At 47.6% G+C, this 255834-nt stretch overlaps 2 protein-coding genes across 3 annotated transcripts; one reads left to right on the forward strand and one right to left on the reverse strand.

Annotated features, from left to right (window-relative positions):
* Positions 1-29472: 29472 nt before the first annotated feature.
* Positions 29473-95390, reverse strand: LOC135057067 (zinc finger protein 34-like). Of its 2 annotated transcripts, none has more exons than XM_063962967.1 (9): positions 95071-95390; positions 90293-90444; positions 51423-51613; positions 50956-51079; positions 50462-50559; positions 50213-50324; positions 31510-31607; positions 31214-31325; positions 29473-30242 (listed from the first exon to the last, which is right to left on the reverse strand). In XM_063962967.1, the coding sequence occupies exons 4-9, from the start codon at positions 51038-51040 to the stop codon at positions 29515-29517; spliced, it is 1233 nt and encodes a 410-aa protein (XP_063819037.1). In that variant the 5' UTR covers positions 51041-51079; positions 51423-51613; positions 90293-90444; positions 95071-95390; the 3' UTR covers positions 29473-29514. The 2 variants fall into 2 exon arrangements, with proteins under 2 accessions (XP_063819037.1, XP_063819039.1); XM_063962969.1 differs by having other exon boundaries at positions 29473-30239; positions 95071-95389.
* LOC135057051 (zinc finger protein 1 homolog) lies at positions 95154-155088 on the forward strand. The gene is made up of 11 exons (XM_063962930.1): positions 95154-95486; positions 96337-96489; positions 99523-99714; positions 100014-100092; positions 100211-100308; positions 101709-101811; positions 122784-122881; positions 123014-123125; positions 123955-124052; positions 124420-124531; positions 153119-155088. Exons 2-11 carry the CDS (start codon positions 96379-96381, stop codon positions 154105-154107), a joined length of 1992 nt encoding a protein of 663 aa, XP_063819000.1. The 5' UTR covers positions 95154-95486; positions 96337-96378; the 3' UTR covers positions 154108-155088.
* Positions 155089-255834: the final 100746 nt, after the last annotated feature.

The following is a 255834-nucleotide window of genomic DNA, read 5'->3' on the forward strand; positions in this document are numbered from 1 at the left end:
GCCCCCTACACGCTGCTGGTGTCTTCATTGTTACTTGGTCTGGAGCTCCGCTGGGGAGAGAACTCACGTGAGCTCATTAAGAATGAGGAACTGGGATGTTTTAATTTTATTGTGAGTAGTGTAGTGTGGTGATGTAGTATGTTGTATGGGGGGTATAGTGTAATTATGAAGTGCAGCATATGGGAGGGCTATAGCATAGTGATGTAGTGTGGCATATGGGGGGTGGTAGCGCATAGGCGTGCGCACAGGCACTCCCTAATGTCCAGCACCGCTGCACGCCACGCTTGCTGTAGCACAGTGATCGCTGAGTGTGTGATCGGTGGAGCCTAGCCTGCAGCTCATTTCCGTACCTCCCACCACCGCTGCGCCCGCCCCCCCCCTGCCTGCTGCTAATACTATGCTGAGTGCATTCGTCGGCGGCCTCACTGGGGGGACTGGCGTCACCTTGCAATGTGACGTGGTGATGTCCGCCCATGCTCTCCTCCCGCCCACCTGTGCTTTCCTCCCGCTGCGGTCTCTCAGTCCTAGTGTGCAGCGGCCGCCACACCACTGGCAGTGTTCCTCTAGGAGGGACTGGGAGCCGCCAGCAGACACATTCTGCTGAGACTTACTTGTCAGTGCGGGTTCCGGATGGCAGGCGGCGGGTGGGAGGGAGGGCAGACGGGGAGCAGGTGTCACAAGGAGTGTGTGGGTAACTAATTCACAATACTTCCGCTCAACGTGGCACTGCTGGTCCTTCATCTCCCATGTCTCTTCACCAGGTGGCGGGCGGCCTGGAAATGAAGTGATGTGTTGTGCAGCAGTCAGTGTGAAGTGACTGTGAGTAACACTGGTGGTGCTGATGATGCTGCTGCAGAATCGGGAAGCAATTAATTCATAAATATAATGTACTCTATCAGTGTATTATACATACATAAACATGTACATACGTGTATTTGTGTATACATGTTTATACATGAGTGTGTGTGTGTGTGTGTGTGTGTGTATATATATATATATATATATATATGACTTGGGGTTTGTTTTATTAGATAGAGCATGTCCCAGTGAAGTGCCTTTTGGGGTTGTGGTTTTTCAGAAAGTTACAGGGTTTTTTTAATTAAGAGAAATATGCCCCATTACAGAGATGGGGCATTTCAATTTTTTGCGCCTGCGCAGTGGCCGCCAGCAGGGGGTGTACTACAGGGCCTTCACTTGAGAGCCGCAATATGGCCGCCTTCTCCCCGGTTATTCTGTAAATAGGAAAATAACCTCACAGGTTCACATAGGGCAGAGTTGCCACTACTAGTGCAGGGCTGTAACATACAGTACTAAGGAAAAGCCATATTCTAAAGCGGCACGGTGACCTCACCCCTCTCAGAGACACCAGGGCGCAGCACACTGTATGGGGTACACTTGGTACACACACCTGTTAGCTCAGGGCAGCACTATAGGACCCTCCTGTAATGCTGTGCTGGCGGCGTGTAGTGATCAGGGCACTGGGAGACTGGCTGGCTGGTCTCCGTCTCTGCTGCCTATAGAACTTCCACCTCTGTTATATATCAGGGCTGCTCTCCTGTGTGTTCTCTTCCTCTCCTACCTCACACTGGAACTGGCCGCCCAGAGAACGAGAGGGCAGCGGCTAACAGAGAGGGTGCAGCAATCTGTGTGGGCAGAGCCCTTCACAGCAAGGTGTCCTTATGCTGTGCCCCGTGTAGTCACTGTGATCAATAAAGACTCTCACCCTGGTATGCTCTCTATTTATTATTTATTTTTTTACACTGCGGCATGCTCGAGGGAAGGGAGCAGGCACCCCCCCCACCCCACCGCCACTACTCCGCCAGCATCACTGCAGAGCCGGTCAGTGTTCCGTCGGCAATGAGCAGTAGGCAGCCACCAGCAACAACAGTCAGGAAGCTGTTACTCCCGGCAGCAGTAGCGTCAAGCTGCAATTCAGCCAGCGGCACGATGATCCGGGAGACAGTGGCAGCACAGGGAAGCAGTACCCCCTCCAATCGCAGCACCAACCAGGAGACTGAGGCAGCAACCTACCCCCAGCAGCAGCACCACCCTGATGATAGGTAAGATGCATTTTGGTGTCACAAGAAGGTGGCCGGAGTAGTGGCTGGCTGTGGTCACACCCCGGGGAAAAGTGATAGTGATTTCAGTGTTCCCTTGAGCAGTGATTGGATGTGTAGCTGTATGGAGGCTATGTATGTATAGATGTGAGCGGCAGTGTGCGGATGTATGGGGGCGGCAGTGTGCGGTTGTAAGAGTGCGGCAGTGTGCGGTTGTAAGAGTGCGGCAGTGTGCGGTTGTAAGAGTGCGGCAGTGTGCGGATGGATGTAAGAGTGCGGCAGTGTGCGGATGGATGTATGAGAGCGGCAGTGTACGGCTGTATAACTGCGTCGGTATGCGGCTGTATAACCGCGTCGGTGTGCGGCTGTATGAGAGCAGCAGTGTGCGGATGTATGAGAGCGGGGTTGTACGGCTGTATGAGAGCGGCAGTGTGCGGATGTATGAGAGCGGCAGTGTGCGGATGTATGAGAGCGGCAGTGTGCGGATGTATGAGAGCGGCAGTGTGCGGATGTATGAGAGCGGCAGTGTGCGGATGTATGAGAGCGGCAGTGTGCGGATGTATGAGAGCGGCAGTGTGCGGATGTATGAGAGCGGCAGTGTGCGGATGTATGAGAGCGGCAGTGTGCGGCTGTATAACTGCGTTGGTGTGTGGATGTATGAGTGCGGTGGTGTGTGGATGTATGAGAGCGGCAGTGTGCGGATGTGTGAGAGCGGCAGTGTGCGGATGTGTGAGAGCGGCAGTGTGCGGATGTGTGAGAGCGGCAGTGTGCGGATGTATGAGAGCGGCAGTGTGCGGACGTATGAGAGCGGGGTTGTTCGGATGTATGAGAGCGGCAGTGTATGGATGTATGAGAGCAGCAGTGTACAGTTGTGTGAGAGCGGCAGTGTGCGGATGTATGAGAGCTGGGTTGTACGGATGTATGAGAGCGGCAGTGTGCGGATATATGAGAGCGGCAGTTTACAGCTGTATGAGAGCGGCGGTGTGCGGCTGTATGAGAGCGGCAGTGTGCGGATGTATGAGAGCGGCGGTGTGCGGATGTATGAGAGCGGCGGTGTGCGGATGTATGAGAGCGGCGGTGTGCGGATGTATGAGAGCGGCGGTGTGCGGATGTATGAGAGCGGCGGTGTGCGGATGTATGAGAGCGGCGGTGTGCGGATGTATGAGAGCGGCGGTGTGCGGATGTATGAGAGCGGCAGTGTATGGATGGCAGCGTCATAGGGAGGGATGTCAGAATGCTGTTATAGGATTCCTAATACAAAATGGAATCCCTATAGTGGGCGGGGCTGACACCATGGCACCACGTTGGGCTTGATGGGCAGGTAGTGCAGCAAGCACACCCAAATTGGCGTCTGACGTCGCCTGCAGTCCACACTGTTGTGAGGAGTCCGAGTTAATTTTGACTGTGTAGTGCACTCACAGAGGACCAACCGCCCGTCCCCTCCTCGCATCTGAGCAGCAGGTCAGGCTCTTATTTTCTTTTTAATCAGGAGAGGCCGAGTGAACTGTGAGCAGGGGGGCAGAGCTACATGGGACCCAGAGGGGCTGCTGTGCTGTCAGAGAGGGAGAGGAAGAGAGAGATGAAGCTACTGCAGATCCCCAGCTGATTGTGAGGTGCCGGGTTGAAGGGTGATGTGATCACCCTTCTCCCTCGCTGCCGCTGGGGACCGCATCTAGGCTTCCTCCATCGAGGGCACGCGGCGCAGCAGTGGGCAGCATGTAATGAGTTTGTCTGACTCATACTGCTGCCTGTTGTGGACACCTCCGTCCGTACGGACTGGTGTACATGCCCAGCACAGAGGTGACAGTGTTGGTGGAAGTGCTGCCCGGCTCTGACCCTGCAGGCCTCCCTGATCTGGCTGCAGCCGCTGCTGCTGCGGCCTGAAACCCCTGCCGGTCCCCTCCATAGACTTCTGCCTGGCCAGCACTGAGGTACTAGGGGTAGCCCAGCTGCGGGAAGGGTATGTCTCTGGCTTTCTCTCCGGCAGGGGAAGGTGACAGCGGGGGAGGAAGCGTTGCCCACCTCAGACACTACAGGCCTCCCCGATCCAGCTGCGGCCACAGCTAATGCTGCCAGAACCCCCTGCTGCTCTCCTTTGTTGACTGCCGCATGGCCAGTGCTGAAGTACTGGGGGTAAGCCAGCTACGGGAAGAGTGTCTCTGCCTCGGGCTCTCTCTCTGGCTGGGGAAGGAAGGGCTGATTCTCTGGCACAACAGGGAGGGCTGGGCTGCAGGAACACAGCACTGGAAGAAACAGGAGGCCGAACTCATGACCAAAAAGTGAGCAGTGCCGTGATCAGCCCCCTGGTCTTTCCCTCTCTCTGGGTGCAGAGCTGTATTCTATAGAGAGAGCTGGGATGGGAAGAAGGGGAACGGCACCTGACACACACATACACGCGCAACACCTGACACACACACATATACACGTGCGGCACCTGACACACACACACACACGTAGCATCAGACACAATAAAATAAACATGCAGCACCTGACACACACATACACACGCAGCACCTGACACACACACATATACACGCAGCACCTGACACACACACACACATATACACGTAGCACCTGACACACACACACATATACACGCAGCACCTGACACATACACGCACACCATTAGACACACTAATATACACACGCAGCACCTGACACACACATACACACGCAGCACCTTACTCACACACACATGTACATGCGCAGCACCTGACGCACACACATGTACACGCGCAGCACCTGACGCACACACATGTACACGCGCAGCACCTGACGCACACTCATGTACACGCGCAGCACCTGACGCACACTCGTGTACACGCTCAGCACCTGTTGCACACTCGTGTACACGCTCAGCACCTGTTGCACACTCGTGTGCACGCGCAGCACCTGACGCACACTCGTGTACACGCGCAGCACCTGACGCACACTCGTGTACACGCGCAGCACCTGACACACACACATATACACGTGCGGCACCTGACACACACACACGTAGCATCAGACACAATAAAATAAACATGCAGCACCTGACACACACATACACACGCAGCACCTGACATATACATATACACATGCGGCACCTGACACACATACACGTAGCACCTGACACATACATATACACGCACACCATCAGACACACTAATATACACACGCAGCACCTGATACACACGCAGCACCTTACTCACACACACATGTACACGCGCAGCACCTGACGCGCACACATGTACACGCGCAGCACCTGACGCACACACATGTACACGCGCAGCACCTGACGCACACACATGTACACGCGCAGCACCTGACGCACACTCGTGTACACGCGCAGCACCTGACGCACACTCGTGTACACGCGCAGCACCTGACGCACACTCGTGTACATGCGCAGCACCTGACGCACACTCGTGTGCACGCGCAGCACCTGACGCACACTCGTGTACACGCGCAGCACCTGACACACACACGTAGCATCAGACACAATAAAATAAACATGCAGCACCTGACACACACATACACGTGCGGCACCTGACACACACACACGTAGCATCAGACACATAAGATAAACATGCAGCACCTGACACACATATACACACGCAGCACCTGACACACACACATATACACGTGCGGCACCTGACACACACACACGTAGCATCAGACACAATAAAATAAACATGCAGCACCTGACACACACATACACGTGCGGCACCTGACACACACACACGTAGCATCAGACACAATAAGATAAACATGCAGCACCTGACACACATACACACGCAGCACCTGACACACACACATATACACATGCGGCACCTGACACACACACATATACACGCAGCACCTGACACATACATATGCACGCACACCATCAGACACACTAATATACACACGCAGCACCTGACACACGCATACACACGCAGCACCTGACACACACATACACACGCAGCACCTTACTCACACACACATGTACACGCGCAGCACCTGACGCACACACATGTACACGCGCAGCACCTGACGCACACACGTGTACACGCGCAGCACCTGACGCACACTCGTGTACACGCGCAGCACCTGACGCACACTCGTGTACACGCGCAGCACCAGACGCACACTCGTGTACATGCGCAGCACCTGACGCACACTCGTGTACACGCGCAGCACCTGACGCACACTCGTGTACACGCGCAGCACCTGACGCACTCGTGTACACGCGCAGCACCTGACGCACACTCGTGTACACGCGCAGCACTTGACACACACACATATACACGTGCGGCACCTGACACACACACGTAGCATCAGACACAATAAAATAAACATGCAGCACCTGACACACACATACACGTGCGGCACCTGACACACACACACGTAGCATCAGACACAATAAGATAAACATGCAGCACCTGACACACATATACACACGCAGCACCTGACACACACACATATACACGCAGCACCTGACACATACATATACACGCACACCATCAGACACACTAATATACACACGCACCACCTGACACACACATACACACGCAGCACCTTACTCACACACACATGTACACGCGCAGCACCTGAAGCAACACACATGTACACGCGCAGCACCTGACGCACACATGTACACGCGCAGCACCTGACGCACACTCATGTACACGCGCAGCACCTGACGCACACTCGTGTACACGCGCAGCACCTGACGCACACTCGTGTACACGCGCAGCACCTGACGCACACTCGTGTGCACGCGCAGCACCTGACACACTCGTGTACACGCGCAGCACCTGACGCACACTCGTGTACACGCGCAGCACCTGACGCACACTCGTGTACACGCGCAGCACCTGACGCACACTCGTGTACACGCGCAGCACCTGACGCACACTCATGTACACGCGCAGCACCTGACGCACACTCATGTACACGCGCAGCACCTGACGCACACGCGCAGCACCTGACGCACACTCATGTACACGCGCAGCACCTGACGCACACTCATGTACACGCGCAGCACCTGACGCACACTCATGTACACGCGCAGCACCTGACGCACGCAGCACCTGACACAGACATACGTATTCATGCACAGCACCAGACATACACTTGTACACACGCGGAGCACCTGATACACACACATATACACCCGCAACACCTGACACGCACACACACACACACACACACACAGGACCTGACACACACATACACAGGCAGCACCTGACACCACGCACTCACACGTACAAGCAATGCATTTCACGCCTACCTCCAGCCTCAGTCACAGGCTGCTGCCGCCTACCCCCCTCCCTGCATCAGCTGCAAAGGCAGCAAAATATTTTGACCAAAGTCTAAAGGCCCATACACATTAAACAATGTCGATCTGTGAGCGACATCGTCTAATGTTTCCCCCTCCCGGGCCGGCGGCCGACTGTACACACTGAGCGATATGACCGCTCATATCGCTCAGTGACGTCACGCCCCCGCCAGCCCTGCACGAAGGTCGTGGACGACAGTCCACATCCTTCATGCATGCCCTACCGACAGCGACGATCGTTGCCGACCCGCGGGGCCGCGCATTCGTTCGTCGCTGGCAGCATGCACACTTAACGATAAAACGAGCAATGTCGCTCAAGGAGGGGGAAAATGAGCGACGTCGCTCATTAAATCGTTAAGTGTGTACGGACTTTAAACAATTCGGTTTGGTAAATAAAATAATTTTGCACAGAATAGTGATGTTATACGAACATTTTCATTAAACATTTAAAAAATCAAATGTTTATTCTTACAGTGAAATTTTACATTTCTGAATAAAAAAAATAAATTTAAAAAAAGCGATGAAATTCCATAGACAAAAAACCTTACGGTTTCACATGTCCCATTAAGGCTTCTTAGACATGATCGAAATTTCAGAAACCTGTTGTAACTCTTCCACTCAAACTCCAAAAAGCAATGAAATTCCGATCATTAAGGCTGACACCTTAATGGACGTGTTCCTTGCGCAATACAGATATGGTATGCCATCACAGCCTGTGGGTAAGTGCAGATTCAGCACTCTCACAGAGTGACATTGCTGTCACTCACACAATGGTGGAGCTGCTAATTCACAGATTTGTGTGCTCATTGGAATACACACATGCAGTCTATGCAACTGAAGGTCTGAGCGGAAGACAAAGCTGCTCGGATGAGGTAAGAGTGTTGTTGGTTGGAGGGAGGAGACAGCATTGTGGATGGGGGAACAAAAGTGTGTGGCTAGAGGGAAGACTAAGCAGCACTAATGGGGGGGACAAAGAAACACAGGGGATAATTCAGACTGCAGCGATCGCAGTCTGAATTAGTTTGTGGGGTGTGAATGCACAATGGCTGCACTGTGCGTGCGTACCCGGGAGCGCAGCGGGGGGAGGGGAGGGCCTGACATGCTGGGCGGACTAGCCCTGTGCTGGGCGTCACATTGCATGTCAGAGTAAATGATTGTAGATGTGCTAAATTTGGCACATCTACAATCAACTGAGCAGCACTGAGCAGCACAGAGAGAAGGAAACGGTGGTACAGACAAGGCACAGGTGGGGAAAGGCAGATGGTACAGATAAATTAGTACAGACTAGCACAGATGGGAGAACACAGCAGTAGGGATTGGGGAAGACAGAGCAGCATGGGGGTGTAGGGGAAGTAAGTGTAGATGCATAGACCGTAGATGTGGTATTATAGTTTTAGCAATTAACCAAGATGTTTGAGGGAGCTAAATGTGTATTCTAAATGAGATGGATGTATGGAGTTAGAAGGATGTTGTAACAAGGTGGGATTGTTGTGACTGAATGGGATGGTTGTGAGGACTGTGTGGGATGGGAGCACCACATAACTGCTCAGACCTTCAGTTGCATAGACTGCATGTGTGTATTCCAATGAGCACACAAATCTGTGAATTAGCAGCTCCACCATTGTGTGAGTGACAGCAATGTCACTCTGTGAGAGTGCTGAATCTGCACTTACCCACAGGCTGTGATGGCATACCATATCTGTATTGCGCAAGGAACACGTCCATTAAGGTGTCAGCCTTAATGATCGGTATTTCATTGCTTTTTGGAGTTTGAGTGGAAGAGTTACAACAGGTTTCTGAAATTTCGATCATGTCTAAGAAGCCTTAATGGGACATGTGAAACCGTAAGGTTTTTTGTCTATGGAATATATATATAATTATAAAGCATGCCCAAAGGGACATGAGTATACTGGGTCCTAGAGTCAAAGATATGTCGATTTCTGCTTGACGTGTCCTGTAGAATATATATTGGACAGATGATGCCGACTTAAGAGGCATATGGAAGGCTGATGATTGAGTGGAGAAAGGTTCTCGGGCCTGGTCTCCACAGCTATAGTGGGTAATTCTGCTAGTTTGCCCTATATTCCTGCACAGCCTAGGAAAGCACGACATTATTAAATGCAGCTTTCGAATAAAGAAACAAGAAAGTCTGAGGTGCATTCTTTCTTGTCAGAGCCGGGGGCAGAGGAAAAGAAGCTGTACAACACAGCTAGTCCCCAGGAACAGAAGTCCTCCCCGGCCTCTACAAAAATCCACTGAATGTCGCTGGGGTTCCATAGGCGGAGCTAGGCCCGGTGGGGACACGCCTTCGTAAGTTCAGCCACAAGTGGGTTCACTCCCTGTTAGATCACTGGGCAATAGAAATTGTGTCACAGGATTACAGGCTGGACTGTGAGAAGATGCATCCTCACCGATGGCCCGGCGGGCTTCCCCCCAAGAGAGGGAGCCAGTGTTAACTGCAATTCACAAATTGTATCTTCAACAGGTGGTGGTCAAGGGTCCCCTCCTTAAACAAGAGGGTGTTATTATTCAACCATGTTGTAATCCCGAAACCAGACGGTTCGGTTAGACCCATATTTAATTAAAATCCCTGAACATATACCTGAAAAGGTTCAAGTTCAAGATGGAATCGCTAAGAACGGTCATTGCAAGCCTGAAAAGGGGGAGACTTTATCGTGAATCGGGACATAAGGGATGCATACCTTCAGGTCCCCATTTATCCACCTCATCAGGCGTACCTCAGAATTGCGGTACGGGATTGTCATTACCAATTTCACCAAGGTATTGGCGGATATGATGGTGCTCATGCGGAAGCAAGGTGTCACTATTATCACATACTTGGATGATCTCCTCATAAAAACGAGATCAAGAGAGCAGTTGACGGACAGCGTATCACTTTCTCTGGAAGTGAAACGGCAACACGACTGGATTCTATATATTCCGAAGTCGCAGTTGGTTCCTACAGCTCATCTGCCTCGCCTAGGCATGATCCTAGACACAGACCAGAAAAGGGTTTATCTCCCGATAGAGAGAGCTCAGGAGCTCATGACACTGGTCAGGAATCTATTGAAAACCAAAACAGGTGTCAGTGCATCACTGCACTCGAGTCCTGGGAAGGATGGTGGCATCATACGAGGCCATCCCCTTCGGCAGGTTCCATGCGAGGACCTTCCAATGGGACTTACTAGACAAGTGGTCCAGATCACATCTTCAGATGCATCGGTTAATCACCCTATCCCCTAGGGCCAGGGTGTCTCTCCTGTGGTGGCTGCGGAGTGCTCACCTTCTCGAGGGCCGCAGATTCGGCATTCAGGACTGGGTCCTGGTTACCACGGATGCAAGCCTCCGAGGGTGGGGGGCAGTTACACAGGGAAGAAATTTCCAAGGTTTGTGATCAAGTTAACAGACTTGCCTTCACATCAATATCCTGGAACTATTGGGCCATATACAATGCCCTAAGTCAAGCGGATATCCTACTTCGCGACCAACCGGTTCTGATCCAATCAGACCGGAGGGGCTCATGTAAACCGCCAAGGCGGCACAAGGAGCAGGGTGGTGAGGGTAGAAGCCACCAGAATTTTTAGCTGGGCGGAGAATCAAATAAGCGCACTGTCAGCAGTGTTCATTCCGGGAGCGACCTCCACCCGGGAGAGTGGGGACTTCATCAGGAAGTCTTCACGCAGTTTGCAAATTGATGGGAACTGCCTCAGGTGGACTTGATGGCGTCAAACCTCAATAAAAAGCTAAAAAAGGTTTTCCGCCAGGTCAAGGGACCCTCAGGTGATAGCTGTGGTCGCACTAGTAACACCGTGGGTGTTCCAGTCGGTCTAGGTATTCCCTCCTCTTCCTCTCATACCCAAGGGCTGAGAATTGTAATAAAAGGAGGAGGGAGAACAATATTCTTTGCTCCGGATTGGCCAAGAAGAACTTGGTACCCAGAACTACAAGAAATGATCTCAGAGGACCCATGGCCTCTGCCGCTCCGACAGGACCTGCTGCTGCAGGGGCCCTGTCTGTTCCAACACTTACCGCGGCTGCGTTTGACGGCATGGCGGTTAAACGCCAGATCCTAATGGAAAAAGGCATTCCAGATGAAGTCATTCCTACGCTGATAAAAGCTAGGAAGGATGTGACAGCAAAACATTATCACCGCATATGGCGAAAATATGTTGCTTGGTGTGAGGCCAGGAAGGCCCCAACAGAGGAATTTCAGCTGGGTCGTTTTCTGCACTTCCTACAGTCAAGGGTGACTATGGGCCTCAAATTGGGTTCCATTAAGGTCCAGATTTCGGCTCTGTCGATTTTCTTCCAAAAAGAACTGGCTTCACTGCCTGAAGTTCAGACGTTTGTTAAGGGAGTGCTGCGTATTCAGCCCCCTTTTGTGCCACCAGTGGCACCTTGGGATCTCAACGTTGTGATGGATTTCCTAAAATCACATTGGTTTGAGCCACTTAAGACCGTGGAGTTAAAATATCTCACGTGGAAGGTGGTCATGCTGTTGGCCTTGGCTTCGGCCAGGCGGGTGTCAGAATTGGCGGCTTTGTCGTGTAAAAGCCCATATCTGATTTTCCATATGGACAGGGCAGAATTGAGGACTCGTCCTCAATTCCTTCCTAAGGTGGTATCGGCGTTTCATTTGAACCAACCTATTGTGGTGCCTGCGGCTACTCGGGACTTGGAGCATTCCAAGTTGCTGGATGTAGTCCGGGCCCTGAAAATCTATGTTTCCAGGACGGCTGGAGTCAGAAAAACTGACACGCTATTTATCCTGTATGCACCCAACAAACTGGGTGCTCCTGCTTCAAAGCAGACTATTGCTCGTTGGATCTGTAGCACGATTTAACTTGCACGTTCTGCGGCTGGACTGCCGCATCCTAAATCAGTGAAAGCCCCTTCCACGAGGAAGGTGGGCTCTTCTTGGGCGGCTGCCCGAGGGGTCTCGGCTTTACAACTTTGCCGAGCTGCTACTTGGTCGGGTTCAAACACTTTTGCAAAATTCTACAAGTTTGATACCCTGGCTGAGGAGGACCTTGAGTTTGCTCATTCGGTGCTGCAGAGTAATCCGCACTCTCCCACCCGTTTGGGAGCTTTGGTATAATCCCCATGGTCCTTACGGAGTACCCAGCATCCACTAGGACGTCAGAGAAAATAAGAATTTACTCACCGGTAATTCTATTTCTCGTAGTCCGTAGTGGATGCTGGGAGCCCGTCCCAAGTGCGGACTCTCTGCAATACATGTATATTGTTATTGCTTAACTAAAGGGTTATTGTTATGAGCCATTTTTGAATGAGGCTCAGTTATTGTTCATACTGTTAACTGGGTATAGTTATCACAAGTTGTACGGTGTGATTGGTGTGGCTGGTATGAGTCTTACCCTGGATTCCAAATCCTTTCCTAGTAATGTCAGCTCTTCCGGGCACAGTTTCCCTAACTGAGGTCTGGAGGAGGGGCATGGAGGGAGGAGCCAGTGCACACTAGATATAGTACCTAATCTTTCTTTTAGAGTGCCCAGTCTCCTGCGGAGCCCGTCTATACCCCATGGTCCTTACGGAGTACCCAGCATCCACTACGGACTACGAGAAATAGAATTACCGGTGAGTAAATTCTTATTTTACTTAAGATTGTATATATCAAACATGTGGTCTGCTATTACTGTAATACAAATATCTAATAAAATAATGACACTGCGGCTAGTGGGGGGCGTGGTCTAACTGCATATGGAGAAGGACGGGTGCCTACTAACTCCTTAGCCCTATTATCCTGCCTTAACCTCCTGCAGCCCGCGGTGGAAGCCCATGATTGGAGGGGCGTGTGGCTAAGTGCTCCCTGCTCCTGGTGTTCGGGGAGTGGGCTCCCGTTTGTCCAACTGCCTCCTGCAATCCCCATTTACAGCGGGGCAGCCCCAGCTGCATGTGTCCGGCCGGCACCATCTTGGATCCGGGGACGCTCTGCCTGGCTCTCGTTCCCCTCACTGGCCTGTCTCCTACCCGCCGGCTTGTGCTCGGAGTGCTGCCGGACTCCTGAGGATCTGTGTGACGGCCCAGATCTGTCCTCCCCTTCTGGATCCCGCAGGTGCGTGGTGTGCGGGCGCCTGGTGATCCCTATAACCGTCTTGGAGGGGGTGAGCTGTGCGGCTGCTGCAGCTGTTTCCCCTGCTCCTGTCAGCGTTGGTGGGAGGGAGGCTCCTGTACACCCAGCCCTATACATACATGGCTGTGCTCTCCATGTGCTGTGGGACTGGCTGTGCCTGCGGCTCTCTTTAAAAACAACTATACTGCCTGCTGCCTTCACTGACCCTGCACCTGTGGTGGGTAGCGGAGCCCTGTCCCCTGGCTAGGCATTGGATCCTGGAAGTGAGGAAGAGGATATTATTACAGCTGCACTGGCTCTTTTTCCCTCTCCCCATTTACTATATTCATTGTGACTGTTCCTATTTTTTTTTTTGGCTTTGCAGTACATTGCGCCTCCCTCTCTGGTGAAATATATACTCCTGCCTTGCTTATTTTTCATAACTGAGACTGATGGTCTGGAGGTGGGGCACTTCTGCCGCAGCTCCTCTCCATCTTTCCCGGAAATGGCTGAGTCCCCAGAGGTCACTATGACGCAGCTCCTGCAGACTATCACTGAAAAACGCCTGACTGATAAAGTCGCTGAAGTGCAAAACGATGTCTCCTTTAAGGATATACAGAAATTAAGGGACCGGATGGGAGATACAGAGAACCGCATTTCCACACTGAAAGATTCCTATAGACCCCTCCCTAACCGCCTGTCTACTTTGGAATCTCAAATGTCTGCATGCCAGCTTAAACTGACTGATATTGAGGGGCGACTCTGCAGAATTAATGTCCTAACGGAGAAGGCTGAGGGTTCGGAGCCTGAACACTTTCTTGAATTCTGGCTATTATCTTTGTTTGGGAAGGATTCCTTTACCCCACAGACACAGTGCCTACTCGCCCACTGCCCCCTGGAGCACAACCCCCGGACATTTATAGCTAAATTTCTGCACTACAAGGATCGGGATGCTGTTCTCGGTCTTGCTAGACTACAGGGTCCTTTGGAACATGGTGGTCAACGGGTGGATGCTTTTCAGGACTTTTCGGCCGAAGTGCAGAAATCTCGCTCGCAATTCACGCAAGTAAAACGACTTCTGTGAACCCTGCAATTACAATACTTGATGCTTTTTCCTGCCCGTCTTCTAAGAGGTGTCAGCCAGGATCGACTTGCAATCGGTCCCGCGGGCTGCCCCGCCCTGATGTTGGACTCGCACATTTTTGTTGTTTTGGTTCAGTATATTTCTGTACTATGCGGGGGATATATCATTAATATGCCCCTGCAGTGCTTTTGGAGTTTGCAGAGGTCTGTTTTTCTGGTTCTCCTACGAGATTGTGTGCACACGCCCGCTCAATTCATGACGTCAGTCCTCGACGGATCGTCCATTGATATATCTGCCGATCAATTGATCGGCAGATATATCTATCAGTGTGTACCCACCTTTAGGCTTGCATGTTTATGCAGGATTTTCCTTCTATGCCGGTCACCTGTGTTGGAGATATCAATACTGTAATGAATGAATCCTTAGGCAGGTTGGCAGCCTGCTTCCTTGTGTGTGCCAGGGCACGATACAGCCTTTGCGAGATTTTAATTGCTGCATTGGGTTTGGTTGATGTTTGGCGCCTGCGTTCCCTTCTGTAACATGTTTTTCCTATTTTTCTAGCGCACATGGGTTATTTTTGTGTTTATAAAGATATAGGATTTGGGTGGACTGCGCACAGAAGTGTGCTAGCGTTATGGGGAGTGCTGCTGGTGTTTAACAAGTTGGTCCTACTTGTTAGGATAATGATGCAAAGGTAAAGAATTTTCACACTGCGCTCACCCCCGGTTTTAGATTTGTATGTATCTATACTGGTGTAATAAATGGTGAGATGCTTAATTGAGTTTCAAGGTGATGTTTATTATAAATACATTAAATGATAGTCCCGAATTAATATGATTGCACTCTACTTGGCTGTGTTAAGCCTTCTTGCCAGTTGTGCATGAGCACGCTTGATTTAAGTATATTTGGATGAAGTCCATATATAATGAATTTATGAAAAAAGAAAAAATGGAAAAAATGGAAAAAAATGGAAAAATAAAAAAATGAAAAAATGAATGAATGAAAAAAACGAAGGGAAAATGAAAACGGAGAAAATGTCTATTTGATTTATTTCAGGCCGCGGCGTCCCGCTGGTATGAAATGAGTGCACTTGTTTAAAATGACATTCTGCTACTGACAAGTAAGCAGCAGTGGAGAGTGCGTGAGAAAGAAAAGGGGACTCCGGACTGGTCTGCCTCCCCCTGCTTCTGCCGCCGTCACTGTGACTGTGTTCTGTCACAGGTCGGAGGCTTGTCAGCCTGGGTTCGGTGCCTGTCTTGGAGGGGGAGATGCACGCACTGCGACCACTCCCAGAGTGGTTCGTTGCCGCACTTCCCCCGCCTACAGAGACTCACCTTAGATCTCCTTCTCCACTGCTGGATGTGTCAGCGGCAGGCTGTCTCCTCGATGCTTAGCCGTCGTCCGTGATCTGCAGAAATGCTCCAACGCGTTTCGGCCCTTGGGGGCCTTCCTCTGGGAGAAAAAGTGTATACACTTTTTCTCCCAGAGGAAGGCCCCCAAGGACTGAAACGCGTTGGAGCATTTCCCTTACACCATCCACAACAGCTACACGATCGAGCAGAAGGAGCGGAACAAGAGACAGAACCCGGTCACGTGACTGAAGACCAGGAAGTGTCTGCAGATCACGGACGACGGCTAAGCATCGAGGAGACAGCCTGCCGCTGACACATCCAGCAGTGGAGAAGGAGATCTAAGGTGAGTCTCTGTAGGCGGGGGAAGTGCGGCAACGAACCACTCAGAGTGGTCGCAGTGCGTGCATCTCCCCCTCCAAGACAGGCACCGAACCCAGGCTGACAAGCCTCCGACCTGTGACAGAACACAGTCACAGTGACGGCGGCAGAAGCAGGGGGAGGCAGACCAGTCCGGAGTCCCCTTTTCTTTCTCACGCACTCTCCACTGCTGCTTACTTGTCAGTAGCAGAATGTCATTTTAAACAAGTGCACTCATTTCATACCAGCGGGACGCCGCGGCCTGAAATAAATCAAATAGACATTTTCTCCGTTTTCATTTTCCCTTCGTTTTTTTCATTCATTCATTTTTTCATTTTTTTATTTTTCCATTATTTTTCCATTTTTTCTTTTTTCATAAATTCATTATATATGGACTTCATCCAAATATACTTAAATCAAGCGTGCTCATGCACAACTGGCAAGAAGGCTTAACACAGCCAAGTAGAGTGCAATCATATTAATTCGGGACTATCATTTAATGTATTTATAATAAACATCACCTTGAAACTCAATTAAGCATCTCACCATTTATTACACCAGTATAGATACATACAAATCTAAAACCGGGGGTGAGCGCAGTGTGAAAATATTTTTGTGTTTAGATATGGCCCTACTCTACCGTTCATTGTTTCCCTCTGTGTCAGTTATTGATTATTTGCCTCTTTTTCAGATCATTCTCCTGTTTATTTATCTTTGAGCTTAAGCCTCCTAGAGGGACAAGTTTTTGGATGTTTAATCCCTTCTGGTTGACACAGCATCTGAACTCTTGGCGCTTTGGGAGGAATTCTTTGTTAATAATCCTATAGAAGGGGGGGAGGGGTGTTAATTTGGGACACATTTAAGGCTGCTTTGCGTGGCTCGCTGATTTCGCGGGTGGCCCCGTTGGAGGTTTTTAACCGTAGAGTTGAGGAGGCGTTTGAGAGACGGAGTGCAGAGCTTGAACAAATTTATTAAAACACTGGCTTACCTGCGGACAGAGTGGAGTGGCTCATTGTTCACAAACAATGGACTGATCTGCTCCTTGACAAATCCAAACGGCGACTGTTCTTTCGAGCCCATGACTTCTACAACCAAGGTGACCGCAATGGTAAATTTCCTGCTTATTTAGCCAGGGATGCCCCCCCCACGCCATTGTGCATAGCTTACGACAGACTGACGGTATGGTATCTGTGGGTACCCCTCTTGTAGCAGCCCGCTTTTACGAACATTTTTAGGTCCTGAGTGAATTGTTCTGCTGCAGAGTTATCAGCTTATTTAGCTGGTATTGCGCTCTCTTGTTTGTGTACTGATTCCCAACAATCCTTGGAGGGCCCCTTTACATTGGAGGAGGATGTGCATGCCATTCAATCCTTTCCCAATAATGAAACTTCGGCTGTAGATGGTCTCCCTATTGAATTATACAAGACGCATATAGATTTCTTTGCTCCAAAATTTTTGATGCTATTTAATTCACTGTTGGAGGGCGGCTCCCTTCCTTCCTCCATGGCGGAGGCGTTGATGGTGTTGATACCCAAGCCGGGTAAGGACCATCCTATCTACCTACTGTCCACGAATATAAAAAATAGGATTTTAATAACCTACCAGTAAATCCTTTTCTCGTAGTCTGTAGAGGATGCTGGGGTCCACATTAGTACCATAGGGTATAGACGGGTCCCTTGGGAACCATGGGCACTTTAAGAGTTTAATAGTATGGGCTGGCTCCTCCCTCTATGCCCCTTCTACCAGACTCAGTCTAGAAACGGTGCCCAGGGAGATAGACATACTTCGAGAGAAGGAAGTACACAGATAGTGGCGAGATTCACACCAGCTCACACAACAACAGAAAGCCAAGCTAACCAGCTTGAAACAATTCAGCAACGGCTGAACAACAGTACTTAACCAAGTAACAAAATGCAGGAAAACGAAGAGCTGGGCGTACTACGAGAAAAGGATATACTGGTAGGTAATTAAAATCCTATTTCTCTTATGTCCTAGAGCAGGGGTGGGGAACCTTTTTTCTACCGAGGGCCATTTGGATATTTATAAAATCCTTCGGGGGCCATACAAAAATTCTCAACTTAAAAAATTACCCTGCCCCCCAGTAGGTCTGCCCCTTAGAGGGTGTGGCCAATTAAAATGGGACGTGATACACATATGCCCCCAATAGTGCAGTGCCAGATCCACAATTGCCCCCACAGTGCCAGGTATACAAATGCCCCCACAGTGCCAGGTATACAAATGCACCTCACAGTGCCAGGTATACAAATGCACCTCACAGTGCCAGGTATACAGATGCCCCTCACAGTGCCAGGTATACAGATGCCCCCACAGTGCCAGGTATACAGATGCCCCCACAGTGCCAGGTATACAGATGCCCCCACAGTGCCAGGTATACAAATGACCCTCACAGTGCCAGGTATACAGATGCCCCCACAGTGCCAGGTATACAAATGCCCCTCACAGTGCCAGGTATACAGATGCCCCCCACAGTGCCAGGTATACAGATGCCCCCCACAGTGCCAGGTATACAGATGCCCCCACAGTGCCATGTATACAGATGCCCCCACAGTGCCATGTATACAGATGCCCCCACAGTGCCAGGTATACAGATGCCACTGACAGTGCCAGGTATACAAATGCCCCCACAGTGCCAGGTATACAAATGCCCCCACAGTGCCAGGTATACAAATGCCCCCACAGTGCCAGGTATACAAATGCCCCCACAGTGCCAGGTATACAGATGCCCCTCACAGTGCCAGGTATACAGATGCCCCTCACAGTGCCTGGTATACAGATGCCCCCCACAGTGCCAGGTATACAGATGCCCCCACAGTGCCAGGTATACAGATGCCCCCACAGTGCCATGTATACAGATGCCCCCACAGTGCCATGTATACAGATGCCCCCACAGTGCCAGGTATACAGATGCCCCCACAGTGCCAGGTATACAGATGCCCCCACAGTGCCAGGTATACAGATGCCACTGACAGTGCCAGGTATACAGATGCCCCCACAGTGCCAGGTATACAAATGCCCCCACAGTGCCAGGTATACAAATGCCCCCACAGTGCCAGGTATACAGATGCCCCTCACAGTGCCAAGTATACAGATGCCCCTCACAGTGCCAAGTATACAGATGCCCCTCACAGTGCCAGGTATACAAATGCCCCTCACAGTGCCAGGTATACAAATGCCCCCCACAGTGCCAGGTATACAGATGCCCCCCACAGTGCCAGGTATACAGATGCCCCCCACAGTGCCAGGTATAAAGATGCCGCCACAGTGCCAGATATACAGATGCCCCCACAGTGCCAGGTATACAGATGCCCCCTACAGTGCCAGGTATAAAGATGCCCCCCACAGTGACTGGTATACAGATGCCCCCACAGTGCCAGGTATACAGATGCCCCTCACAGTGCCAGGTATACAGATGCCCCTCACAGTGCCAGGTATACAGATGCCCCTCACAGTGCCAGGTATACAGATGCCCCTCACAGTGCCAGGTATACAGATGCCCCTTACAGTGCCAGGTATACAGATGCCCCTTACAGTGCCAGGTATACAGATGCCCCTCACAGTGCCAGGTATACAGATGCCCCTCACAGTGCCAGGTATACAGATGCCCTCACAGTGCCAAGTATACAGATGCCCCTCACAGTGCCAAGTATACAGATGCCCCTCACAGTGCCAGGTATACAAATGCCCCCTACAGTGCCAGGTATACAGATGCCCCCACAGTGCCAGGTATACAGATGCCCCCACAGTGCCAGGTATACAGATGCCCCCTACAGTGCCAGGTATACAGATGCCCCCTACAGTGCCAGGTATAAAGATGCCCCCACAGTGCCAGGTATACAGATGCCCCCACAGTGCCAGGTATACAGATGCCCCCACAGTGCCAGGTATACAAATGCCCCTCACAGTGCCAGGTATACAGATGCCCCCACAGTGCCAGGTATACAGATGCCCCCACAGTGCCAGGTATACAGATGCCCCCCACAGTGCCAGGTATACAGATGCCCCCACAGTGCCAGGTATACAAATGTCTCTCACAGTGTCAGGTATACAATTGCCTCTCACAGTGCCAGGTATACAGATGCCCCCCCCTCCCCCCCGTGCTGCTTACCATTGCTTCTTTCGGCGGGACACGGAGGAGAGCGCGGCTATGTTGGGCGGCAGCGTGTAGGACTTGAAACCAGCCGCCGGTTCGAGAGTCAATCAGAGCTCGCGGACCGGCAGCCGTGGCTCCTGATTGGCTGCCGGTCCGCGAGCTGATTGGTTCACGAACCGGCGGCTGGTTTCTAGTCCTACACACCGCCGCCGCCACCCACCGCGCTCTCCTCCCGAGTCCCTGTCCTGACAGCTGAGACACGCTGCCGCCGGACTGAGTGGCGGCGTGTCTCACAGGGAAGCGGGTGGGCCGGAGCAAACGGCTACGCGGGCCTTATACGGCCCGCAGGCCGGAGGTTCCCCACCCCTGTCCTAGAGGATGCTGGGGTCCACATTAGTACCATGGGGATGGACCAAAGCTCCCAGAACCGGAGGGAAAGAGCGGAGGCTCCTGCAGAACTGATTGACCAAACTTTAGGTCTTCAGAGGCCAAAGTATCGAACTTGTAGAACTTAGCAAACATGTTCGACCCTGACCAAGTAGCTGCTCGGCAAAGTTGTAAAGCCGAGACACCCCGGGCAACCGCCCAGGAAGAACCCACTTTACGAGTAGAGTAGGCCTTAACAGATTTTGGACACGGCTTATTCCTGCCGTAGAATAAGCATGATCCAGTGAGAAATTGTCTGCTCGGAAGCAGGACACCCCACCTTGTGGGGATCATACAGGACAAACAGAGCGTCCGACTTTCTGTGACGAGAAGTTCTCTTCACCTAAATCTTCAAAGCGCTCACAACATCCAAGGACTTTGAGGTAATTGAGTCAGTAGCCACCGGCACCACAATAGGTTGGTTGATATGAAAAGCCGACACGACCTTCGGAAGAAATTGCTGACGCGTCCTGAGCTCAGCTCTATCTTTATGGAAATTCAAGTAGGGGCTCTTGCAGGACAATGCCCCCAATTCTGACACACGACTAGCAGATGCTAACGCCTTCCAAGTAAGAAACTTGACATCAACCTCCTGTAAAGGCTCAAACCAATCCGACTGCAGGAACTGCAGCACCACATTAAGATCCCAAGGTGCCGTAGGAGGCACAAAGGGAGGCTGGATGTGCAGAACCCCTTTCAAGAAAGTCTGAACCTCAGGTTTTTCTGGAAGAAAATGGACAAGGCCGAAATCTGGACTTTTATGGAGCCCAAGCGCAGGCCCACATCCACACCTGCTTGCAAAAAGAGGAGAAACCGCCCTAGTTGAAACTCCACCTTTGGAAACTTCTTGGATTCACACTAAGACACGTACTTTTTCCAAATTCGATGGTAATGTTTAGACGTTACTCCTTTCCTAGCCTGTATTAGTGTAGGAATAGCCTTGTTCGGAATACCCTTCTGAGCTAAGATCTGGTGTTCAACCTCCATGCCGTAAAACGTAGCCATGGTAAGTCTTGATAAGCAAACGGCCCCTATTGCCGAAGGTCCTCGCGAAGAGGAACAGGCCTAGGATCTTCCAGCTGTAACTCCAGAAGATCCGCGTACCAAGCCCTTTTTGGTCAGTCCAGAGCAATGAGGATCGCCTGAACTCTTGTTCTTTTTAACAGTTTGAGAATCCTTGTGATGAGTGGAAGTGGAGGGAACACATACACTGACACATACACTGACTTGAACACCCACGGAGTCACCAGGGCGTCCACTGCCACTGTCTGTGGGTCTCTCGACCTGGAACAGTACCTCCGAAGCTTCTTGTTGAGGCGGGAGGCCATCATGTCTATTTGAGGTACACCCCAAAGACCTGTCACCTCCGCGAACACCTCCGGGTGGAGGCCCCATTCTCCTGGATGGAGATAGTGTCTGCTGAGGAAGTCCACTTCCCAGTTAACCACTCCTGGAATGAAGATTGCTTACAGCGCCACTGCATGCTTTTCTGCCCAGAGGAGGATTCTTGTTACCTCTGACATTGCAGCTCTGCTCTTTGTTCCGCCCTGTCGGTTTATGTAGGCCACCGTCGTTACATTGTCCGACGGAACCTGAATGGCCTGATCTTTTAGAAGATGTGCTGCTTGTAGAAGACCGTTGCACACAGCCCTTAGTTCCAGAATGTTTATCGGAAGGATGGATTCCAGACTTGACCACTTTCCTTGAAAGCTTTCCCCTTGGGTGACTGCTCCCCAACCTCTGAGACTTGCACCTGTGGTTAGAAGGATCCAATTCTGAATCCCTAACCTGCGGCCATTGAGAAGGTGAGAAGTTTGCAGCCACCAGAGGAGAGAAATTCTCGCTTTCGGCGACAGACGTATCCTCTGGTGCATGTGAAGATGAGACCCTGACCATTTGTCCAGGAGATCCAGTTGGAAGGACCGTGCATGAAATCTTCCGTACTGTAGAGCCTCGTAGGAGGCACCCATCTTCCCCAGAAGGCGAATGCCTTCAGGACATCCCAGACCATTATTTGTATTACCAATGCCGGCAGAAACGCCCTCTGTACTTCCGTGTCGAGGATCAACCCCAGGAAGCACAGTCTCCTTGTTGGCTCCAAATGCGACTTTGGAAGGTTCAGGATCCATTCATGATCCTGGAGCAGTCGAGTTGAGAGAGCAATGCTCTGTAACAGCTTCTCCCTGGAAGACGCTTTTATCAGCAGATCATCCAGATAAGGAATTATGTTCACACCCTGCTTGCGGAGGAGTAGCATCATCTCCGCCATGACCTTGGTGAACACCCGCGGTGCCGTGGAGAGGCCAAACGGCAGTGCCTAGAACTGATAGTGACAGTCCAGCAGCGCAAATTTTTGATAAGCCTGGTGAGGCGGCCAAATCGGAATGTGAAGGTACGCATCTTTGATATCTAGGGATACCAGAAATCCACCCTCCTCCAGACCTGAGATCACCGCTCTCAGAGACTCCATCTTGAATTTAAATTCCCTCAAATAAGGGTTCAATGACTTTAGTTCAATATTGGCCTGACCGAACCGTCCGGTTTCGGTACCACAAACAGGTTTGAGTAATAACCCATGTTTGTTAGGTGAGGTGGAACTGGAACAATGACATTTGTCTTTAGCAATTTTTTAATGGCTTCCTGTAGGATAGCACTAAGCCTGATTTGAAGAATCTGTGAGGTGGGAGTTCTTGAAACTACAGTCTGTACCCCTTGGTAACAATATCTTGTACCCAGGGGTCCAGACATGATGACGCTCAGATGTGACTGAACTTTCTTAGTCTTGCTCCCACCTGCCGGATCTCCAGGCTGGGAGCTCCATCATCATGCCGAGGACTTTTGATAAGCAGAACCAGGTTTCTGTTCCTGGGAACCTGTTGATGCAGGTTTTCTAGATTTCCCCCAACCTCCTCTAAAGAAAGTGGAAGGGGGTTTGGACTTTTTTACTTTCGCGGTTCGAAAGGACTGCATTGTAGACATAGGATAAGATTTCCTAGTCGGTGGTGTTGCTGAGGGAAGAAAGGTTGACTTACCCGCAGCTGCCGTGGAGACCCAGACATCTAATGCTTCCCCAAACAGAGCCTGACCTGTGAAGGGTAGGTTCTCCACACTTTGCTTGGATTCAGCATCCGCAGACCATTGGCGCAGCCAGAGTCCCCTGCGTGCCGAGACAGCCATGGAAGAAGCCCTCGCATTAAGATGGCCAAGGTCCTTCATGGCCTCGACCAAGAAACCTGCAGAATCCTTTATGTCACGTAAAAACAATTCAATGTCACTTCTATCCATAGAATCTAATTCCTCTAGTAATGTGCCTGACCACTTTACTATGGCCTTAGAAATCCACGCACAAGCAATAGTGGGTCTTAAAGCTACGCCAGTAGCTGTGTATAGTGATTTGAGCGTAGTCTCAATCTTGCGGTCAGCCGGCTCTTTTAAAGCTGTGGACCCAGGGACAGGTAAAACTACCTTTTTAGACAACCTAGATACAGAAGCGTCTACTACAGGCGGGTTTTCCCACTTTTTCCTGTCCTTCTCAGGAAAAGGAAAAGCAACGAGAACCCTTTTTGGGATTTGGAACTTTTTGTCCGGGGTTTCCCAGGATTTTTCAAACAATGCGTTTAATTCCTTAGATGAAGGGAAGGCAAGAGAGGTTTCTTATTTTCTGTAAAGTAAGCCTCCTCTACCTGTTCAGGTACCTTATCAGTAATGTGTAAAATGTCCCTAATAGCCTCAATCATGAGTTGCACCCCCTTAGCTAGAGATGCCTCTCCCCCTGTATATCCCCATCACCGTCCCCTGCATCAGAGTCGGTATCCGTGTCAGCATGCATTATCTGGGCAAGAGCACGCTTCTTTGGGTATATAATGTGGGCTTTAGATGAGGTAGTGGGAGCTGAATACGACAAAACCTCAACAGACTTCCTTAAAACCTGTGTTTCAGTCTCATTTTGAGCCATCCGAGATGAAATCTGGGATATCATTCCCCTAATAGAATCCACCCATGGGGGTTCGGATTCAGAAAGCGGACAAAGAACCTGGCATTCCTGAGTACATGGAATAGACTCTTCAGGAGAAGATACACACTCTGCAGCACAAGATACAGAGTTCCTAGACATGCTTATGTGAGATATATAAACACACACACACACACACACACACACACACACACACACACACACACACACACCCAGGAAAATGGAGAGACAGTTTTCCCCAGAGTATCTTCAGAAAGTCACAGAGTATAAGGAGTCAGCCACACAGTGCCCCAGTAGGCAGTTAATACAATAAACAGCCGGCGCTGACTGAGTAACCTTAATAGGATTAAACAGCTATGATAACACTCTTCCCCCCGGTCTATAACACCCTGGTACCGCAGAGGTGTAGCTGGAGTTATGTGGAGGGCAGCGCTCCCTGTTAGCGTCTCTTCAGTGTGATCTGCAGCGAGAAAATGGCGCTGGTGAGTGCTGGATCCGGTCTGAGAAGCACCACCCCCTGTAATGGCAGCCACCCTTGTGCCGACCATTCCCTCCGGCAACCCGCATCACTGGCCCCCGGCGTCATACTCACCACTCTTCTATCTTCTGGCTTTGTTAGGGGGTGGTGGCCGTGCTGCGGGAGTGAGCCGTCGCCTCGTTGGCTTGCGATCAACACCCTCAGGAGCTCAGTGTCCTGTCAGCGGAGACAGAGAATCATTAACCTCTAGGCTTGGTTCCTACTCCCCCCCCCCCCTAAGTCCCATGAAGCAGGGAGGCTGTTGCCAGCAGCCTGCCTTTACCTAACTCTTTTAAAAAACAATAAAATTAGAAAAACTCCTAGGAGCTCCCCTAGCTGTGACCGGCTCCTACGGGCACATTTTCTAAACTGAGTCTGGTAGGAGGGGCATAGAGGGAGGAGCCAGCCCACACTATTAAACTCAAAGTGCCCATGGCTCCCACGGGACCCGTCTATACCCCATGGTACTAATGTGGACCCCAGCATCCTCTAGGAAGTAAGAGAAATGCTGACAAAGCTGATGGCTCTTCGCCTTAATGCAGTGGTGCTTGAGCTGGTGCACTCAGACCAGACTGGCTTTATCCCTGGCAGGTCGACGCTTATTTACTTATATTCAGTGGGCCAGTGGGGCGATGGACAAAGCGATTATTGTATCATTGGATGCTGCCCATGCTTTTGATTCTATAGAATGGGTTTATCTTTGGGGGGTTTTGTTGAAATTTGGATTGGGCCCTAACTTTCTTGCATGGGTTAAATTGTTGTATTCTGGTCCTGCCGCTAGGATCACTGTTAACGGCTTCACCACTGACTCTTTGACTCTGGGGAGAGGAACCCAGGCAGGGATGCCCTTCGTCCCCCCTGCTTTTTTCTTCCTCGCCATGGAACCACTGGCATGTCGCATATAGGCTTCTCCTGCTGTGCGTGGATTTCAGGTTTGGGATAGAGACAGAGATGCTAAATTCTCTGCCTGCGCTCCTTAGTCTGATGGAAGATTTTGGTCGTTATTCTGGGGTCCACATTAATTGGGATAAATCAGTGGTGTTTCAGTTACTCTCGACTACTTTGCAGCCCTATACCTATGATTTTTCCTTGCGATGGTGCACACAGTTTAAGTACCTTGGCATCCAAGTTACGCACTCCCCTGCCGTCTTTGTTACCCTTAATTTGGCCCCACAGATTGATAATTTACGTAAAAGGGCCCGCATCTGGCAGTCGCTCCCTTTATCTGTTACGGGCAGGGTTAACTGGATTAAAATGGCTGTCCAACCAAAATTTTGGGATATTCTCCAGAATTCCCGTTTATATCCCAGCCTCGCAATTTCAGCTGATTGCTCGCCACATTGCTTCTTTTATTTGGGGTAACAAGCAAGCCCGTATTGCTCTTAAGATGCTATATGGATCCAGATGTGAGGGTGGTTTAGCTTTGCCCGATATGCGCCTGTATTATTTTGCCACTCAGCTGGCTCAACTGGGTGAGTAGGTCACACACGGCGAGTATGGCAACCTTCCGGTGGCCCTTCTGGCCAAGGTGGGTCTCCCTTTTCACCATTGCAGTTCCTGCTGGCCGTACCCCACTGGCCTCCCATCCCCCAATTCTCCAGCAGGCTGATAGAATATGGGTAGCAGTTGAGGATTTGCTGAGGGATCCTACTATTGACCCCTGTTCTTCTATTTGGAATAATAAGATTTTTCCTGAACGTTCTACCCTGGAGGGTCGTTTAGGTTGGGTGTCCTCTGGGGTCTCTGCGCTGGGCCAACTGTATCAGGACGGGATCTTTCACTCTTTTGACTATCTGTCTTCTACTTATGCAATTCCCAGACATTATTTTTACTGCTATCTTCAGCTTCACCACACTGTGGCCCTCATTCCGAGTTGTTCGCTCGGTGTTTTTCATCGCATCGCAGTGAGAATCCGCTTAGTGCGCATGCGCAATGTTCGCACTGCGACTGCGCCAAGTAACTTTACTATGAAGAAAGTAAGTTTACTCACGGCTTTTTCATCGCTCCGACGTTCGCATTGTGATTGACAGGAAATGGGTGTTACTGGGCGGAAACACGGCGTTTTAGAGGCGTGTGGCTGAAAACGCTACCGTTTCCGGAAAAAACGCAGGAGTGGCCGGAGAAACGGTGGGAGTGCCTGGGCGAACGCTGGGTGTGTTTGTGACGTCAGCCAGGAACGAAAAGCACAGAACTGATCGCACAGGCAGAGTAAGTCTGAAGCTACTCAGAAACTGCTAAGTCGTTTGTAATCGCAATATTGCGAATACATCGGTCGCACATTTAAGAAGCTAAGATACACTCCCAGTAGGCGTAGGCTTAGCGTGTGTAACTCTGCTACAATCGCCTTGCGAGCGAACAACTCGGAATGAGGGCCTGTGTCTGCACAGTGGAAGGGCAAAGCTCCACAACTCTCCGAAACCCCTATTCATGCGTTGATCCGCAATAAGCCATGCCGCAAGACAATTTTGGCTGTTTACTCCTCTCTCCTGCCCTTCTCTGGGACAGGTGGTCTGTGTGCGCTTCGAGCCAAATGGGTGACTGATTTGGGGGCATTGGATGATGAGGATTGGGACCATATTGTCAGCTCTCCTAGGCGTGCCACTGCATATGCCAGGTTCCAGCAAGTTCAACTGTATATTCTACATAGGGTCTACTGGACTCCGAGTAGATTGCTACGGCTTGGTGGTTTACTATCAGATGCCTGCCCTAAATGCTTAACAGCAGGGGCTGGTTTCTGGCATCTGCTGTGGCAGTGTCCTCGGGTGTCCTCCTTCTGGGAAAATGCAACTTCAAGTATTCGTATTACGGGTATTCAAATCTCACTTATGTCCCCCCCCCGCATTTGCATGTTTGGTTTGGGACTGGAGGAATCCCTTTCTGCTCACCCCCATTTATATGTCAACAGGCCCGAGTTTGTATAGCCCGTACCCAGATAGGCCCTGACTCACCCTCTCATGCTGCCTGGGTTGCACTGGTTAACACTACACTCTCTCATGAGCGTTTTATGTACACCAAACGCAATTGCGCTGGAATATATGACAAAATCTGGTGTCTCTGGCAGAATTCCAAATTCTGCCTTGAACCTGTTGATTAACTTGTTCTTTATCTGTCTGGCTCTCCCGCCCCTGTCTAGCCACCCCCATGCAAATACTTATAACGTCATAGGGGTATATTGAATTGAAGTCGGATCCATTCCGACATTCATTTGTCGGAATGGATCCGACCTTGGCTATTCAATGCATTCGCAATTCGACTTTAAAAAAAGTCGAATTGAGATGCAGGAGCTTAGACGGGGGAGAGCTGCGGTCAGACGGGGGAGAGCAGTGCTACAGCAGCGGCTGTAGCGCTGCTCTCCCCCGTCTGCCCGCGGCTCTCCCCCGTTTCCCCCCATCACTGCCGCCGCTCACGCCAGCATCCACCCGATTCCAGCAAGCGAGGTCTCGCTTGCTGGAGCCGGGTGGACGCTGCTGTCAGCGGCGGCTGTGACACATCCTCCGCGCTGCTCTCCCCGTCTCTGCTCCCGCATCTCACTTCGACTTTTTTTAAAGTCGAATTGAGATGGTCGAAAAGGGGGCCACAACCGTTTTCGACACAAGCACGCAGCTATTCCGCCGATCCACGTGCTTTTCGACGTGATTCCTCGACTTGTTGAATAATTTGGGGTTAGACTGAATAGGTTGGAACCCCTTTCAACCTAAAAAAGTTGAAAACTGACGTCTTTTCGGCAGACGGCAGCTTTTAACTTCAATTGAATATACCCCATAGTCTACATTGTTGAACAGAATTACCTATAATGCACCACAGCTCTGCCTTTTTGATCCCTATCTTTGTTATTTTTCCTGCATGTATTATTGTCCTATACCTTGTCCTACAGGGGTGTATCGTATTCTATTTTTGACTGCGGTTCTATGCTGCACTTACTACTAGTTTTGATCGCTATACCCGCTGTGCTCTATGTTTTCACTCTTAGGAAATGTAACCATTTGTTTTGTTTGTTCTTTCTAAGTTTTTCGAAAAATACAAAACACCTGATTTAAAAAAAATAATGACACTGCAATATGTTCCACACTTGAGCAATCTGTTCCAATCATACTTAGAGTAGAGTACTCACTTTACATGTATCGCTGTGGATGGTAATAATATTACCACATGCTATTATACTGTGTGGCTGTGGGCTAGATTTATTGAGTAGCTGTTTTTGCAAGCCAGTGAATCTCTGCAGATTTCAGATTTTTGGTAATTTTATTCAGGTCTGGTTTTCTTATTTACATTAATAGAATGTGAGCTTTCTGGTGTTTAAGAAGATTTGATTTGTCTGTAAAACATTTCCCACACTCAGGGCATGTAAATGGTTTCTCACCTGTGTGCAGTCTCTGATGTCTAGCTATATGTGATTTATAAGTAAAACATTTCCCACACTCTGGGCATGGAAATGGTTTCTCACCTGTGTGACTTCGCTGATGTTCAACAAGATGTGATTTCTGTATAAAACATTTCCCACACTCAGAGCATGTAAATGGTTTCTCACCTGTGTGATGTCGCTGATGTACAACAAGATGGGAATTCTGTATAAAACATTTCCCACACTCAGAGCATGGATATGTATTCTCCCCTGTGTGACTTCTCTGATGTTTGACCAGATGGGATTTCGATGTAAAATATTTCCCACACTCCGAGCATGGAAATGGCTTCTCACCTGTGTGATGTCTAACGAAAACTGACTCACGTATAAAACGCTTACCAAATTCAGTACTGGATGATACTGTATCACCTTTATGATCTGTACTGTGTGTAGCAAGACCTGAATTATCAGAACATTCCTCATGATTAAAATGACCAGATGACATAGCTGCACTGTGTAAATCTGGGTATATATTTAGGATAATGATGTTTTCTCCTGGAGAATCTTGTCTGATGTTCTTATCTTCTATTTTAAAATCTGGACACACAATGAGATTTCCCTCCAAAGTATTCCTGCTTGTGTGCCAGTCTACTGGAAACAAATGTATGAAAAAGAGAATTGGTTACATTGAGGGAAATGTTCATGGATGTCTCAGCACTTAATTAAACTTAACATTACTAAGACCGAGCTGATAATCATCCCACCATCAGGAATCCAGGCACCATCAGATGATATACATTAGAGAGTGTGGGGAGGAGACTGGTCAGATCTCTGGGATGGTAGCACACAGTGACATGATGTGAGGGGGAGAGCAGGAGTCTAATAGGGGCGGATGGCTCCTGATGTATGAGATACACCAGATAGTGTGGGGAGGAGACTGGTCAGATCTCTGGGCTGGTAACACAAAGTGACATGATGTGAGGGGGAGAGCAGGAGTATAATAGGAGCTGATGGCTCCTGATATATGAGATACACCAGAGAGTGTGGGGAGGAGACTGGTCAGATCTCTGGGCTGGTAGCACACAGTGACATGATGTGAGGGGGAGAGCAGGAGTATAATAGGGACTGATGGCTCCTGATGTATGAGATACACCAGAGAGTGTGGGGAGGAGACTGGTCAGATCTCTGGGCTGGTAACAGTGACATGATGTGAGGAGGGGAGCAGGAGTATAATAAGGGGATTATGGCTCCTGATGTATGAGACACACCAGAGAGTATGGGGAAGAGACTGGTCAGATCTCTGGGCTGGTAACACAAAGTGACATGATGTGAGGGGGAGAGCAGGAGTATAATAGTGAGCTGATGGCTCCTGATGTATGAGATACACCAGACAGTGCGGGGAGGAGACTGGTCAGATTTCTGGGGTGGTAACACACAGTGACATGATGTGAGGGGGAGAGCAGGAGTATAAAAGGGGCTGATGGCTCCTGAATCCCCCACTGGGCAGATATATTTCCTTATTACACTGTACTGACAGAGGAGGGTGTAGGATAAGAGACTGCTGTAGTGCCAGAACAAGGAGAATATGTGACTCTTTCCTGTATTAAGCGTCTTTTACTCACCTGTGCCGATATCTGTAGGGATTTCAACTTCCTTACGCTGCTGAACACCCCTCACATACGTCTCTTCTTCTCCATCTATATCTTGTATCTTAATTTCAGTCAGATCTTCACCCTATGTAAACAACAAAACAATAAGATATTTATTCTAGAGATAACACAATAGAACACTATAATGTCTGATTTCATTAACTCAGAATAAATAAGTAGAATATCAGTGCATAAAACACACACAGCTTCCTTACAGCTTGTACAGTGAAGTCACTTTGCCATTTGGTGAAACGCTACATCCCACCTACTTGATCCTCCTGTGGGGTCCTGTAAGTTTCCTCTGTACAATCCTGTGAATAAAGAGGATGGGGACATCTTTCTGGGGTATCTCTGTTACTGGGTCCATCTGTAGGAGACACAAATAGTGTCTATGTGAGTATCATAGGACATGTGCACATTTACCTAAGCAACCCATAGTATAATAGGGAAAGCAGCAGTGTATGTTACAACCTTAAAGTTACTGTAATAAACAGGAACACCAGCAGGCTCATTAAATAAGGGTGCATACTCTACTAATAGTGATACTGGGACATTCTCCAAAGATATGAACAAGGGTCTCCACATATCCAGCAGTGTGACACATTTTGGGCACCATCACAGGAATATGGACAGAACGAGCACCCAGCCTCTACCACATTACCACTGATGGAGGAGCTGAGAAATAGAAGGATATCTCAGACCATTGTGTGCCTGAAGAAGCCTCAACAAGAACTTTGTCCACTTGAGAGCACTATTCAGCAAGGTATTCACTGAAGTCTCAAAACGTACCATAGGCTGATCCTGTGCACAGGACCTCATACTGAGTGTTCAGAAGACAGGACAGAAAAAGCTTAATTTCATCATATATACAAAATGTGTACATGTTAGAGCCTTTCCCCAAAGTCCCCGGGGACACAGGATAACTGGGACATAGAGATGGGGTGTACAGGCAAAAGGCCAAACTTCTCCCCCTCTATACCCCCATTGTCTGCCTCGTACCTTCTGTATTTCTCTGACATCTTAGTGGATGCTGGGTACTCCGTAAGGACCATGGGGTATAGACGGGCTCCGCAGGAGACTGGGCACTCTTAAAAGAAAGATTAGGTACTATATCTGGTGTGCACTGGCTCCTCCCTCTATGCCCTGATAAAGCCTAATATTTATCCTATTTAATACACTCTAAAAGGTGAAAGAACACGGTACGCAATTAGCGTATGAATTACCGTAAGAGTACGCACGTAGCGTAACAGACGCTTAGCCGTGGATGAGACGCACGAGCGGCACATTCGCTCACGGCTTAAAGCGTAAAGGCAAGCACGCTATAGGCTGCCGACTAACGCAATGATACGCTATCAGCGTAGCGGACGCTCGAGACCACGAGGAGATCACAAGCGGCGCTGACGCTCACAGAGTTAAACCTTTATAACTATACCATTTACAATGTACTTATAATGTAAACCTTTGTGCAGTGATAAGGTGTAAATGCAACAGTGTAACCTTGTTAGTTTAAAAGCTGTATGAGCGTATGTGACGCTCTGAGAACCCTTTAGCAATATAATAAACACTCTAATACCGATCTAAGGTTCTAACGCCTTTAAGGAAGAGAATGAACGTTCAATTGCAAAAGAATACACAATACAAGTTATACACTACCAAACTAACATAGAATACCTAACCGAATTACTACACATAAGATACAATAGCGGCACAATTACTTTTAAGGGGAAGGAGAGAGAGAGAGAGAGAGAATGGCTTACAATAACAATAAAGACAATATGGTTGCAGAGAAACTTACGCACAAGGGGAAACAATCGCAAGCGCCTTTCTGGATATCCAGCTCCCGATTATCAGTGATGAGAACCGTTGAGAAGAGTAGAGTGCTGGATCAGATCGGCTTGTCTTTTTATACACTACACACAATACAGTACAATGGTCCCTACATTCTTATTGTTCATTGGACACAGGAATTCGTCTCCGCATTATAACAAAAGGTCATAGGTTGGTTCATACAGGTGGGCTGTGACTATTTCAAACTGCACAGGTGGGAGGGAATCTTAGGTTTCCCGCCGCATGGGTAATAAAGTGCAAACATAGTAAATGTCCATAAACTTCTTATAGTCATAACTATTCGCACAAGCGATTAATCTGTTTCTAACCAACACCGGAATATTGCTAATTAAATACTCTTCCGATGGATACTAAACACCACTGTGTGACCCCTGTCTGACCCTTCGTATCAAACAAAGAGGGATCTCTGTCTATAAACATGCTATATTAACTAAACTTTCAGATTCTATCAAAGGGACCATAATCTACAAAATCTGCAATATGGATTTATTAAAGAGCGATTGAGTCGCTCGCTAGACGCACACAAACTCTACCGTAAGTGCACATACCATGCGCTCGAGCGCACGCCCGTTCAGGCGCCGTCACGCATCTGCGAGTATGTGCACGCATGCCAGTGAGAGTGCATGTGTAGCGGGCACGCGCATGAGGTGAATATATGGCAACGTGCAGCGCGATATTTTTCTGACTTTGACAGCCCCTCCTCCAGACCTCAGTTAGTATCTGTACCCGGCCAGAGCTGGATGAGCTTCCTAGAAAAGAAAGTATTTGTTAGGTTTTTTATTTTCAGTGAGAGCTGCTGGCAACAGACTCACTGCTACGAGGGACTTAGGGGAGAGAAGCGGACCTACCTGCTTGCAGCTAGCTTGGGCTTCTAAGGCTACTGGACACCATTAGCTCCAGAGGGATCGAACACAGGCCCAGCCTCGGTCGTCCAGTCCCGGAGCCGCGCCGCCGTCCCCCTTGCAGAGCCAGAAGAACGAAGAGAAGTTGAAAATCGGCGGCTGAAGACTCCGGTCTTCATTAAGGTTGCGCACAGCACTGCAGCTGTGCGCCATTGCTCCCTTAGCACACCACACACTCCGGTCACTGATGGGTGCAGGGCGTCCTGGGCAGCAATTAGATTAGCTTACATGGCAAAAAGCACATAATACAGTCTAATAAACTGTATATGTGCATTAACCCCCGCCATTATACATTTAAAAACGCGGGAGAAGCCCGCCGATGAAGGGGCGGGGCTATCTTCCTCAGCACACCAGCGCCATTTTCTCTTCACAGCTCCGCTGGAAGGACGCTCCCCAGACTCTCCCCTGCAGTTCCAGACTTCTAGGGTAAAAAAAAGAGGGGGGGGGGGGGGGGGGGGGCACATAAATTTAGGCGCAAAACTGTGTATATAAGCTGCTATAGGGGAAAAATCACTCTGTATAGTGTACATCCCTGGATTATATAGCGCTGTGGTGTGTGCTGGCATACTCTCTCTCTGTCTCCCCAAAGGACTTGGTGGGGTCCTGTCCTCAGTCAGAGCATTCCCTGTGTGTGTGCGGTGTGTCGGCGCGGCTGTGTCGACATGTTTGATGAGGAAGCTTATGTGGAGGCGGAGCAGGTGCCGATGAGTGTGATGTCACCCCCTGCGGGGCCGACACCAGAGTGGGTGGATATGTGGAAGGTATTAACCGACAGTGTCAACTCCTTACATAAAAGGTTTGATGACGTAACAGCAGTGGGACAGCCGGCTTCTCAGCCCGTGCCTGCCGAGGCGTCTCATAGGCCATCAGGGGCTCAAAAACGCCCGCTACCTCAGATGGCAGACACAGATGTCGACACAGAGTCTGACTCCAGTATAGACCAGGATGAGACAAATGTACAATCCACAAGGGCCATCCGTTGTATGATTACGGCAATAAAAAATGTGTTGCACATTTCTGACATTAACCCGGTTACCACAAAAAAGGGTATTATGTTTGGGGAGAAAAAGCAACCAGTGTTTTTTCCCCCCATCGGATGAGTTGAATGAAGTGTGTGAAGAAGCGTGGGCTTCCCCCGATAAGAAACTAGTGATTTAAAAAAAGTTACTGATAAGGCGCTTGTCAAAAAAGGTGGCACTGCCGTCTCAGGATACGGCCGCCTTAAAGGAGCCTGCTGATAGAAAGCAGGATGCTATCCTGAAGTCTGTATATACACACTCAGGTACTATACTAAGACCTGCAATTGCTTCAGCATGGATGTGTAGTGCTGCAGCAGCTTGGTCCGATACCCTGTCAGATAATATTGATACCCTCGACAGGGATACTATTTTGCTAACCATAGAGCATATTAAAGACGTCGTCTTATATATGAGGGATGCACAGAGGGATATTTGCCGGCTGGCATCTAGAATTAATGCAATGTCCATTTCTGCCAGGAGAGTATTATGGACTCGGCAGTGGATAGGTGATGCTGATTCTAAAAGGCACATGGAGGTTTTACCTTATAAGGGTGAGAAATTGTTTGGGGATGGTCTCTCGGACCTCGTATCCACAGCAACAGCTGGGAAGTCGACATTTTTACCTCAGGTTTCCTCACAGCCTAAGAAAGCACCGTATTATCAGGTACAGTCCTTTCGGCCCCAAAAAGGCAAGCAGGTCAGAGGCGCTTCCTTTCTGCCCAGAGGCAAGGGAAGGGGGAAAAAGCTACACCAGGCAGCAAGTTCTCAGGAACAAAAATCCTCCCCCGCTTCCTCTAAGTCCACCGCATAACGCTGGGGCTCCACTGGCAGAGCCAGGTGCGGTGGGGGCGCGTCACCGGAACTTCAGCGACCAGTGGGTTCGCTCACAGGTGGATCTCTGGGTTCTGCAAGTGGTATCTCAGGGATACAAGCTGGAGTTCGAGGCCACTCCCCCTTGCCGTTACCTCAAATCAGTCTTGCCAGCTGCTCCCAAAGAAAGGGAGGTAGTACTGGCAGCTATTCACAAGCTGTACCTCCAGCAGGTGATAATCAAGGTACCCCCCCTTCAACAGAGGCGGGGTTACTATTCCACAAGGTTTGTGGTACCGAAACCTGACGGTTCGGTGAGACCCATCCTAAATTTACAATCCTTGAACACTTATATAAGGAAGTTCAAGTTCAAGATGGAATCGCTCAGGGCGGTTATTGCAAGCCTGGAAGAGGGGGATTTTATGGTGTCATTGGACATCAAGGATGCATACCTGCATGTCCCCATTTACCCACCTCACCAGGAGTACCTCAGGTTTGTGGTACAGGACTGTCATTACCAATTCCTGACGTTGCCGTTCTGTCTGTCCACGGCACCGAGGGTATTTACCGAGGTAATGGCCGAAATGATGATACTCCTCAGAAAGAAGGGAGTTATAATTATCCCGTACTTGGACGATCTCCTGATAAAGGCGAGGTCCAAAGACCAGTTGCTAGTCAGCGTAGCACTATCCCAGGAAGTGGTGCATCAGCGCGTCTGGATTCTGAATATCCCAAAGTCACAGCTGATTCCTGCAACGCGTCTGCTGTTCCTGGGCATGATTCTGGACACAGAACAGAAGAAGGTGTTTCTCCCGGAGGAGAAGGCCCAGGAATTATCATCCCTGGTCAGGGAACTCCTGAAACCAAAACAGGTATCGGTGCATCGCTGCACTCGAATCCTGGGAAAGATGGTAGCTTCTAACGAAGCAATTCCTTCGGCAGGTTCCATGCAAGGATCTTCCAGTGGGATATATTGGACAAGTGGTCCGGATCGCATCTTCAGATGCATCGGTTGATCACCCTGTCCCCGAGGGCCAGGGTGTCTCTGTTGTGGTGGCTGCAGAGTGCGCATCTTCTCGAAGGCCGCAGATTCGGCATACAGGACTGGGTCATGGTGACCACGGATGCAAGCCTCCGAGGTTGGGTGGCAGTCACTCAGGGAAGAAATTTCCAAGGACAATGGTCGAGTCGGGAAACTTCCCTACACATAAATATTCTGGAACTAAGGGCCATTTACAATGCCTTGAGTCAAGCAGAATCCCTGCTTCAAAACCAAACGGTGCTGATTCAGTCAGACAACATCACGGCGGTCACCCATGTAAACCGACAGGGCGGCACAAGAAGCAGGATGGCAATGGCAGAAGCCACAAGGATTCTTCGATGGGCGGAGAATCACGTGCTAGCACTGTCAGCAGTGTTCATTCCGGGAGTGGACAACTGGGAAGCAGACTTCCTCAGCAGACACGACCTCCACCCGCGAGAGTGGGGACTTCATCCAGAAGTCTTCAAGCTGATTGTAAACCGTTGGGAACGACCACAGGTGGACATGATGGCGTCCCGCCTCAACAAAAAACTAAAAAGATATTGCGCCAGGTCAAGGGACCCTCAGGCGATAGCTGTGGACGCTCTAGTGACACCGTGGGTGTACCAGTCGGTTTATGTGTTACCTCCTCTTCCTCTCATACCCAAGGTACTGAGGATAATAAGAAGGAGAGGAGTAAGAACTATACTCATCGTTCCGGACTGGCCAAGAAGAACTTGGTACCCGGAGCTTCAAGAAATGATCTCAGAGGACCCATGGCCTCTGCCGCTCCGACAGGACCTGCTGCAGCAGGGGCCCTGTCTGTTGCAAGACTTACCGTGGCTACGTTTGACGGCATGGCGGTTGAACGCCGGATCCTAATGGAAAAGGGCATTCCGGATGAAGTCATTCCTACGCTGATAAAGGATAGGAAGAATGTGACAGCACAACATTATCACCGCATATGGCGAAAATATGTTGCTTGGTGTGAGGCCAGGAAGGCCCTAACAGAGGAATTTCAGCTGGGTCGATTTCTGCACTTCCTACAGTCAGGAGTGACTATGGGCCTAAAATTGGGATCCATAAAAGTCCAGATTTCGACCCTGTCTATTTTCTTTCAAAAAGAACTGGCTTCACTGCCTGAAGTTCAGACGTTTGTTAAGGGAGTGCTGCATATTCAGCCCCCTTTTGTGCCCCCAGTGGCACCTTGGGATCTCAACGTTGTGTTGGATTTCTTAAAATCACATTGGTTTGAGCCACTTAAGACCGTGGAGTTAAAATATCTCACGTTGAAGGTGGTTATGCTGTTGGCCTTGGCTTCGGCCAGGCGGGTGTCAGAATTGGCGGCTTTGTCGTGTAAAAGCCCATATCTGATTTTCCATATGGACAGGGCAGAATTGAGGACTCGTCCTCAATTTCTTCCTAAGGTGGTATCAGCGTTTCATTTGAACCAACCTATTGTGGTGCCTGCGGCTACTCGGGACTTGGAGGATTCCAAGTTGCTGGACGTAGTCCGGGCCCTGAAAATCTATGTTTCCAGGACGGCTGGAGTCAGAAAAACTGACTCGCTATTTATCCTGCATGCACCCAACAAGCTGGGTGCTTCTGCTTCAAAGCAGACTATTGCTCGCTGGATCTGTAGCACGATTCAGCTTGCACATTCTGCGGCTGACCTGCCGCATCCTAAATCAGTAAAAGCCCATTCCACGAGGAAGGTGGGTTCTTCTTGGGCGGCTGCCCGAGGGGTCTCGGCTTTACAACTCTGCCGAGCTGCTACTTGGTCTGGTTCAAACACTTTTGCAAAATTCTACAAGTTTGATACCCTGGCTGAGGAGGACCTTGAGTTTGCTCATTCGGTGCTGCAGAGTCTTTTGCACTCTCCGCCCGTTTGGGAGCTTTGGTACAATCCACATGGTCCTTTCGGAGTTCCCAGCATCCACTAGGACGCCAGAGAAAATAAGAATTTACTCACCGGTAATTCTATTTCTCGTAGTCCGTAGTGGATGCTGGGAGCCCGTCCCAAGTGCGGACTCTCTGCAATAAGTGTATATAGTTATTGCATAACTAAAGGGTTATTGTTATGAGCCATCTGTTGAATGAGGCTCAGTTATTGTTCATACTGTTAACTGGGTATGGTTATCACAAGTTGTACGGTGTGATTGGTGTGGCTGGTATAAGTCTTACCCTGGATTCCAAATCCTTTCCTAGTAATGTCAGCTCTTCCGGGCACAGTTTCCCAAACTGAGGTCTGGAGGAGGGGCATAGAGGGAGGAGCCAGTGCACACCAAATATAGTACCTAATCTTTCTTTTAAGAGTGCCCAGTCTCCTGCGGAGCCCGTCTATACCCCATGGTCCTTATGGAGTACCCAGCATCCACTACGGACTACGAGAAATAGAATTACCGGTGAGTAAATTCTTATTTTTACTAACAAGTCCTAGAAGGCAGCTTTAGGAGCACAGAACAAGAGGGAGAAGAGAAAAACTAGATAAACACCAACAGAGAGTGTAATGGGAGGGTGCTCAGTGTTCCCCAGCGGCCTCAGAGATAAAGATTGTACATAAGTATAAAAGTTCCCAATTTCAGGAGTGTGACACAACAGCCATTGGAACCGGACAGCCTTCAAAACAGCTCCACCACATTGCTCCTAATAGGCAGACATCAATATCATTGCTGATAATAGCCACTCATGATGATACAAATTGCCTGGAAACATCTGTGGATGCAGACTCAGCAGTTTATTGGCCATCTCCACATTGCACCGGCCAAGTGGTTGTCTTGTCCCAGCCTCATACATGGACAATGCTGCACACCCAATACTCACCCCATCAGGGGAGCTCTAGAGCAACCTCTGCCATGTACCTGCTGGCTGTTGTCATGAGCCCTGGGCTGTACCTCCAGGAGCCGGCATGGAGGTCACCTCCCACCCTTCACCAGGTAATGCGGAAATGCCTGTGACAGACTTTGCACAGTATCGCTCTGTGTGTGCACTCTTCCCTTACTGCTTTCACCCGTTCTGGTCTCCCACTTTACTACCTAATCGGTCAGCCTCTGAGGAGCTTTGGATCTCCATACTGCACTCACAACCCCCTTTGTGGGCTTCTCATAGGTTGCCCCTGCCCTGTACAACAACCATACTGACATACTATCCCACCTGTGGTACTGTGTCTCCAGCCTTCTATACCACAGTCTCCTGGTTCTGCATTGTGCGCTCTATTCTGTCTGGGATCAGCTGCAATAACTGCATTTGATAAATCTGCACTGGGGGAGACAGTAGGATGTAATATAGTGGCACATCTCATGCGAATACGAAGCAAAGCAGGAGGCAACACCGGTGAGATGTACTAATATCTCATTTACCAGAGTGGGGGAGTGAAGACTCCCACCTCTGGCGATCCCCGCCAGTGCCCACAACGCATCATCCTAGTGCTGCTGTGCAGTGTCACTCACTCCCAGCCGGCTCCAGTGGGCATGAGAGAGATCTTACAACCATCGCGAGATCTCGGATAGCAAACAGGCACAATCCGAACGTCCCAGGTGGAGAATCAGGGGCAGATGTACTAAACCTTAGAGAGTGATAAAGCGGAGGGAGATAAAGTACCAACCAATCAGCTCCTAACTGTCATTTTTCAAACACAGCTTATAACATGGCAGTTAAGAACTCATTGGTTGGTACGTTGGGGGTAATTCAGACCTGATCGCTAGGGTGCGTTTTTTGCATCTCTGCGATCAGGTAGTCGCTGCCTACAAGAGGAGGGTATTATGTGTGTGCCGGTGTGCCATAGCTTGTGCTGGAGAGCTGTACAAACAGCAGATGGTGCAGTCTCTGCACAGCCCAGGACTTATTCAGCCGCTGCGATGATCGGGTTCGGAGCTGACAATCAGAAATCCCTCCCACAAAATGCCGGGTCCCTCCTGCGTTTTTCCCGACACTCTCTAGAAACGGTCAGTTGCCACCCACAAACGCCCTCTTTCCTGTCGGTCCCCTTGCGATCGCCGGTGCATTCGGAATTTTTGCACCATCCCGTCGCTGACCAGCGATCCCCGTTGCTGCGGTCGGTCACGCCTGTGCATTGCGGTGCATACGCATGCGCAGTGCAGACCTGATAGCAGCACACCGGCGATCAGGTCTGAATTGGACCCTTTATCCCTATGCTCATTATCTCTGTCCAAGGCTTACTACATAGACCCCAAAGTCCAGAAACTGACAGGGTAACGTTCCACACCCCAAGCAGTTTGCTTAGTTCTGATCCCTGGATGCACAATCCTATAGATATCCCAATAAGAGCATGACCCCATGGATCAGGTCATTGGCTCCCACGCTCTCTCTCTCACTGCTTTCTCTACCACCCTCAGCATTCCACGTGGGAACTGAAAACACCCACTGTCAGTTGAGGCACCCTGATTGGCTTACTAATATCCAGGGGCCACTCCTCTCTACCCCCCCCCCCCCCCCCCCCCCCTCCTCCAGGTTACTCACCCACTGTGAAATAAGGGACAAAGAGAAAACTACTCTCTTTGTTGGGGCACTCACCCTAACCAATGAAGACTAAAACTTTAATTAATATGGGTTAAAAAGCATCTGTGGTAAGAAAACAGGTATAAAACAGTAAAAAAGAAAAACAGAAACAGATGGTGACCCCACTTGTTCATCCACATGGGGAGTGGGTGTGGACAATCTGTATGCGCTGCATGGATGCAATAGTGCCAGGTGGAATCAATCATATGCTATATCTATCACCAGGCCAAAGCTAAGATATGTTTAAGCAATTATACAATATAGGTGGGAGAATATGATTCCAATAACTGTACAGTGCAAAACACAAGCTGACAATTCCACACACACCACACTTGGTACCTGAGTTAAGTTCAATGCGAGAATCAGTATTTTGAACTGTACTAATAGGCGAGTCTCAAAGAGAACCACCAGTCTTGATTCACTTCATAGGCCAAACTTTTTTGAATCATGGAACCCTAGAATATCAGATTTTTTTTCACGGCGCCCCTAGGCCAAACATTTCTAATTGAGAAATTTAGAAAGAAATAAGAATTTACTCACCGGTAATTCTATTTCTCGTAGTCCGTAGTGGATGCTGGGAACTCCGTAAGGACCATGGGGAATAGCGGCTCCGCAGGAGACTGGGCACAAATAGAAAGCTTTAGGACTACCTGGTGTGCACTGGCTCCTCCCCCTATGACCCTCCTCCACACCTCAGTTAGGATACTGTGCCCGGAAGAGCTGACACAATAAGGAAGGATTTTGAATCCCGGGTAAGACTCATACCAGCCACACCTATCACACCGTACAACTTGTGATATGAAAAACCAGTTAACAGCATGATAACAGAGGAGCCTCTGAATAGATGGCTCACAACAATAACCCGATTAGTTAACAATAACTATGTACAAGTATTGCAGACAATCCGCACTTGGGATGGGCGCCCAGCATCCACTACGGACTACGAGAAATAGAATTACCGGTAAGTAAATTCTTATTTTCTCTGACGTCCTAGTGGATGCTGGGAACTCCGTAAGGACCATGGGGATTATACCAAAGCTCCCAAACGGGCGGGAGAGTGCGGATGACTCTGCAGCACCGAATGAGAAAACTCAAGGTCCTCCTCAGCCAGGGTGTCAAATTTGTTAAATTTTACAAAGGTATTTGACCCTGACCAAGTTGCAGCTCGGCAAAGTTGTAAAGCCGAGACCCCTCGGGCAGCCGCCCAAGATGAGCCCACCTTCCTTGTGGAGTGGGCTTTTACAGATTTTGGATGTGGCAGTCCTGCCACTGAATGCGCAAGCTGAATTGTACTACAAATCCAGCAAGCAACAGTCTGCTTAGAAGCAGGAGCACCCAGCTTGTTGGGTGCGTACAGGATAAATAGCGAGTCAGATTTTCTGACTCCAGCCGTCCTGGAAACATATTTTCAGGGCCCTGACGACGTCCAGCAACTTGGAGTCCTCCAAGTCCTTCGTAGCCGCAGCACCACAATAGGTTGGTTCAGGTGAAACGCTGAAACCGCCATAGGGAGAAACTGGGGATGAGTCCTCAATTCTGCCCTGTCCGTATGAAAAATCAGATAAGGGCTTTTACAGGATAAAGCCGCCAATTCTGACACACGCCTGGCTGAAGCCAGGGCCAACAGCATGACCACTTTCCACGTGAGATATTTTAAATCCACAGTTTTAAGTGGTTCAAACCAATGTGATTTGAGGAACCCCAAAACTACATTGAGATCCCAAGGTGCCACTGGAGGCACAAAAGGAGGCTGTATATGCAGCACACCCTTGACAACGTCTGAACTTCAGGAACTAAAGCCAGTTCTTTCTGGAAGAAAATCGACAGGGCCGAAATCTGAACCTTAATGGATCCCAATTTGAGGCCCATAGACACTCCTGTTTGCAGGAAATGCAAGAATCGACCCAGTTGAAATTCCTCCGTCGGGGCCTTCCTGGCCTCACACCACGCAGCATATTTTCGCCAAATGCGGTGATAATGCTTTGCGGTTACATCCTTCCTGGCTTTGATCAGGGTAGGGATGACTTCCTCCGGAATGCCTTTTTCCTTCAGGATCCGGCGTTCAACCGCCATGCCGTCAAACGCAGCCACGGTAAGTCTTGGAACAGACAGGGTCCCTGCTGGAGCAGGTCCCGTCTTAGAGGTAGAGGCCATGGGTCCTCTGTGAGCATCTCTTGAAGTTCCGGGTACCAAGCCATTCTTGGCCAATCCGGAGCCACGAGTATAGTTCTTACTCCTCTCCGTCTTATAATTCTCAGGACCTTGGGTATGAGAGGCAGAGGAGGGAACACATAAACCGACTGGTACACCCACGGCGTCACCAGAGCATCCACGGCTATTGCCTGAGGGTCCCTTGACCTAGCGCAATATCTTTTTAGTTTTTTGTTGAGGCGGGACGCCATCATGTCCACCTTTGGTTGTTCCCAACGGCTTACAATCATGTGGAAGACTTCTGGGTGAAGTCCCCACTCTCCCGGGTGGAGGTCGTGCCTGCTGAGGAAGTCTGCTTCCCAGTTGTCCACTCCCGGAATAAACACTGCTGACAGTGCTATCACATGATTTTCCGCCCATCCGAGAATCCTTGCAGCTTCTGCCATCGCCCCTCCTGCTTCTTGTGCCGCCCTGTCTGTTTACGTGGGCGACCGCCGTGATGTTGTCTGACTGGATCAGCACCGGCTGGTTCTGAAGCAGAGGTCTCGCTTGGCTTAGGGCGTTGTAAATGGCCCTTAGCTCCAGGATATTTATGTGAAGTGAAGTCTCCAGGTTTGACCACAGTCCCTGGAAATGTCTTCCCTGTGTGACAGCCCCCCCCAGCCTCGAAGGCTGGCATCCGTGGTCACCAGGACCCAGTCCTGAATGCCGAATCTGCGGCCCTCTAAAAGATGAGCACTCTGTAGCCACCACAGGAGAGACACCCTTGTCCGTGGCGACAGTGTTATCCGCTGATGCATCTGAAGATGCGATCTGGACCATTTGTCCAGCAGGTCCCACTGGAAAGTTCTTGCGTGGAATCTGCCGAATGGAATTGCTTCGTAAGAAGCCACCATTTTTCCCAGGACTCTTGTGCATTGATGCACTGATGCCTGACCTGGTTTTAGGAGGTTTCTGACTAGATCGGATAACTCCCTGGCTTTCTCCTCTGGAAGAAATACCTTTTTCTGGTCTGTGTCCAGAAACATCCCTAGAAACAGAAGACGTGTCGTCGGGATCAGCTGTGACTTTGGAATATTGAGAATCCAACCGTGCTGTTGTAACACTTCTTGAGATAGTGCTACCTCCACTAACAACTGTTCCTTGGATCTCGCCCTTATCAGGAGATCGTCCAAGTACGGGATAATTAAAACTCTCTTCCTTCGAAGGAGTATCATCATTTCGGCCATTACCTTGGTAAAGACCCTCGGTGCCGTGGATAACCCAAACGGAAGCGTCTGGAACTGATAGTGGCAGTCCTGTACCACAAACCTGAGGTACCCTTGGTGAGAAGGGTAAATGGGGACATGTAGGTAAGCATCCTTGATGTCCAGTGATACCATATAATCTCCTTCCTCCAGGCTTGAGATAACCGCTCTCAGTGATTCCATCTTGAATTTGAACTTATGTAAGTGTTCAATGACTTCAGATTTAAAATGGGTCTCACCGAACCGTCCGGTTTCGGTACCACAAACATTGTGGAATAATACCCCTTTCCTTGTTGCAGGAGGGGTACCTTGGTTATCACCTGCTGGGAATACAGTTTGTGAATAGCCTCTAACACCGCCTCCCTGTCAGAGGGAGTTGTCGGTAAGGCAGATTTTAGGAAACGGCGGGGGGGAGGGGGGGGGGGGGGGGGGGGGGGGAGACGTCTCGAATTCCAGCCTGTATCCCTGAGATACTACCTGAAGGATCCAGGGATCCACCTGTGAGCGAGCCCACTGTGTGCTGAAATTCTTGAGACGGGCCCCCACCGTACCTGAGTCCGCCTGTAGAGCCCCAGCGTCATGCTGAGGACTTGGCGGAGGCGGGGGAGGACTTCTGTTCCTGAGAACTGGCTGTTTGCTGCAGCTTTTTTCCTCTACCTTTGCCACGTGGCAGAAAGGACGCGCCTCTCGCCCGCTTGCCCTTATGGGGCCGAAAGGACTGTGTATGATAATACGGAGCCTTGTTTTGCTGTGAGGTAACCTGGGGTAAAAATGTGGACTTCCCAGCTGTTGCCGTGGAAACCAGGTCCGACAGACCTACCCCAAATAACTCCTCCCCTTTATAAGGCAATACTTCCATATGCCTTTTAGAATCGGCATCACCTGACCACTGCCGAGTCCATAACCCTCTCCTGGCGGAAATGGACATAGCACTTACTCTTGATGCCAGCCGGCAAATATCCCTCTGTGCATCACGCATGTATAAAAGTGCATCCTTTATATGCTCTAAAGTCAGTAATATAATGTCCCTATCAAGGGTATCAATATTTTCTGTCAGGGAGTCTGACCATGCCGCCCCAGCACTGCACATCCAGGCTGAGGCGATCGCTGGTCGCAGTATAACACCAGTGTGTGTGTATATACACTTTAGGATAGTCTCCTGCTTTCTGTCAGCAGGTTCCTTAAGGGCGGCCGTATCCGGAGACGGTAGTGCCACCTGTTTGGACAAGCGTGTGAGCGCTTTAATCAACCCTAGGGGGTGTTTCCCAACGTGCCCTATCCTCTGGCGGGAAAGGGTACGCTGCCAATAACCTTTTAGGAATTATCAGTTTTTTATCGGGAGAAATCCACGCTTCATCACACACTTCATTTAATTCCTCAGAAGCAGGAAAAACTACAGGTAGTTTTTTCTCACCAAACATAATGCACTGTGGTAACAAGAACAAAAATTACACCTACCTGCTAAATGGGGTAAAATTAGGGGATTCTGTACTGGAAAAGGACTTAGGTGTCCTCATAGATAGCAAGCTAAGAAGTAGTATCCAAAGTAGGACTGCAGCAAAAGAAGGCTAATAAGATATTAGCATGCATAAAACGGGGTATTGATGCTAGGGACGAGAGTATTATACTCCCGTTATATAAATCACTAGTGAGGCCACACCTTGAATACTGTGTACAGTTCTGGGCACCGTACTACAAAAAGGATATCCTGGAGCTTGAAAAGGTACAGAGGAGGGCGACCAAACTAATTAAGGGCATGGAGACGATGGAATACAAGGAAAGGCTTGAAAGACTAAGCATGTTTACATTGGAAAAGCGGAGACTAAGAGGGGATATGATCAACATCTACAAATATATAAGGGGACAATACACAGAGCTTGCGCGGGACCTGTTTTTGGTTAGATCAACACAGAGGACTCGTGGACACTCGCTCAGGTTAGAGGAGAGGAGATTCCGCACAATACAGCGTAAAGGCTTTTTCACGGTAAGGACAATACGTGTTTGGAATTCCCTGCCCGAGGGAGTTGTAATGGCGGAATCTGTCAACACCTTTAAGAATGGGTTAGATAAATTCCTATTGGAAAAGGATATCCAGGGGTATGGTGCATAGTCATGCATTATAGTTACTATAAATAGGGATAAAATGCAATGGCTGACAGCAGCATCAGTCAGAAATTTTAGTCAAATCATCATGCATAGGACACCACAAATAGGTTGAACTCGATGGACAATTGTCTTTTTTCAACCTCAGATACTATGTTACTATGTTACTATATATGTATAATACCCTTTTTTGTGGTACCTGGGGTATTATCAGAAATGTGTAAAACATTTTTCATTGCCTCAATCATGTAACGTGTGGCCCTATTGGAAGTTACATTTGTCTCCTCGTCGTCGACACTGGAGTCGGTATCCGTGTCAACGTCTGTATCTGCCATCTGAGGTAGCGGGCGTTTTAGAGCCCTTGATGGCCTTTGAGACGCCTGGACAGGCACAAGCTGAGAAGCCGGCTGTCCTATGTCGTCAAACTTCTTATGTAAAGAGTTGACACTTTCACGTAAATCCTTCCATAAGTCCATCCACTCAGGTGTCGACCCTGTAGGGGGTGACATCACATTTACAGGCATTTGCTCCGCCTCTACATCATTTTCCTCTTCAAACATGTCGACACAGCCGTACCGACACACAGCACACACACCGGGAATGCTCTGATAGAGGACAGGACCCCACCTAGCCCTTTGGAGAGACAGAGGGAGAGTATGCCAGCACACACCAGAGCGCTATATATACACACAGGGATATCACTATATAGAGTGTTTTCCCCTATAGCTGCTGTTATATTTAATACTGCGCCTAAATAGTGCCCCCCCTCTCTTTTTTACCCTTTTCTGTAGTGCAGGACTGCAGGGGAGAGTCAGGGAGACGTCCTTCCAGCGGAGCTGTGAGGAAAAATGTCGCCAGTGTGCTGAGGGAGATAGCTCAGCCCACTTTTCGGCTGACTTTTCTCCCGCTTTTTTTAAAAATCTGGCAGGGGTTAATGTACACCCATATAGCCCTGAGGACTATATGTGGTGTATTTTTGCCAGCCAAGGTGTTAATATTGCTGCTCAGGGCGCCCCCCCCCAGCGCCCTGCACCCGTCAGTGACCGCAGTGTGAGGTGTGCATGAGGAGCAATGGCGCACAGCTGCAGTGCTGTGCGCTACCTTGATGAAGACTGATGTCTTCTGCCGCCGATTTTCTGGACCACTTCTTGCTTCTGGCTCTGTAAGGGGGCCGGCGGCGCGGCTCTGGGACCGGACTCCGAGGCTGGGCCTGTGTTCGATCCCTCTGGAGCTAATGGTGTCCAGTAGCCTAAGAAGCCCAAGCTGGCTGCAAGCAGGCAGGTTCGCTTCTTCTCCCCTTAGTCCCTCGTAGCAGTGAACCTGTTGCCAGCAGGTCTCACTGAAAATAAAAAACCTAAATCTAACTTTCTTTCTAAGAAGCTCAGGAGAGCCCCCTAGTTTGCATCCAGCTCAGCCGGGCACAAAGATCTAACTGAGGTCTGGAGGAGGGTCATAGGGGGAGGAGCCAGTGCACACCAGGTAGTCCTAAAGCTTTCTATTTGTGCCCAGTCTCCTGCGGAGCCGCTATTCCCCATGGTCCTTACGGAGTTCCCAGCATCCACTAGGACGTCAGAGAAATTACGTTAAGTAGATCGCGTTTATATGTCATCCTTAGGGTCAGTTGTGTGGTGAGGGACAAGATTTGCTTCTGTTTGGCCACATATTTTGTGACTGGCAGCCACCAGCATTGGTTTTGCCTATTATATTGACCATGAATAATTTGAATTGGTCCTGGACCACCAACCCAGGGCACCCCTGCAAGTGTCCCAGGCACCCCAGGGAGCTAGGAGCCATGGGCACTTTAAGAAATTGATAGTGTGTGCTGGCTCCTCCCTCTATGCCCCTCCTACCAGACTCAGTTTAAAAAGTCCTGCATTACCAGGGAGATCTGTATATGGAGAATCAATTGCACAGACTGAATTCCATTCACAGTATGCACATAAAGAATCCTGTACAGAAACACACAGGGCCTGATTCAGCACGGAACGCTGCTCCGACAGCGTTCGCATGCGGAATCGTTTTGGAGTAAATGCACGCGCAGAAGTCGCACTGCGCATGCGCACACAGTGAGATGCGACGGCATCTCACATGTGCGAACGCCTCTGTCTGATTGACAGGCGTTTGCAGGGTGGGAGGGGGCATGGCGGCTGCATTTTAGGGGCATCGCAGCTGCGTTGGGTGAAGACGCGGTCCGGACGACGTAAGCTTCCAGGATGCAGAGAGCTCTCCCGCAGCGAGTAAGATTGCAACTGCTAACTTACGCACGCCACTTGGCAGCTTCTCATTGGCTGGTTGTCCGCGAGCCGTGATTGGCTCACGTCACATTTTTAAATAGCCGCACCTTCTTTTAGCTGGCAATGCAGATGGTCCGCGAGCCGGGATTGTCTGGCGGCCGCTGCCAACTTTCCATGGCTGCTGGGACCTGATGCTTAGTGAGCCAGGCGGAGGCGGAACTGGGTTCGCCTGCAATTAGAGGTGACGGAACGCAGTTCCACCCCATTCCGGGCCACTTTAACCACTGTGTATGAAATACACCAGAGAGTATCGGGAGGAGACTGGTCAGATCTCTGGGCTGGTAACACACAGGGACATGATGTGAAGAGAGAACAGGAGTATAATAGGGGATGATGGCTCCCGATATATGAGATACACCAGAGAGCGTGGGGAGGAGACTGGTCAGATCTCTGGGCTGGTAACAGTGACATGATGTGAGGGGGAGAGCAGAAGTATAATAGGGGCTGATGTCTCCTGATGTAGGAGATACACCAGAGAGTGTGGAGAGGAGACTGGTCAGATCTCTGGGCTGGTAACACACAGTGACATGATGTGAGTGGAGAGCAGGAGTATAATAGGTGCTGATGGATCCTGATGAAATACACCAGAGAGAGTGTGGGGGGAGACTGGTCAGATCTCTGGGCTGGTAACACAGTGACATGATGCGAGTGGAGAGCAGGAGTATAATAGGTGCTGATGGCTCCTGATATACAAGATACACCAGAGAGTGTGGGGAGGAGACTGGTCAGATCTCTGGGATGGTAATACACAGTGACATGATAAGAGGGGTAGAGCAGGAGTATAATAGGGGCCGATGTCTCCTGATGTAGGAGATACACCAGAGAGTGTGGGGAGGAGTCTGGTCAGATCTCTGGGCTGGTAACACACAGAGACATGATGTGAGGGGGACAGCAGAAGTATAACAGGGGCTAATGGCTCCTGACTCCCTCACTGGGCAAATACAAATATTGCCCCTATTGTTCGGTCCTGACAGAGGAGGGTGCAGAATAAGAGACTGCTGTAGTGACAGACCAAAGGGATTATGTGACTCTTTTCTGCAAAAAGTGATAATTACTCACCTGTGCCGATATCTGTAGGGATTTCCTCCTCCTTACACTGCTGATCACGCCTCACATATACCTCTTCTTTTCCCTCCATATCTTCTATGTTATTATCAGCCAGACCGTCACACTAAGTAACCCGCAAACAATAAGTTAAAACATTTCTGATTTCATTCAGAATAAGTAAATAAGACATATACACTTTCTCTATAGATCATATAGTAATTACACACTTTGGTAATTTGGAAGTCCTTAAACCCCACCTACCTGATCCTCCTGTGGGATCCTGTGATTCTCCTCTGTACAATCCTGCGAATAAAGAGGACGGGGACATCTCTCTGGGGAATCTCTGTTACTGGTTCCATCTGTAAGAGACACACAGTGAGCACATGGTTTGGGTGTGGTATGGTATGCCGGTGGCCGTGCTCCCGGCGACCAGCATACAGACACCGGAAGCCCGACCACCGGCATACCGACAGCGTGGCGAGTGCAAATGAGCCCCTTGCGGGCTCGCTGCACTCGCCACGCTGCGGGCACGGTGACGCTATTCATTCTTCCACCAGGGGGGTCGTGGACCCCCACGAGGGAGAAAAACTGTCGGTAAGCCGGCTGTCAGGATTCCGGCGCCGGTATACTGTGCGCCGGGATCCCGACAGTCGGCAACCTGAAGACCACCCCATGGTTTAGCTATGATTATAAAGCGTATGTGTAGGCCTTCACATCTCTTCTGTCCTTTACAATAAATGAAAGTTTCCTCTTACCCAGTGATGTTAATTGTCGGTGATTCTCCATCATCACGTCCTTGTACAGACTCTTGTGTTCCTCTATATACTCCCACTCCTCCATGGAGAGATAGACAGTGACATCCTGACACCTTATAGGAACCTGATACACACAATGACACAGTCATCACCCAGATACCTCGGCTGGTGGTACTGTATAATGCCCCATTCCCAGCAGTCACCTCTCCAGTCATCACCCAGACACCTCCCCTGGTGTTACTGTATAATGCCCCATTCCCAGCAGTCACCTCTCCAGTCATCACCCAGACACCTCCCCTGGTGTTACTGTATAATGTCCCATTCCCAGCAGTCACCTCTCCAGTCATCACCCAGACACCTCCCCTGGTGTTACTGTATAATGCCCCATTCCCGGCAGTCACCTCTTCAGTCATCACCCAGACACCTCCCCTGGTGTTACTGTATAATGCCCCATTCCCAGCAGTCACCTCTCCAGTCAGCAGCTGAATGATCTTGTTGGTGACTTCCAGGATCTTCTGGTCATTGTCTCTCTCATGTATCAGTGAGTGAGGTGGAGGCTCCGTGATGGGGCTCTGGGTCCTGCTCCATCCTCCTGACACACAGGTAGGAGAACTGGGTTTCTCACACTCACCGGATGTCTTCTTCACTACTGTGTAATCTTGTGTAATGACAGACATCAATAATAAGAATTTACTTACCGATAATTCTATTTCTCGTAGTCCGTAGTGGATGCTGGGGACTCCGTCAGGACCATGGGGAATAGCGGCTCCGCAGGAGACAGGGCACAAAATTAAAAGTTTGACCACTAGGTGGTGTGCACTGGCTCCTCCCCCTATGACCCTCCTCCAAGCCTCAGTTAGGATACTGTGCCCGGACGAGCGTACACAATAAGGAAGGATTTATGAATCCCGGGTAAGACTCATACCAGCCACACCAATCACACTGTACAACTTGAGATCTGAACCCAGTTAACAGCATGATAACAGAGGAGCCTCTGAAAAGATGGCTTCCAACAATAATAACCCGATTTTTGTAACAATAACTATGTACAAGTATTGCAGACAATCCGCACTTGGGATGGGCGCCCAGCATCCACTACGGACTACGAGAAATAGAATTATCGGTAAGTAAATTCTTATTTTCTCTGACGTCCTAAGTGGATGCTGGGGACTCTGTCAGGACCATGGGGATTATACCAAAGCTCCCAAACGGGCGGGAGAGTGCGGATGACTCTGCAGCACCGAATGAGAGAACTCCAGGTCCTCCTTAGCCAGGGTATCAAATTTGTAGAATTTTACAAAACGTGTTCTCCCCTGACCACGTAGCTGCTCGGCAGAGTTGTAATGCCGAGACCCCTCGGGCAGCCGCCCAAGATGAGCCCACCTTCCTTGTGGAGTGGGCATTTACAGATTTTGGCTGTGGCAGGCCTGCCACAGAATGCGCAAGTTGAATTGTGCTACAAATCCAACGAGCAATCGTCTGCTTAGACGCAGGAACACCCAGCTTGTTGGGTGCATACAGTATAAACAGCGAGTCAGACTTTCTGACTCCAGCCGTCCTTGAAATAAAAAATAAAAAAAAAAATATATATATATATATATATATATATATATATATATATATATATATATATATATATATATATATATAATCAGAAAAAAAAGAGGCGGCACTCGGAGACTTGCAAATTCAGAGTGTATTCACAGCAAGTGACATCAACGTTTCGGGGACCAATTCCCCTTCGTCAGGAACGAAGGGGAATTGGTCCCCGAAACGTTGATGTCACTTGCTGTGAATACACTCTGAATTTGCAAGTCTCCGAGTGCCGCCTCTTTTTTTTCTGATTATACATACCGGAGGGGGACCTGCGGATGGGGAAGGCACAGGAGCAAGTTATATCCCGCTGTGGATTTAGTGAGTGCCGGGGTTAATTGCACAAATATATATATATATATATATATATATATATATATATATATATATATATATATATATATATATATATATATTTTTTTTTTTTTAAGGCTCTGACAACGTCGAACAACTTGGGAGTCCTCCAAGTCGCTAGAAGCCGCAGGCACCACAATAGGTTGGTTCAGGTGAAACGCTGATACCACCTTAGGGAGAAACTGAGGACGCGTCCGCAGTTCTGCCCTGTCCCAATGGAAAATCAGATATGGCTTTTGTACGAAAAAGCCGTCAATTCTGACACTCTCCTGGCCGAAGCCAGGGCCAGTAGCATGGTCACTTTCCATGTAAGATATTTCAAATCCACCGATTTGAGTGGCTCAAACCCATGGGATTTAAGGAATCCCAAAACTACATTGAGATCCCACGGTGCCACTGGAGGCACAACCGGGGCTGTATATGTAGTACTCCTTTGACAAAAGCTTGGACTTCAGGAACTGAAGCCAATTCTTTCTGGAAGAAAATCGACAGGGCCGAAATTTGAACCTTAATGGACCCCAATTTGAGGCCCATAGACAATCCTGTTTGCAGGAAATGTAGGAATCGACCCAGTTGAAATTCCTCCGTCGGAGCCCTCTCCTTCAGGATCCGGCGTTCAACCGCCATGCCGTCAAACGCAGCCGCGGTAAGTCTAGAGGTAGAGTGCACGGCTCCTCCGTGCGCATCTCTTGAAGTTCCGGGTACCAAGTCTTTCTTGGCAAATCCGGAGCCACGAGTATCGTTCTTACTCCCCTTCGCCTTATAATTCTCAGTACCTTGGGTATGAGAGGCAGATGGGGGGAACACATACATTGACTGGTACACCCATGGTGTTACCAACGCGTCCACAGCTATTGCCTGAGGGTCTCTTGACCTGGCGCAATACCTGTCCAGTTTTTTGTTGAGGCGGGACGCCATCATGTCCACCTTTGGTTTTTCCCAACGGTTCACAATCATGTGGAAGACTTCTGGATGAAGTCCCCACTCTCCCGGGTGGTGATCGTGTCTGCTGAGGAAGTCTGCTTCCCAGTTGTCCACTCCCGGAATGAACACTGCTGACAGTGCTATCACATGATTTTCTGCCCAGTGAAAATTCCTTGCAGCTTCTGCCATTGCCCTCCTGCTTCTTGTGTCGCCCTGTCTGTTTACGTGGGCGACTGCTGTGGTGTTGCCCCACTGGATCAACACCCGCTGACCCTGAAGCAGAGGTCTTGCCAGGCTTAGAGCATTGTAAATTGCCCTTAGCTCCAGTATATTTATGTGAAGTGAAGTCTCCAGGCTTGACCACACTCCCTGGAAATTTCTTCCCTGTGTGACTGCTCCCCAGCCTCTCAGGCTGGCATTCGTGGTCACCAGGACCCAGTCCTGAATGCCGAAACTGCGGCCCTCCAAAAAGGTGAGCACTCTGCAACCACCACAGAAGAGACCCCCTTGTCCTTGGATACGGGGCTATCCGCTGATGCATCTGAAGATGCGATCCGGACCATTTGTCCCGCAGATCCCACTGAAAAGTTCTTGCGTGGAATCTGCCGAATGGAATCGCTTCGTAAGAAGCCATCATTTACCCAGGACTCTTGTGCATTGATGCACTGACACTTTTCCTGGTTTCAGGAGGTTCCTGACTAGCTCGGATAACTCCCTGGCTTTCTCCTCCGGGAGAAAAACCTTTTTCTGAACTATGTCCAGAATCATCCCTAGGAACAGCAGACGTGTTGTCGGGATCAGCTGGGATTTTGGAATATTTAGAATCCACCCGTGCTGTTGTAGCACTACTTGGTATAGTGCTACTGCGACCTCTAACTGTTCTCTGGATCTTGCCCTTATCAGGAGATCGTTCAAGTAAGGGATAATTAATACGCCTTTTCTTTGAAGAAGAATCATCATTTCAGCCATTACCTTGGTAAAGACCCGGGGCGCCGTGGACAATCCAAACGGCAACGTCTGAAACTGATAGTGACAGTTTTGTACCACGAACCTGAGGTACCCTTGGTGTGAAGGGCAAATTGGGACATGGAGGTAAGCATCCTTGATGTCCAAGGACACCATAAAGTCCCCTTCTTCCAGATTCGCTATCACTGCTCTGAGTGATTCCATCTTGAACTTGAACCTTTGTATGTAAGTGTTCAAAAATTTCAGACTTAGAATAGGTCTCACCGAGCCGTCCAGCTTCGGCACCACAAACAGCGTGGAATAATACCCCTATCCTTGTTGTAGGAGGGGTACCTTGACTATTACTTGCTGGGAATACAGCTAGTGAATAGCTTCCAATACCATCTCCCTGTTGGAGGGAGATGTTGGTAAAGCAGACTTCAGGAGTCTGCGAGGAAGAGACGTCTCGAATTCCAATCTGTACCCCTGTGATACTACCTGCAGGATCCAGGGATCGACTTGCGAGTGAGCCCACTGCGCGCTGAAATTCTTGAGACGACCCCCCCACCGGACCTGAGTCCGCTTGTAAGGCCCCAGTGACACGCTGAGGACTTTTCAGAAGCTGGGGAGGGCTTCTGCTCCTGGGAAGGAGCTGCTTGCTGCAGTCTCTTACCCTTTCCTTTGCCTCGGGCAGATATGAATGGCCTTTTGCCCGCTTGTTCTTATGAGAACGAAAGGACTGAGGCTGAAAAGACGGTGTCTTTTTCTGTTGGGAGGTGACCTGAGGTAAAAAAGGTGGATTTTCCGGCTGTTGCCGTGGCCACCCAGTCCGATAGACCGACCCCAAATAATTCCTCCCCTTTATACGGCAAACTTCCATATGCCGCTTGGAATCCGCATCACCTGACCACTGTCGCGTCCATAAACTTCTTCTGGCAGAAATGGACAGCGCACTTACCCTTGATGCCAGAGTGCAAATATCCCTCTGTGCATCTCGCATATAAAGAAAATGCATCCTTTAAATGCTCTATAGTCAATAAAATATTGTCGCTATTCAGGGTATCAATATTTCCAGTCAGAGATTCCGACCAAACCCCCCCAGCACTGCACATCCATGCTGGGGCGATTGCTGGTCGCAGTATAACATCAGTATGTGTGTATATACTTTTTAGAGTATTTTCCAGCCTCCTATCAGCTGGATCTTTGAGGGCGGCCGTATCAGGAGACGGTAACGCCATTTGTTTTTATAAGCGTGTGAGCGCCTTATCTACCCTAGGGGGTGTTTCCCAGCGCGCCCTAACCTCTGGCGGGAAAGGGTATAATGCCAATAACTTCTTTGAAATTAGCAACTTCCTATCGGGGGTAACCCACGCTTCATCACACACTTCAATCAATTTATCTGATTCAGGAAAAACTACAGGTAGTTTTTTTCACACCCCACATAATACCCATTTTTGTGGTACTTGTAGTATCAGAAATATGTAACGCCTCCTTCATTGCCGTGATTATGTAACGTGTGGCCCTACTGGAAAATACGTTTGTTTCTTCACCGTCGACACTGGAACCAGTGTCCGTGTCTGTGTCGACCGACTGAGGTAATGGCGTTTAAGCCCCTGACGGTGTTTGAGACGCCTGGACAGGTACTAATCGGTTTGCCGGCCGTCTCATATCGTCAACCGACCTTGTAGCGTGTTGACACCATCACGTAATTCCATAAATAAAGCCATCCATTCCGGTGTCGACTCCCTAGGGGGTGACATCCCATTACAGGCAATTGCTCCGCCTCCACACCAACATCGTCCTCATACCTGTCGACACACACGTACCGACACACAGCACACACACAGGGAATGCTCTGATAGAGGACAGGACCCCACTAGCCCTTTGGGGAGACAGAGGGAGAGTTTGCCAGCACACACCAAGGCGCTATAATTATACAGGGACAACCTTATAGTAAGTGTTTTCCCTTATAGCAGCCTAATATATATTTATATCGCCAAAATATGTCCCCCCTCTCTGTTTTAACCCTGTTTCTGTAGTGCAGTGCAGGGGAGAGCCTGGGAGCCTTCCCACCAGCGGATCTGTGTGGGAAAAATGGCGCTGTGTGCTGAGGAGATAAGCCCCGCCCCCTTCACGGCGGGCTCTTCTCCCGTTTTTTTCTGGAATCCTGGCAGGGGTTAAATACATCCATATAGCCCAGGGGCTATATGTGATGTATTTTTAGCCAGTAAAGGTAATTACATTGCTGCTCAGGGCGCCCCCCCCCAGCGCCCTGCACCCTCAGTGACCGCGGTGTGAAGTGTGCTGAGAGCAATGGCGCACAGCTGCAGTGCTGTGCGCTACCTTAAGAAGACTGGGAAGTCTTCAGCCGCCGATTTCTGGACCTCTTCTCTCTTCAGCATCTGTAAGGGGGCCGGCGGCGCGGCTCCGGTGACCCATCCAGGCTGTACCTGTGATCGTCCCTCTGGAGCTAATGTCCAGTAGCCAAAGAAGCCCAATCCATCCTGCACGCAGGTGAGTTCGCTTCTTCTCCCCTTAGTCCCGCGTTGCAGTGAGCCTGTTGCCAGCAGGACTCACTGAAAATAAAAAACCTAACAAACTTTTATTCTAAGCAGCTCTTTAGGAGAGCCACCTAGATTGCACCCTTCTCGGCCGGGCACAAAAACCTAACTGAGGCTTGGAGGAGGGTCATAGGGGGAGGAGCCAGTGCACACCACCTAGTGGTCAAACTTTTAATTTTGTGCCCTGTCTCCTGCGGAGCCGCTATTCCCCATGGTCCTGATGGAGTCCCCAGCATCCACTTAGGACGTCAGAGAAAAACAGTTAAATTAAACTCCATCTATATACAATTTTTTTTAAAGAACTACATGGCCATAATATACAAGAGTTTATCTGACAAATACATCCCCTCTCCTATCTATTATTGTGTCCATCATATAGTACACAGGGGAGTATATAGAGAGTAGCCAGGCTCATAGTGGCTACATCTTATGGCGATTGTACCTTGTTAGGAGGACCATGAGCACGTCTGGGAGGCGTGCACGTCTACGCCCCATTCACATGAAAGAGAGTGTCTAAATACGAAGCTCGGTGCGGCCAGGCACGGGTGCGCCTAGCTGCACTGAGTGTTCCCATTTACCGCAGATGTAGCCACGATGAGCTTGGCTACATCTGAAGCTTCTTCTCTGCATTTCCTGTCATAAATAACACATTGCGAGAAATGTTTAAATCAAAATATACATTCACAAACATTATACAGGTTGAGTATCCCTTATCCAAAATGCTTGGGACCAGAGGTATTTTGGATATGGGATTTTTCCGTATTTTGGAATAATTGCATACCATAATGAGATATCATGGTGATGGGACCTAAATCTAAGCACAGAATACATTTATGTTACATATACACCTTATACACACAGCCTGGAGGTAATTTTAGCCAATATTTTTTTATAACTTTGTGCATTAAACAAAGTGTGTGTACATTCACACAATTCATTTACACCTTATAGACACAGCCTGAAGGTCATTTAATACAATATTTTTAATAACTTCGTGTATTAAACAAAGTTTGTGTACATTGAGCCATCAGAAAACAAAGGTTTCACTATCTCACTCAAAAAAGTCCGTATTTCGGAATATTTGGATATGGGATACTCAACCTGTATATATATATTATATTATATATATATGTGTATATATATATTATATTATATATATATATATATATATATGTGTATATATATATATGTGTATATATATATATATATATATGTGTGTATGTATATATATATATATATATATATATATATACACACACACACACACGCACATATACATATATATATATATGTATATGTGCGTGTGTGTGTGTGTATATATATATATATATATATATATACACATACACACACACACACATATATATATATATATATATATATATATACACACACACACACACACACACACACATACACAATACATCTACCACTTCTGTGGAAGGTGCACTCGCGCCAAAAAATAGTCCATATGACTTGATTGAGGTTCAATTTCTTTAATGAGAGTCAAGGATAATGCCATTTAAAGTCGACGTTTCTAACCCTCTCGGGGCCTTCCTCAAGACCGGCACACTCATAATTTCTACAACATAATAAATTAATGTCCTAGAACATTCAACAACAGTAGAAAAAGGACAATATAACATAATCATATATAATACAGAATAAAAATAAAACATGGTCATATGTTACACCGCCACCAATGCTTCCCAGGCTGACCACTCCACCTATCAACCACTGACCGCAAATCCTATGCCTCGAATCAAGTCAAAAATTGACAACATTTTGAAGTTGGGTTTTGAGCAGGGATTGCTTGATGATAATCTTTTTAAATATCTTACAGTCAACAACCCCAAATGCCCCATCCTCTATACCTTACCCAAGGTGCATAAAACCTTGGTGCACCCACCAGGGAGACCCATTATCGCCGCAGAGGGATCTCTACTACAACCTATTGCTATCTTTATAGATCGCATTCTTCAACCACTAGTATTTAACACCAGTAGTTATCTTAGGGATACGGGGGATTTTTTGAGACATCTAAGAAATTTCCAGAACACCAATGAGCATATATTACTAGTTACGATGGATGTATGCTCCTTGTATACGGTGATCCCACACCAGCAGGGGTTGAATGTCTTACGTAATGTGTTCATAAATGCACCGCATTTGGAATTCCCGTCTGAATTTTTATTGGAACTTACATCACTGGTTCTTACTTGCAACCATTTTGTTTATAAAACCGATTATTTTTTGTAAATTGCGGATACGGCGATGGGGTCTAATTTGGCCCCGTCGTACACTAACCTTTTTATGGATAACTATGAAAACATATATTTTACCTCAATACGGGCATAAGATTGCATTTTTCAAACGTTTTATCGATGACATTTTCCTCTTATGGTCTGGTACCGAAGGGGAATTTGTCGAGATGATACAGTATCTAAATTCATTAAATAATCCCATTCGGTTTACATAGTCGATATCTGACACCTCTATCAATTTTTTGGATGTAACTGTTACAAAAACAGGTAACAAATTCGACACAACCTTATATCGTAAACCCACCGATCGGAATGTGACACTGTTGGTGACCAGTCATCACCCGCCTGCTCTTAAACAAAGTTTGCCCATATCACAATTTCTTCGAGCAATGAGAATTAACTCCTCTCCAGAAAAAAGACATGAACAATGTTCTGATATTACAACTCGTTTTTTGGAACGTGGGTATTCGAATTCTACACTCTCACAATGTTTGGCTAAGGCTACCCGTATCTATAACGGTGAAGGTCCCTCCAATAAACACCAATTGAATCGTATGATATTTCCTACCCAATTCGATGGTTCTGCTGATGTGACTAGGAAATCACTTAGAAAACATTGGCCTATTATCTCTTCGGATACCAACTTACCCTTTAAGGGTGTAGCAGCCCCCATGATGGCATACCGTCGAGGGGCCAACCTAAAACAACTATTGATGAGACCCACGTTGTACCCTGAGCCCCAGATGTCACATTTGCAATTAATGCAGGCCAAACCAGGCTGTTTTTCTTGCGGCGGGTGTACCACATGCCGTTCTATGATAACGGGTCCTTATTTTTATCACCCCCATACTGGTAAGAAGCTCAATATTAAATTTCACCTGCATTGCAGATTAGAATTCGTTATATACATTCTGAAATGCCCCTGCGGTTTGTGCTATGTAGGCATGACATCTCGTCCTTTTAGAGACCGAATGGCCAACCATAGGTCTACTATTCATACGACCCTTGCCTCTGGCCTTACCGATAAACCAGTTGCCCGACATTTTCTGACAGCTAGGCACCAGGTAGCCACTCTCAAATGTCAGTTAATTGATTGGGTACCCCCTCCCGTCTTAGGAGGTGATCGGTTGTTGGCACTCAAACAAAGGGAATGTTTTTGGATACACACATTGAATACTGTGGCTCCCAAAGGCCTTAATGAGGCCAACCCCCTTAATCTTTTTATCTAAAGGTTTAATACCTTTATCAAAGGTTTAATGATTTGAATTTCTCCTCTGTGGATACCCTTGATTCTAGGTCTCCTGTGTAGGCTTTATTGTTTGTTTATTAATATTTTGTCTGTATATGTTTGTTTCTTGTCTTTTTTTGTACTGTGTCCCTCTTGGTGCGTCTTCCCAGGTCCCTAACAGATTGAAGTAGGGAGCCCTATACTGTCCATTCCTATATATAGTAATTGTATGTGTTGTTTTTGGTCTTGAAAAACCTATATTAATATTCCTTATTGGCATATATAATCTATATTGATGAGGTGCGCTTGTTTTATATATGGTCTTTAAGCAGGGATTGGCGGGTTGAGCGCCCTTCTATTGGTGATTTTACTGAATGTTACAGTGGTGACGATCAGTAGCTAATTTTTCCCCCCCAGCATTTATATGTATCTTTATGGGTGTTCTGTATGATTGGTGAATACTGTGCGGCTAGTCATGAATGGTAATGTTATTGGAACGCAAGCCGTCGTACACGACGTAGTGCGCCGTCGAGCGTCGCTCTGCAGTGGGTCCCGTGTCACTTCCGGGTCGTGGAACGCATGCGCTTCCGGGATATGACACGCTGAAGAGCGAGTTTTAGCGGTCACAAGAGTAATTTTGATCTTTCTTTGCTCGTTGTCTTATACTGATAAGGTAGAGTAACTTATTTGCACTAATGACGGGCTGATCAGTGAGCGGAAACATGTGAAATTACCGCATTGTGTCTTAGTGTATACTCAGCGTTAATTGTACTTCCGGTCCAGGGGTCAATAAATAGTCAGCAGCTGATCCTGTGAGACATGCAGCTGTCCGACGCCCGTTTGGTACCGGCTTCGTGAGTACTGTTCCTTTGACCTATTTGCAGTTGACAGTTTGTTCTTTTAGGATTTTTATCCTTTGTTTATACATATTGACATATATTATATGGCAGGACTTACTGTCGGGACAGCTGCATTATATTCACCTACATCTTAATATTTCAGGTATACTTTTGATTATTTATTGCTTGTGTGGTGTTTGTGATTTAACACTTAGGCTGATTGAATTCCTCCATATGTATTACAGTGATCTGTGAACTATGGAGTCTTGCATGAATTTGACTATGATCTACGTTATTGACTTGTTGCCAGTGCAGGTAATCTTTAGCGGCACAAATGATTGACCCTATATATGCTGGTACTCCATTTGTGATTCCACCATGGGTGATTCATCTTTTGGTGGTTGGTTCTTGATGCTGGTTTTTTATGATGTTCTCTTACAGCAGTCACCCTCAGTCTGGTTTTTTAGGGGCCTGGGAGGCATTGGTGGCGGTGTAACATATGACCATGTTTTATTTTTATTCTGTATTATATATGAATATGTTATATTGTCCTTTTTCTACTGTTGTTGAATGTTCTATGACATTAATTTATTATGTTGTAGAAATTATGAGTGTGCCGGTCTTCAGGAAGGCCTCGAGAGGGACCGAAACGTCGACTTTAAATTGCATTATCCTTGACTCTCATTAAAGAAATTGAACCTCAATCAAGTCATATGGACTATTTTTTGGCGCGAGTGCACCTTCCACAGACGTGGTAGATGTATTGTATTTGTGTGACCCCATTAAGGTTACTGGTGGCACCCGCTACTTTATTTCTTATATTGATGCGAGTGCAGGATTCTCTGCGGATATAGAGATTATATATATATATATATATATATATATATATATATATATATATATATATATATATATATATATATATATATATACACACACACACACACACACACACCTGACGATGGTTGGAATAAAACTAAAACGTTGCTTAAGAAATACACACACACACACACAGGTTGAGTATCCCATATCCAAATATTCAGAAATATGGACTTTTTTGAGTGAGATATAGTGAAACCTTTGTTTTTTGATGGCTCAATGTACACAAACTTTGTTTACTACACTAAGTTATTAAAAATATTGTATTAAATGACCTTCAGGCTTTGTGTATAAGGTGTATATGAAACATAAATGAATTGTATGAATGTAGACACACTTTGTTTAATGCACAAAGTTATAAAAAAATATTGGCTAAAATGACCATCAGGCTGTGTGTATAAGGTGTATATGTAACAAATGCATTCTGTGCTTAGATTTAGGTCCCATCACCATGATATCTCATTATGGTATGCAATTATGCCAAAACATGGAAAAATCCCATATCCAAAATACCTCTGGTCCCAAGCATTTTGGATAAGGATATATAATTGGAAATTTAAAGCTGCAATAAATAAGATTTTACTCACCGGTAAATCTATTTCTCGTAGTCCGTAGTGGATGCTGGGAACTCCGTAAGGACCATGGGGAATAGCGGCTCTGCAGGAGACTGGGCACAACTAAAGAAAGCTTTAGGACTACCTGGTGTGCACTGGCTCCTCCCCCTATGACCCTCCTCCAGACCTCAGTTAGGATACTGTGCCCGGAAGAGCTGACACAATAAGGAAGGATTTTGAATCCCAGGTAAGACTCATACCAGCCACACCAATCACACCGTTTAACTCGTGATACTATACCCATTAACAGTATGAAATATAACTGAGCCTCTCAACAGATGGCTCAACAATAACCCTTTAGTTAACAATAACTATATACACAAGTATTGCAGACAATCCGCAGTTGGGATGGGCGCCCAGCATCCACTATGGACTACGAGAAATAGATTTACCGGTGAGTAAAATCTTATTTTCTCTGACGTCCTAGTGGATGCTGGGAACTCCGTAAGGACCATGGGGATTATACCAAAGCTCCCAAACGGGCGGGAGAGTGCGGATGACTCTGCAGCACCGAATGAGAGAACTCCAGGTCCTCCTCAGCCAGGTTATCAAATTTGTAGAATTTTGCAAAAGTGTTAGACACTGACCAAGTAGCAGCTCGGCAAAGTTGTAAAGCCGAGACCCCTCGGGCAGCCGCCCAAGAAGAGCACACCTTCCTTGTGGAATGGGCTTTTACAGATTTTGGATGCGGCAGTCCAGCCGCAGAATGCGCATGCTGAATTGATCCAGGGAGCAATAGACTGCTTTGAAGCAGGAGCACCCAGCTTGTTGGGTGCATACAGGATAAATAGCGAGTCAGTTTTCCCGACTCCAGCCGTCCTGGAAACATATATTTTCAAGGCCCTGACTACGTCCAGTAACTTGGAATCCTCCAAGTCCTTAGTAGCCGCAGGCACCACAATAGGTTGGTTCAAATGAAACGCTGATACCACCTTAGGGAGAAACTGGGGACGAGTCCTCAATTCTGCCCTATCCATATGGAAACTCAGATAAGGGCTTTTACACAACAAAGCCGCCAATTCTGACACACGCCTGGCTGAAGCCAAGGCCAACAACATGACCACTTTCCAAGTGAGATATTTTAAATCCACGGTTTTAAGTGGTTCAAGCCAATGTGACTTAAGGAAACCCAACACCACGTTGAGATCCCAAGGTGCCACTGGAGGCACAAAAGGGGGCTGAATATGCAGCACTCCCTTAACAAATGTCTGAACTTCAGGCAGCGAAGCCAGTTCTTTTTGGAAGAAAATAGACAGAGCTGAAATCTGGACCTTAATGGAACACAATTTGAGGCCCATCGTCACCCCTAACTGTAGGAAGTGCAGAAATCGACCCAGCTGAAAATCCTCCGTTGGGGCCTTCCTGGCCTCACACCACGCAACATATTTTCGCCATATGCGGTGATAATGTTTTACGGTTACATCTTTCCTAGCTTTAACTAGCGTAGGAATGACTTCCTCCGGAATGCCCTTCTCTTTTAGGATCCGGTGTTCAACCGCCATGCCGTCAAACGTAGCCGCAGTAAGTCTTGGAACAGACAGGGCCCCTGCTGCAGCAGGTCCTGTCTGAGCGGCAGAGGCCATGGGTCCTCTGAGATCATTTCTTGAAGTTCTGGGTACCAAGCTCTTCTTGGCCAATCCGGAACCACGAGTATAGTTCTTACTCCTCTCCTTCTTATTATTCTCAGCACCTTGGGTATGAGAGGCAGAGGAAGGAACACATAAACCGACTGGTACACCCACGGTGTCACTAGAGCGTCCACAGCTACCGCCTGAGGGTCCCTTGACCTGGCGCAAAATCTTTTTAGCTTTTTGTTGAGGCGGGACGCCATCATGTCCACCTGTAGCCTTTCCCAACGGTTTACAATCATTTGGAAGACCTCTGGATGAAGTCCCCACTCTCCCGGGTGGAGGTCGTACCTGCTGAGGAAGTCTGCTTCCCAGTTGTCCACTCCCGGAATGAACACTGCTGACAGTGCTAACGCGTGATTTTCCGCCCATCGGAGAATCCTTGTGGCTTCTGCCATCACCATCCTGCTTCTTGTGCCACCCTGTCGGTTTACATGGGCGACCGCCGTGATGTTGTCTGACTGAATCAGTACCGTTGGTTTTGAAGCAGGGGCCTTGCCTGACTTAGGGCATTGTAAATGGCCCTCAGTTCCAGAATATTTATGTAAAGGGAAGTCTCCTGGCTTGACCCAGTCCTTGGAAGTTTCTTCCCTGTGTGACTGCCCCCCAGCCTCAAAGGCTGGCATCCGTGGTCACCAGGACCCAGTCCTGTATGCCGGATCTGCGGCCCTCATGAAGATGAGCACTCTGCAGCCACCACAGCAGAGACACCCTGGTCCTTGTAGACAGGGTTATCAACCGATGCATCTGGAGATGCGATCTGGACCACTTGTCCAACAGGTCCCACTGAAAAGTTCTTGCATGGAACCTGCCGAATGGAATTGCTTCGTAGGAAGCTACCATCTTTCCCAGGACTCGCGTGCAGTGATGCACCGACACCTGTTTTGGTTTCAGGAGGCCTCCCACTAGAGAGGACAGCTCCTTGGCTTTCTCCTCCGGGAGAAACTTTTTTCTGGTCTGTGTCCAGAACCATCCCCAGGAACAGTAGACGTGTCGTAGGGGCCAGCTGTGACTTTGGAATATTTAGAATCCAACCGTGCTGTTGTAGCACCTCCTGAGATAGTGCTACCCCGACCAACAACTTCTTCCTGGACCTCGCCTTTATCAGGAGATTGTCCAAGTATGGGATAATTAAAACTCCCTTCCGCCGAAGGAGTATCATCATTTCGGCCATTACCTTGGTAAATACCCTCGGTGCCGTGGAGAGACCGAACGGCAACGTCTGGAATTGGTAATGACAATCCTGTACCACAAATCTGAGGTACTCCTGGTGAGGATGGTAAATGGGGACATGCAGGTAGGCATCCTTGATGTCCAGTGATACCATGTAATCCCCCTCGTCCAGGCTTGCAATAACCGCCCTGAGCAATTCCATCTTGAACTTGAATTTTTTTATATATGTGTTCAAGGATTTCAAATTTAAAATGGGTCTCACCGAACCGTCCGGTTTCGGTACCACAAACATTGTGGAATAGTAACCCCGTCCTTGTTGAAGGAGGGACACCTTGACTATCACCTGCTGGGAATACAGCTTGAGTATTGCCTTTAACACCGCCTCCCTGCCTAAGGGAGTTGTTGGCAAGGCAGATTTGAGGAAACGGCGGGAGGGGGGGGGGGGGGGGGGGGGGGGAGACATCTCGAATTCCAGCTTGTACCCCTGAGATACTACTTGAAGGATCCAGGGATCCATCTGTGAGCGAGCCCACTGATTGCTGTAGTTTTTGAGACGGGCCCCCACCATCCCTGGCTCCACCTGTGGAGCCCCAGCGTCATGCTGTGGACTTAGAGGAAGCGGGGGAGGGCTTTTGCTCCTGGGAACTGTCTGTCTGCTGCAGCTTTTTTCCTCTACCTCTGCCTCTGGGCAGAAAGGACGCGCATTTAACCCACTTGCCCTTATGGGGCCAAAAAAGGACTGTACCTGATAATACAGTGCTTTCTTTGGCTGTGAGGGAACATGGGGTAAAAATGCTGACTTCCCAGCTGTCGCTGTGGAAACGAGGTCCGAGAGACCATCCCCGAACAACTCCTCACCTTTATAAGGCAAAACGTCCATGTGCCTTTTAGAATCTGCATCTCCTGTCCACTGCCGGGTCCATAACCCTCTCCTGGCAGAAATGGACATTGCACTTATTTTAGATGCCAGCCGGCAAATATCCCTCTGTGCATCTCTCATGTATAAGACTGCGTCTTTTATATGCTCTACGGTTAGCAATATAGTGTCCCTGTCTAAGGTATCAATATTTTCTGACAGGGAATCTGACCACGCAGCTGCAGCACTGCACATCCATGCTGAAGCAATAGCTGGTCTCAGTATAATACAGGTATGTGTATATATAGACTTCAGGATAGCCTCCTGTTTCCTATCAGCAGGCTCCTTCAGGGCGGCCGTATCCGCAGACGGTAGTGCCACCTTCTTTGACAAGCGTGTGAGCGCTTTATCCACTCTAGGGGATGTCTCCCAACGTGACCTATCCTCTGGCGGGAAAGGGTACGTCATTAGTAACCTTTTAGAAATTACCAATTTCTTATCGGGGGAAGCCCACGATTCTTCACACACCTCATTTAACTCATCAGATGGGGGAAAAATCACTGGTAGTTTTTTCTCTCCAAACATAATACCCTTTTTTGTGGTAATATCAGAAATGTGCAACACATTTTTCATAGCCTCAATCATGTAACGTGTGGCCCTATTGGAAGTTACATTAGTCTCCTCGTCGTCGACACTGGAGTCAGTATCCGTGTCGACATCTGTGTCTGCCATCTGAGGTCGCGGGCGTTTTAGAGCCCCTGATGGCTTTTGAGACGCCTCGGCAGGCACAGGCTGAGAACCTGGCTGTCCCATAATTGGTATGTCGTCAAATCTTTTATGTAAGGAGTTGACACTTTCACGTAATTCCTTCCATAAGTCCATCCACTCAGGTGTCGGCCCCGCAGGGGGTGACATCACATTTATTGGCATCTGCTCCGCCTCCACATAAGCCTCCTCAAACATGTCGACACAGCCATACCGACACCGCACACACACAGGGAATGCTCTGACAGAGGACAGGACCCCACAAAGCCCTTTGGGGAGACAGAGAGAGAGTATGCCAGCACACACCAGAGCGCTATATAGCACAGGGATAAACACTATACTGAGTGATTTTCCCTTATAGCTGCTTATATATCTATTACTGCGACTAAATTCAGTGCCCCCCCTCTCTTTTTTACCCTTTTGTAGTCTGAAACTGCAGGGGAGAGCCTGGGAGCGATCCTTCCAGCGGAGCTGTGAGGGAAAATGGCGCCAGTGTGCTGAGGGAGCAAGCTCCGCCACTTTTTCGGCTGACTTCTCCCGCTTTTTTCTAGATCTCTGGCAGGGGTATTTGTCACATATATAGCCTCTAGGACTATATATTGTGAATTTCTATGCCAGCCAAGGTGTTAATATTGCTGCTCAGTGCGCCCCCCAGCGCCCTGCACCCATCAGTGACCGGAGTGTGAGGTGTGCATGAGGAGCAATGGCGCACAGCTGCAGTGCTGTGCGCTACCTTATTGAAGACCGAAGTCTTCTGCCGCCGATTTTCCGGACCAACTTCTTGCTTCTGGCTCTGTAAGGGGGACGGCGGCGCGGCTCCGGGACCGAACGATCGAGGTCGGGTCCTGTGTTCGATCCCTCTGGAGCTAATGGTGTCCAGTAGCCTAAGAAGCCCAAGCTAGCTGCAAGCAGGTAGGTTCGCTTCTTCTCCCCTTAGTCCCTCGTAGCAGTGAGTCTGTTGCCAGCAGATCTCACTGAAAATAAAAACCTAAAATTATACTTTCTTTTCTAGGAGCTCAGGAGAGCCCCTAGTGTGCATCCAGCTCAGCCGGGCACAAGATTCTAACTGAGGTCTGGAGTAGGGTCATAGGGGGAGGAGCCAGTGCACACCAGGTAGTCCTAAAGCTTTCTTTAGTTGTGCCCAGTCTCCTGCGGAGCCGCTATTCCCCATGGTCCTTACGGAGTTCCCAGCATCCACTAGGACGTCAGAGAAATATTCATTGCAAAGCACGTGCATTGCACCTAATATTAGTGTTGTTTATATTTCCAGGTCCAGTCCAACCAAAGTGGAAGCTTTTCAAAGCCGCTGCTTCATAAATCTCACCCTGAGGCAGAAAGTAACTCACAGATAACGGTTGCAGCCTGTGAGCCAGAGAGGATCATGGGAAGGAAACATTCTACGGTCACTAAACTGTGTTTGGACACAGAGGTGTGCAGGATACCACTGTAACATGTTATAAGTTCTTTAACAATTGTAATAAAATTATTTCTATACAGGAGCTCTCAAATTGCCACAAGTAATGTTGTAGGCCACAAGTTCTCAAACGCGGTCCACAAGGCACCCAAATGGTCCAGGTTTTATGTATATGCATGGCTCAGTACAGATGGTTAAATCAGATTGACTGAGGTGCTAATTAAGTCACCTGTGGCCAAGCATGGATAAACTTAAAACCTGGAATGTTAGCGTGAATTGAGGTCTGCATCTGAGAACCTCTATTGTAGGCTACATCCAAATGTACAGTGGCTTGCAATAGTATTCAACCTTTTGAAAAGTCACATTTGTCTGATTTGCAAATGACACTTACGCAGATTGCTCCAGACAGTATTCTTATTACAAACCAGTAGGCTTTTAAAGACATTTTTCAAACTCAAATGATTATTTGAATGCAGATTATGTTTTTTTTTTTAAAATCGATATTGAAAAAATAGGATTTTAATTACCTACCATGTAAATCCTTTTCTAGTAGCCCATAAGGGATATTGGGGAGACTTAGTACGATGGGGTATAGACGGGGTCCAAAGGAGCCGGTGCACTTTAAATTTCTTCACTGGGTGTGCTGGCTCCTCCCCTCTATGCCCCCTCCCACAGGCAGTTATAGGAACATAACAGCGAGTGGTGAGATTTATACACCAGCACACCACTAACATACAACCAGCAATGGCTGGTAACCAAACAGCAACAGTTGAACAGGTAACCATAGTAAAGACAACCTGCAGAAAAGTCATCGCACTGAGGCGGGCGCCCAATATCCCTTATGCACTACGAGAAAAGGATTTACTGGTAGGTAATTAAAATTCTATTTTCTCTAGCATCCATAAGAGATATTGGGGAGACTTCGTACGATGGGGACATCCCAAAGCTTACAGAACGTGCAGGAACGTGCAGAGACTGCTGCAGCACCGCCTGCCCAAATTGGGCATCCTATTTGACCAGGGTATTAAACTTGTAGAACTTCACAAAAGTGTTCTTCCCCGACTAAGTAGCAGCTCGGCATCATTTCAAGGCCGAGACTCCATGGGCAGTCGCCCAGGAAGAGCCCACCGATCTTGTAGAGTTGGCCTTTAGAGACTGAAGGACAGGCAAGGCTGCCGACACATAGGACTATTGGATAGTCAGCCCAAGCCAACGAGCAACGGACTGCTTTGAAGCAGGGCAACCACAGAGCACGAACAAGGAATCCGTCTTTCTGATGCGAGCTGTTATCTTGACATAGATCTTCAAGGCTAGCACAGCATCCACTGCCTCCAGAGGAGCAGAAATGCCAGAACTTGACTGAACCACAATAGGCTGATTCAGGTGGAATGCAGAGACAACCTTCGGCAAGAACTACTGCCTAGTCCTGAGCTCCGCTCTGTCCTCATAGAAGACCAAGTAAGGGCTTCTACACGATAAGGCCCCCAATTCCGAGACACGCCTAGCAGAAGCCAGGGCCAGTAACATCACCGTCTTCCACGTGAGGCACTTATCTTCTACCGTCATCAGAGGTTCAAACCAGGAGGACTGTAGAAATTCCAACACTACATTCCAATCCCAGGGTGCCGCGGGCGACACAAAAGGAAGTTGAATGTGAAGTACCCCTTGCAAGAAGGTCTGAACTTCTGGCAATACTGCCAATTTCTTCTGGCAAAAAATTGAGAGGGCTGAAATATGGACCTTAATGGAACCCAGACGTAAGCCCTTATCCACACCAGCCCGCAGGAAACGGAGGAATCGTCCCAAGTGGAACTCCGTACGCGGATGTGAGCGTTCCTCACACCAAGAGACATATCGTCTCCAGATACGATAGTGTTTTGACGTCACAAGTTTCCTGGCCTGAACCATGGTAGCAATTACTCTTTTGGAAAGGCCCTTGTGAGTTAGGATGTTCCGCTCAACCTCCATGCCGTCAAACGAAGTCGCTATAAGTCTGGGTAGACGAATGGTCCTTGTTGAAGAAGATCTCTTCTTAGTGATAGAGGTCAAGGGTTTTCGACAGACATGTCCAGAAGATCCGCGTACCACGCCCTCCAAGGCCAATCCGGGGCAATCAGAAATGCCTGCACTCCTTGATTTCTGATTCGCTTGAGCACCGTTGGGAGCAACGGAATCGGCGGAAAGAGGTAGACCAGCCAGTAAGGCCAAGGCGACGTCAGTGCATCACTGCCCTCGCCTGGGGGTCCCTAGTTCGGGAGCAATACCAATGAAGCTTCTTGTTGAGTCGAGAAGCCATCATGTCTATTTGTGGGCAGCCCCACCGGTCAATGATATGCAGAAATACCTGATGGTGGAGCACCCACTCCTCGAGTGGAGATCATGATGACTCAGGAAGTCCGCTTCCCAGTTGTCCACTCACGGAATGAAGATTGCTGACAATGCTCTCACATTTCTTTCTGCCCAGAGGAGTATCTTTGACACCACTCGCATGCAGGCCCTGCTTTTTGTCCCTCCTTGCCGACTGATGTATGCCACTGCTGTGGCGTTGTCTGACTGTACTTGGATCGCGTGATCCCTGAGTAGAAGAGAAGCCTGAAGCAGAGCAATGTAGATCGCCCGAAGTTCCAGAATGTTGATCGGAAGGAGGGCTTCGTGGGCTGACAACCTGCCCTGAAACTGAGCCCCTTGTGTGACAGTTTCCCATCTTCTCAGACTCGTATCTGTCGTGAGGAAGATCCAGTACTGAATTCCGAAACTCGGGCCTTCCAGGAGATTGGAAGACTGCAGCTACAACAGGAGGGAAATCCTGGCCTGATGTGACAGCCGTAACATCCGGTGCATCTGTAGATGTGATCCGGGCCACTTGCTCAGGAGATCCAATTGAAATGTTCTGACATGGAACCTCCCATATTGGATCGCCTCGTATGAGGCAACCATCTTCCCTAACAATCTTATGCAAAGATAGATGGATGGATACTCAAGCAAGTCAGAGCACCATGCGGACCATCTCCTGAAGTGTTCTCACCTTGTCCTCCGAGAGGAACACCTTCTGGGCCACAGTATCCAGTGACATCCCCAGGAACAGGAGCCGCAGAGTTGGATCCAGGTGAATTGAGAATCCACCCATGGTGTGACAGAAGTTGGATAGTACGGTCAATATAATGAGATTTATGGTAAGAACTTAGCGTTGTTAAATCTCTTTCTGCGAGGTACACTGGTTTCTGCAAGGATTAACCTCGGGGTGTAAAGTAGGATCTTGATCCGAGGCACCAACAGACTCAAAGCTTTGACTGTTCCCAAGATGCACAGTTCCGCCTCCTCTATAACCCCGCCTCCATGCACAGGAGCTCAGTTTCGTTAACCAGGCCAATGCAGTAACAGGTACCAGAGACGACAATCGCTCATAGCCAATTACACCACACACTCACCACAGGAGAGGGTGTCAGTGGCTATGCCATACCAACCCAAAGAAGCTAAGTGTGTCAGGGTGGGCGTGGAGCCCAGTGTACCTCGCAGAAAGAGATTTAACAACGGTAAATTCTTACCATAAATCTCGTTTTCTGCTGCGGGGTACACTGAGCTCCACAAGGATTAACATCGGGGATGTCCTGATGCAGTTCCTTATGGGAGGAGATGCACTGTAGCGGGCACAAGAGCACAAGGAAGCATCCTGGGAGGTGGAAGTATCGAAGGTATAGAATCTAATGAACGTGTTCCCAGAGGACCATGTAGCCACCTTGCACAATTGTTCAAGGGTCGCACTACGGTGGGCCGCCCAAGAAGATCCAACAGACCGAGTAGAATGGGCTTTGATGGTAGCAGGAACCGGCCGATCAGCCTGTTCATAAGCATGTGCAATCACCATTCTAATCCAACTGGCCAGAGTCTGCTTGGAACTAGGCCAGCCACTTTTGTGAAACCCAAACACGAAAAGAGAATCAGATTTCCTAATGGAGGAAGTTCTCTTCACATAGATACGGAGAGCCCATACTACATCCAAAGACCGCACTTTGGTAGACAACTCAGGAAAATTAAAGGCTGGAACCACAATATCCTGGTTAAGGTGGAAGGAAGACACCACCTTGGGTAAAAAACCTGGCCGTGTTCTCAGAACCGCCCAGACATGGTGAGAAATCAAACAGGGAGACTTAAAGGATAAGCCACCCAAGTCCGAGACCCTTCTAGCTGAAGCAATAGCCAGCAAGAATAACACCTTAAGGGAAAGCCACTTAAGGTCAGCAGAGTTAAGAGGCTCAAACGGAGACTCTTGTAAGGCCTCCAAAACCACGACAGATCCCAAGGGGCCACAGGTGGCACATAAGGAGGCTGAATCCGCAACACACCCCGAGTGAATATATGGACATCAGGTAGGGTAGCAATCTTTCTCTGAAACCAAACAGACAAGGCAGAGGTGTGAACCTTGAGGGAGGCCAGATGAAGGCCTAAGTCCAGGCCTTGTTGTAGAAATGCCAATAGTTTGGCCGTACTAAACTTGAAAACGTCATGATTGCGAGACGCACACCAAGTAAAGTAAGCATTCCAGACCCTATGGTAGATCTAAGCAGAAGCCGGCTTACGGCCTTCAACATAGTTTGAACGACCGCCTCAGAAAAACCCTTGGCCCTCAGGATGGAAGCTTCAAGAGCCACGCTGTCAAAGCCAGACGGGCCAAACCCTGGTAAACACAAGGGCCCTGAACGAGGAGGTCTGGTTGTTATGGAAGTAGAAGGGGACGATCCAACGAGAGGCCCTGTAGATCGGAGATCCAGTGCCGCCTGGGCCATGCTGGAGCGACCAGAAGTAGGTTCCCTCCTTCTTGCTTGAACTTCCGTATTACTCTGGGCAGGAGTGACACAGGAGGGAACACATACGGCAGCTGAAAGTTCCATGGAATTGCCAGAGCGTCCACGAACGCAGCTTGAGAATCCCTTGTCCTTGCTCCGAAGACCGGAATCTTGTGACTGTGTCGAGATGCCATGAGATCCACATCTGGAAGGCCCCACGTGTCCACGAGAAGTTGAAACACCTCCAGGTGGAGGCTCCACTCTCCGGCGTGTACATCCTGACAACTGAGATAGTCCGCTTCCCAGTTCAGAACGCCCGGAATGAACACTGCGGATATGGCCGGCAGATGGCGTTCTGCCCACTGAAGAATTTGTGATACTTCCCTCAATGCCATGCGGCTTCTGTACTTGAACAGGTCTGTTCTGTATCAGATGCAGGACCATTGTCAACGCACTGAACACTGCCCCCAATTCCAGAATGTTTATAGGGAGTAGTGACTCCTCCTTGGTCCACCGACCCTGGAGAGAGTGTTGCTCCAACACCGCGCCCCAACCTCTCAGACTGCCATCCGTCGTCAGCAGGACCCAGTTGGATATCCAGAAGGGACGGCCCCTGCTCAATTGTTGGTCCTGAAGCCACCAGCTCAGTGACAGGCGGACCTCCGGAGACAAGGAGATCATGTGAGATCTGATCCGGTGAGGCAGGCCGTCCCACTTGGACAGAATCAACTTTTGCAGAGGGCAAGAAAGGAATTGAGCAAACTCCACCATGTCGAAAGCCGACACCATGGAGACCTAGGGCACTTTCATTGCCGAATGAATCGACACTTGCGGACGAGATAGGAAGCATTGAAACCTGTCCTGAAGTTTCCGAACTCTCTCCTGAGACAGGAACAACCGCTGGTTGTGAATGTCCAATAACGCTTCCAGGTGTACCATGCTCCGAGAAGGAACCATGGAATATTTCTTCCAGTTGATCAGCAAACCCGTGGGCTTTCATGCACTGGACCGTCAGATCGAGATGTCACAGAAGAAGTTCTGGGGAATTCGCCGGGTTCAACAAATAGTCTAAATACGGTAGGATCCTGACCCCTTGACGGCGGAGTGTAGCCGTCATGACCGCCATAACTTTGGTGAGAACTCGGGGAGCCGTTGTCAAGCCAAAGGGTAACGCCCGAAATTGGTAATGGAGGTTGCCCACCACAAACCTCAGGTACTGCTGATGAGACACCACAATAGGAATATGCAGGTAGGCATCCTGTATGTCCAGGGAGACCATAAAGGCACCAGGCTCCAAGGCCAGAACAATAGAGCGCAGAGTTTCCATATGAAACTTGGAGACCCGCACGTGCTTGTTCAAGGACTTCAGGTTGAGAATGGGCCGCGAGGACCCGTTCGGTTTCGGGACTAGGAACAGCGGTGAATAGTACCCCTTGCCTCTCTGAGCTAGAAGCACCTGTACCACTACTCCTGTGGTCAGGAGGGAATGTACCACTGAGTACAACGTGTTTGCTTTTGCCGGATCCAGAGGCACATCTGTCAAAATCGATGAGTAGGGACGATTCTTGAAAGGTATGGCGTAACCTCGAGTGACGACTTCTCTGACCCAGGTATCCGAAGTGGTCTTCAACCATTCCTGGCAAAAACCTAGAAGTCGACCCTCAGCCTGGGATCCCCCAGAGGGAGGCCAGCCCCGTCATGCTGGTCAGTTTTGGAAGCAGGCCGACGGGCAGCCCAGGCACGCTTCGGTCTGGGCTTTGCAGGTCTGGAAGCACGAGCTTGCTTTGGGTACGCCTGACCTTTTGCTTTGCCTGGAGGACAAAAGGTCAGAGGGAAAGTACTTTTAGCCTTCTGTTCGGAAGGAGTCGTACTAGGTAGGCAAGCTGTTTTCAAAGAGAATGTCTCCCTTGAAAGGAAGCACCTCCAGGGTTTTCTTGGAATCCATATTCACCGACCAGGATCTCAACCAAAGGATACGTCTGGCCATGACGGACATAGTAGCAGCCTTGGCCGCATGCACCCCGGCATCGAAGGCCGTCTCCTTTAGGTACAGAGAAGCCGTGGTAATATAAGAGAGACATTGTCGAGCATGCTCAGATGCATTGGAAGGCAGTTCCGCCTCAAGCTCCTGAGCCCACACCTCAACAGCTTCAGCAGCCCATGTCGCTGCAATGGTTGGCCTATGCACAGCCCCCGTTAGAGTGTAAATCGCTTTCAAACAACCCTCCACATGTCTATCCGTCGGTTCCTTCAGAGAGGTGACGGTAGTTACTGGCAGAGCAGAGCAAACTACCATGCGCGCCACATGAGAATCTACAGGCAGGTTCCCAATTCTTACATATCTCCGCAGAGAGAGGAGCCAACAGTCTCTTATTTGGTGTGAATTTTGTCCCCGGATTTTCCCACGATTCCTGACATATATCAACCAGGTGTTCAGAATGAGGTAAAACTTGTTTTTTTTGTACAAACATTTTATTGAGTTTTCACAGTTGTACAGATTCAACAATACAAACGGAAGACATTCCTCCAAACTGGTCAACGTTAGCAGTTACAACATATATAATTTCAAGTGTTGATCGGGGAATGTCCGTTCTTCCAATCAGTTGAAAAATTTTATTACTTTAACCATTTGACAGACAAGACATACAACCAGACAGGAACACTTAGGGCCACATATAGGAAGGGGGGGGGGGGGGGGGTGGAGTATAACCGGGGGGGAAATAGATGAGTAAAAGCGGGAAAGCCTGGGATACCCGAGTAACATGTTATTGAAAACCTTTACTTTACATATGGATATGGTCTAAAACTCTTAAACTGTAGGTGCTAGAAGGAGATTGTGGGCGGGTGCCTGTTCCTAGTGTTGTGGGGGGGGTGATACAGATAAGGTGGATTATCTTTGGTTGCAAGAGTTACAGGTAGTCAGCAATCAAAGTGGGTTTTTATTCTGGACCAGTCCTGGTTACCAAAAAATAGCGAGAAATTACTTTTAGACTGCGGGTCTAGCGATCTTATGAATGCGTCCCATTTATTATGATATGTAGCGAGAGTTAATGGTTCATTAAGCAGCAGTGATTTCATATCAAAATACATCATTTGGAGGAGGCGAGTTTTCAACTCTAGAATAGTGGGAGCTGTTTTCTTAATCCAGTGCTTCAGAACTAATTTTTTAGCTAGAGTTAAAATAATGACCAGAAAGGGTATTCGGGCGTGCATGCTAGGTCCCAACTTCCATTTGTCAAACCAGAATAATAAGCAAGCCTCCGGGGAGGGTAATAAAGAGACATTGAGAATTTCATTAACATATGTTATCAGCTTGCACCAGAATCTATAGATTTTGGAGCATTCCCAAAAGCAGTGGTAAAACTTTGCGTTAGACATAGAGCATTTCAAGCAGATACCTGATTCCTTATCAGCCATGTTTCCTCTGGGCAGGTGAGATATAGGCCCTATGAATGAATCTAAAGTGTGTTTCTTGTAAATAAGCAGATTGCAGATGTTTTGCATATGTGAAATATCTTGTAAACAAGATATCTGGGCTCGCACTGAGAGAGGGTATATCTGTAATCCAGCTTCTAAGAATCTTATTTGAAAGCTGGGTGACCTCTGGTTTCGCGGAGATGAGTCGGGGGTATAAGTAACTAAGTCTATACCCAATGGATGGGCGAGCTTGTAAGAGTTGGATAATGATGTGTGTGTTGGCCGCAGTAGAGGCCTGTCGAGGGAGAGATTGAGCATAGTGTCTGATTTGGAGATATAGGTAAAACATGTTACTGGGAAGAGAGAATTGTTGCTGAATGTCAGCAAAGGGGATAATTTTCCCACCTGGGTCAAAGACCTTGTTCACGAGAGCCACACCTTTCCTCCTCCAGACCCGGAAAGCTGGGTTGTTCAGGGAGGGGGAGAAATCTGGATTACCCCACAGGGGAAGATAAGGAGAGTATCGAAAGTCTCTTTTTAATTTCTTGTGGAGGCTTATCCAGTTGGTGTAAGTGTCATGGAAGATAATATTTGTATAGACTGAAGGTGGTATGATTGAGGACTTGAGGTGTAGTAGAGCGGCGGGGGAAAGGGGAGCAAAAATGGCATTGTCCAGCGCCACGTCTGTGAAAGTGGAATCGTCTAGCAACCAATCACCAGCATAACGGAAGAAAACCGCAGTGGAGTAGGATTTGAAATCAGGAATCCCTAGTCCTCCTAGTTTCTTGGGCAGCATGAGTTTGGTCAGGGCTATTCTAGGGCGCTTTCCATTCCATAAAAAGGAGGAGATGGCAGAGTTGATGGAGAGAATATCACCATTGGAGAGAGCTACAGGGAGCATTTGGATCAGGTAAAATATTTTGGGGAATATAACTGTCTTGACCGCCGTCGCCCTTCCCAGCAAAGAGAGGGGCAGAAGATTCCATGCCTGCATTAAAGCTGTCACTTTTTGAATGATGTGTGAGAAGTTTGCCCTATATATATCCTCCACTTTTCTAGTGATATGAATCCCTAGATATTTAAATTGGGACAAACTAATCTGAAATCGGGAGAAAGCAGAGGTTGATGTTAAGTCTAAGGTATATGATCCTATCGGCATTAATTCTGACTTTTCTACATTAACTTTGTAGCCGGAAACTGCTCCAAAGGCTTCTATCAGAGTCATAATGTGTGGAATTGAGGTGAGTGGGTCCGTGACAAAGAGTAACATGTCATCTGCATATAGTGAGACTTTTAATGTGTAATCAGAGATGGTTATCCCTTTAAACCCCTTTGAGTTGCGTAGGTGGATGGCAAGAGGCTCAATAGCAATTGCAAAAAGGAGAGGAGAGAGAGGGCAACCCTGACGCGTGCCCCTGTGTAGGGGGAAGCGGTCCGAGATCTGGCCGTTACATAATATTTGCGAAAGGGGATTAGTGTATAGGAGTTTAATATATGAGATAAAAGTGGCGGAGAACCCAAAGGAGGCCATGGTTTTGAAAAGATGTGGCCACAGAACCAGGTCAAATGCCTTTTCTGCATCTAGTGAAAGGATGACCCCTGGTGGGGAGGTGTCTGAGGTGTGTTGTAAATGTTGTATTGCTGCAATGACCTTCCGCACATTCAGGACTGAATGTCTACCAGATATAAACCCAGTTTGGTCTGGGTGAATTATAGACGGTAGTACCTTTTTAAGCCTTTCAGATAGGATTTTAGTAAGAATTTTATAGTCCGAGTTCAGCAAGGAAATCGGCCTATACGAGGCTGGTAGGGTCAGATCCCGGCCTGGTTTGGGTAGTACTCTGATATAGGCAGCATTAAAATATAAAGGGGCTTGTCCTGACTGCAGTATGTGGTTAAATACTAGTACTAGTGTGTCCTGAATGTACGGAAGCATCAGTTTGTAGAAGCTGCTACTAAATCCATCGGGGCCCGGGGCCGTTCCCTGCTTTAGGGAGCCAACCACGTAAGTGACCTCCGCTAGGCTTATGGGGGCTGTCAGCCCTGCATCTACCGGTGCATCTAGCTTAGGAGGGGTAAAGTCAGAGGCTGCGTCAGAGGCGAGTAAGTTGGTTGAAAAGGAATCATTCCCAGGGGGTTGAGCAGGTCCCGGGGAGTAAAGGGTAGCATAGAAGTCTTTGAGGACAGAAACTATTTGGGTATTAGAGGATGTCATGGATCCGTCAGCTGTCTGCAAGGGGTGGACTAGAGAGGATGCTCTGGTCCCGTTTAGCATATTAGTTAGCAGTTTGCCAGACTTGTTACCAAATCGATGGTAGCGATAATTGACCGCATATAACGATTTATTACCTCTGGCGTTTAGAAATTCATTAAAGTGAGTCTTGGCATTGAGATAATCTTGCTTATTGGTTGCATGGGGAGTTTGGCAAAATGCTGAGTAAGCAGCGGATAAACGACTCTGCAGTAGTAAGTAGGTGGCAGCATATGATTTGTTTAGCCTTGAAATATAAGACAGTATATGTCCCCGTAGAACCGACTTAGCTGCTTGCCAGAAAAGTGGAGGGTTGTCAGTAGCATGAGACCGATTGTTTTTGTAGTACTCCTTCCACCCAGTCCTAAGCATCGCTTTAAAATCTTGGGATGTCAAAAGGTGGGATGGAAAACGCCATATTATTTTGTTAGGGGGTTCGTCTGATACATGTAAGGCGAACCATTGTAAAGAGTGATCCGAGACAGAGATCGGCTCAATCTCCACTGAAGAGACTCTCGTGAACAAGGACAGTGACAGCAACAGGTAATCTATGCGTGATAGGGTGTGATACGCTGCAGACATACAGGTATACATTTTGACTGTGGGATTTGTGGTTCTCCAAATGTCAACTAGGGATAGTTGTGTGGAGAAATGGGGGATACCATATTTGGGGAGCGTAAATGTGTGTGAGGGGGCAGACGATCTGTCTAGGTAAACATCTGAGACGAGGTTGAAGTCACCACATACTATCAGACCATCATTCATGTATGGTGTCAGTAGTGTGATTAGTTTATTAAAGAAGTGTCTTTTGTATACTGTCGGAGCATATATACTGCATAGCGTGTATTGTTTGGAGAAAAGAGTAATGTGAGCTAAGACATATCTACCTTCTGTGTCGGGAATCACCTTACGAAGCTCCACTGGAAGATGACGTTTAATCAGAATGGCGACACCGCGTGACTTTGAGTTGAAAGATGCACTGGCTAGTAGCTTCCAACCTAACATTTGTAATTTCAACATTTCCGCCTGAACCAAATGTGCCTCCTGCAAAAAAACAATGTCTAAATGCAATCTATTACAGTACAGCAAGATTTTCCTTCGCTTCGCTGGAGAGTTGAAGCCACCTACGTTTAAGGATCCAATCTTAATTTCAGCCATTACATATACACATGCGTTTTAATTTGAACTGTGAGGTATCCCGGGTGAGATAAAATATGACCGGTCTGAGGAAGAGGGGAAACGCTGGGGAGGAAACAAAGGGGAGGGGGGGACACACAAACAAAGACTTAACATTAATGAACACGACTAGCGCGTTCAGGACCGATATGCCGGGTTCCCATAGCTCCCGGGAGCCTGGGACAAATAGGCGCACCTGTAGGTGCCGAGAACAGAACAACATAAACCCGGAGCATTACTCTCTCCGTGCCCGGAGGGAACAGATATTCATGAACCTCAATTGCGCATGTGAGAGATGGAGCTAAAACTTCATAAGAGACTAAGCAACCTAAAACCAAACTTCAGAGTCACCGAACAGCAAGCTGTAAGTTAGGACTCTATGCAGTCGGTGCGCAGCATTCGTGAAGAGACAATTATTGCGGTTTCATTGCTTCAGTTAGTATCAGAGATGTCAGTTTCTGAGCGAGGGCGGCTTTCACATAGGAAATCTGCTGCGTCATCTGGAGTGGTGAAGTCAAAATGTTTATCTTTGTCGAAGATCCGCAATTTGGCGGGGTATATTAATGCAAATTTGATCTTGTCTGCTACAAGCCGGGTACAAATAGGGGAGAAGGCACGGCGTGCTTTTGTCAGTTCAGCAGAAAAGTCTTGAAATAGCCTAAGATTTTTGCCTTCCCAGTTTAGGACAGGCTGTTTCCTGGAGGCCCGCCATATTTCCATCTTATGTATGTAGCTCAGACATTTAAAGATGGTCACTCTGGGGCGTGTGTCGTTCTGGCGGGGAGTGGGGCCAATGCGATGCACTCTTTCTATTACCATTTCTTTACAAGCCTCTTGAATTCCGAGGAGGGAGGGGAGAGTGTTACTGACAAAATTCTCCAAGGAGGCCCCTTTCAGGGTTTCAGGGAGTCCCACAATCCTGATGTTATTACGTCTGGAACGATTTTCAATTTCCTCTAGCTTGTTAATACAGGCGTAGTTGTCTTTTTCCAGACGTTTTATCTCCCTTTGCATATCTGCCATATTGTGGGCTATAGAGCCTATTCTGTTCTCTGCAGTGGAAACCCGTGTATTTAAGTGCTGTAGCTGCGCTGTAATGTCACTCACCGCTTTTGTCAGCAACGGGCCCATGGTGGTTGAGATAGCGTCCACCAGGTCACCATAGAGAAGGGGGCTATCGCGGTGTCTGGGGGAGGCCTCCGGGGAGCCATCCTGCGTATCTGCTACTGACTTCTTGGACGCCGGGGAGTGATCGCGGGAGGCGCCGTCCGGCGCCATGGCTGGAGCCGCTCCTCTCTTCACTTGTAGCAGCGCCTGCTGCTGCGAGCGCGGCGGCTGCGTGGCTGTCATAAATTTGTCCATCTCAAGTTTTCCTCAGGCGGGGAGGGTAGTGGGAGTGGAGATTGCGGAGGTTTGGAGGCTTAAAAGCCTTGTAAAAGAGGCAGAATAGCCGGGCACGGAGCGGAGCAGTGAGAGGGAGCAGCTCACTCCATGCACCCGGAACCGGAAGTGTGAGGTAAAACTTGTTTAACTACCTTCTTACGTTTAAACCTATCTGGCTTTTTAGAGACAGCCTTAGGATCATCAGACACCTGAAGAATGAGCCTAATTGCCTCAATCAAATCCGGGACATCCGCCAATGATTTCCCTTCTCCATCAGAAACATCTGAGTCAGTGTCTGTGGGATCAGTATATGCACCATCCTCCTCAGAGGACGTGTCTAGGACAGCAGTGGATTGGGAGGAGGTAATGGCCCGATTAGAAGACGACTTAGTCTTAGGCGGGCGAGAGTGACACTTAGATTTAATCAATGACTGGTTCAAATGCTGTAACTGAGTGGAGACTTGATCTGCCCATGGTGGATTAATAGCAGATACCATAAACTGCTGCAGTGGCACAGGTGGTCCCACAGGGGGCGCCACTTTAGTTACAAGCGTGTTTAACAGCGTTGAAAAGGTAGCCCAAGGTGGGTTCTGTTATGCCCCTGGTGCTACAGACCCACTGGAAGGTAAGGAACCCCCTGAACATGAACTCTCAGCTGCCATATTTTCCTCCAACGTGTCTGCGGCATCACCACCACGCAATGTGGGAAAAGCCCCAGCTCCGTTGCCACATGTAGCAGACATACTAACGTGCACAATATCGGGCAACCTGGTACAGGTCTTAGCAGCGATATACCTAGCAAGAACTCCCAGTGAAATGTGACTATGACAGCACAAACCGGGAGTTCAAGAGATATATAGGGTGACTATAGATCACAAGTAAAAATACACAGCAAGTACATCTTGTGAAACAAATCATATATTATACAGAAAAAACCTGATACACTTAGCCCCCTCAGGTATAGGAATATAGAAGGAGCACGCTGAGTGAAATACCCAATAAGGCAGCCATGCAGCAGCTACATGCACACACACACATTATATATATATATATATATATATATCTCACAGATAGAAAAGGATTCTCGTGGGAGCCAATATGCCTTTTGTATGACAATAATTAAAAGTCTTTATTGTACAGAAACAAACGATATTTATCCTAAGCGTTCGTTATTGACACAACATTCTAAAAATTCAAATAAAACAATATTACAATCTTATATATAAATTACAGTTGGATGTGAGGATTTTACAATCAGGTGATCACAGTCAGAACTTGAAATGGATGTATCTCCAACCAGATGCTTGTGATAAGGACTTTATTAACCAGATGTTGCAAAACCCAACGCGTTTCGTCCGTTAGGACTCCATCAGGGGTTTGGAATCAGTTCTTATAGTAGGAGTGATTACCATTGATTAGAAAGGTTTAGAATATCCAATGATTACATCCAATCACATATTCAATTCGATAAATATAAATATCTAGATAGACTTCAAAAATATATATAAATTTGGTTGAAATTAGATGATGTTACATTCCTTTTTCACAGGAACAAGTGCAACCTCACTGAATCCCAACTACAGCTATATATATATATATATATATATATATATATATATATATATATATATTTATTTAGTGTCACAAGCGTACCATGTAGAAATTATGTACCATAAATCTGCACTGGACTAGCAATACAAAGTAATACTCAGTATTGCTATGTGTGTCAACAATAGATATAAAAGCACAGTAGATACTGGATGTATATCACAGGGTGTTTGTACCACACAACCCTGAATGTATGCACTCTTTCTTAACTAACACTGTCCCAGTGACAGGTAGAATACTTAAGTGTCCTGTAAAATCAGGCGGCTTTACAGAGGAGGATTTGCCCCAGCAGTCCCAGGAACAGCTCAGCTCCGTTTGTGATGGCTGCTGACAGGGAGTGAGGGAGAGAAATGCAGCTCCAGGGCGGGAACATTTACAGAAATGGCGCCCTGGGGCCGGGGGAGGGGCTACAGGTTAGACCTGCTCCCCCTGCTGGCATCCCCACCGGGCGCTAAGGGCTTTAAAAAGAGGGTTATTTGTGTAAAAACCTCCAGACCTGTGCCCTTTTAATGTCCTTGGTGGCTAGTGGAGAGGTTGCCCAATAACAGTGTCCATGCCAGCGCGCGCGGCCCGCCTCTTACTGTCGTGCTGGATCGCGGTAAAGTGTGGCCAAAGAGACCCCCCTTACCTCCCCCGTACCTGTGGCCATGCGATCCAGGAGGACAGCGGTGTGTGTGTGACTGACTGCTGGAAAGAACCGGAGCCTCCGCTGCAGTGACCCGGCAACCAGCGCCGCTAAAGGGTGATGGAGCTGCAGTCAGAAAAGTCCATGTGACTTTACATGATGCAGCCCTGAAGTCTTGTAGAAGTATTCTTCTGTCTTTTTCTTAAAAAAAAAAAAAAGCTATCAATAGGCTGCAAAAGGCAGCCCTCCTGTTAAGTGCCTGCTTACTGCATCGCACCAACTTACAAACTGAGCTCCTGTGCACGGAGGTGGGGTTATAGAGGAGGTGGCGCTGTGCAACTTGGGAGCAGTCAAAGCTTTGAGCCTGTTGGTGCCTCGGATCAAGATCCTACTCTACACCCCGATGTTAATCCTTGTGGAGCCCAGTGTACCCCGCAGCATAAATAGAGCAATAAAAGCTCCCTAGATCTTGCTTTAATCAGGAGATCGTCCAGGTAAGGAACAACATTCACCCCCTGGACCCGGAGCTGGAACATCATCTCCGCCATTGCCTTTGTGAACACCCTCAGAGCTGGACAGGCCGAAGAGTAGTACCTGGAACTGGTAGTGATCGTCCAGTAGGGCAAACCTCAAATAAGCCTGATGAGGTGGCCAAATCGGAATATGAAGGTAGGCGTCCTTGATATACAGGGAAACCATGAATTCCTGTTCTTCCAGGCCCGCAATCACTGCTCTCAAGGATTCCATTTTGAACTTGAAAACCCTTAGGTAAGGGTTCAAGGACTTTAGATTCAAAATGGGCCTTACCGATCTGTCCGGCTTCGGTACCACAAACAGGCTGGAGTACTAACCCTTTCCACGTTGTTGTATTGGTACTGGAACAATGACGTGGGACTGGACTAACCTTTGGATGGCCTTTTGCAACGTAACTTGCGTATTTCTCCAAAGCTGGTAAGCTTAATTTAAAAAATCGTTGGAGAGGAGCACCGTCGAACTCCAGCTTGTAGCCCTGAAAAATAAGGTCCTTGACCCAGGTATCCTGGCAAAAACCTCCCCAGACGCAGCTGAAGTGACGCAGTCGAGCACCCACCTCGAGATCCCCTTGGGGTGGGCACCGTCATGCTGAGGACTTAGTGGAAGCAGAACTGGTGCTCTGTTCCTGAGAACCGGTGTTCGCAGGTCTTACCTCTGGTGCCTCTAGCCGCATTGGAGGCACCTCTGGCCCTAGATCGAAATCTGTTAGACCGAAAGGACTGAACAGACAGCCCCGGGTAGGAACGCCTAGCCGGCGGGGCCCCAGAGGGGAGAAACATGGATTTCCCCGCAGTAACCTTAGAAATCCACGTATCCAACTCAACTCAAAAGAGCCATTCCCCATTTAAGGGGAGAGATTCCACAATGTGCTTGGACACTGACGCAACCACAAACCAATGCGCACCAACACTGCCATGGCAGAGGTCCTAGCATTATTATTGCCCATCTCCTTGAGCGAGTCACACAGGATGTGCGCAGAGTCCTGAATGTGCTTCAGGAGAGTCACCGTAGTGACCAGAGGTATATCCCCGGAGATGCCCTCCTGAATTTGAGAAGCCCACGTGTGAATGGCATGGGTCATCCAGCAACCTGCTATGACCGGCCTTTGCAATACACCTGCTGCTGTGTAGATAGACTTTAATGTGTCAGGTCTGTGTAATTATATGGTCCCGGAAGGGGCACTAGTGGGTCAGTGGTGGTAGGATGGAGGAAACGAGGAGGCCGCAGTAAGTTCCTGCGCATGATGTTTATTAAATACACACAGCAATATAATGATTACTGGAAAAGGAATAACAATACAGAAGTTTCACAGCGTGGAAGCTGACATTGGTTTTAAGTACAGTCACGAAGAATGAGCTGATCTGGAAACCAGCGGCAATTAGAGAACAGTAATGACCGCCCTGGGAGCCGAAGGCAATCAACGATGGTCTGCCTGGGAGCCGATGGCAAATAAACGATGGTCGGCCTGGGAGTCTATATCCTGAGGATAAATAGTGACACAGAGGATCGGCCTGGAAACCGATAGGAGAATGTGATGGAACAACACAGGCAATAAGTAACTTTTGGTATTCAGTCTGGAAACCGTTGACAACTTGTAAATAATGAAGATCGGCCTGGGAGCCGATGGCAACTAAAATCAGTACTCTGGAGGTAAGTAATACAAATGGTATAATAACAGTCACAGGTCATAAACTGGTCTGGGAACCAATATAATTAGCAAACTGCGATGATTGGCCTGGAAGCCAATGGTGAACATCGATGGCTGGCTTAGAAGCCGATGGTAACAGGATCAATATGCAGTAGGTAGGTAATGCAACCGATGTTAGTAAATACAGGCAATACGCAACTCCGGTAATCAGTCTGGAAACCGACAGCAATAGATTCACACAGTCAGAATATATGCACAAAGTCCACAGAGCACGGCTATAGCAGGAGACAGTTGGCAATATACAAGCTGGTTGTTTAAGTGCTGGATGCAATAGCACAGTGCTGAATGCAGATTAACAACACACAGGTGAGAATGAAGAGGCAGCACCTGGAGAAAGTCTCTTACTGCATGTAGAAGTGGAAGCTGACTGTGGATGGAGTTGTAGCAGAGCTGGATGGCTGGAGCCTGTAGTTCTACAGAGACACTGAAGCTAGGAAGTCACCGGAGGCAGCTGGTGACTGGATCTGAATGCAGATGGAACTGTACCAAACTGGATGGCTGATACCTGTAGTCCCACAGAGCTAATACACAGGGGAATCTCTGAAGACAGGAGACTAGAGCCAGGAGACGCTTGTTTACAGGATGTGACGCGTTGTTCAAGGCAATGATACTGAGCAGGAACTCTGAGTATATACAGGGATTGTAGAATCAAGTAATGTGAGCGCTCCAATGCTCAGGAGTGGATAGCACCAAGGGGGTAATTCCAAGTTGATCACAGCAGTAAATTTGTTAGCAGTTGGGCAAAACCATGTGCACTGCAGGGGGGGGGGCAAATATAACAAGTGTAGAGAGAGTTAGATTTGGATGGGTTATTTTGTTCTGTGCAGGGTAAATACTGGCTGCTTTATTTTTACACTGCAATTTAGATTTCGGTTTGAACACACCCCACCCCAAATCTAACTCTCTCTCTGGAAATGTTACATCTGCCACACCTGCAGTGCAAATGGTTTTGCCCAACTGCTAACAAATTTGCTGCTGTGATCAACTCGGAATTACCCCCCAAGTCAGCTGACTGCAGGTGTCATGACAGCACCCATACTGTGGAGATGGTGGGAATACATCAGATTACACGCTGTATGGCGAGCGGGGTCCACACTGGAGAGAGTCTCTGCACATTGCAGGCAATCATGGAACATGCTGCCAGCTGGGAATGTGACCTCCGGTGGCCAGTACATCAGAGCACTGGTAAGTGACGTGATTCAAAATGCAGATTCCTGACATAGTGTAGTCTCTATTTTTCTGTCCCTAGGGTCCTTTATGGTAAAGGAGCCGGGGGCAGGCAGCACCGCCTTTTTAGATAGTCGAGAGACTGATACGTGAACCCCCGGGGTTCTTCCCAGAATTTCCTACCTTTAGGAGCAAATGGGAAAGTGTGCAAAAATCTTTTTGACACTTGGTATTTTGTGTCTGGGCTTTCCCAGGCTAACTTAAACAGGTCATCTAACTCTGCAGAATCAGGGAAAGTGACAGGCTTGTTCTATGTAAAGAAAAACGACTGCTTTGATGCATCGTCCTCTAGAGGGAGTTTTAACACGTCACGTATAGCCAGAATGAGGGGTTCAATACACTGAGCGGAAGTGGAATCCAAGTCCTCCCCATCCTCCTGTACATCTTCATCTGAATCAGAGAGTACAGTAGGTAAAACCATGCTTTTGTGGTCCTGAGTTAGGGGGGGGGGGCTGTGTAACATCTGCTCTGGCAGCAAGGTCTGCAACAGCCTGTTGTAGTAGCTCAGTTTTTTGAGCATTAGCAGTGAGTTGAGATGACATGTCAGACATCATATTTTTAAGGGCACCTAGCCAGGAAGTCTATTGACCCTCTCCCCAAGCCCCTTCACTAAGTTGTGAAGATTGGCTGCATTGTTCACATGATACAGAATCAGATGATAAGGGAGAGAATCTGGTATGGCATACACTGCATAGTTTGTGTTTACCCATGTTCACAGTAAAGTACAATCGCATACACATACAAGTAATAATTAGCAAGCCTGCACCTTACTGTATGTGAGAGGGAGATAAAGAGAGGGGACCAGCACACCCCAGCTACACTGCCCCAGTGAGGTTGTAAGCGGTTATATCAGTGAAACGCCTATGATTACAGTCCTTTATAGGACACAGATCGTGTACAGTTGCGGCTCTCCCCCTTTGCTGCACCCTGTACCAGCTTTCCAGCTGGTGTCAGGAGGAGCTGTGTGTGCCTGCTGCTGTAAGCAGAGGAAGGCACCAAAATACCGCTGGTCCCGCTCTGAGGTAGTTCCGCCCCCCCCAATGGCGCTAGAGCTACCGTGTTTTTTATACTGCCAATGTCTCCCAATTAGCTTAAAAACATCACACTAGTGCTAGTTTAAGCCACCGCTAGCCAGTGTACACAGGGGGCTATAGCAGGTCCCCCCAGGAGGACCTGTGTGTCAGCCGCACTTTGAACCGGGGAACCTCACGACTGTCGTCACCTTCAGGTATTGTTAGTGGTGTGACGCGTGCTGCGATTGCGACAGCTAAACTGCCTTTGGGAGGGGGCATAGGGGGGGGGAGGAACCAGCACACCCAGTGAAGAAATTTAAAGTGCACCGGCTCCTTTGGACCCCATCTATACACCATCGTACTAAGTCTCCGCAATATCCCTTATGGATGCTAGAGAAAATGCTGCTTGCATATGTATTCAACCCATGTGCTGTGGAAGCTCCAAGTTTACAAATTATAGATATTGTCCCAACAACTGGGGAAAGGCTACAAAATAATAATAAAATAATACCCAAGTGCTTGGATATCCTAGTGAGCAATGTTGGCTCAATAGTGAGGAAATGGAGAGTGGGTCAAACCACCCAGGCACTGCCTGGACAAGGCCGCCCCTCAGCACTCAATGTCAGAGCTAGAGGGAGATATTTAAGGGAAGTTCAGAAAGGCCACTATAACTGTGCAGGAGCTACAGAGGCCAGTGGCTAAGACTGGAGTGATGGTGCCCCAGCCAAACATATCAGGAGCCCTGCATACAACTGTCCTGTATGGGAACATGGCTAGAAAGAAGCCATTACTGAAGACAAACCACATCAAAAGCACAGCTAGAATGTGTTACTGTTTGTGACCCACCTAAACTGTGGGACAAGGTTTTTGAGACAAGAATGGAGCCTCCTTAGCCGAAATACAATACTATGTGAGGTGCAAACCTAACATTGCCCAATCCTCAGCACTCACCATCCCAAAAGTGAGGTATGGAGTGGCAGCATCATGGTGCAGGGACGCTTTTCCTCAGTGGGAACTGGGCATCTTCTTACAGCTGAAGGAAGGACGGGTGGTGCAAAATACAGGGAGCTACTGCAAGACTACAGCTCAGTCTGCTAGAGACCTACAGCTTGAGAGAAAGTCCAACGCTCAACAGGACAATAATCCCCAGCACAGGGATAAACCACAACACAAAGGTGACTGATCTAGAACTGCCAAGTCACTGTCCAGATCAAAGTCCTACAGCCCACAGGCGTCATCCAACCAACCTGAGCAACCTGGGGCAACTCTGCCAGGAAGACAGGGTGTCACGTCCAAACTGTGTGCACACCTGATAGAGACGTACCCAACAGACATACAGCTGCTACTGCAGCAATGGGTGGTTCTACCATGTACTAGGCTGCAGGGGATGAATACTTATGCAAACATCATACTTCAGTTTTTTTTTTTTAGACAAATAATGAATTATTAGTTAAGTATCAGTTATAATAACAGACAGGTTTGACGACTAATTTTGCCAGTCACCTCTCCTGACATTTCCTTGTTTATAGTACAGGTAAAACTGATGCCACTGTGAGATTCCCGGAGACCCTCACCTCTCCAGTCAGCAGGTAGATGATCTCCAGGGTGAGAGTTACTATCCTCTCAGTATTGTGACTCCTGTCCTTGTCCATCCTCAGTGAATCAGTGACGCATCTCATCCTCATGTGACTTCATGAAAGACTTGTGTTCCTCACAGCTCAAGTGTCTAGCAATACATATAATTGTTATAATAAGCATCACAGAGTACATGGAATGTATACAGATATGTAACACTGAGTTATCATTACATCCTCCTCTTATCCCTGAGCCATACAGCCCTGGTCAGTGTCTCTACCATCTCCTATTATGTCTAGTCAGTGACAGGTACACATATACACAGTAATATACCTGGGCACACATTATACAGCCTCATGGCCAGCACATATACCCCCATACCCACAGTCACTGCCCAGCATTACACCCCATACATACACACCTGGGCACACATTATACAGCCTCATGGCAAGCACATATACCCCCAGTGGCGTAACTAGAAATTTTGATCCCCCAAGTCAAGAAAGTGTCTAGAGCCCCCCCCATTGCTATGTGCACGCCGCAGGTGTACACTCCAGGAAAGGGGCATGGCGTTGCAAGAAAAGACTAACGTATACCCCAGTTTTGCGATGAGTGTCATGCTCGCTGCCAGAGGTTAATGCTTATTGCCAGGGGTTTTATGCGCTGGCCATCATGCTCGTTGCCAGAGGTCTGTAATGCTTGTTGCCAAAAGGTTTCATGCGCTGGGTGTCATGCTCGTTGCCAGGCGGTAATGCTTGTTCATGAGGGGTTTCATGCACTGGGTGCATAATGCTCATTTCCAAGGGGTAATGCTTGTTGTCAGAGGCTCCATGCGCTGGGTGTGTTACGCTGCCAGCACTACCCCGGCACAATATGCTCCCGGGTGCCGGCACTTCCCGAATCTGTCAGATGCTAGAGTTCAAGTATGACCTCTAGCATCTGTCTCCTCCATTGATGTGGCCATTTTGGGAGGAACATTTAGCAGATAAACATGCAGACTACCCAATCTGTCTGAGTCAGCGGCGGCGCCACCACAGCCCTGCGGGGATGTTAGTTACGCCATTGTATATCCCTATACCTACAGTCACTACCCAGCACTACACCTCCTTCATACACACCTGGACATACCTTATACATCCTCATGCGCAGCACAACATATACCCCCCATACCCACAGTCACTGCCCAGCATTACACCTCCCTCATACAGACCTGGGCACACTTTATACAGCCTCATACCCAGCACATATACCCCCCATACCCACAGTCACTGCCCAGCATTACACCTCCCTCATACAGACCTGGGCACACTTTATACAGCCTCATACCCAGCACATATACCCCCATACCCACAGTCACTGCCCAGCATTACACCTCATACATACACACCTGGGCACACATTATTCATCCTCATGTCCAGCACATATACCCCCCCATACCCACAGTCACTGCCCAGCATTACACCTCATACATACACACCTGGGCACACATTATTCATCCTCATGTCCAGCACATATACCCCCCATACCCACAGTCACTGCCCAGCATTACACCTCATACATACATATTGGGCACACTTTATACAGCCTCATGCCCAGCACATATACCTCCCATACCCACAGTCACTGCCCAGCATTACACCCCATACATACACACCTGGGCACACATTATTCAGCCTCATGTCCAGCACATATACCCCCCATACCCACAGTCACTGCCCAGCATTACACCTCATACATACACACCTGGTGTTATGATTCCAGCACTCCCGGTCAGAGGAGATCTTATGGCTAGGACCGGAGCACTGGAACGGAATGCTGGGGAAGGGAGCAGGAAAGAACAATAGCCCCTGGCGCCCTAACTCTGTTGTCTCACCCGTGCTGTCAGAAATCCCTTGCGAGACTATGGTTTCTTGAGCCCTTGGCAGCCGCGTTTGAAGGGCGGATTATGTCTGCCCAACTCCGATGCCCCCCGGTCTTAGTGAGAGACAAAGGGAAATCCGAGACAGGATGATGACAAGAGGCCCTCTAACTAAACAACCTGGCCAGGGGCTACGAGCTAACTAAAACCTAAAGTATGTGCGGAGAAACCGCCAGGGAAAAGGACAACCAAAATATCCACTTGTCCAATACTCCTACCCGGCACCGCCGAATACCAGAGTGGACCTGTGGAAGCGGAACCCTCCGCAAATGCTCCAAACACAAAATATAAGAGGTAAGGCGGCCGAGCCGCGACTCACGAACACCACTGGATGATAAACGGTGATCAGTCAGGACTCCAGGGACGAGATGATAACTCCCGAGTACAGGACTTCAGAGGACCAGAATGACCGGATACAGCAGGACTGGAAACAGACTCTCAGCAAACAAAGGCAGCATGCAGGAAGCTATTACCGGCGTCTGTGAGAAGCCCTGGGAATGTATTTAACAAGAAGTCCTCCAATCAGCTGCTAAAAGGCTGATTGGGGTAAATGCCGTGCAGCTGTCTTGCTGCACGGCCAGAGAGCAGGTGAATAACTTAACCCCTTCAGCCTAGCAACGGGGAACGCGGTCCGCCAGTGGCGTCCCCGTTGCCAGGGTCCGTGCGGCTCAGCCTCATACCCAGCACATATACCCCCATACCCACAGTCACTGCCCAGCATTACACCCCATACATACACACCTGGGCACACATTATACAGCCCATACATACACACCTGGGCACACATTATTCAGCCTCATGTCCAGCACATATACCCCCCATACCCACAGTCACTGCCCAGCATTACACCTCCCTCACACAGACCTGTGCACACTTTATACAGCCTCATACCCAGCACATATACCCCCATACCCACAGTCACTGCTCAGCATTACACCTCATACATACACACCTGGGCACACATTATTCAGCCTCATGTCCAGCACATATACCCCCCACAGCCACTGCCCAGCATTACACCTCATACATACATATTGGGCACACTTTATACAGCCTCATACCCAGCACATATACCCCCATACCCACAGTCACTGCCCAGCATTACACCCCATACATACACACCTGGGCACACATTATTCAGCACATATACCCCCCATACCCATAGTCACTGCCCAGCATTACACCTCATACACACACACCTGGGCACACATTATTCAGCCTCATGTCCAGCACATATATCCCCCATACCCACAGTCACTACCCAGCATTACACCTCCCTCATACAGACCTGTGCACACATTATACAGCCTCATACCCAGCACATATACCCCCATACCCACAGTCACTGCCCAGCATTACACCCCATACATACACACCTGGGCACACATTATTCAGCACATATACCCCCCATACCCATAGTCACTGCCCAGCATTACACCTCATACACACACACCTGGGCACACATTATTCAGCCTCATGTCCAGCACATATATCCCCCATACCCACAGTCACTACCCAGCATTACACCTCCCTCATACAGACCTGTGCACACTTTATACAGCCTCATACCCAGCACATATACCCCCATACCCACAGTCACTGCTCAGCATTACACCTCATACATACACACCTGGGCACATATTATACAACCTCATGTCCAGCACATATACCCCCAATACCCACAGTCACTGCCCAGCATTACACCTCATACAGACACACCTGGGCACACATTATATAGCCTCAAGCCTAGCACATACACCCCCATACCTAGTCACTGCCCAGCATTACACGTCATACATACACACCTGGGCACACATTATTCAGCCTCATGTCCAGCACATATACCCCCCCATACCCACAGTCACTGCCCAGCATTACACCTCCCTCATACAGACCTGTGCACACTTTATACAGCCTCATACCCACAGTCACTGCCCAGCATTACACCTCATACATACACACCTGGGCACACATTATTCAGCCTCATGTCCAGCACATATAGCCCCCATACCCACAGCCACTGCCCAGCATTACACCTCATACATACATATTGGGCACACTTTATACAGTCTCATACCCAGCACATATACCCCCATACCCACAGTCACTGCCCAGCATTACACCCCATACATACACACCTGGGCACACATTATTCAGCCTCATGTCCAGCACATATACCTCTCATACCCACAGTCACTACCCAGCATTACACCTCATACATACACACCTGGGCACACATTATTCAGCCTCATGTCCAGCACATATACCCCCATACCCACAGTCACTGCCCTGCATTACACCCTCATACATAAACACCTGGGCACACATTATACAGCCCATACATACACACCTGGGCACACATTATTCAGCCTCATGTCCAGCACATATACCCCCCATACCCACAGTCACTGCCCAGCATTACACCTCATACATACACACCTGGGCACACATTATTCAGCCTCATGTCCAGCACATATAGCCCCCATACCCACAGTCACTGCCCAGCATTACACCTCATACATACATATTGGGCACACTTTATACAGCCTCATACCCCGCACATATACCCCTATACCCACAGTCACTGCCCAGCATTACACCTCATACATACACACCTGGGCACACATTATTCAGCCTCATGTCCAGCACATATACCCCCCATACCCACAGTCACTGCTCAGCATTACACCTCATACATACACACCTGGGCACACATTATACAGCCTCATGCCCAGCACATATACCCCCATACCCACAGTCACTGCCCAGCATTACACGTTATACATAATAATAATAATAATAATAATAATAATAACAACAAGAACAGTAGTAGTAATAAATAAAGATCATTGCCGGTACCGGAAACACAGCTCCACTGACACCCAGATAGGAAATACACACTGGCCGGCTACAGCTGAGGAGGCTGGGAGTAATGTCAGAGAAGGAGGGCTGAGTTTAAGCCACAAGAAAATGGACGCTTCTGTTTTCGTATACAGTGAAACACTGCTGTCGAACTGGTATAGGAAGTAACTGGCGGTTCTGTAGCTAGATGTGAGTTTTCTTGTAGCCGATAGCTCCGATGATTGTCCTCTAATTTGAGGTAGCGGCGGCCATTTTCACGAAGACCAATCTACCAAATTCGTAGGCGGCGGAGTTGCGGGTTTTCCGCTGGAGCAACAGCAGCACTGCTGATCTCACCCGGCCGAGGCCCTCTCACTTATAGCATCCACGGTGATTAAAAGACCGAGAGAAGACCTTGTTGTATCTGGCAGCAGGTGAGCGTGATTATTATTTTGGTGTCCTGATGTTATTATAATTTTATTATACAGGGGTAGCTGACTGTGGTGCTCTCTTATACATGTTATACAGGGGGAGCATCCTTTGGTGTCCTGTTCTAAATATACAGGGGGAGCATCCTTTGGTGTCCTGTTCTAAATATACAGGGGAAGCAGCCTTTGGTGTCCTGTTCTAAATATACAGGGGAAGCAGCCTTTGGTGTCCTGTTCTAAATATACAGGGGAAGCAGCCTTTAGTGTCCTGTTATAAATATAAAGGGGGTGCAGCCTCTGGTGTCCTGTTATACATATTATACAAGGGGAGCATCCTTTTATGTCCTTTCATAAATATTATACAGGGGGAGCAGCTTCTGGTGTGGTGTTGTTGTTATTATGTGGGGGGAGCAGCCTCTGGTATCCTGTTGTTGTTATTATTATACAGGAAGAACATTGATAATAAGTCATTAGAGTCTGCTCCTCCTGTATAATAATAATAATAATAATAATAATAACAGTACACCAGAGACTGCTACTCCTGTATAATAATAATTATGATGAAAACAATATAGGTGGAGCAGCCTGCGGTGTCCCGTTTTTTATTTTTGTTTTTTTATTATACAGCTAAAGCAGCCTGTAGTATCCAATTATAATTTATTATTATTAAGCATCATCTGGTTTATGATTATTCTACAAGGGGAACAGCATGAGTTATCCTTTTTTTATTATTATACAGAGGAAGCAGCCTCTGTTGTCCTGTTACTATTATTCAGGAGGGAGAAGCCTGCGGTGTAATAATTTATTCTTCTTTCTCCTACTCCGTGTTTATTGAAATTATTATATTTATTCCTAGACAATCCAGCTGTGAGGAAACAGAGTGTTTTCTGGACCTCACATGAGGATGACACACGTCACTGATTACCTGACGATGGACAAGGACAGGCGTCGCATGACTGAGAGGATACTTAATCTTACTCTGGAGATCATCTACCTGCTGACTGGGGAGGTGAGGGGATCTGGGAGTGTCACTGTGACATCACTTATATCTATAGTACTAATACAGAGACATGATAGGATAGGTGAAGGGATCTGGGAGTGTTACTGTGACTTCAGTAATCTATAGTAATAATACAGGGACATGACTGGGGAGGTGAGGGGATCTGGAGGGATACGGACTAGGAGAAAAGGATTTACCGGTAGATACTAAAATCCTATTTTCTCTTACGTCCTAGAGGATGCTGGGGACTCCAAGAGGACCATGGGGTATAGACGGAGTCGGAGGAGACATGGGCACACTAATACCCCTTTTCCACTAGCTCAAAAAACACGGGTAAATGCACGGGGGCGCGCATTTACCCGTGTTTTTGGCAAGTGGAAAAGGGTAAACCCGGATCAAGTGACCCGTGAATCCTACCCGGCTATCTACCTGGGTAGGACACGGGAATGATCCGGGTAGGGTGTAGTGTAAACGGGAGCCGTGTCGATGCGACACGGCTCTCGTTTACACTGTATGGATGGGCGGCGCTGGGAGATCATGTGATCTCCCTGCGCCGCCCCTGCCGTGTAGCTAGAAGTGTCACCAACCCGGCAATATGCCGGGTTGTGACTGCTGATGGGAAAGGGACCGAGCACGGGTCGCAGCAGGGGGCAGCTCCCGTGTCAGGCACCCGGCTGCGACCCGTGCTCGTAGGTGTAAAAGGGGTATAAAAAGACTTTAACTGGGTGTGAACTGTCTCCTCCCTCTATGTCCCTCCCCCAGACCTCAGTTAGATTCTGTGCCCAGGAGTGACTGGACACGCACACTAGGGGAGCTCTACTGAGTTTCTCTGGAAAAGACTTATGTTAGGCTTTTTAATTTTCAGGGAGACCTGCTGGCTACAGGCTCCCTGCATCGTGGGACTGAGGGGAGATAAGTCAGACCTACTTCTTCTTAGTTAAGGGCTCTGCTTCTTAGGCTACTGGACACCATTAGCTCCAGAGGGTTCGATCACTTGGTACGCCTAGCTGCTTGTTCCCGGAGCCGCGCCATCACCCCCCTCACAGAAGCCAGAAGAAAGAAGCAGGGTGAGTACTAGATGAACAGAAGACATCGATACCCCCGCCAGTATAAAAAGATTCAAATTTGAGCGGGACTACAGCGCACCGTGAAGGGGTGGGGCTTAGCTGCACAACTCACCAGCGCCATTTTCTCGCTATTTTCTCTCTCCGCAGCCGCTGCAGAGACGCTGGCCCAGACCTCCAAGCTCCTTACAAGTACAAGGGATCAAAACGGGGGGGGAGGGGGGGCGCTAACCACATATATTATTGATTGTAGTATATGGGCGCTGGGGTGTGAGCTGGCATACTCCCTCTGTGTTTCTCTCTGCAGGCTTCCCTGTGGGTCTGTCCCCTTGTTTTAGCTGGTGTGGTTGTGTCAGTACTACGTGTCGGCATGTCTCAGGCTGAGTGTTCCTCCCCGGAGGAAGTTACTGGGGGCGCAGAACAGGAGTTGGGAATGATTCTGTCGGCACAGCCGACTGCTGATTGGGTGACTGTTGAGTACACTGAATGCAAATGTAGCATTATTGTCTAAGAGGCTGGATAAGTCGGATTCTCAGACACAAACATGGATACAAGTTGTGCAGTCTGATCTGGAAATAGTGAGTGGGAGCAGCTCCCCACATAACGGCGGCAACGGGAGCTGACCGCCGTGCATAGGAATTTCACTGTAGAGCCTGATTCGAGGACAGCGAGCAGGCGCAGACGCCCACAGAACGGCGGGAGCTGACCGCCAGGCTCGTTACTTCTCTGGGACGCAGCTAAGTGAGGGGAGAGGACTGCGGCTCACACCTACCCAGTACACAGTAAGCGGCGGGAGCTGACCGCCACGTATATGCCCAGTGCCAGTAATTATTATCAGGACATTCCCCCCACCACCCTGAACGCAGTGGCAGGAGCTGAACGCCGCCTCTGTGATCTGAGTGGAGCGTGGCAGCAGGAGCTGACCGCCGTGGTCAGTGAACTGTGCAGGGGGGAGAGTGTGTGGGAGCAGCCTCTGTGCTTTCCATATACAGACAGGATGGTGGCAGCGGGAGCTGACCACCGTGCATTTCCGCAGCAGCGGTTCTGGGGAGAGGGTGTCTGGTACAGTGCCTCTAACCCCCCCAATAGTCTCCATCCTGCTCCTGCAGCCATGGCTTAGTCAGCAATTGCTGATGAAATTCTATGGCGGGGCTCCTCTGCTGAGCGCCGACAAGCCTTATGCTGCTATAGCAGCAGCACACAGTCCGGACCCACGCTTCTTAGCAAGCTGGGAAGGGACTGTGAAAGTAAAAAGAAAAAAGTATTTTGAAAAATTAAATAGTAAAGTCTAGAAATACCCAGATCGTGCCCTTCCCTTGTGAAGGCACAAAAAACACTGAGGCTTCTTGGGAGTATGGGGGGGGTGTAGGGTTACTAATTTAAATATTTAAATGTGCCTGTCCCTGCTAATGCCCCGTCCATATCCCAAGAGTACTCCAGTGACCCCTAGTGTATGAAAAATAAATAAAATTTTGCCACCTACTACCACCACTATGCTCATTATGTCACAGTGCCCAGTATGTCCATTTTACCACACAGTGCACTCATATGCCACACAATGCCCAGGTATTAATATTCTGCCCCACAGTACCCCCACTATTCTGTACTGAGGATGGACAAGAATTTGCTGCACACCTGCTCTCTGCAATCAGTAGGTCAGAACGACCCTGTGTTTGTGTCCCTGGACAACCGCCCCTGTCGCTCCACTGTTAATCCAGCCCTGTACAGGGACATTACTGGGGAGGTGAGGGGATCTGAGAGTGTCACAGTGATATCACTGTTGGATGGATGGATAGATAGATAGATAGATAGATAGATAGATAGATAGATAGATATAGTAATACTACAGCAACATGACTGGTGAGTGGATCTTGGGAGTGTCACCGTGACATCACTTATAGTAATAATAGAGGGTCATGACTGGGGAGGTGAGGGTACTGAGAGTGTATGCATTGATAGTGTCTTTTCCACTTCACAGGATTACATAGTAGTAAAGAAGACATCCAGTGAACATGAGACACCCAGCAGATGTTCCCTTGTGTCAGGAGGACTAAGCAGGACCCAGAACCCCATCATGGAGCTGCCACCTCACTCACTGATACATTGGACAGGCAATGACAAGAAGATCCTGGAACTCTCCAACAAGATCATTCAGCTGCTGACTGGAGAGGTGACTGCTGGGAATGGGACATTATACAGTAACACCAGGGGAGGTGTCTGGGTGATGACTGGAGAGGTGACTGCTGGGAATGGAGCATTATACAGGAACACCAGGGAAGGTGTCTGGGTGATGACTGGAGAGGTGACTGCTGGGAATGGGGCATTATACAGTAACACCAGGGGATGTGTCTGGGTGATGACTGGAGAGGTGACTGCTGGGAATGGGGCATTATACAGTAACACCAGGTGATGTGTCTGGGTGATGACCATTGTGTGTGTCAGGATGTCACTGTCTATTTCTTCATGCAGGAGGTGGCCTATCTAAAGGAACACAAGGGTCTGTGCAGCAAAGTTTTGATGGAGAAACAACCGCCTCTCAAATCACTGGGTAAAAGGAGACTTCAATTTATTGTATACGGGAGACCTGGTGTGGAGTTCACTTATATACAAACATCATCTGCTAATCACACACATAAAAATAATCACAGTCACTGTGTTTCCCGCAGATGGATCCAGTAACAGAAATACCCCAGAGAGATGTCACCGTCCTCTTTATACACAGAATTTTACAGAGGAGAACCACAGGATACCACAGGAGGATCAGGTAGATTTAGGCTGTCTTGGCACCGATCCCCAGCCTGCACTCAGATACGCCTACCTGACGCAGGTGGGCGGTCGGGACATGGGTTTTAATCCAATTGCCACCACGCAGAGTATTGAATAGCACGTTTGTGTTCGCAGATACTTAAATCACTATTACAAGATCCACAGTTATTGCATACTTGTAGCATGGGCCCTTCTAGGCACATGAATTCAGAGCACAGATATAACACAGATTTTTTTGGATTTATTGAGAAATATCTCCAGGGTTAAAGTACAAGGGAAAAAACAGGTAAATACTAAGAAATACAATTACGGAATGCATAATTAACTTCAAGTAAATAAAAGGAATAAAGTCAGAAAAACCTAAAATAATCTTTCACATAGATTTCAGGTCATCAGAGCGGAGGGAGACAACAGAAAGCATAAAATGTCAGCATTCCTAGAAGGACACTTCTATCTTTAAAGTAAACCCTCAGCAGCCTCTTCTTCTGAGCCATATAGTTCCAAAACCCCCTCCTCCCAGTAGCCCCCATCCTTTCCAGGCTGCAAGCACTTCCCTTTGTTCTCACAAGAATAGTGTAGATGCAAACTAGGTGTATCCTTCTATTGTTTAATGAAGTCAGACACTATTAACTTGTTATTGTTTTGTGGTTAGGGTGATTACCTGAATAATGAAGTGGACTACACACCCTAAGTTTAAACATAAGAGGTGCTAGACTTGTAGTGCCACACAAAAAAAGGAAATGCAGATGCACACTCTAAGCACTACGAACATTGGTAACCAGAACAATTATAATAAACTCTACGATTTAACATGGAGTGAAATTGACGTTCTTAGCACAATTATTGGCTAAAAATGTGGGCTCACCAATGACCAGGTGACCTCATCAGGTGGGTCCCTTACATTACCTTTACCTAGGTCTTACCTATCATAGTGCCAATTCTAATATGCAGACAGCAAATGCAAGAACCCATGTTAATTAAAAGCACCTAATTGCAGGTGGGTGGGATGCTAGTGTAGATAGAAGGTTTCTCTACCATCAAGTGTACATACATAGACGATTACAGAGTAAAAGGGGTGGGCTTGACCTTACTGGGACTTGTAGTGCCACAAAAAAAAGGAAATTCAGATGCACGCACTAAGAACATTAGTAATCAGAACAATTATAATAAACTATGATTTAACACGGAGTGAAATTGAGGTTCTTAGCACAATTCTTGGCCAAAAATGTGGGCCCACCTACCAACGGCCATGTGACCTTATCAGGTGGTTCCCTAACATCACTAAAACTGACGTATTATTTGATCTGTGGAGGTGCTGTGCCTGTCTTATTTACGGACTTTCTATTGGTTAATGAAACCAGACGCTATTAACGAGTTATTGATTTGTGGTTTATTTAGGGTGATTATCTGACTAATATTAAGGTAGAAGATACAGAAGGAGTAGAGACCTTTGTGAGGCTTGAACAGCAGTCTAAGGGGCAGGGAACAGATATCAGCACAGGTGAGTACTGATGATAATACATTTATTTATATAGTGCTCTTTCTCCAAATAGGACTCGCGGTGCTTAACAGAGAGTATGAGCATAATACAGTTTAGCATGAAATACAGAGACTGTCAGAATGCAAACAATAAGTGAGATAATATGAAGTTTATGCAGGTTCAACAGAACCATGCAATCATTCTTTAGAGAGTACCAGGCGAGGCAGCCATGTTAGGCGTACTACATTGGTTACAAGAAGTGTTATTCAGGTGGGATGCAGTCAATTTACCGACAGGCAAAATACCGACAGTCAAAATACCGACAGCAATTGACCGATGGACAAAATTCCGACATGGTCAAAATACCGGCATTTAAAATACCGACAAGGTCAAAATACCGACATTTATAATGTTGATAGGTCAAAGTCGACATAAGTTTTTCATGATTTTTTCATTGAAACCGACTTGTTCATACTTTATCATCCCAGTGGATCTGGAGGAGGAATATAATAGTGTGCCCGAAGCACGGGGAGCGCAGCGAGCCATGCGAGGGGACGCGGTACACTTATATGGCGTCCATGTCGACTTATGTGGACATACACACCAAAAAAAATAAATGAAAAACTCGTGTCGCCATTTTTACCTGTCAACATTTTACATGTCTTTATTTTGACCTTGTCGGTATTTTGTCCATGTCGGGATTTTGACCTTGTCGCGATTTTGACCGTCGGTCAATTGCGGTCGGGATTTTGATTGTAGGTATTTTATACCGATCCCATTCAGGTTGGTTACCAAACCAAAAAGGCACACTAATGGGCAAAACCATGTTGCACTGCAAGTGGGGCAGAGGTAACATGTGCAGAGAGAGTTAGATTTGGGTGGGTTATTTTGTTTCTGTGCATGGCAAATACTGGCTGCTTTATTTTTACACTGCAATTTAGATTTCCACTGCACCCAAATCTAAATCTCTCTGCACGTTACATCTACCCCACCTGCAGTGCAACTTGGTATTGCCCATTCGTGTGCTTTCTGCAGCGAGGTCCACTGTGTTCCACAAGGAATACATCAGGGTGTAGAGATGGATCTTTATCCAGAGGAACCAACAGGCTAAAGCTTTAGACTGTCCCAGGATGCATTGTGGGGCCTCCTCTATATAACCCCTCCTCCAGGCACTGTGAGCTCAGTTTTAGAGTTGGTGCCTGCATAAGCAGGTCACTTAACAGGGGGGGCTGCGCTAGTCAGCCCTGAAAAAGCTATTTAGAAGACTTCAAGGGCTGCAGCACTTCATATGTCAGTGTGACATACTGTGCTGCGGCTCCACCACCTCCCCAGCGGCGTTGCATACTCCCGCTGGCTCTGTTCCCGAGTACTTGCGGCGGAGGCGCTCCGGTTTCTAGGCACACCACAGCAGACGCTCTCCTGAATCGCATGGCTGCTACTAAGGGAAGGAGGTAAGAGGGTCCCCCAGTCAGGACCCGCCATTAAATCCCGTTCCGGTCGCGGTCTCAGGAGCCGCACCGCGACATTGGCATGGACACTGTGGCCGTACAGGGACCCCACTATATCCAGCAGGGCAGGGGAGCACAGGTCGGATAATACATTATCCATTTTACAAAAGGCTCCATAGTACCCAGTGGTGAGGACCAGCATAGGAAATAAGGCGCTGGACCTGTAGCCTCTCCCTCAGCTCCGGGCGCCATATACTGCTGGTGTTCCCGCCCTGGAGCTGCCTCAAACTCTTCCTCACTCCCTGACTGAGACTTTGGGCGCCATCTTATCAGTAGCTGCGACTGGTCTCCGGGACTGCAGGCAAGGTCTCCTCTGTAAATCCGCCTGATTTATCAGTGACATGTAGCGCTATTCTACATGTCATTTTAAGACAGAGTTAGTTAAGAACAAGTGTACCTCTACCAGAATATATTGTACGAGTATTCTGATGTATGCATCCGGTCTCAGACCGCGCATTGCTATATATTTATATATACTAGTTCAGTGCAGTTTTATTGTCTGACTAAAATAATTATCTGCATTGTCACTGTGACTGTGTGTGCCTGTATCTGTTGTGTGGATTTCACTTTCAGTGTATCACAAGCTATAGCTATCACTGTATTCTGTACCCTAAGGACTAGGTGCGTCAGGGTCTCGTATATAGTGCTGCGCAGCATTTACAGTTAAGTGTATTTTACTGTGTATTTCAGTCACCTCATACCGCATTTATTCTGTGCTTGTGTTTTGCATTTTTTGCCACATAAATAAGGGATTTATTTGCAGGTATTGTATTTGTCTGGCTATATCGTACTATTACGCTCTAAGTTTACATTCCCTACAATGTCTACCACAAAGGGCAGGAAATCCGTGGACGCTTATGCGTCATGCAGCGCATGTGCCAAGGATTTGCCTGAGGGGAAAGTTTTGCAGGATGGCCTGTGTACTATGTGCCATATATCTCCCAGTCAGCCCACTGCTCCTGTAGCCAATCAGGAGCCACCTTGGGCGGCGTTCTCAAATATGCTTAATACGCTTGTGACACGCCTTACGCCCCCTATGGGACCTCCTGTGCCAATGCAGCCACATATTGTCCCTATAGTAAATCTGCCCATGGCGGATAATCTGTCTACCCAGATACAACAATTGAATCAATCTTTGGTTAGACAAAAACCTACCCCACGTCCCTCTGCGGTCAAGGGGTCCTCTAAGCAGGCCACCTCCTCCTCACAATCCACTAATATCTCAGATGCTACTTCTGATGAGGATAGAGAGTATACTGATCGTCAGACACTACAGTTGCTTTTGATGAGGAAACTACAACGCAAGTTAATGTCCCTGACCTAGTGGAGGCTATTAAGCCGATTCTACAAATCGATGATGATGTAGATCCTACTACTGCATCTAAGAAACCTGATAAATTTAAACGTCAGAAGGTAGCTAAATTGGTCTTACCACATTCTGACCATTTGGTAGACATATGTCAGAACCCTGGTCTTCTCCAGGTAAGAAATTCTCCCTGTCTAAAAAGATGCTAGCTCCTTATCCTATCTCCGCTGAGTTGTGTAACAAGTGGGAAAATCTCCGCTTCCGGTGGATGCCCATGTCACCCGTATTGTGGTGTCATCTACTCTACCTGTCACCACTGTCACCTCACTGAAGGAACTGACAAGTAAGCGGGTCGAAGGATGCCTGAAGTGTATTTACTCCCTTACAGATGCTGTACATAGACCCACTATAGCAGCCTCCTGGGCCGCAAAAGGAATTGAAGCATGGGTTCAGGCACTAGAGGAAGAGCTGCCTCAGGATATATCAGACACTGCCAGACAATATCTGTCTCATATTACCACCGCATCTCATTATATTCAGGAGGTGTCCTCTGAGGCAGGTGTAATGGCGGCCAAGGCGTCAACTACGTCCATCCTGGCTCGCCGAATTCTGTGGTTGAGGTCATGGAAGGTGGGCCTGGACTCCAAAAAGACCTTGGAGGTACTCCCTTTCAAGGGAGACATCCTATTTGGGTAGGATCTGAACAACATTGTAACTGACTTAGCGGCTGCTAAGACTGCATTTCTCCCTAATACTGTCCTTCTGCACAGAAGGCAAAGAGTGCCACTTTTCGTTCCTTTCGACCTCAAGGGAAAGCAAAAGGTCAGGCATACCCGAGACAAGCTTGTGCTCCCAAAACAACCAAGCCCAAAGCAAAACAATCCTGGGCAGCCCGTCGGCCTGCTTCCAAACAAGACAAGCCTGCTGCATGATGGGGCTGGCCTCCCCCCGGGGGATCCCAGGGTGGGAGGCCGACTTCTGCACTGCACCCAGGTCTGGTTAAAGACCACTTCAGATGCATGGGTATGAGAAGTCGTCTCTCACGGGTATGCAGTCTCTTTCAAGAGACATCCCCCTCGCCAATTCCGACCGATGGTTATCCCTTTGGACCCGTTGAAGGCGCAAGCTCTACACCTGGTTGTGCATTCCCTCCTGGATGCAGGAATGGTAGTCCCGGTTCCTCTGTCCCAGAGAGGCGGAGGATACTACTCGACCCTGTTTCTTGTCCCGAAACCCAATGGATCTTTCCGGCCTATACTCAACCTCAAATCTTTGAACAAATTTGTGAGAGTGTCCAAGTTTCGTATGGAAATGGTGCGCTCAGTTGTACTGGTCATGGAACCCGGAGATTATATAGTATCCCTGGATATACAAGATGCTTATCTGCATATACCTATTGCCATTTCGCATCAGCAAAATCTGCGGTTTGCTATTGGCAACCTTCACTATCCGTTTCAGGCTCTGCCATTTGGACTGGTCACGGCTCCTCGGATCTTCACCAAGGTCATGGCCGTGATGACGCTTATCTCCGTCGTCAGGGAATCAGGATCCTGCCATATCTGGACGACTTGCTGATCCTGGCAAACTTCCAAGATGTCCTCCTCAGTCATCTGCAACTGACTGTACACTTCCTACAGCCCACGGGTGGCTCATCAGCTGGAAGAAGTCCTCGCTGGTCCCTGCTCGGAGCATGGTGCTTCTGGGGGCACTGCTGGACACACACAGCCAAAGACTGTTTCTGTCTCCAGAGAAAGTCCTGAAACTACAGGACAGGATAAGATACTTCCTCTCTCGCCCAAGAGTGTTGATACACTCGGCGATGCAAGTATTAGGCCTCATGGTGTCGGCATTCGACATGGTAGTGTACGCTCAATTTCATTCCCGCCCTCTACAGAAGTTAGTCCTTTCCAAGTGGGATGGCCTGCCTCATCGGATCAGGTCTCATATGATCTCCTTGACTCCAGAGGTTCGTCTGTCACTGGGCTGGTGGCTACAGGACCAGTAGTTGGACAGGAGCCGTCCCTTCTGGATTCCCAACTGGTTACTCCTGACTACGGACGATAGTCTGAGGGGTTGGGGCGCGGTGCTGGAGCAACCCTCTCTCCAGGGTCGGTGGATCGGGGAGGAATCTCTCCTTCCGATAAACATTCTGGAATTGCGGGCGGTGTTCAATGCTTTGACTCTTGCCCTGCCTCTGATACAGAACAGGCCTGTTCAAGTACAATCAGACAACGCCACCACGGTGGCGTACATAAATCATGCAGGCGGCACTCGACGCCGCATGTCAATGATGGAAGTGTCAAAAATTCTTCATTGGGCGGAACGCCATCTGCCGGCAATATCGGCAGTGTTCATTCCAGGTGTCCTCAACTGGGAAGCGGATTTCTTCAGTCGTCAGGACATGCACGCCGGAGAGTGGAGTTTTCATCAGGAAGTCTTTCAGCTCCTAGTGGACAAGTGGGGCCTACCAAATGTAGACCTGATGGCATCTCGACACAATCACAAAGTTCTGGTTTTTGGATCATGAACAAGGGATCCTCAAGCAGCATTCATGGACGCACTGTCAATTCCATGGAACTTTTGGCTGCCCTACGTGTTCCCTCCAGTGTCACTCCTGCCCAGGGTACTATGGAAGTTCAAGCAAGAGGGAGGAATACTACTTCTAGTTGCTCCAGCGTGGCCCAGATGGCGTTGGTTCTCAGACCTGCAGGGTCTGTCGATAGAGCGTCCTCTTCTACTTCCTCAGTGCCCAGACCTTCTCGTTCAGGGCTCTTGTGTCTACCTGGACCTGGGCAGACTGGCTTTGACGGCGTGGCTCTTGAAACTTCACTCCTGAGGCCCAAAGGATTTTCCGAGGCTGTTATTCAAACTATGCTAAAGGTCTGCAAACCGGTATCTGCACGAATTTATTATAGGGTCTGGAATTCTTACTTCACCTGGTGTGCTGCTAAGAATTACGATACTTGCGGGGCGTGGCTATGCTGGGCATGGAGTAGCACGTACTGTGCTGAGCTCTCCTGCCTGAACATCCTCAAAGATACCCTGAAGTCTCCCCCCCGGGGTTAAGAGGTGCCCTGGACCTGCCTTACCGTCTGGTGCACCCATAGGAGTGTTTCTGGCTCGCTCCGTTGTCCTGCCTGGTCGGCGGGACGGCTCCGGCCTGGCTGCTGTCGCGCCACGTGGGACGCGGTGTCCGTGGTGGCGGGGATCGGCGCGCTGTCTGCACTGCCTGTCGGGCTCCCGGAGAGAGATCTGCGGCGGTGAGCGCTCCCTGCTCTCCTACTTCCTGCTGCCGCCTGAGCCCGCTGCCGTAAGTGCGGTCTCCCCTGCTCCGGCCGCGGCTGGCCCTGCTACTTCCGGTCGGCGGCTGGGAGACGCGCACGGAGTGCACCTCCTGAGTCTGCTGCAGTCCGCTGGGCTGAGCGTATCCCCCGCTCCTCCTTGCCTGACGCTCTCTGCCTGTCACTGCTCTCCTGCTCCACAGGCTGGGGCACTGTGGGGGAAAATAAAAAAAAACAACAACAAAAAATAAAAAATAAATAAATAAATAAAACGAGCTCTATCAGAGGCTGCACAGGCACTTCCGGCTGCAGTCTCTGAGAACCCCTGCTGTGGCTAATATATAACCTTCCAGTGTGGGGCTTGGGAGATGAGGAATTAGGCTCCTACCCATTGTCCTAATAACTGCTCAGTGCCCCCGGATCACGGCCCCCTCTGCTGCTTAATCCCTGTCAGAAATATATTACTGTGACTTTTTCTCTTTTCATTATATATATCCAGCTGGAGGCTGCTGGTCTACCACTGTGTGATTCCTGATTTGTTGATATAGCACTGACTGGAGGCTTGCCTGCTTGGTTTACCATAACTCTCTCATATAGTGCTGCAACTCCCTGTAGGGGTGACTATAACGAATACTATGGGGAAGACTTCTCAGGCTGCGGCCAAGCTTGAAAAATACGCTAGAAATCCTCCCGCGCAAAATAAGAGAATGGGGGGGTCGCAGGATGGTTCCTCTCCCCCCTCTCCGGTTACAAGTGCTGGCTCCGGCCCCCCGGAGGCTTCAGAGGATGCTATCCAAAGGGTACTGGACGCAGTTAATGCCAGCGAAGGCAGGCTGGCCGAAAAGATCACCCAGGTGCAATCAGATCTTTCCTTAATTCACCAGGATCTACAACGAGTTAGAGAGAGAGTGGGGGAGGCGGAAACCCGCATTTCTACTGTCGAGGACACTGTGGCCCCGCTTGGCCGACGCACCACTGCCCTTGAATCCCAGATGACGGAGGTGCAGAAATGGAGGGGCGTCTGAGACGGAATAACATTCGGTTTGTGGGCTTGCCGGAAAAGGAGGAGGGTGATGCTCCTGAGCGGTTTTTGGAGAAGTGGCTTACAGATTTCTTTGGGACGGATGCTTTTACGTCACACTACGCGGTGGAACGAGCACATAGAATCCCTATGCGGCCATTACCGCCGGGGGCTCCTCCCCGTACATTTATAGCTAAATTCCTCCACTTCAAGGATCGGGACATGGTACTCACCCTGGCACGCACCAAAGGCCCACTTAAATGGAATGGTACCCGGATCTCTGTGTTTCCTGATTTTGCGGTCGACGTCCAGAAGGAGAGAGCCCAGTTCCTTCCAATTAAGAGACGTCTCCGGGAGCTCAATCTCCCTTATGCTATGCTCTTTCCCTCAAAGTTGCGGGTGGTCGCAGGAGGAGAGACTAAATTCTTTTTGACCCCGCGGGAGGCGGCGACGTGGCTTGACCGGCAGTTCCCGGCGGGGCGTGCTCTGGCAAATGACTGAATGTCGCAGCTGCCCGCTGACTGGGCTGTGATTTATGTCATTAAGTATTTGTGTATACAGCTATTGCATTAATGTTTGTTGACTTTTTCTTTTTTCCTACTAGGGGGTCAATACAGCCTTTATTGGTAGTATACTAAATGTTGCACTTGATATTGGGTCCCTGCATGTTGGGGGGTTGGGTGCTTATTTGGCCCTGGGGGGGTTGGGTTATGGCGGGGGAGCAGTGCCTGCTTTTGACCGCTGTATTTTTTGTCCTCTTTACTAGTTATTTAGTTGTAGGGAGGGGGGTTTTTTGGGATTAGGTATGCCACAGTTCGGGCCGGTATACAGGGTGGGGGGTTGTATGGGGGGGAAGGGAGGATTTAATGGGTGGTTGTTTTATAAGCATTGCTGTTGCGACATGTTTAGAGAAATTTTTCGCAGGCGGTTACTTTTCTGTCTCTTTCAAATAACAATGTTGTGGGCACATTTGGCAGTTGGTGCTCTTATGTATTATGGCATCACTTAGTCTAAAAATGTTATCCTGGAATGTGCGGGGCCTTAACGATAAAATTAAAAGGGCCCTGGTGCTTCGGCAGATTAGGCAGTACTCCGCAGATGTTGTTTGTCTTATGGAGACGCACCTGGAGGGAGCCAAAGTTCTATCTCTTAAAAAGCCATGGATTGGGTGGCTATACTACTCCACTCATACCTCCCATTCCAGAGGCGTCTCCATCCTGATCCGTAGATCTGTCCCGTTTGTTTTTGACCAGGCCCAGGTGGATCAATGGGGACGATATATTTTTCTTAAATGTCAGATAAATTCCATGTCTTTATTATTGTTAGCTATTTACATTCCTCCACCGTACTCCCCGGAGGTTCTACGCAAGGCTGCTGATTTTATGTCCCTTTACCCCAATATTCCCACTGTCTGCATTGGGGACTTTAATAATGTCATGGATCTTAGAGTGGATAGATTCAGCACCAATGCTACTGTGCCTCGCCCACGTCCGGGTAACTTTGCTCTGTTGGTGGAGGGTATGGGTTTGGTGGACGTCTGGAGGGCGCGGCATCCAGCTGCTCAACAGTTCTCCTGCTTCTCCCCTACTTACTCCTCCTTTTCTAGGATTGATATGGCCCTGGTCTCCCCCTGTTTAATTCCCAAAATTGTTGATATCCAGTATGCAACTAGAGGTATCTCTGACCATTCACCAGTACTGTTGAATCTGGATACTGGGGGTACCCGGGGACAGTTGTTTTGGAAATTTAACTCATTCTGGCTTTCACAGATGGGCACTGGAGCGGAGCTTGAGCTTGCTTGGCGGGAGTTCTTGGAGCTAAACGGGGGTACTGCTGGACCAGCAATCCTCTGGGACGCATTTAAAGCATTTATACATGGTTCCCTAATTAGACAGGTTGCTACCTTAAAAAATGGTTACAAACGCCAAGAAATGGAACTTGAAGCGTCCTGTAGGTCCCTAGAAATCCAATATTTGCAAGATGGATTGGTTGCCTCCAAGGACGCATGGTTGCTTGCGCAGTCCAAATGGAGGAACTGTCTGTCTGATAAAGCTAAATACCGTTTGCTGTATGCCCAACACTCTTATTATGCTACAAGCGATAGACCTGGTACTTATCTAGCACATTTAGCGGCGCCAGATAAATTCTCTAATACTGTCCTGGCGATAGGTGGGGATGACGGTGTAACTTATGTAAAAACTCCGGAAATAGCGGACCAATTTGTTGCTTATTATAAAAGTCTGTATAGTACGAGACTATCGGCTGATTTAACTGAAATAGATGATTATCTTGCTGGTATACCATTGCCCTCGCTCTCTAATGTGGCGGTTGAATTCCTGGACTCCCCTTTGTCATTGACGGAGATTGAAACAGCCATCAAATCATTTCCTGGAGGCAAGGCACCAGGGCTAGATGGAATTCCTATTGAGCTATATAAGAAGCATATTGACTTTTATGGCCCTAGATTACTTACTCTGTTCAATGACTTGTTGGAGTTGGGGTCGCTGCCAGATTCCATGACTGAGGCTTTGATAATAGTGCTATTGAAACCGGATAAGAACCCAGAGCGGGTAGATTCATATAGACCTATCTCGCTACTTACAACTGATGTCAAGGTGTTAGCAAAGATCCTGGCACTTAGACTCAACTCCGTTATTACCCAAATTATACACACAGATCAGACTGGTTTCGTACCGGGGCGGTCCACTCTAACTAACCTTAGGCGCTTGTTCACGCACTTACAAGACCCTCGCGGGGACGCCGACACTTCTGTTGTAGTGTCTCTCGACGCTGCTAAAGCTTATGATTCAGTGGAGTGGGCATTCTTGTGGGGGTCTATGGCCCGCTTCGGTATTGGACCACGCTTTATACGGTGGGTCAAGTTACTTTACTCCACCCCATCAGCCAGGGTCTCGATAAATGGATTTATTTCCTCTGCATTCCCTCTGGCCAGGGGTACAAGACAGGGCTGCCCGCTATCCCCTATCCTTTTTGCTCTAGCAGTGGAGCCCTTGGCGTGCTTGGTGCGTTCTGACCTGTGGGTGGGGGGGTTCCGGGTGGGCCCCACCACGGACAAGATTGCTCTATACGCGGATGATATTCTGCTGTTTATATCAGACTACTGCAACACCATGCCGCACGTGTTGCGTATTATTGACACCTATGGCGGGTATTCTGGCTTGTCCATAAATTGGGATAAGTCCTGCATATTGCCCTTTCGGGGTGCTTGTCCTGGGGTACCGCCCGTGGCCCTCCCTCTTCGCTGGGTGGACTCATTCAAGTACTTAGGAATCTGGGTCACAAATAATCCTTCTCAATACTTTTCCCTAAACATAAAACCTCACATGGATTATTTGCACTCCCGTATTGCGGTGTGGGGGACTCTACCTCTAACTATAATGGGTAGAATTAATTTAGTGAAAATGGTGGCCCTGCCTAAGTTGCTGTATGCGCTACAGCACTCCCCTGTTTATCTCCCATTAAAAACCTTTCGGAGAATAGATAGTCTTCTGTCCTCTGTCGTATGGTCTAAACGCCGGGTCAGAATAAAATTAGACACCCTCACGCGCCCACGTGACTCTGGGGGCCTGGACCTCCCTAAATTCAGATTATATTATCTAGCGGCACAAATGGTACATATTAGTAAGTGGTTACATGATCCTGGTAGAGATGAATTGATTTCCCGAATTCTCTATGTAACCGATCGGAATTGCACCCCATTACAACTACTGTTGAGTGACAATGTATCGCTACTTAACCTTCCCATTGTCAAACAAGCAATTATGGTATGGAGACAGACGCATAGATTGCTCCAGGGAGAGGGTTGGGATCCGGAAACGCCTCTAGCCTACGCACATTCTTTTAATGAGCTTACATCGTTGCAGATGAGGGAGGTCTGGAGCAGCCGGGGAGTGCAGTCTCTTGGGCAATTGTATCATATGGGGGTATTTAAGTCTTTCCAACAATTGCAGGAGGATTATAATATTCCTACCTTCTATTTCTATCGATATCTACAACTCCGCCATGCTTGTCAAACTCAATTTGCAAACGCTCCCCTGATGCTCCGGGACACACCAGTTAGGGAACTATGTGTTAAGCTTCAAAATTGTACTATTTCCATATTTTATTCGGCTCTACTACGTGCTTATCATTGTGAGACCCTTCTTTCTCTTAAATCTAGATGGGAAAGTGATCTGGGGCCCATATCTAATGATACCTGGGAGGATGCACTGGGTGCCTCTAGACTGGCGACCACAGCGGTCCGTTACCAACAGGTGCATCTTTTTGTTTTACATAGAGTCTATATTACTCCTGAGAGGTTGATGAGATTCGGAGGAAGAATGGATTCTAAATGTCCCAAGTGTACTCTAGATGGGGGCACCTTTTGGCACATGATTTGGTCCTGTAGGATAGTTAATGCCTTCTGGCAGGATGTACTCAAGATTATGGTTTCCACTGGTATACCTGCTGATGTGCTGACCCCCCCTGTGTGTGTGCTGGCGGTGGTGGATGAGGAGTTGCTGGATGCCCCCTCCAGGCGTTACGTTATCAACCTGTGTGCTCTTGCACAGGTTTCTATAGCCCGGTCGTGGATGGCACCTGATGGCCCAGATATTGACTCATGGATTGCTTTAGTGAATACTACAGTGGCGCATGAAAGATTTGTCTATGTATCCAGGAAAGCCATTAATAAATATTATGCGATATGGGATAGATGGTTGTCATCACCATATGTTGGGGGTGCCTGCACTACAATATCTGCGGATGCAAGTTTAGCTTTAACATAATCACCCCGAAGCTACCTGATGAGGCTAGGAAATTGTACTGCTTGCACAATAGTGTTATTTACTATATAGCTCACCCGAGGCACTACTTCCTGTATTTGATGTGGTTGTATTCAGCGGTTCTGGAAAGATGTATTTTTTTATTTTTTTTTGTGTATGTATTTGTAGGTATGTGTAGATATGTGTATATATATGTACATAGGTGTATGTGTGCATATAGATATATATATGGGTGAAGTGACGTGTCGGCCGGGTTCAATAACAGATGTCAACCGATTATAACTATATGTCTGTGCGTGATATGCTATATGTTGCCTGATACTATTGTCGACAGCAATGCTTTAGGTTTATGTTGTATTTTTGTTTTGTAATCTGTACAAAAAAGGAAACAAATTTCAATAAAAATTGTTGAATTTAAAAAAAAGAATTACGATACTTGCAAGTTAAGTACTTCCAGACTTCAGTTTTTTTTGCAACAAGGCCTGGAAATAGAACTTTGTCAGGCCTCCCTCAAGGTTCACATATCTGTGTGGTTTCAGAGAAAAATTACGTCTATACCTGACGTTCATACATTCACTCGGCGTATTGCGGATTCAACCTCCCTATGTCCCTCCTGTGGCTCCATGGGATCTGTCTGTTGTCCTGAATGCCCTGCAAGAGTCTCCATTTGAACCTCTTGAGACAGTGGGCCTTAAATGGCTCACAGCCAAGGTCCTCTTTTTACTGGCTATTGCCTCTGCTAGGAGGGTATCGGACTTAGGCGCATTGTCCTGTCGTCCACCCTTTCTGATATTTCATTGCGACTGGGCAGTTCTTAGAACTCGTCGAGGTTGTTTGCCTAAGGTGGTGTAATCTTTTCACCTTAACCAAGAGATCGTGGTTCCGGCCTTCATCTCTTCTGGTTTGTCCTCCAAAGAACGGTCTTTGGATGTGGTAAGGGCTCTCCGTATATATGTGGAGAGGACTGCCTCTATCAGGAGGTCGGATGCCCTTTTTGTACTGTTTGGTTTCTACAAACATGGCTGGCTTGCGAGTAAGCAAACCTTGGCCAGATGGATTAGAATGGTGATTGCACAAGCTTATGCGCAGGCTGGGGCTCCTGCTGCTATTAAGGCCCATTCTACTCAGTGTGTTGTACCTTCTTGGGTGGCCCACCGTGACGCGTCCGCAGAGCAATTGTGCAAGGCGGCTACGTGGTCCTCAGTGAACATGTTCATTAGGTTCTATGCCTTTGATACTTCCTTCTCCCAGGATGCTTCCTTTGGACGCCGGGTTCTCTTACCCGCTAAGGTGCGTCTTCTCCCTTGAGGAACTGCTTTAAGATATCCCCGATGTATTCCCTGTGGAACACCGTGTACCCTGCTGCAGAAAAGGAGATTTATGGTAGACTTACCATAGTTAAATCTCTTTCTGCAAGGTACACTGGTTTCCACAGAGCACCCACCCTGACGCACTTAGCTTCTTTGGGTTTGTATGGCATTAGCCGCTAGTCCTTTCTCCTGTCGTGAGAATGTGGTTTTATGTGACTAACATCTACCGTCTCTCTTACCTGCTTCTGCATTGGACTGGTTAACAAAACTGAGCTCACAGTGCCTGGAGGAGGGGTTATATAGAGGAGGCCCCGCAATGCATCCTGGGACAATTTAAAGCTTTAGCCTCTTGGTGCCTTTGGATCAAGATCTATCTCTACACCCCAATGTATTCCCTGTGGAACACAGTGTACCTTGCAGAAAGAGATTTAAATATGGTAAGTCTTACCATAAATCTCCTTTTTTGGTTTGCTAACAAACCTGAATAAGGTTCAATGTGTGAATAAGCAATACATGGAAAGTATGGGCCTAATTCAGACCTGATGCTCCTCTGCGAATTTGCAGAGGTTTGCGATCGGATAGTGGCTGCCCAGAAAGAGTGGAAAACCGCCCCGTGCAAGTCTGCGTATGCCATGCGAAAAGCTTTGCAAACGCCGGCCAGCTGCAAATCCGTTCGCAACTCACCATCAAATTAATTTTCTAGTCTGTGCCTAGGACTTACTCCTACAGTGCGATACAAACAGGCTGATTGGGCCAGAGCAGATGTCACACACACTCCCTGAAAACACTTAGGAATGCCTGCGTTTTTCCTGACTCTCCCAGAAAATGCCAAGTTACCACCCCTAAATGTCCGCTTCCTGTCACTTCCTGCCTAGCAATTAAAAACAACACAGAATTTTCTCTTTCATCCGTAAGGGATACTGGGGTCACTTAGTACGATGGGGTAAAGATGGGGTCCAAAGGAGCAGTACACTTTTAATTCTTCAAACAGGATGTGCTGGCTCCTCCTCTCTATGCCCTCCCCCACAGCCCAGTTTAGAAAAATGTGCCCTCAGGAGAGGATGCACACTCTGGAGCTCCAGAGGATTTTTCTTCAGTTTATTTTAAAACTTTAATTTTTTTCAGGTAGGCTGTTGGGCAACGGCTTACCTGCACAGAGGGACGCTGGGGGGGGGGCCGACACCGGCCTCCTGGAGGTGCGGAGTCGGATCCCGCTGACAGGACAACGGTCCTGGGGATCAGTGTACCGCAGGCATCGCGCTCTAGCGCACACACTCGCAGCACGCCGCACACCCCCAGCACAGCGCCTTAAGATCAGAGAGTGGTGAGTGTTTGCCGGGGGTCCTGCTAGAGGGGTCCCCCCAGTTCTTGCTGCAGTGCGAACGCCGGGCGGGCATACGGACTCCCTCTGGGGTGATCCCATAGCCCCCCCACCCCGCAGACTGGCAGCGGCAGTGACATTAGACGTTGGGGTATCCATTACACATTATAGGGGACATTGCCAGTATAAACATGCCTGTAGCTCCGGCACCATAGCAGGGTGCGGAGCTACATCAGAGCGGGACCAGCGGCTTCCTGGTGCCATTTCCTGCATTCTCAGCGCTGCAGCAGGACAGCCAGCTCCTCCATGGGATACTCCACGGCCAAACACTGGTACAGGGGTGTAGTTACGGGGGAGAGCCCGCTGTGGGAAACTTGTCTTAGGCTCCTCACGCATTATACAACCAAAATGCCTATCTTCTAACTGCCAAATTAGTTACAGGCCGGGTACTGGTCCCTCCTCTCAGAGTCTCTCCACACATACTGGGCAGGGCAGGCTTGCTTGTACCTATGTCTCTGTGTATGTGTGGGTGAATGTAAATGATCCCTGTCAGCATGGTGAAAAAAGCTGTGTGTAATATTTGTCAAACCAGGTTTTCCCCCACACCTGCAGATTCTCTCATGTGTGAACAATGTAGTCAGTCCTCACAAGACAGTGGGGCTTCCAGGGGTGATATACGGGAATCATCTTGGTTACGTTGTATTACAACTATGGTGTCTGACATGTCCAATGAGTTAACTACCGCCAGACAGGAAAGGCAGCAGTTACAACAGTCTGTTGCTGCTCTGGCTAAGGATAAGTCAGAGGGCAGACATGTGTCCCGTCTCTCACCTCCACTTCCCCAAAAAAGGGGTTTACCGGACATTCTCTCGGGATCTGAGGTGTAGGAAGGGGAGGAGCTGGAATCTACTACTGAGGTGGATGATTCCTCTCCGACGCAGGGCGTAGAGTCTCTTATAGGCCCTTCACACATGCCGATTTGTTTGAAAGATATGAACGATCTCGTTCATAAATGAACGAGAACTTCTTCATATCTTTCAGTGTGGAGGCTCCAGCGATGAACGATGCGTGGCCTCGCGCTCGTTCATCGCGGGTCCTCCGTCGGCTGTGCATGCAGGCCAATATGGACGATCTCGTCCATATTTGCCTGCACTTCAATGGAGCCGCGTGACGGGGGGAGTGAAGAAACTTCACTCCCCCCGCCGCCGGGTCGCCCGTCAGACGTATCCGCCGCCGGGCAGCTCGGCGGCGGATCGGCATGTCTGTAGGGTCCTTTATACTTGCTATAAGGGATGTTTTGCATATTCCTGGTAATGAGACGGATGTACAGCAATCTTTTTTTCTCGGCGCAGAAAAAATGCTGGTCACTTGTCCTGATGATGAATTGGATGATTTTATCTGGGAACTATTGGTTTCTCCTGACAAGAAATTCTAGGTGACAAAGAAATTGGTTGCTGCTTTCCCATTTGCTCAAGAGGGGCGAAAGGTCTGGGAGACACCCCCTGCTGTAGATGCTTCGTTATCACGCCTGTCAAAAAAGACAGTACTACCAGTCCCAGGGGCCTTAAAGGAACCTGGGGACAGGAAAATTGAAAACACCTTGAAATCTATTTTTGTTGCAGCAGGAGCCTCCCAAAGGCCTGCTATTGTTGGCTGTTGGGTGACTCATGCCATTCATACCTGGGCGGGTAACCTTCAGGAGCGTCTGACCAGAGATAAATCCCTGGCAGAAATGGTGGTGTTGATTCAACATATCCAGGAATCTGCTCATTTCCTCTGCGATACAATAAAAAGCATAGGCATTATTATGCTCGTACTTCTACCATAGCGGTTTCTGAACGCAGGATGTTGTGGCTCCGCCAGTGTGTTGTGGACGCAGAATCAAAGAGGAGTGTGGAGGTTTTATCTTTCACAGGAGATTGGCTTTTTTGGAGGTGAGTTAGACATGGATTTCAAAGGCTATTGCTTGAAAATCCACGTACCTCCCATCTGCAGCTCCACCGGCTAGGCGCTCCTACACGGGACCTTCCCTGTAATCCTTTCAGACCGCAAGATATAAGGAAGGAGCCAGAGGTGCCTCAAATGCGGCAAGAGGCTCCAGAGGTAAGTCACGAAAACCTGCCACCACGGGGTCTCAGGACCAGGTCGTCGGCTCTGTCTCCTCAAAGTTCTCAGCATGACAGTGTCCCTCCGCTCATGGGGGATCTCAGGGTGGGAGCTCGTCTGAGATTCTTCAGCCTCATTTGGAGAAGCTCCTGCCAGGATGCTTGGGTAAAGGACCTGGTTTCCCAGGGCTACAAACTGGAGTTCGAAAGTTCTCCGCCTCATAGGTTTTTCATATCAGGCTTACCGGCGTCCGAGGACCTACGCCTTACTTTATAGGAGGCCATTAAAAAATTGGTTCAGAATCAAGTCATTGTTCCAGTGCCAATTCCACAACGTGGCGGGGGATATAATTCCAGCCTTTTTGTGGTACCAAATCCGGACGGCTCAGTGAGGCCCATTTTGAACCTCAAATTGTTAAACCCATATCTGCGGGTTTTTCGGTTCAAAATGGAGTCTCTTGAGAGCGCTAATCTCATGTCTGGAGGAGGGGGAGTTCTTAGTCTCTCTGGATATAAAGTATGGCCACCTCATCAAGCCTACCTCAGGTTTGCTCTGCTGGACGAACATTATCAGTTCCAGGCACTGCCCTTTGGCTTATCCATGGCTCCAAGAGTTTTCACCAAAGTCATGGTGGAAATGATGTTTCAACTCTGGATTCCGGCGGTGAACATTGTACCCTACCTGAACGACCTTTTGATAAAAGCGAGATCAAAGGAACAACTGTTGGACAGCATAAACAGCACGAAAACACTGCTGTCACATCACGGATGGATTCTCAATTTACTGAAATCCCACCTTGAGTCGACTCAAAGGCTCCAGTTCCTGGTGATGATCTTTGACACTAGCTCAGAAGGTCTTCCTTCCCGAGGACAAGGCAAGGACGCTTCAGGAGATGGTTTGTACGGTGCTGAGGCCGAACTGGGTCTCGGTACATCTTTGCATATGCCTGTTAGAAAAGATGGTGGCCTCCTACGAGGCGATTCAGTATGGAAGATTCCATGCAAGGACTTTCCAGCTTGATCTCCTGAGAAAATGGTTGGGTTCGCATGTACAGATGCACCAGGTCATTTGTCTCTCGCCGCAAGCCAGAATTTCTCTCCTATGATGGTTGCAGTCCTCCAACCTCTTGGAGGGTTGGAGCTCCGGGATATAGGATTGGATTCTCGTAACCACAGACGCGAGTCTTCGAGGTTGGGGAGCTGTCACCCAAGGGGCATAGTTCCAGGGTAGGTGGTCAGGCCATGAAACCGTTCTTCCAAAAAACATCCTGGAACTCAGAGCAATCTACAATGCTCTGCCACAGGCGTCTCCCCTGCTTCAATGTCGAGCCATTCAGGTTCAGTCAGACAACGCCACGGCAGTTGCGTATGTCAATCGTCAGGGAGGGACAAAGCATAGGGCCTACATGCGGGAGGTATCCAAAATACTCCGCTGGGTAAAAAGGAATGTAAGGGCGGTATCGGCCATATTCAACTGGGAGGCGGACTTCCTAAGTCGTCATGACCTCCACCCAGGAGAGTGGGGACTCCATCTGCAGGTATTTCGACTGTCCACAAGTCGATCTGATGGCCTCTCGGCTCAACAAAAAGCTGCGGCGCTATTGCTCCAGGACAAGGGACCCTCAGGCGGTGGTTTTGGATGCACTGACAACGTCATGGGCTTATCAGCTGGTGTACCTGTTTCCTCCGATTGCGTTACTTTCCAGGGTTATAAAATGAATCAGAAGGGAGGGTGTGCAAGCAATTCTAATTGCCCCCGATTGGCCTCGGAGAGTTTGGTACGCAGATCTTCTGGCCATGGCAGTGGTAGACCCCTGGCCTCTGCCACTGCAGGAGGATCGTCTGCAGCATTGGCCGTTCGTCTACCCGGACTTATGTCGGCTTCGTTTAGCGGGCATTGCGGTTGAGCGGAACATTCTAGCTGAAAAAGGTATTCCGGACAAGGTTATTACAACCATGCTTCAAGCCAGGAAGGCTGTCACGTCCAAGCATTATCATATCATATCATATCTGGAAGCGATGTCTCCTGGTGTGAGGGCCGAAGATATCCTACTGCGGCTATCCTACTTCGTTTCTTACAAGCAGGTGTGGACACGGGCCTACGGTTGGACTCCATTAAGGTGCAGATCTCAGCCTTGTCCATTTTCTTCCAGAAGAAATTGTCTGCTTTACCTGAAGTCAAGACGTTCTTACAGGGTGTCCTTCACATCCAGCCTCCTGTTGTGCCGCCCATGGCACCTTAGGTTCTAAACGTGGTTTTGACCTTTCTACAGTCCTCTGGGTTTGAACCGTTGATGTCGGTAGAGGACATCAACGTGGAACACTGTTATGCTGTTGGCCTTTGCTTCAGCTAGGCATGTTTCGGAACTTGGAGCTTTGTCTTGCAAGAGTCCCTACTTGGTCTTTCATGAGGACAGGGCAGGTGGTTTCTGCTTTCCACCTGAATCAGCCTATTGTGGTTCTGGCTGCTTCGGCCACTTCATCGAATCCTGGGTCCTTGGATGTGGTATGAGCCCTGAAGATCTACGTTCAGAGGACGGCTGCTGTCCGAAAATCGGGTTCCCTGTTTGTGCTGTATGATACTCAAAAGAAGGGTTGTCCTGCTTCAGTGCATTCGATTGCTCGTTGGCTTAGGCTTTCCATTCAACAGGCCTACTCTTCGGCGGTCTTGCCTGTTCCACGGTCTCTTAAAGCCCACTCTACTAGGTCAGTGGGTTCTTCCTGGGCAGCGGCCCGGGGTGTCTCGGCTTTGCAACTAAGCCGGGCAGCTACCTTGTCGGGGACAAACACGTTTGTCAAGTTCTACAGGTTTGATACCCTGGCTACAGAGGATGTCCAATTTGGACGTATGGTACTGCAGGAGTCTCAGCACGTTCCCGCCCGTTGTGGGAGCTTTGGGACGTCTCCATCGTACTAAGTGACCCCAGTATCCCTTATGGATGATAGAGAGAAGAGGATTTTAATTACCTGCCGGTAAATCCTTCTCTCGGAGTCCATAAGGGATAGTGGGCGCCCGCCTCTGTGCTTCGACTTTTCTGCAAGTTTTGTTGTTATGCAAAGTTGTTTGAATCAGCTGTTGCTGTTTCACTGGCTGTTGCTAGTTGTTTGTTCTGCTGTGTGCTGGTTCGTTACTCTCACCACTCGTTCTCTTGTCATGTTCCTCCTCTCAAGTATGCCCGTCTCCTTCGGGCACAGTTTTCCTAGACTGGGCTGTGGGGGAGGGCATAGAGGGGAGGAGCCAGCACACCCTGTTTGAAGAATTTAACGTGCACCGGCTCCTTTGGATCCCATCTATAGCCCATCGTACTAAATGACCTCAGTATCTCTTATGGACTATGAGAAAAGGATTTACCGGTAGGTGATTAAAATCCTCTTTTTTTCTCAGTTTGGCCTCACGGCTGCGCATTACAATCCGTGCGCATTCGTTCGATAATGCGATCTCGCACAACAGCGATCAGGTCTGAATTAGGCCCTAAGACATGCAAGCATAAGAAACTGTGAACTAACTATATAACCAATGTATGATTACATCAACAGGTTAAACATTTATTACAGAATAAAGTCACAGTCTCCTTGTTCTGTCGCTACAGCAGTCTCTTACTCTACACTCTCCTCCGTCAGTACAAACTTATGAGGGATATGTATTTGCCCAGGGGGGGAAGTCAGGAGCTTCAGCCCTCTATTAGACTCCTGCTCTCCTCCTCACATCATGTCACTGTGTGTTACTAACCCCGAGATCTTACCAGTCTCCTCCCCACACTCTCTCTATTGTATCTCATACATCAGGAGCCATCAGCTCCCTATTAGACTCCTGCTCTCCCCCTCACATCATGTCACTGTGTGTTACCAGGCTAGAGATCTGACCAGTCTCCTCCCCACACTCACTGGTGTATCTCATAAATCAGGAGCCATCAGCCCCTATTATACTCCTGCTCTCCTCCTCACATCCTGTCACTGTGTGTGTTACCAGCCCAGAGATCTGACCAGTCTCCTCCCCACACTATCTAGTGTATCTCATACATCAGGAGTCATTAGCCCCTATTAGACTCCTGTTCTCTCTTCACATCATGTCACTGTGTGTTACCAGCCCAGAGATCTGACCAGTCTCCTCCCCACACTCTCTGGTGTATCTCATACATCAGGAGCCATCAGCCCCTATTATACTCCTGCTCTCCCCCTCTCATCATGTCACTGTGTGTTACCAGCCTAGAGATCTGACCAGTCTCCTCCCCACACTCTCTGGTGTATCCCATACATCAGGAGCGAACAGCCCCTATTATACTCCTGCTCCTCCCCTCACATCATGTCACTGTGTGTTACCAGCCTAGAGATCTCAAAAGACTTGTGTGTCCTACAGATGGATCCAGTAACAGAGATACCCCAGAGAGATGTCCCCATCCTCTTTATTCACAGGATTGGACAGAGGAAAATCACAGGACCCCACAGGAGTATCAGGTAGGTGGGATTTAGGGTCTCGCTAATTACCGAAGTGACTTTTCACTATGTGGTCTGTGTAGTAGCTGTGTCTGCTCATCTGAATAAAATCAGACATTATTAATGGGTTTTTATTGTTTGTGGGTTATTTAGAGTGAAGGTCTGGTTTATAGTAAGTCAGAATATATGGAGGGAGAAGAAGAGATGTATGTGAGGAGTGATCAGCAGTGTAAGGAGGAAGAAATACCTACAGATAACAGCACAGGTGAGTAATAAACACTTATTACAGAAAAGAGTCACATATGTTCCTTGTTCAGTAACGACAGTAATATTTTATTCTACACCCTCCATAATCAGTACAGACTCATAAGGACAATGTATCTGCCCAGAGGAGGAGTAAGGCGCCATCAGCCCCTATTATACTCCTGCTCTCCCCCTCATCATGTCACTGTGTGTTCCCAGCACAGAGATCTGACCAGTTTCCTCCCCACACACTCTGGTGTATCTCATACATCAGGAGCCATCAGCCCCTATTATACTCCTGCTCCTCCCCTCACATCATGTCACTGTGTGTTACCAGCCCAGAGATCTGACCAGTCTCCTCCCCACACTCTGGTGTATCTCATACATCAGGAGCCATCAGCCCCTATTATACACCTGCTCTCCCCCCATATCATGTCACTGTGTGTTACCAGCCCAGAGATCTGACCAGTCTCCTCCCCACACTCTCTGGTGTATCTCATACATCAGGAGCCATCAGCCCCTATTATACTCCTGCTCTCCCCGTCACATCATGTCACTGTGTGTTACCAGCCCAGAGATCTGACCAGTCTCCTCCCCACACTCTCTGGTGTATCTCATACATCAGAGGCCATCAGCCCCTATTATACTCCTGTTCTCCCCCTCACATCATGTCACTGTGTGTTACCAGCACTGTGTGTTACCAGATCTGACCAGTCTCCTCCCCACACTCTCTGGTGTATCTCATACATCAGGAGTCATCAGCCTCTATTAGACTCCTGCTCCTCCCCTCACATCATGTCACTGTGTGTTACCAGCCCAGAGATCTGACCAGACCTGTGTGTCTCCTACAGATGGATCCAGTAACAGAGATACCCCAGAGAGATGTCCCTGTCCTCTTTATTCACAGGACTGTACAGAGGAGAATCATAGAAATCCACAGGAGTATCAAGTAGGTGGGATGTAGCGTCTCACCAAATGCCAAAGTGACTTCACAGTTTACGCCGATCCACGTGTTTTGTCGGATTCGCGGCCAAATCCGACAGATTTTAGCCCTGTTTCCGACGATGTCAATCCTATTTTAAAAATAGTTAGATTACCATTGTCGGAAATTGCCAATTGCAGTCGGATTTGGCCGCTAATTGAACATTGAGATGCCGGATCCTTACACCCCTTAAGCTGTAAGGAAGCTGTGTGTGTTTTATGCACTGATATTCTACTTATTTATTCTCAGTTAATGAAATCAGACATTACAGAGTTATTTTATTGTTTTGTGTTTCATATATTAGGAATTTTTCATTGTTTTGTGGTTTACATAGGATGAATATCTGACTGATATAAAGGTAGAAACTATAGAGGAAGAAGAAGAGATGTATATGAGGGGTGATCAGCAGTGGAAGGAGGAGGAAATCCCTGCAGATATCAGCACAGGTGAGTAATAATCACTTTTCTCTGACGTCCTAGTGGATGCTGGGACTCCGTAAGGACCATGGGGAATAGCGGCTCCGCAGGAGACAGGGCACAAGAATAAAAGCTTTAGGATCAGGTGGTGTGCACTGGCTCCTCCCCCTATGACCCTCCTCCAAGCCTCAGTTAGATTTTTGTGCCCGAACGAGAAGGGTGCAGGCTAGGTGGCTCTCCTGAGCTGCTTAGAATAAAAGTTTATTTTAGGTTTTTTATTTTCAGTGAGTCCTGCTGGCAACAGGCTCACTGCATCGTGGGACTAAGGGGAGAAGAAGCGAACTCACCTGCGTGCAGAGTGGATTGGGCTTCTTAGGCTACTGGACATTAGCTCCAGAGGGACGATCACAGGTTCAGCCTGGATGGGTCCCGGAGCCGCGCCGCCGGCCCCCTTACAGAGCCAGAAGAGCGAAGAGGTCCGGTGAAATCGGCGGCAGAAGACGGTCCTGTCCTCAACTAAGGTAGCGCACAGCACCGCAGCTGTGCGCCATTGCTCTCAGCACACTTCACACTCCGGTCACTGAGGGTGCAGGGCGCTGGGGGGGGAGCGCCCTGAGACGCAATATAACAGATATACCTTAGGTTGGCAAAAAGAAATACATCACATATAGCTCCTGGGCTATATGGATGTATTTAACCCCTGCCATTTTTCCAGAAAAGAGCGGGAGATAAGGACGTCGTGAAGGGGCGGAGCCTATCTCCTCAGCACACAAGCGCCATTTTCCCTCACAGCTCCGCTGGAAGGACGGCTCCCTGACTCTCCCCTGCAGACCTGCTACAGAATCAGGGTAAAAAAGAGAAGGGGGGGCACTATTGGCAGCTAATAATAAAAACAGCAGCTATAAAGGGAATAACACTTATATAAGGTTATCCCTGTATAGGTTATCCCTGTATATATATAGCGCTTGGTGTGTGCTGGCAAACTCTCCCTCTGTCTCTCCAAAGGGCTAGTGGGGTCCTGTCCTCTATCAGAGCATTCCCTGTGTGTGTGCTGTGTGTCGGTACGTGTGTGTCGACATGTATGAGGAGGAAAATTATGTGGAGGCGGAGCAATTGCCTGGGTTAGTGATGTCACCCCCTAGGGAGTCGACACCTGACTGGATGATCGTATTTAAAGAATTACGTGACAATGTCAGCACTTTGCAAAAAAACTGTTGACGACATGAGACAGCCGGCAAATCAATTAGTGCCTGTCCAGGCGTCTCAGACACCGTCAGGGGCCCTAAAACGCCCGTTACCTCAGTGGGTCGACACAGACCCAGACACAGATACTGAGTCTAGTGTCGACGGTGAGGAGACAAACGTAATGTCCAGTAGGGCCACACTTTACATGATCACGGCAATGAAGGAGGCATTGAACATTTCTGACACTACAAGTACCACAAAGAAGGGTATTATGTGGGGTGTGAAAAAACTACCAATAGTTTTTCCTGAGTCAGATGAATTAAATGAGGTGTGTGATAAAGCGTGGGTTTCCCCCGACAAAAAACTGCTAATTTCTAATAAATTATTGGCACTATATCCTTTCCCGCCAGAGGTTAGGGCGCGTTGGGAAACACCCCCTAGGGTAGATAAAGCGCTCACACGTTTATCTAAACAAGTAGCGTTACCGTCTCCTGATACGGCCACCCTCAAAGAACCAGCTGATAGAAGGCTGGAAAATATCCTAAAAAGTATATACACACATACTGGTGTTATACTGCGACCAGCAATCGCTTCAGCCTGGATGTGCAGTGCTGGAGTCGCGTGGTCGGATTCCCTGATTGAAAATATTGATACCCTGGACAGGGACAATATATTGTTAACTATAGAGCATTTGAAGGATGCATTACTATATATGCGTGATGCACAGAGGAATATTTGCACCCTGGCATCAAGAGTAAGTGCTATGTCCATTTCTGCCAGAAGAGCGTTATGGACGCGACAGTGGTCAGGGGATGCGGATTCCAAACGACATATGGAAGTATTGCCGTATAAAGGGGAGGAGTTATTTGGGGCTGGTCTATCGGACCTGGTGGCCACGGCAACGGCTGGAAAGTCCACCTTTTTACCCCAGGTCACCTCACATCAGCAGAAAAAGACACCGTCTTTTCAAACTCAGTCCTTTCGTTCCCATAAGTACAAGCGAGCAAAAGGCCACTCATTTCTGCCCCGGGGCAGAGGAAGAGGAAAAAGACTGCACCATGCAGCCGCTTCCCAGGAGCAGAAGCCCTCCCCTGCTTCTGCCAAGTCTTCAGCATGACGCTGGGGCTTTACAAGCAGACTCAGACACGGTGGGGGCCCGTCTCAAGAATTTCAACGCGCAGTGGGCTCACTCGCAAGTGGACCCCTGGATTCTGCAGGTAGTATCGCAGGGATACAAACTGGAATTCGAGGCGTTTCCCCCTCGCCGGTTCCTGAAGTCTGCTCTACCAAAGTCTCCCTCCGACAGGGAGGCAGTTTTGGAAGCCATTCACAAGCTGTATTCCCAGCAGGTGATAATCAAGGTACCCCTCCTACAACAGGGAAAGGGGTATTATTCCACGCTGTTTGTGGTACCGAAGCCGGACGGCTCGGTGAGACCAATTTTAAATCTGAAATCCTTGAACACTTACATAAAAAGGTTCAAATTCAAGATGGAGTCACTCAGAGCAGTGATAGCGAACCTGGAAGAAGGGGACTATATGGTGTCTCTGGACATCAAAGATGCTTATCTCCACGTCCCAATCTACCCTTCTCACCAAGGGTACCTCAGGTTTGTAGTACAAAACTGTCATTATCAGTTTCAGACGCTGCCGTTTGGGTTGTCCACGGCACCTCGGGTCTTTACCAAGGTAATGGCCGAAATGATGATTCTTCTTCGAAGAAAAGGCATCTTAATTATCCCTTACTTGGACGATCTCCTGATAAGGGCAAGGTCCAGGGAACAGTTAGAAGTCGGAGTAGCACTATCTCAGGTAGTGTTACGTCAGCACGGGTGGATCCTAAATATTCCAAAATCGCAGCTGATTCCAACGACACGTCTACTGTTCCTAGGAATGATTCTGGACACAGTCCAGAAGAAGGTGTTTCTCCCGGAGGAGAAGGCCAGGGAGTTATCCGAGCTAGTCAGGAACCTCCTAAAACCAGGCCAGGTGTCAGTGCATCAGTGCACGAGGGTCCTGGGAAAAATGGTGGCTTCTTACGAAGCGATTCCATTCGGAAGATTCCATGCAAGAACGTTTCAGTGGGATCTACTGGACAAATGGTCCGGATCGCATCTTCAGATGCATCAACGGATAACCCTGTCGCCAAGGACAAGGGTGTCTCTTCTGTGGTGGCTGCAGAGTGCTCATCTACTAGAGGGCCGCAGATTTGGCATTCAGGATTGGATCCTGGTGACCACGGATGCCAGCCTGAGAGGCTGGGGAGCAGTCACACAGGGAAGAAATTTCCAGGGCTTGTGGTCAAGCATGGAAACATCTCTTCATATAAACATTCTGGAACTAAGGGCCATTTACAATGCCCTAAGTCAAGCGAAACCCCTGCTTCAGGGTCAGGCGGTATTGATCCAATCGGACAACATCACGTCAGTCGCCCACGTAAACAGACAGGGCGGCACGAGAAGCAGGAGGGCAATGGCAGAAGCTGCAAGGATTCTTCGCTGGGCGGAAAATCATGTGATAGCACTGTCAGCAGTGTTCATTCCGGGAGTGGACAACTGGGAAGCGGACTTCCTCAGCAGACACGATCTCCACCCGGGGGAGTGGGGACTTCATCCAGAAGTCTTCCAAGAGATAGTAAACCGTTGGGAAAAACCAAAGGTGGACATGATGGCGTCCCGTCTAAACAAAAAACTAGACAGATATTGCGCCAGGTCAAGGGACCCTCAGGCAATAGCGGTGGACGCTCTGGTAACTCCGTGGGTGTACCAGTCAGTGTATGTGTTCCCTCCTCTGCCTCTCATACCAAAAGTACTGAGAATCATAAAAAGGAGAGGAGTAAGAACTATACTCGTGGTCCCGGATTGGCCAAGAAGGACTTGGTACCCGGAACTTCAAGAGATGCTCACGGAAGAACCGTGGCCTCTACCTCGAAGAAAGGACCTGCTTCAGCAGGGGCCTTGTCTGTTCCAAGACTTACCGCGGCTGCGTTTGACGGCATGGCGGTTGAACGCCGGATCCTGAAGGAAAAAGGCATTCCAGAAGAAGTCATCCCTACCCTGATCAAAGCCAGGAAGGATGTAACCGCAAAACATTATCACCGCATTTGGCGAAAATATGTTGCGTGGTGTGAGGTCAAGAAGGCCCTACAGAGGAATTTCAACTGGGTCGCTTCCTACATTTCCTGCAAACAGGACTGTCTATGGGCCTAAAATTAGGGTCCATTAAGGTTCAAATTTCGGCCCTATCGATTTTCTTCCAAAAAGAACTGGCTTCAGTGCCTGAAGTTCAGACGTTTGTAAAGGGAGTACTGCATATACAGCCTCCTTTTGTGCCTCCGGTGGCACCTTGGGATCTCAATGTGGTTTTGGGGTTCCTTAAATCACATTGGTTTGAACCACTCACCACTGTGGAATTTAAATATCTCACATGGAAGGTGGTAATGCTGTTAGCCCTGGCTTCAGCCAGGCGTGTCTCAGAATTGGCGGCTTTATCTTATAAAAGCCCTTACCTGATTTTTCACACGGACAGGGCAGAATTGAGGACTCGTCCTCAATTTCTCCCTAAGGTGGTTTCAGCGTTTCACGTGAACCAGCCTATTGTGGTGCCTGCGGCTACTAGGGACTTGGAGGACTCCAAGTTGCTGGACGTTGTCAGGGCCCTGAAAATATAGATTTCCAGGACGGCTGGAGTCAGGAAATCTGACTCGCTGTTTATCTTGTATGCACCCAACAAGATGGGTGCTCCTGCTTCTAAGCAGACTATTGCTCGTTGGATTTGTAATACAATTCAGCTTGCACATTCTGTGGCAGGCCTGCCACAGCCAAAATCTGCAAAAGCCCATTCCACAAGGAAGGTGGGCTCATCTTGGGCGGCTGCCCGAGGGGTCTCGGCTTTACAACTTTGCCGAGCAGCTACTTGGTCAGGGGCAAACACGTTTGCAAAATTCTACAAATTTGATACCCTGGCTGAGGAGGACCTGGAGTTCTCTCATTCGGTGCTGCAGAGTCATCCGCACTCTCCCGCCCGTTTGGGAGCTTTGGTATAATCCCCATGGTCCTTACGGAGTCCCAGCATCCACTAGGACGTCAGAGAAAATAAGATTTTACTCACCGATAAATCTATTTCTCGTAGTCCGTAGTGGATGCTGGGCGCCCATCCCAAGTGCGGATTGTCTGCAATACTTGTATATAGTTATTGTTACAAAAATTTGGGTTATTATTGTTGTGAGCCATCTTTTCAGAGGCTCCTTTCGTTTATCATACTGTTAACTGGGTTCAGATCACGAGTTGTACGGTGTGATTGGTGTGGCTGGTATGAGTCTTACCCGGGATTCAATATCCTTCCTTATTATGTACGCTCGTCCGGGCACAGTATCCTAACTGAGGCTTGAAGGAGGGTCATAGGGGGAGGAGCCAGTGCACACCACCTGATCCTAAAGCTTTTATTCTTGTGCCCTGTCTCCTGCGGAGCCGCTATTCCCCATGGTCCTTACGGAGTCCCAGCATCCACTACGGACTACGAGAAATAGATTTATCGGTGAGTAAAATCTTATTATTATAGAAAGGAGTCACACATTCTCTTTGTTCTGTCACTACAGCAGTCTCTTATTCTGTACCTTCCTCTGTCAGTACAATGTAATAGGGACAATGTATCTGCACAGTGGGGAAGTCAAGAGTCATCAGCCCCTATTACACGCCTGCTCTCCCCCTCACATCATGTCCACGTGTTACCAGCCCAGAGATCTGACCAGTCTCCTCCCCACACTCTCTGGTGTATCTCATACATCAGGAGCCATCAGCCCCTATTTCTCATACGTCCTAGAGGATGCTGGGGATGCTTCAAGAACCATGGGGTTTGAATGGGTGTGAACTGGCTCCTCCCTCTATGCCCCTCCTCCAGGCTCCAGTTAGATTCAGTGCCCAGTGAGACTGGATGCACACTGAGGAGATCTCCAGAGTGTCTCAGAAAAATACTTTCTCTATCGTCCTAGTGGATGCTGGGGTTCCTGAAAGGACCATGGGGAATAGCGGCTCCGCAGGAGACAGGGCACAAAAAGTAAAGCTTTATGATCAGGTGGTGTGTACTGGCTCCTCCCCCTATGACCCTCCTCCAAGCCTCAGTTAGGTTTTTGTGCCCGTCCGAGAAGGGTGCAATCTAGGTGGCTCTCCTAAAGAGCTGCTTAGAAAAGTTTAGCTTAGGTTTTTAATTTTACAGTGAGTCCTGCTGGCAACAGGATCACTGCAACGAGGGACTTAGGGGAGAAGAAGTGAACTCACCTGCGTGCAGGATGGATTGGCTTCTTTGGCTACTGGACATTAGCTCCAGAGGGACGATCACAGGTACAGCCTGGATGGTCACCGGAGCCTCGCCGCCGGCCCCCTTGCAGATGCTGAAAAGAGAAGAAGGTCCAGAATCGGCGGCAGAAGACTCCTCAGTCTTCTTAAGGTAGCGCACAGCACTGCAGCTGTGCGCCATTGCTCTCAGCACACTTCACACGGCAGTCACTTAGGGTGCAGGGCGCTGGGGGGGGGCGCCCTGGGAAGCAATGTAAACCTATTTTTTGGCATAAAATACCTCACATATAGCCTCCGGGGGCTATATGGAGATATTTAACCCCTGCCAGAATCCGTTAAAGAGCGGGAGACGAGCCCGCCGAAAAAGGGGCGGGGCCTATCTCCTCAGCACACAGCGCCATTTTCCTCACACAGCTCCGCTGGTCAGGAAGGCTCCCAGGCTCTCCCCTGCACTGCACTACAGAAACAGGGTAAAACAAGAGAGGGGGGGCAAAATTGTGGCAAAATTATATATATTAAAGCAGCTATATAGGGAGCACTTATTATAAGGCTATCCCTGTCATATATAGCGCTTTTGGTGTGTGCTGGCAAACTCTCCCTCTGTCTCCCCAAAGGGCTAGTGGGGTCCTGTCTTCTTTAAGAGCATTCCCTGTGTGTCTGCTGTGTGTCGGTACGTGTGTGTCGACATGTATGAGGACGATATTGGTGTGGAGGCGGAGCAATTGCCAAATATGGGGATGTCACCCCCTAGGGAGTCGACACCAGAATGGATGGCTTTATTTATGGAATTACGGGATAGTGTCAACACGCTAAAGCAGTCGTTTGACGACATGAGACGGCCGGACAATCAATCAGCACCTGTCCAGGCGCCTCAAACACCGTCAGGGGCTGTAAAACGCCCGTTACCTCAGTCGGTCGACACGGACCCAGACACAGGCACTGATTCCAGTGGCGACGGTGACGAATCAACCGTATTTTCCAGTAGGGCCACACGTTATATGATTTTGGCAATGAAGGAGGCGTTACATATTGCTGATACTACAGGTACCACAAAACAGGGTATTATGTGGGGTGTGAAAAAACTACCTATAGTTTTTCCTGAATCAGATGAATTAAATGAGGTGTGTGATGAAGCGTGGGTTGCCCCCGATAAAAAACTGCTAATTTCAAAGAAGTTATTGGCTTTATACCCTTTCCCGCCAGAGGTTAGGGCGCGCTGGGAAACGCCTCCTAGGGTGGACAAGGCGCTCACACGCTTATCAAAACAAGTGGCGTTACCCTCTCCTGAGACGGCCGCACTTAAAGATCCAGCAGATAGGAGGATGGAAAATATCCAAAAAAGTATATACACACATACAGGTGTTATACTACGACCAGCTATAGCGACAGCCTGGATGTGCAGTGCTGGGGTAGCTTGGTCAGAGTCCCTGATTGAAAATATTGATACCCTGGATAGGGACAATGTTTTACTGTCTTTAGAGCAAATAAAGGATGCGTTTCTTTATATGCGTGATGCACAGAGGGATATTTGCACACTGGCATCACGGGTAAGTGCTATGTCCATTTCGGCCAGAAGAAGTTTATGGACGCGACAGTGGTCAGGTGATGCGGACTCAAAACGGCATATGGAAGTTTTGCCGTATAAAGGGGAGGAGTTATTTGGTGTTGGTCTATCGGATTTGGTGGCCACGGCTACAGCCGGGAAATCCACCTTTTTACCTCAAGTCACTCCCCAACAGAAAAAGACACCGACTTTTCAGCCGCAGCCCTTTCGTTCCTTTAAAAACAAGAGAGCAAAGGGATATTCATATCTGCCACGAGGCAGAGGAAAGGGGAAGAGACTGCAACAGGCAGCTCCTTCCCAGGAACAGAAGCCCTCCCCCGCTTCTACAAAAGCCTCAGCATGACGCTGGGGCTTCTCAAGCGGACTCGGGGGCGGTGGGGGGTCGTCTCAAGAATTTCAGCGCGCAGTGGGCTCACTCGCAGGTGGATCCCTGGATCCTGCAGATAATATCTCAGGGTTACAGGTTGGAACTAGAGACGTCTCCACCTCGCCGTTTCCTGAAGTCTGCTTTACCAACGTCCCCCTCCGACAGGGTGACGGTCTTGGAAGCCATTCACAAGCTGTACTCTCAGCAGGTGATAGTCAAGGTACCCCTTTTACAACAAGGAAAGGGGTATTATTCCACTCTATTTGTGGTACCGAAGCCGGATGGCTCGGTAAGACCTACTCTAAATCTGAAATCCTTGAACCTGTACATAAAAAAGTTCAAGTTCAAGATGGAGTCACTCAGAGCGGTGATAGCGAACCTGGAAGAAGGGGACTTTATGGTATCCTTGGACATCAAGGATGCGTATCTCCACGTTCCAATTTACCCCTCACACCAGGGGTACCTCAGGTTCGTCGTACAGAACTGTCACTATCAGTTTCAGACGCTGCCGTTTGGATTGTCCACGGCACCTCGGGTCTTTACCAAGGTAATGGCCGAGATGATGATTCTTCTTCGAAGAAAAGGCGTATTAATTATCCCATACTTGGACGATCTCCTAATAAGGGCAAGGTCCAGAGAACAGCTAGAGATGGGACTAGCACTGTCTCAAGAAGTGCTAAAGCAGCACGGGTGGATTCTGAATATTCCAAAATCCCAGTTAATTCCGACAACACGTCTGCTGTTCCTAGGGATGATTCTGGACACGGTTCAGAAAAAGGTTTTTCTCCCAGAGGAAAAAGCCAAGGAGTTATCCGAGCTTGTCAGGAACCTCCTAAAACCAGGAAAGGTATCTGTACATCAAGGCACAAGAGTCCTGGGAAAAATGGTGGCTTCTTACGAAGCAATTCCATTCGGCAGATTCCACGCAAGAGTTTTCCAGAGGGATCTGCTGGACAAATGGTCAGGGTCGCATCTTCAGATGCACCAGCGGATAACCCTGTCTCCAAGGACAAGGGTATCTCTTCTGTGGTGGTTGCAGAGTGCTCATCTATTGGAGGGCCGCAGATTCGGCATACAGGATTGGATCCTGGTGACCACGGACGCCAGCCTGAGAGGCTGGGGAGCAGTCACACAAGGAAGAAACTTCCAGGGCATGTGGTCGAGCCTGGAAACGTCTCTTCACATAAACATTCTGGAACTAAGAGCAATCTACAATGCTCTAAGCCAGGCAGAACCTCTGCTTCAAGGAAAACCGGTGTTGATCCAGTCGGACAACATCACGGCAGTCGCCCATGTAAACAGACAGGGCGGCACAAGAAGTAGGAGTGCAATGGCAGAAGCTGCAAGGATTCTTCACTGGGCGGAGAATCATGTGATAGCACTGTCAGCAGTGTTCATCCCGGGAGTGGACAACTGGGAAGCAGACTTCCTCAGCAGACACGACCTTCACCCGGGAGAGTGGGGACTTCATCCAGAAGTTTTCCACATGCTTGTAACCCGTTGGGAAAGACCAATGGTGGACATGATGGCGTCTCGCCTCAACAAAAAACTGGACAGGTATTGCGCCAGGTCAAGAGATCCGCAGGCAATAGCTGTGGACGCGCTGGTAACGCCTTGGGTGTACCAGTCGGTGTATGTGTTTCCTCCTCTGCCTCTCATACCAAAAGTATTGAGAATTATACGGCAAAGAGGCGTAAGAACGATACTAGTGGCTCCGGATTGGCCAAGAAGGACTTGGTACCCGGAACTTCAAGAGATGATCACGGAGGATCCGTGGCCTCTACCTCTGAGAAGGGACCGGCTTCAGCAGGGTCCCTGTCTGTTTCAAGACTTACCGCGGCTGCGTTTGACGGCATGGCGGTTGAACGCCGGATCCTAAAGGGAAAAGGCATTCCGGAAGAAGTCATTCCTACCTTGATTAAAGCAAGGAAGGAAGTAACCGCGCAACATTATCACCGCATTTGGCGAAAATATGTTGCGTGGTGCGAGGATCGGAGTGCTCCGACGGAGGAATTTCAACTGGGTCGATTCCTACATTTCCTGCAATCAGGATTGTCTATGGGTCTCAAATTGGGATCTATTAAGGTTCAAATTTCGGCCCTGTCGATTTTCTTCCAGAAAGAATTGGCTTCAGTTCCTGAAGTCCAGACTTTTGTTAAGGGAGTACTGCATATACAGCCCCCTGTGGTGCCTCCAGTGGCACCGTGGGATCTCAATGTTGTTTTGGACTTTCTCAAATCTCATTGGTTTGAACCACTAAAAAATGTGGATTTGAAATATCTCACATGGAAAGTGACCATGCTACTAGCCCTGGCTTCGGCCAGGAGAGTGTCAGAACTGGCAGCTTTATCTTACAAAAGCCCATATCTGATTTTCCATTCGGACAGGGCAGAACTGCGGACTCGTCCGCATTTTCTCCCTAAGGTGGTGTCAGCATTTCATCTGAACCAGCCTATTGTTGTGCCTGCGGCTACAAGCGACTTGGAGGACTCCAAGTTGTTGGATGTTGTCAGAGCTTTAAAAATATACATTTCAAGGACAGCTGGAGTCAGGAAATCTGACTCACTGTTTATACTATATGCTCCCAACAAGTTGGGCGCTCCTGCGTCTAAGCAGACTATTGCTCGCTGGATTTGTAGTACGATTCAGCTTGCACATTCTGTGGCAGGCCTGCCACAGCCAAAATCGGTAAATGCCCACTCCACAAGGAAGGTGGGTTCTTCTTGGGCGGCTGCCCGAGGGGTCTCGGCATTACAACTCTGCCGAGCGGCTACGTGGTCGGGGGAGAACACGTTTGTAAAATTCTACAAATTTGATACCCTGGCTAAGGAGGACCTGGAGTTCTCTCATTCGGTGCTGCAGAGTCATCCGCACTCTCCCGCCCGTTTGGGAGCTTTGGTATAATCCCCATGGTCCTTTCAGGAACCCCAGCATCCACTAGGACGATAGAGAAAATAAGAATTTACTTACCGATAATTCTATTTCTCGGAGTCCGTAGTGGATGCTGGGCGCCCATCCCAAGTGCGGATTATCTGCAATAATTGTACATAGTTATTGTTACCTAAATCGGGTTATTGTTGTAGGGAGCCATCTTTCAGAGGCTCCTCTGTTATCATACTGTTAACTGGGTTTAGATCACAGGTTGTACGGTGTGATTGGTGTGGCTGGTATGAGTCTTACCCGGGATTCATAAATCCTTCCTTATTGTGTACGCTCGTCCGGGCACAGTATCCTAACTGAGGCTTGGAGGAGGGTCATAGGGGGAGGAGCCAGTACACACCACCTGATCATAAAGCTTTACTTTTTGTGCCCTGTCTCCTGCGGAGCCGCTATTCCCCATGGTCCTTTCAGGAACCCCAGCATCCACTACGGACTCCGAGAAATAGAATTATCGGTAAGTAAATTCTTATTTTTTGTTAGGTTTATTATTTTCAGGGAGCACTGCTGGCAACAGGCTCCCTGCATCGTGGGACTGAGGGGAGAGAAGCGGACCTACTTCTGTGAGTTCAAAGGCTCTGCTTCTTAGGCTACTGGACACATTAGCTCCAGAGGGTCCGATCACTTGGTGCGCCTAGCTGCTCGTTCCCGGAGCCGCGCCGTCACCCCCTTACAGAGCCAGAAGAAAGAAGCCGAGTGAGTAAAAGAAGAGAAGAAGACTTCAGTGACGGCAGAAGACTTCAGTGTTGAGGTACCGCGCAGCGGTCGCGCTGCGCGCCATGCTCCCACACACACAGCGGCACTGACAGGGCGCATGGGGGGCGCCCTGGGCAGCATGAATACTGAAGTTTTAACTGGCAAATAAGTATATTAAAGTATATTAAAAGTGCCTAGGCACTAAATATAGACCCCCGCCAGTATAATTATGTAGATTTGTGCGGGACTGAAGCGCGCCGGTAAGGGGGCGTGGCTTAGCCCTCACAGCTCTCACCAGCACCATTTTCTTTTCACAGAAGCTGCAGAGATGCTGGCCCTGACCTCCACACTGCTGTACAAGTAACAGGTTGCAAAATGGGGGGGGGGGGGGGGGGGGGGGCACAGTAGATTTGGTGCTATTATTTTATATTATAAAAGCGCTAGCAGGTCTGAGGCATTGTATGTAAGGTCTCAGTACCGGGTTGGGCGCTGGGTTGTGAGCTGGCAAACTCCCTCTGTGTCTTTCTAACAGGCTTTGCTGTGGGCTGTCCCCTATAGCCCAGTGTGATTGTAGGTGTCGGTACGTGTGTGTGTCGACATGTCTGAGGCTGAGTGCTCTTCCCAGGAGGAAGCCGGAGTGGGGGCAGAAAAGGAGGTGGGAGTGATCCTGTCGGCACTGCCGACTGCTGAGTTTGTAAATATGTTGAGTGTTTTGAATGCAAATGTGGCTCGGTTGACTAAGAGATTAGATAAATCAGGGTCTAAGAACCAGACATGGAGGAAATCCCATGGAAGATGCATTGTCACAAGCTCAGACCCCTTCGGGGTCACAGAAACGTGCATTTACCCAGATAGCAGATACAGATACCGACATGGACTCTGATTCCAGTGTCGACTATAGTGATGCCAGATTACATCCAAAACTGGCTAAGAGCATTCAGTACATGATTGTGGCAATAAAAGACGTATTACATATCACGGAGGACCCTGCTGTTCCTGATACTAGGGTCTGTATGTATAAAGGAAAGAAACCTGAGGTAACGTTTCCTCCCTCTCATGAACTGAACGCTCTTTGTGAAAAGGCTTGGGAAAATCCTGACAAGAAGGTACAGGTTCCCCAAAGAATTCCAGTGGCATATCCGTTCCCCTCTGGGGACAGGGAAAAGTGGGAGTTAACCCCCATAGTGGACAAAGCTCTATCGCGTCTGTCCAAGAAGGTGGCGCTTACGTCTCCGGACATGGCAGCCCTAAAGGATCCTGCGGATCGTAAGCAGGAACATACACTAAAATCCATTTATGTCACTACAGGTACGCTACTCAGGCCTGCCGTTGCTTCGACATGGGTGATTAGCACTATTGAAAAATGGGCAGATAACTTGTCATCTGAGATACCCTGGACAGGGATAACATGCTTTTGACTCTGGGTCATATCAGGGACGCTGCAGCATATTTAAAAGAAGCTGCAAGGGATATTGGCCTTTTAGGATCAAGGGCCAATGCCATGGCTGTCTCGGCTAGAAGGACATTGTGGATTCATCAATGGAATGCTGTTGCTGACTCGAAGAAGGCTATGGAGTCTCTACCGTTTAACGGTAGTGTCTTGTTTGGTGACGGCCTCACTGACCTGGTATCTACGGCTACCGTGGGTAAGTCGTCATTTTTACCTTATGTTCCTTCGCAACAAAAGAAAACGCCCCACTATCAGATGCAGTCCTTTCGGCCCAATAAATACAAAAAAGGACAAGGATCCTCCTTCCTTGCTGCGAGAGGAAGAGGAAAGGGAAAAAGGTCACAGACTGTGGCAGTTTCCCAAGAGCAGAAGTCCTCTCCGGCTTCTACCAAATCCACCGCATGACGCTGGGGCTCCTCTGCAGGAGTCCGCACCGGTGGGGGCACATCTGAGACTCTTCAGTCAGGTCTGGGTGCACTCGGACCTGGATCCTTGGATATTAGAAATAGTAGACCAAGGGTACAAATTAGAGTTTCAAGACGTGCCCCCTCACCAATTTTTCAAATCGGCCTTGCCAGCTTCTCTTCCAGAAAGAGAGGTTTTATGCGCTGCGATACTAAAGCTGTGGCAAAATTAAGTCATTGTCACGGTACCCCCGTCACAACAGGGGGAGGATTTTTATTCAAGTCTGTTCGTGGTACCAAAGCCGGATGGCTCAGTCAGACCGATTCTGAACCTAAAATCCCTCAATTTCTTTCTAAAAATTTTTTAATTCAAGATGGAATCTCTCCGAGCAGTGATCTCCAGTCTGGAGGAGGGCGATTTTATGGTGTCGGTCGACATAAAGGATGCTTACTTACACGTTCCCATATATCCTCCACATCAGGCATGCCTGAGGTTCGCTGTTCAGGATTGTCATTACCAATTTCAGACGTTGCCGTTTGGTCTGTCCACGGCTCCAAGGATTTTCACCAAAGTAATGGCGGAAATTATGGTTCTCCTGCGCAAGCAAGGAATCACAATTATCCCATACTTGGACGATCTCCTGATAAAGGCGAGATCCAAGGAACAATTGCTGAGAAACGTTGCCCTGTCTCTGATGATTCTGCAACAACATGGTTGGCTCCTAAACTTACCAAAATCACAGTTGATTCCGACGACACGGTTGTCGTTCCTGGGTATGATTCTGGATACAGAATTACAGAGTTTTTCTTCCAGTGGAAAAGGCTCTGGAAATACAGAACATGGTAAAACAAATTCTGAAATCGGCAATTGTGTCGATTCTTCAATGTACTCGGTTGCTGGGGAAGATGGTGGCGGCCTACGAGGCCATTCAGTATGGCAGGTTCCATGCCAGGGTGTTTCAGTGGGACCTGCTGGACAAGTGGTCCAGGTCTCACCTGGACGTGCACTGGAAAATATTCCTATCTTCCAGGACCAGGATCTCCCTCCTGTGGTGGCTGCACAGTTCTCACCTTCTGGAGGGACGCAGGTTCGGGATTCAGGATTGGATCCTGGTGACCACAGATGCAAGTCTCCGAGTCTGGGGAACAGTCACACAGGGGAGAAATTTTCAGGGAAAATGGTCAAGCCAGGAAGCTTGTCTGCACATAAACATTCTGGAATTAAGGGCCATTTACAACGGCATTCTGCAAGCGGATCATCTTCTTCGCAGTCTGCCCGTCTTGATTCAGTCAGACAACATAACAGCAGTGGCGTACAGAAACCGCCAGGGCGGAACAAGAAGCAGAGCGGCAGTGGCCGAGGCCACGAGAATTCTTCGCTGGGGCAGAGAAACATGCAAGCGGTCTTCATTCCAGGAGTGGACAACTGGGAAGCAGACTTCCTCAGCAGACACGATCTCCATCCAGGAGAGTGGGGTCTTCATCAAGAGGTCTTTTCAGAAGTGACAAGTCATTGGATATTCCTCAATTAGACATGATGGCGTCCTGCCTCAACAAGAAACTTCAGAGATATTGTTCCAGGTCAAGGGACCCTCAAGCGATGGCGGTGGACGCCCTAGTGACACCGTGGGTGTTTCCGTCGGTATATGTGTTCCCTCCACTTCCACTCATTCCAAAGGTGATAAAGATGATAAGAAGAACAAGGGTTCAGGCGATACTCGTTGTTCCAGACTGGCCAAGGAGGGCCTGGTATCCCGATCTTCAGGAATTACTCATAGAAGATCCCTGGCCTCTTCCTCTACGAGAGGACCTGTTACGTGTATCAAGACGGCTGCGTTTGACGGCATGGCAGTTGAGCGCCAGAACCTAGCCCGGAAGGGTAATTCCCAGTGTAGTCATTCCCACACTTCTTCAGGCTAGAAAAGCATTACCACCGTATTTGGTGGAAATATGTGTCTTGGTGTGAATCCAAGAAGGCTCCTACGGAGGAATTTCAGCTGGGGCGTTTGCTCCATTTTTTGCAAGCTGGTGTGGATGCGGGCCTAAAGTTGGGCTCAATTAAAGTACAAATTTCGGCCTTATCAATTTTCTTTCAGAAAGAATTGGCCTCCCTTACAGAAGTTCAGACCTTCGTGAAAGGTGTACTACACATGCAACCTCCCTTTGTGCCCCCCAGTGGCGCCATGGGATCTGAATGTGGTGTTGCAGTTCTTGCAATCTCATTGGTTTGAACCTTTGCGTAAGGTTGAGTTAAAATTCCTTACTTGGAGAGTAGTCATGTTGTTGGCCTTGGCTTCCGCAAGGCGGGTTTCTGAATTGGCGGCTTTGTCTCACAAAAGCCCCTATTTAATCTTCCATGCTGATAGAGCGGAGTTGAGAACTCGTCAGCAATTTCTGCCAAAAGTGGTTTAATCGTTTCACGTAAACCAGCCTATTGCGGTGCCAGTGGCTACTGACGCTTTGGCGGAATTGAAGTCTCTCGATGTGGTCAGAGCTTTGAAAATCTATGTCGCCAGAACGGCTCAAATTAGGAAAACAGAGGCTCTGTTTGTCTTGTGGGCTCCCAGCAAGATTGGGGCTCCTGCTTCCAAGCAGACTATTGCACGTTGGATCTGTAATACGATTCAGCAAGCTCACTCTACGGCGGGATTGCTGTTACCGAAATCGCTGAAGGCCCATTCAACCAGAAAGGTGGGCTCATCCTGCGCGGCTGCCCGTGGGGTCTTGGCATTACAGCTTTGCCGAGCTGCTACTTGGTCGGGATCAAACACTTTTGCGAAGTTTTACAAGTTTGATACCCTGGCTGAGGAGGACCTCTTGTTTGGTCAATCGGTGCTGCAGAGTCATCCGCTCTCTCCCCCCTGTTCTAGAGCTTTGGTATAAACCCCATGGTTCTTGAAGCATCCCCAGCATCCTCTAGAGTAGAGGATGCTGGGCGCCCGTCCCAGTGCGGGCTGTATCTGCAGTTTGGTTATGGTTACGCTCATTTTGAGTTAAGTTCAGTCAGTCTGTGACTGATGTTGGTCATGCCGTTGCATATGTTGTTGTTGAATGCCATGTTGTATGGCGTGTTTGAGGTGTGAGCTGGTATGTATCTCACCTTAGTTTAAAAACATTAAATAAATCCTTTTCCTCGAAATGTCCGTCTCCCTGGGCACAGTTCCTATAACTGGAGTCTGGAGGATGGGCATAGAGGGAGGGGCCAATTCACACCCATTCAAAGTCTTATAGTGTGCCCATGTCTCCTGCGGACCCCGTCTATACCCCATGGTTTTTGAAGCATCTCCAGCAGCCTCTACGGACTAAGAGAAAAGGATTTACCGGAAGGTATTAAAATCCTATTTATACTTCTGCTCTCCCCCTCACATCGTGTCACTATGTGTTACCAGCCCAGAGATCTAACCAGTCTCCTCCCCACACTCTCTGGTGTGTCTCATACATCAGGAGCCATCAGCCCCTATTATACTCCTGCTCTCCTCCTCACATCATGTCACTATGTGTTACCAGCCCAGAGATCTAACCAGTCTCCTCCCCACACTCTCTGGTGTGTCTCATACATCAGGAGCCATCAGCCCCTATTATACTCCTGCTCTCCTCCTCACATCATGTCACTATGTGTTACCAGCCCAGAGATCTAACCAGTCTCCTCCCCACACTCTCTGGTGTGTCTCATACATCAGGAGCCATCAGCCCCTATTATACTCCTGCTCTCCTCCTCACATCATGTCACTGTGTGTTCCCAACCCAGAGATCTGAAGCAGTCTCCTAATATTATGCATGAGGCAAGATGTGTACTAGCACAGCAACCACCTGTTTTATATGATGCATTTATTGTTGTGTGGTTTAATGTGAAGGTGGAAGGTAACTGGTTATATGAGTAACTACACCTATCCTGCTACATAATTTCTCCCCAGCTCTATATCTTGCCCTAACAATGGCCTTGAAATTGTCTACTGAGACCTTTATAGGAGGAGATCTGGATTTATCTCCGGGTATAATGTTTGGGAGTGAGAGGTAAGAGGCCGTGCCCCTGATAGTCTCCTGGATGAAACGCTTAGGTGGCCTCCCATGCTGTCTTTTCTGTGGCTGATGATTGTTAATTTCTCTTACGTCCTAGAGGATGCTGGGATCCATTTTAGTACCATAGGGTATAGACCAGGGCTGGCCAAACCAGTCCTCGAGATCTACCAACAGTACACATTTTGCAGATCACCTAGCTGGTGCACAGGTGTAGTCATTACTAATTAAGATGTGCTGCATTCATTCCTAACTGACAATTCTACAGGTCTCCAGGAGGCCTGGAAAACATGAACTGTTGGTAGATCTCGAGGACCGGTTTGGCCACCCCTGGTATAGACGGTCCCGCTGGAGCCTTCGGCACTTTAAGACTTTTCAACAGTGTGAACTGGCTCCTCCCTCTATGCCCCTCCTCCAGACCTCAGTTTAGAAAATGTGCCCAGGAGACTGGATGCACACTAGTGGAGCTCTACAGAGCTTTGCTGGAAAAAGACTTTCTTAAGTTTTTTATTTTACAGGGAAGCTGCTGGCAACAGTTTCCCTGCTTCGTGTGACTTAGGGGGGAAAGTAGGAAACAACTTCTCAATTAGTTAATGGTTCTGTTTCCACTGACAGGACACCATTAGCTCCTGAAGGGTCTCTCCGCACAAGGGTGCAGAGCGTGCTCTGAGGGCATGTTTTAAAACCTTACTCTCTCTGGCAAAAAGGGTACATACATGTACAGCCGCTGATGTGCCATCCCCAGGCAGTATAAATATTACATTGCTGAGGCTGAAGGGCGGGGCTTCTCCTCAGACTTGCCAGAACACTCACTGGGTGCCATTTTCTCCTGCAGAAACTCCAGTGTGAAGCTCCTGAATACTGTTTCTCCTCATGACAACGCTGATACAAGTACAGGGTGTTATAGAAGGGGCAGAGAGTGTTCATTATAATTAGGTCTGTGTGCCTATTATTGATATAGGCGCTGCAAGTGGGTAATATTTCCACAATTCACAATAAGGCGCAGTGTGTGGACTGGCAAATCCCTCTGTCTCTCTCTGACAGACTTTAGTGTGGGTCTATCCCCAATAGCTCCCCTGTGTGATGTACAAGTTGTAACATGTCAGACATTGGGGAGGATTCATCCCAGGAAGGGATTTGAGGGGGGTTGACCCCAAATTAGCCAAATGCATACAATGTATGATGGTCGCTATAAAGGATGTGTTGGAGTTTCCTGAAACAACACTGGTCCCTAAGGAAAAGGATTATTTTAAATTAAATAAAAAGCAGGTTGTGACTTTTCCTCCTTCAAAGGATTTGAATGCATTCTTTGAAGAATCCTGGACTAACCCAGAGAAGAAATTTACCCTTCCCAGAAGGATACGTGTAGCGTATCCTTTCCCTGAAGAAGACGGGCACAAATGGGAGACACCTCCAGTGATAGACACCTCAGTTTCTCGGCTAAGAAAATTGTTTTTCCTGTCCCTGGTTCAGCCTCATTAAAAGATCCAGCTGACCGTAAATTAGAAACAACCCTAAAATCCATATATACGGTTAACAGAAGGTGCTCAGGCCCACCATTGCTTGTGCGTGGGTGGGTAACGCTATGGAAAAATGGTCTGACGACTTGCTTGTTAACATAGGCACAGTTGACAGGGATGAAATAGTCCTAACTCTCGGCCATATCAAAGATGCTGCAGGTTACTTAGTTGAAGCTATGAAGGATATTGGGTTGCTGAGTTCAAGATCCTCCGCTATGGCGATTTCAGCCCGCAGGGCGCTGTGGATCCGCCAATGGAATGCTGATGCGGAATCAAAAAAGAATATTGAGGCGCTTCCTTACAATGGAGAAGCCCTCTTTGGAGACAAGCTGAATGCCATGATTTCAAAAACTACATCAGGCAAGTCAGCATGTCTGCCTTCCGCAGCTGCTCCACCTAGGAAAGGATTTAATTCTCATACGATGCAATCCTTTCGGCCCAACAAGTCCAAAAAGGCAAAGGGTACCCCCTTCTTCGCAGGAAGAGGTCGAGGAAGAGGTTAAAAAAATCTACAACACCATCAGGCTCGCAGGTGCAGAAGTCAACAGCTACTTCTGATAAAACCTCAGCATGACGCTGGGGCTCCCCTGCGGGAGTACGATCGGGTGGGGGCACGTCTACTGTCTTTCAGCCAGGTCTGGGTTCACTCACATCTGGATCCTTGGGTATTGCAGATAGTATCCCAAGGGTACAAATTGGAATTTCATGACCTTCCCCCATGCCGATTTTTCAAATCAGCCTTACCAGCTTCTGTTCAGGACAGGGCAAAAGTGCTGAACGCAATACAGAAATTATGTCAAGACAACGTAATTTCCTTAGTTCCTGTGTCACAACAGGAAAAAGGGTTTTATTCAAGCCTGTTTGTAGTGCCGAAACCGGATGGCTCGGTCAGACCGATTTTAAACATAAAGACTCTGAACCTTTATTTGAAAAGGTTCAAATTCAAGATGGAATCCCTGAGAGCGGTGATCTCCAGCTTGGAGGAAAAGGAATTTCTGGTATCGATGGACATCAAAGATGCTTATTTACATGTTCCCATCTACCCACCGCATCAGGCATACCTGAGGTTTGCGGTGCAGGACTGCCACTACAGTTCCAAACATTGCCTTTTCGGGCTCTCCACGGCTCCGAGAATATTCACCAAGGTGATTGCGGACATGATGGTTCTTCTTCACAAGAAAGGAGTCAAAGTCATACCATACTTGGACAATCTCCTCATAAAAGCGAGATCCAGGGAGAAACTAGTGCAGAACATTGCACTTTCCCTGACGGTGCTTCAACAGCACTATTGGATCATAAACCTTCCAAAATCACAATTGGAACCCACAATGAGGTTATCATTTCTGGGAATGATATTGGACACGGAAGCACAGAAAGTATTCCTACTGGTGGAAAAGGCTATGGAGATCCAGAGCATGGTCAAACAAGTTTTAAAACCAGCATGCATATCGATTCATCAGTGCATCCGCCTGCTGGGAAAAATGGTAGCGACCTACGAGGCTCTACAATTTGGCCGATTACACGCCAGGGTGTTCCAGTGGGACCTACTGGACAAGTGGTCCGGATCGCACATACACATGCACCCGGTGGATAATCCTGTCAACAAAAGCCAGTATTTCACTCTTGTGATGGCTTCAAAGTTCTCACCTCCTGGAGGGACGCAGGTTCGGGATTCAGACTTGGATCCTGGTGACCACAGCTGCAATCCTCCGAGGTTGGGGAGCAGTCACGCAAGGGGAAAGCTTCCAAGGACGATGGTCAAGTCAAGAAGTACTCCTTCACATAAACATTCTGGAATTGAGAGCTGTGTACAACAGCCTTCATCAAGCGACACACCTCCTTCAAGGTCGTCCCATGCAGATCCAGTCAGACAATGTAACGGCAGTAGCTTACATAAACCGCCAGGGCGGAACAAAAAGCAGAGCGGCAATGGCAGTGGTGACAAAAATACTCCTCTGGGCAGAAAGACATGCAAAAAGCTCTGTCGGTAATTTTCATTCCGGGAGCGGACAACTGGGAAGCAGACTTCCTCAGCAGACACTATCTCCATCCAGGAGAATGGGGCCTCCACCCAGAAGTCTTTGCAGAGGTAGCAGATCATTGGGGCGTTCCTCAAGTAGATATGATGGCATCACGTCTCAACAAGAAGCTTCAGAAATATTGTTCCAGGTCAAGAGACCCACAAGCAATAGCAGTGGATGCACTGGTGACCCAGTGGGTGTTTCAGTCGGTGTATCTGTTCCCTCCACTTCCACTAATACCAAAAGTTCTCAAGATCATCGTAAGAGCAAGGGTTCGAGCAATTCTCATTGCTCCAGACTGGCCAAGGAGGGCTTGGTATCCAGATCTTCAGGAGTTATTACTGGAAGATCCTCAGCCTCTTCCTTTTCGCGAGGACCTGCTTCAGCAGGGGCCGTTTGTTTATCAAGACTTACCGCAGCTGCGTTTGACGGCATGGCTGTTGAGCGCCAGATCCTAGTCCGTAAGGGTATTCCCAATAAAGTCATTCCCACACTTATTCTAGCCAGGAAAGGGGTAACGTCCAAACATTACCATCGTATTTGGAGAAAATATGTATCTTGGTGTGAATCCAAGAAGTCTCCTGCGGTGGAGTTTAAATTAGGACGTCTTCTCCTATTTCTACAGGCGGGTGTGGATGCTGGCTTGAGATTAGTGTCTATCAAGGTCCAAATTTCGGCCTTGTCCATTTTCTTTCAGAAACAGTTGGCTTCCCTTCCTGAGGCCCAGACGTTCGTGAAGGGGGTTCTGCGCATCCAACCTCCCTTTGTGCCTCCTGCGGCGCCATGGGATCTTAATGGGTGTTGCAGTTTCCTTAAATAGGACTGGTTTGAGCCTCTACAAGAGGTAGAGTTGAAGTTTCTCACTTGGAAAGTGGTCATGCTGTGGCCTTGGCCTCAGGCAGACGAGTGTCTGAATTAGGGGCTCTGTCACACAAGAGTCCTTATTTGATTTTTCAAGAAGATAGATCTGAACTGCGGACACGTCAGCATTTTCTTCCAAAGGTTGTGTCTTATCTCCTTATCAACCAACCTGTGGTGGTGCCAGTGGCTTCTGACACCCCAGCAAACATGTTTGCTAAGTTTTACAGGTTTGTCACCTTGGCTGCTGACGACCTTCAGTTTGGTCAGACAGTTCTGCAGGAACATTAGCACTTTCCCGCCCGTACTGGGAGCTTTGGTACATCCCCATGGTACTAAAATCTACCCCAGCATCCTCTAGGATGTAAGAGAAAATAGGATTTTAATTACCTACCGGTAAATCCTTTTCTCGTAGTCCATAGAGGATGCTGGGTGCCCGCCCAGTGCTAATTTTTCCTGCAGATTACGTTTTATCTTTTTACACATGTTCTCATGTGTTAAGATGTTCACAGCTGTTGCTGTTGCGTTATGCATGCACGTTAGCATGGGTTTTGTTGAAAGCCATGTTTGGCGGCATGTTTTGTATGGTGTGAGCTGGTGTGAATTTCGCCACTAGTTTAATGTCAATTCTTCTCTCGAAGTTGTCCGTCTCCTCGGGCACAGTTCCTATACCAGTCATTCACTCTTTGGGCCCATACAGAATTGGTCCCCCCCACCCCCCAGTTGGGCTGATATCTCCATTTTCCATGTAGGGTTATCTAAAGCATCTGGTTTATCCAGATCAACAGGAACTCTCTGAGGCTCACCCTTTAAAAAGGTCACCTAAACATTGACCTGCTGGTCACATGTCTCTGTGTCTGACATCTTCTGCATAGATTGTGGCACAACTCCTGTGGGTCCTCTGCATGTTTGCTGCAATCACACATAAGGCCTCCTGCATATCTATATTATCCTATACCAGGTTAGTGTTGGCTTGTAGAAATAGCCACTACAGAGGCCCTAGATGCTGGAGTATACGTGTATTCCTAAGGCTGGGTACACACTTGCCAGTGTCGGTGACATCGCTCAAGATCCCCCACAAACAATATTGTTCATACACGATGAACGAGGGGCCTAATTCAGAGCTGATCGCTGTTGTGGGAAATCGCACAGCGGACGATTATCGAACGACTGCGCATGCGTACGGATCGAAAAAATCCTGCGTTTGTTTTATCACTAGGCGAACGCAGGTTGGTTGAAACGGGTGAGTGAGTTGTGAGCGGATTTGCAGATGACCGGCGTTTGCAAAGCTTTTCGCACGGCGTACGCAGACTTGCGCGGCGCGGTTTTACACTCTGGCAACTATCCGATCACAGACCTCTGCAAATTGGCAGAGGAGCGATCAGGTCTGAATTAGGCCCGATATCGTTTGCGTCTGGATGTGGGTGCATGCCGTCTCGTACAATATCTTAAGATTTCAAGTTGAAAACTAAAGACATTGTACTTTAACGACCCTCGGGAGCGCGCATCGTTAACGATATAGGGTATACACACTTGCTGATGTATAAGATGTATCGTCCGATCCGCCGCTTCATATGATATATCGGGGGTACATCGGCAAGTGTGTACCTAGCCTAACAGATATATGCCACTGTCAGTGGCCAAACTTCTTTAGTAGCCGCAATTGTAGAAAGAGAAAATAATTTCATGAAAACTATATGTAACCCCAGAGCACACAGGACAGCATCACGGGAGATCCCTTCTTCTAGCATTATTTAGAAGACAAGGAGGAGAAGGCACAGAAATGTTGGGCAGAACGTTCATCTCCTCATCTCTTACGTGATGCTAGGAAAAGTGATCAAAGAGGTGTTCTGTCCAAAATGGATGATTGTTACTGATCTTGTGGGTTAGAATCCAGAGCATTGAATATTCAGCTGGCACTTAATAAACTGTGTGTAAATTATGTATGCATGTGGAATAAGTCTTTGTACCCCTGTGATACCATACCAATGTGCCACTTGTATTGTTCTATGTGTATAAGATATATAATCATCTGTCTTCCTCAACTTGCCATCTCTGTCCCCTCCCTTGTCTATTTTCATTCCCATCTGTCTTTCAATCTCCCTCTACCCCCCTGTCTCATCCCTGTTTCTTTCCGCCATGTGCCTCTCTCTACTTATATATATCTGTCTTTCTGTCTTCCTTTCATATATCTCTCCACCCCATTGTCTGTCTCCGTATGTCTCTCTTCCCCTTGTCTCTTTCTCTACCTGGTGTCTCACTGTCGTGTAACCCCCCCCTCCCCCACAAGTCTCTCCCTTAGCAACCATAATGACCGCAACCTCACACGCTTCCAGTCACTCAATTTATACTCCTAGCTCAATGTGCCCATATTCTGTGTAATACTGCCTATACCATCCTGTTATCCTCATGTGTAATGCTACCTATAACCCCTGGGCCATCTGTCCACACCCTGCCTAATAACCCTATTGGTCCTATGTGCTTACCCTGCTCCGGGAACTCGCTGACATACTGTGCCGGTGCTGGGTGCAGCTGCTGCACAACGTAGAGAGGCATAGGAGCCTCTCCAGCAGGGTCTCAACTCTTAGGTCCATGTTGTTCTTCTGGTGCCCATCCAGGAGCAGCTGCCCCAACCCCATCAGTCACACTTAGGATGACTTATTACCCACCACAGCTTACACAGCATGTCATCAGGGCTATGACACTACAAGACCAGTGGAGACCTTCTCTCCTCCAGTGAGTGGTGGGGTGGGTTTTGTACCAGCTTGGGGCCTTCACTCTACCAATAGAAGATGGGGAGGTTGCGTTTGCTTGAGCCCTCCTACAGCAGTCCATGTGGAGTCTTCCTGCTGTTTGTCCATCCTTTGCGTCACATTTTGTCACTGAATGATGTCATCCGAGGTCAACGACGAAATATGTTTGAGGCTTATTTTTATTCATACTATTCAACACGCTGAACAATTTGAGTCTTTATATTCATATTCTATATGTATGTGACTATATGTTTTAATTTATCTTTGATTCTAATGTGATGCAACAATCCGATAGCACACCAGTAGATTAATGAATTGTGACAATTTATTGTATAACTTCTAGAGAAATAGAATGCTTTCTCGCATACCTTGATCCTTCTGATGAAACAACTAGTTGTTACGGAAATGCATTTAGTTGCTGACATCACAACACACATCACTATGATACACATTGTTGTCACGTCACACTGCAGCCGACTTTCCATCTGACATAACGCTGTTTGCAGTAGAGAAGTTATAAGAACTAAAAGTTGCTTTCTCAGCAGTTAAACATCTCTTCATTAAAGTTGACCAACCCCCTCATGATGGTATAACCTCTGCATTCCCCAAATCTGCTGTACTGTCCCTATGTTCACCTACATCTTCCTCTAGAATGCAAGGTCTTGTGAACAAGGCCCTCCTTTGAGTATCTGTAAATCTATGGGCCTAATTCAGACCTGATCGCTGTGCTGCAAATGACACTGTCCTGCGATCAGATAGTCATCGCCCAGGGGGGGTGGAAATTCACCCCATGCAAGTGTGCGATTGCATGTGTACGCTGTGTGAAAATTCTCAGTCAGCGGACAGCTGCAGAACCGTTCTCATCACACTCACCGTCTAAATGTTTTTCTCATTCTGTGCAGTCTGTGCATAGCTCAATACTCACTCCTCCAGTGCAAAGAAATCAGGCTGATGTCACACACCCGCCATGAAAATGCTTGGGAATGTCTGCGTTTTTCCAGACACTCACTGAAAACTGGCAGTTACCACCAACAAACGTCCTCTTTCTGTCAGTCACCTTGCAAACGGCCGTGCGTTAGAAATTTTTTACCATCCTGGCGCTGTTTGGCGACACGAGTGCACATTGCGGTGCGTGCGCAGTAGTTTGATAATTGCCCGCTGTGCAAAAACGCACAGCAGCAGTCTGGTATGAATTGTGCCCAATTATCAGCCGATGTCACGGACCTTGTTCCAAGATATTCCAATATCTGGTCCCAGTCTGTCAAAATCACCATTGTGGGTCTAGCAGATTTAATAAAAAAAACAACCACCTGGTGTATCTACTGTTAAAGCAGGTTAACTTATAGGAAGAAAAGCAATACCTTAAACGTATACCTGTACAGGCCGCTGCGACCGCTAAGCATGTATGTGTGAAACCCCTAAACCCCCGCGCGCCGTCACACTGTAAGCACAGAGTAGCTACACGTGAGGCGGAATACACTTTATAACCCCTAGCAGGAAAGGGACACAACACCAATTGTAATTAAATATGTTGGGATCCGACCCACCAACAGTTATTTACTAAACAGGGGGTTACAACAATAATACAATCACATAAGAGAAGAGGCTACAACCAATGGATACATACGTTTGTTCGCCAGCGCCACCCGGTTCCGGTCCTCAGTCAATCTGCAAAGATGACCTTCAGAGAATGTGTTTGACCGGCCAGGCAGCATGGCTTTTATACATTTGTCCAAATTATGAAACAAAGGAATCTGTAATCTCTTCACCCATAGGTCAAGGGCTAGTCATTTACAGTACAGGAGGGGTCATAGGTCGGTTTGAATAGGAGGGCGATACCTGGTCCAGGTGCACTTGCAGATGTTATCCACTGGATTCCCGCCGAATATCAGAGTACAGTAAATACAGTGTAATATTAATATTCTGTTCCTGCGCATAGATATGCGCAGGAGCGTGCTGTCTTCTGCAAACTGCTACCAGAATATTGCTCTTGAAATACTGTACAGCTGGATACCAAACATCACCTCCTAATCTAATTCTGTCCCCTTATATCCTGTAAAGTCTAATCCCTCTGTTGTTGTACCTTTTTAACAAATGAAACTCGTTGGTGTGGTGCATGTAGTCTACGTGTAAATTATGTACTATGTGGATTAAATATGGGATATGTCTTTGTGGCTTTTCCGTGCGAATGCATATGCTACCGTAAATACTCATACCACGCGCTAACACGCAAGACCGCGTGAGCGATTATACGTAGCCTGCGAGTATGCGCACGCACGGCAGAACAAGCACCCGCACGGAGGCCATCTGTGTGGTGTTTGTACGTGATGAATGTGCCTATAATATTTTCGACTTTGACAGTACGGAAATTAATACACTGTGGGGGAGATTCAAATGTTTGAAAAGTCAGTTGGGAGTCTTTTTTTTTCCTGACTAATAGACAGGAAACTCGAGACACCCAACTGACTTTTCAGACATTTGAATCTCCCCCTATGACTCTCCCACTCACTATTCGTTTGCCACCAATAATTGTCACCACAGAAGTTGAATCAGGAGCGGCACACTCAAAGTATGAAGTTTCCAATCTCTACACATGTACAATCTCTTGTCCCAGTTTTTACACAAATAACTAATAGTATACATATATGTAGCATGAGTGAGCTACATCCACAGGCAGTATGGACCCGAAAAGAATCACAGAGGCCAATCTTATTAAATGAAATTTCATATGAGAAAGATACTGAATGCTTAAAGCAGATGCAAAAACAATAAGAATGATCTACAAAGGCAATCCTACGCAAATAAAATAGAAGTCTCATTCACTTTAATCTGTTTGTGGAGAGATGCTAGAAGATGGAGCTATTCGCAATTTTCGATTTGCTCCCCGGAGTTTCAGAATTCTACATAGTATATTGGCCCAAATGTATTAAGCCTTAAAAAGTGATAGTGGAGACTGATATAAGGGTCTATTCATGAAGCAGTGAAAAGATTGCAGAAGTGAGCCTGTGGAGAAGTTGCCCATGGCAACCAATCAGCTGCTCCGTACAGTTGTATAGTATGCAAATTATAAATATTACTTCAATGCTGATTAGTAGCCATGGGCAACTTCTCCACTGGCTCACTTCTCCACACTTTTCACTGCTTTATGACTAGACCCCTGGGATGTGTCTGACTACAGATAATCTCTGTGTGCCCGGCTGCCCTGATCCTGCTAGTTTCTCACAGTCCCAGAAAATACACAATTCCGCTATAAATCTTAGAAGTACTTTCCAGTCTTATTGTAACTATTGGGCAGACATGGTAAACATTCTGCATTGCTACATTTACAGATTGTCTTATATTTATGTATAGATGCATATGTTTGTGCTAGTCTTGCAGCAGCAATATTTTGTCTGTTAACCCACTTTCAACTTTATATTCACGCATAGACAATGACGACGTATTCTACAGCACATTTCAGCTCTGTTGCCACATACTCCTTTCAGTCTCTATGAAAACGTATCTTATTATAAGGAAGTGTTAATATTCCCATATTTATTGTATTCTCTGCAGATGGACACTACAAGAGGAATACCTCAGAGGAACGTCTCTGTTTATCGTCAGATGGTGACATCACAGATGACATCACACAATTTTCTCTAGGAGAAAACTGTGTTACTCCAATGACAAATCCAGTACTACTTAGCACATATATGTCACCTGCTCTCGCTTATCATGAGGAATGTTCCCCTGACAGTGTCACATCTATTACAGCTCTTAAAATAGGTAACACATTCCCCTGTTCTATAGATCAAACATATTTTAAACAGATCACAAAACCTATTACCCATCAGCCAAGGAAGAAGAGAAGTGTGAAGCGATATCCGTGTTCTGAATGTGAGAAAAGTTTTACACAGAGATCACAACTCCTTACACATAGTAAACTTCACACAGGTGAAATATCATTTCCATGCGCTGAGTGTGGGAAATGTTATACAAGGAAAGAACATCTTGTTTCACATCAGAGAAGTCACACGGGTGAGAAGCCATTTCCATGTTCTGAGTGTGGGAAATGTTTTGCACATAAATCAATTCTTGTCACACATGAGAGACGCCACACAGGCGAGAAACCATTTCGATGTTCTGAGTGTGGGAAATGTTTTGCGCAGAAATCGGTTCTTGTTAGACATGAGAGATGTCACACAGGTGAGAAACCATTTGCATGTTCTCAGTGTGGAAAATGTTTTGCACAGAAACAAATTCTTGTTTCACATGAGAGATGCCACACTGGTGAGAAACCATTTCCATGTTCTCAGTGTGGGAAACGTTTTGCATATAAATCAGTTCTTGTTACGCATGAAAAAAGTCACAAAGGTGAGAAACCGTTTAGATGTTCTGAGTGTGGGAAATGTTTTGCATATAAATCCGTTCTTGTTACACATGAGAAAAGTCACAAAGGTGAGAAACCATTTCGATGTTCTGAGTGTGGGAAATGTTTTACACAGAAACCAACTCTAGATAAACATCTTAAAACTCACAGTGGAGAAAAGCAATTACAATGAGCTGAGACATAAGGAGCATTAATACTTTAAATATTGTGTCAATACAAGGTCATGACAAGATGGTACAAACCCCCCTCCCTCCTTCATGCTATATACCCCTCCTCATCGGCACTTTGCTGGCGCTGCTCCTCCCCTTCAGGCACCCTTCTACATATCTGGTGGACATGCCCTCTAATACAGCCCTTCTGGCAGGAAGTCATACACATCTCACAGCGCATCCTTAAGACCCAGATTCCACAGGACCCAGCATTCTGGCTTATCAATCATTCTACAATTCCTGTGTCTCAACACAAACACTCCCTTCTACGACACCTAAGCAACGCAGCACGTGCTGTGATCCCAGCCAAGTGGAGAGCCCACTCTCCACCCACGAGTCGTGCATGGTTCACCAAGTTGAACTATTTTATGAGAATGGAGGATCTGTTTCTATCATCAATAGGCAAATCTAGTGAATTCGTCACCACATGGGCACCTTGGTTGGAATACAAATCCTCCCAGGCTTACCTGGATATTCCCTTGGATGGTAATTAAAATTTTTCCTAGCTACATTCCATAACCTTATTAAGTGGTACCCCTCCCCCCCCCCCCTCCCTCCTCTATGTTCCTAACTCCCTCCGACCTTATCTTACCCTCTTCCTCTCTTACCTCACCCATCTTTCTACTTATATCTTAACGCCTTCGGGTGCCCCCTATTCTTTAACTCTTATTAATATACTATTCTACATACTCAAGAGTTGTGGAGATGCCCTCACGGACGCGGGTAAAATTTATCTCCTGCATCACTAAGTAAACACCACCCTCAACACACCTATGATTCTACAGGGATGTCTACTATTCTTTTAGACATCTGTTTAATGCACTTCAAACTTAATGTATTTGCACTGTTGATGTTGAGATTTTTGTGCCTGTATTTGTGTGGGAGCTTTCCCGCTATCTGTTGATGCATCTAAAACCCTTGAATAAAAAAAACTGATTAAATTACTTTAAATATTGTGGATGCTATTTGTATTAATTTAATTGATGAAAGAGACAAGTACTTTTAAAGATTGCACATATGTGTTCTCTTACATCTTTGATCCGTGCGCTACAAGTCACGTTACACATAACGCGTGAGTGCTGGTTGACTTGGTAGGGCTGAGCGTTTTTATTGCGTTTTTCCAGCGAAAATATATCTTAGATGCAAAGTAGTGTAATAGGACGCACGAGCAGCTTCTGCTGATTAAATGATATGCAGCATGCCTATATTATGTATGTGACTGCGGCTGTATTTACATACAAAATGCTATGCTACAAAAACACTGTAATGTGGCATTTTGGATGCAGATACAGCGGCAATTACACACATTAATTTTAATCAGCAGAAGCTGCTTGTGCGTTTTATTACATTATTTGCGTCTCAGACAAATTTTTGTGGATAAAAAGTTCAAAAACAGCAGGGTGTGACTTCAAGGGCTGTTTAGCATGACTGCAACGAGGAGGTAAGAGGACACATCTGCATACTCAACACATTGACAACACATTGTAAATGACTTACCATCCACAGGCATTGGTGGAATGTACAGTATATGATCAATATAAGATTAGCGCATATCTCTCGTGGGGATCTTAGGGGTCTATTTAGGAAGCAGTGAAAACTGTGGATAACTGAGCCAGTGGAGAAGTTGCCCATAGCAACAAATCAGCTGCTACGTATAATTTTATAGAATGCATTTTTTTAAATGTTACCTCAACACTGGTTGCCATGGGCAACTTCTCCACTGGCTCACTTCTCCACTGTTTTCACTGCTTCATGAATCGACCCCTTATTGCGGTTTGCTCATTCTGTTACACTGAACAACACTCATTTTTATTGCCAATCATATTAGAATGAATTTGGGGTAACTTTATGGTGCTGATTCCAAATAGGAAATCAGTTTTGCTAGAGTGGCTTTAATTTTGGGGCAGATGTATGAAGCGGCACTTATCGTTCCTTACTTGACGGGTACCGTTTCACCGCATTATCGCGGCGAAACAGGTCTGATTATCGGCAGAATGTATGAAACCTCCTGACGATATGTGAGTGCACTAAATCACCTCTCCGGTGATCTGCATCCTCACATTTCGGCTCCGCGTCTTTGGCTGTAGTGTGATCTGTGCACGGGGCTCCTTCATACATCAGAGGACGCATCGAATGCCTATCTTTATCACAAGAAGGCAGTAAAGGCTGGGGGCACTTACAGACCTGCACTATGAATGGTAAACTGGGATTCATGCATTTGAGGGAAGCGGAATATGCAGCCCATAGCTCATTTTATACATCTATCCCTTTTTTAAAAACACGGACAAGAAACAAGGAAAACACAATAGACCGCACAAACCACTCAAATACCAACTGTCCACTGATGGCATCCAATATAACGTATATACGCTGGAGGAATGTTTTCAAATGATCGCGGAGACTAGAATATTCTCATGTCTTACCCTTCTAGAATGTTCCGGTAGAGTCCCATATGGATGTGTTATAGCTATAATCCCAATTAATTGAGGATATCCATTATCTCAAGAACTAGAGCCAATTTAAAAAAAAACTTTCATTTTTGAATTCGGCAACCGCAAAATACCTACATTCATTCAAATATCCCTGGCAACAAAGTTGTTTTTAGGCTTTAGAAAAAATGCAGTGTTTGGGACATAATTATCTTTAGTCACATATGGGTCATGCACTATGTAGACAAAAGTGTTTGGACACTGACAGCAAATTTTATTGATGTCCGTACTTTGTAGGTCCACCACGTGCAGTGATTACTGCAGACATCCTTCTTGGCAAACTGTCCACAAGTTCCTGGATAACAGCAGGCGGTATGTTTTGCCATTCCTCAGTGACCAAGTACAGTGACCAAGTATGACATTGAGAATGTAGAGTCAGCCTAGAACGCACCCATCGTTCCAATTCGTCCCAGAGGTCCTCAATGGGTTCTAGACTTTAGTCCATCTGGGTTACCAAATTTTCTGTATCACCCTAGAAACATGACGGGTGGCATTGTTGTCCTAATAAAAACACTTGTCATTTCTGTAGAACTGTCACAATGTAGGGAGCACAGAGTTATCTGGAACATCTCTATACTTGAGAAAGGGGGGGACCTGGACTGCACATCCTATTACTAAAGATATCTAGAGGTGCTATCATGCTGAGGCTTCTAATACTATGCTGGAGGAAGAGAGATGGAGATGCACACTCCTAGCACTAAGACATCTCTATACTTCTCAGAGTTAATGTGACCATGCATTACAACTGGTGGACCTATGCCAAACCAGCTGAAACAGCCCCACAGCATAATGCCCTCACCTCCGTGCTTTACTGTAGCTACTGTACACTCTGGCATCATACGTTCTTCTGGCAATCGCCAACCCAAACACGTCCATCTGATCTGAAAAGTGTAAATCGTGACTCGTCACTCCATAACACTTGCGCCATTGTTTCAATATCCAGTGTTTGCGCCCTTTACGCCATCGTAAGCGCAGGGATGCATTCTGCTTTGTAATTAGATATTTTTGAGCAGCTGCTCAGCCCATATTATGTTGAAACCAACCCATTAGTGGCCATTTGGAACTCGTGCAGTGATACGCATGGGACGACCCCTGTTTTTCACAGCACCCTGGTTAGCACACTCCGGTCCCTGGGTTGCAGTTTCAGGGGGTCCTCCAGGGCGAGGTGCATTCCTGCAATGACCGTTCTTCCACGCATTTAAAGATAAAAAACAGAGGATTTAGGAACCTTCTGTAAAAGCTGATTAACATACAGGACAGAAAAAGCAATACCTTTTTACACTGAAATTCAAGCAGCTGTGGCTGCTGGATGTTATCTTTAACATACGTACTTTTTACTAACTTAGTGTACACACACACACACCGACACGCTATGAGCACAATGCAGCTACACGTGTGGCTGAAATACACTTTAAACATTAGCAGGAAAGAGACACAACACCAATTGTATATAAAATGCTGGGATCCGACCCACCAACATATAATTGCAAAAAGGGGGTTACAATAACAATACAATCACAATAAAAGAGGCTACAATCAATGGTACATACGTTTGTTTCGTCAGCGCCACACGGACCCGGTGCTCAGTCAATCAAGCTAGATGACCTTTAGAGAGAGAGAGACCGGCCAGGCAGCTTGGCTTTTTATACATTTGGCTAAAACATAATACAATAGAAACTGTAATGTCTTCACCTATAGGTCAAAGGGCTGGTCATATACAGTACAGGAGGGGTCATAGGTTGGTTTGAATAGGTGGGCGATGCCTGGTCCAGGTGTACTTGCAGTTGGTCTCCACTGGGTTCCCGCCAAATATTAGAGTACAGTAAATACAGTATAATAGTAATATTCTGTTCCTGCGCATATCTATGCACAGGAGCGTGCTATCTTCTGCAAATTGCTACCGGAATGTTGCCCTTAACATACCCTACCGCTAGATACCAAACACCACCTCCTAACCTAATGCTGTCCCCTCATATCCTGTAAATGTGAATCCCTTTGTTATTGTACCTTTTTAAACAAGTGTAACTCGCTGGTGTGGTGCACGTGGGCTATGTGTACATTGGGGGTAATTCCAAGTTGATCGCAGCAGGGTTTGTTTTAGCAGTTGGGCAAAACTATGTGCACTGCAGGGGAGGCAGATATAACATGTGCAGAGAGATAGATTTGGGTGTGGTGAGTTCAAACTGAAATCTAAATTGCAGTGTGAAAATAAAGCAGCCAGTATTTACCCTGCACAGAAATAAAATAACCCACCCAAATCTAACTCTTTCTGCACATGTTATATCTGCCTCCCCTGCAGTGCACATGGTTTTGCCCAACTGCTAAAAAGTTTGCTGCTACCATGAACTCTGAATTAGGCCCATTGTGCACTATGTGGATTAAATATGAGATATGTCTGTGGCTTTTCCATGCGAATACAAATGCTACCGTAATTACTGAAACCACGCGCTGATACGCAGGACCGCGTGAGCGGTCATACACAACTTGTGAATATGCGCACGCACGGCAGAACAAGTACGCGCATGGAGGCCATCTGTGTGGTGTTTGTACTTGGTGCGTGTGACAATAATATTTTCTACTTCGACACTTCCTAACATCCACAATGCTTCTCACACTTATACCTCTGACCGAGCAGCCTACGATGATCCCCTTTTCAAGCTCGGTCAGCTTCGTCTGGCAAGCCATTTCGTTAGCAAATGATCTAATCAGCGCCCCTCTACCCATTTTATACCTTCACAAACACGCGTCTGCTGCAGGAACACCATTTCGCTTGCGTGGGGGTGTTTAATCACATTTGTCTACGTAGTGTATAAATTGTCCTGCAATCTGTTCCTCTCACACGGCTCCAGGAATGTGTTCCTACAGTACATATAGAAGTCCCTACTATGTGACTATTCCTTGTATAAGTGCACAATATTTCCCAAACTCAGAATGTTTAGTCACCTATGTATTGCCTATGCTAGAGGTTCCCAAACGCGTTCCTCAAGGCACCCCAACAGTCCGGGTTTTAAATGTATCAATGCTTGGCCACAGGTGACTTAATTAGCACCTTAGTCAATTTGATTTAGCCATCTGTGCTGAGCCATGCATATACCTAAAGCCTGGACAGTTGTAGTGCCTTGAGGACCGTGTTTGGGAAACTCTGGACTATGCCAATACCCAGGTGTATGTGTGTATAACTGAGTGGGCTCTATTGTTTCCAGTTAGTGAGTTATCTCCAATGGTTCCAGCAAGTCTCTGGTTAGGTAACCGTATTCCCTTATCTCCTTAGTTGGTCGTAAGTACCGCCCTCCACTTCTCTTTGGACTTGATTCAGAAAGTTATGGACATTTGTGCAACTGGCATATGTTATGGCTCCTTTCAGTCACATATTGTACTAATAAAATTGTGATAAGGTGACATGAAGCTGATGGATGTCTTGTTCTGAGATATTTAAATGCCTTGGACTCCCACTTTTCAGCCAGCAGAATTTAATGGAGGCTTCCTGGGCCTTAATGCCTTTAAAAGTTTGGATAAGCACCGCTCTCAGTTATGGGTTATGTCGCACAGTCAGATATATGGAGCAGTCTACCCTTTTACTACATTTGTGATGTTCTACATGGTCACCAAAGGCAGTGATGTGATTGGTTCATTTAGTTAGTCTGCCCAGTAACTGTTAAAGTATAAGAATGAGTTCTGCATTTTCCTGCTATTGTGCAATAAACCTGCATTTCTTTTTGGATGTTTGCCATTCTTTATTCAAATGTTTTATTTGCTAAGAATATTGCCTTAATATGGGACCTAGAACTTGTTTTTGGACTTCAGACACCTGTCATTACTATTTTCAAGCTGACCAGATATCATGGTCACGTTCAGTCAGATACCCCATTCACATTGCAAAAATGACCTGGTATATTGCTGGGTTGACGCAGGTCGCTGTGCAGTGCGAAAGGGGTCAGTGACCCATTCCCAGGTTTCCTGACCCAGTAATTCAACCCGGGAATAAGGAAGGGTTATTCCCGGGTTAAATACCTGGTCAAGGGCAGTGTGAAGAGGTTGCCAGGTTGATGCGTCCTGGGACCCATTTACTGCATAGGGAGAGGCGACGCGGAGATGATCTCATCTCCCAGCGCCAACTTCCCACCCGCCCCCGATGCAGTGAACCGAGAGGAGGGAGTCCGAGTAGTGGACTTAGGACCTGATTCAGTAAGGATTGCAAATTCTGATAAATAGCAGAAATACCAATCCTTTGGATCACATGCTGGTGGCCGCCCATCACAGGACAAGGCCACCCAGCATGCTAACCGACGCACCCAAGGCCCCCCCCCCCCCAAAGGCCACTCTGAAATTGCGGGCGTGATCGCAAAAAATAAGGCAGCCTGTCTGCGCCCGCAGTAGGCCTGCTGCCATTTTAGTGATCAGCCCGTCACACCCACCGCTTGCGCCACCACGCCCACGGTTTTTACGCAGCACCCCCGCAATATGCCGGGTCGGGATGCCATCAGGTGGCGGGGACAGAGCCAGCATCGGGGGCGGGTGGGGAGGTGGCGCTGGGAGATGAGATCATAGTAATGACAGGTGTCTGAAGTCCAATAGTCCAAAATTTTACAGGGCTACGATCATGACAATAGACATACGGAGGGATGCCCAGCACAGGGCTATCCCGCCCTGCATGTCAGTGCCGCCCCCTTCCCGCTAAAGCTGCGCTGGCCGGGAGCTACTCCTAAAGTGCAAAAGCATCACCGCTGTGCTTTTTCCTTGTGGTAGTTCCACAGTGAATGTCCAAATGGTACAATAGTCTCTTTTTAACCTGTAACAAGTGTGTCCCTTACCCGCGTTAGGTATGAGATCCCGGTGGCGGTGATCTCAGTCGCCAGAATGCCGGCAGCGGGGCGAGCACTAGAAAGCTCCTTGCGGGCATGCTGAGCTCGCCATACTGCAGGCTCGGGGGCTTCCTGTGCTTGCCACAGGTTCTATTCCCCTCTGTTGGTGTCGTGGACACCCACAAGTAGGAATAGCACTGGCCCCATTGCCGGCATTCTGGCGGCCGGGATCCCAGCATAGGTACTCTGACCGCTAGGATATTAACCACATCCCCCTTTCCCTTAGGCTTCACAGCAAGGTTGGGGAGGACAACAGAACAGAAAACTGGAAATAGTGCAGAGATCTTTGATGAATAAAAAGGTTTTATTCACACAATGCATGTACAATATAAAGACAAAACAAGCATGATAGCAATCCCACATAGCAATCAGGAACAAACAGGTCACCAACCGATATTCCCAACAGATGGTATACAGGAGAACAGCAAGGTAGCAACACCAGTTTTGGTACCCGCTCCACCGAAAGGTGATCCCATTGTCCACCAGATGCCCAGGAGTGTCAACAGAACACCACGCTTCCTGCACTTTGGTCAGAAGTGCCAGTCTCAGAGCAATTCCTTTATGTTCTCAAGGATTCGCTCTCAAGGGCCTGAATTGAAACACCAACGCCGCCAAGTGCATACTGCGGTTCTAATCAGCCGAGTAATCACCAGCAAGTCTGATAGCTGTGGTGCTAATAAACGGCAGTTCATGTTAACATTAATAGGGTGCACCTAGAACTTTAGCAACATTTTCTCTGACGTCCTAGTGGATGCTGGGAACTCCGAAAGGACCATGGGGAATAGCGGGCTCCGAAGGAGGCTGGGCACTCTAGAAAGATTTATGACTACCTGGTGTGCACTGGCTCCTCCCACTATGACCCTCCTCCAAGCCTCAGTTAGATTTTGTTCCCGGCCGAGGTTGGATGCACACTAGGGGCTCTCCTGAGCTCTTAGAAAGAAAGATAGACTTAGGTTTTTTATTTTCAGTGAGACCTGCTGGCAACAGGCTCACTGCAGCGAGGGACTAAGGGGAGAAGAAGCGAACTTGCCTGCTTGCAGCCGGATTGGGCTTCTTAGGCTACTGGACACCATTAGCTCCAGAGGGATCGACCGTAGGCCCAGCCTTGATGTTCGGTCCCGGAGCCGCGCCGCCGTCCCCCTTACAGAGCCAGAAGCAAGAAGAGGTCCAGAAAATCGGCGGCATGAAGACTCTGTCTTCACCAAGGTAGCGCACAGCACTGCAGCTGTGCGCCATTGCTCCTCTCACACACTTCACACTCCGGTCACTGAGGGTGCAGGGCGCTGGGGGGGGGGCGCCCTGAGGCAGCAATAAAAACACCTTGGCTGGCAAAAATACCACAATATATAGCCCCAGAGGCTATATATGTGGTAAATACCCCTGCCAGATTCCATAAAAAAGCGGGAGAATTGTCAGCGGAAAAGGGGCGGAGCTATCTCCTTCAGCACACTGGCGACATTTTTCCCTCACAGCTCCGCTGGAAGGAAGCTCCCTGGCTCTCCCCTGCAGTCTGCAACCACAGTAAGGGTAAAAAAAGAGAGGGGGGGCACTAAATTTAGGCGCAATATATATATTATACATAAAAGCAGCTATAGGGGACATAACTCAGTTAGTCCCTGCATTATATAGCGCTCTGGTGTGTGCTAGAGATGAGCGGGTTCGGTTTCTTTGAATCCGAACCCGCACGAACTTCACTTTTTTTTTCACGGGTCCGAGCGACTCGGATCTTCCCGCCTTGCTCGGTTAACCCGAGCGCGCCCGAACGTCATCATGACGCTGTCGGATTCTCGCGAGACTCGGATTCTATATAAGGAGCCGCGCGTCGCCGCCATTTTCACACGTGCATTGAGATTGATAGGGAGAGGACGTGGCTGGCGTCCTCTCCATTAGAATAGATTAGAAGAGAGAGAGAGAGAGAGAGATTGTGCAGACAGAGTTTACCACAGTGACCAGTGCAGTTGTTGTTAAGTTAACTTTTATTTAATATATCCGTTCTCTGCTATATCCGTTCTCTGCCTGAAAAAAACGATACACAGCAGTCACACAGTGTGACTCAGTCTGTGTGCACTCAGCTCAGCCCAGTGTGCTGCACATCAATGTATAAAAGCTTATAATAATTGTGGGGGAGACTGGGGAGCACTGCAGGTTGTTATAGCAGGAGCCAGGAGTACATAATATTATATTAATTTAAAATTAAACAGTGCACACTTTTGCTGCAGGAGTGCCACTGCCAGTGTGACTAGTGGTGACCAGTGCCTGACCACCAGTATAGTAGTATATTGTTGTATACTATCTCTTTATCAACCAGTCTATATTAGCAGCAGACACAGTACAGTGCGGTAGTTCACGGCTGTGGCTACCTCTGTGTCGGCAGTCGGCACTCGGCAGGCAGTCCGTCCATCCATAATTGTATAATTATATACCACCTAACCGTGGTATTTTTTTTTCTTTCTTTATACCGTCGTCATAGTCATACTAGTTGTTACGAGTATACTACTATCTCTTTATCAACCAGTGTACAGTGCGGTAGTTCACGGCTGTGGCTACCTCTGTGTCGGCAGTCGGCAGGCAGTCCGTCCATCCATAATTGTATTATTATAATATATACCACCTAACCGTGGTTTTTTTTTCATTCTTTATACCGTCATAGTGTCATACTAGTTGTTACGAGTATACTACTATCTCTTTATCAACCAGTGTACAGTGCGGTAGTTCACGGCTGTGGCTACCTCTGTGTCGGCAGTCGGCAGGCAGTCCGTCCATCCATAATTGTATTATAATATATACCACCTAACCGTGGTTTTTTTTTCATTCTTTATACCGTCATAGTGTCATACTAGTTGTTACGAGTATACTACTATCTCTTTATCAACCAGTGTACAGTGCGGTAGTTCACGGCTGTGGCTACCTCTGTGTCGGCAGTCGGCAGGCAGTCCGTCCATCCATAATTGTATTATAATATATACCACCTAACCGTGGTTTTTTTTTCATTCTTTATACCGTCATAGTCAGTCATACTAGTTGTTACGAGTATACTACTATCTCTTTATCAACCAGTGTACAGTGCGGTAGTTCACGGCTGTGGCTACCTCTGTGTCGGCACTCGGCAGCCCGTCCATAATTGTATATACCAGTGACCTAACCGTGGTTTTTTTTTCTTTCTTTATACATACATACTAGTTACGAGTATACTATCTCTTTATCAACCAGTCTATATATTAGCAGCAGACACAGTACAGTGCGGTAGTTCACGGCTGTGGCTACCTCTGTGTCGGCACTCGGCAGCCCGTCCATAATTGTATATACCACCTAACCGTGGTTTTTTTTTCTTTCTTTATACATACATACTAGTTACGAGTATACTATCTCTTTATCAACCAGTCTATATATTAGCAGCAGACACAGTACAGTGCGGTAGTTCACGGCTGTGGCTACCTCTGTGTCGGCACTCGGCAGCCCGTCCATAATTGTATATACCAGTGACCTAACCGTGGTTTTTTTTTCTTTCTTTATACATACATACTAGTTACGAGTATACTATCTCTTTATCAACCAGTCTATATATTAGCAGCAGACACAGTACAGTGCGGTAGTTCACGGCTGTGGCTACCTCTGTGTCGGCACTCGGCAGCCCGTCCATAATTGTATATACCACCTAACCGTGGTTTTTTTTTCTTTCTTTATACATACATACTAGTTACGAGTATACTATCTCTTTATCAACCAGTCTATATATTAGCAGCAGACACAGTACAGTGCGGTAGTTCACGGCTGTGGCTACCTCTGTGTCGGCACTCGGCAGCCCGTCCATAATTGTATACTAGTATCCAATCCATCCATCTCCATTGTTTACCTGAGGTGCCTTTTAGTTGTGCCTATTAAAATATGGAGAACAAAAATGCCACTCCTAGATGGGCCCGGTGTTTGTGTCGGCCACTAGGGTCGCTTATCTTACTCACACAGCTACCTCATTGCGCCTCTTTTTTTCTTTGCGTCATGTGCTGTTTGGGGAGGGTTTTTTGGAAGGGACATCCTGCGTGACACTGCAGTGCCACTCCTAGATGGGCCCGGTGTTTGTGTCGGCCACTAGGGTCGCTTATCTTACTCACACAGCGACCTCGGTGCAAATTTTAGGACTAAAAATAATATTGTGAGGTGTGAGGTATTCAGAATAGACTGAAAATGAGTGTAAATTATGGTTTTTGAGGTTAATAATACTTTGGGATCAAAATGACCCCCAAATTCTATGATTTAAGCTGTTTTTTAGTGTTTTTGGAAAAAAACACCCGAATCCAAAACACACCCGAATCCGACAAAAATAATTCGGTGAGGTTTTGCCAAAACGCGTTCGAACCCAAAACACGGCCGCGGAACCGAACCCAAAACCAAAACACAAAACCCGAAAAATTTCAGGCGCTCATCTCTAGTGTGTGCTGGCATATTCTCACTCTGTCCCTCCAAAGGGCTTTTGTGGGTCCTGTCCTCGTTTAGAGCATTCCCTGTGTGTCTGCGGTGTGTCGGTACGGCTGTGTCGACATGTTTGATGAGGATAATGATGTGGAGGCGGAGCAGATGCCTTTAGAAGGGATGTCACCCCCTGCGGGGCAGACACCTGAGTGGATGAGCTTATAGAAAGAAATGAGTGAACGTATAGACTCCTTACATAAAAAATTTGACGACATGCCAACTGTGGGACAGCCGAGTTCTCAGCTCGTGCCTGTTCAGGTGTCTCAAAGGTCTTCAGGGGCTGTAAAACGCCCGTTACCTCAGACAGATGTCGACACTGATACTGACACCAGTGTCGACGACGATGAGTCTAATCTGATGCCCACTAAGGCCATTCACGGTATGATTGAGGCAATGAAAGAGGTGTTAAACATTTCTGATTTACATCCAGGTACCACAAAAAAGGGTATTATGTTTGGGGAGAAAAAACTACCCGTAGTTTTTCCCCCATCAGAGGAATTAAATGAAGTGTGTGAAGAAGCGTGGCTTTCCCCTGATAAAAAATTGGTAATTCCTAAAAAGATACTAATGGCGTTCCCTTTCCCGCCAGAGGATAGGTCACGTTGGGAAACACCCCCTAGGGTGGATAAAGCGCTCACACGTTTGTCTAAAAAGGTGGCACTACCGTCTCAGGATACGGCCGCCCTTAAGGAACCTGCTGATAGAAGGCAGGAGGCAATCCTGAAGTCTGTATACACACACTCAGGCATTATACTTAGACCAGCTATTGCGTCAGCATGGATGTGCAGTGCTGCCGCTGCGTGGTCAGATAAACTGTCAGAAAATATTGACACACTAGACAGACACGATTCTGCTAACCATAGACCATATCAAAGACTCAGTCTTATATATGAGAGATGCATAGAGGGAGATCTGCCGGCTGGCATCTAAAGTAAGTGCATTGTCCATTTCGGCTAGGAGATGTTTATGGACTCGCCAGTGGACTGGAGATGCAGATTCCAAAAGGCACATGGAAGTTTTGCCTTATAAAGGGGAGGAATTATTTGGGGATGGTCTCTCGGACCTAGTTTCCACAGCAACGTCTGGGAAGTCAGCATTTTTACCCCATGTCCCCTCACAGCCTAAGAAGGCGCCATTTTATCAGGTTCAGTCCTTTCGGACCCAGAAAAACAAGCGTGGAAAAGGAGGGTCTTTTCTGTCTAGAGGCAGAGGTAGGGGAAAAAGGCTGCAACAAACAGCAGGTTCCCAGGAGCAAAAGTCCTCCCCCGCTTCTTCTTCCAAGTCCGCCACATGACGGTGGGGCTCCACGGGCGGAGCCAGGTACGGTGGGGGCCCGCCTCAAGAATTTCAGCGATCAGTGGGCTCGCTCACAGGTGGATCCCTGGATCCTTCAAATTGTATCTCAGGGGTACAAACTGGAATTCGAGGCGGCTCCACCCCACCGGTTCCTAAAATCTGCCTTGCCGATTGCTCCCTCAGACAGGGAGGCGGTGCTAGCGGCAATTAACAAGCTGTATTCCCAGCAGGTGATAATCAAGGTACCCCTACTTCAACAAGGCCGGGGTTACTATTCCATACTATTTGTGGTGCCGAAACCGGACGGTTCGGTAAGACCCATTTTAAATTTGAAATCCTTGAACACATACATAAAAAAATTCAAGTTCAAGATGGAATCGCTCAGGGCGGTTATTGCAAGCCTGGACGAGGGGGATTACATGGTATCCCTGGACATCAAGGATGCTTACCTGCATGTCCCCATTTATCATGCTCACCAGGAGTACCTCAGATTTGTGGTACAGGATTGCCATTACCAATTCCAGACGCTGCCGTTTGGACTGTCCACGGCACCGAGGGTATTTACCAAGGTTATGGCGGAAATGATGATACTCCTTCGGAAAAAGGGAGTTTTAATTATCCCGTACTTGGACGATCTCCTAATAAAGGCACGGTCCAAGGAACAGTTGTTGGTGGGAGTAGCACTATCTCAGGAAGTGCTGCACCAGCACGGCTGGATTCTGAATATCCCAAAGTCACAGCTGGTTCCGACGACACGTCTAATGTTCCTGGGGATGATTCTGGACACAGTCCAGAAAAAAGTGTTTCTCCCGGAGGAGAAAGCCAGGGAGTTGTCTTCGCTAGTCAGAGACCTCCTGAGACCAAAACAGGTATCGGTGCATCACTGCACGCGGGTCCTGGGAAAAATGGTGGCTTCTTACGAAGCAATTCCATTCGGCAGGTTCCATGCCAGAATTTTTCAGTGGGACCTGTTAGACAAGTGGTCCGGATCGCATCTTCAGATGCATCGCTTAATAACCCTGTCTCCAAGAACCAGGGTGTCTCTTCTGTGGTGGCTGCAGAGTGCTCATCTTCTGGAGGGCCGCAGATTCGGCATACAGGACTGGGTCCTGGTGACCACGGATGCCAGCCTTCGAGGCTGGGGGGCAGTCACACGGGGAAGAAACTTCCAAGGACTATGGTCAAGTCAGGAGACTTCCCTTCACATAAATATTCTGGAACTAAGGGCCATTTACAATGCCCTAAGTCAAGCAAAATCCCTGCTCCTACACCAGCCGGTGCTGATCCAGTCAGACAACATCACGGCAGTCGCCCATGTGAATCAACAGGGCGGCACAAGAAGCAGGATGGCAATGGCAGAAGCCACAAGAATTCTCAGATGGGCGGAAAATCATCTACTAGCACTGTCAGCAGTGTTCATTCCGGGAGTGGACAACTGGGAAGCAGACTTTCTCAGCAGGCACGACCTCCACCCGGGAGAGTGGGAACTTCATCTAGAAGTCTTCCAAATGATTGTAAATCAGTGGGATTGTCCACAGGTGGACATGATGGCGTACCGCCTAAACAAAAAACTAGAGAGGTATTGCGCCAGGTCAAGAGACCCTCAGGCAATAGCTGTGGACGCTCTAGTGACACCGTGGGTGTATCAGTCAGTTTATGTGTTCCCTCCTCTGCCTCTCATACCAAAGGTATTGAGAATAATAAGAAGGCGAGGAGTAAACACAATTCTCGTGGTTCCGGATTGGCCAAGACGAGCGTGGTACCCGGAACTTCAAGAGATGATCTCAGAGGACCCGTGGCCTCTGCCGCTCAGACAAGACCTGCTACAGCAAGGGCCCTGTCTGTTCCAAGACTTACCGCGGCTGCGTTTGACGGCATGGCGGATGAACGCCAGGAAAGAGGTTACAGCAAATCATTATCACCGCATATGGCGGAAATATGTTGCATGGTGTGAGGTCGAAAGGGCCCCAACAGAGGAATTTCAACTAGGTCGATTTCTGCATTTCCTGCAAGCAGGAGTGAATATGGGCCTAAAATTAGGTTCCATTAAGGTACAGATCTCGGCTCTGTCGATTTTCTTTCAAAAAGAACTAGCTTCAGTACCTGAAGTTCAGACATTTGTAAAAGGAGTGCTGCATATTCAGCCCCCATTTGTGCCTCCTGTGGCACCTTGGGATCTCAACGTGGTGTTGAGTTTCTTAAAATCACATTGGTTTGAGCCACTAAAGACCGTGGATCTGAAATATCTCACGTGGAAATTGGTCATGTTATTGGCCTTGGCTTCGGCCAGGCGAGTATCAGAATTGGCGGCTTTATCATGAAAAAGCCCTTATCTAATTTTCCATACGGATAGGGCAGAATTGAGGACTCGTCCCCAGTTTCTCCCTAAGGTGGTGTCAGCGTTTCACCTGAACCAGCCTATTGTGGAGCCTGCGGCTACTAAGGACTTGGAGGACTCCAAGTTGCTAGACGTTGTCAGGGCCCTGAAAATATATGTTTCCAGGACAGCTGGAGTCAGAAAATCTGACTCGCTGTTTATTTTATATGCACCCAACAAGCTGGGTGCTCCTGCTTCTAAGCAGACTATTGCTCGTTGGATTTGTAATACAATTTAGCTTGCACATTCTGTGGCAGGCCTGCCACAGCCAAAATCTGTCAATGCCCATTCCACAAGGAAGGTGGGCTCATCTTGGGCGGCTGCCCGAGGGGTCTCGGCTTTACAACTTTGCCGAGCAGCTACTTGGTCAGGGGCAAACACGTTTGCAAAAATTCTACAAATTTGATACCCTGGCTACGGAGGACCTGGAGTTCTCTCATTCGGTGCTGCAGAGTCATCCGCACTCTCCCGTCCGTTTGGGAGCTTTGGTATAATCCCCATGGTCCTTTCGGAGTTCCCAGCATCCACTAGGACGTCAGAGAAAATAAGAATTTACTCACCGGTAATTCTATTTCTCGTAGTCCGTAGTGGATGCTGGGCGCCCATCCCAAGTGCGGATTGTCTGCAATACTTGTACATAGTTATTGTTAACTAAATCGGGTTATTGTTGAGCCATCTGTTGAGAGGCTCAGTTGTTTAATACTGTTAACTGGGTATAATATCACGAGTTATTCGGTGTGATTGGTGTGGCTGGTATGAGTCTTACCCGGGATTCAAAATCCTTCCTTATTGTGTACGCTCGTCCGGGCACAGTGTCCTAACTGAGGCTTGGAGGATGGTCATAGTGGGAGGAGCCAGTGCACACCAGGTAGTCATAAATCTTTCTAGAGTGCCCAGCCTCCTTCGGAGCCCGCTATTCCCCATGGTCCTTTCGGAGTTCCCAGCATCCACTACGGACTACGAGAAATAGAATTACCGGTGAGTAAATTCTTATTTTCTGGCTATGAACTGCTTAATAAGTTGTCTAACCTGAACGACAAATATGCTTAACCACTTGCCTGGCATGGTCGCATCAGATGTGACCATGCCTGCAGGTGCTTTATCTGACCTGGTCGTGCAGGATGCGACCAGTCAGATAAACTGTATTAGCAGCGGCAGAGAAGGGAAACTTCCCTCCGCTGCTGCTGTCAGAGGTCCCTCTGCCTTCCAGGACCCAACCCCAGTGTTGCCGCGCTACCGATCATTGCTGATTGGTCAGCACGGCAGGATCCCCCCCCAGACAATAACAGCCGCTGGTAAGTGTAAATCATTGCCCCCATGACCCCCCAGACCTCTCCTGTGTACCTGGCAGCTGTCCAGGCTCTAAAAACTAAAGTTGCAATGGTGTTGCCGATCGATGTTCCGATGTTTGTGGGGAAAAATATATTGTTTTTAAAAAAAATAAATCTTTTTTTTTACTAAAATTATTTTGGATAAGGTTAAATTCATCTTCTTCACCTAATTCACTCAGAAAAAACTCAGACAATTTCTGAGTGGGAACTGTTTATGCACAAAATAACACAGTTATCCAAATGGATTTTAATTAACAGATATCTGTTATAGGCCCTACACACTAGGGGATTGGCCACCGAGGTGGCAGATGGACGACCTGGCTGCAGCAGGAGAGGGAGAGGGGTAGTGACGGGTGGAGTGAAATTTCTTCACTCATCCGACACCCGGCCCCATGGCCCTGCATGCTAATATGGACGAGATTGTCCATATTGGTATGCATGTATAAACGAGGCGGCACCAAAGATGTGTGAGTGCGGGGTCACGCATCGTTCATCGTTGGTACCTACACACTGAACGATATGAGCGAGTTCTCGTTCATTCCTTTCACTTAGATCTTTAAGTGTGTAGGGCCCATTAATGCTGCTCTGAAAGAACTTCTACTAGTTATATGCTGCTCAGTGGCGGAACAAGCAAGCGGTGGGCCCAGGTGCGACAAAATGCTTTGGGCCCCCCCCCCCCCCATCCAAGTCCACCCCAGGGGCAAAAATACATAGTGGCGTGGCTTCGTGGGGAAGGGGTGTGGCCACAAAATAATACCAACACAGTAGTCTCCATTATTCAAATTACGCCGCACAGTAGCACCACTACACCAGGTAGAGACCCTTTTACACCTTACAGCGAACAGATTCCTCTTTTTACACATTACAGCAGACAGCGTGCCCTTTTTACACATAACGGCAGACAGCGTGCCCTTTTTACACATAACGGCAGACCGCGTTGTTACACATTACGGCAGACAGCGTGCCCTTGTTACACATAACGGCAGACAGCGTGCCCTTGTTACACATTACGGCAGACAGCGTGCCCTTGTTACACATTACGGCAGACAGCGTCCCCATTTTTACACATTACGGCAGGCAGATTCCTCCTTTTTACACATAGCAGCAGGCAGATTCCCCATTTTTACACATAGCGTCAGGCAGCCCCCCTTTTTTACACATTACGGCAGGCAGATTCCCCATTTTTACACATAGCGTCGGGCAGATTACCCCTTTTTACACATAACGGCAGACCGCGTGCCCTTGTTACACATTACGGCAGACAGCGTGCCCTTTTTACACATTACGGCAGACAGCGTGCCCTTTTTACACATTACGGCAGACAGCGTGCCCTTGTTACACATTACGGCAGACAGCGTCCCCATTTTTACACATTACGGCAGGCAGTCCCCCCTTTTTACACACTGCGGCAGGCGAAAGAAAGAAAGAAAGAAAGAAAGAAAGAATGAATGAATTATACTTACCCTCTCCGCCTCAGGCTCCTCGGTGCAGCGTCAGAGACGATTCCCGGGCTGGAGAGAAGGAGGAGGAGGGAGCCGCAGCAGCGCTGTGTTACTGGTGGAGGCGCTGCTGCTGCTGCCCCTCTGCTTCCCTATAGGCTGTTCTCGGAAGACAGCCTATAGGGAAGCAGAGGGGCAGCAGCAGCAGCGCCTCCACCAGTAACAAAGCGCTGCTGCGGCTCCCTTCTCCGTCTCCCTCCTCCTCCTTCCCCCGTCTGTACCGCTGCTCAGCTCCTATCTCCGGGCGGCTGGGCGCTGCGGGCAGCGGTTGCCCGCAGCGCACAGCGGCATGTAATGAGTCAGTTTGACTCATGACATGCTTGGGCCCCTGGACAGAGGCGGGCCCCAGTGCAGTGCACTGCTTGCACTGCCGGTAGTTCCGCCTCTGATGCTGCTGTTTGACCTACTTAACTGACGTTTTTTTTCCAAAAATTGTCGTTTTTTTAACGAGTGAGTTAGGTGAAGAACACGTATTCAACCTTATCCAAAATGATTTTAGTGAAAATATATATATATTTTTTTTTCTTCCCAAACATCGGTCTTCAACATTGGAACATTGCGACCATCAAAACGCCGGACTTTGTTTTAAAAGCCGGGACAGCCAGCAGGTACACAGAAGGGGGAGGGGGTGCTTGGGGCGTTAATTAACACTTTCCCAGCGGCTGCTGTTGTCTGCATCCGCTGGGTAGGGGGGTCTTGCCGTGTTGACTGATCAGCAGTGACAGGCAGTATGGCGGACACTGGGGGAGGGTGCGGGAAAGGCAGAGGGACCTTTCGGTCCCCCCGAGAGCTGCAGCTGCGGGAAGTTTCCCTTACCTGCAGTTGCACATGCTGTTTATCTGACTGGTCGCATCCTGTGCGACCAGGGTAAATAAAGCACTTGCTGGTGTAGTCGCATCTGATGCGACCATGCCAGGCAAGTGGTTAAGGAGCATTACTGACAGGGCCGTAACTACGTGTGTGCTAAGTGGGCTTGGCACACAGCGCAGTTGCCCTGAGGGCGCACGGCCAGCAGCATGTAATGAGTCAAATTGACTCATTACATGCCGCCTCTGAAGTCTGCGCCGTGCGCCGCGCTGTGGAGGGAGAAGACAGCAGCGCTGGGCAGCGGAGGAGGAGGGAGGGGGAGCAGGGAGCCGCAGCAGCGCTATTTCATTGTAAGCGCCGCTGCAGCATCCCCCTCTCCTTCCGTATAGGCTGCCTGGCGCTGCTGTGGATGCTGGGATGCGGTTCCTCCATCCCAGCATCCACAGCAGCGCCGGGCAGCCTATACGGAAGTAGAGGAAGATGCTGCAGCGGCGCTTACTACCAATGACATAGCGCTGCTGCGGCTCCAGTCCCCCTCCCTCCTTGTCCGATGCCTGCACAGAGGGAGATGCCAGCACGAGGAGCCTGTCAGCGGGGAAAAGGTAAGTATATTCCTCTCTCTTTCTTTCTCTCTCTCTCTCTCTCTCTCTCTCTGGGGGACACAGTCTGCCATTATGTGTAAAAAGGGGTCCTGGCTGCTGCAATGTGTAAAAAGGGAGCCTGGCTGCCGCAATGTGTAAAAAGGGGGACTGGCTGCCGCAATGTGTAAAAAGGGGGACTGGCTGCCGCAATGTGTAAAAAGGGGGACTGGCTGCCGCAATGTGTAAAAAGGGGGACTGGCTGCCGCAATGTGTAAAAAGGGGGCCTGGCTGCCGCAATGTGTAAAAAGGGGGCCTGGCTGCCGCAATGTGTAAAAAGGGGGCCTGGCTGCCGCAATGTGTAAAAAGGGGGACTGGCTGCCGCAATGTGTAAAATGGGGGCCTGGCTGTCGCAATGTGTAAAATGGGGGCCTGGCTGCCGCAATGTGTAAAAAGGGGGCCTGGCTGCCGCAATGTGTAAAAAGGGGGCCTGGCTGCCGCAATGTGTAAAACAGGCGGACTGGCTGCCGCAATGTGCAAAAAGGGGGCCTAGCTGACGCAATGTGTAAAAAGGGGTCCTGGCTGCTGCAATGTGTAAAAAGGGGGCCTGGCTGCTGCAATGTGTAAAAAGGGGGCCTGGCTGCTGCAATGTGTAAAAACTCTCTTTGCACATGTTACATCTGCCCCCCCCCCCTTCCTGCAGTGCACATGGGCCCTCATTCCGAGTTGATCGGTCGCAAGGCGAATTTAGCAGAGTTACACACGCTAAGCCGCCGCCTACTGGGAGTGAATCTTAGCTTCTTAAAATTGCGACCGATGTATTCGCAATAATGCGATTACTAACTACTTAGCAGTTTCAGAGTAGCTCCAGACTTACTCTGCCTGTGCGATCATTTCAGTGCTTGTCGTTCCTGGTTGACGTCACAAACACACCCAGCGTTCGCCCAGGCACTCCCACCGTTTCTCCGGCCACTCCTGCGTTTTTCCCGGAAACGGTAGCGTTTTCAGCCACACGCCCCTGAAACGCCGTGTTTCCGCCCAGTAACACCCATTTCCTGTCAATCACATTACGATCGCCGGAGTGAAGAAAAAGCCGTGAGTAAAAATACTTTCTTCATAGTAAAGTTACTTGGCGCAGTCGCAGTGCGAACATTGCGCATGCGTACTAGGCGGATTTTCACTGCGATGCGATGAAAAATACCGAGCGAACAACTCGGAATGAGGGCCCTGGTTTTGCCCATTAGCTAACAAATTTACTGCTGCAATCAGATCTGAATTAGGCCCTAAATTTGAATTGTTTTAAAGTATTTTTTGTCTCTGTTGCCTGTGTATAGGCTATAACTCTAGTCCGTAGAGGATGCTGGGGTCCACATTAGTACCATGGGGAATAGACGGGTCCACCAGGAGCCATTGGCACTTTAAGAGTTTGAGAGTGTGGGCTGGCTCCTCCCTCTATGCCCCTCCTACCAGACTCAGTCAAGAAACTGTGCCCGAGGAGACGGACATACTTCGAGAGAAGGATTTAACACAGATAGTGGTGAGATTCATGGGTGTGGTATTGAAAGTTGACAGTAACTTTCAATCCGGATCCTGAGATTCATACCAGCTCACACATACAAGGCACATAAAGCTAACAAGCTTGAAAAACTCAGCAACTGCTGAAACAGTACTTACCAAGTGACAATGCAGTACATAACTAAACAAAGCTGTACTGAACCAGATAACGGTTGCAGGAAAAGGAAGAGCTGGGCAGGCGCCCAGCATCTTCTACGGACTACGAGAAAAGGATTTACCGGTAGGTAACCAAAATCCTATTTTCTCTTACGTCCTAGAGGATGCCGGGGTCCACATTAGTACCATGGGGATGTACCAAAGCTCCCAGAATGGGAGGAAGAGCGCGGAGGCTCCTGCAGAACTGATTGAATGAACTTCAGATCATCAGAGGCCAAAGTATCGAACTTGTAGAACTTAGCAAACGTGTTCGACCCAGAACAAGTTGCCACTTGGCAAAGTTGTAACGCCGTGACATCCTGGGCAGCCGCCCAGGAAGACCCCACCTTATGAGTAGAGTGGGCCTTAACAGATGTAGGACATGGCAATCCTGCCGTAGAATAAGCATGCTGGATAGTGAATCTAATCCAGCGCAATATAGTCTTCTTTGAAGCAGGACACTCAATTTTCATGGGATCATACAGGACAAACAAGGGCCCTCATTCCGAGTTGATCGCTCGCAAGGCGAATTTAGCAGAGTTGCTCACGCTAAGCCTACGCCTACTGGGAGTGTATCTTAGCTTCTTAAAATTGCGACCGATGTATTCGCAATATTGCAATTACAAACTACTTAGCAGTTTCAGAGTAGCTTCAGACTTACTCGGCATCTGCGTTCAGTTCAGTGCTTGTCGTTCCTGGTTTGACGTCATAAACACACCCAGCGTTCGCCCAGACACTCCCCCGTTTCTCCGGCCACTCCTGCGTTTTTTCCGGAAACGGTAGCGTTTTTATCCACACGCCCCGAAAACGCTGTATTTCCGCCCAGTAACACCCATTTCCTGTCAATCACACTACGTTCGCCAGAGCGAAGAAAAAGCCGTGAGTAAAAATACTATCTTCATTGTAAAATTACTTGGCGCAGTCGCAGTGCGAACATTGCGCATGCGCACTAAGCGGAATTTCACTGCGATGCGAAGAAAATTACCGAGCGATCAACTCGGAATGAGGGCCAAAGAGAAGAAAAAATCTACAAAGAAATATGAGTAGGCACTGGTGTACTGGCTATGAGACAATGATAATATTAATACTGACTGCAGCTTCACTTATTTGAGGTGCTGAGCCTCAAAAAAACAAAAATTGATAATAAAAAGCACTGTCACTAAAAGTATTAATATATTTTATTAAAAATGACCTTAATCACATATAAAAATTATGAGAAAACCTGAACATCCTGTGACTTTAAGAAATAGCAGCAACACATCAAAACATGTAACAATTTGTATTCCTCACTAAGGTCTCCTTTGGAACAATGTATCAATCTACCCTCTATGCAGTGGCGTAACTACTGCCCCCGCAGCCCTCGCGGTGGCTTGGGGGCGAGTGGCTGCGGGGGCGCCACTGATTTACAGCAGACTGACATGCCGAAGAATTTTTTGGCTTGGGGGAGAAAAATTTCTAGTTACGCCACTGCCTCTATGTAATGTATGGTAACTCTTGTGATTAAAGGGAATTCCTTAGAATAAGCTCCACGCGTGGGCTGATTGAAACACTTGAAACCATATATTGGTAGAGGGTTTAAAAGTTCATCCATGATGTATATGGGAATTATTCACATTGATGTCATCCGCTCCATTATTTGTGAAATCCCTATTGGCCCTTATTTCCCAATATATGCGATAGAGTGGATGGTAAGGGATGAGGGATATGGATAAACTTAGCTATATGGGGAAAGAAAGAGAAGGGGGAGAGTCACTAACAACCACAACTCCCACCCTCCATTTTTAGATGTTGTTTAGTTCGATGGTATCATTAAGGCCTGTAGGGACAATGGTTCCCAATTTATAGATCCAAAATGCCTCCTTACGACACAGTTTCTTAAATCTATCTCCCCCTCTCACTGATGGAGGGATCTGTTCGATAGCTTGAACTTTGATATCCTTAAGGATCCCCTTCGGACATGATCCAACATGACATGGTAAACTGTGTGTTCTATTACCTTTAATCAAAAACCTCCTATGCTCTAGGAACCGAACAGGAATTCGCTCTATCGCATATATTCCCTCTCTCCCTCTCTTATATATATATTTGACCCCTTTCCCAAGCTTTTTCATAATAATAAAAGTTTTGGTCTAACTGCATTAATTATATTCTGATTAAAAGGATCTTATTTGTATCCAGATTTAAGAGTTTTTTGAAGTACTTTAGTTATAGAGTTTATTTGGTCCTAGGTTAGGTAATTCTACTGTCTATGTTCTTGGATTTCTACAGATTTATATGGTCAATCTGGCATTAATATATGTGCTAATAGAGCTTCTTTGCTTTAAGGGTAATGAAATTTCCATGAGCATCATTCTCATTAGAGTAGTAAAAATTAGGAGGCTTATGAATGATTTATAAACATAATAACTGAGAGTATTGTTATGGTTTAATTGTTATCTAGGGTAATTTCTGGCTATGAGACATTGTTTTTTATATTATGGTTTATTCAAGTGTATTTTAAATAGTTTGAGTCCACTCTCCTTTTTTTTTTTCTCTGCAAATGTGTTAATATGTATATGCATAAGAGATTTTCTGTCTGTCACTGCTTGAATAGGAGTCTGCAAGTCATTAATAGATTAAATGAAATGATGGCAGCTGAGCTCCTTCTGATTTCAAGTGATTACTAACAGACAGGTGTATTGCCAATTAAGGAAGCAGAGGAGTATAAAGGAGACCAGGGGCTCTAGAGGCGGTACTTCTGAGGAAACAGCCCCAGGATTGAGGCTGAGAAACGCGTCAAGCAACCCGTCTGACTACATTGCCCGACATTCTGCCCGGCATCCAGCTAACTATCACGAACAGAGACTGATTTCAGCAGCACGTCTCCGACAGCATCCGCCGTTCAGCGTCTCACCCGGTACCTGCTCACCGCACCAAACGGAGATTCAGCTCATGACAGCTAGCAGCGTGCTCCAGGTGAAGCCTGATGGAAAGTGGTGAGAGAGCATTATAGCCTTTGAATATTCATGCCGTTCTGAATGAGACTGTGAGCGTTTTACCCATTATCTGCTACAAGCCCTGTACATCTTATTGCAGTGTCCCAGAGCGGGCAGCCGGCGCCCTACGGACACAACATAATTGTTGCCCATTGCATAAGTTGGGTTAAGTATAATAACAAACTCCAAAATAGCGTTACATGCTTAACCTGTTATCGTGCAATCATAAGCTTCATAAGAAAAGCTGGTTAATTCTGGACGGCATCATTGGGAAATAAGGGCTAATAGTGATTTCACAAATAATGGAGCGGATGACATCAATATGAATAATCCCCATATACATCACGGATGAACTTTTAAACCCTCTACCAATATATGGTTTCAAGTGTTTCAATCAGCCCACGCGTGGAGCTTATTCTAAGGAATTCCTTTTAATCACAAGAGTTACCATACATTACATAGAGGGTAGATTGATACATTGTTCCAAAGGAGATCTTAGTGAGGAATACAAATTGTTACATGTTTTGATGTGTTGCTGCTAAAGTATTTCTTAAAGTCACAGGATGTTCAGGTTTTCTCATAATTTTTATATGTGATTAAGGTCATTTTTAATAAAATATATTAATACTTTTAGTGACAGCGCTTCTCTCTGTGGTTTTTAGGACAAACAAAGAGTCCGATTTCCTATGACGAGCAATCCTCTTCACATAGATCCTCAAAGCCCTCCCAATGTCCAAGGGTTTTGACGAAATTGAGGAGTCGGTAGCCAATGGCACCACAATAGGTTGGTTGATATGAAATGCCGACACAACCTTTGGAAGAAACTGGTGACATGTCCGGAGCTCAGCTCTATCTTCGTGGAAAATCAAGTAAGGGCTTTTACAAGACAAAGCCCCCAATTCTAACACACGTCTAGCAGAAGCTAGGGCCAACAACGTGACAGCCTTCCATGTAAGAAAATTTGACCTCAACCTCCTGTAGAGGCTCAAACCAGTCCGACTGGAGGAACTGCAACACCACGTTAAGGTCCCAAGGCGCCAAAGGGTGGTTGAATGTGCAGAACTCCCTTCAAAAAGGTCTGAACCTCAGGGAGGGCAGCCAATTGTTTCTGGAATAAAATGGATAGGGCCGAAATCTGGACAGATCCCTTCACAGATCCCAACCTCAGGCCCATATCCACAACTGCTTGCAGGAAGAGGAGAAAACATCCCAGTTGAAACTTCACTGCAGGAAACTTCTTGGACTCACACCAAGAAACATATTTCTTCCAAATACGATGGTAATGTTTAGACATTACCCCTTTCCTAGCCTGTATCAGGGTAGAAATGAGCTTCTTCGGAATGCCCTTCCAAGCTAGTATCAGGCGTTCAACCTCCATGCCGTCAAACGTAGCTGCGGAAAAATCTTGATAGGCGAATGGCCCCTGCTGCAGCAGGTCCTCCTGAAGAGGAAGAGACCACAGCTCTTCCTGCAAGAGATTCAGAAGGTCCGCGTACCAAGCCCGCCTTGGCCATTCTGGAGCAATGAGGATCGCTTGAACTCTTGTTCTCCTTACGACTTTTAGAATTCTTGGAATGAGTGGGAGTGATGGAAACACGTACTCCGACTGGAACACCCACAGAGACACCAGGGCGTCCACTGCCACTGCTTGTGGGTCCCTCGACCTGGAACAATAGCGTTGAGATGAGAGGCCATCATGTCTATTTGGAGAAATCCCCAAAGGTCTGTTATTTCCTTGAACACCTCCGGATGGAGACCCCACTCCCCCGGATAGAGATCGTGTCTGCTGAGGAAGTCTGCTTCCCAGTTGTTCACTCCCGGAATGAAGATTGCAGAGAGCACCAACGCGTGTTTTTCTGCCCAGAGGATGATTCTTGTCACCTCTGACATTGCAGCTCTGCTTTTCGGTCCACCCTGTCGGTTTATGTAAGCCACCGTCGTTACATTGTCCGTCTATACTTGAATGGCCCGATTTCTTAGAAGATGGGCCGCCTGAAGAAGACCGTTGTAGACGGCTCTTAGTTCCGGGATGTTGATCGGCAGGCCGGCTTCCAGACTTGACCACCTTCCTTGGAAGGTTTCCCCTTTAGTGACTGTGTCCCAGCCGCAGAGGCTCGCATCTGTGGTTAGAAGGATTCAGTCCTGAATCCCGAACCTGCGGCCCTCCAGAAGGTGAGGCAATTGGAGCCACCAGAGGAATGAAATCCTGGCCTGTGGCGACAGACAAATTCTCTGGTGCATGTGTAGATGAGATCATGACCACTTGCCCAGGAGATCCAGTTGGAAGGCCCGAGCATGTAACCTCCTGTACTGGAGAGCCTCGCAAGTGGCCACCATCTTCCCCAAAAGGCGAATGCATTGATGAACAGACACCCGGGCTGGCTTCAAAACATCCTGGACCATTGTTTGTATCACCAACACCTTTCCCTGCGGAAGAAACACTCTCTGCAGTTCCGTGTCAAGGATCATCCCCAGAAAAGACAACCTCCGGGTTGGTTCCAAATGAGATTTTGGAAGGCTCAGAATCTGAGTAGGCGGGTCGTGAGTACAATAGACTGCAACAGCTCCTCTTTGGACGATGCTTTTATCAGTAGATCGTCTAGATACGGAATGATGTTCACCCCCTGTTTTCAGAGTAGAACCATCATCTCCACCATCTCCTTGGTGAACACTCTTGGTGCTGCAGAGAGGCCGAATGGCAGGGCCTGGAACTGGAAATGACAGTCCAGCATTGCAAAATGGAGATAAGCCTGATGCAGTAGCCAAATCGGAATGTGGAGGTACGCATCCTTGATATCCAGGGATACCAGGAATTCCCACTCTTCCAGACCTGATATCAACGCCCTGGGAGACTCCATTTTGAATTTGAACTCCTTCAGAAAAGGGTTCAGTGATTTTAGGTTCAAAATGGTCCTGACCAGTTTTAGTACCACGAAAAGGTTTGAATAGTAACCCATGGCTTGCGAATGAGGAGGCACTGGCACAATGACCTGTGCCTCCACCAACTTCTGAACCGCTGCTTGTAGGACAGTCCTGTCTGCTAGCAGAGCTGGCAAGCCTGATTTGAAAAATCGGTGAGGAGGGAGATTTTGTTTCCCTGGGACACAATATATATCACCCAGGGATCCAGGCCGGACGATACCCAGACATGACTGAACTGTCTGAGCCTGGCTCCCACTGGCCCCACTTCCAGGCCACGCGGTCCACCGTCATGCGAAGGACTTCGGCGTACTGGAAGCAGGCTGTTTCCTGGGAACCTGCCACAGCAGGTTTCTTGGATTTAGCTTGACCTCCCCTAAAGAAGGTATTGGATGGCTTGGCCTTTCTAGGCTTGTTAGGCCGAAAAGACTGCGATGCTGATGAAGAGAAGGATTTCTTCGGAGCAGGTGCAGCTGAGGGAAGGAACAGAGTCTTACCCACCATAGCCATGTATATCCACGCATCCAAAGCTTCCCCAAAGAGAGCCTAGGGTAGATACTCCACACTTTTCCCAGATTCCGCGTTGGCCGACCACTGGCGCAGCCACAGTCCCCGACAAGCTGAAACAGACATGGAAGAGATCCCGGCAGCCATGGAACCCAGGTCTTTAATGGATTCTACCATAACACCTGCTAAATCGTGAATGTTACGCAAAAACAATTCAACATTACCCTTATCCATTGTATCCAAATCCTCAAGTAAGGTGCCAGACCATTTTACTATAGCTTTTGCAATCCATGCACTAGCAATAATGGGACGTAGTACATTGATTTAAGTGTATTATCAATCTTTCAATCAGCCGGCTCCTTTAAGGCGGTAGATCCCGGAACAGGCAAAAGCACATTTTTTGAGAGTCTGGAATCAGATGCGTCAATTGCTGGACTTTCCCATATTTTCCTCTCCTCCTCAGGGAAAAGAAACGCCACCTGGACCCTTTTAGGTATCTGGAATTTTTAATCAGGGTTTTCCCATGCTTTCTCAAATATAGCATTCAATTCCTTTGACGCAGGGAAGATTAGCGAGGCTTTATTTTCAGTGAAAAAAGTCTCCTCAACCTGCTCAGGTGTGGTATCATTATTATTCCTCACATCCCTAATAGCCTCTATCATCAATTGCACCCCCTTTGCAAGAGAGGCAGACCCCCGCAACACATCTCCATTACCGTCTGTGGTATCAGAATCTGTATCCGTGTCATCTTGCATGACATGAACAAGCGCACGTTTGTAGGGGTATATAGCGGAGCATCCTGAGGTACCAGAATCGGGCCATACTACTACAGAGTTTTGTAATACCTGGGTTGCGGATTCATTACTTGCAACCCTATCCGAAATCTGATAGATCCAAGATTTGATAGAAGAAAACCACTCAGGTTCCCTTGCTGGAATCTGTGCTAAACCAGTGCTATCCTGATTACATAGAATGGGATCATCCTGGGAGGACATATCCTCCGCAGCATATGACACCGTGTCCATGGACATAGCTAAAAGGAGACCACAAAACACTCCACACACACACACACACACACACACACACACACACACACAGGGGAGGGCAGACGGAGTTTCCCCCAAGAATGTCAAGAGAGACACAGAGATTGGAGCCAACCCACACACAGCGCTTTTAACCAAAGGGAGACCCCTTGTCAGCACCGACTGTGTACTTTTGATAGGTTACACAGTCGTATTGCAGCCTCCACCCCTTCTACAACCCCCTGGTACCGTGAGAGATAGCTGGAGTTGCTGTGGAGGGACCTTCTTTCTCCTGATCAGCGCTGTGCAGGCAGGAAAATGGCGCTGAACGCTGCTGGGTCCGCTCTGAGAAGCTCCGCCCCCAAAATGGTGCTGTCTTCTTGCTCTTCATCTGATTATACTGGCCTGAGGATTGATCCTGGGACCTCGACAGGCTTTGTGACCAGTGTAGGGTGTAAGCGCTGGCCCAGGGCATCCCTCACCGCGCCGCACTATGTACCGCTGAGCCATCCTGGAGAGCAGTTAATACTTCCTACCCTGCTGCCGCCATCTTCATACCGGCCCCCCGCTTGCTAAGGGGGTCGGTGTCTTACCATGATCTTCAGCTCTGTAAGGGGGTGGCGGCATGCTGCTGGGGTAAGCGATCCCCTGTGGTGATGAACGATCTATCCCCTCAGGAGCTCAGTGTCCTGTCAGCGGAGTAAGTGGCTCAGACCCCGCAGGGTGGACACTACTCCCCCCCTTAGTCCCACGCTGCAGGGAGGCTGTTGCCAACAGCCTCCCTGTAAAATAAAAACCTCTAAAATAATATATTACTAGAAAAGCTCTGGAGAGCTCCCATAGCTGTGACCGGCTCCTCTGGCACATTTTCTAAACTGCGTCTGGTAGGCGGGGCATAGAGGGAGGAGCCAGCCCACACTCTCAAACTCTTAAAGTACCAATGGCTCCTGGTGGACCCGTCTATACCCCATGGTACTAATGTGGACCCCAGCATGCTGTAGGACGTAAGAGAAATGTGTGATAAAGCTAAATATTTACCTTTTAACATAAGCTATTTACTAATACCGTGTAACCGTAATGGCCGCTAAACCAAGTGCACGTGCTACGCACTTTGTACGCTATTTGTGTACAAAGACCTCGCACATGGTACGCAAGTTACGTACACATGCTGCGCTGGGTGTACGGAATACACACAGCGAGCGTACACACAGACAATAACCTTTTTAAACCTTAAACACAGAATATGCTTACACTGTAAACCTTAATACCGTGATACTGTAATGGTGTAACACTAAACCTTGTGATTAAGCAAGCTATTTGAGCGATTGAGATGCTCAGAAACCCTTAGCAATAAATGGTGAAACACACAAACCCTTGTTAAGGTTCCAACACCTTTCTAGATGATTTTAGTAAGTAAAAGGGAAAAGAAAACAGTTTACAGCTTATGCACTACAGTCCTAACATTAATAACTAAACAGAATAACTAAACGGAAATATACACAATAGCGAACGATCGCAAACACAAATACATAGAATAAACACAAAGAGAATAAAATGGCAAACACTTAAAGGATAACAAGATAAGAACAAATTGCATACACACAGAGTAACGAAATGGCCACAGAGAAACTTACACACGTGGGAATGATTCGCAGGCGCTCCTGGACCAGGGCTCCAGCCTTCAGTGTGAAAACCTTGCAGAGTCTTGTGTGACCAAGCCTATTGCAAGCTATATTTATTCACTAGCTCAAGACATACTACAATAGACACTGTGTGCTCTTTTTCCATTGGTTAGGGGGGTGGGACATGTCCTGCACCAGGGGCCATTGGTTAGTTCAAGAAGTGGGTGATGACTAGGACTTGTTCGTATTCCAAATTCCTGTCTGCCTGGTTGTATTGTGGAAAGCTATTGTTTTGGATCTTTCCAAACAAACTCTGTCTCTGGGCTTTGTGTACCCCACTGTCCCCTCCTTCAGTTGAGACAATGACATCTCAGCACTCATTCTTCTGGAGAGAAACCTGGCCCTATTCATAAACAAAGGTGTAAGCCCTCTTCATAGAATCTCAAAGCTTAGTGTAAATAAGGCCATTGTGTCTTAGTCTGCGGGAAATTCATGTCTGCATTCCATTAACTTACCCTGCACTTATGTGTAATTTATAGATAAAATACAATTTATCTATTTTCTACTTCTAGCAATAACTATGCGCAGGAATATGCAAATCTTTCCTAACTATCATAGGAATATTACCCTTAAAATACTCTACAGCTGGATACTAAACACTACCTTCCAACCTTTGTCTGAGCCTTCCTAGTATGTAATGAGGAATCTCTCTGTCCACGAATCGTTTAAACTTAACATACTTGCTGACATTGTTAAGGGGAATATTAACTATAATATACGCTATTTGGGTTAAATATGTTACGATCGAGTCACACACTACAAGCTCACAAACTCCGCCGTATTTACACATCCCATGCACACACATTAGGGGTTAATACAAGGCATATGAATCATGATATTTTTCGACTTTGACATGTGGTTTAAATAAATACCCTTCCATACGGACAACTCTTTTATGTCTATCAGCATATTGAAATTGCTTTTCTCCTATATGAATTTTAAGGTGTTTATGAAGACCTGATTTTTGTGCAAAATATTTCCCCCACTCAGAACATGGAAATGGTTTCTCACCTGTGTTACGTCTCTGATGTATAACAAGATGTTATATCTGTGTAAAACATTTCCCACACTGAAAACATGAAACTGGTATCTCACCTGTGTGAAGTCTATTATGTACAATTAGATGTGATTTAAATGCAAAACATTTCCCACATTTAGAACATTGAAATGGTTTCTCACCTGTGTGAGTTCTGAGTTCTGGGGGGTAATTCCAAGTTGATCGCAGCAGGAAATTTTTTAACATTTGGGCAAAACCATGTGCACTGCAGCGGGGCAGATATAACATTTGCAGAGCGTTAGATTTGGGTGGGTTATTTTGTTTCTGTGCAGGCTAAATACTGGCTGATTTACTTTTACACTGAAATTTAGATTGCAGATTTAACGCACCACACCCAAATCTCTCTCTCTCTGCACGTTATATCTGCCTCCCCTGCAGTGCACATGGGCCCTCATTCCGAGTTGTTCGCTCGCAAGCAAGCTGCTTTTAGCAGCTTTGCACACGCTAAGTCGCCGCCTACTGGGAGTGAATCTTAGCTTCTTAAAATTGCGACCGACGGATTCGCATTATTGCGATTAGACCTCTCTTAGCAGTTTCTGAGTAGCTCCAGACTTACTCGGCATCTGCGATCAGTTCAGTGCTTGTCGTTCCTGGTTTGACGTCACAAACGCACCCAGCGTTCGCCCAGACACTCCCCCGTTTCTCCAGCCACTGCCGCGTTTTTCCCAGAAACGGTAGCGTTTTTTCACACACACCCATAAAACGGCCAGTTTTCGCCCAGAAACACCCACTTCCTATCAATCACATTACGATCACCAGAACGATGAAAAAGCCGTGAGTAAAATACCTAACTGCATAGCAAATTTACTTGGCGCAGTCGCAGTGCGGACATTGCGCATGCGCAATAAGCGGAAAAATACAGAGCGAACAACTCGGAATGACCACCATGGTTTTGCCCAACTGCTAAAAAATTTCCTGCTGCGATCAACTTGGAATTACCCCCTCTGTGTGAAACGTTTTCCACACTCAGAACATTGAAATGGTTTCTCACCTGTGTGACTTGTCTTATGTGTAACAAGAACCGATTGCTGTGCAAAACATTTCCCACACTCAGAACACTGAAATGGTTTCTCACCCGTGTGACTTTCTCTGATGTATAACAATATGTTCTTTATTTGGAAATCATTTCCCACACTGGGCACATAAAAATGGTTTCTCCCCTGTGTGACTTCTCTGATGTATAACAAGATGTGATTTCTGTGCAAAACATTTCCCACACTCAGAACATGAAACTGGTCTCACCTGTGTGAAGTCTATTATGTACAATGAGATGTGATTTAAATGTAAAACATTTCCCACACTCAGAACATGGAAATGGTTTCTACATGTGTGACTTCTCTCATGTCTAACAAGAACTGATTTCCATGCAAAACATTTACCACACTTAGAACATGCAAATGGTTTCCCACCTGTGTGTCTTCTCTCATGTGTAACAAGACCTGATTTATGTGCAACATTTTTACCACACTCCGAACATGGAAACTGTTTCTCACCCGTGTGACTTCTCTTATGTTTAGCAAGATGTTCTTTCTTTGGAAAACATTTACCACACTCAGCACATAAAATGGTAGTCTATTATGTGTAATGAGTTGTGATTTATACGTAAAACATTTTCAACACTCAGAGCATGAGAATGGCTTCTCATCTGTGTGAAGTCTATTATGTATAACAAGATGTGCTTTCTGTGTAAAACATTTCCCACACTCAGAACATGGAAATGGATTCTCACTTGCCTTACTTGGCTGATTGGTAATAAGTTTTCTCTAATGCCCTAGTGGATGCTGGGGACTCCGTAAGGACCATGGGGAATAGACGGGCTCCGCAGGAGACATGGGCACTTTAAGAAGGAATTTAGATTCTGTTGTGCTCTGGCTCCTCCCTCTATGTCCCTCCTCCAGACCTCAGTTTGAATCTGTGCCCGGACGAGCTGGGTGCTTTTCAGTGAGCTCTCCTGAGCTTGCTGTAAGAAAGTATTTTGTTAGTTTTTTTATTTTCAGGGAGCTCTGCTGGCAACAGACTCCCTGCATCGTGGGACAGAGGGGAGAGAAGCAGCCCTACTCTCTGAAGATAGGTCCTGCTTCTTAGGCTACTGGACACCATTAGCTCCAGAGGGATCGTACACAGGATCTCACCCTCGTCTTCCGTTCCCAGAGCCGCGCCGCCGTCCCCCTCGCAGAGCCGGAAGACAAAAGCCGGGTGAGCATAAGAAGCAAGAAGACTTCGAAATCGGCGGCAGAAGACTCCAGTCTTCACTGAGGTAGCGCACAGCACTGCAGCTGTGCGCCATTGCTCCCACACACACCTCACATACTCCGGTCACTGTAAGGGTGCAGGGCGCAGGGGGGGGGCGCCCTGGGCAGCAATTGGAACCTCTTTGGCAAAAGTTTAGCATATATACAGTTGGGCACTGTATATATGTATGAGCCCCTGCCAAGAAAATGTATATTTAAGCGGGAAAGAAGCCCGCCATCGAGGGGGCGGGGCTTCTTCCTCAGCACTCACCAGCGCTATGTTTTTTCTCCACAGCACCGCTGAGAGGAAGCTCCCCAGCCTCTCCCCTGCAGATACACGGTTGAAGATGGTAAAAAGAGAGGGGGGGCACATAATTAGGCGCAAAAATCATTATAAACAGCAGCTACTGGGTTAACATTAAGTTACTGTGTTATTCCTGGGTTAATAGCGCTGGGGTGTGTGCTGGCATACTCTCTCTCTCTGTCTCTCCAAAGGGCCTTGTGGGGGAATTGTCTTCAGATGAGCTTTCCCTGAGTGTGTGGTGTGTCGGTACATGTGTGTCGACATGTCTGAGGTAAAAGGCTCCCCTAAGGAGGAGATGGAGCAAATATGTGTGTGAGAGGTGTCTCCATCGACAACGCCGACACCTGTTTGGATATGTGTAATTGAGTGCTAAGGTGAATTTATAGCACAAAAGATTAGAGAACAGACAGGGAATCTACCCATGTCTGTCCCTATGTCGCAGAGACCTTCAGAGTCTCTCAATGCTCACTATCCAAAATAATAGACACTGATATCGACACAGAGTCTGACTCCAGTGTCGACTACGATAATGCAAAGTTACAGCCAAAATGGCAGGAAAGTATTCAATATATGATTATTGTAATAAAAGATGATTTGCATATCACTGATGACTCATCTGTCCCTGACACAAGGGTACACATGTTTAAGGGGAAGAAAGCTGAGGTAAATTTCCCTCCTCTCATGATGAAAAAGAGTGGGAATCTCCAGACAAGAGACTGCAGTTTCCCACAAAGAATTCTCAGAGAATATCCTTCCCCTACTAGGGCCAGGATACGATGGGAATCTTCCCCTAGGGTGTCACGTTTGCCCAAAAGGTAGCCCTGACTTAACAGCTATCCTCAGGGATCCTGCGGATAGCGTACACATTCTGGTACACTACTAAGACCGGCGCTTGTGTCGGCATGTGTTTATAGCGCTGTAGCAGCGTGGACAGGTACCTTATCAGCAGACATTGAGACCCTAGTATGTATATATATATATGTATATATATATAGATATATATATATTAAAGATGCTGTCTTAAGATATATATATATATATATATATATATATAAAACATGCCCAAAGAGGCATTAGTCTACTGGGTTCTAGAGTCAACGCTATGTCGATTTCTTCTTGACGTGTCCTGTAGATATGAAATGGGCAGGTGATGCCGACTTAAAAGGGATATAGAAGTCTGAGGATTTTGTGGAGAAGGGATCTCGGACCTGGTCTCCACAGCTATGGCTGGTAATTCTGATCTTTTGCCTTATATTCCTGCACAGCCTAGGAAAGCACGACATTATCAAATGCAGACTTTCGATCACAAAGAAACAAGAAAGTCCGAGGTACGTCCTTTCTTGCCAGAGGCAGGGGCAGAGGAAAGAAGCTGCACAACACAGCTAGTTCCCAGGAACAGAAGTCCTCCCCGGCCTCTACAAAATCCACTGTATGTCGCTGGGGCTCCACAGGCGGAGCTAGGCCCGGTGAGGGCACGTCTTCGTAATTTAAGCCACATGTGGGTTCACTCCCTATTGGATCCCTGGGCAATAGATATTGTGTCTCAGGGATACTAGCTGGACTTTGAGGAGATGCCCCCTCACAGACGGCCCTGCCGGCTTCCCCCCACGAGAGGTAAATAGTGTTAACTGCAATTCACGAATTGTATCTTCAACAGGTGGTGGTCAAGGTTCCCCTCCTTCAACAAGGAGGGGGTTATTATTCGACCATGTTGTAGTCCTGAAACCGGACGGTTCGGTCAGACCCATATTGAATTTAAAATCCCTCAACATATACCTGAAAGGGTTCAAGTTCAATATGGAATCGCTAAGAGCGGTCATTGCAAGCCTGAAAAGGGGAGATTTTATGGTGTCTCTGGACATAAAGGAGGCATACCTTCATGTCCCCATTTATCCACCTCATCAGGCGTACCTCAGATTTGCGGTACAGGATTGTCATTACCAATTTCAGACGTTGCCGTTTGGTCTCTCCACGGCCCCGAGAATCTTCACCAAGGTAATGGCGGAAATGATGGTGCTCCTGCGGAAGCAAGGTGTCACAATTATCCCGTACTGGGATGATCTCCTCATAAAAGCGAGATCAAGAGAGCAGTTGCTGAACAGCGTATCACTTTCTCTGGAAGTGTAACGGCAACACGGCTGGATTCTAAATATTCCAAAGTCGCAGTTGGTTCCTACGGCTCATCTGCCTTTCCTAGGCATGTTTCTAGACACAGACCAGAAAAGGGTTTATCTCCCGATAGAGAGAGCTCAGGAGCTCATGACACTGGTCAGGAACCTGTTAAAACCAAAACAGGTGTCAGTGCATCACTGCACTCGAGTCCTGGGAAGGATGGTGGCATCATACGAGGCCATTCCCTTAGGCAGGTTCCATGTGAGGACCTTTCAATGGGACTTACTGGACAAGTGGTCCGGATCACATTTTCAGATGCATCGGTTAATCACCCTATCCCCCGGGGCCAGGGTGTCTCTCCTGTGGTGGCTGCAGAGTGCTCGCCTTCTCGAGGGCCGCAGATTCGGCAATCAGGACTGGATCTTGGTGACCACGGATGCAAGTCTCCGAGGGTGGGGAGCAGTCACACAGGGAAAAAAGTTCCAAGGTCTGTGGGCAAGTCAGGAGACTTGCCTTCACATCAACTTCCTGGAACTAAGGGCCGTATACAACGCCCTACGTCAAGCGGAGACCCTGCTTCGCGACCAACCGGTTCTGATTCAGTCAGTAGCAACCAGAATTCTTTGCTGGGCGGAGAATCACGTAAGCGCACTGTCAGCAGTGTTCATCCCGGGAGTGGACAACTGGGAAGCAGACTACCTCAGCAGACATGACCTCCACCCGGGAGAGTGGGGACTTCATCAAGAAGTCTTCACGCAGATTGCAGGTCGTGGGAACTGCCACAGGTGGACATGATGGCATCCCGCCTCAACAAAAAGCTACAGAGGTATTGCGCCAGGTCATGAGACCCTCATGCGATAGCAGTGGACGCACTGGTGACACCGTGGGTGTTCCAGTCGGTGTATGTATTTCCTCCTCTTCCTCTCATACCCAAGGTGTTGAGGATAATAAGAAAAAGAGGAGTGAGAACAATCCTCATTGTTCCAGATTGGCCACGAAGGACCTAGTATCCAGATCTGCAAGAAATGCTCACAGAGGACCCGTGGCCTCTTCCTCTAAGACAGGACCTGTTGCAACAGGGGCCTTGTCTGTTCCAAGGCTTACCGCGGCTTCGTTTGATGGCATGCTCAATCGGTGCTGCAGAGTCATCCGCACTCTCCCACCCATTTGGGAGCTTTGATATAATCCCCATGGTCCTTACGGAGTCCCCAGCATCCACTAGGACGTTAGAGAAAATAAGATTTTACTTACCAGTAAATCTATTTCTCGTAGTCCGTAGTGGATGCTGGGCGCCCGTCCCAAGTGCTGACTTTTTCTGCAATACTTGTATATAGTTATTGACGCAATAAGGGCTATGTTATTGTTGCATCGGGGTTGACCTGATGCTCTGTGTTGTTGTTCATACTGTTAACTGGGGAAGTTTATCACAAGTTATACGGTGTGATTGGTGTGGCTGGTATGAGTCTTGCCCTGGATTTCCAAAATCCTTTCCTTGTACTGTCAGCTCTTCCGGGCACAGTTTCTCTAACTGAGGTCTGGAGGAGGGACATAGAGGGAGGAGCCAGAGCACACCAGATTCGAAATTCTTTCTTAAAGAGCCCGTCTATTCCCCATGGTCCTTACGGAGTCCCCAGCATCCACTACAGACTACGAGAAATAGATTTACGGGTAAGTAAAATCTTATTTTGTGATCTGTGTAAAATATGTCTGATCTATAGAACAGGAAAATATCTTCTCTACTTTAAGAACTGTAATACATGTGACACTATTAGGGGAACAGTCCTCATGATAAGTGGGAACAAGTGACGTGTGCTAAGTAGTACTGAATTTGTCATTGGAGTAACACAGAGTTGTGTGATGTCATCTGTAATTTCACAATCTGGCAATAACCAGAGGCGTTCTTCTGAGGTATTCATCTTGCAGTGTCCATCTGCAAACAGGGCCGGATTAACAATGGGGCGGATGGAGCTGCAGCTCCAGGCCCTCTATTAAAAATAGGCCCATTGTCATCTGCTATGCTGCTGCTGTAGACAGGAAAAAGTTGTTTCCTGCTACAGCAGCCGGCCAGTGGCTGCCCAAGCGCCAGCCTCCCAGCCGCGACCACCCTCCCAGCTGTGACACCGTCAGATCAAATGCCGCCGCGGCAGCATAGATGCTTGCTCATGTGAGTGCAATGGAAGGCTTCAGTAGCCCTCCTCACACACCGCATTATGCAGAGTGACTCTGTGCCGAGTCGCGGCTTGTGATGCTCCGGACACCAACGCACCCTAAACGTAGAGCAGGCATCGCGTCCCCACAGAAGTCAGCCAGTCACAGGCAGCTCCGTGAAGGCAGCCCTGCAGGGTAACTGATCCTCCTGAGGTGAGTGAGGTGTCAGTCCTGCTGGCTGCCTGGCTACTACTAAATGGCGATATAACTGATATGCATGAAATGCACTGCAGGCTGAGGCAGGCTGACACACACACTATATATATATATATATATATATATATATATATAATGTGTGTATTATATATATATATATATATATATATATATAATGTGTGTATATATATATATATATTTATATATAATGTGTGTATATATATATATATATATATATATATATACATATGTGTGTGTATATATATATATAATGTGTGTGTGTGTATATATATATGAAGAAGAAGTCCACACCTTGAAGGACGAAACGCGTTGGAACTGTTTGCTGCTGAAACTCCCCTTGATGGACAGATAAGCGTTTGAACTTTTTTATCCTGTACGCATAAACTTTGGCTATCTTATGTTCCCGGGACAGTTTGTTGCTGACTCCCCTATCCCCTTAATGGACAGATAAGCTCTTATAATTTTAAATCTTGTACGTGTGTTGTCTAGCCGTTTTTGTATTTAATTGTTCATTAAATCTGTATTTTATGTTGTGAAGCTACAGATTATATTTATTTGGGAATAAGCTAGTTCCCTAAATCCGTGCCTTATACTGCAAAAAGGCATTGCTTTTATTTATGAACGATACACACCATGTCTGCTGTTTCTTCTTTTTACATGTTAATCCTAAAATGATGAACATCGGTTGGAAGTCCTTGTCCACCAGATAAGTGTCCAAGGCCATACTAATTTTTTAACCCACCTGAGCATTTCCTTTGTAATTATCACCACACTCATTAGCGCTTGTTTTCTTCACTACCTGTTTTTATTTACGTGTACACCATACACTAATCTTGTTTACGAGCTGCTACTCTTAAAAGAGTTAAACGAGTGTTTTTACATTACTGTTTTTTATTACTGTCTTATATTACGGTTTCCACCGCACGTCTGTACTATAGCGCCTAGGTCTCTATTTCTTTATATATATATATATATATATATATATATATATAGATAATGTGTATATATATATATATATATATGTGTAGGGAAAGTCGCACTCACGTTAAACATAGAAGCAGCAGCTGGGGTGTCATCCACGAAAGCCCTCCAGGGGATCCACTTATAGAGAAGAAAAATGGAGCACTCACCAGTCTTTTCTTAATAAAGCATCAGCAGAAGTTTATTGCCCAGACAGCATAGCATGACTGTATATCACAGTCCCATGTAGTTTTCCAAAGGTAAGCTCAAACGTTTTCGGTCATATCAGACCGTCATCAGGAGATATAGACATCATTCAAAAGCTGTCATATCATCATGGAGAAATACCATCAGCCTATCTGACCCTGCCTCACCGGCCCCTTATCTACCCACCATTTGATTAATGGCGCCAAAATGACGTCATAGTGTGGGCGGAGTTAGCCCGTTTTATTCAAAGTGCTCCAAAACACATCACTTTATAATACAAATCCCGCAGCAATGCCACCAATAATGCTCATACCTAGATCAGTGTAACCAACCTCCATATCCAGTATAGTACTCGCTTTTTGCCCCCAAATCCACACAGTGATCAGCGCTGTATATTCCGGCGGTTGCCAAGCAACCGCATTCAGGACCGCCTACTGTCTTTGTTGTCCAATTGTTGTTAGAGCACACGCCAGCGGAAGTGACGTATCGGGGCGGTTGCCAAGCAACAACCCGGATACTTCCTACTGAGCGTGTTACGTATTCTAAAGTGACGTATACAAGGGGGTTGCTAGGAAACGCTTGGACGCTTCCCTTGATCAAATCTCCGTGAGGGGAAATGACATCAGACAAATGGTTGCCATGCAACCGTCGCTGGGAATCCCCAAATACATTTACAATATAGCACCCACTTCATTATATCAATTCAACAGAATATAGGTTATTTATGGACAGGGCACATGCATTATTTTATAACTTAGGGGCCAATCATAGTAGGAATTAATCAAATATATAGGGGGTAAGGCAGCACAGTGTAATCGTAGCGAGCCACAAATGCAAGCCTGGGATGTTGTAAATTGATAATAACACACTTTCAAGAGATAATCTGTAGGTAGTAGGAGCCGGTGAGGTACGGATGACAATATTTCACATGACAAAATACATAAACTGCATACATATATAAAAATACACACAAGAAATTTTTTTAATAGTAACAAAAATATACCTAGATTACTATAACAAAAGCGCATTGGTCCCAAAGGGCCATACATCCCTTATCTAAGGAAAATACCCAGAGGGTTATTCTCATTAAGCCCATTGGGGGCCAGTGTTCCCAATTTAAAAATCCATCTTGCCTCTAATTTCCTCAAGATGAGTGTACGGTCTCCACCTCTCTCAGGTTCCGGAACCCAATCTATGATTCGGCATCTAAGTGCTGATACCTGATGTCCCATTTTGAGAAAGTGTTGTGCGACTGGTTTATCAGATTTCCCAGAGGTGATCGCTTGATTAATCGAACTCCTGTGATTTGCCATGCGTTCTCTAAATGTGCACGTCGTCATTCCAACATATGCTAGACCGCAAGGGCATAATAGCATATAGACCACATAACTCAGCCTACAATGAAGCTTGTATCGAATCTTGATCAGACCACCATTATGTCGGTGTGGGAAAGAGGTGCCCGGCAGCAGCGAGCGGCACGTAGTGCACCCCACACATCTGAAGCATCCCGGTTTCTTGGTGTTTAGCCACGTGACGTTTTCCTTCGTCACAAGAGATCGAGCAGGTTGCATCAGAATCTGTTTCAGATTTCTACCACGCCTATAGGCCATCATAGGCGGATTATCAAGGGTGCCTTGAAATTTTGGATCAGACTTGAGTAGCGGCCAATGTTTTTTGATGGTTTTAGAGATAACAGGAGACATGTCATCATATTGTGTCACGAATATCATACGATTCTGTTTGCAATCACGTTTCTGGTGAAGTCTCAACCTAGCTTTGGTGAGACAGTTCTCAACAACACTTCTCGTATATCCCCTCTCGAGGAACCGTTCCTTCATTTGTACAATTTGGGCTTCCGCTGTATCAGAGTTTGTATTGTTGCGGAGAACCCTCATGAACTGGGACACAGGAAGACTTGCCTTGAGGGTAGGTGGATGCTTGCTGGTCGCATGCAGGAAGGTATTTCTATCCGTTTCCTTTCTGTATAGTGTGGACCCCAGCTTTGTTCCATTCCGAAAAACAGTTACGTCCAAAAAATTTATAGAGTCACACTCACATGCTCCAGTAAAGCGGACTGTCGAGTCCAAGGCATTAAGTTCATTCAACATTGAATGAAATTCCTCCTTGGTGCCACTCCACAGTAAAAAAATGTCATCTATAAATCTCCTGTAATAAGTGATCTTATTCCCAAATCTAGGATAAATATTTGTAGATTCATAGTCATGCATGAAGATACCCGCGTACATTGGGGCCACATTAGACCCCATAGTGGTCCCTGAGCACTGGAGGTAATAATCACCTTGATATGTGAAATGATTGTGGACCAGTATTAGTTCAAGTAACTCAAGGATAAATTTGCATGGGAGATGCATGTTACCATGTGTTATCATCAATTTCCTAACTGCCTCAATCCCTTCGGCATGGGGGATGATAGTATACAGAGATGATACATCTAGGGTTGCGAACAATATATTTTCACCAAGGTCCCCAAACGCCAGGATATTTTCCAAGAAGTCACTTGTATCACGAAGATAACTAGGTATAAAGGGGATGAGTTCCTGTAGGAAACTGTCCACAAACATGGCAAGCGGCTGCAATAGGGAACCCCTGGCAGAGATGATGGGTCTGCCAGGGGGGTCCACCAGAGACTTGTGGACCTTAGGCAGAGTATATATTAATGGACATATCGGAAAGTCCACTTTCAAATATAAAGCAATCTGTTCGGTAAGCCAGCCATTGTGTGTAGCCATATCAATCACCCTATCAACCTGTCTTTTTATTCCCGGCATGGGATTCATAGTACACTTGGTGTAAGTTGTCACATCCGCCAATTGGCGCCTAATTTCCCTGTCATAGTCTACTGTATTTTGTAATACAATAGCCTCGCCTTTATCTGCGGGGCGAATAACGATGGTGTCATTGTCTCTAAGGGATTTAAGGGCCTGTCTTTGATGGTAATTTAAATTGTCAAAGACCCTCCTATCATTAGGAATCCTACAGTCATGTTCTGTCATCCTTAAGAACGTACGTATACTGGCATTAGTGGTCTGAGGGTCGAATAGGCTGGGTTTCAAAAACTGAGTACCAGCCTGTTCAAATCTCCCAGTCTCATCCTTATCCATAAAAAATTCACGTAACCTCAATTTTCTACCAAACTTAAAATGGTCAACAGCAAAATTGAATTCATCATGTCTAGAGGAGGGTACAAAGCTCAACCCCAACGCCAGGAGGGAGCTCTCAGCCCTAGATAGGACATGATCAGATAAATTAAATATACATCCTGTATCTACTTCCTCCGACCTCTTCCACCTGAATCCCCCCCTCCGCGGGTGTGGTCTACGTGATTTCCAGGGTTGCCTGCCCTTCTCCTTCTCTGGCCTAAAAAACCACTCGGCAGGAGTGGAGCACTAGGTTCAGAGTCCGAAGCAGACTGTGACGTGGAGGAATCAACTCCAGTTGTGGCCCTATATCTCTGTGGTCGATATGTTCTCTGTCTTCTGCTACTATTTGAGCTACCTGATAACCATCTATACACATTATGAGTTGCATAATCATTTGTTACAGTCTGCAACTTCTTTCGCTTAAAGGAGACCAACTCCTCTTTATAAGCATTAATCTGGGTCTGGATCTTTTCACACCAGTTCTCAGTTTTATCATTTTTTAGTGTCGTCAGGTGGGATTTCTCAAATTTCGTAATCTCATCACGTACCTTCACCAATTCGATGCCAACTTCCTCAATCACTAATAAAATCAGGTCCAAGGAACACTTATTGAGGACCCCGCACCACTTGCTGCAAAATACAGCATTGGTTCTACCAATAGTTGGAGTATTAGTGATGCGGAATCCTCTAGGTATCCTCTTGGACCTGTGGTACTCTGACAAGAACTGACCATGGAGTGTCAACTCAGTTTCTCTTCTTCTAAGTCGTGTAATCTTATAAACCAAATCTGTTGGTTTCTCATCAGGAAGCCTAGTAAATTCAAAGTGATCAAAGTATACTTTTTCGGCATCGTCATCAGTGAGTGATACCAGCTGGTTTTCAGCAGCTGACAAGAGATCCTCATCAAACAAGATACATTCAGACTGAGACATATTGTCGACTACAGTACTAAATATACCACATTAATGAGAGAGGGGGATTCAGGGTTCTCAAGGTTCTCAACACAGGTAGAAAATTTTCAAATGGGACCAGATAGTACAGGTATCCACATATATATACGGTATATATGAGTATTTTATCATAAAACATTCAATGAATTTGTGTTAAAGCATGCATAACCTAATAGCAGACATATATTACTGTGGAGCAGCACCTAAGGGGAACAAGGGACCAATGCGCTGAAAAAAATTCTTTTGTCATATAAAAGTCAACCTTAACGATCAAAAAAATGGCTTGATGAAAAAATCAATATATTAAAAGTTCAAAAAATCCACGGGTGTCAGACCAAAGAAATAGTTCCAAGAAGGATCCAATTTCCATAATATATGTAGGGAAAGTCGCACTCACGTTAAACATAGAAGCAGCAGCTGGGGTGTCATCCACGAAAGCCCTCCAGGGGATCCACTTATAGAGAAGAAAAATGGAGCACTCACCAGTCTTTTCTTAATAAAGCATCAGCAGAAGTTTATTGCCCACACAGCATAGCATGACTGTATATCACAGTCCCATGTAGTTTTCCAAAGGTAAGCTCAAACGTTTTCGGTCATATCAGACCGTCATCAGGAGATATAGACATCATTCAAAAGCTGTCATATCATCATGGAGAAATACCATCAGCCTATCTGACCCTGCCTCACCGGCCCCTTATCTACCCACCATTTGATTAATGGCGCCAAAATGACGTCATAGTGTGGGCGGAGTTAGCCCGTTTTATTCAAAGTGCTCCAAAACACATCACTTTATAATACAAATCCCGCAGCAATGCCACCAATAATGCTCATACCTAGATCAGTGTAACCAACCTCCATATCCAGTATAGTACTCGCTTTTTGCCCCCAAATCCACACAGTGATCAGCGCTGTATATTCCGGCGGTTGCCAAGCAACCGCATTCAGGACCGCCTACTGTCTTTGTTGTCCAATTGTTGTTAGAGCACACGCCAGCGGAAGTGACGTATCGGGGCGGTTGCCAAGCAACAACCCGGATACTTCCTACTGAGCGTGTTACGTATTCTAAAGTGACGTATACAAGGGGGTTGCTAGGAAACGCTTGGACGCTTTATTTATATATACTGTGCATGTATATATATATATATATATATATATATTGTGACAAGAACACTGGGATAGTGTTTGAGGGCAGGTATGTTTGTCCCAGGTTCTTGTCTTACATGTTTTAGAAAGTGTTAACTTCTAGGAAAAATGCTTTTGGTTTTGTCAGAACCTTTTCAGTTTGCTGTAAAAGCTGGGTATAGGCTCTAAGAGAGAGATAAGGAGAGTTCTAGACATTGGGCCCAGTTCGGGTCTTTGGCCTCACAGAGGGCTAATCAGGGTTTCAGCTGTGTAAGAGTGTTATAGGGCTGCTAGCCTGATTAGTATGGGGAGACTGCCTGGGAAGGCTGCAGGGTCTGTGTGAGAGGAACACGCTTTTTGACACAAGTAAGCTACACAGTATTTTACTGGAGAACTCTGTGTTTTTGTTTAGTGACAGTTAGGAATATCTTGTGTTTAGTTAGTGCCGGACAGGCAAGGTATTTTCTTTTGGTGTTTTGTTTTATTTTTCTGTTTCAATAAAACTGGCCGAGGTCAGTTGTACCAGAAACTGGACTTGTGTTGTTCCTCAGCTGCTGCGTGCTGCCATATTCCCCAGGAAGAGGCGCCTTGCACCCCTACAGTGTTACAACTTGGTGGAGAATGCGAGCATGCCGTTCTGCGCATAAGTGAAAGCAGCAGCTTTGTGAGGCCTGCAGAAAACGGTGGTTTATGCAGATACAGCCCAGTGTGAAGTTACTGAGACTCACCCCTGAGGGTTTGATATATGTCCTGGGTGAAAGCAGCTACAAAGCCGCCTGAAAAATCTGTCGACATGGAGGATCTGCTTAAAGCCTTGCTGAAAGCTACAGCGGCTCAGCAGGAGGCCAACAGACAGCAGCAGGTGGCAATGGAGGAAAATAGGAGACAACAGCAGGCAGCTGTTGACGAACGTTACAGGCAACAGCGTCAGGATAGAGAGGCCTTAACAGAAGTGATGCAGAGCCTTGCAGCCCGGATTGGAGATATGGCCGTCAGTGCTCCGACCAGCTCTAGTTCTATACGGGCCAGTCACTTCCTGCAGAAAATGACAGAGGCTGATGATGTGGAGGCCTACTTGACCACGTTTGAAAGGACTGCAGAGCGTGAGAACTGGCCAAAAGCACAGTGGGCCAGTCTGCTGGCACCTTTTCTGTCAGGTGAGCCCCAAAAAGCCTACTTTGATTTAAGCCCTGCTGAGGCTCGGGACTATGATAAACTAAAGACTGAGATCCTGACCCGCCTGGGAGTCACGCTGTTAGTACGAGCACAATGGGTGCACCGTTGGGTGTACGCCATGGAGAAGCCTCCGCGCTCCCAGATGCACGACCTTATTCAGCTAACAAAAAAATGGCTACAGCCAGAGACATTAACTGGTCCCCAGATGGTTGAAAGAGTCGTCATGGACCGCTACTTGAGATCTTTGCCCATGGTCCTGCGCAAGTGGGTGAGCCATGGAAACCCGGGTACTGCTGACCAATTAGTGGACATGGTAGAGCGGTATTTGGCAGCAGAGGAACTACTGATGACCACCCAGCAACCCATAGATCCTTGACAGCGCCCTTCAGTAAAGACTGGTAAGACTGTTCCGTGGGGAAAACGTTGCTGGGCGGTTAAGAGAACGCAAGGCTGGAGAGACTGTAAACACTGGCCCTGGAGACAGGCCAATGGGGCTAGAACGGTCTATGTTGCCCAAACGGGTTGATAATCGTGTGGTTAAATGTTTTAGATGTGGTATGCCAGGTCATGTTGTTGCCAATTGCCCAGTCATGCAAGAACCCATGCAATGTGATGCTGCCTTTGAATGTCGCAGAATGTCTTTCTTTGCTAGGTTAGCCTGTACTGTGGTACCTTCACCTGAGCTGGAAAAACAAATGTGTGATGTGTTCTTAGAGGGTAACCGGGTAGAGGCCTTGCTAGATTCAGGAAGTTTAGTTACCCTCGTGAAAGCTGGGTTAGTGAACCCCTTAAAGGTCCAGCAAATACCTATTGGGGTAACTTGCATACATGGGGATACCCAGTATTATGTCACTGCTGAAGTGAATATAGAAACTTGTTGTGGGTCAGCAATGGTTAAAGTAGGACTGGTCCCCACCTTGGTACATCAGGCCATAATAGGCAGGGATTTTCCTCATTTTTGGAAACTGTGGGAATCACGTTTATCAACAGATGTGAGAAGTGAAGAGCCAGTTGATAATGCCGGTGATTGTATGGATGTACGTGTGTCTTCGGAACTTACTGACCCTTTGCCTTTTGCCAGTTTGGCTGGGGAAGTGACAGATGGGGAGTCCAGTGAGGACCCTCTTGCTGGGAACAGAGACATAGTGGTTAGAAACGAAAGCGTGCCTGACCTGGAGGTAAAAAAGGATCTGTTTGCATCTGAACAGTTAAAGGATCCTACCCTGATAAAGGCTAGAGAGAATGTTAAGATTGTTAATGGGGAGCCTGTGGTACCAGGTGACAGGGTTACGTATCCCCATATGGCCATCTGTAATGAGCTCTTGTACCACATTGTCAAAAAGGGTGAGGATGTGGTAGAACAGCTGGTAGTACCCCAGCCTTATCAGAGAACGGTACTAGATTTAGCTCATAGTCACGTTACAGCAGGACATTTAGGGGCAGAAAAAACCATTGAAAGAGTTTTACAAAGGTTCTTTTGGCCAGGGATTTATAAAGAAGTGTCTGAATATTGTTCTTCCTGTCCTGAATGCCAGTATCATGCCCCTAGACCCCATTTCAGGAGCCCACTAGTTCCCATGCCTATTATAGAGGTCCCGTTTGACAGAATAGCCATGGATCTCGTGGGGCCCTTGTTAAAGTCCGCTCGGGGCCATCAGTATATCCTGGTAATAATGGACTATGCCACTCGATATCCTGAGGCTGTCCCTTTACGCACTATCACAACCAAGGCGATAGCTAGGGAGCTGGTGCAGGTTTTTAGTAGAGTGGGAATACCAAAAGAAATTTTGACTGACCAAGGTACTCCATTTATGTCAAAGGTCATGAAAGAATTGTGCAAATTATTTAAGGTCACTCACCTCAGGACGTCCATTTACCATCCCCAAACTGATGGGTTGGTGGAAAGGTTTAATAAAACATTAAAAAGTATGTTAAAAAATGTGGTTGATAAAGATGGGAAAAATTGGGATTGTTTGTTGCCCTACTTGTTAATGGCCGTCAGAGAAGTTCCTCAGTCCTCTACGGGGTTTTCTCCATTTGATTTGTTGTATGGTAGACACCCCAGAGGGCTGTTGGACGTTGCCAAAGAGACGTGGGAAGGACAGCCCACTCCTTATAGAAGCGTTATTGAACATGTATCACAAATGCAGGATAGGATTGCAGCCGTGGTACCTATTGTCAGAGAGCACATGGAACAGGCCCAAAGTGCTCAACAGAGGGTATACAACCGGAGTGCCAAGATACGGGAATTTGCTCCTGAAGATAGAGTTCTTGTTTTGGTACCCACTGTGGAAAGCAAGTTCCTAGCTAAATGGCAGGGTCCATTTGAGATTAGGGAAAAAGTGAATGAGGTTAATTACAAAGTATACCAGCCGGGAAAGAGAAAACCCGAACAAATTTATCATGTTAACTTAATCAAACCCTGGAAAGATAGGTTGTCTCTGTCAGCGGAGCCTTGCCCTTCGGTGTCTTCACCTCGGTTGCTCCCCGCAGTGAAGGTGTCAGAGACATTATCAACTGGTCAGAAAAATCAGGTTAAAGAATTCCTCATCCAAAATAGGGAAATATTTTCAGAGCTGCCTGGCCGAACGACCATAATAAAACATGACATTGTCACAGAACCAGGGGTCAGGGTCCATTTAAAGCCATATAGGATTCCGGAAGCTCAGCGAAAAGCTGTTTCTAAAGAAGTTAAAACCATGTTGGAACTTGGAGTCATAGAGGAATCTAACAGTGAGTGGTCCAGTCCCATAGTTCTCATCCCGAAGCCCAACGGTAGCATACGCTTCTGTAATGACTTTCGTAAGTTAAATGAGGTATCCAAGTTTGATGCATACCCCATGCCCCGTGTGGACGAGCTTATAGAAAGGCTGGGAACAGCTAGGTTTCTCACCACGTTGGACCTGACCAAAGGTTACTGGCAAATACCTTTATCTGATGGCGCAAAAGAAAAAACAGCCTTTTCGGTTCCGGAGGGGCTGTACCAGTACAAGATGTTACCCTTTGGGTTGCATGGGGCTCCAGCAACCTTTCAACGGGCAATGGATAAAATTTTGAGGCCCCATAGAAAATATGCAGCTGCCTATTTGGATGATGTAGTAATTCACAGTACAGACTGGGGGTCCCATTTGGTTAAAGTACAAGCAGTACTGGACTCAATCAGAGAGGCAGGGTTAACTGCTAACCCAAAGAAGTGCTGCCTCGCAATGGAGGAGGTCAAATACTTGGGCTTCACCATAGGCAGAGGTCTGATTAGGCCCCAATTGAATAAAATTGATGCTATTCAAAACTGGCCTCGTCCAGTGAATAAAAAACAGGTAAGGGCTTTTTTGGGAATAACTGGGTACTATAGACGGTTTATTCCCAATTTTGCGACTACGGCGGTGCCGTTGTCAGGCCTTACCAAAGGGAAGCAGTCAAATATGGTGAAATGGAACCCTGATGCAGAAAAAGCGTTCCAAGCGTTAAAAGTGGCTTTGTGTTCACAACCGGTATTGATAACACCAGATTTTTCAAAAGAATTTGTGGTACAGACAGATGCCTCAGAGGTAGGGATAGGGGCTGTGCTGTCCCAAACCAGAGATGGGGACGTACACCCTATCATTTATTTGAGTAGGAAACTCAATGAGCATGAAAAAAGGTATGCCATTGTGGAAAAGGAGGCTTTGGCCATTAAGTGGGCACTAGATACCTTGAGATATTACCTCTTGGGTAGACAATTCAGACTAGTGACAGACCGTGCCGCTTTAAAATGGATGTATGTAAATAGAGGCAAGAATGCTCGTGTAACTAGATGGTTTCTAGCGTTGCAGGACTTTAAGTTTACTGTCGAACATAGACCGGGAACACAATTGGCCAACGCAGATGCATTGTCTCGCATCTTCTGTTTGGGGGCTACAAGTGTTCCGGCCCCTAGGTCGAAACAGGGGAGGGGGATATGTGACAAGAACACTGGGATAGTGTTTGAGGGCAGGTATGTTTGTCCCAGGTTCTTGTCTTACATGTTTTAGAAAGTGTTAACTTCTAGGAAAAATGCTTTTGGTTTTGTCAGAACCTTTTCAGTTTGCTGTAAAAGCTGGGTATAGGCTCTAAGAGAGAGATAAGGAGAGTTCTAGACATTGGGCCCAGTTCGGGTCTTTGGCCTCACAGAGGGCTAATCAGGGTTTCAGCTGTGTAAGAGTGTTATAGGGCTGCTAGCCTGATTAGTATGGGGAGACTGCCTGGGAAGGCTGCAGGGTCTGTGTGAGAGGAACACGCTTTTTGACACAAGTAAGCTACACGGTATTTTACTGGAGAACTCTGTGTTTTTGTTTAGTGACAGTTAGGAATATCTTGTGTTTAGTTAGTGCCAGACAGGCAAGGTATTTTCTTTTGGCGTTTTGTTTTATTTTTCTGTTTCAATAAAACTGGCCGGGGTCAGTTGTACCAGAAACTGGACTTGTGTTGTTCCTCAGCTGCTGCGTGCTGCCATATTCCCCAGGAAGAGGCGCCTTGCACCCCTACAGTGTTACAACTTATATAGTGTGTGTGTGTATGTATGTGTATATATATATATATATATCCATCCCCTTGGAGAAGTATGTACCCAGTTGATACAGTACGTGTTGGATGCTCCATGGCCCACATGCCCCCCCAGACCACTACACTTTTACAGCTTTGGCTGGCTGCAGTGCATCACATGGATACAAGGGGTGCGCTTGGGGGCCTCACCTGCTCAGCAAATTAACCCCCCTGCACCATGCATTTTTTTCCTTTATTAACACTTTGAACCACTGGCAACGCTGTGGATTCCGGTTGTAGATTTGTTTTGGGGCGTTTGTGGTGACAACTCCATATGTGCAAGTGGAGGCACAGGGCCAGCGATGTTTGTTGATTAACCCATGCAACAGCACACAACACAGGGCCCGTTCCTCACTGTTGGCTCCTCCTCTTCACAGTGCAATGGAAGCAGGCTGATGCGGGTCCCACTCCTCCACAGCGTCTGCCACGCTCAGCTGTGACTGGGAGACTTGAGTAATGAGCAGCACTTTACATTGCTGCGACTCTCTGTCCCTGCCTCCACTCTCTATATGTGTCCCTGCTGTTTCTCTCTGTTTGTGTTGTTGTTCTCCATCTCTGTGTACCTGCTGCCACTCTCTCTCTGTCCCTGCTTTCTCTCTCTCTCTCTCTCTGTCCCTGCTGCCACTCTCTTTCTCTCTCTCTCTCTCTGTCCCCACTGCCAATCTCTCTAGCTATGTCCCTGCTGCCACTCTCTCTATGTCCCTGCTGCCTCTCTCTCTCTCTCTGTCACTGCAGCCACTCACTCTCTGTTCCTGCTGCCTCTCTCTCTGTCCCTGCTGCCACTCTATGTCCCTGATGCCACTCTCTCTCTCTCTCTGTGTGTGTCCCTGCTGCCACTCTTGCTCTCTCTATGTCCCTGCTGCCACTGTCTATGTCCCTGATGCCACTTTCTCTCTATGTCCCTGCTGCCACTCTCTCTATCTATGGGAGTAATTCAGACCTGATCATAGCAGCAAATTTGTTAGCAGTTGGGCAAAACCATGTGCACTGCAGTGGAGGCAGATATAACATGTGCAGAGAGAGTTAGATTTGGGTGTGGTGTGTTTAAACTGAAATCTAAATTGCAGTGTAAAAATAAAGCAGCCAGTATTTACCCTGCACAGAAACAAAATAACCCACCCAAATGTAACTCTCCCTGCAAATGTTGTATCTGCCCCCCCTGCAGTGCACATGGTTTTGCCCAACTGCTAACAAAGTTGCTGCTACAATCAGGTCTGATAGACCCCCTATGTCCCTGCTGCCACTCTCTCTATGTTCCTGCTGCCATTCTCTATGCGGGCCATTTATTAAACAGTATTTGTGGGTATTTTCAGGAGTTAGCTGCAGATACTTTGTATCCCTGCAATGTATGAAGAATGGACCGATACCTGCTGCTGTCCCTCCATTGCCACCCGCAGTCAAATCCCACGTAGGTTTCTATGGGGGATGCGATACTGCCCGATGTATCAATATAGGGAATGGGTGAGTGGCATGTTCACGGCATCTATTCACAATGTAGGGAAGCCACTACATTAGTCACACCCCACGGCATTCATCACAACTCCTGTGGCGGCACATAATAGGCCCATCATAAATTTCAGCTCCAGGCCTATGTGTACCTTAATCTGGCACTGTCTGCAAAGAATACAATAAATATGTGAAAATTAACATTTCCTTATAACAAGACACATTTTCATAGAGACTGAAAGGTCCCTAAATTACCATGAAAGGAGTTTCATGGCACAATATTTAACTCAGTGACATATTAAAATGTTGCTATAACTATAGCTGTTTACATGTTTATTTTTTAAATGTGCTGTATAATACAAAGTCATTGTCTACACATGACTATAAAGTTGAAAGTGTGTGAAAAGACAAAATACTGCCGTTGCCAGGCTAGCACAAAAATGTGCAGTATTGTAAGAAAATCTGTAGTAATGCAGAATGTTTACTATGTTTGCCCAATAGGTAAAATAAGAATGGAATGTACTTGCAGGACCAAGCCAGCAGTACACATGGGGATCATCTGTAGTCAGACACATCCCAAATAATCAGAAAAAGACACAACAGCAAGAATGCCTGTGATTGGACAAGAACCGTGTGCAACTGAGTGGTTTAATTAAGCAAAAAATAAATAAAAAAGACAAAAGTTTTCCCAAGCACACCAAGAAGTATTAGCAAGAAGACTTGACCTCTACATGATAATAGAAAATTCAGAGATCTTAGTTGCATATATTTGCAAATATAGGGTTAAGCCTCAAGGCCGCGTCAAGGCTTCTCTGATTCTGGTGGACCCTAAAGCTACATGATAATAGCACCCACTGTGGGTAATATAATTGCTTATTGTTATGCTACTGTCAGGTTTGGTTTGGTTTGTGTCCCCGAAGGGGGCGCTAGTGGGTCAGTGGAGGTGGGATGGAAGAAGTGAGGAGGCTGGATTGGATTCCTGCGCATGTGCGCACTGTTGTTTATTAAACAAAAAGGTCAAACAATATGGCAGCAGGAATACTTGCAATAACAATAAATGCAATGGGTATGGTGCAGCGTGGAAGCTGAGAGTCTATGGCAATAACAGTATGGCTGTATAAACGATCAGGGGATGGGAACCAGAGATAGTTAGACCGTGGAGCCAGCAGAGATGGTAATAATGGTAGCAAGCCTGGTAGCAAATGCAGGAGACAGGTATAAAGTTCACAGTGCTGTTGGAAATACACTGGCAGCTTGCAGGCTGATGCACAGGTGGAGATGATGAGATGCACCTGGAAAGAGAGTCTCTACTGCAGAGGGCTGGAGCACACTGTAGCTGTGGAAGGAGTGGAGCCTGATAACAGATGCAGGGATTGCTGGTGCTTGTAGTTCCACGATGGTATCGGAACAGACTGGAAGGCAAACAGGAACACAGGGGAACTGGAGAGTGGATCCAGACACACGAGTCGCAGGAGTGACACAAAGTCCAGGACAAGGACTGACTCACCCTGCTGCTCCTGATATACCCCTTGGTCTGCAGGCATTGGCTGGAGTGGAAACGAGGAGGTGCGGCCAAGCTCCGGATTGGCTGTCACACTAGTCTGAGGCGAACTGTCATGGCGGCGCCCATGCCGCGGCCTGGCGGGAACGCGGCGTGCATGCACGCTCGCTGACAACAGGAGCGTTCCTAGGCCCAGGATGGCATCCAGCGAAAGGGAGACTAGCGACAGCAAGACGTAGGGACCCCGGACAGAGGCCGCACCGACGGACAGATGCAGCTGTGGTAAGTCGATTCCTGACAGTACCCCGTCCTTTATGGGTGGGCACCGAACACCCACGTGGCTTGGAAGGATGAGTCATGTGGAAGACACGGACCAACCTTGGAGCATGGACATCTGTAGCATTTACCCAACTCCTCTCCTCAGGACCATAACCGGACCAGTCGATAAAATATAGATGTAGACGACCGTACCGGCAACGAGAATCCAGAATCTTCTCTATTTTGAACTCGATGCCCCGCTGGGTTCGTATTCTGGGACCAACTGGAAGAGCTCTTTGGAAACGATTCAGGACTAAAGGTCTGAGGAGAGATACATGAAAGGCGTTAGGTATTTGTAAAGAAGGAGGCAATTTGAGTTTGTAGGCCACAGGACTGATAACTTTTTCAATGGAGAAAGGACCAAGGAAGCGTGGTGCAAACTTCGACGGCACTCTAAGACGAAGGTTCCGAGTGGAAAGGCAAACCTTGTCATTGGGTTTTAGGCTAGGAACTGCACGTCTTTTGCGGTCGGCAAAGAACTTATATCGACTGGAAGCCTTTTTGAGAGAAGCATGAATCTTTCTCCAGATTGATGAGAACTGACTTAAAACAGAGGTGGCTGCAGGAACATCGATGTTAGGAAGGTCTTGAAAATCTGGAACACGAGGATGTTGTCCATATACAGCAAAAAACGGAGTCGTTTCTGTGGCAGTATGGTAGCGGAAGTTGTGAGCAAATTCAGCCCACGGGAGCAGGTCCACCCAGTCATCTTGAGAAGATGAAACATAAAGTCTTAAAAAGGTTTACAACTCCTGATTTACCCTCTCCGTCTGCCCATTAGTCTGAGGGTGGTAGGCTGACGAAAACTTGAGGTTGACTTGCATGGCAGAACAAAGGGCTCTCCAAAATCTTGCCACGAACTGAACTCCACGGTCAGATATAATTTCAGTGGGTAGTCCATGTAAACGGAAAATCTCCCGTAGGAAGATTTGAGCAAGTTTTGGAGCAGAAGAAAGACCCTGGAGTGGAACAAAATGGGCCATTTTGGTAAACCTGTCGACCACTACCCATATGGTATTAAATCCTTGAGACGAGGGAAGGTCAGAGATGAAATCCATGGACAAGTGTGACCAGGGACGGCTGGGAACTGATAACAGCTGTAACTGACCTGCCGGAGACTGAGCACACTTGGGGCAGGACGCAGGACGCCACGAAGTCCTTGATGTCGACCTTCATTTTCGGCCACCAGTAAGTTTCGGAGAGGAACTTGAAAGTCTTTAAGACACCAGGATGCCCAGTGAATTTAGAGTGATGAGCCCAAGACAGCAACTTGGGACGAAGCTCAGGAGAAACAAAAATCTTGCCAGGAGGTAGAACAGGAGTAACTTGAGACGAGGCAAATACAACTGGATTTAGAATGGAATGCAGAACTGGATCAGACGTCTCTTCTTCGGATTCCATAGATCGGGACAGAGCATCTTCTTTAGTATTCTGAGAACCTGGGCGGAAATGAAGCTTGAAGTTGAAACGGGAGAAGAACATAGCCCACCGGGACTGGCGAGGATTAAGACACTGGGCTGCCTTTAAGTAGAGCAAGTTCTTGTGATCTGTGTAGATGTTGAATGGAAACTTTGCTCCTTCCAGGAGATACCTCCACTCCTCGAGAGCCAGCTTGATCGCCAGTAATTCTTGATCACCGATGGAATAATTAGCTTCCGCAGGAAGGAATTTGCGAGAGAAAAACCCACAGGGATGAATCTTTCCATCAGCTCCAATTTGGGAGAGAACAGCTCCAACTCCCACTGTAGAAGCATCTACCTCCAACTCGAATGGCTTGTTAACATCTGGTTGCGACAGAACTGGAGCGGACATGAAAGCCTGCTTGATTTTTTGAAACGCAGCTAAGGCATCTTCTGACCAGTTGGAATGATCTGCCCCCTTTAGAGTTAAGCTGGTAATAGGAGCAATGAGAGTTGAGAATCCCCTGATGAATTTCCTATAATTATTAGCGAATCCCAAGAATCGCTGAATGGACTTGAGAGTACTCGGAATAGACCAATTAGCAATAGCCTCTAACTTTGTCGGGTCCATCTGGAGATCCGATCCAGAAATTATATACCCTAGGAAGGGTATGGAAGGAACTTCGAAGGTACATTTAGACAACTTGCCGTAGAGACGGTTCTCACGAAGACGTCGGAGGACCTCACGAACTTGTAGGAGATGTGAAGAGAGATCTTGGGAGAAGATGAGGATATCATCCAGGTAAACTACGAGATATTTATACAGAACATCACGGAAAATTTTGTTAACAAAGTGCTGGAACACTGCTGGGGCATTGCTCAACCCGAATGGCATTACTAGGTACTCGTAATGACCATCCCGAGTATTAAAGGCTGTCTTCCATTCGTCACCACTTCGGATTCTGATGAGATTGTAGGCACCGCGGAGATCTAACTTGGTGAAGATGCGGGCTCCCTTGACTCTATCGAATAATTCAGTGATGAGAGGTAATGGATAGCTGTTTTTGACGGTAATATCGTTGAGGCCCCGGTGATCGATGCATGGACGTAATCCTCCATCTTTCTTTTTAACAAAGAAAAAGCCCGCACCAGCGGGTGAAGACGAAGGGCGGATGAACCCTTTCTGTAAATTCTCCCTGATGTATTCACTCATTGCCTCGGTTTCAGGTACGGATAACGGATAAGTATGCCCTCTAGGTGGCTTCTTGCCGGGAATGAGGTCAATGGGGCAATCCCACTCTCTATGGGGCGGCAGAACATCAGCAGCCTTTTCACTGAAGACGTCAGAGAAATCTTGGTAGGCCACAGGAAGATTTGACTGGGTTTTAACTTCAGACGACCTTACAGGACGAACTTGGGCTAGACAGGACTGACGGCAATGTGAACCCCAGGAAGTCAGTTGCAGCGTGGACCAGTCAATCTGCGGATTATGTAGCTGGAGCCAGGGCATACCCAAAACAATCTCCTGGGTTGCGTGAGGGATGACTAGGAACTTAGTTAACTCTGAATGCGTGAACCCGACTCCCAGCACCACTGGCCTGGTTTGATGAGAGATGTAACCCTTGGAAATTCGGCTACCATCCACTGCAGTGATATAGACTGGATAGGTGAGTTCACAGACAGGTAGACGGAACTTATCAACTGCAGCTTGCGTAATGAAGTTTCCACGTAATGAACGTGGTTGCAGATTGGAGTCCAGCCGTAGTCTCTAAAGTCACAGGAAGAATAAGGTCTTGGTTTGAAGGAGCTTGTCTAGAAGATCCCAACTTGACTTCTCCTTTACAAGTCAGGATCTGGCGTTTCCCGAACGAGCTGTACAAGAATTGATTTGGTGACCTGTAGCCGCACAATAAAGACACAGTCTCTCTCGAAGTCTTCTTGACCGCTCCTCAGGAGTTAAGCGGGACCTATTAATTTGCATAGGCTCATCAGAAGGTGGAGGCTGAAATTGTACTGAAGGTACCATTCTTGGCTTGCGAGGCTCACTACAAGCACGCTCACTGTTGCGTTCGCGAATGCGAGAGTCCAACTTGATACACAAAGAAATTAACTCTGATAATTGCTCAGGAATGTCACGGGTTGCCAGTTCATCTTTGATCCAATCCAAGAGTCCATGCCAGAAGGCTGCTACCAGGGCTTGGTTATTCCACTGAATCTCTGCAGCTAACGTCTGGAGCTGGATGACGTATTGACCCATACTACGGGTAGTAACATAGTAACATAGTAACATAGTATCTGAGGTTGAAAAAAGACAATTGTCCATCGAGTTCAACCTATTTGTGGTGTCCTAGGCATGATGATTTGTCTAAAATTTCTGACTGATGCTGCTGTCAGCCATTGCATTTTATCCCTATTTATAATAACTATAATGCATGACTATGCACCATACCCCTGGATATCCTTGACGGAGTTGGATAAGATCTGCAGAGGCTGATGTTGCACGACCCAGTTCATCAAAGATGCGTCTGAAGGTTGACACAAATTCGGTGTAGTTATTCATCAGGGGGTCAGCACGTTCCCACAGAGGGGACACCCAACTCAAGGCTGATCCAGAGAGCAGAGAAATGATGTAGGCAACCTTGGATCTTGGCATAAGGAAATTGTGTGCTAACAACTCAAACTGGATTTCACACTGATTAAGAAACCCGCAACATAGCTTCGGACTGCCATCATATTTGCTGGGCATGGGCAGGTGCGTGACACTGGAGTCGATGCAGCCGGTGAGGAAGAACCCACAGCACTTGCAGGTGCAGGGGTAAGAGGAACTGAAGAAGCAAGTTCACTAGGCAGAGATTGTTGTAGTGTATCCAGACGAGATGACATTCCTTGCAGGAACTGGAACATCTGCTGCTGCGCAGCCTCTTGACCATCCAAACGGGAGACCAGATTTTCTAAGGCCCCTGACCCCACATTCTGACCACCATCCGAGTCTATCGGTCCTGGACTTACTGTCAGGTTTGGTTTGTGTCCCCGGAGGGGGTGCTAGTGGGTCAGTGGAGATGGGATGGAAGAAGTGAGGAGGCTGGATTGGATTCCTGCGCATGTTCGCGATGTTGTTTATTAAACAAAAAGGTCAAACAATATGGCAGCAGGAATACTTGCAATAACAAAACAATAAATGCAATGGGTATGGTGCAGCGTGGAAGCTGAGAGTCTATGGCAATAACAGCATGGCTGTATAAACGATCAGGGGATCTAGCGACAGCAAGACGTAGGGACCCCGGACAGAAGCCGCACCGACGGACAGATGCAGCTGTGGTAAGTCGATTCCTGACAGCTACATGATAATAGCACATATAAAAATATATCTAAATTGACAGCCAACTAGCCTGGAGTGACCCCTAGATCCTCTAAATTCTATGCCTCTCAGTACAGCAATTTAAAATGGTAGCTGCCCAATAAATGTACTAATACTTTTCAGGTGCATGAAAGAGAAGGGTTATTCTAAACAAGGATTTTAATACCTACCGGTAAATCCTTTTCTCGTAGTCCATAAGGGATATTGGGGTTACATTAGTACAATGAATATAGACGGGGTCCAAAGGAGCGTGTGCTGGCTCCTCCCCTCTATGCCCCCTCCCACAGGCAGTTATAGGTAAAAACAGTGCCCGAAGGAGAAAGGACATACTCGAGAGGAGGAATTCAATAACAAGGAGTGGTGAGATTTTCCACCAGCACACCAATAACATAAACACAACCAGCTACGGCTGGCAACAAAACAGCAACAGCTGAGCAGGTAACATACAACAGACTACATGGATAAAGTCACCGCACTGAGGCGGGCGCCCAATATCCCTTATGGACGAGAAAAGGATTTACCGGTAGGTATTAAATCCCATTTTCTCTAGTATGAATGTCATTTTTAAATTTCTCACAAATATTTAAGATGCCCGCTCTAATATATATATATATATTGTAAATGCCTGCACAACTTATTACCAAATCCCATAAATGTGCGCATTGCATCGCACAACACCTCATAAGCATACCACAGCATCCCATAAGAGAAAACGATACACCCACACATTATCTGAGTTCCAAAGCTCAATGAAGTATATATTTCTTGTTAAAAGGATATGGATACAATATATATTACAAAGTACAGTATACCTATTGTTATATGGTTACACTCACACAGAAAACAGGTAGAACATAGTTAAAACACAGTTACATATAGTTACAGTTAAATGCCTGCGATACAATTACCAGATCCTTCTCTTATAAGTTTGTCCCTCTTTATGACTGTCTTTCTCTCTTTCCTCTGTAAAATCATACAAGACCTCCATCTTCCTCAGTGTCCACCAGCAACTGAACCCGACCCCCTAGACAGGAACTACTTTCCTGTGTCTTGTTCCTGGGGGAGGGGTCTCTCCTGCACGATTCAGTCACTATTCACTTTGTATATGCTGATCAGGTTCGGCCCTGAAAACTGCTAAAAGAGTAGGCTTCAGTTCCCTGTTCACTGTATCATTCATTGTTCTAACAAAGTGATCTTAGCTTTTATACATATAACTATCTGCTGCAATGTCCCACAACTTCACAACAAGTATCAAATTAATCTACACACCAATCTGCTTGTTTTAATAGCAAACATGACAGGTGTATCTGGTTCCGTTCAAATAATACACATTCATGACATTAATTCATTAGGTGATTTTAAATGACCATGATATCCGGCGCTTGATATTATTATAATTATGTACTGTATGAAATAAGTGTCGAATCCATCTCTGTGCCATGTCCGTGTAAATGCGTGTGTTACTGTCAGGTTCGGTCTGGTTTGTGTCCCCGGAGGGGGTGCTAGTGGGTCAGTGGAGGTAGGATGGAAGAAGTGAGGATACTGGATTGGATTCCTGCGCATGTGCACAATGTTGTTTATTAAGCAGAAAGATAAAACAATATGGCAGCAGGAATACTTGGAGAAGTAAACAATAATAAATGCAATGGGTATGATGCAGCGTGGAAGCTGAGAGTCTATGACAAAACAGTGAGAGTCTATGGCAATACAGTGAGAGTCTATGGCAATACAGTGAGAGTCTATGGCAATATGCTGGTATGGGAACCAGAGATGATAAACACGTGGAGCCAGCAGAGGTGATAATAATGGTAGCAAACCTGGTAGCAGATGAAGAAGACTTGATGCAGGGTTCACAGTGCTATTGGAAAGCACAGGCAGCTTGCAAGCTGATTCACAGGTGAGGTGATGAGCTGCACCTGGAGATGGAGTCTCTACAGCTGAGGCTGAAGCACACTGTGTTGGAGATTGGTGTGAAGCCTGTAAATGAATGCAGGAATTGCTGATGCTTGTAGTTCCACGGAGCTGTAGTAGGATAACCAGGAACACGGAGTAACAAGCAGGTAACCAGGAACACGGGGATCTGGAGACTGGAACACAGGAACTTACACACTGAATGCAGCAGGAGAGCTGGAGTGGTTGCTGGAACTTGTAGTTCCACAGGAACTTGCACACTGAATGTCGCAGGAGAGCTGGAGGGGTTGCTGGAACTTGTAGTTCCACAGGAACACAGGAACAACTGGAACAACTGGGAACTGGAACAGCTGGGACCTGTAGTTCCACAGGTCTAATACACAAGGAAATCCCTGTAGACAGAGGATTGCAAACAGGAGCCGCCTGTTCACGGGATGTGACGTGTTGTCCAAGGCGATGTGAGAGAGCCACAAACTGGAAGTTATACCACCTGCCCAGCAGTGATTGGACACAAACTGCAGGCGGAGATACTAGCTGGATTGGGTGTCCAGATCAGCTGTGAGTTAGTTGAAGCACTATGTACTCCAGGCTGCAGAGGACTGAAAACGAGAACTGGAACAGAACTGAACAGCTGGAACCTGTAGTTCCACAGCAGTGATGTGATGGAAAATGCAGATTCCTGACAGTTACCATATATTGCTGTGCTCGCTGCGCATATTTGCAAGTATAGCGACTTAAATGTGTGCAGTTTGTATGTTCTCTCTATGTAATATTTTTTACTTTGACAGTCCACGCTTTGGCAGTCACCAATAACTGCCACTATCTAAACAATTTAAGCAGAAAAATATATAATACCATGAACTATCTAAACAATTCAAACAGAAAAATATATGTCATCATGTAAGTACCTTTTTATGATTGGGTAAAGGGAGGAGAGGAGAAGGTGGGAAAAGGTATGACCTAGTGAGATAGTAGAAGCATGTGTGTATGAATCCATGTTTGAGGGGTCATGTATCATCGTGCCGTACGTGTTTTAAATCAAGCTTCGAGGTATTGCGAAGTATACATTTGAATTCCTTCTTATCCCGTATTAAGGGTCTGTGGATGGGCTGTCAAACTTTACCGAGCTCTTTTCGGCTTTTGGTTGCAACAAAATGGGGGAGCACATTTTAGTTGATGATACATGAATGGGGGGGTATGTGAGTGCTGATATCTGTGCCTATATTCCCTATCGACTATGTGTGTCATTACCTGAAGGTTGTAGAACTGAAGATTTGAAGCAATTATGGTAAATGCAGTCATAAACTATGTGAGTTTAATATACATTTGCTGATTGAGGTCTTGTCTTGTGTCTTGTCTCGATGCACATGTTGCCTGTAGTCTCCCGATGCCTTTGCTTTAATGATGAGCAAAAAGCTTTCTCAATGTCCATAGACTTACAATCTTTAAAGTATTGGGCTATCGTAAAAGTTAAAGTCACTAGGGATATGGGGGATCTATGGCATTGTCCATCAGTGGTCTGTGTAAAAGGTTGTCAAATTCTTCTTCCAAGCGGATGTCTTTGTACCTTGGAGGAAAACAAAGGAGAAACGGGTGAAAGAAACGGACCGTGGAATCACATTTTCATCACAACATTGTCTCTATCGTTGGGTCATAAATCAAATTAGTCGTTGTTATTACAGTGTCTTCGCTCCTTAAACTCATCACTCGGGTACTACGTTTACACTTCGTTAAAACCCGAACGCATCTAAATATCAGGCCAATAAATATGACGACTCCCAATATACACAAGAGAAATTTCCCTACATCCATAATAATACCTTGGGCCCATTCTCCTAAACCAGAGAACCAATTTCGTGGGTTCAACCATGACACCCAACTGGTCAGCTCATTACCCACAGCAGCAAGGGTGAGATTGTGTTTCCTTCGGAACTCCCATTTTAATTGCAAGATGTCATCCATCTTTTGGTCTATAACCTCGACCGGGTCCTCAGTGCTGTTTGTAATATACGTGCAACACTTTACTCCATATTGAGTCGCTAGGGTAACACAATACCCGCCTGTTACTGCTGTGAGGTAATTGAGAACCATCCTATGCTGAACCAGTTCTGTTTTGTAGGCTTGTAACTCTCTCCCAGTATACCTGAATGTGTCGTCATACATTTCTGTGATATTGTCTAATAAATTTGCAAGCGCAGATATATATCTATAATTCAACACTCCTCTGGCGGTACGAGTGATATCTAACGCGAGTAGGACTTGAATCCCGGTGGATTCATGGATCAGGTCAGAGGCCGGATGCTCTGTTCTTTCTATCAGGTGCCGTTTAACGATGTGCTCGTAATGGGTGTGAGTATAAGGAGCTTGGGCACCTCGGTGAATATCTTTCATTTTAGTGTGGGATACAGTCATTACCTCAGGCAGTATTTTTCCAATATAACACAATCCCTCTGAGTTTGGGGCAAGCCACTTATACGCCTTCCTCCTGCATATGAAATATGCATCATCGGGGAGGACATATGGGACGGAGTATGACATTACCATATTACAGATTCTCCCTGTGAAATCTCCTAACCCTAATTCTTCCATCTGTTTAGTACACGTATCAGTTTGTACGATCTGTGCACAGTATCCTGGTGATACTTCTCCAACTCGCATGATCCTACTTCCTAAGGTGTACCTATACCGAAAGAATTTCCTATGGTCGGCTATCTGGCGTATAAGTTCTGTGTCTATGGGCAATCTGTCGGCTCTATGTGAGAATGTCATGGTTTGATTACTCCATGACACTTCCCAATTTCCCGGCTTTCGGGGATTGGAAATATTAAAGCACACTAAGGACCTATCCACATGATATTGGTGGAGCTTCAAACTAGGAGGACTAGAGATATTAAACCTCCTGTCCACCGGCCTCCCACCACTTAGCTCAAGTACCTCTCCTACAGTTAAAGGGAATGGTACTAGTCCTGATTTGCTATGGCCTTGAGGTACTTGAGCGCATACCCAACAGTCTGTCTGGTTTAACACTTTATCCACTAAGGAGTGATAGTCACTCAATAGATGCCGGTCCATATGGATATTAAAACTGGACTGACATTTCTTGATGCACCCATCCTCAACTATGTTGTCGCAATGCATACAGATGCAGTTTTCTTCCGCTAACAATCCTTCACAATTCCTTCTATTGTCAATGCTACCAGATCGTTTTCTGATACTCGCCTTTACTCTGTGATTATGTTGTTCTTGGAAATCTATGCCTCCATCCTGGTCATCAGAACCCATTCCAGATCCCTTCTCGACCTCCATGGTACTCTCACCGAAACAGACTGCTCTGGTCAACATCATGGTCAACAGGAAAACACGGACTGCAGTCTCTTGGGGCGAGTCCATCTTACAGGAGGAGAAAGAGAAATTTGTAATGGGGGTACAAAAAAATACTTTGAGGGGAAAGAAAAAATGTTACGATGTCTTATGTCCTCTAGTCTTGTTGTTCTTCTTGTTCTGCTGTCATCTCAAAGGTGCTGTCTCTCAGTCTTCCAGACGAACACTCCGGTGATACAATATTCCTTCCAAATCTGCGATCTTTCTGTAAGGAGCAAAAATCTTGCATTACCATTTGTTCAACTGATGTGTGACATACCATCTTTAAAGCATGAGAACACGAGAGAGAGAGAGAAGGGGAAAAAAAAAAAAAACGAGAGAGAGAACAATTCATCACATTTTGCATTAAGCAACAAACAAAAAATATTGTCAGATCTTCCGTTCACCATCAGGCTGTCACACCAACACATCCATTGGTATCTTTGCGCAGTCCCTTCCCACCAGTATTTCCACACTCCACCCTTTTTGTGCCTGGCCAGGACACACCAATGTCGGTAGGTCACGCTGGGGTTAGGTAGACTTCTGCAAAGACCAAGTAGCTATGTGATGTTTGAGTTCTGCCGATGAACGTCAGAGATGGGGAGAAAGAAACATTTATAGATAAATTTACAACGTTTACCCGGCCGTTCCTGTGTCTACAAGGAACTGACCTCCCAATTTTATTAACTGTAACCTCAGGCTTACTATCAGTCCTAATGATCACCTTTCCTGACTGCATATTACAGGTGCGGCCCAAACTTCTTCCTATATGATCCCTGATTACAATTTTGTGTGTCATCTCTCTGCTCGTGTCCTTGTCTAGGGGGTCTCACTTTATGTGGGCTGTTACAGTTGCTAGCATAATGCCCTTCTCTTTTACAAAGATAACAAACCCGGGGCTTCCTCCAAGTGTCAGTGACCTGAGGTCTTGGTTGATTTGATGCCTCCTCAAACGCTTGGATGCTCATCACTATCAACCGCTTTCCCTGTACTTCCCTGATTCCTTGGATACCATGGTTATGTTGTTGTCTAGGGGGTTGATATGACTTTTGTCTACTCCTTGATCTACAATCTCTTGCAAAATGTCCCTCTTTGTGACAATGGTAACAAACTACCACATTTGAATTTCTCACAGGGGTTTGGGTCTTAAGCTGGTGTGGCTTCGTTGTCAGGGCTTGTCTACTGATTGTTATTTGCTTACTGCCCTGTGACTCCAGGTGTCTTTTGATGCTCCACTCGACAACGGCTGGGAAATATTTTCCTAACTGACGGTTGATCTGCTTAATACATTCCTGAATGTGTTCCTCCGTTTGAGGTACTTCTGTGTCTAATTTACAATCAGTAATACATTTTGCAGGGTCAACACTGGAGGGCAAACATGCCCTCAGCACTGTCTGCCAATCTTTGTTGGTGGGTTCTGTGGAGTTTCCTAGTTCTTTAATAAACCTCTGACATGCAACTAGATCTTTCCTAGGATCAGGGAATTCAGACATGATTGCTCTCAATTCCATCCGGGACCAGGGACGGCGCATTGCACTGTCCCTGGTGGGAATGATTCCCTGAGCGTCAGTCTTCCCATTGGGGACTGTGATCACCCTGACAGGATTAAATTCAATTACATCATCTTGTGTTGGTCTTACAATATGAGGTACATTTGTTTGTGCGTGATATATAACACCGTACGTACCTGTGGACGCAACCTCATTTGACCCTCCGTTAGGGGGTTTGATTACTGCCTTTAGCGATTTGGTCGCGTCCACCTGGATGTCTTGTGTGATGGCTGCTGGAAGAGGTGCCGACATCGTGCTGGGTTCACTTTCTTGCTGGTAATCCTGAGGGAAGTTTAACATGGGGTGCAACTTGCATGGGTTAATAGTTGTACATTTAACAGTATTACAATTATCATTGTTATATTTATTACAATTATTCTTATCATCTATAATACAGTTGCTAAGTGCATTTTTATCATACACCAGTGTGCCACTCTCTGTAACCACATTCTCTCTTGTTGCCATTTTTCTCTTACCAAAGTGAGTCAGCTGTATAAGCTAATTCTCCTTGTATTTCACTTTCCCGTTGCCATAACTGTAAACAATCATAATATTTGATCCGTCTCTTTGCAGATTTAATGAGACATATCCTTCTCCTTAGATTTTGTAACACCTCTGGGCTAAGACTGCCTACCCGTGGGAACTTTTCCCCATCATGCACAGTCGTTCTTTCCCATTCATCGCACAAAATCTCTGTGTGTGAACCGTATTTCTCACACATTACATACCCTGCGACCCGATTGGTCGGTTTACTAAGTCAACCCGAACCGAGGTTGATCGCCCCCTACCTGAACAACTGGCCCCCATCTTTGCAGGTGTTGCTTTCACTACCTCTGACCTTCAAATCGGGGTCTTCAGCGAACCCTTACAAAAACCAAGATGTCCGGGGTAGGCCGGCGGCGGAAGTTTACCGAGTACTCCACTCACTCGCCCACGTCGACCAATACGCCCACACACTGCCTTAGCGCTGGCGTACTCAACCTAGGGCCCCTGCGACCTGAACCTCTATTTACTGGAACATGTGGGTGTGATCCGAAGAGCACTTAACCCTTTCCAGTAACTATTGGTTGTTGGATAGTTCCCGAGTGACCAGCGAACCTCCCTTAAAATAAAAAAAATTACACAAATCACGTTAGAATGTACAAATAGCGTTTATGACCCCTCTAGCGTACGCAACTGGTACTGGGTCAAGTTACTAACTAATGCACACAATTACGTGCGGTACAATCGTTCTGCACATAAGCAACTAATCTTATGTGCGCAGAGACCAGTGGAATCGAAAATTGTGGCTGCAAATTCCTTTAGCCAGAGCTTAATGGCCTATATGGGTACCGCACCAACCCTTTCTGGTGTTGTGCTCCTTTTATCTATAGCGGACTTCTTAGTCTGCTGTACCTAGACCTCCTGGTCTGTCTGGACCTCCTGGTCTATGCTACAGTAGACCTCCTGGTCTGCTATACTCTAATGCTCTTTTTTTAAATGTTTAACAAGGGATGCCTCCCAAGCCACCATGCAGTCACTTACACGTATGTACCTCACGAGAACTCGATGATTTCCTGTGGTTCAACCCCAAAAATTTTAGAAACTTATATATATGTATACACACTCTTTCACCTCATATACTCTTTACTTTCGTTTCTGCGCAGAAATCCCTTTCATTCAGTAACACAGTCTAGTCCAGATGAGTCGCAAATTAGAGAAGGATCTATTAGCTTAAAATTTTGGACACTAAAATTGACTTGCGCTATTATCGCGTTGCCTCCTTTTCGCCTATTTAAAATAATACTATCGTGTGATTTGTATTATGTGGGCGTACCCAGACGCTCCGTTGCGTAATATATGCTCCGTGCGTCGGCCCTTGCCTCGCGTACGCTAGTCTCACCCTTTTGTTAGAGACACGTGTACGCCAGCAAGATATGTCCACAGAAATACAATTAACACGTTTATATCAATGTAGATGATCTTTAACTGTAATCATCTACCGAGCACCACACAGGTCTTTCCTTATGTGTTTAGGCAAGGCTGTGCGCGTGTTTTACAAATTACCTCTTAATGTATTATTTTTACTCTTTAACTACCAATAGCAACAAATCTTTCTTAGCACGTTATCAATTATGAAATGGCAAACAGGAAAGTGAGATGTGAAAATTACACAAATGAACATGCAATTCTAAATTAATCTAATAACATACATTGATGTAAGCACGCACATATAGATATTACATATATGTACTAATCACTTATTACATATATGAGACCTTATTCAGTGCTTCTAATTTGCATATGAATGTGCGATTTCTTTCACTGTTGGGAGAGGGGGAAAAAACCCAAAACCAGTCACACAGGTTCATTTGCATTTCAATGGCCCATCTCAGAAGCAGCAGAGTTAAAGCTCTTGAAGAGAGACAGTGACAAAACCAAAAAAAAAAAAAAACCACTACGTTTTCTTTGTGTATTTCCTAAATCAAATATTTAATCTATTATTAACTTTTATTAAACTCTATCTGAACCACTTATGATTGACTAGGATATAGATTAAATAAATGCATAAAAAAAAACTCATTAAATGATGATTTCTTTTTGACAATGGATGGCTGATTATTTCCTGAGTCAACTGAAAATCAGCCGCTTAGGGGAAGAAAAAAAAATGGCCTTCCCAAAATGGCCGCTGCTCCTCCCCCTTCCACATCTATGAGGGCTACACAAAATGGTGGACAGACCATGCTGCTTCTTTTGTCACAAAGAAAGTCATCATTCAAACCCCTAAAGTTATTCTAGGCCTGAGTTAAAAAAAAACACTATATCAAGGCTATGCAGCAACTTTTAAATGTACTTTTAAACCTACTTAAACAGATAAACAATCTAATCTTAATCAAACACGATATGATCCATTTGAACCTTGTTTTGCAACAATAAAAATAAATTTTAGCATCTTAAATATTATGAGAAATGCCTTGTCCCTTAAAATTTCCTATCAGCGTCTTACTGATACCACAACAATACAATAACGTGGATGGTTTTTTTTTTCATCAGCATTTTGCGATGCGTCCATCATTAGCCGGTCAATTACAGCCGCGTTTGTAATGTACAGTGCATCATTAAGAACGTGATATCCCGTGAGAGCCCGCAATTATGAATGTCATTTTTAAATTTCTCACAAATATTTAAGATGCCCGCTCTAATATATATATATATATATATATATATATATATATTGTAAATGCCTGCACATCTTATTACCAAATCCCATAAATGTGCGCATTGCATCGCACAACACCTCATAAGCATACCACAGCATCCCATAAGAGAAAACGATACACCCACACATTATCTGAGTTCCAAAGCTCAATGAAGTATATATTTCTTGTTAAAAGGATATGGATACAATATATATTACAAAGTACAGTATACCTATTGTTATATGGTTACACTCACACAGAAAACAGAACATAGTTAAAACACAGTTACATATAGTTACAGTTAAATGCCTGCGATACAATTACCAGATCCTTCTCTTATAAGTTTGTCCCTCTTTATGACTCTGTCTTTCTCTCTTTCCTCTGTAAAATCATACAAGACCTCCATCTTCCTCTGTGTCCACCAGCAACTGAACCCGGCCCCCATAGACAGGAACTACTTTCCCGTGTCTTGTTCCTGGGGGAGGGGTCTCTCCTGCACGATTCAGTCACTATTCTCTTTGTATATGCTGATCAGGTTCAGCCCTGAAAACTGCTAAAAGGGTTGGCTTCAGTTCCCTGTTCACTGTATCATTCATTGTTCTAACAAAGTGATCTTAGCTTTTATACATATAACTATCTGCTGCAATGTCCCACAACTTCACAACAAGTATCAAATTAATCTACACACCAATCTGCTTGTTTTAATAGCAAACATGACAGGTGTATCTGGTTCCGTTCAAATAATACACATTCATGACATTAATTCATTAGGTGATTTTAAATGACCATGATATCCGGCGCTTGATATTATTATAATTATGTACTGTATGAAATAAGTGTCGAATCCATCTCTGTGCCATGTCCGTGTAAATGCGTGTGTTACCATATATTGCTGTGCTCGCTGCGCATATTTGCAAGTATAGCGACTTAAATGTGTGCAGTTTGTATGTTCTCTCTATGTAATATTTTTTACTTTGACACTAGCATCCATAAGGGATACTGGGGACACATTAGTACGATGAGGATGTCTCAAAGCTTCCAGAACAGGCAGGAATGTGTAGAGACGTCTGCAGAACCGCCTGGCCAAACTGGTTATCCTCTTTGGCTAGGGTATCAAATCTGTAGAACTTCACAAAGGTGTACTTCCCCAATCAGGTAGCAGCATGGCACAGTTGCAGGGCCGAGACACCACGGGCAGCCGACCAGAAACACCCCACTGATCTAGTATAGTGGGCCTTCAGAGACTGCGGAACAGGCAAGGCTGCCGACATATAGGCCTGCTGGATAGTGAGCCAAAGCCAACAAGCAATGGACTGCTTTGAGGCAGGGCAACCATTTTTCTGCACATCATACAGCACGAACAAAGAATCCGTCTTTCTGATTCGAGCCGTTCTCTTGACATAGTTCTTTAAGGCTCTCACAGCAGCCAACACCTCCAGAGAAGCAGAAGTGCCAGAACTGGATGGAACCACAATAAGTTGATTCAAATGGAATGCAGAGACGACCTTGACAGGAACTGCTGTCACGTCCTGAGCTCCACTATGTCCTCATAAAAGACCAAATAGGGACTCTTACACTTACAATTCCTAGACACGTCTAGCAGAAGCCAGGGCCAGTAACATCACCGTCTTCCACGTGAGGTACTTGTCTTCTACCGTCACCAGAGGTTCAAACTAGAAGAACTGTAGAAAATTCAACACCACATTCAAATCCCAAGGTGCCGTGGGCGGCACAAACAGAGGGTGTATGTGAAGCACCCATTGCAAGAAGGTCTGAACTTCTGGCAACACTGCCAATTTCTTCTGAAAGAAAATTGAGAGAGCTGAAAGCTGGACCTTAATGGAACCCAGACGTAAGCCCTTATACACACCAGCCTGCAGGAAACAGAGGAACCTCCCCAAGTGGAACTCCGCAGGCCGATAAGTGCAGTCCTCGCACCAGGAGACATACCTCTACCAGATATGGTAATAGTGTTTTGACGTCACATGTTTGCTGGCCTGAACCATTGTAGCAATGATCTTTTTTGAAAAGCCCTTGTGAACTAGGATGTACCACTCAACTTCCATGCCATCAAATGAAGCCGCCATAAGTCCGGGTAAACGAACAACCCTTGCTGAAGAAGGTCCCTTCTTAGTGGCAGAGGCCAAGGGCCTTCTATGGACATGCCCAGAAGATCTGTGTACCAAGTTATCCGGGACCAATCCGGGGCAATCAGGATTGCCTGAACACCTTAATGTCTGATCCTCTTGAGCACCCACGGGATCAATGGAATTGGAGGAAATAGGTAGACAACCCGATACGGCCAAGGCGACGTCAGTGCATCTACTGTGCCCGCCTGAGGATCTCTGGTTCGCAAGCAATAGCAGTGAAGCTTCCTGTTGAGGCGAGTCGACCCACTGGTCAGAGATCTGCTGAAACACCTGAAGGTGTAACCCCCACTCTCCTGGGTAGAGATCATGACGACTCAGGAAATCCACTTCCCAGTTATACACTCCCGGTATGAAAATTGCAGACAGTGCTCTTGTATTTCTTTCTGCCCAGAGTAGTATCCTTGACACTTCTCGCATGCAGGCCCTGCTTTTTGCCCCTCCTTGTTGACTGATGTATGCCACCTCCGTGGCATTGTCAGACTGAACCTGGATTGCCCAAGCCTTGATCAGGGGAGAGGTCTGAATCAGAGCATTGTAGATTGCCAGACGGTAAAGAATGTTGATCGGAAGTAGGGCTTCATGGGCAGACCCTAGAACTGAGCCTATTGGGTTACAGCGCCCCATCTCCTCTCAGACTTGCATCCATCGTGAGGAGGATCCAATTCTGAATCCCGAAGCTTCGGCCTTCAAGGAGGTTGGAAGACTGCAGCCACCACAGGAGTGAAATACTGGCCTGAGGTGATAGTTGAATCACCCGGTGCATCTGAAGATGTGAATCGGACCACTTGCTCTGGACATCCAATTGAAATGTTCTGGCGTGGAAGCTTCCATACTGGATTGCCTCGTATGAGGCTACCATTTTTCCCAATAATCTTATGCAAAGATGGATGGATATTCGAGCAGGTCGGAGAACCAGGCAGACCATTTCCTGGAGCATTCTCGCTTTGTCCTCTGGTAGGAACACTTTCTGTGCCACAGTATCCAGGATCATTCCCAGGAACAGGAGCCGCTGAGATGGCTCCAGGTGGGACTTCTGTAAACTGAGGATCCACCCAGTAGTGCTGTGTATGTGAGCGGGAGCTTGGCGCGCAGCGTCCGCTCGCAGCGCGGTACCTCAGGGAAATGCCGTCACTGAAGTCTTCTTTCTTCTTCTACTCACCTGTCTTCTGACTTCTGGCTCTGTAAGGTGGGTGACGGCCGGCTGTGGGAGTGAGCATCTGAGCATACCCAGCGATCAAACCCTCAGGAGCTAATGGTGTCCTGTAGCCAGAAGCAGAGCCATTAAACTCACTAGAAGTTGGTCATACTTTTCTCCCCTCAGTCCCACGATGCAGGGAGATTGTTGCCAGCAGCCTCCCTGAACATAAAAAAACTAACAAAAAGTATTTTCAAAGAAACTCAGTAGGGCTCCCCTGTAGTGCGTCCAGTCTCACTGGGCACAATTCTAAAACTGGAGTCTGGAGGAGGGGCATAGGGGGAGGAGCCAGTTCACACCCTTTCAAAGTCTTAAAGTGCCCATGTCTCCTGCGGATCCCGTCTATACCCCCCATGGTTCTATGGTGACCCCAGCATCCTCTAGGACGTATGAGAAACATTATTTTTCAAATGTATTGTTTCTTCCAGTTTACCTGCTTGGAGACAGGGGGTCACGTAGCTAAGATCAGGAAACAGGTAACACTTTATGGGAAGGTCAGTTTTGTATGGGGATTCTTGTTACTTATACAGTATGTTGATGTTCATATAACATGTTAATCTACTCCCCAAATTCCGTAAAGTGGTTAAACTTCACAGACCCTTCTCCTATATCAAAGACCTCTCCAGCTTGACAAAATTCAATTTAAGAAGACTGAATACAAGAGGAAATAGTACAAATTTTAAAGATCCCCTACATAATTTATTCAAGTGTCCTATTTGTTGGTAATGAGATGCTGTATTATTTGAATCCCATATTCTTCTTCTATGATGTACCCCTGCGGAGACATGACCATGCTCTGGACAGAGGACTATAAACCTAATTAGATTCTACACAGGCCTGTCAGACAGAAGGTTGTGTGACAGGCCTATGTAGAGGTAGGCATAAAATATCATGTAGAACTCTGAAACTTTGTACAATTCTTGGTAGCCAATCTAACACTGGGATTTGCTCCATCTTCTTGCGTCTCCCCACAAACATTCATGGAAGTGAGGCTTCTGTTAAATGTATTTGTCTAAGACTATCTTTGTATGTTATACTTATTCATTGTTTTTTATATGCTTTAAGCATTGTATCTTTCTCATATTAAACTTCATTTAGAAGATTGGCCTTTGAGATTCTTATCAGAACTATTTTGCCTGTGGATTCGGCTAATCCATGCTACATATCTGTACTACAGGTTACTTAGGTAATGATAACTGGAACTATTAGTAATTGTGTAGAGATCAGAAACTTCATACTTGGAGTGTGCCACTCCTAAACCAACTTTTGTGGTGGCATTTATTGCTAGCAAGTTACAAGTGAGTGGGAGTGACACTGGGGATTTTAATCATCTCCGTAAACAGACAAGGTGGTTGTTTTTTATTAACGCTACCAGACCCACATTATGCCCGCTCAAGTGAGTGCTGACCTTGACAAAGCTATGGACAGTGATGGGACATTGGAGTAACAGGACACCAGCTGATAATAGAATTATAGATACACAAAGGGAGGCCCTGCTCACTAGAGCTTACATTCTAAAATGGGATATAGGTGGACATAGGAGGGAGATTGGGGAATGCAGAGGCTAAGCAATTATGAGGGGTATGACCGGCTTCAATCAAGAGATGCAATTTAAAAGGTGTAAGTGGTGATCAAGGAATAGTAGAGGCAACAGTCACTGGTAGAGTAAAGAGGGCGAATGTGTGGATTTAACTGTACGTATGCTTACAAAAGTAATAGTATAGGCTAGGGAAATATTGGGACTGTCTCTTGCCAACTTCGATGGTTGCTCTTCAGGAAATATCCCAGTTTTCCCTAAACTAGATAGTAAACACTTCTCACAAAATGATCAGAGCCTTTGTGCAAAGATCCTCATTGGGAGGAACACGCTGTAACAGCACAAAACACATTGCATCCAAAACTCGCATCCCTAGGCACATGCATGTCAAACCATTAGAATCTGACAAAGATATGCACGGACAACCAGGTGGCCGTCCTGACCTGCAGAGGCTCCATGGTGCACAGACAAAGAGGCACTCACCAAATAAGCAGAATGAGAAGTAACCCTGGAAGGAACTGGCTGGCCGTCAACAATGTAAGCCTGTTGAACAACAGCACAAAATCAACAAGAAACCGTACATTTTAAAGTCGGCCAACCCCTCCATGAAGGATAAACAAGTTGTCCATCTTTAGAATCTCAGAGGTATGACGAACATAGGTCTGATGGGCATGGGGGGTCATTCAGGCCTGATCGCACGCTAGTTGTTTTTGCTGCGATCAGGTCAGAACTGAGCATGCGTATGCACCGCAATGCGCAGGCGCGTCGTACGGGTGCAAAGCGGATCATTGCTGTCCGATGGATTTTACGAGGAATCCATTCGCACAGCCGATTGCAAGGAGATTGACAGGAAGAGGGCGTTTGTGGGTGTCAACTGACCATTTGCAGGGTGGGTGTCTGACGTCAATTCCGGGCCCGGACTGGTTGAAGTGATCGCAGCGGCTGAGTAAGTTCTGGGCAACTCAGAAACTGCACAAAACTTTTTTGTACCGCTCGGCTGCTCATACGATCGCACACTTGCACAGCTAAAATACACTCCACTATAGGTGGCGACTATCTAATGGCAGAAATATAGCTAGCGAGCAATCATGTCTGAATTAGGCCCATGGACCACATCTAAAGAAAGACAAGCCTGATCCTTAAGGAAAGAACCATCATCAAGCAAAACTGGAACCATAGGGGCTCATTCCGAGTTTATTGCTAGTTGCCGTCGTTCGCTGCGTAGCGATCAGTGAAAAAAATGGCTAATCTGCGCATGCGTATGCACCGCAATGCGCACGCGCGTCGTACGGGTACGAAGTCCATTGTGGTTTTGCACTGGTTCTAGCGACGATTCCAATCGCACAGCCCAACGCAAGGAAATTAACAGAAAGAGGGCGTTTATGGGTGTCAACTGACCGTTTTCTGTGAGTGTTTGGAAAAACGCAGGCGTGGCCGGGCGTTTGCTGGGCGGGTATCTGACGTCATTACAGTGTCACTCATCACAGCAATCATCGCACAGGGCTGGTCTTGTTTTGCACAAAATGTGTTTGCAGGCGCTCTGCTGCACAGGCGTTCGCACTCCTGCAAAGCGAAAGTACACTCCCCCGTGTGCGGCAACTATGCGTTTGCACGGCTGCTAAAAACTGCTAGCGAGCGATCAACTTGGAATGACCCCCATAATCGGTTGATTTATGTAGAACAGAGTAAGAAGGAGGGTCGTGTACGAAGAACTGCTCAGTTGTCATGAATACTAGAAAAGGGAAACAAGACAAAACACTGTGCCCTGAAACCCTCGTATGTCGAGGCAACGAAAGGAAAGAAGACAATTGTTTATGTGAGATACTTGAGATTAACTTAAGACAGATACTCAAAAATAAGAGAGTTTTGGTAGATTTACCATAGCTAACTCTTTTTTTTCGAGGTCCATAGGATCCACAGGAAATACCTTGGGGTGTAGGTGGTTGGAGAGGTCCAGGCACCAAACAGTTAAAGCTTTTGAGTTCCCAGGATGCTCTGGACCCTCCTCCCCTATACTCCACCCCCAGCAGCCCAGACTATCCAGTTTTGTGAACAAGCCCAAGGCAGGAGCAGGATAGGAGAGAATGAAGACTGGTACATGCAAGAAAAACACTCTCACGCAATAAAGAAGGAAACAGGTGACCAAGAGAAGAAACTCATATAAGCCAGGTGTGTCAAGGGTGGGCACCCTGTGGATCCTATGGACCTTGAAGAAAAATATTTAACTATTGTAAGTCTACCATAACTCTTATTTTCTTCTTCAGGGTCCATAAGGATCCACAGGGAATACCTTGGTGATGTCCCCAAATATTTTTTTTTATAAGGGGAAGGGACATTCCTGAGCAGAGAGGAGAATTTGGCGCCCAGAGGAAGCATCCTGAGAGGCAAAGGTATCAAAGGCGTGGAACCTATGAAATGTGTGGACGGAAGACCGCATTGCCACCTTGCACAGTTGTTCAGCAGACGTGCCACGGTGGACTGCCCATGAAGGATCCACAGATCCAGTAGAATGGGCAGAGACTGTGTCTTTCACAGAGAAGTTAGCCTGCGTGTAAGCCTGTGAGATAGTCATGCGAAGCCATCTGTCCAGAGTCTGCTTGTTCGCTGGCCAGCCACTTATAGAGGACAAAGAGGGAATTTGTTTTCCTGATGGAAAAGGGACCACATTCAAGGAGGCTTCCCCCGCTGAGAGGTCCGGGGATTGGTAGGCCAGAACCACAATTTCTTAATTAAGATGGAATCTGGATACTAGCTTGGAGAGATAGCCATCCCTGGTCCGGAGGATAGACCTGACCTGATAAAAAAGTCAGAAAGAGGGAGCGACAGGAGTAAGCCCCTAAATCCGACACACATCAGCCATTTGAGGTCCACTAAGTCCAGAGGTTCAAACTGGGGCTCCTGTAGAACCAATGATAAATTCCACGGAGCCACTGGAGGGACAAAGGGAGGTTGAATGTGAAGCACACCTTGAAGGAAGGTGCAAACATCAGGCAGTGGAGCAATTATTTGCTGGAACCAGACTGACAGAGCAGAGACATGCACTTTCAGAGATGCCAGGTGGCGTCCGAAATCCAATCCAGCTTGGAAAATGGCAAGCACCCTAGAATCCCGAAAAACCAGAGGGTCTTAGCATCTTGCAGCACACCACTGGAAGAAAGCGTGCCAAACACAGTAATAGATACAGGCTGAGGCAGAATTCCATGTCCTGAGCATGGTTTGAATCACCGAGTGGGAGAAACCGTTGGACAGTAGGTGGGATGACTCAAGAACAATGCCATCAAAGACATACAAGGGAGGTCCAGGTGCAGAAACCTGTTGAGAAACAGGTCTGGTCACAGAGGAAGTGGAAAGGGAGCGTCTATGGAGAGACTCTGGAGATCGGTGAACCAATGGCGCCTGGGCCAGGCCGAAGCTATTAACAGGACGGTGCCTCCTTCCTGCTTGAATTTGCGAGGAACCAGGGGAAGGATAGAGATCAGAGGTATGCAAGAAGAAAGGTCCACTTCACTGCCAGAGCAGCCACAAAGGCAACTTTGTGGTCTATTGTCCTGGACCCATACATTGGAACGTTGTGGTTGTGTCAAAAGGCCATGAGGTCCAAGTCCGGTAGGCACCAATTGTCCTCCAGGAGCTGGAAGACTTCCAGGGGAAGAGCCCACTCTCCGGCGTGTACATCATGACAGCTGGAAAAGTCCGCCTCCCAGTTGAGGATCCCGGGGATGAACACCACTGAGATGGCCAGAAGAAGACGTTTGGCCTGATCTGAGAATGTGCACCACTTCCCGCATTGCCAACAAAGTGCGAGTGTCCCTCTCGCAGGTAGGCCACCGCAGTGGCATTGTCGGACTGGACTTGGACAGACCTGCCATGGAGAATGTCCCGTGCCAGAGTGAGTGCTCTGTAGACAGCTTGAAGCTCCAGGATACTGATTGGCAAGCAACTCTCAGTGGGAGTCACTGCACTCCACCCGCGGAGACTGGCATCCATGGTAAGAAGCACCCAATCCAGAATCCCGAAAGGGCTACGTTTGTCCAAATGGGATGTCTGCAGCCACCAGGAGAGGGACAGGCAAGCCTCAGAAGAGAGGACCATCATCTGGTACCTGATTAGATGATGTTGTCCATTCCACCTGGAGAGGATCAGATGTTGAAGGGGCCTGGAGTGGAATTGGGTGTACTCCACCATATCGAAGGTGGAGACCATGGACCCCATGACCTGCATCGCTGATTGAATGAATACTCTGAGACTTTAAAGGAACTTGCGTACTCGCGTTTGTAGTGCAGAAATTTTGTCTACTGGTTAGAAAATCTTTTGTACCTGAGAATCCAGGAGAGCTCCCTGCTGCAACAACAGTCATGTGCTTGCAGGAAGGCAGTGGTCATCTGAAGATGGCAGTGGAGAACCTCCGGAGTGTAAGCCGGAATCAGCTGGTAGTCTAGGTATTGGCGTATTCTGATCCCCTGACGACGAAGCCATAACAGCAATGATTTTGGTAAAGACCCGAGGAGCTGTAGAAAGACCAAAATGGCAGTGTCTGAAATTGGAAATGTTGCTGGAGGACAGCAAACCGGAGAAATTGTTGATGAGAGGGCACTATGGGTACATGCAGATAGGCATCTTCAATGTCCAGAGACACCGTAAAGTCCCCAGGCTCCATCGCTAGGACAGTGGAACGGAGGTTTTCCATACGAGTCCTGGGCACTTGGATACATTTGTTCAGTGACTTGAGATTGAGAATAGGTCAATGAGACCAATTGGGTTTCTGAACCAAGAAAAGGGTAGAGTAAAAACCCCTCCCTCAATGTGCCGAAGGAACAGGGATAATTACCCCTGATTGCAGCAGGGACAGAATGTCCTTCTGGAGGGCAAGGGCTTTGATAGGGTCTGTTGGAGGGCCTGTACAAAAGAACTGCTGAAGGGGGTGCATTAGGAATGTGAGAGCGTACCCGTGAGAGACCACTTCCTGCACCTAGGTGTCTGTGGTGGTATGGCGCCAAGACTCTGCGCACTGCAGAAGTCTGCCTCCCACTCTGGAATCCCTCGGGAGGAGGCCCATCCCATCAGGCGAAGGGTCTGTCGTCATACTATGTGGCTGGATGTCTGGTAGCCCAAGCTTGTTTAGCATGGGGCTTGGAGGTCTTAGTGGAACTTGACTGCCATGGGAAGGACTGTCCTTAACCTTGGGGGTTAAAGGACAGAAAGGAAGATGTCCGAGGCTTCGAGGTAGTTGCTGATGGCAGGAAAGCAGATTTAGAGGCTGCTAGCATAGCCACTATTTTGTTCAATCCTGCACCAAACAGAATATCCTTATTGTAGGGCAGGGATTCAAGGGCCTTCTTGGAGTCCATGTCTGCTTTCTCAGAGCGTAGCCAGATGACCCAGCAGGCGACCACAGAAGTAGCGGACGCCTTGGAAGCTAGGAGAACAGTATCCAAAGCCCCTTTACCTACGTAGGAGGCTGCTTCCCTGATATGGGAGATGTGGGACAACTGTTGCCTGCTAACATCAGAGGGCAGGCTGTACTCTAGGGCCTCTGCCCAGCTCTAAATAGCCTTAGCCACCCACGCTGAGGCCATAGCCAGTAATGTAATAGCTCAAGTAAGAGAATAGACGGACAGATGAACCCCAATTTCAGTGATATAGTCATTTCCACCACGGAAATATCTCCCACAGTAACTGTGTTCTCAGTTGGGTTGTCACCAATTTGAGCCAGACAGCTGTGTACATTATCCCCTATCTCTAGCTGTTACTATTAAGTGTCTAGCATGTGGATATAGTTCCTACTGGCAATTGGTACAGATCCCTTTGAGCAGCAAGTTCCAGAATGTGGTAACTTAGACTACAACTGACAGTGGATCACTGGTCACAGACCTGGTAAGACGTGTTACCAATAAGGCTTCTGATGAGAGACAAACCTACAGGACAGAACCAAGAAAACAGACAAAATATACATTATGGTAAGAACTTACCGTTGATAACGGTATTTCTCCTAAGTCCACAGTATCCACAGGATAACAATGGGATATCATAAAGCGACAGCGGATTTGCACAAGTCGGTCAAAGCTTTTCAGCCTCACGGCATGCAATGGGCCCGTTTATATATCCCTGCCTCCGGCAAATCAGTTGTATTCCAAAGCTCAAGGCAGGAGCATCGTAGAGAGCCCTGCTCAGGCGAGAAGAACACACATGCACACCCTTTCGTACAAGAAGGAAGAGGCTAGTGAGTAAAAGGATCCTCAAATCAGGTGCATCAGGGTGGGATCCCTGTGGATACTGTGGACTTAGGAGAAATACCGTTATCAACGGTAAGTTCTTACCATAACGTATATATTTCTCCGGCAGGATCCACAGGTTATCCACAGGATAACAATGGGATTTCCCAAAGCAATTTAGTGGTGGGGATGCTCCTGCTTGGACAGGAGAACCCTTCGCCCGAATTCAGCATCATAAGAGGCAAAGGTATCCAAGGCATAATGTCTAATGAATGTGTTACTGGAAGACCACGTGGCTGCCTTAGATATCTGTTCTGCTAAAGCACCACGCTGTGCTGCCCATGAGGGACCTACCTTACGAGTAGAGTGAGCAGAGACATTAGCCAGAAGAGGGAGATCAGCCTGAGAATATGCTTCTGAAATCATCATCCGAAGCCATCTTGCCAGCGTTTGTTTACTATCAGGCCATCACCTCTTGTGAAATCCGTAGAGAATGAAGAGAGAATCCGTCTTTCTGATGGCACTGGTACGATCCACGTAGATCCTTAATGCACGGACCACGTCCAGCGATGCATCTCCCGCAGAAAGTCCCGGTACCTGAAAAGCCAGGACTACAATTTCTTCATTAAGGTGGAATTTAGACTGCACCTTAGGAAGATATCCAGATCTAGTTCTGAGAACTGCTCTATCTGGCTAAAAAAATCAGAAATGGGGAACGACATGACTATGCCCCTAGATCTGATACTCTTCTAGCTGATGCCATAGTCAGCAGAAAGAGCGCTTTAGCTGTCAACCATTTTAGATCCACTTTATGAAGTGGTTCAAATGGGGCAATTTGAAGGGCTTTCAGGAAAAAACATAGGCCCTCATTCCGAGTTGATCGCTCGCAAGGCGAATGTAGCAGAGTTACACACGCTAAGCCTACGCCTACTGGGAGTGTATCTTAGCTTCTTAAAAGTGCGACCGATGTATTCGCAATATTGCGATCACAAACCTCGTAGCAGTTTTAGAGTAGCTTCAGACTTACTCTGCCTGTGCGATCAGTTCAGTGCTTGTCGTTCCTGGTTGACGTCACAAACACACCCAGCGTTCGCCCAGACACTCCCACCGTTTCTCCGGCCACTCCTGCGTTTTTTCCGGAAACGGTAGCGTTTTCAGTCACACGCCCATAAAACGCCGTGTTTCCGCCCAGTAACACCCATTTCCTGTCAATCACATTACGTTCGCCGGAGCGATGAAAAAGCCGTGAGTAAAAATACTTTCTTCATAGTAAAGTTACTTGGCGCAGTCGCAGTGCGAACTTTGCGCATGCGTAATAAGCGGATTTTCACTGCGATGCGATGAAAAAGACCGAGCGAACAACTCGGAATGAGGGCCATAAGTCCCAAGGCACTGTAGGCAGAACAAACAGAGGTTGAATGCGCAGCATTCCCTGGAAAAAAGTATGCACATCTTGTAAATTGGCAATTTTCTTTTGGAACCACACAGTCAATGCCGACACTTCCACACTCAAGGAAGCCACCTTCAAACCTTAATCCATTCCTACCTTAAGGAATGCTAAGACCCTGGAAACTATGAAAGATTTAGGGTCCACCTTTCTTTCACTGCACCAATGAGAATAGGCTTGCCATATTCAGTGATAAATGTGAGCTGAGGAGGGTTTCTATGCTCTGAGCATTGTTTTAATTACCTGTTGTGAGAATCCTCTTGACTTCAGGATAGAGGTTTCAAGAGCCACGCCGTCAAAGACAGTCAATCCAGATGTCCGTGATAACAAGGACCTTGCGTCAGTAGGTCTGGACTTTGAGGGAGCAGAAATGTAGCCTCCATCGACATTCTCTGCAGATCCATATACCAATGCCTTCTAGGCCAACCGGCTCTATTAGTATCACGGCACCCTTTCCTTGCTTTATCTTACTCGCCACCCTGGGTAATAGAGTGGTTGGAGGGAACACATAAGCCAGATGAAAGGCCCATTTCACCGACAAGGCGTCCACAAAGATTGCTCTGGGATCCTTTGTTCTTGACCCATATGCGAGCACTTTGTTGTTCAGATGGTACGCCATGAGATCTAGCTCTGGCAACCCCTATTTGTCTACTAGAGTCTGGAAGACCTCCGGGTGTAGAGCCCATTCGCTTCCTTGAATGGTGTGTCGACTGAGAAAGTCCGTTTCCCAGTTTAGGACTCCCGGAATGAACACTGTGGACAAGGCTGGATGATGAAGTTCTGCCCACTTTAGTATGTGACTTGCCTCCTTCATTGCTTTTTGGCTGTGAGTTTCTCCCTGATGGTTGAGGTACGCTACTGCCGTCACATTGGCCCTCATTCTGAGTTGATTGCTCGCTAGCTGCTTTTAGCAGCCGTGCAAACGCTAAGCCGCCGCCCTCTGGGAGTGTATCTTAGCTTAGCAGAACTGCGAACGAAAGGATAGCAGTTTTACTGTTAAATCTTTTCATGCCGTTTCTGTGTAGCTCCAGACCTACTCCTTCCTTGCGATCACTGCAGTCAGTTTGGTTCCTGGTTTGCTGTCACAAACACGCCCTGCGTACAGCCAGCCACTCCCCCGTTTCCCCAGGCACGCCTGCTTTTATATCTGGCACGCCTGCGTTTTTTAGCACACTCCCGGAAAAAGGTCAGTTACCGCCCAGAAACGCCCCTTTCCTGTCAATCACTCCCTGATCAGCAGTGCAACGGAAAAGCGCCACTAGACCTTGGGGGTAATTCCAAGTTGATCGCAGCAGGACATTTTTTAGCAGTTGGGCAAAACCATGTGCACTGCAGGAGGGGCAGATATAACATGTGCAGAGAGAGATAGATTTGGGTGTGGTGAGTTCAATCTGCAATCTAAATTGCAGTGTAAAAATAAATAAGCCAGTATTTATCCTGCACAGAAACAAAATAACCCACCCAAATCTAACTCTCTCTGCAAATGTTATATCTGCCCCCCCCCCCTGCAGTGCACATGGTTTTGCCCAACTGCTAAAGAATTTCCTGCTGCGATCAACTTGGAATTACCCCCCTTGTGTAAAACTGCATACTTTTGTGTGACAGTACTTTGCGCAAGCGTACTGCGGCCCGTACGCATGCGCAGAAATGCTGTTTTTTTGCCTGATCGCCGCGCTGCGAACGAAAGCAGCTAGCAAACTCGGAATGACGCCCATTGTCTGACTGGATCTGGACTGGTTTTCTTCGAAGAATGTCCTTTGCCTGAATCAGTGCCATGTTTATGGCCCGAAGTTACAACACATTTATTGGCAGGCAACTTTCTTCTTTGGTCCATCGCCCCTGGAAACACAACCTTCCGGACACTGCTCCCCAGCCCTGGAGACTGGCATCTGTTGTCAGAATTTCCCAATTTGATATCCAAAAGGGTCTCCCCTTGTCCAGATGGGACAACTGTAGCCACCAGGCTAATGACCTTCTTACTTTTATTGAAAGTACCAGTCTGTGGTTTTTTTTTTCATCATATAAGTTTTATTTTATGAGAGAAACATACAATTCAACTGCAAATATATCAACAATAAACAGATACAGAAAATTTCTCTAAGAGAGCGGTGAAAGAGTATGGTGTGATGGATAGGAAAGGTATATGGGAGGTGAAGAACTGGGAAACAAAGGATCCAGTGCTATAGAGGAAGGAGGAAAATAAAGGAATAGAACGGTTTCTCCAAAGGGTCGGGAGTCTGGGGAAAAAAATAAAAAAAATAAAAGGGGGGGGGGATATAGGGGGAGGGGCAGTGACTGTGGAGCAGAGTCCATAATTAATTTAGTCCTGGGAGGGGGTGGTCATGGTATCTGTACCAGGGGAGACAGGTGGAGTGGAACTTTTTTACTGTGTTTTGGCGAAGACTGGTGATGTATTCCATGTTTGCGACAAACCAGATTCTATTTGTAAGTGCCTGACGATTGGGGGCTTCGGGGTTCTTCCAGTTACTTGCTATTTGATATTTGGCTGCGCAAGATACAAAGAGGATCAGGTTTTTCGAGTCTTTAGAGATGTGGGCGGGCGGAGAGCAAAGGAGGAGGTTCACGGGTGATAGAGGCGCTGGTAGGTCAATTAATCGTGAGAGAAACTTACGGACCTTCGCCCAGTATTGAAAACTCACCGGGCAGGTCCACCAAACATGATAGAACGTGCCTACTTGACCGCAGTTCCTCCAGCAAAGGTTGGAGGTGTCAGCGTAAATCCTTTGCAACCGGTCCAGTACTAAGTACCATCTTGTGTATATTTTGTATGAGTTTTCACGGATGGCCACGCTGATGGAGCATTGTAAGATCGTGGTGCGGATTGTGTCCCAACCCTCCTCCCCTAAGTAACACCCCATGTCAGCCTCCCATGCCAGCTCGTGCGGTTCAAGAGGTGGGGGTGTAGGGTTGAGGGTGGTTTTGTAAAGGAGAGAGATGGTGCCCCTACCGGTAGGGTTGTAAATACAGAGTCTCTCGAGAGGTGTGGGGGCCGATGGAGGAAACGTTAAATGTAGGGAGGAAAGGAAGTGGCGAATCTGTAGATATTGATTAAACAGAGAGTTGGGTAGATCGTGTGTAGTTTGTAGGTCGGAGAATGATTTAATGGAATGCGTCCCTGTGAAGTGGTGGATTCTGGTAGCCCCTGCCGAGATCCAGGGGCGGGCCATTTCCCGAGAGAGTCCCGGGGGAAATGCTGGGTTGCTCCAGATGGGAGTCAGAGGGGAGGGGTGGGTTGATCATTTTCATTTTTTGTTCAGATTCCGCCAATGTGTAATTGTCAATTCTATTGCGGGTGAGGTGCGGTGGGGAGCGTTGCTTACTAGAGAGCCAAGGCAGGTGTGAGATAGATGGGACTCCCCACAAATCGCTCTCCAAATCAACCCATCTTTTGGTGTGCTTTGGGGCATGGCAGGCAACCATTTGGCTTAATCTGGTCGCGTCATAATAACGTTGGAGGATGGGAAGGCCCAGACCGCCGTTTCGAGAGTGTTTAGCTAAGATATCCCGCCAGATTCTAGGCTTTTTATGGCTCCAAATAAATTTGCATAAGGAGGACTGGAGATTGTTAAGAATCTGGGAGGGGTTGTCTTCTGTATGCCGGCGGTCGGGCTCCCGGCGCTCAGTATACCGGCGCCGGGAGCCCGACAGTCGGCATACCGACACTTATTCTCCCTCATGGGGGTCCATGACCCCCCTAGAGGGAGAATAAAATAGTGTGGCGCGCTACGCGCGCCACCGTGCCCGTAGCGCGGCGAGCCCGCAAGGGGCTCATTTGCGCTTGCCACACTGTCGGTAAGCCAGCGGTCGGGCTCCCGGCGCTGGTATGCTGGTCGCCGGGAGCCCGACCGCCGGCATATCGTAGTGAACCCGTCTGGGAGGGAACCGAAATTGGAAGTGTCTGAAACAAGTACAGAAGTCTGGGAAGGATATTAATTTTTATAGCGTTAATTCGTCACACCAAAGAGAGAAAGTAAGATTCCCATTGACGGATATCGTTAAGGATTGATGTGATGAGTGGGGGGTAGTTAGCCTTGTAGAGAGAACTGTAGGATTTGGTGATGGAGACCCCAAGATATTTGAGGGAGTGTCTGCACCAGGAAAAATTCAAGTTCTTTTGTAGTTGTGATTTAGTTAACTTGGGGATGTGTAAGGAGAGGTCTTCGGATTTTGTCTGGTTAATTTTATATCCCGAGAGGTTGCCATATATGGATAGTTAAAACAAACAAAAACCCCCTTTGCGCTATTCAGACTCAATTAGAGGCAACAAGGCATGAATGATCTCAAAAAGATTATAATTACAAGATGATTTTATTATCTATAAAATTGATCATATATAATTCATTAACAACTGTAATATGCGCATATACATAAAAATAAAAATAAAACATTACTAATAATAAAACTACTATTGAGCATAAGAGGTGGATCATATAACTAGCAGTGACCACAGTGGGCTAAACATTGATAACGTCCTTACTTTTAATTTTCAAATAGGACATTCTCATCAGATGTGTTCATGAATCATTCATAGTTAGATATCATATGGTGTAATATATTTGAAGCCTTTGTTTATATATCTCTCAACGAATAGGATTTATCCGATTGCTCACATATACTGATGTTTCTTTACTTGTGGGATAACCGTTCAAAAAGTCATGGAGGAATTAATACACACCCAGGACTCTAATGCATCGCATAGTTCTCGGAAGAGTTTCGGGAGGGAAATAGTCGGGTTTGTCAGAGTCAAGAGGATATCATCAGTGAAGAGGGAGATGGTGTATTGAGTGTGGTTAATATGGACTCCCGAGATGTCAGGATTGGTCCGGATGTGGTTTGCGAGGGGTTCAATGACGAGTGCGAAAATGAGGGGAGATAGTGCGCATCCCTGTCGTGTTACATTTGAAATTTTGAGGGGGTCCGATAGTAGGCTGTTGGAGAGAACCGATGCCGAAGGGTTCTGGTATAAGGCCTGTATGGCTTGAAGAAATTTACCCTGAAGGCCAAAACGTTGTAAAGACTGTCGCATGAAAAGCCATGAAAACCTGTCAAAGGCCTTCTCTGCGTCCAGGGCAAGAGTCAAGGACAGGATCTTATGAAGATTAATGTGGTGAATAATATCCACGACACACCTAGTATTGTTGAGTGCCTGTCTGGATGGGACGAAGCCCACCTGGTCAGGATGTATGAGCGAGGGGAGAATAGGATTGAGTCTATTAGCCAGTACTTTGGCGAAGATTTTCAAATCCGAATTCAGAAGTGATATGGACCGGTAGTTCGAGATAAGCTGGGGGTCTTTATTGGGTTTTGGTATCACGGTAATGACGGCCTTGGTAGTGTGGGGGTGGAAGGGAGACCCATCTAGAATAAGGTTAAATATTGTAGTGAGGTGAGGAAGTAGTGCGGGTTGAAAAGTTTTATAATATGACATTGGGTAGCCATCCGGACCTGGGGCCTTAGATGGTTTCTGACTACTGATGGCAAGGGTTATTTCCTCAGGGGTAATGGGTCTGTCAAGGTCCATAGAGGTGTTGGCGTCGATACGAGGTAGGTCTGAGGAAGTTAAGTAGTCTGAAATCGTGGGGTGGGTCGGGTCCAATGAAGAGGAAGTGTCTGGCAAACTGCAGAGTTGCTCGTAGTAAGTCCGAAAAAGAGAGTTAATAGTCTTTGGATTGTATTGAAGGGAGTTATACTCGTCTTTAATAGCCGGGATAGCAGTGTGCGCCTTCCGAGCCCTCAATCTGCCCGCCAATAGCGAATCGGCCTTATTACTTTTTTTTGTAGAATTTTTGTTTCAGCCAGCGGAGTGAGCGCTCGTTTTTTTGGGCTAGCAAAGCGTTCAAAGTTGCCCTTGTAGATGTGAGTTGTGAATAAAGAGATTGTGAGGGTCGTTGTTTATGTAGGGTTTCTAAGTTGTGGACCTCAACTGTGAGGGATGATATATTTTGTTTACGATCCCTGTTCCTATGTGACGCATAGCTAATGATGTGTCCTCTAATTACGACTTTGTGGGCTTCCTAGATTAATGGAGTGCAAGTAGAATCAGTCATGTTTAAGGAGAAGTAGTCAGCTATAGCTAGATTGATTTTTTCCTGGAACTGAGGGATTTTCAAGAGCGTCTCGTTTAATCTCCAATTGGGGCGAGTTGTCGGGGTGTGGAGGAAGTCAAAGGTGGCAGTGATAATGGAGTGGTCCGACCAAGGGTTAGTGAGAATAGACGAGTCCAGTACGTGCTTAGAGACCAATGTGCCGCAGTAAAAAAGATTGATTTGAGAGTATGATTAGTGCGGGGACGAGAAGAAGGTATAGTCTCTGGCTGTTGGGTTGAGAGCTCGCCAGACGTCGAAGAGGCCAGATTTGCGGATATGTTTATTTAAGGAGCGTGAGGGCGAGTCGTGTTGGGGGCGGGTCTGACCAGAAGATTTATCTAGGTCGATATCTGGAACAGTATTGAAGTCCTCCCCTAGTATTAAATAACCTTTTCTGACCTTGGTTAGATCTGAGAAAAAATAATTAAAAAAAGAGGGTTGCCCGGAATTGGGGGAGTAGACGGTGGTGATTGTGCATTCTAAGTGTCCGAGCGTGCCCGTCAGAATGATATATCGGCCATCAGAGTCTGTGTGGGTCGATTGTAGTGTGAACGGGATTTTGGAGTGGATCAGGACGGCCACTCCATTGTGTTTCGATTGGCTTGAGTAATAAAAAACCATTGGGTAGCGTTTAGTGGCTAGGGATGGATGCAGTCGGTATTTAAAATTAGTTTCTTGGATGAACACTATTCCCGCTTTGAGAGTTTGAAGAGAGCGGAACAGGGATGAGCGCTTCTGGGGGGTATTGAGACCCATGGCATTCAGGGACGCCAGGACCAGGGGCATCTTTTAAGGTGTTAGAAAGGGGCACAAAGGAAAAAGGAAGGAAAGCGAGAGGCAAAGAAAGAGAGAAGAGAGGAAAAAAAAGAAAAAAGAGGGGGGCGAAGGGGAGAGAGTCTGTGTAGCGTTCCTTACGACCAGCGATAAGAAATGGGCACAGAAAGTAGGATCAAGGGATCCAAAGTGGAGGAGCATCAGGGAACGATCGTACTGCCTCCATGGACGGGGAGAGGTGGGGAAGCGGGTCTAGATGCTAGAAAGCAATAGTGGTGGTCTGTGTGAAAGTAACAGTAATGGCTGAGAGGCATATAAATCATTGTGTGAATGGCATGTAACAGAAAGATGGCATGCAGGGCCAAACATCGAGTGCAATAATAGCAATACTACATTAATACAAACAAAGTAAATAGAATTTCAAACTAAACATCCTGGTTTCTATATACGAGTATAAAGTATGTGTTAGTGGTCGATATGCTGCGAAAAGCACATAGGTGGGCAGGCCTAAGAGAATAGATATAGCCGTGGGACTTCGAGTAGTGGGGCTAGCAAGGTGGGGTGGGGAAAAGTAAGGGCAGACAATATACAATAGGTATATGGAACAACCAGGATGATAAACTAAAACATGTAAAATAGTCAACAGGAGTACCATAGCAATATAATGAGTAGTGTGTCCATATAACCGCAGGCGCAGAAGTGATCAGGGCGGGTGAGGGTTAGAATTCTGCCCGATGAGTGGGTCTGAGTCCTCCAGGTGTGACAGGAAGTCACCCCCTTCTCTCGGGTCTTTAATGACGACTGTTTTTCCATTATAGTCAACCAGAAGATTAAAGGGGAATCCCCTGCGGTAGCGGATACCTCGTGTGCGGAGGGTGGAAGTTAAGTCTCTGAGTTCTCTCCTTTTAAGTATGGAGTAGGGGCCAAGACTTGAAAGAACTGTAACTTGGAGTCCTCGAACAGTATGTGTGGCTTGCCCCGGGTCGGGAGGAGGACCATCTCTTTATCTTTGAAGCTGAGAAACCGCATGATAACGTCCCTCGGGGGTTCGCCATCGCGAGGTCTACGGCGGAGGGCCCTGTGAGCCCTTTCCAGAGGCAGTTCCCGAGAATCTGTACTTGGCACAAGGGTGGAGAACAGCCGTTGGAGGTATGCTTCGAGGGCCGACGGGAGGATGGACTCTGGGATGTTGCGGATTCTGTGATTGTTTCTTCTTTCGCGATTTTCCAAGTCCTCGTTTTTGGCCCGGAGCTCCGATATATCTTGGATGAGGTGATCTATATCTCTGACAGTTTCTATGTGATCCTTCTGTAGAACGTCCTGTCTGGCTTCCAGTTTGGAGGTTCTGGAGGACAGGGATGAGATATCTGACCTAATAGAGGTAACTGCTCTGTCGAGTTTGTATTCCAATGATTCTTTAAAGTCCATTATGAGCGACTCCAAAGCCATAATATCTTCTTTGGTCGATGGAACGGGTGAGGATGACGGGTCGTCACCACCCGAAGAAGATAGGCTGGGAGAGGGAGGGCCTGAAGGTAGGGAGGGCTCGTCGCTCCTGTCAGTTTTGGTGAAATGTTGGGAGATATCTGTACCCGCACGTTTTCTTGTATTCGGGTTGGATTTAGACATGTTTGCACCTCGGCAGGTGGGTTTGGAGAAGAAGGGGCTAAACAAGGCACTGAGCTAGGTGAGTAGAGTGAGACTATCAAGCAGCCAGAAAGGGAACCACTGGAGGGCTGAGTTATGGTGCAATCAGTGGAACATGAGGTCTAGTGGACGTCTTAGAGAGTTGTGGGATGCCCAGTCGTTGCCGTATGTGGGAGTGCTTGTCGCCACGCAGCTGGAGTGGAGCCGTAGAGTTCATGCGGCTCTGGCGGCGTTGAAGGTCTGGGCATACGTAAGGTGGGGTCCAAGGGTCGTGCGCTGTTCGTCACAATCACAGTGGTGGGTATCCGCGGGTAAATCAGAGATAGCGCTCCGCTGTCGTATTGAGCAGCCGCGGATCGTAGATAAGTAGGTGCGACAATGAGGAAGGCGGGTACGGTGCTGGAGAGTGTAGCGTTACCGGCCGTGTGGGACGGGCCGGGTTGAGGGGGGAGAACGCTGCTGTCTAGGAGTCACCGCGAGAGGGATCGGGTGTGGGGGTACAGCAGCAGCAGCAGAGCTTCGGTGCCGTGGGCTGGAGCCAGGGAGCCCTTGTCTACAGAACTAGGAGCCTCCGGGTAGCTGGAGGGGAATTAACGGTGTCCAGGGGTTGGGTATGTTGCTATCTGTAGGGACTCCCCCAGTAATCCCTGAATCCACAGGCAACACCAGGAAACAGCTGCAGGGGTTAGAGAGACCGGAGCACACAGGAAAGACAGGGATTGGAATCAAGGATGGGGGGGAGAGATGTGGAGCTGTAGGCAGGGGAGGATGGGATGGGCCACTTGCTCTGAATCTATGGATGGCCCAGGCAGGGGGATTCTGATAGCCCTGATCTTTTGCAGCACCTCTCAGTGATGCCCACTTGCTGGGGTATGCAAGGCAGAGTGGGGACAGTGACTGGGGAGCGCTGGTAGCATCAGCTTGTCAGCGAGGGTCTTACCTCCCTCTGCTGTCACCCCCAGTCTAGGCCGCGGGCTCCGGCGGGTCCCGATGCAGGTCGCTGTGGGATTGTGTCGGGGCGCACTACTCTGCCCCCCCAGAGACGCAGCCTTATCTTCGGCGGCACCATCCGAGGTGCGGCGCCGGGAAGCGATGCAGCGGAGGAGGCTTCCTGGTAAGATGGCGGGCGCCCGTCCGGAGAACGGGGAGAGCCGCGGCAGCTGCGGCGGGCCCAGGTGGGAGAAAGTGAGCGGCTCCACTGGTGGCGAGTGCGGTGGGGGACCAGTCCGGGGGTCGCTGGGCCACAGACAGACTCAGGAGGGCCAACGGGCTCCGACAGCACTTCCGGTGGGCAGCACTAAAAATTTAGTCTCCGGGCTGTGTGGGGGAGGCAGGCCGCATCCCGCAGAGAGGCCTAGTGTCTCTCCCGGCTCCGCGGTCTCTGCACTCCAGGGAGAGCAGGGTGATGGTGGGGATCAAATGCGGGAGATTAGAGCGTGGTTGGGGCGAAAATATGATTTATGATGTGGGCATAGCAGGAGCCCCGAAGCTATGCGTCCGTTCACACAGGCTGCTCCCAGTCTGTGTTTTTATCGTCTGATGTAATCCATTTCATATTCCACAATGTCAAAATTTGACACCATCAAATCCATCACTCGCATTGCTGCATGAATGGATACTGTTTGACCGTGTAGCAAGTCTTGAATCCTTGACTAAACCTTGGATATCTTGTTCCGAGGTAAAAATACTCTCTGCAGACCTAAATCCTGTACAGTCCCCAAGCGAGTCATCCGACGATTTTGCACAATTTATGAGCCACCCGTACCTCTGCAGACATGTTATTGTTGGAGATGACATAGGAGCAATTCCTGTGACTGTGCCAGGATTAAAAGATCGTCGAGGTATGGCAAAATTCTTATCCCCTACTGGCGGAGAAATGCTGCCATAACCACCATAATCTTGGTAAATACTCTGTAGGGAAGAGCCAGGAACTGAAAATGCTGTTGGAGGATAGCGAACCTGAGATAACACTGATGAGACAGTGCTATAGGAACATGTAGTTAAACATCCTGTATATCCAGGGATACCATATAATCCCCTGGCTCCATGGCCAAGGCTATGGAACGTAACGTCTCCATGGGAAACCGAGGTACCCAAATGTATTTGTTTACATTTTGAGATTGAGATTGGCCTGAAATGACCCATTTGGCTCCTGAACCAAAAACAGGTTGGCGTAAAAACCCTGTCCTCATTGTGCAGGGGGAACTGGAATGACTACTCCTGACTGAAGCAATTTCTGAACTGCTTCTTGCAAAGAAAGCCCTGGCCTTCGTCTCTACCCGAGACGGGCTGGTACAAAAAAACCTACGAGGAGGGTGCTTCTTGAAAGGGAAAGCATAACCTAGAGATACCGTTTCCTGCACCCAGGCATCTGTTGTAGACTGCTGCCAGATCTGTGCAAACTGAAGAAGTCGGCCCCCTACCCTGGGGTCCCCCAGGAGGCCCGCACCATCAGGCTGATGGCTTGTCTTCTGATTTGGAAGCCGGCCCTCTGGTAGCCCAATGCTTTTTTTATTTACCAGACTGGGGCTGCTTCCGATCCCTTTTTCCCCTAGCTTTTCCTTGAGACCGAAAGGGCCGAAAAAGCCGGAACTTTAGGTTTGAAGTTGTATGTGGAAGGAAACGACCTTTTTGGAGTCTGCTTCTGACTCCAGAAAATCTGTCAATTCTTTACCAAAAAGAATATTTCCAGAAAAAGATTCCAAAACCTTCTTAGATTCAGAATCAGCTTTCCTCGTACGTAACCAAACTGTTCTGTGAGCAGCTATTGTTGAAGCTGATGCCCTGGAGTACCCATATCTAATGCTGCTTCTTCGAAAATATTGCAGCCTGTTTTATATGAGCTATATGGGATTTTTGCTCTCTAGAAGCTACTGAAAAATCCCCCTCCAATGTATCAGCCCAGGCAGCCACTGCCTTTGTCATCCAAGCTGAAGCCATGGCTTTCCTTATGACTGCCCCAGACATGGAAAATATGGTTTTTAGAAACCCATCCACTCTCATATCCGTTGAAGGCAAAGGTAATATAGATTTTCGCACTAATCAAATCACATGCGTATCTACTTTAGGAGCCACCTCCCTTTTTAAACAATCTCCAGCTGGAGGAGGATAATTGGAATCCAATTTTTTAGGAATTCTAAACTTCTTATTGGGTGTAGTCCAAGCCTCTTCCATGATTTCCATCAGCTAATCTGACCCTGGAAACTCGGCTTTAACTGTTTTGGAACATTTAAACACAGATGCCTTGGTTTTTAACACAGGCTCTGCTGAATCCACTAAGGATAGAATGGCTTTCATTGCTTTAATTAACTCAGCTATATCCACTGAGCTGAGACCTTCTTCCTCCTCTTCGTATGCCGAAGTAGAATTAATTGAGCTTTCATCTTCCGATGAATCCTACTCTGCCTCATGTGTAGCCTGTGAAGGTAAAGATTTACTTACCATCAGTTTATCAGCTTGTTTCTTTTGAGAAGCTGCTGGTGGAAGTGATACACCGCAGGTAGGGAGCTGCATGTAAGGGTTAATAGTGTAACCTATTCCTGGTACAGAAGCTGTAGGAATTATCCATTCAGCTACACTGGATAAGGTCTGTGCAAACATAGCCCAAGGTGGATCCATCTGTACCTGACGTTGTACACGGATCTGCCTTGTACTTTGCTGAAAACTAAATCAATTTGCACATAAACCATCCTGAACCAGATCCTGAGAGGATAATACAGTTTTGCAAGACAAACATGATATGAGTGTTGGTGTTGCTGTGAGTGTACCTTCCTCACCTTTGCCGCTCTTAGACATGATAAATAATCAGCACTTTCACAGTGTACTACACAATTTGTGACTGTAATCACTTTAAAGCTTCTAAAGTGACATACAATCTGACCCTACCCATGCACCAGGATTGAGGATCAGAAAAACAAACTGACAGACATATAGTAAAGTCAGCAATCACACTAGCAGTCAGTCACATGTTATACAATAGTATAATTAGCAATATGAGCACATCATCAACTACAAACACATTTATAAGTATGCAGGAGAACATATTACTGATCATGTTTGAATGGATCTAACGTATTCAGACACAAAGCGAAAAAAACAACAGTAAATGTATACAGACTAATTTGCAATAGGCACTTATCTAACTATTCGTACTCAAAAGGTAGATAGAGATTTAGTGCTGTATAACCCACTCTCAGTAGAGTGGGATACAGGGAAACTCACCTCGCTTCCAGGATTGATTAGCACGTTAGCGAACGCTGAGTGGATCCAGACGTTACTAGTGTACACTGCCGCTCCATGAACCTATAGTGAACACAGACGCTCAGTGAACACAAGTGCACCCATCACACAGCCGCCTATGCTGTGACCGAGTCCCCTCGACACAGCGTCTGGGACGGAAGCAAGGAAACAGTTCATGGCGGGAGAATCGGAGGAAACTGGTCATGAACGGGGGGAAGAGGCGACCAGGAGAGCGTCTGACTCCCCCTGCTGACATCAACCCTAGGGATCGTGGCCTTATGCTATTCCTGGAGCCTATGATCCCTAAGGCCTAGCGTTGGTGCACCCGCGGTGGCACATGCGTCAGCTACTGTTTGGTAATCTTCTCCCAAAACAGTGCGCCTGTGTCCGTATTCCATCTAGCTAAGTGGAACCGATGCCTTACCTTCTCCCTGTGCTCCGACCACAGACTGGTAACGTCTGCTGGACCTGCTAGTATATCCGACACAGACGCCCGCCGAAACAGCACTGTACTCATGGGTAAGCTTTGTCGCGACCCGGCGGAGAGTTGTTGGAGCGACTCTTTCTAATATACGTATAGGACGCTGTTTAGAAAAATCACTCAAAAACCTAGTAAGACTATAAAAATAAAAATAAGAATTTACTCACCGGTAATTCTATTTCTCGTAGTCCGTAGTGGATGCTGGGAACTCCGTAAGGACCATGGGGAATAGACGGACTCCGCAGGAGACTGGGCACTCTAAAAGAAAGATTAGGTACTATCTGGTGTGCACTGGCTCCTCCCTCTATGCCCCTCCTCCAGACCTCAGTTAGGGAAACTGTGCCCGGAAGAGCTGACACAACAAGGAAAGGTTTTGGAATCCAGGATAAGACTCATACCAGCCACACCAATCACACTGTACAATTTATGATAACCATACCCAGTTAACAGTAGGAACAATAACTGAGCCTCATTCAACGGATGGCTCATAACAATAACCCTTTAGTTAAGCAATAACTATATACATATATTGCAGAGAGTCCGCACTTGGGACGGGCGCCCAGCATCCACTACGGACTACGAGAAATAGAATTACCAGTGAGTAAATTCTTATTTTCTCTGACGTCCTAGTGGATGCTAGGAACTCCGTAAGAACCATGGGGATTATACCAAAGCTCCCAAATGGGCGGAAGAGTGCGGATGACTCTGCAGCACCAAATGAGCATACTCAAGGTCCTCCTCAGCCAGGGTATCAAACTTGTAGAATTTAGCAAATGTGTTTGAACCCGACCAAGTAGCAGCTCGGCAAAGCTGTAAAGCCGAGACCCCTCGGGCAGCCGCCCAAGAAGAGCCCACATTCCTCGTGGAATGGGCTTTTACTGATTTAGGATGCGGCAGTCCAGCAGCAGAATGTGCCAGCTGAATTGTGCTACAGATCCAGCGAGCAATAGTCTGCTTTGAAGCAGGAGCACCCAGCTTGTTGGGTGCATTCAGGATAAATAGCGAGTCAGTTTTCCTGACTCCAGCCGTCCTAGAAACATAAATTTTCAAAGCCCGGACTTCGTCCAGCAACTTGGAATCCTCCAAGTCGCGAGTAGCCGCAGACACCACAATAGGTTGGATCAAATGAAACGCTGAGACCACCTTTGGGAGAAACTGTGATGAGTCCTCAATTGTTAGGTGCCCCTGTCCGTGGCGCCGCTCGGTCTGTTTCCAAGTGACGACTGCGGCCGCTGCACCTTCCTCCCTGCCCGCCCGGCGCCTAGCAACTTGGGACGCCGTGTGCGCTGAGCCGCCGGGTCCATAGCAACGGGGACGCCACAGGTGGACCGCGTTCCCCGTTGCAGTAATTAATTATTCACACATGTTTTCTCTGATCGTGCAGCAAGGCAGCTGCACGACATTTTGTGTAATTAGGCTCTGTACTCTTATTGGAGGGTTCCCTGTTATATGCCTCCTCAGTGCCTCACACAAACGCCGGTAATAGCTTCCTGTTTGCTGTTTCTGCCTTGCAGAACTCTGTTCTTGTCAGCTGTATTTGGTGGATCTTGCTCTCTGCCCTCTTGTACCTTGGAGATCCGAAGCCGGTGCTGGGAATCCTTCTAGTCCTTGTGAACCAGTTGCTGTCATCTGGGGTTCTCGCCCGGTTTCGTGAGTAGCGGCATCTGCCGCTTAGTATTAACTTCTTTGAATTGGTGCATTTGCGGAGGTTTCCGCTTTCATTGTCCTCCCCGGAACTCGGCGGTGCCGTGTGGGGGAGTGGACGGTGGTTTTCTTTGTAGTTCTTTTTCTTTGGCGGCGTGCCGCGCATACTTTTAGTTTTAGGTTAACCAGTAGCCCCTGGCCTTGTTGTTTCAGTTAGAGGGCCCCTTGTTATTACCCCGTCTCTGTTCTCTCTTTGTCTCTCCTTAATACCTGAGGGAGCATCGGAGTTGGGCAGACTTAATCCGCCCTTCAAACGCGGCTGCCATGGGCCCAAGAAACCATAGTCTCGCAAGAGTGAATTGACAACACGGGTAAAACAACGGAGGTAGGGTGCCAGGGGTTATTCCCATTCCGTTTCCCTTTCCCAGCATTACGTCCTGGTACTCAGGTCTCACCGTATAAGACCTCCCCTGTCCTGAGCATCAGGATCCTAACAAATTCTGCCCTGTCCATATGGAAGATCAGATATGGGCTTTTACATGACAAAGCCGCCAATTCTGACACACGCCTAGCTGAAGCAAAAGCCAACAGCATGACCACCTTCCACATGAGATACTTTAGCTCCACGGTCTTAAGTGGCTCAAACCAGTGGGATTTCAGGAAATCCAACACAACGTTAATATCCCAAGGTGCCATTGGAGGCACAAAAGGGGGCTGAATATGCAGTACTCCCTTAACAAACGTCTGAACTTCAGGCAGTGAAGCCAGTTCTTTTTGAAAGAAAATAGATAGGGCCGAAATCTGGACCTTTATGAACCCCAATTTTAGGCCCATAGTCACCCCTGACTGTAGGAAGTGCAGAAATCGACCCAGCTGGAATTCCTCTGTTGGGGCCTTCCTGGCCTCACACCAAGCAACATATTTCCGCCATATGCGGTGATAATGCTTTGCTGTCACATCCTTCCTAGCTTTTATCAGCGTAGGAATGACTTCATCTGGAATGCCCTTTTCCGCTAGGATCCGGCGTTCAACCGCCATGCCGTCAAACGCAGCCGCGGTAAGTCTTGGAACAGACAGGGACCCTGCTGTAACAGGTCCTGTCTGAGAGGCAGAGGCCATGGGTCCTCTGAGATCATTACTTGTAGTTCTGGGTACCAAGTTCTTCTTGGCCAATCCGGAACGATGAGTATAGTTCTTACTCCTCTCTTTCGTACTATCCTCAGTACCTTGGGTATGAGAGGAAGAGGAGGGAACACATAAACCGACTGGTACGCCCACGGTGTCACAAGTGCGTCCACAGCTATCGCCTGAGGGTCCCTTGACCTGGCGCAATATCTTTTAAGCTTTTTGTTGAGGCGGGACACCATCATGTCCACCTGTGGCAGTTCCCAACGATTTACAATCTGTGTGAAGACTTCTTGATGAAGTCCCCACTCTCCCGGGTGGAGGTCGTGCCTGCTGAGGAAGTCTGCTTCCCAGTTGTCCACTCCCGGAATGAACACTGCTGAAAGTGCTAGCACGTGATTCTCCGCCCATCGAAGAATCCTTGTGGCTTCTGCCATCGCCATCCTGCTTCTTGTGCCGCCCTGGCGGTTTACATGGGCGACCGCCGTGATGTTGTCTGACTGAATCAGTACTGGTTCGTTTTGAAGCAGGGCTCTGCTTGACTCAGGCCCCTGCCCTTATGGCCCTTAGTTCCAGTATATTTATGTGTAGTGAAGTCTCCAGACTTGACCACTGTCCCTGGAAGTTTCTTCCCTGAGTGACTGCCCCCCATCCTCGGAGGCTTGCATCCGTGGTCACCTGGACCCAGTCCTGTATGCCGAACCTGCGGCCCTCGAGAAGATGAGCACTCTGCAGCCACCACAGCAGAGACACCCTGGTCCTCGGGGACAGGGTGATCAAACGATGCATCTGAAGATGCGATCCGGACCATTTGTCCAACAGATCCCACTGAAAGATCCTTGCATGGAACCTGCCAAATGGAATTGCTTTGTATGAAGCCACCATCTTTCCCAGGACTCGCGTGCAGTGATGCACCGACACCTGTTTTGGTTTCAGGAGGTCCCTGACCAGAGATGACAATTCCTTGGCCTTCTCCTCCGGGAGAAACACCTTCTTCTGTTCTGTGTCCAGAATCATGCCCAGGAAAGGCAGACGCGTCGTAGGTATCAGCTGCGACTTTGGGATATTCAGAATCCAGCCGTGCTGTTGCAACACTTCCTGAGAGAGTGCTACGCTGACCAACACCTGCTCTCTGGACCTCGTCTTTATAAGGAGATCGTCCAAGTACGGGATAATTATAACTCCCTTCTTCCGAAGGAGTATCATCATTTCGGCCATTACCTTGGTAAATATTCTCGTGCCGTGGAGAGACCAAACGGCAACGTCTGGAATTGGTAATGACAGTCCTGTACCACAAACCTGAGGTACTCCTGGTGAGGTGGGTAAATGGGGACATGCAAGTAAGCATCCTTGATGTCCAGCGACACCATAAAATCCCCCTCTTCCAGGCTTGCAATAACCGCCCTGAGCGATTCCATTTTGAACTTGAACTTCCTTATATAAGTGTTCAAGGATTTTAAATTTAGAATGGGTCTCACCGAACCGTCTGGTTTCGGTACCACAAATATTGTGGAATAGTAACCCCGTCCCTGTTGAAGGAGGGGAACCTTGATTATCACCTGCTGGAGGTACAGCTTATGAATTGCCGCCAGTACTACCTCCCTTTCCCTGGGAGCAGCTGGCAAGGCTGATTTGAGGTAACGGTGAGGGGGAGTCGCCTCGAACTCCAGCTTGTATCCCTGAGATACAATTTGTACAGCCCAGAGATCCACCTGTGAGCGAACCCACTGGTTGCTGAAGTTTCGGAGACGCGCCCCCTCCGCACCTTGCTCCGCCTATGGAGCCCCAGCCTCATGCGGTGGACTTAGTGGAAGCGAGGAGGATTTTTGTTCCTGGGAACTGGCTGCCTGGTGCAGATTCTTTCCTCTACCCCTGCCTCTGGCTAGAAAGGATGCGCCTCTGACCTGCTTGCCTTTCTGAGGCCGAAAGGACTGCATTTGATAATACGGTGCTTTCTTAGGCTGTGAGGGAACCTGAGGTAAAAAAAGTCGACTTCCCAGCTGTTGCTGTGGATACGAGGTCCGAGAGACCGTCCCCAAACAATTCCTCACCCTTATAAGGCAAAACCTCCATGTGTTTTTTAGAATCAGCATCACCTGTCCATTGCCGAGTCCATAAAACTCTCCTGGCAGAAATGGATATTGCATTAATTCTAGATGCCAGCAGGCAAATGTCCCTCTGTGCATCCCGCATATATAAGACAACGTCTTTTATTTGTTCTATGGTTAGCAAAATAGTATCCCTGTCGAGGGAATCAATGTTGTCTGACAGGGTATCAGTCCATGCTGCTGCAGCACTACACATCCATGCTGAAGCAATAGCCGGTCTCAATATAGTACCCGAGTGTGTATACACAGACTTCAGGATAGCTTCCTGCTTTCTATCCACAGGCTCCTTTAGGGCGGCCGTATCCTGAGACGGCAGTGCCACCCTTTTTGATAAGCGTGTGAGCGCCTTGTCCACCCTAAGGGATGTTTCCCAACGTAACCTGTCCGTTAGTGGGAAATGGTACGCCATCAGTAACCTCTTAGAAATCACTCGTTTCTTATCAGGGGAACTCCACGCTTCCTCACACAATTCATTTAATTCATCAGATGGGGGAAAAGTCACTGGCTTCTTTTTCTCCCCAAACATAATACCCTTCTTGGTAGTAACCGGGTTAACGTCAGAAATGTGTAATACATCTTTCATTGCAGTAATCATGCATCGGATGGCCTTTGTAGACTGTACATTTGTCTCATCCTCATCTACACTGGAGTCAGACTCCGTGTCGACATCTGTTTCTACCATCTGAGCTAGCGGGCGTTTATGAGCCCCTGATGGCCTCTGAGTCGCCTGGGCAGGCGCGGGCTGAGACCCCGGCTGTCCCAAGGCTGCTGCGTCATCAAACCTTTTATGTAAGGAGTTGACACTGTCGGTTAAGACCTTCCACATATTCATCCAATCCGGTGTTGGCCCCGTCGGGGGCGACACCACACTTATCTGCCCCTGCTCCGCCTCCACGTAACCCTCATCAAACATGTCGACACAGCCGTACCGACACACCGCGCACACACAGGAAATGCTCTGACTGAGGACAGGACCCCACAAAGTCCTTTGGGGAGACAGAGAGAGAGTATGCCAGCACACACCACAGCGCTATATAACACAGGCATTCACACTACAAAAAGTGATTTACCCAATAGCTGCTTAAATATATTATTTGCGCCTAAATTTATGTGCCCCCCCTCTCTTTTTTACTCTTCTTGTATCAGGATACTGCAGGGGAGAGCCTGGGGAGCTGCTTCCAGCGGAGCTGTGAAGGGAAAATGGCGCTGGTGTGCTGAGGAAGAAGGCCCCGCCCCCTCAGCGGCGGGCTTCTTTCCCGCGTTTTATGTACTTTAATGGCGTTTTTTTTACACATATACAGTTATCAGACTGTATTATGTGTACTTTATGCCAAAAGGTATTATAATTGCTGCCCAGGGCCCCCCCCAGCGCCCTGCACCCTACAGTGACCGGAGTGTGTGGTGTGCTGTGGGAGCAATGGCGCACAGCTGCGGTGCTGTGCGCTACCTTAATGAAGACAGGAGTCTTCAGCCGCCGATTTCATCGCTTCTCTTCTGTCTTCTGGCTCTGCAAGGGGGACGGCGGCGCGGCTCCGGGAACGGACGATCGAGGTCAGGCCGTGTGTTCGAACCCTCTGGAGCTAATGGTGTCCAGTAGCCTAAGAAGCACAAGCTAGCTGCAAGCAGGTAGGTTTGCTTCTCTCCCCTCAGTCCCACGTAGCAGTGAGTCTGTTGCCAGCAGATCTCACTGAAAATAAAAAACCTAACAAATACTTTCTTTTCTAGCAAGCTCAGGAGAGCCCACTAGGAACACCCAGCTCTGGCCGGGCACAGATTCTGAGGTCTGGAGGAGGGGCATAGAGGGAGGAGCCAGTGCACACCAGATAGTACCTAATCTTTCTTTTAGAGTGCCCAGTCTCCTGCGGAGCCCGTCTATTCCCCATGGTCCTTACGGAGTTCCCAGCATCCACTAGGACGTCAGAGAAATAAGAAAGCTTAGGGCTGCTAAAAAGCAGCAGCCCTCTGACCATGGTCCGACTCCTGCCTCACCAAACAAAAAACTGATTTGCCTGAGCCAGGAGGCGGGGATATATGGACGGGACCGTTGCATGCTGGGAGGCCGGAAAGCTTGGACCGATTGGTGCCAATCCGCTGTCGCTTCAGGATATCCCATTGTTATCCTGTGGATAACCTGTGGACCCTGCCGGAGAAAAATAAAATGTACCCATGAATCCATCCTCATAGGCCTAATTGTACACAACTGCAGTCTTTTGATGCAGTTGTGTCTGAGATCAGGGGCAGATTAGGAACTAACA

The sequence above is a fragment of the Pseudophryne corroboree genome, chromosome 3 (assembly GCF_028390025.1).
Source record: "Pseudophryne corroboree isolate aPseCor3 chromosome 3, aPseCor3.hap2, whole genome shotgun sequence".
In the NCBI taxonomy this organism is placed as follows: domain Eukaryota; kingdom Metazoa; phylum Chordata; class Amphibia; order Anura; family Myobatrachidae; genus Pseudophryne; species Pseudophryne corroboree.

Coding starts and splice junctions, on each gene's coding strand:
- LOC135057067 (XM_063962967.1), bottom strand. CDS start 51,040: ATGGAGGAGTGGGAGTATATAGAGGAACACAAGAGTCTGTACAAGGAC. Junction 31,608..50,212: donor CCCTACAGATATCGGCACAG/GTGAGTAATTAT, acceptor TGTCTCCTACAG/ATGGACCCAGTAACAGAGAT. Junction 31,326..31,509: donor GGACCCCACAGGAGGATCAA/GTAGGTGGGATG, acceptor TTGTTTACATAG/GGTGAAGATCTGACTGAAAT.
- LOC135057051 (XM_063962930.1), top strand. CDS start 96,379: ATGAGGATGACACACGTCACTGATTACCTGACGATGGACAAGGACAGG. Junction 100,309..101,708: donor GGATACCACAGGAGGATCAG/GTAGATTTAGGC, acceptor TGGTTTATTTAG/GGTGATTATCTGACTAATAT. Junction 124,053..124,419: donor GAAATCCACAGGAGTATCAA/GTAGGTGGGATG, acceptor TGGTTTACATAG/GATGAATATCTGACTGATAT.